This window comes from Carassius gibelio, chromosome B15 (genome assembly GCF_023724105.1).
Source record: "Carassius gibelio isolate Cgi1373 ecotype wild population from Czech Republic chromosome B15, carGib1.2-hapl.c, whole genome shotgun sequence".
Taxonomy (NCBI): Eukaryota; Metazoa; Chordata; class Actinopteri; order Cypriniformes; family Cyprinidae; genus Carassius; species Carassius gibelio.
Window position 1 is genome coordinate 23,931,646 of NC_068410.1, and position 288,358 is coordinate 24,220,003.

Below are 288,358 nucleotides of genomic sequence, written 5' to 3' on the forward strand. Positions count from 1 at the left end.
AATCAATTTAAATAAAATAATACATAAAACCTCTCAAGATCTGATTAAACAACTCCTAAAACAGCTTCACCAGATTCACATTACTAACCAGACTGACTTTATTTCTGTCAGATGTCTACAGAAGAACTTATGGAGAGTTAAATAGGTTTAGGTGTTTTTTTCACTACCATGATGGAGATCAGTGTTTACTTTAGCTGGGCTCTTGAACGTGACTTTTCAACAACTAAGGTTTTTTTTTTTTCTTTTACATGCTGTAACAATGCATCTTTAGAACTTGTTATAGCAAAAAAAAAAAAAAAGGCAACAGAAGAAAAAAATCTGGTATTGTTGTTTATAGATTGACAAGAACAAACACTCTGTTATTTCTGATCCAATCCTGTGTCCCTTCTCTTGTTGAATATTGATACTACAGAAAAATAAGAAACACTGCTGAGCCTTAAGTTACGAAAGACTGTTAAGAAAATTTCACTCATAAAAAAAAAAACCTTTGCTGAACTTTAGACAGAAACATCAAAAATCAGCATATGAATCACAACAATGGTGACAACCCACAAAATAAATAAACAGATAAGTTCTGAAAATCACAAAACATGCTACTAAAACTTAAGACAAAAGCAAAATTATAAGCACATAAGAATTCAAGAATATAAGTGAACAATTCAGGGGCATAATTTATTCATGCCGCAATGCATGCTGGGAGTCATGGATGAGTTTTATCCTGTGCTGGTACCCAGCATGCATTCCATCATTAATCCCTTTGATTGTCACCATTGTTGAGATTCATAAGCTGATTGTTCATGTCTGTCTTTGAGTGTTGCAGACACTACTGCCCAAAATGTTTAAAACTCAAACTGTCATTAAATCCAGTGTTCAAACTATACCGTGTCCTCTGGGGGAGCCCACTTTTTTTTTGGGGGGGGGGGTTGTGTGCTTGCGTGTGCCTCAAATAAGGACTGTCACAAGTATATGCACTATTATTATATTTTATCGACACGAGTGCTTCAAAAAAGGACTTACAATGACTTACAAAGATACATAACAGCTACAACTGTATATGCATTGCTGTAGGCCTATATTTATATGCCTTATCTACACAAACGGATAGGTCTAACAGCAAACAAACAGCCACCCACAAAAAGCCTGTTTATATATATTTTTCGCAACTTGTTCTGAGCAGCGCTGCTTATTTCCCCATTAATCCACTCCTCAAACAAGTGGGTGCCAGGTAACTTTTCAGAAAGAAGAAGGTTTTTTTTGCATCCTTACAAGAGATGCACCCCAAGCTTCTTACAGTCTCTCCACTGGTGGCTGTTCCAGTTTAACGGGAGAGAGGACTCGGACTAAGAGGGGTTAGGATCGTGACCGGTGTAGCAGTCGATTCTGTTCCCCTCGGAATTTCTGTTCCCCTTTACGCAAACATACTACAATTCTTGCGTAGTTGCCGAGTTACTATACGTACGATCAGAACTAGCGTGCGCAAGAAGCATGACTGGATGTACGGCAAGTAAAATTGATCAAAATACCGTCCTAAATCCTAAACTTGAAAATAAATTTAAGACGAGAGGTTTTTCAACTTGAAATGTAAAAAAATAAGACAAAAATAATGGAACAACTTCTAGATGAATAACAAAAATAGAACATAAACTGGAGTGTGAGAACCATTTTACTATGTTGCAGTGTAGCAAAAATGTATCCCTTTTTGCTTTCCTTACATCCAAGTGTGTCCGGTGTGTTTGTACGCGGGAGTGTTAAGTGTTAGGCTACTTTGGGAAAATGTTTGATTAACTATTTGGTTGGGTTTATTACACGGACCTGGCAACCCGAGGGGAAACAGACATTCCGAGGGGAACAGAATCGACTGCTACACCGGCCTCTGACGAGCTATTACCATCTACAGCCAGAGATAACTTTTCTTCAGCTTCTTGGTTGTCACAGTGGGCGCGCGGCGGGAGGTCTAATAAGTGTTTGCAGCAGGTAAATCAGTCGTGCTATTAATGTCATCACTACATAATTTCTTAATAAAACCCAAATTAATTAAACTGCCGTGTTTTCTTTTTACCATTGCTATCATTGCTATGATGCTATAACTGCAGAATGAATTAAGGACTTTGCGCGTGATAAATGGCCTCCAACGTTTATTTTTTTCTAAGAATATATGACATACTAATGGGGAATTTGCAGCGCAGCGCCCCCACACCTTGATGCTCATTACAAGAATAGCATGTATAGTAATCTTTATTGAAGTAAATTAGGTTTTAATCGCCGTCATGCATGAATGAATAATATTTTTGCTATTTTACCCTTAATAATCCATCATGAACACATTGCACAACTGAAATTGCACTTCAAAATATTCATATTGTTAATATTTTTGAGACCCCCCAAAATTTAAAATTTCTTGTTTTCAGGGGAGCCCATGTCTTATTAAGGGGAGCCGAGCTCCCCCTAGCTCCCCCGTAGTTCGCACTATGATTAAATCCATTTGTTCTGGTTATCACATTACGGTTCAAGCTTATAAAATTGAAGAAACAATAGGCCAAAAATGTAATGGCATGGATGGTATCATCTCAAATGAATGGTTTTGTGAGTGTATGTCTGTCTTTAACTTCCTCTTTCTGTTTCCTTTTGGTCAATTCGCTATATCTACAGCATCAAACTTTGCCAGTAACGTTGTCTGTTTTGCAATCATTTTTTTAGGAAGTACAGTATGTAGAAGATCAAAATAAATGCACTCTGTTCACATAAATAAACTTCCTTTCAATAACTGAAAGTCTCTTCTCTGCAACACACAAAAAAAGGAACTTGTTTTTTTTGTTGTTTTTTTTTTAATGCAAGACAGAACGTCATATAGGTTTGTACTGACATGAGGGTGAATTACTATATTTTTATATTTCTAGAGATATCTTCCTTTAAAGAAAAAATAAACTTTTGCTGAAATTTACTCACTATCAGCCCATCCGATGTAGATGAGTGTGTTTGTTTACTGGAACATCAGTTGCTCATCAACGGATACTCTGTAGTGAATGGGTGCCATCAGAATGAGAGAAATAAAAAGATCACAATAATCAACAAGTAATCCACACCATTCCAGTTCATCAGATTTTGAAGCAAATAACTGCATGTTAACAAAGTAACAAACTCATCTACATCTTGGATGGCCTGAGGGGGAGCACATGTTCAGTGGTTTTTTAATATGGATGAAAGTTTATTTTAAGTATCTCACTCTGACTGAGCTACTATTGAACACAATCAAAATGCTGACGCTCTCTGATGCACGTGAGAGGCTGCAAGTTTACCATTGCTGTGCTGTTTTCCTTTATAAACATAATCCACTCTGAGTCATTGTGTTGGAGGAACAGAGTTTTATGTATAAACATTTGGGTGTCCAAATAGAGCAGGTTGAAAGAGCGAGAGGAAAAGTGGCGAGCTGTGACAGAGGAGACACCAGCAGGGAGAAACAATAAGAGGGAAAAGAGGAAGTAGAGAAGACAAATAAGACTGACTAAATTTATGAATTACATCCTGAGAGTCCGTGGCAGGGGTTGCCTCAACTCAAAGCTATTTTAAATCTGCTGTTTCCGGAAAACCGCAGTGCAAATTTGAAAACATTTGAAATGTAGGCCAAATAACAGTGCATATGTTCACTTCCTTTTTGTAGTCAAGACTTCAAGACATCAGATGTTGGATTTTTGTGTAATATTGTCTTTTATAGCTGTGATCACACAATAAAATACTGCAATACACAGTGTGTAAATAGGTACAATGACAATGAATATTTTTTTCCCCATATGGTTCATAATTGCAAGTGCTGCCAATTGTGTTATTTGTAATAATAATAATAATAATAATAATAATAATAATAATAATAATAATAAAGTGTAGCTGCAGGCAGCAGTTACATGGGCCAAGAACTAAAAAAGGAAGCATCAGACAACTTTTTTTGACTGAAGCTTTTAGGAAGATTTTAGTCAAAACAGATGGAAAATCATAAATACAATCTCGAGTAACATGATTTATTGGCTAATCACGTTATCAAATTCGATATGGTGTGTTCTGTGTGAGTTGGCAATGGCACACAAACTTTAGTGTCAGTATGCCAAAGCATTGCAGAGATACAGCCTCAAGTGTAATATTGGCATCATACCTCAAATTCACATACTATGGTTTGTGAAAACATTTTTTATCTATCGATACAAAATCCTTGAATTTTTTTCAGCATGGTTTAAACATGAAATGATTCGATTTTGATGAAAATCAGACCAGCTGTTTAGGGGTAGTTCAAAAAATTAGGTTTTTATAGAAAAAATATAAAATGGCGGATAAGGTATTTTGGCTGACAATGGCAACATTGGTATTACTTTTCTCAGCATGACCCAAGGAATCTAATAATACCAGTTTCATTACAATAAGCAAAAGGTATGCATTTATTTGAAATTTCATTATAACCTTTAACCACAAGGTGGCACTGTCTAAAATTTTTTGGAGTACTTTCAGGTCATAGTCTTAATGGTACAAAGTTTCATAATGGTAAACCAAAGCATTTGTAAAACAGAGCATTTATATCAAAATAATTTATTGTCGTCAATGGCAATTTAATGTTTTATTCAATTATAGCTCCACCAAGAGGCACAATGACCCCAAATGTTTTATATGTCCTCAGAGTGTATCCACACATATTTGTCAAATTTGGTAAAAATATTTCATTTTGTTTTGGAGTTATAGACATTTTCATACATGAGAACAGAAAAACATTTTGATTGCTGACTTTGATTTGCTGTTTTTTTTTTTTTTGTCACTTACTATCAAAATTTTGCCAATTGAGTATTGACATGTAGATGGCACACTATTTTAAAATTTCGATGGTAGTAATGGTTTCTAAGATATTGGCAAATGTTTTTTAAGCACTAAAATGCAACTTAGCACAAACCATAAGACAAATCCTGGCATGTTTGGTATTGCTGGACTCGGCAAGGATTCAAGAGTCTACAAAGATTCAAACATGAAAATAAGTCGACCACACTCAAAGTTATAAGCATGTGAACTTCTCAGGCTCCTGCTAATGATCCATACCATTTTTATCAACAAATAACCTCATAACAACCATTCAGAATAAAATGCAAGTACAACAGTCAATTATATATTCCTGTATTCTAGAAACAAACTGCCAAACTTTAATTGTACTAGGTTTGGTCTTATTAATTTGTGCTGTTGTACATTCACAGGGAACTATTTTAAGAAGACTATGGATCCGGTATGTTTTTCCACACATATTTTTGCAGCTGTAAAACAAGCAAACAATTTATTTTTATTTTTTATTATGCTTATACAGAAGCCAGAATCATCAAGAAGAACTGGATGTACTGGACACACTGGACTTGTGATTAGGGCATGTGCAGAGCAGACATTTTCAACCTGTCCCTCACCCAAGCAAATGTGCAAACATGTTTTAAGTCAAGTGCCAAAACACTCCTCCCTGTTGTGCCTGAATGACTACCACCCTGTAGCACTCACATCTGTTGTTATGAAGTGCTTTGAGCGACTGGTCCTAGCACACCTCAAGAACTGCCTGCCATCCACACTGGACCCACAACAATTTGCCTACTGTAACAATAGAAGCACAGAGGATGCAGTGTGCACAGTGCTGCACTCAGTACTCACACACTTGGACAATAACAACACATATAAGCATACACAATTGTAAATGGGAAAAAAGTGAAAAGTGACATTCAGCCAAGTATGGTGACCCATACTCAAAAATTCATGCTCTACATTTAACCCATCCAAAGTGCACACACATCCGGAGCGGTGAACATCATTTATGCTGCGGCGCCTGGAGAGCAGTTGGGGGTTCAATGCCTTGCTCAAGGGCACCTAAGTCATGTTAATGCCGGCCCGAGTTTCGAACCCACAACCCTAGGGTTAGGAGTCAAACTCTTGTCCAAAGCACAAGAACATACCAAGTCTTGTATATTAACTTCTTTACTCAATGAAACTTGGGCTGGCAATACCATGACTGAGGTGCCCTTGAGCCAGGGGCGTAGCCATCTTTTCAGAAGTGAGGGGGACAGAAATTACATACATACATACATACATATATATATAAACCATTACCATATAATATTAAACATTACAATATAAAATGTATTTAATCTATAGCCTACCAGTCAACAGTTTTATAACAGTAAGATTTTTTTATGTTTTGAAAGATGTCTCTTCTGCTCACCAAGCCTGCATTTATTTGATCCAGAATACAGCAAAAGCAGTAATATTGTGAAATATTTAAAATAACTGTTTTCTATTTGAATATATTTTAAAATGTAATTTATTACTGTGATCAAATCTGAATTTTCAGCATCATTCCTTCAGTCTTCAGGGTCACATACTTCAGAAATCATTCTTAATATGCTGATTTGATGATTATCAATATTTAAAACATAGGAGTACATTTTTTCAGTATTCTTTGATGAACAGAAGGATCCAAAGATCAGCATTTATGTGAAACAAAAAGCTTTCGCAACATTATACCCTATACCATTCAAAAGGAAAAAAACATTTGGAAAACAAATTATGGAAATTAATACTTTTATTTAGCAAGGATTCTTTAAATTGATCAAAAGTTATGATAAAGACATCATTTTACAAAAGATTTCTATTTCATATAAATGCTGTTCTCCTGACCTTTCTATTCATCAAAGAAACCGTCTCGGGTTACTTGACTGTAACCCTGTTCCCTGAAAAAGTGGGAACGAGATGCTGTGCTCAATAGCGCTAATGAGAACATTCCTTCTTCGACCGGTTGTGAAGCATGTGTGTCAAACACGCCAAGAATTGGCTTAAATAACCTCGGCAGGTGACGTCACTGATAACTTGCACCTGCAGGTTATAAATAGATGTGAAATGGAAACATCCTCAGGTTACCCCTTTGTCTGAAGAGATGTCCAGACACGTCAACATTGCGGCATTGAGGCGCAGCATCTCATTCCTGCTTTTTCAGGGAACAGGGTTACAGTCAAGTAACCCGAGACGTTCCCTTTCAAAAGCTACTCTTGATGCTTCGCTCAATAGCGCTAATGGGAAAGAGAATACCAACGCCGTCGCACTGTAAGTGTCTGGACCTCCAAGGTTGTGTAGTGTTGTGTAGGGATGTGGACTCAAGTGCATGCGAGCCCGGAGTAGCATCAACATCCAAACTATAGAATCTGACAAATGTGTGCGGAAAGGACCAACCTGCCGCATCACACACTTGCTCCAAGGGCGCACCTCTTGCTCAAGCCATTGAAGATGCAACCCAACTGGTTGAATGGGCACTAACTCCTAGAGGCGAAGTTTGACCACGCGCCTCGTAGGGTAGGGCAATAGCAACCCTCACCCAAAGTGAAACTGTTTGCCTGGTGACAGCCGCACCCCTGAATGCGGCCCCACGGCATATAAAAAGCTGCTCTGACTTACGCCACTGGCTAGTGCGGTGGAAGTAATCTGAAGAGCACATACTGGACACAGTAAGTGAAGTCTTTTCTGCTCCCGTGTTGTACATGGCGGAGGACAGAAGTCTTTGGAAATGAGTAGGATGGACATCCAAACTATAGAACCTGACAAATGTGTGCGGAGAGGACAAACCTGCCGCATCACACACTTAAGCAGGAGCATCCCTAACCCAATGTGAAACTGTTTGCCTGGAGGCAGCCGCCCATGGCATATAAAACGCTGCTCTGACTTATGCCACTGGCTAATGCGGTGGACGTAAGTCTGAAGAGCACATACTGGATGCAGTAAGGAACATTCGGAGATAATTAGGGTGAGGATGCAAAATAGCTTGACTCGCCTAGGGGCAAAATTGGAACAGGATGGCAGGACTGACAAAGCCTGTAAATCCTGAATTATCCTTAGAGAGGTAATGGCCACAAGAAAACCCATCTTTAGAGTCAGAAGCCTGGCAGGCGCTGATTCTAATAGTTGGAAAGGGGTGCCAGCCAGCCCCTCGAGCACTACGGCTAAATCCCCTGAAGGGGCAGTAGCTCTAGTGGGTCCCTCAACCTCTGAGCCTCATGAATGAAGCGGGTAACCAGAGGGTGATTCCCCACAGAAACCCAGTCAATCAAAACATGGCAAGCCAAACTAGCGGCCATGTAAGTCCTGAGAGTACTAGGGCATGTGCCTGAGGACAATTTATCTTGCAGGAACTCCAGTACTGAAACAATTTGGCAGTGAGCTGGGTCTGCATGGTGTGTCATGCACCAGCCCTCATAAACACTCCATATGAGGGCAAAAGTTCTTCTAGTGGAGGGAGTCCTAGCACTTAGAATAGTTTCTATTACTGTGGCTGGAAGGACAGCATCTCTAGTTGGTCCCCCTCAGGGGCCAGACGTGAAGGTTCCAGAGCTCAGGCCGGGGATGAAGTACTGTCCCCTGTGCCTGAGAGAAGATCTCTCCTGACTGGAATAGCCCATGGTGAGCCATCGAGGAGGGATATTAGATCTGAGAACCAAACTCCGGTCGACCAACAGGGCGCTATCAGTTAGAGGTGAGACCACTGTCGACAGACCTTGGCCAGGACTCCCGGGAGCAGAGCAATCGGAGGAAAGGTGTAAAGATGCATTCTGGGCCACGCATGGGCCATAGCGTCTAGACCCAGGGGAGCATGATGTGTCAAAGAGATGTAGAGGGGACATTGTGCCATCTCCTGTGAAGCACAGAGGTCCACTTCTGCTACTTGAAATCTTTCCCAGATTTGACTGACTACTTAGGGGTGGAGTTTCCATTTCCTGTGTTTCACAGCTTGTCTGGACAGCAAGTCTGCTCCCACATTCATATGTCCAGGAATGTAAATCGCCCTGAGGGACAGGAACTTGTCCTGTGCCCAAAGTAGAACCTGGTGCGCTAACTCGTTCGAGCGGCGCGACTGCAGTCCGCCCTGGCGATTTATGTAAGAGACTACAGATGTGTTGCTGGAGGAAGTATTTCAGGGCCAGAAATACAATCTTCATTTCGAGGCAATTGATGTGCCAATTCGAGAAGATGACCTCTCCAGATCCCTCGGGCTGGACAGCCAACTAAGGCCGCTCCCCAGCCCATGATGGAAGCGTCTGTCATTAGCATCTTGCGATGACAACACGGACCAAGAGTGGGACCCAAAGTCAGAAACCGGGGTCTGAACCACATAGATAGGGTACGAAGCCCCTGGCGCGTAACCCTTAATTGCCACTGGGGATTGGCCCTTGGATGAAATCCTCTGGCTCTGAGCCACAACTGAAACAATCTCAAGTGCAGGAGCCCCAAAGGTATCACCATGGATGCAGCTGCCATGAGACCTAAAAACCTTCTGAAAGTGATGAACAGTGACTTTCTGGCCTAGCTTGATGTTCTTTAGGGTGTTTAGAATGGATTCGACGCATGCAGGAGACAGCTGTGCCTGCATTGTGACCGAATCCCATACCACACCCAAATACATTGTCCTCTGAGCTGGAGAGAGAGCGCTTTTATTGGCATTGATTCTCAACCCCAGAGATTCGAGATGAGGTAGGACGACATGCTGATGTCGAAGCGCAAGCTCTTGAGACTGAGTCAGATTCAGCCAGTCATTTATATACATTTTAAATGTGGATGCCCTGGAGTCATAGAGGAGCCAGAGCTGCATCCATGAATTTTGTGTAAGTGCGAGATAACAAAGCTAGGCCGAATGGAAGAACCTGATACTGGTAAGCTTTGCCCCCAAAAGCGAACCTCAGGAACCTCCTGAGTTGTGGCAATATTTCAAAATGAAAATACATGTCCTTTAGATCTATGATTGGACGCAGCCCCCCATTTTTCTTGAGATTCAAGAAATACAGACTGTAAGAGCCTGACTCTCTGTCTGGCAGGGGAACACATTCTATGGCCCCTTTGACCAGCAGAGAATGTGATTCCTGTGTCAACAGATATGCACGTGCCGGTTTCACAGAGGTGGAGACCACGTGTTGAAACGCAGAAGACGATGTGCAAACTGAATCCTGTAGCCCTTCACTACAGTTCTTTCGACTCATGGGGAGATATTTGGCAGTAGCTTCCACGCTGCCAGCTTCTCCAAAAGGGGCACTAATTATGACACTTTATTTTGTTTGTTGTGGGTGGGGGGGCATGTATCATTTAACTGGAGGCCACTGCCCCCCGAAACACCGGTGGTGGGGGAGGTTGTTCAGTGATCCCCTAAGGGTGCCGGGGAGGAGCCTTACATTTCTGATGGAATTTTCCAGGGCCTTCCCAGAGGGGACACACCCTTACTCCTGGGCACAGCTTAAGGCCCTTGCTTTGGTCTAGATGACCGTACTTTAGTCCAGCTCCATCTGCGGCTGCCAAGTGTTGCAAGCTGCTCCCCAGTCTTATGAGGGGGCGCACAACTCGCCACACTCTCTCTTTGAACCTCCTACCCCAGAGGAGCTGGATCGGGTCGGGACTGTTTATTTATTTATTTTTTGACAGCCCAGACACTTGAGCACAGTGAGTGAGAAACATTAGAAGTCTCCTCCTGGCACTCAGAGTTATTTAGTTATTTTTTAGATCAGCCTGATATGTCTGCAGAACCTATGGTGTTTGGGGCAGCACTAGTCTGACCTTCAGCATGAAATGCGTTCCATCGAAGTGTAGATGCTGCTACAGTATGTGTCTTGGCAGGGAACAATTGCTATCTTTTCGTATATATATTTTATTTTTATTCATCATCATAATTTTCATCATCATTTATTCATATTTTTATTTAAATGATGTTGCTCCAATAGGAGAGAGATAACAGCTAGCGTCTCTCTCACCTATGAAATCATAATGTACAAAATCTAATTTTAAGGCTTTAATCTGGTCACTGCATGAGTCACCACCTAGTAACTCCTCATGTGCTTATAATAGCAAGAGGAGCGCTAGGAGAGAGCACTTTCAATGTCTGTTTCAACAGAAGCTACAGCAGCCTCTGCCCAATCCGAAGAATTGCCTGGGCACTCTTCGGAAGTGGGCGCGAGAACCGTTCTTCCAGATTGGAACGTGATCTTAATGATGCTAAAATTATGCTAAAAATTCAGCTTTGAAATTTCAATAAATTACATTTTGAAATATATTCAAATAGAAATCAGTTATTGTTTTCTTTTTTGTAAACTTTTGATTGGTAGTGTATAGGCAACTTATATTTTTCTCTAACTTCAAGCTTTGAATTGGCTTAGAAATCTGGACAAACTGCTGGACAATAGCAAATAATAATGATTTGTTTATATACTACAAACTCTTTTTTTAAAACATAATAAGGCAGAATAGTTTATATGCTGTTATAGCACTGCATTGTTCATATACTTTATTTATCACCTGCTGGAGATGACTTGAAAAACCATAATGTTGCAATCGTATGTTTAATGTGTTCGTGTTTCCAAAAGTGTCTGTTTTTCTGTTAAAACAACTGTTTTCACACAGCATAGCTGGACGCTTTTGTCCATATTAGGAATTTCCTGGTATGATTTTCTACGTGACAGCACTTTAAAATTGTGTATGCTTATAAATAATAGGCCTAACATTCAGTAAGCAAAAAATATTTAGTTATGATATTTTTGAGGTTAAGATGACTATTTATGTTGTGACAACTTGTGTTATTAAGTAGTGCCGGCCCGAAGGGTTGTGGGGCCCTAGGCGAGAAAAAAAAAAAAAATGAGCACACTGGTGTAAAAACAGTGAGAAGAGAGCACATAAAATACAATTTAAATATTTAAGTGTATACATTTTTATTACCTGTAACAAACTCAACATGTAATACATGTGTAAAAATATTTAATCAGATTTAAATTTGGAGAGAGGATGAGACCTTTTTTTTTTTTTTTTGCATGAATTAGTGGGATGCATAATTAATTGATTATTTAATGAAACATGCTGAATGTGGCCTATCATGGGCATCATCACATTTATTAAATCAAGTATAAATACTACACTAATAATGTATTATGTTTAGCGAAACATACCTTTACTTTGAGCCTTTTTTCTTCATCTGCTTTACTCCTCTCTCTTTTTTCGGCTCTGGAAGGATATCGTTTGGATGCCATTTAATTTCTAATTAAAATAGCATCGATGTGCATTGCATAAATTAGAAATAGTCGATCAAAAATAGCAACCAGACTTATGACGTTATATAACTTTAGACTTATTTAAGAAACTTTCTCGAGTATATATTGAAAGGAATTTACTGAGATATGTGGCTAAGTGGAATATGTGGATTCTGTAGCCTACTAGGAATACGTTATGACATTCTAGTTCACCCAATAGCCTATAGTGGGAGGTGTTATGCTAAATAGAGTGTGGTGCTGCTGTATATGTTTTCTAATCTTTTTTCCGCTTTTATTTAGACCGTTTATTATTATTATTATTATTGTTTTCAGCTATTTGTCATGTATGAATTATTCAGAGATATTCTTTTAATAAAATATGTTTTGTATTTTGCTCACCGTCATTGTGAATTGTATCGTGTTTAATGGGGTATGTTTATTACACAAGCGTTATAATTATTACATGACCACTCATACTATATGTAGTCATTTGAAAAAAATAAATCAATTAAAAATGTGTGACATCATCATTTGCGGGACCCTCAAATCAAAGAGGGGCCCCAGGCGACGGCCGGCACTGGTTATTAAGTTATTTTAAGTTGGGTGGACTTTGGTCCCCATTTGTTAAGTTTACTCAAAAAAGCGCTTGCAATAAGTTGTCTTATTTTTTTTTATTTGACGCAACTTTTTTTTTTTTTTTTACAGTACAATACTTCTGTATTATGGTTCAGTCATTCTGAAATAATGCATTCCATTACACAATGAAGTGTCCATACAATTTGTTTTTAATCTTGTAGAAATCAAACAATGAAAATAACATCTAACACTAAGCATTTCAGTATCAACACATAAATATGCATAAAATTGCATTACTATACAGTGCATAAATATTAAAGTGCATTCTGAATATATATTAAAATAAAGACTATTTGAAACAGCTTATTTGTCTCTATGCTTTTAGTGGATTATTCAAGGCATATTATCTGTTCAAGTGTTTCTGGGATTCAAAGTTTACAGTCACTAAAATCACTCTTAAGACTTCAGGGATGTGAAATCTGGCTTTTGTGATCCACTTCCCATTTCTATTTTTTTCTCTCTCTCTCTTTCTCTGTTTAAAATAAGTTAAGCAGTGATAGCTGACTGTTTAACCCCCCCCAAAATGTCCTCATTGTCACATGGAGAGAAATTCATAGAACCTCTATTCATTTCAAGCAGGAACAACCTAAAAAAAAAAGTAGATATTTTTCAATCGTGGTATAAATGCAAAAATGCACTTTTTTGTACTTTAAAGTGGAGTTTTGACCCATTTAAGTGATACTTGCAAATAAATTCATTATTACGTTACTTTACAGTTAAAGCATTCAGCCAAATGTTCTTACAAGCATAGATAAATAAAAATAATGATTTATAATCATTTAAAGTTAAACTTTTAATTTTACAATATAACAAAAGCATGATGATGTAAGTGTCTCTCTTTAAGTGTACTTTATTTCATTAATATGACATTATCTTACAGTATATCTGAAGTATGCTACAGTGAATCCACTGAAGGGTCTTCTTCACAAGGCTCTTTGTGAACATATGTACCTTATTCTTGCAGAAGCTGGGTCTGCACATGAACTCCAGTAAGGCGGTGAGGAGATGAAGAACGCAGAGAATGAGCTGAAGACCACTCGCTGCCATGAGGACAGATAAAAAAGCCATATTCCAGACAACAACATGTCGAGGCTCCACACAGGCAGACGGCCACCGCTCCGGAGCAAAGAGGTAAAGCTGCTCTCTGTGTGAACATGTGCTTCAGTTATTTACATGTGCTATCATAATGCTTGTTTTGACACGAAACAAAAAGAACAGCACACATGAACACTACCAGTGTTGGGAAATAACTAGTCACATGGAACTAAATGAATGTTATTTAATGAAAATTAAAAAAAAGTAATTGTAATTACTTACAATTGTAAATTGTAGTTACTTATGAAATGTTAATGATTAAAAATTATATTTTTTTTTTTTTCACCCACATAAAGATTTAATTAAATTTTTTTTTTTAGTTGCAGGGACTGCTCTAAAAAATGAGACCCTAATGTTTCAAGACTTTAGTACACAGAATAGGACATGCTTATTCGATAACTTTTATTTCCTATTTGGGTTTACGTGTGTGCTTTATTATATTTTTCTTTTTTTCTTAAGATTAACTGTTAGTTGCCAGATGTTTCCTGTCATAACAGTATCATAGCTACTAAACTATTCCTTGTTATGGTTTTAAATCTGTATTTAACCTCAAATCATCTCTAATTTTGTGGTGGCTGTGCTTAAATTATAATTAAATTATAATCTTATTTCAAGTGGTTTTGAAAAAATCTGACAATAATATTTGTTCTACTGTAAGGTTAATACAACCTGCTGTACATGTTGAAAATTAATAACAATTAAAAACATTAGAAATTTAGAAAAGGAATCAAAAACTAATCAAATCTAATCAGTTACATTACTTTAATGAAGTAATTGAAATAATTACACTACTTAGGGTAACTTGTAATCGGTAACAAAGTAACTTTTCCAACACTAAACAATACGTAACAAGAAAAACGTAACTTTACAGCACACAACCTCAAAGCTAACATCATGTGGATTTAACTGAGTTAAAATCACTTTAATGCACACATAATGTGAGACAAAACCTTACTAATGTTGACCCCGTTGCCTATTGAATGAATAACAGTAAATTAGCTTTGTAAACATAGTGAAGGAATCTAGCATCTGAAATCTGACTCACCCAGTTTTGACTTGTTTTAATGGCCGTCCCCACTTTGGGCCTTCAGTGCTATTGTGTAAACAGAGGGGTCCCAGCGCCAGCCCCGTCCCGCTCACCACGAAACACAAGCCAGCTGCCAGAATAGCCAAACATGTGTAGCCCAACTTACGCAAAACCTGTAAAAAGAAAAAAAATCCCCAAAACATTGAACAGAGTGATGTGGCATCACTAGGAAAGAATATTTGTTCAAAGCATCATGTTAAAGGGATATTCCACCCCAAAATGAAATTGTTGTCATTAATCACGTTAATCATGTCGTTCCAAACCCGTAAAAGCTTGGTTCCTCTTCAGAACACAATTTATGATACTTTGGATGAAAACCAGGAGGTTTGAGGCTATCCCATAGACTGCCATGTAAATAACAGTGTCAAAGTCCAGAAAAGCATGAAAAGCATCGTCAGAATAGTCCATCTGCCATCAGTGCTTCAACCCTAACCTTATAAAGCAACGAGAGTACTGTTTGTAAGCGAAGAAAACAACACTGTGCTGCATATGCTCTTCTGTATCTAGCTTTGATTTGAAAGAAAAGAGCGCATCCTTGTGGCGCATCTGATACAGAAGAGCATACACAGTATTTGGTGATATGGAGAGACTCAGAGGAGACTGTTGACGCAGGAATGATTAAATAAAGTTATTTTTGTTTTCTTCACTTACAAAAAGTATTCTCGTCGCTTCATAACGTTACGGTTGAACCACTGACGGCAGATGCACTATTCTGAGTATGCATTTCATACTTTTTGTCCAGTCTCAAGCTTCCTGGTTTTCATCCAAAATATCTTACATTTTTGGGTGGAGTATTGCTTTAATAAATTATTGTTCAAATGATGATGCAATATGACATATCCACACAATACAATTCTCTTACCTCGGTAGTAAAATAACAGCATCCGTTCTTTTCGTTGTGTGTTGTAAAACCTCGCGCGGCCACAAGCACCTGACAAAACACACAACAGCCATTAGAGCAATACAGGAGAGTCTGATGTAAAACTCACAACAGAAGTCACATGACAAGTATATCAATACATCTAAAATAGGTTATTTTTGTTCTGTTATATATTCTATGATAAAACATGGCCTGTCTGTATATTAGATTCTGATTGACAGGCAGTTGTGCATTACAACCGTTATCTCTGATATATAATATGCATAATTACATAATGCTTTATTCAATTATATATAACACATACTTAGAATGCATTTTGATTGCTTTATTTTATTATTCAGTAAATATCTAATATACACATTACTGAATACTACATTTACTATATTTCAATAATAATAATTCTGTAATTATTTTAACATCAGAATAATTTAGAATAGAATCAGATCTCCTCCAAGGCAAAGAAAACAAAAGAACAGAGGAGCTCACCAGAAGCCCTGATGCCCAGATCCCAGAGCACCACGTGGCCTCTCTGGTCACATGATTGTCAGACAGGTACTGATACTTCAGGTCAGGAAACAGCAGCAGTGTATTTGCCAGCATGCAGACGATGGCTGTGGGGATCAGAGCCATTCCCACAGACCTGGAGCAGTGACCGGTGCACATCTCTCCCAGCGACCCTGCATCAGAACACCACCAGAGAGAGTCACTGCTGTTTGTTGCTGTCTGTTTCTTTGTCATCTCAAATGTTTGTTTGTTTTTTATGATCAAGTGTCCAAATGTTGAAAAAATCCTACCTGTTCTGTGACTGTAGGATATAGTTTTAGGATGAAAATCAGAGAGAGCAGGTGTGTTGTGAGGAAAGCTCAGAAGAGTCTTCAGCCGTGAGCCTTTGATTATTCCAAGATGAGGAACATTGTCTGCTTAAATACAGCGGAGTGTTTCCTACCCACCATTCTGTGACACACACACAAACAGCTGAGGATGGTGAAACTGAAATACATTAGTCATACTGCACTAATGAAAAACATCGAACAAGAGCAAATCAGAACAATCAAATCACTTCAGTCGTGTCATAAATGTGCACCAGTCTGCAAACTTACTGTGTACTGCATGTGCAAACAGAGAAATCCCAGCTGGTTTACTTATAGGCATATTTTAATTACATTTGTTTTAATATTTTGTTGTGCTTTGAAGCACACTTATATTGTATACATGCAATGACATACAAGTCAGGCTTCAGAAAATGATCGATAGTGTGCATGATTTGTATAACAGAGCTATTTTTATGGTCTACTTTGAAGCTTGAAAGGTTATGATTGCAAAGAAAAGTTCAACTCTTGAAAATGTCTCTTTTTATTTTCCATGGAGAAAAGTAAGTCATATCGGTTTCGGGGGAAACAAACAATGGCAGAAGTTTCATTTTTGAGGCAACAGTTAGGATATGCAATCGAGTATTGCAACAGTGTTCTGCACTGATTCATTGTGATGCACTGATCCTACTTCCTACTTCTGAAGTTTGTCACATTTGCAACATACTGTAGACTACAGCACACTCTTTTACATTGCTTTTTGAGGATGCCATATTTATACTATTCTTAATTTATGCTCATTCTTTAAAATGATTAGAGATCTGCGACTATGGTTGCGTGCAACAGCTGGAAGCAAACTGTATGAGAAAACTATGTAAAATAGTAAAGCAGCAGTCAACTGACCAGAGGTCGCTCAGTCAGCGAGCTCACAAGACAGCTCATGAATCAAACTGCTCTCGGGGGATTTTTGTGTCGGTCTGTCTGTCAAAGCAGCCACTTCAGAGTTATTTCTATTTTTACTACTGCTGTCAAATGATCGTGATTAATCGCACCCAAAATAAAAATTGTGTTTACATAATATGTGTGTGCATTGTGTATAGTTATTATGTATATGTAAATACAGACACATACAGTACATATTTTAAAAACATCTACATGTATTTATATGTATTTATTTTAATTACTTCGAATGAAGCATGAGATCATAACGGACCCTATTATCCCTTCTTTCTTAACTGGTGATGAATAATTAATTGATGCTTACGGCCTACCATTCAAAGGGTTTGGGACGATATGTTTTTAAAAGAAGCTATGCTCACTAAGACCGCGTTTTTGAATATTGTGAAATATTTTACAATTCAAACAAAATGTTTTCTATATTAATATATTTTAAAATGTAATTATTCCTGAGATAAAGCTGAATTTTCAGCATCGTTCCTCCAGTCTTCAGTGTCACATGATCTTCAGAAATCAGAATAATATACTGATTTGCTGCTAGAAAACTAACTTTTGATCAGTTGACTGCATCCTTGCTGAATATTTAAATAGTTATAATAATCTGGTCATTTTGAATATTTATATTTAAGAATAAACTTTTTTTATTTTATTTATTTTTATCAAAAACTTTCACATTTATGAGCAATTATCATTGCACACTTTAAATAGAAACCATTTAAATAGAAGACCATAAATAGTTTTCATTGGACATCAGCTTTCTGTGAAGCATTGGGGGATTTTTTTGGCCACCAGAAGTGAGGAGTATTACTCATGTTGTATGAAGATGCACGAGACTCAAGCAGGAAGTACTGCAACCAACTTCAACCACAAAATATGGGAAATGCTAAAACAAGACCATAACAGGCTCTAAGCAAAGCCAGAAGGAAGGAACAGTTGATTTAAACCTAACAGAGTGGAATGTGATGTGAACATCCATCCAGTCTGCTTCACCAATCATCTAACGAAAGGTTTCACGTGACAGCTCAGAGGATAACACTTCTCAAAATACAGTGTTTCTGTGCTCCTCATATAGAAAAATCCCAAGGATGGCCACTATAATACAGATCATCAGTGATGTAGGACAGGATTTGATCGTTTCATTGTTCATATTATAGGATTACACTAAAAATATGATTTTCACTTTCTTGAAATTCACACACATTGAATTGAACTTGAAAGTTAAGACAAAATGTATTTGCTTGTAAAATAAACAGTGTATTTATAAAAACAAAAGGTATACATCTAAGATCCATGTATTTAAATCGCACATAAAATTCCAATCTTTGAATTGCATGGTTTAATAAAATTAAAATAAATGGACAATCTTAATGTGATGCACATTTGTCTGCCATATGAAACAGGTAGGATTTCGGCAATCTATGTATCTACTTTCCAAAAGCATTTTATTGAAATGTATAGAATCAGCATTATCTGTTGTGAAAAGAATTAAATTAATTCATTAATAATAATAAAAAAAAAGTATGCACATGGTTAAAATATGACTTATGGAACAAGCTAAATTTAGTTAATTAAAATGTATGAAATTAAAACTAATCCAAATGGATGGAAATGTTATATGCCTTATACGACTGAATGCTGGTGGTAAGAAGATGACTGTTCAATGTCAAGCTGTTTTTGTACATTAGAACTTAGAACGTTTCGAAGTCCTCTTGTATGCCAAAATATCAGGACAAATGTGATTTTTCATGTCATGAATCCTTTAAATTCAGGGATAAAAAAAATATATATATATATATATGTGCTGCTTGTATAGCAGTACAGATTTAGTTTCCTCTGAAAATTACTTTATTAATTTTTAATTGTCAATACAAACTGGCAACAAAAGGGAATACACCCAAAGCCGCATGTCCTATTCCTCAGGTTCATGTTTTTGTCTGTTCAACAGGACCATACAAATTTGTGTAACTTGTATTGGAGCGATTAAGATTTGGTGCTTTGAGTGGGCCACTGGAGGATCAACATGGCACCTCATGGAAAAGAACTCCCTGAGGATTTGAGAATTAGACTTGTTTCTCTCCACAAAGATGGCCTAGGCTATACTTAGATCGGTAACACCCTGAAACTGAGTTACAGTACAGTGGGACGGGGTCATGCAGAGTTTGGCTTCGAAAAACAGGCACATGAGTGCTGCAGGCATTGCTTTAGAGTTTGAAGAAGTGGAAGGTCAGCTTGTCTGTGCTCAGGCCATAAGCCACATACTCCAACAAACTAGTTTGCACGGCCATCGTCCCTGAAGGAAGCCTCTTATAAAGGTGTCTCACAAGAAAGCCCACAAATAGTTTGCAGAAGACAACCTGTCCAAGAGCAAGAATGGTCTGGGTCTGCATGAGTGAGCTGCGGGAAACATGGATACCAGCATGAACTGTGACAAACTTAAGCAGAAAATGATCCACTCCCTTCAGAAACTGGGCAGAACGGCAGTTTTGATGAGATGACCCCAAACACCGCCAAGATGACAACTGCCTTGCTGAGGAAGCTGAAGATGAAGGTGATGGCATGGCCAAGTTTGGCTCCAGCCCTGAGCCCTATTGAGCGGAAGGTGGAGAAGCACCATGTGTCTAACATCCAGCAGCTCCGTGATGTCTTCATGGAGGAGTGGAAGAGGCTGAGAAGATACACTAATGTGAAGGGTGTACTCACTTACTGTATATACTCTATGTGTCTTCAGCATTATTTACAACCAGCACTCGTGACTTGTCAGACGTCCAGAAAGTGAAAATCACAAGAGCTCGTTTAGCAGGAGCTTCTGTAAGCTTCAGGGAAAGGTTGTTTGGTGTATTAAATGCAACATTCTTTAATATCAGAAAGTATGTGAAGACTTCATCGGTAGTAGGAAACTGAAAGTGAATGGTTGTGTCCAAACAACACAGAACTACAGCAACAAAGAGACAGATCCTGAAGATCCGGTTTCTACTAAATCCAACCACAGAGAAATCTCTGAAAGAGACACAGCTGCTAACCCAGTTGTGTTTTTATTCACTTGTCAAATAACCACACAACACATTTTCTTTTTCTCTTTTAAACCGAACTTGCCTTTTATTTAACCAAAGTGAAATGCCTGGAAACGCTTACAAACTGATATTCTTCTGCAGCATTAACACCATTTCAGACTCTAAACTAGTCATAACTTTAAAAATGCTCTATAAAATGAAACTATATCATCACGACAGGTATGACCCTCCCTGGAAAGGCACTGAAGGAGTGTTAGCAACATATGAGCAGAAACCGAAAGACAACGGAAATCGGCTGCAGGACGTCCTTGAGTAGCAGCGCAGCACCTCACAAGAGCTTCGAGTCTGAAGGCTGAATGAGAAACCGATAAAAGCAGCAGAGCAACACTCAGCTGCTCAGGTTGGGGAACATCTCAGTAAGGGTGGTCTGCTTCGGCCCCTTCTTCAAAGCAGGCGGGACGGTTGTAGAAGGAGAAGACGCAGGGCTCTTCCCAGGGGTCGTTCCTACTGTTCCAGACAGTCTCTTGTCGGTTTTCTCGCTGTTCCTCCCAGTCGCCCGTGCACTGATGCTCTTTCTCGTGTTTTCCTCGTCTGTGTTTGAGCTTGTGGAAGGCCGAGGGGGTTTCTGCCGGAGCGGATAGCCGTCGGCTGAACCCTTCCTGCGGTCCACAGAGTTTTCGCGGTCCAGCTCCTTCTGGAGTTGCATGGCCAGCCTGCGGTCCTCCTCCTCCTGCTGCCAGCGGCTCCGTAGGGCCTCCTCGTTCCACACTACTTCAGACAGGAACACGCCGTCGGATGAAGGGGACTCGCAGGGCCTCTTAGTGAGCAGATCCGCTTCAGTCTGAAGCTTCACCTCTGAACTCTTTCTTTTCAGTGAACTGCTGTTCGGACTGTTAAAAACACAAGTGTGTTGTGGGCCGCTGGAGCTGGAGCTGGAGGTGGAGGGTTTCCCGCTGTAGTCAGGCACAGGTGTGCTCAGTTTGCTTGTGTCCTCCACAGATCGTGCCGAGAGGGCTTTTGGAGGGCTCAGAATGTTCTCCTAAAAAACAGGAAGTCTTGTTTTTGAAACTGGAAATTGTCCAGAAAGTATTATATCTTCAACTAAACAGGCATGATCAGGGCTCGAAATTAACTTTTTTACTTGGTAGCACCGGTGCTCCCAACGTCAAAAATCTAGGAGCATTCACCAAACATTTAGGAGCACCACATATATATTTCCAGATTTTAATGCAGATTTTAAATTAGCTGTCAATCACTCAGTCACTGCTTTCCACTAACCGCAAGGAAAAGAAAGGACTGAAGAAGAGAGAAAATGAAAAGAACACGGACAGATCTCTTTTGTAAACGACAAAGCAAAGCTCTTCTTTAGAAAGAGTTAGGATGGTGTATGCAGGGTTAAATTTTACATCGGGCCAATTGCATGGAATGGCTGGCAGCTACAGGTGTGCGTTATTGACAAATGATCTCTCAATATTTTCTGGGTTTTTATCATAAGTGTTACCCAAGTTCTGATACTTATGTTCTCAGCAGTGACAGAAATTTCTTTTTTCCTAATAAGTTTGTTTTTACCTTTAATGGTAACTTTTTCCTTAAATACTTTTTTTCTAAAAGTGTGCATTATCATTTAAGTCAAACTCTTATATTTAATCAGTCAATTAGAAGAAGATATTTGGGCCGTTATCAAGCAAATTCAAGTATCAATCAACAAAATCCATCTTTGCAATGCAGAGGAAACACAGAAGCTGCATCAAATGGCATTTACACACTCATGAATTCATTTAACCTGCAGTTACACATGCATAAATTAAATTCTAATATTGTAAACATAAAATGTTGAATACTGATATTTGAAATATTTGAAACTTTAAATGTGAAATTAAACCCACCAGCAGGTGGAAGCAAGTGACTGTTGATAGGCGAGTCATTGCGATTGAACTGAATCATTTAACAAATGATTCTTTCAGGAACAAAACACGGTCTTTCTGCTCAGAGACGCAAAACAGCACTGTGACTGTTTGAAATTATTTTTGTTGGGAAATAGGCAATATAGTGTCTAAAATGTAAGTCTCTTAACACTAACTTGTTTATTGAAAAGTTGTATAAAATCAATATTACATTTGCAATCATGCAGATTTCTGGAGAAAAAACAGCAGTCTTGTCATATTGATTAACTATGAAATTATATAAAGGCCCCATATATTGAATTTTGTGATGCATTTCAATAAACTGAATCTTGCAGTGAAAGAACGCACTCTAAAGCGCACGTGCACTAATCTAACCTAACAGAGTTGACGTCATGCATGCGTGCACTCTCTGTAGGCGTTTTGTTTGGACTTTGCAATGTTCTCAATGTCAAAACGCACATCGTAAAACATCAGTTAGTAAATGTGTAGATCTGATGATGAGCGCTGTTACCAGCAAACACCGTCCCACAGGCTTTACAGTGAATGCAGTGCATAGAAGCACTTTCATAGCGGAGCCACTTTCAACAACTCTCTCCGAAAACTGTACTCCTTCTGTTTGTCTGGTGGATCAACATTCACCACGATCGCTATCAACAGCACCATTATTTGTAACTTTAGATGGTTCGCAAAAGAAATCTGTCAGTTTCTTTTTTTATTTTCTCTCTTCTTCAGCCTTTAGATTTCCCGCAGTAGTTAGCTCCATCACCTGACGGAGGAAAGCAGTGACTGGGTGATGGACAGCTAATATTAACTATTATAAAATCTACATTATATGTTAAGAATGTAAATATGAAGTTTAATTGGTTATGCAGCCTGCCGTTATCGTTTCAACACTCAGAAGGGACATACTCTGAAAACAAATACTCTCACACAAATGCTCCCAAATAGATTTTGAGGTTGCACAGATTTAATTTCGAGAGCATATGCGACCAAAATGGTCATAATTTCGAGCATTGATAATTTTTGAACATAAACCATTCATTCATTTTTCTTCTTTTTTTTAAGTTAATAATATGTATTAGGCAAAGATTCATAAAGTTGATCAAAAGGGACAAAGACAATGTTATGAATGATTTCAGTTTCAAATAAACGCTGTTCTTTTGAACAAAAACAAGTTACACTTTAAAATATATTTAAAGAGGAAATGGCTATTTGAAACTGTAATGAATATTTCACAATATTATTGTTTTTACTGTATTTAGTCAAATAAAAATAATAATAAATAATATTGTAATTTAACAGTTATCCTTTTCTCCTGTAAACATGCATGTTGTTTCCCTAATATTATATAAAATCAATATCTTCCTTACAAAAAAAAGCAAAAAAACAAAAAAAACACCCATATCTATCTATATATATATATATATATATATATATATATCTATATATATAGATATATATATAGATATATATATATATATGGTCTCAAAAACATTTAGTTATGGATTTATTGAGTATTTTTCTTTTAGAACTGATTGATTCTTATTTTCTTTTAATTTTTTTTATTTTTATAATCATATTATTTTACTTGAATTAATTTGCTATCACTTCATTTATAAAATGAGCGAGTCTAAGCATAAAGAGATCACCTTGTTAGCCATCAGAGAGGAGTCTGGGCTGCTGTCAGAACTGCTTGGCTGTTTATGAGGCGCTGGACGTAAAAACCTGAATATAAGAGAATGAAGCACATAAAAACCACTTTCAGTACGATCAACACCAGCCAGGTGTGAACGGATGAGGAGTCACGTTACTGATATACTGGGGCTCTACAGCAGATACTCACTTCTCAATGTCTCCCATGTATGGTTTGGTCTTCTTGGCTGGTGTTTTATCAGCAGGTTTGGTGGTCCAGGAGGTTTCAGAGATTGGTCCTGAATTCTGCACAAACACCACAAAACAGCTTTACTGACAGATCTGCAAAGAAAACTACAAGCGCAGCAGCATTTGACTATCATCACCAGTCACGACTATGAATTTAGGACTTTTTGCTCCGATTTAAGACATTTTTAGGCCTACATCTGTGGAAGATGTGAACTGAGACTTTTCTGCCAGTGAATAACAAATAAAATTTCTCAGTATTGTATGATATAAACTCGCAATTCTGAGAACATATCAGCCCCCCCCCCCTCCATTAAAAACTGGACTTTAATTAGCAATTGTGAGTTTATATCACACAATTGTAAAAAAAAAAAAAAAATGAATTGGGAGAAGAAAAAAAGAAGTCAGAATTGCAAGTTTTTACCTCTCAAAAGTCATTCAGCCAGTCTGTGTTTTGTCACGAGATCTCAACTGTTTGTGATTGTGGTCGCTGATTAAATGCAATGGGGGGAAATATCATTATGAAATAAAGGTTTTTCTCTAATACACATTGGACACAATTAATGGCACCCCTTTATTCAATACTTTTTGAAACTCCTTTTGTCAGTTTCTCAGCTCTAAATGTTCTCCTATAATGCCTGATGAGGTTAGAGAACACCTGACAAGAGATCAGAGACCATTCCTTCATCCAGAATCACTCCAGACCCTTCAGATTCCCAGCTTCTCCTCCTCAGTTCACTCTTCTCATTCTCTGTAGGGTTCAGGTCAGAGGACTGGAATGGCTATAGCAGAAGCTTGGTTTTGAGCTCAGTGACCCATTTCTGTGTTGTTTTTGAGGTTTGTGTTTGGATTATTTTATGGTTGGAAGATAATTATTAGTTTAATTATTTCCCAATATCAAGATATACATTTTATATCATATATCGCCCAGCGGCGTAGATTACGCGGGGGATGTGTCCCCCCCACTTTTGATAACACGGAAATTCGTCCCCCGCACTTTTTCGGTCAAGTGTGTTCGTATAGAGGTTTTCAAGAACTGGTGTGAATAAATTTAAATTTAAACTCAAAGAGACAGGATAGTTTGCACATGACCTGATGTTTTATTTGGACCTAGAAGGCCAGACGAACATGACTGAGCGCTAAAATCTCCTGCAGTGTGTGTTTCATTCATACTCGAAGCAGGAGGGTCAGTAAATCATACCAGGAAACTCCTAATATGGGCAACAGCGTCCAACTATCACTGTATGTAAACAGTTGTTTTCACAGAAAAACCGTTTATACAGACTATGAGAAAAAACACAATTGCGGCAATATGTGTTTTTTTCCAAGTCATCTCCAGCAGGTGATAAATAAAATATATGAAAAATGCTATTATTACAGTATAAAAACTATTCTGCCTTGTTATGTGATTATATAACATGGCCCATTATAAGATTTCTAACAGAGTCAGTCACTTACTGATTTTTTATATGTTGGTATTTGATATAATCAAAGATGTCATGTATCTAAACAAGATGTCCAGGACCTCCAGCAGAAATATAGGCCCACAACATCAGAAATACAGCTGTATATTTCATTGTATACATGGGGTACTTTTTATCCCTGTTTTCACCAAACCCATCTTGAGTGTTTGCTGCTAAAAAGCTCATTTTTAGTTTCATCTGATCATAGAAGCCAGTCCCATTTGAAGTTCCAGTCGTGTCTGATAACTGAATATGCTTTAGTTTGTTTTTGGATGAGCTAGGAGAACTTTTCTTGTACCGGTAACTCTCCCAAACAACATGTGGTGATGTAGGTGCTGTTTGACCATTTTTGAAAAGGTTTTCTAAACCTGAGACTCCGCTGGAGAATTGCAGAAAGTAGCAGTTACCCCTGGAGAGTCTTTAGCCACTCAAACTGACCTCCTCACCGTGCATTAGGACGATAGACACACAACTTCTTCCAGGCAGTTTTCTAACATTTTCTGTTGATTGGAAATTCTTAATTATTGTCCTGATGGTGGAAATGGGAATTTTCACTGCTCTAGCTCTTTTGTTAAAGTCATTTTCTAATTTGTGAAGCTCAATCATATTTTGCTGCACATCAGAAATATATTCTTTAGTTTTTCTGATTGTGATGGATGATTAAGGGCATTTGGGCTTTGTTTTCCCTCTTTATATTTGCACACTCATTCAACTGTATTTATTACCACTGTTCTCACGTTCCTGCTATTCATAATGTATATATAATCCTTCATTGCTCTGTTCATAATGTACATACAATATCTACATTGCATTCATATTTATACTCTGTATATACTCTGCTCAATACTGTATATAGCAACTCCACTGTACATTCTGTATATCATAGCTTTACTTACTCTGCACTTTTATGTATATAAAACACTATTTTCTTGCACTTCTGGTTAGATGCTAACTGCATTTCATTAGCTCTTTACTTGTACTCTGCATAATGACAATAAAGTTGAATCTAATCTAATCTAATCTAATTTCTGTGAATGCTGGAGTGCTCAATAGCGATGGGCGTTTTCCGCAAATATCACATTCGAATATTTGAGCTCACAAAAAAATGAATATTCGTTTATTTAAATTAAGTTTAATAAGACAGACGTTATTTTTCAGCAACATTTATTGTTTCCGTCATTTTTTAACAAGCTTACACACAATAAGCTTGAACATTACACATCGTGTTTTGTAGCTGAAAACCTTTAACAATGCGTGCAAACAAAAGTATAGATTAAAAAAAAAATTAAAAAAAGAGAACAAAGAAAAAACGTAAAGCAGCAATTAGGCTATTGTAGAACGCAGACTACACTTAACTTTGAAATTTCTAAACTCTCAGCAAATCTTTTTTGCTTTTTTTTCTATTGTTTTACATGTTCTTGATCAGAAACACAGGCATGTAAACTTGATCGGGGGAAAGTCGGCTCCTAGTCTGTTAACAATAAGGCCGGCCATGGAGAAAACGCGCTCTGACGGCACAGACGTTGGCGGGACTCACAAATAACGGTGTGCTAAGCGAATAAGTTTTGTGAAGTGCTTTGTGAATGGGATCCTCATCTGGTGGAATACATGGCTTCAGCAAGAACTGTTCCCACTCGTCTCAGCTGGACTCTCTATAATCACCGCTGAAGAACTGACGAGTGGGCATTGCATCCTCTTCATCGTTGGCAGTGGCTGCATCCGCACCACTAGCATCAAGGAAAATGTTCTGACTGTTCTTACTTCTCCCATGTTTTCATCGAGAATGTTCTTGAATTCGGTCACTTTCTGTGATTCTCCACGGCATATTTGAAGTACTGTAGAAGACCGCAGTTCTTATTCATTCATTAATTATTTTTTGCTTGCATACATCTTCAAATATGCCGTGGAAAATCACAGAAAGTGACCGAATTGGGTTTTATTGTGGACTCTTTTTAAATTTATTTTTATGGCAAGCAAAAATATGTCGAAATTCGAATATCATTTTTATTTATCGAATAATTAAAGCAGAACGAATATTTGAATGTTCGACTATCCGTGCACACCCCTAGTGCTAAAAATTGTAAATATGAATGGGAATTTACTTCAGAGATATTTTACTCATAAGAATTTCTAGGGGTGCCAATAATTGTGGCCAATGTGTATTTTATATTTCATAATGATATTCCCCCCAATTTTAAATTCTTATCCAATGAAAGGATAAATTTTTGTGAATTTTTTAAATAAAAGATCAAAAGGATTAACAATGCAGATGAATTTTCACAGCCTTTTTTGATAATATTTACCAAGGGTGCCGATACTTTTGGCCACGACTGTATATATAAATTAGCTATGTGCTTCATAGCTCCCCATCTGAGAGGGTTTTTAGTGGCAGTGGGAACATAGTTTCATGCCACTGAGCTTCTCTTAAACCAGAGACAGTCTTTTGTTCATAGCTAAAATCTTTGTAAATAATATATTTATAATTATTAGTTTAATTATTTCCCAATATCGAGATATAAATTTTATTTCATATATCGCCCAGCCCTAGTTTATATCACGCAATTGTTGGAAGAATGAAGTCAGAATTGTTAAAGACGCAACAACCTTTTTTATTTCCGTGGTGGAAACGGCCTTCCATAAATTACTGATAATCTCATTAGCATAAAACACAGCTAACTATTTGGTTTGAAGGCTGAGCTTGTCACATGCTGTTACATGTGACAAACTTCATACAGTCCCAATGTACTGTAGGCAGATTTGACTGCTGTTTTGACATGAGGATGAAGTGTGGGCTCACCAGCTCTTGGCTCAGCAGTCTGGCCAGTTTCTCGTCGTTCTCCAGCTGCTGCTCCTCCTGTCTCCTCCTCTCCTCCGCCGTACGCTCCTCCTCCTCAGCCAGGAGCCGCTGGATGTACTCCTCACTGGCTCTCCTCTCCGCTTCCTCTAGAGCTCGCTTCTCCTCCACCAGCTGTTCAAACAGGAAGTGAGGTCATGAGCCCTCACAACAAGAACCTTTTCTTTTTTTCGCTGATTGACAATGTGCATACAATTAAAATAATAATAATAATAATGATAATTAGGAATACATTTTTTTTTTTAAGTAATAATTCGATTTTGAAGTCTGTTCAAAGGTTTGGTGTCAGTTTTAGTTTCAGATTCGAAATTAATAGGCTACTAAGAAAAATATACAATACATCTATAAAAAGTGACAGTGAAGACATTTATAATCCTGCAAAAGATTTATATTTTAAATAAATCCAGTTCTTTGGAATTTTCAGTTCATCAAAGAATCATGAAAAATTAAATGCATCACAGTTTTTCCACATTTCTTTTTTTTACATTGATAATCAAAAAATATTTATTGAGCAGCAAATCATCATAATAGAATGATTTCTGAAGATCATGTGACACTGAAGACTGGAGGAATGATGCTGAAAATACAGCTTCGATCACAGGAATCCACTGCATTATAAAATTATTCAAATTAAAAACTGAAGGCATTTAAAACTGTAATAATATTTCACAATATAATTGTTTTACAGTATTTTTAATCAAATAAATGCATTCTTGCATAAAAGACTTCTTACAAAAGCATAAAAATATCTAACAGACACCAAACCTTTAAATGGCATGATTAATTCTGCAACTCAAATTTCCCTAATTTCTCTAATCTCAGAAGACCAAGTACTGCATAAAGTTTCTATAAATTGATGAAGTACCATAAATTTAAATGTTTATTTAGGATTATTTAAAGTTACATCAGCAAAACACAAGCAAACAAATAAAACCATAACAGAATTATAATAAAAATAAAACAAAAAAAATCTAAATAATAATAGTAAATGAATTAATAAAAGTGTTTAACTGCAATTACATCCCTAGGTATCTTAAAACATTAAATGTGTGGAAAAGACCAAAATTAACCAAAGACTCAAAACTGAATAACAATTCTAAATTTCCGATCTTTCAAAAGGTCGACCGCAGCACAGTTTATAATGCATGCAGCATAAAGCAGGAAGGGACACACACACACACACACACACACACACACACACACACACACACACGAGCCCGCTCCTGCACGCTGTAATAGTGTTCATTCAGTGAGGTGCCACTGCATTTCAACCGTCCTGAGTCTCTCACCTTACTGATCTGATCCTCATACTCTTTCCTCAGCTCTCCTGGCTGACAAACGCGAGGTCTCGGAATCGTTACTGGGGAAATAAAAAAGATTGCATAAGTGATTAAAACCAACGCAAACCCTAAAATCAGCAAATATTGCTTAAATCAAGCTACCAGCATCATCGTCATCCTCGATCCCCTGCAGTCTCCGCTCACACTGAGTGGGAAAAGCGTCTTGTATCCGTCTCCACAGCTCCACGTTCACCAAGGTCTTGTTACGGCTGTGGAGTCGGGCCCAAGTGGACACACGTTTTCGGCAGAGCGGGCAGCATATGTTGGATTTGTCCACGGTTTCCAGAAAACAGGGTTTGCAGAAGGTGTGCATGCAGGGCAAAGTGACGGGCTCCAGGAATATGTCCAGACAGACCGGACAAAGGCAGTCTGAACGTTTAAGACCCCCGGAGCTTTCTTCAACCGGACTCGAGTCCGGACCAGACACAGGCGGCATCTCTACACGTCACTGTGTGAGGTTTCTCTCTCTCAGGTTCAAGAGCAGCATACGACAGTCAGCTGCAAGACAAAACAACAGCAGCATTTATGACCTACAACAAGGGCATGGTCTAGAAATACACTACATTCGTTTCAGGGTTTCCATTAGACATTAGAAAGCAGGATTTGCATGAGAGAATATACACAACATACAAGATTTCATGAGACTGCAAAGGTTGAGAATGCCTTCAATTCATTAAAATTAAACTTCTACTTACTACATATGAACTTCTTATTCAGATCAACAAATCAATACCTCAGCAACTATCACACGTCTTATGTATATTATATACATAAAGATTTTTAAAAAAGTAAAAAAGATTTTGAGCGCTTTGTTTACATGGTCTAAACATCAGTTCGCATGCACAAATTATATATGCCATTAACCTGTGTCAATGATATCACAAGACTTCAAAAAATGCTTAGTTTAGAAGTCTTTAGAATTCGGATACATTATCAGATTGATTCTAAAAGAACTGATTATTATTCGATACAAGTTCTTATGCTAACTCACATCCGGAGCTAGCGTACTAGCAATTTTGTGGAAATGAGAGTATGGGTAACATTGATGTGTAACGTTACCTTTCATTATTAATTAAAAGCAGTTAACGCCGTAATTGTTCAAATTTAAATTGTATTACAAACTCACACTTACTTGTTTATTTCTAGGCCCCAAATATCCCGGGAAATTTTGCGCCCTTCTCCTCGCGCATGTGAAGCCATGAGCGCCAAAGACAGAACTGAACTTCAAAATAAAAGTCACTGGGTTTTACTGTGGACTGCTAGCTTTGTACCAGATCAAGCTATAGAAGAACGAACATTAAAGAGTTAAAAAAAAAGCTCCTCTTCATTTGATTGGTTTGATGACGCATTGCCTGAAAGATTAAATAAGTTTTAAAAGCTTAATAGACACGTTTCATAGGCGTAAAGACAGTCACAGAGACCATTAAATTAAAGAAAGAAAGAAAGAAAGAAAGAAAGAAAGAAAGAAAGAAAGAAAGAAAGAAAGAAAGAAAGAAAGAAAGAAAGAAAAATTATTGTTGATAAATCATTTTTATATATGAATGTCTTTTCAAAACGTGTCAGTACTGAATGTGTCTGTTTAATAAATCTGGTGCCGTTTTGAAAAAAAGAAGGAAAAAAAACATCTGTAGTGTGTTTTTGGGACATATTCCATTAGGATTTATTGGTTTTAACAAGCCACCTATAGAAGACAACAAGGTTCATTACATTTTCCATTAAAACCAATACAAGTCCCAACATAACCAGTAAAACCAATACAAATTGTGTGACAGTGTCTATTTTACTATATTTGAGATGAAAGACAATGAGCTTTAGTCTTGTTAAAGTTGATCATTCACACACTGAAAGCGGGAAACTCTTCAATATTAAATAAACAGTAAGCAGGAAAGGTCTTTCTGTTGTCATCTGAGCCTAAAATACAACACAAACTTTGTTTATTACTCTTATTTCTTATATTTAACTTGCTTAATAGTCATGATCTTTAAAGAATACACAGATCAGTATTTGCAATGGGCTACAGTCCTATGAGTTATACTGAAGTATAATTTAAGATAAACTGTTTGACCTTTCGTTTTCTTCCAAAGTGTGTATCATCAATAGTTATACATTTTAAAAACAACAACAAGCAAATGACATAATTCAGCCTGCTTTAATCATGTATGATCCTTTGACCAACAGAGGGAACTACTGTTACATTCATCAGTCTGAAATGTCTCAGTTCACTTACTCTATGAACAAGAATATTTAGGGACATTTCTAAAACCCAAGTATGTTCAGCATACTGTTTTTTAACATATTTAATAAAGTGAGACACAGTGGTTGATTCTTGTGTAATTTAAGACAGCGTTCATATAAAGATGCAGGGAACCATTATTTCATAATGCCTTTAGAGTTCAGTTTAAAAAGAAAAGCATCTATACATATAGGGAATGGCCAGCTCAGTATATAAATATGGTCAGATATCCGAGTGTCAGGCTTCGGGTTCAGGAGACGAGGTATTGATAGGACTCGATGTTCTTCCTCTGTGTCGCAGCTCAGAGACCTGCTTCTCCATCTCCTCCAGGACAGTTCTACTCAAAGACTGAGATGAACAGAGAAAAACACTTGCTTTAAAAAGGCTAAATGCTTAATGCTTAAATTATTAGATTAGAATTGGTTATTATTATTATTAATTCTAATATATATATATATATATTTCATAACAATAGCATCCATCTATTATAGTCTAAAGTCACCTGATTCTCAGCCAGTGCCTCTTTGGCCATATAATGTTCTCGTTTGATCTTAATTTCCACTTCCTCGGGAATATCTGGCACCATCCAGTCAATAATACGCCCAATCAGTAAAACTACATGCTGAGGGGGTGAAAATAACAACAACAACAACATCATAAATGTTTAAAATTGTGTTCAAATCAAATGGTAAGCCACTTTATATAAAAAAATGAAAAAACATATACAGTATATAAAATGTATATTACTTTTTAGTAGTAATTTCATAATTAAATTAAATTAAATACATTTTAAACACTGTACTAATTTGTTTCAGTAGAAAATTACATCATGGACCCATTTTCAGAACGAATGTATGTGCAAAACTGACAAAACAAAGGATGTTTGTCCAAAATAATACTAGACTGTGCACCTCAAATATAATGACGAAACTCAGTCGAATGGCCAGCAAATGATAGTAATCCTGTGTGGGCTGTCCTTTCTCATCTCTGAGGCCTCGATATCTAAAAAAAAAATAAAAAAACAAACATTCAATCTCTTTATCAGCCTCTTTATCTTTACTGACCTTATACATATCTCAGAATTTCTGCTATTTAATGGAGTGATATCTAGGTGTTTCATAGAGTGGCACATCTTTGTATGCACAATCCATTTTATAAAACACTTCAAAAAATGTACATTATGATTCAGAGGTTTTGGCTCACTAAGAGGTTTTTTTTTTTTTTTTTGTAAAGAAATTAATACTTTTGTTTGGCATTAAATTGATCAAAGGTGACTGAAAAAAACACTCTATTTTAAACGTAACAAATCTCTATTTCAATCTCTATTCTATTTCAAATAAATGCTGTTCTTTCAAACTTTCCATCCAATAATTCTGAAAATAATGAAAATCAGCACAATTGTTTTCAACATTGATAATATGCAACTTGAAAACTGTGACTCTATTTTTATTACATAAATGCAGTTTTGGTAAGCAGAAGAGTCAACTAACACCAGATCTTTCTGGAGCAGTAGTGCATTATAGAAACAGTTTGATCTTCACCTGCATGTGACGGGGCTCTGGGTGAGGTTTGCCGGAGCCACTGCGAGGGTGAAGTTGATGTATCCTATCATGCTGCCTGTAGTGTAGCGATAAAAGAGCCGCGGCAGGAAATCTGAAGTGAAGGCAATCAGGAAAGCCTGGCAAAAGAACAAAGCGTCAATCAAGACATGCGGCCTGTCTAATTAACTTGATGTTGGACTGAAATTTGTGGACATCAAACGCTGTAAACGAGCTAACGATTCAGTGTTGATCAGACTAACAGTGATGGCAGAACAATAGCACACACACTGTAAGACTGAGCCCAGAAATGTGCCAAAAATGCCCTGCCTCAACCCTGTTCAGTTGTTCATTTGTTCAGTTTCAATTATTGAATGGATTACTTTGAGTTTTACTATCATTTGTTTCATTTAATATAATATATCATACAATATTAGATTACTGAAGGGCAACATTCTATCTCAGCGATGCACTTAAGTGATCTTGCACTGATCCCAGTATGAGCCATTATTAAAAGGTTTTTAAAATGAGTGTCCAGTCAAAAGAAACATTAAGACATTTGATAAAAAGATACCTTGAAACAATTCCTTGAGATGCAACGCAGTCTGCAGGTTTTATGAAAATTAAAAAATTTTAAAGACCTTTTTAAAATCAAAATTTTTAAAATAAATTTAATGGAACACATAGGAACTTCCGACAGATCTCCAGTGCTTTTCAGTTAATTCAATCATTAATTTAAAAAAAGAAAGAAAGAAAGAAAGAAAAAAAAAGCTTATGCATTGAATATCAGCTCCCAATCAATACAATATATAATTAACTTTTAAAGTGATTCTTCAAATCAAGACACATTTACTTAAAAAGACTTGATTTCTGAGAAACTGCTAAAAATGTTTGTTAAAATTTCAAAGGGAAAATAAGTTTTCATACCCCAGTTAAAGATATTTGTTTTTATTTTAAGTATAAGATTTTGTTGGATTTCTCAGGGGAAAAAAATAATTAGCATCTAGAGTAAACAATTCATCTTGATTTTATGATGTTTAGAAATTTTGGAAAACAACACACAAATAAACAATGTATTATTATTAATTTAATTAATTAATGTATTATTATTATTATTATTATTTATTTATTTATTTTTTGCAGTGCATTTAATGTCATGACTTTATGAATTTGAGACTTTCTGCAATTGAGACTGCTCTGATTTAAGAAATTTATAAGGCCTTAATCTGTAGAAGGGGCAATTAAGACTTTTGTTTAAGTCTTTTAAAACTTTTTTTAAGACCCACTAAAACCCTGTTATACTTGTTAATAAAAAATCCACCCATTTTGGAGTAGCATATATAAAAGTATTTTAAACTATTTAGATAACATAACTCACCTTGAGTCATTACGGAAATATATTACAGATTACATTTTACAGCATTTAATCTTTAATCTGTAGTGGAACACATTTTCAAGTCAAAGTGTTTAATATTGAGTTTAAATCCCTCTTTCAAAATCTGCAGAATGTTAATTATTTTACCAAAATAAGAGGGATCATACAAAAAGGATGCTATTGTTTATTTAGTACTGACCTGAATAAGATATTTCACATAAAAATATGCTTACATATAGTCCACAAGAGAAAATAATAGTTGAATTTATAAAAAAATGACCTGGTTCAGAATCCCCTTGATTCTTAATACTGTGTTGTTCCCTGAATGATCCACAGTTAAACTGCCTGCTGTTCTTCAGAAAAATCCCACAAATTATTTGGTTTTGAGACATTTTTGTGTATTTGAACTCTTTCCAACAATGACTGTCTGATTTTGAGATCCATCTTTTCACACTGAGGAAATCTGAGGGACTCATATGCAACTATCACAGAAGATTCAAACTCTCAATAATGCTCCAGAAGGAAAAAAAACATCCATTAAGAGGCGGTTGGGGTGGGGTGATGAAAGATCAGGGTAAATTTAACTTCTTTTGTGTTCGGGGAAACAAGTAACTGTAGCCTCTGATAAGCAGTAGTACTAATCCCACCGACTCTTTGTTTTCTTGAACAGTGGTTTAAACATTTTTAGCTAAACGTAAATCTATGTAAGTAATGAATATACAGCTGGTGGCACTAGAGGGGTGGAGAGACATTATAACTTTTCACAGTTCTAGTCTCTATTTGTGCTTGGTCCCAAATTTTCACTATAAATGACAAAGACACTTACATTGCTGATGACAGCCAGGTAGGAGATGAACTTTAGGATTGTCAGCCAGATGCCAATGTCTTGTGCTCTTTCCACAACAGGCCTGCGGTACTCACACACAAACTTCTGGGCATCGAGACGCACCTCCACCCAGTTATTTATCAAGGCAAACAATGGAGCCAAGGGACAGGCTGCTACAAAGATGGTGATGAAGCCAAACTGCAAAACTGACAAGATAAAGAGATCAAAATCAGCCTTTGATCCGAGTTGAACAGCAATAGCATTTGATTTGAAAGCCACCAAATGTGTAGTTTTTGATATGATGGTAATATATATTGTGTTTCAGATGAGAAAACAAGCATACTATAAATGTAATCAAAATTAGAGGCAACAATAAGAATAAAACATAATAGAACTTGGGATTTTAAACATGAAACTGGGACATTAGAAATGATTTACTATTCAAGAGACATAAGTACTCACCCATTTCCAGATACTCATCGAACAGCCCCTCACACACCAGCAGCTGATAGTTTGCTTCCCATGGGCTGAGCTCTGGCTCACTGTCTGGTTCATCAATCACTTCCTTACTGGGAGCTGGCTTCAGCTTCCTCCTGTGCCACCATGTCTTTAATTTACTGTTTGAAAGACAGGGGTGAATATTGGCCCTAATTCTTCATATATAACAATGAGTAAACAAGCTTTTTAAGAAAATACATTGTACATAAAGACCTACGGCAAGACAAATTCCTGGATGTTGCTGATGACTTGTTTGCCTACCATGATGACTAACAGCTCTTGAGCTAGTTCAATGAGACATCCAGAGGCACCACACTACATAACACAAGACAGAACCAAGTTAAGTTATTTAAATTAAGAGTTATTTATATTCCACAATCTGGACATTTTGTCACATTTTATTGTCGTGGGGAAAATATTGCAAAATTGCATATTTAGATATGGCTGACAGTGTAAATTGTGTTTTATTCCAACAATGTAAACACTTACATCCTCATTTCGGATTCCTAGGAGTGTGTTATAGTTTCCTGGGTATCCAACAAACCTGTAGAACAGATCAAATATTAGATGAATATTGAATCTTCATTCATATTGATTCAAGTGTACAGCATGGCTACCCACCTGCCCTTGAAAAAAGCAATGTAAACAGGTGATGAGTAGAAGTTGACAAACTGGAAGATGAAGACCTTGAGGATGAACGCGTCCTCATATTTGGTCTGGGTGCGATGCATTTCTAATAGACGGAAGTAGACAATACTTTGCTGTTGCATAAAGAAACACCAAAATAGTATGTGCAAATATAAAAAAGCTTACCCCATCGTGTCAGAATTTGGGCCAGGTAAGTGTAGAGCCGTGACAACAACAGAATAACCAGCAAATTTAGCATAGAACCAGTAAGGCTAGCTATCCTTCCAGCCTATGGGGTGGAAAAGCTCTCTTAGTAAGTAAATTATTATGTAAAAATTGTGCTGGAATATCTGATCTAAAAAATAATTATTGTTTACATGTTTAACATTTTAGCAAAAATGTTTCAATTATAGTACTGTAGGTAAATTCTAGCTTGTCCAAGCTAGTTGGCAAATATGGCTAATCTTGAATGCAAAACCTACCAAATTTACTATATTCCAAGACTTTTTTGAAATTTTGAGCAAATTTTATGCTGCTCCTAGACAGGTTAGCCTGTTACATCTAGGTTAGGAACTTTTGCACTGTGGAACATTGCTTGTGAAAAAGAAGATCAATAAATTACTGCAGAGGGCAGTGCAGTGTGGTTGCTGAGATGGAAGCTATAAGGGTCTGTTTCCAGGGGGAACAATAAAATGGTGCACCTCTAAAAGCACATGGGCCCTGTCCCAAATGGCGCACTTCATGTAGACTTTTGGTCTCGTGGACTTAAATTGCACGTGCTCACCGAGTCTACGAGCCGTAGGCCGTCCCATTCAGCATTTTAACACTCTGAAGTGTGCTCAGCAGTGCCCCGTTTGTACCCTTGAAGTGGTCTTCCGCAAAGTCCGCATAGATGCAGGCTCCGCATACTTTAACTACCCAGGAATCCTTGCGAAATGCCAATCAGACAACGGATAGGAGGAAGATTTCGCTCAAGAGTAATTGATGACATGGCTGAGAAGAAAATATTTAAGTGTAGGTATCATTATGGTTTTTATGACCTAGGTGTACATTTTACTAGTTGTTACCTACACTTTATACAAACATTATGATCATCGACCAGTGGTTGATATCTCAAACATAATAATAGCGCGTTGTATAATACGATCGCATTATGATTAATTAAATAAACAAAACCGAATGTCAGGGCTTTAATGAGTCATATGTAAACCTAGTATTTATATTTAAACCTGTAAATTAATCTGAAACTCATGCACATGTTTATTATGTGTTAAAATTTTCATCTTAGTTCAAATGGAACAGTATGTATTATTACAACTGTACACATTATTTAAATAAGCACGTATATATTGTCTAATGCCCAGGTGGCATAAGCAAAAGCAAAAATATGATTTCTCTGCATAACAAGCCATCTCGCAAACACAATGGTAAAAACAACAACAACAATAGACAGCATATTCCCCGAACCTGCAGCTCCTGTCAAAAAACAACCAGACTGTTATTTCCGGCGTGGCGATCGAGTCTGTCCCAAAAATACCTCTCAATGCGCCCTCGTGGACTCGCGCCATGTTCATGTGGAATTCAATAGAATGTGAAATATTAAATATCTTTATTTATATGAATGCATATTATGTGTTTGTGTCTATTATTAAAGGTTATCCACCTTCTACTACTGAAATAACATATGTGCTGCTTATACTATTGGTTTGATAAGCCTTTGCCAGCAGAAAAAAATAAAAACAGTAAAGATGAGTTGTCCTCTTGCATCCTTCAAAAAAAAAAAAAAAAAAAAAACAAGTTTCAAGTTTGGGTGGAGCTGAATGGAAAAACCTAAAAAACTTGACAAATACTAAATTAATGAATTGTACAGTACTTTAAAACTTAAATATATTTTAAAAACTGTACTTACAGAAAACATAATTTTAATAGGGAGGGATCTGAGTGCCTTCATGACTCCTGGTAAGGTATCCCCTGGGCAAACTTGTACAAGGTGAGAGGCCAAACAAAGAGTGATACTCACTTCCCATAATCCCCATGACAAAAATGAGTCATAAAAGTGAGACCCTGGCCAAAAGACTAGAATAGGGATACCAGGGCCCTCTCCTGAAACCAGGCCATAATGACCTTGGTTGAGTAATATGGAATGTGCACTCTCTGGTGGAGAAGAAGCTGGAGGTTGAGAGATACCAGCTAGCTATAGTTGGCCTCACTTCTATGCACAGCTCTGGCTCTGGCTCTGGCTCTGGCTCCGGAACTAAACTCCAGGATAGAAGTTGCACTCTCTCCTTCTTTGGAGTCACTTAGGGTGGGAATACTCAAAGTCCCCAACATGGCTTCACTTTGTTTGAGTTTAGCCTGGTAGATGAAAGGGTCCCAAAACTACTATTTTTTGTCATTGGACCACAACTCAGAGTATACATTCTTCTTGGAGGTCCTGAGTGGGGTCCTGGAAGGCATACCACCATGGGAATTCATAGTTTTGCTGGATGACTTTAATGCAAGTTGGGGATGAAGGAAAAACCTGGCAGGGGGTGACTGGAAGAAACAACCTGCTGAACTTGAACCCATTTGGAGATTTGTTATTGGATTGCTGTGCTTAGCATGGATTGGCCATAACAAACACCATGTTTGTTCATAAATGCAGTAGGAACCAGACCACTTTAGGCCAAAGGTGTTTGATCATTGAACCTGTGGGCGTATGTTCTGGACACAGAAAGGAGAAGAGTGGACCTGTCAACTGATTACCACATGGTGGTGAATAGGATAAGATAGCGGGGAGAGGCTGCCAAAAAGACATTGGTCTCCCTGGCAGCATCAGCAGCCTAGCCTTGTACAGGTGTAAGAACATGATACAACTGCCCCTCAGTAGCCTGGTGGAGGAGTTCATGGTTTCTTGAGCAGGAGAGATGATGCTGTACATTGACACCAAAGCTTCTTCAGCTGGTATAGACGTGAGGACAGGTAGGAACTGATGGGCCTAGGAGGCAGTGGACCAGGCTGAAGCACTGTTGTTGCACAGTTGTCACGGTGTCTGGTTTGTGTTTCCCTGGGTGTCCACTAGTGTTCTCACTTACCCATAGGCACCTCACCGCAGGCACTACATTTCCCACAAAGCCTTGTCCCTTCTCTGTGTCATGGAGTCCTTATTTTCCATCACCTGGATTCCTTGCGTTCCTTGTGTTTTCGAGTTCCTTGTTCGTGTTTGTTTGTTTTTTTCTGGACTGATTTTTGGTTATGACCCCATGCTTGTTTTGATTCTGAATTTTGGATTACCCAATAAACACACACTGCTCTAGGATCTCTCATCTCCTGTGTCCCGCTCACTACAGAAGGACTCCATCTGATCAGATCCATCGTTGTGGGATTTTGTCTCCATTCCCCAGCCAGCATGGAGGAGCGGAGGAGAAGATTAATTAAATTAACCACCCTCCGTCAAAGGGGGAATGAGGTGGGTGGTGTGGCACAAGAGTTCTGGACCTTGGCGGTGGGGCTGGGATATAATGATGTGGCCTTGAAAGACTTTTTTAACGTCTGTTTAGACAACCCCGTGCTGGAGAGGGAAATGAATGAGCTGAAGGCCTTTGATTTTTGGGGGTTCATACTGTACCTGCAACATCGGTCTCAGTGGGATACCCCAGCCACACCTGTCTCTCCTGGTGGGATGGCCGACCCTAGACCGGGGTCTACAAACAGGAGGACCGCCAGCCCAGCACCACTGCACAATATGGCCGCCAGCCCAGCGCCACAGCACAAGGTGGTCGCATGAGCAAAGACAAGTCACCGACTATCTTCATGAGCAAAGGCAAGTCACCATTGATCTTCATGAGCAAATGCAAGTCACCAATGATTTTCATGAGCAAAGTCAAGTCACCAATGATCTTCATGAGCAAAGACAAGTCACCAATAATCTTCATAAACAAAGTCAGGTCACCAATGATCTTCATGAACAAAGTCAGGTCAGCAATGATCTTCATGAGCAAAGTCAAGTCACTGTTGGTCTTCATGAGCAGAGTCAAGTCACCATTGATCTTCCTGAATCCAGTCAAAACACCACAGATCTACCAGAGTCTCTCCACGTCTCTGCTGAACTACCAGAGCCTCTCCACATCTCTGCTGAACTACCAAAGCCTCTCCACGTCTCTGCAGAACTTCCAGAGCCTCGTCACGTCTCAGCTGAACTCTCTGAGCGCTCGACTTATCCTGTGGTGGCCACTGTTCATGTTCTCTATTTCAGACTTACCTAACCAGACTGGCTGTGTCATCGATCCCACTGTGGTGGTCTTCTGCACCACCATGGTGGGCTCCTGTCCTGACCACACGGCTGTGGTGGTCTTCTGCACAGCCCTGGTGGGCTTATGTATCGACCGCATGGATTTGGTGGTCTTCTGAGCCGCCCTGGTGGGCTTCTGTCTTGACGGCACGGATGTGGTGGTCTTCTGCACCACACTGATGAGCTTCTGTCATCACTGCACAGCTCTAGTTCCACCTGATCCACCCGGGATACTTGCCCTGTAGGCTCGGCCCTGGGCCCCGAACTTTCTGTTCCCTCCGGGTCTTGTGTTTTGTTTCTTGTATTTTTTTTTCTCTCTGTTTCCTTCTGTGGACCTGGCCCTCATTCCCTTCCCCTTGTCCTCCGCCTGTCCTCCTCTCTCCTGGTTTCCTTGTTGTTGTTTCGTTTTTGTTTTTGGCACTTCCTGTCTCTGTTTCCCTCTGTGGACCTGGCCCTCTGTCCCTTCCCCTGATCCTCCGCCGGTCCATCTCCCTCCTGGTCTCCTTGTTTTTGTTTTTTGCACTTCCTGTCTCTGTATCCCTCTATTACCTGACCCTCCGTCCCTCCCCCTGGTCCTCCGCTGGTCCACCTGCCTCCTGGTCTCCTTGTTTTTGTTTTTTGCAGTTCCTGTCTCTGTTTCCCTCTGTTGCTTGGCCCTCCATCCCTCCCCGCTGGTCCTCCGCCAGTCCACCTCGCTCCTGGTCTCTGTGTTCCTTGGTTTGTTTTTGTGTTTGGATGGAGCATCTGGTAGCTGCTCCATAGACGAGGGGGTAATGTCACGGTGTCTGGTCTGTGTTTCCCCGGGTGTCCACTAGTGGTCTCACTTCCCCATTTCCCACAAAGCCTTGTTCCTTCATCACAGTAATTGCACACCTGTTAATTGCACTCAGTTGTCTTCACTTTGATCGTCATTATCCTGTCTATTTAAACCTGTCTGTTTTCTCTCTGTGTCGTGGAGTCCTTATTTTCCATCACCTGGATTCCTTGCGTTCCTTGTGTTACAAGTTTCTTGGTTCTGTTTGTTTGTTTGTTCGTTTCTGGACTGATTTTTGGTTATGACCCCTGCTTGTTTTGATTCTGAATTTTGGATTACCAAATAAACACACACTGCTCTTGGATCTCTCGTCTCCTGTGTCCCGATCGTTACAACAGTGTTCTGGTGAGGACAGTGACAACATGGTCATGCAGGGCTTTGCTTTAACCATAAACCTTGATATGACAAGGCCCGGGAAAAGGACAGGCATCAACTGGTCCAAGAAGAATTCCAAGCAGGGGTGAGAAAGACATATTCTCTATGATGTCCTCCCAGCCCAACTTACCTCGTCTCCTGGGGCCTGAAAGACACCTACTGCATGATTCCTATGCCAAAAAGGAAGATCCCTGAAACACATATTAAGCTGCTGCCCTAAAGCCTGGGAGAGAGATGTTATTGGTGGTGCTACTACTAGGTGTTAAGGGTAATCACAGGAACCCTCAGCACAGGTATCTCTCTTAGCAAGCACCAGCAGCCAGCAGAGCACACAACTGCATTTTGTCAAGCCTGGAGAGAAACCACAATAGAGCAGGTTCTCAGCAAGGGGACTTCTGGCAACAACTCGAGACTGGCAGCTAAATCCCCACACTTAGGCCTGACATGTCCCTCTTTTCAGAAGCATCAAGGCAGGTGATTTTACTGGAACTGACTCAGAAGACTGTACTGAAGAGGTTTTTGAAAGAAAGAGGGCCAAGTATGAGAAGTTGGCAGGTGAATGCCATAGCAGAAGATTGAATTCCCGCTGCCTGCCTATTGAAGCTGGCTGCCAAAGGTTTGCCAGCCAGTCACTCTGCAATCAGGGGACCACACAAGAAAAAAGCCTTCAGGAACCTCATGGAGCCCGCTGAGAAGGCATCTGAATGGCTGTGGATCAAAAGTGGCAATCCGTGGACCACACAAGCTTCTAGACAAAAGTAGGAGACTGTTCACCATTGGCTAAGAAGCCTGGGTGTAGGTGTATGATGTTGAAAGACCCGAAACAATAGCAATGATGTTAAAGTAAATTTTAGTTTATTCAGTATACTTTAACCCTATTTTAATAAAAGGTAATTGTGAATTCAGATGTACTTACAGTAAGTCCTACTAACACAAGTAAAAAAGCACTTTTTCATCACTAATGAGTAGTCTTATTAAAAGTGTACCTCTTTTTCACAAGGGTTATCATGTAACTTCAAACTGAAGTGTAAGCTAATGTAAATGTCCATGCAAATGTATATCCAAATTGTCAAATCTAAAAGATGCCTGAGCAACAGTCACTTCATAAACTTTATTCGCTATCTAGATAATTTGGTCAGGTATCAAAAGAAATAGAAAGAAACTTATAGAAAATATGAAGAAGGCATTTTGGATTCTGCACATACAGTAATGATGCTTCAATAGCAATGATGTTAAAGTAAATTTTAATTCATAGTTCAGTATACTTTAACCCTATTTTAATAAAATGTAATTGTGAATTAATATATAAAGATGTACTTACAGTAAGTCATACTTACACAAGTAAAAAAGCACTTTAAAGTCCAGTTTTTCATTTATTAAGTAAATTGTTTTTATAGTGAGTAGTCTTATTAAAAGTGTACTTCTTTTTCGCAAGGGTTATCATGTAACTTCAAATAGAAGTGTTAGATAATTTAAATGCCCATGCAAATGTATATGCAAATGATCAAATCTAAAAGATGCCTGAGCAACAGTCACTTCATAAACTTTATTCGCTATCTAGATAATTTGGTCAGGTATCAAAAAGAAATAGAAAGAAACTTACTGAAAATATGAAGAAGGCACTTTGTGATCTGTAGATAATGATGCTTAGAATGGTTCGATACAGGATAATGGCTATTAGGAATATCAAAACAATGGCAATCTGCAAGCACAAGGAATAAAATTGAATCATGATGATAATAATTTTGAAGTTTTGGAGATAATTTCTCAACAGTTGAGAGATGGAAATCCATTGACTAACCATTAGAATGATGACCATGTTACCAGTTAGAGTACGACTCAGTCGTTGAGTCTCTGGGAAATAGGGCTCTTCAGCCCCAGTCACAGGATTACGAACCGTCATGGGTGCCAGTGCTGTGAATTCTGGTCTTGGCCTCTCCTAACATCAGAATGGAAATATTATGGAAAGCAAGAGAGGTAAAGCATGTTTGAGGAGTAGTAAATATTGAAGGTTAAGACACTTTGTAACTAATTTAATCACCTCTATTTCCTCAAATTCGGAGCAGTCCCATCGGTGGGAGAGTATAGAGCTTGTGCGTTTCCAGTGCTCCAGGAAAGTGACGGCCCACAGAGACATGAATATACTGAAGAACACAGTTCCTCCATTGTCAAATAGCAAGCCTGCCTATTGAACATTTATGAACAAGTATATTAAGAACAAATTGTGATAGTTCACAGAGAAAGTTATTTTAAGGTTATATAAAATGCTATACATCATTTAAAAACTTGTAGGAATGTCACCTTATAGGTATAGCAGATGCTGGAGAGGTTCCAGTAGCTGCAGATGTTGCATAGCGGACACATGACAAAGGTGTTTTCACTGGTGCACAGCTCTTTTCTGTGGGGTCAAGGGTCAGGATCAGTGCTAGAACAGCAATATTATTAATGTTATTAACAATTCTGTGATAATACTCACGCTGCCACATCAGTTACCATCAGCCAGATACCAAATAGAAATATTATAAAGCCCACTACTGCTGCTGGTAATAACCAGCCTGTGTAGAAACCTACGGACAAGAGAAATAAGGACAGAAAGTTAGTCATAGTCTGTTATGATGAAAACTGTGTTTTAGTTAACAAGCTTTTTGCTACATTTTTACTTTAATATTTTTTTTTATGTTTTGTTTATCTATTTTAATTTTTATTAATTCTTCCTACTCAGTAATTATTTAATCGTCTACAAATTACTATTAATGGTAACACTTTGCATCAACTAACACATCAGCTAACATGAACTACTTGAGGAGCAACACCTAAAATGACTTTCCTAATGTTATTAAAAGTTAATGAAAACACAACTGTTCATTGTTGTTTCATGTTCGCTCAGGCCCATTAAATAATATTGACATATATAATTTTTTTAATAAGCATACAAAATGCTTAAGAAGTATTTCCATCCTTAGTTCAACATAATTAACTAATGTAACACTATCATAACAGATAAACAAACATTATAAAATAAAATAATAACATATAAAAAATATAATAGATATAAGATAAAACGTTTACATGTTTTATGTCTCGGTATAAACTAAATGTATGTTCTGTCTTACCCAACCATGCAAAGTAAAGTGCTATCTTCTCGCCAAAGTATTCCCGAATGTGATCCAGAGGTTGGTACTTCCTCCAGCAAGCCCAGCGAGCCCAGTAGTGATGCAGGATCTGTCTCATGTTAAGAAACTGTGGATCTACTGGAGTCTTTGGCATCTCAAATGGACCCTAACGAAAGAACGCAAATCATCAGCTGTTCAAAATCAACATCAAACAAAGCTTGCATAGACAAGATCATTTTTGTGAAATGGTGCAAAAACTGCATCAATAATGAAAGAACATGCATAAAGAGAGGTCAGTTTGTAGTGCTGCATACACATGTAAACAAAGAGAGAAACATGCATAATTGGTGTGTTTGTTAAAGTATTATTCAGATATCATGTAGAAGACTTGTACTGTACCTCATGTAAAGGAAAAGCAGCAGTGAGAACGTGCTCACTAACCAGCCTGCCGATGCCAACCTCCCCTCTCTTCAGTGATCCATACGGAGTCCTGGCTAATATCTCATACAGCTTTACAACAAAGAAATTACAGAAAACCGACAGATCAGTGTGAAGAACTTAACAGAGAAAGAAATATTATTTTGTCCACTAACCATTTTTTTTGTACATGCAAGACAATGAATGTTTTTATTTAATGTCAGTGCCTACAACGATGTTCTATGTCGTGCATCATGGTTGTCCTTGAAGAACATCTGTGAAATACTACCAATATGCTTCTGAATCTTTCTACATTGGATTTGGTAGTGCTAACTTTCAAGCAATGCTGTATCCACAGCAACAGATCTCAGTATAAAGCCTGGTCGTTTCACTTAGCAAAAAAAAAAAAAAAAATCTTAGTGCACCTCAAATTCCAGGAAAATGCTCAAAACTCACTATCTGGTGCCTCTGTGTGGTCTTGAAAAAAGTATCCTTGTTTTCATGACCAAGAAACCTAAAAACATAATTAAACAAGATGCATTCTATTAAACAATAATGCATTAGTAAATGTTGAAATTAACATGGACTAAGACTTACAAATGCTGTAGAAGGATTGTTCTTGCTTAGTTCATGTTAACGAAAGTAGTTAACTAACATTAACTAATGGAACCTTATTCTAAAGTGTTACCAACATTCTTTATAACAGTGTATACATGCAAAACCTTGATTCGAAATGCACAGTAAAATATTCCAGTTAAAATGCACACACACACACACACACACACACACACACAAAAAAAAAAGATATTTACATGAGGCGAACAATAACAGCTCTTCGCCAAACAATAACACTAACTTAAAAAAAAAAAAATCTTTATTAGAGAAAACTTGCTGGTTGTGTTGAAAATATTGCTAAATTATTTTAGTTACATTTTAACCAATAATACTTTTTATTAATATATATATATATATATATATATATATATATGTGTGTGTGTGTGTGTGTGTGTGTGTGTGAGTAAATATATGGGTCACTTGACACAGGAAGCAAGTACTTTGCATAAGTGTGTGTTGGGAGTGTGTGAAGTGTTTGTCTTTAAGGAGGTGCTGACTCTCTGCAAACACTAAAGTGTATGGACTTCATGTTACATGACAGACTCAGATCCTCTTTGAACATGTCTTACTGTTTTTTAAGCTCACTTCCTTTGTTTACAAAACGCCAACTTGTTAAACTGTGTCGAGGAGCATATTCTTGAAGTGGGCCTCTCAATAGTTTCCCTCCACATATTTTTATTCAAATTTTTACAGCATTGTTTTTTTCGGTAAGAACACATCAAAATACAGTAAACTATGATAGGATCACATTCAGTATGTGTTTAATTCGTAAACTTTGGATGAAAACACGACTAATGTTAATTCGTGGACCAGTAGACCCCCCAAAAAACAAGATGATTTTGAAAAGAAAGATCCCATTTTTGGATCAGTACCTCTCTAGTTTATTGCTGCGGAACTGGCAGGTGTAGTAGTCCGGCGGAAGGTTGGGAACACCTTGTGACATTATGTTTGGGATGTGCAGTTTTTCTAGGACCTTCTCAGACCAGATTGATATTGGAGTTGTCACAACCTGAAAACACCCAATAGAGGAGGACAGTAAGATACTGAGTATATCGTTTACTTTATTATACAAAAGATCAGGTGTGATTTACCTGTAATGGCACTCGAAGACTGATCTCCTCTGCATAATAACACAGTACCTTCCAGGGCGCACTCAGAAGGACATAAGTAGTCTTTGTTTTCCCCTGCACAACCTCTTTCTGAGACACAGTCACAGCAGGAGAAAGACATTACATTAGATCATTAGATCTTAACTATGGCCCTTGAGATCCATATTCCTACAGAGATCAGCTCAAACCTCGATCTGCATTAGAAAGTGCTCTTTCAGACAGACTGGTTCGGGGCAACTAAAAAGATCTGATTTTGGATCTTTAAAAGAGCACAAGTGTTGATGCTTCTTTAAATATTTTAAAGCATCCTTAAAGAAAATGTTTTAAGACAACATTCAGAAAACTCAAAGCGGTAATTCCTACATTTAGTTAATTCAACATAGACTACATTTACAAATATAAATATACACACATACATATATATATTAACACTTAACACACTTAAGTAAACCTTTAAAAAGTGCACATTGTAATAAAATTCAAATTGAAATTTTGACTTTAAAGTACATTTTAAAACATCATGCCTTATTTTGTACATTTATTTTCATCTGTTGACTAGTATATTAAAGCACATGTATTGCATCTACATCTTTTCATCTTCAAATGTGTAATAACAAATGTAGTTAAACACTTACCACACAAGTTTCAACAGAAATGACTGTAAAGTATATTTTAGTTTCCCATTAATGTTTGTCAAGCCATTCAGCAAAACACTTTAGCCAATCCATAAAACAACAGAAGAAATTATTAAATTATTACATATAAAGATACAACTTTTTAAAAATCTGGAATCTGAGAGTGCTAAAAAGTTCTTAGCAATGCATATTACTAATCAAAAAAATTATTTTTTATATATTTATGGTAGGAAATTTACAAAATATCTTCATGGAACATGATCTTTACCTAATATCCTAATGATTTTTGGCATAAAAGAAAAATCAATCATTTTGACCCAAACAATGTATTTTTGGCTATTGCTAAAAATATGCCCCAGCCAGAGAATTCAGACTGGTTTTGTGCTCCAGGGTCACATATGCTTTTAAAGTATGCATATATTATTTCCAAAATGAGTACACTTAACATACAGTACTTTTAAAAGTATGCTAAGTGTACTTCTTTTTCTACAAGGCTGCACAAATTGTATTTGGACTCAACAGAATTTTAAATCCATGAAAATGTAGTCAAAGTTACATACCATCTCCTGATGAAGGCCAGCGGTCTGGAGTCTGGACAGAAACTCTGTCCTCCACTTCCTGTGAGTGTCACTCGAGGAACCGGACGATACTTCATCTGATTCTGCCGACTTCAGGGGGTTGACAGATTCCTCCCAAACCAAGACAAAATCTGACCACACATTCACAGTGATGACTTCATATTTATCAAATGCACTCACTTTTTATGTAATATCAATTTATCAAACATTGATAGTTTCGCATGCAGATGAATCTATCAAAGGAAACACATGGGAAATATTGTAAGAAAAAAATCTTTTTGACCAATCCTTTCTCAAAATGACTAAATGAAGATCTGCAAATCTTTTTTTTTTTTTTTGATAGACGCAGAAGTTGTTTTGATTGATGTGCTGGTCTCCCCATACTCACCGATCCGTGTGACCCCATCACTGAACACATTCTTGTTTTCCTGAGCTGCTGCACACGTCTGTGAAGAACATGCAGACATATCCATTATCAATATGCACAAGAAGTAAAATTCATGCGTACAAGAAAATCTTTACAAGGACATGCCTATGATGTGTTTTATCAGGGATATTCGGGTGGAGCGATGTGAGGAAATTTGGCATGCTTGTCTTGCATTGTTAACCACTAATTAGCTTCCTCTCATTGTAAGCTCTGATGAGTTTGTAAACAACCTGCACTTACTTGCAGAGGTCCTCAGATGATGCCAACCCTGAAACAACATACAGAACTACCCAATTTTGTTTGATGGCATCATAAGAATTGCTATTAATAGTTTGTCTTGTGTTTGATTGTCTTTAATTGATTTTTCTATATAATTCTGCCAAATGAGTCCCCAATGTTAGCTACTACTAATATTATAGACACATACGATTTTTGGTAATGTAGCTTTGTAACGATTTGTATCTTAAAAAGCGCTATACAAATAAAATTTGATTGATTTGCTTTTATATAAAACCCAGGCAGTTGTGTACCTCCATGCTCCCATAGGCTTGTTCAGGATGGTCCGACAGGGAGATAAGCGTGGCACTGTCCTCCACTATATTCTTCTTCCTTTTCATCATTATCCCAAAACAGCCAAGTTAACCTCTGTGTTTTCTGACCTCCAATCTGAGGATCCTCTGTCTCTCTTTAAAACATGGTGCAGTGATTCAGTTGTCATTTTAATATAAAGGACCAAAAACACTAAATCTGGCATGTACACTATATTGGCCAAAAGTTTAAAACCATTTAACATAATTTAACATCATTATGTAGATAAAGTGAGATGACTAATTCATGAATGCAGAAGAGAAAACACTGAGCATAAAATAACCCAATTAAAGATGTGCACCGTATACTTAGAAAAGCTCCCCAAAAAGCCTGGAGTCCCTGAGAGAACCATCATAAACAACAGCACAGACACTTTCAGAAAACGAATATATTCCATATAACTGGAAGAATTAGAAATACAAAATCTATGAGTGTTACTGCATTTCAACAAAACACTCTCTTTGTCCTAAAAAGGACAAAATAAAATGGAGTATATAAACTAAACTAAAATTAACAAATATGTAAATTAAAAATGTTGCTTTGTCAACTCGCTATTATTATTATTATTATTATTATTATTATTATTATTATTATTATTATTATTATTCATTGTAAAACAAAAGTTCTTTATAACATCTTTTAATTGTTTACAACATAAAACCTGGTCTAAATCAGGATTTTAATACTATCAGAGTGACTTTTGAACAACATTGTGTTTTGGAATCAATGATTAAAACTAAACTTAAATAATCTTAAAATAAAATAAAATAAAATAAAATAAAATAAAATAAAATAAATTTTAATTAAGTGTCAGGTGTGTGTGACTTCACATCTGTATAATTCAAAAGAAAATAAAGCATTAAAACAACTCCCAGATCTGTACAGCTACATCAACTAATATTAATGCAGTTGCTGACAAACATGATACAGGATGATAACAATGTTGACTGATGATGATGATGATGATGATGATTATGTGATGTAGCCTATGGGAATGCAGTTTATGCCCCTAAAATTCAAGATATGATGGCGACAAAAATACCTCTATTGATTTTTGACTTATTTACATAGTATGATACAGTTTAGCAATATCACACAAACAAAAGTGCTATTTTTCCCGAACACCTGTATGATTGAAAGGCACAGAATGTCTGCAATTCTCAAATCCAAAGATATATTCTTTATAAAAGTTAAGAGTCAACTACTCCCTCACGTCTGTGGAATTTAAACCCTCAAGTCATACAAGAGAAAAGCTCTGTAGTTTCCCCATATTTGTATTTATTCATCATACACTTCGAACAAAACCATTTAAAAGTAATATACAGAAGCCGGTGCTTATATATCTCAGATACAAACTGAAAATGTTAGCTTGACGAAGCCTTTAAGAAAAGTTGAAAAACCTTTATAGTCTGAGGATTATACACACTTTACTGACAAACATCAAGGAAAGTCAGAGGGATTTGGGGGATTTTTGAACATCCACTACATAAAAAAACTAAGTCAGATCAGTTAGAAAAGATGAAGGAATTATCATCAGAAAAGTACAATGTAAGCATATGGGATTTAGGGATTTTCTGCTGCAGGATAATTTTAGTGAATGAGTCACAGTTCAAAATGTTGATGTCAGTTTAAGAAACTCATATTTCCTTTCTCAAGAAAGCTTGTCAGTGCAGGGTAAACATTATTTCAGTTAATAATTAAAAATCACATAAATTAATGCCTAATGAAGCATGCTGTCTGGAGTCTGACCTCATGGTGACTATGTCTCTTCTGAGTTATCTGGCATCTCATCTTTCTCTTTCTCTCTGCTCACCTGTAGTTTCCTTCCTGGATCTCTCTCTCCTCGTCTCTGCATTGGCTGACCGTTGCAGCCCCAGTTCTTCTCAGATCAGAGATGGTGACATTTCCCAGATGAAGTGGCTCCTTGCAAGACTCCAGAGCAGATGAAGGTTAAAACTCTCCGTCAGAAAGTAGGAATGGAGTGCAAGTGAAGAGGAAAAGGAGGGGTAGAGTCTGCTTATGTTTGCTGTTAAGGAGGAGTTTCTCTGAACTTCAGCTACAGACATTTGCAAATATGGACACACAGACACACACAAAAACCAAACAGTAATAAATGACTGAAATACAGTATCAGTGTATCAGATGCTTATATGTAAGCATGGAATGTACATAGGCTTGGTCTTTGTGGACTAGATCTGCTACGCTACTGCTTCTGCTGAAGGGATAAGGATACAGGAATACTGGTAAGGATACTGAAATGCAAATGAAACAGTGACTTGAATTTAGACTGCTGCAAATGGAAAAACATTTAGCAGATCTAGACAGGTGGTGCTGGGGGAGGTGGAGGGTTAGTGAAATGCCATGGCGCGCTGCAATGAACTGATTCGATAGAGTGAGGAATGAATAGGTGACGTAGATAGAACAAATGACTGGATGAAGCATTCGGCTTTAAGTAAACCAATCAGCTTGCTCTCAAGAGTTTCATGACTGAATTGTATATTTCTCTAGTGTTATTTCTAGGACTGATTTAATTTCATTTGGTGTGATAATATGCAAAGAAAATAAAGCATTAAAACAACTCCCAGATCTGTACAGATCCATACAGAATGATGACTGACTATGTGATGTAGCCTATGGGAATGCAGTTTATGCCCGTAAAATTCAAGATATGAATTTATTTACACAGTATGATACAGTTTAGCAATATCACACAAGCAAAAGTGCTATTTTTCCCGAAAATCTGCATGATTGTGAAATTTTAGACAATTGTCTGCAATTCTCAAATCTAAAGATATTCTTTATAAAAGTTAAGTCAACTACTCCCTCCTAAAACAGTTGATTCTAACATGCCCCCACATGCCTACGTCACGATGTGGGAAGATTTGCATAACACAACCCAATATATAAATATATATTCTCACTGTTGCCACCGCTGCCATGTTGTGGAGACGCCGTGTGTTTCATTGTGAAAGTGTAGCTACTTTGTTTGGCCTTTCAAAAGAGGACACGACTAGAAATCAGTGGTTAATTTGTATTTACAACAATGTTTCAGAACAGTTCAACCCAAATATTCAGATGTGTGCAGAGCATTTTGTAGAGTAGAAGGACTGTTCCTTGTGAGATCAGCCTAAAAATTCCGGTGTCTGTTTCTATAAACTGGGGCAATTCCAACTTTGCAAAGACAGTCTGGTGCTTCTGTCTCACAGTCTTTAAGTAGTTTTTAATATGTTAAGAATAGCCACTGATGATTCAAATGCGAGTTTTGAGCAGTGTAGAGTAGAGACTACACCAATCACAAATGCAGACATGGTTTTAAGTTTACATAGCACGATATGCAATGCAATATTGTCTCGTCGCACTGGGACACACGGCATCACAGTGAGGCACTCGGCCACTCACAACGCACTGGATAGCTGGCCAATCAGTGCATACCTCGCTTTTCAGAACAATTAATTTTGTAAAGATTTTACCTTAAACCTCATAAACACATTGCATTACATCAAATACAAAAAATATCTTCCTTTTCAGTTGGTCAAGTTCTACGTCAGAAAGAGACTGACGAATGGGATTTCGCTCAAGAGTGTACCTTGGTCTGCGGGATTTGCATCGCGACCTCTTCTACTCTGTGTGGGTATATAAGTAGCAGTGCAAACAATTCGCATTCAAGCTTTCACTTCGGAGCCGAGCACATCTCTTGCTGCTTTCACTGGAGTGTTTACAAGCGACTTAACTGGTGTTGGTGTGACGGCGCGATTCAGCAATTCATCTGAACTTCCTGCTTTCAGCTCCCATGTTCCCCTGAGCACTTCAGCACCACTGAAAGAGCTACTAAAAGAGTTCGAGTTGTGTTTGCATCTTTTAAAGATGTAATTTTGCCCGTGTGTTTCTGGGTGCAGTTGATATATGGCTCCTCGTGACGGCCACGTTCGCTGTGTCACGTTACTGGGGTTTCAGCACGCTGAGACTGCGTTTGTGGATGAATCATATTCTCATTGAGGGGACATGACCATCTTGGAGTTAAGATCAAGACTTGATTACCTTAAAAGGTAGAGAGTCCCCTCTGCCACAACCCATTCTTGCTCCTCTTCTTGTAAGAGGGTTACTTCGGCTAGTGGCCAAGGCTAATCTGAGGGTTACCATGTGGGCTTCCTTGAGGGCACCTTTAACTGCCTGAAACCATTCTGGTGTTTTCTCCACCTTCACTGCCCTCGAAGGCGGAGCGGCCAAGAGGTATGCTGGGATTCCCCCAGTGGAGCATTCTGTTGCAATACAACCGTGTCCTCAGAGCACCTCCACATGGCGTGTTGGTCCCAAGCTTCCCTCCAAGGATTGTAAGTTCTCATCCACGCTTGTGGCCAAGGCTTACAAAAGAGTTGCGGGTCAGGCCGCTTCTGCCCTGCACGCCACCCCAATGGAGTCTCATTTATAAAACTCTCCATAGATTTAATCCTAGTTTTAATTCCTAAATTTTATGTAGGCACCAAAGCTAAATTTTGTGTATGCCCAAAAAGTTTTCAGATTTATAAAACCCTGCGCAAAAATCTCTTTATAAATCCCAGTCAGAGGAAGATTGTGTATACGTGCATTTCCACCTCAGCTCCTCCCCGAAATCACCATATATGGACTTCACAACAGCTTGTTTTACTTATCATCTGCATATAATTTACACGTGAATTCCGATGCACGTGGGGGCATGTTAGAATGAACTGTTTAAGGAGGGAGTAGTTAACTTAACCTTTATAAAGAATATCTTTGGACTTGAGAATTTGCAGACAATTCTGTGTCTAGCAGGTCCTCATTTTTGGCCCGGCCGGACCAGGTTCAAGGTTGGTTTTGTGGTTCAGGGTCACATATATTCCAGCCGTAAAGAAAGTGAAAATAAACCAATTGAAACTGTCCTTTTTTATAATATATATCCTTTATTTCATGTTCATTGACAGTTCTCAAGGTGGAATGTTGCACTACACGGCGGGCAGAGCATTTCCCCCGTCAACTAATATTTCAGGGAATGTCGTCTCATTTAAAAAACAAAACAAATAAAACAACAACAACACAAATGTAAGACAGTGTAACCTCTCAAACATCAATGCCAGCAGTACAAAAGAAATATGACAACAAACTAGAGTCGAGTAAATGGCGAATGTACACTCCATAAATTAAATAAGGCAACGTCTTCATAAAGATGGGGAGTTTCAGTATTTAACGGTGAGAAGGTGGACAGTATCACTCTGTGTACCGTCCCATAATTCTGAACAGGATGCATTGTGTGGCACATTTAAGGACATTCTAGATGTCAGAATATGATGGAAACCTCCATTCCACTCAAGCCAAAGCGCAAGTAATGGCTTACATCCAGCAAAAACATTTAGATAATCAGTCAAAAACCTCTTTCGGGTCTCAAAAAGGAATTCTGCTCGCAAATAAAGCAGGTATACAACACACTTAAATGGTATTTAAAGGCTTTGAAATATGTTGAAGTCTATATATGTACGCTGTATTCTGTAAGTCTACGGTTAATTATTAAGGCCAAAACCAAATGCCTCTCCATGGCAAAACTTCAGACTGGCATTTGCCCCACGGTCCTCATGGAGCCCATCAACCGTAACGCCACTGGAAAATATTCATGATATTTGATAAATATACAGAGAGGAAGCCAGGCGTTCAGTCAGATGTACATCATTCAAGCAAACAAATCATTAAACAAACTCGACACAGAGTAAAACTTGTATTGATGGACAACATGAAGAAAGACTAAGTAATAATTCACCCAAAAATGAAAATTCGGCCATCATTTACTTGATTTCAGTCCAAACCTACGGAAGATTATTACTGCCCAAAACAGGCATAAGATATTTCAGGAAATGTTAATTCTGTTCTTTTCCATTCAACTACAGCATACAGTGAAGCACATAAAATGTTCATTTTTGGGATAACTATTCCTTTACCAAATCCGCACTCACAACATATACAGTGATTGTTAACAGCTAGAATCTGTGAATATTTGGGATGAAACATTGAGCAGTTAATCTCAATCTTAGCTAATTAGCACGCTCAGCCGCTAGCTATGCAGAAAATCGAGTTGAAATGTGAATGTTTATATGCCAGCTGTGGGAATACGATGCCAAACACGTACAGCTTGAGCTTTTACAATGGTGCAATTCAACTCTGGATTTCAAATAAACAAAAAGTCAGCAGCATTCAAAATACATCAAACGACAAAAGCGGCCTGTGTGGGGAAGCAGAAGAAAAACTGGTCTATCACACACTCCAACAGCACAAACATTCAGATAAATGTACTTGCAAGGTCAATTTACAGCAACTGAAAAAGCTGGAGATGGAATCGCATACGCATGCAATCCAACCTGAAACGAGCGATTTCCAGAAATACAATGACGTCTGATGCAACCCCCTGAAACACACTGGGCATGCTGGGAAGTTTAGCAGACAATAACAAAATGCTTTTGGCTGAATCTCAAAAAAATGCCAAGAATCTGTCATATTTCAGTCCAATACAAAATCAAGCCACATATAGATTTCGACCTCTGATTAATGTAGATTTGAATAAATAATGTATATACATTAATTGATTACTGTAATGCATTATTTATACATTATAATGTTTTATTAAATCTAATGGATTTGGGGGAAGAAACGTGTTAAATTGACATTAAATAAAAAAATAGAAAAATCCTAGTAGTTCCAAAAAAAAATAAAAAAATTAAGCAAATAATAATAATAATCATCTTTAAATTTTGGAGTGAAATATGGTGAGATTCATCCATTCAGTGGTTTTAACAACGTAGCATGACAACAGCATGACAAGTCACCGTCTGTAGGCAAACAGTGGGATTACACTGGAATGGAGTCAATGAAGGCAAAGCAGTGCCAACGTTCACTTACACAAGGAATAAACCTAAAATTGTTCTTTGGCAAAAAGCAGTTTAAAATGAACATTTCATTTCAACTTTGTCAAGATCAATACATGACACACAGGATCGGATGAACAAACAGTGGCTCTCCCTATCATTTGATAACGTTGCCTTGAAATCACAACTGAGAAACATCCTTGAAAGCTCTTCCTTCCTGTTGGGGGTCACAGATGCACTTCAGCACTTCCTGTGAGGTCGCTGCGAGAACATAAAACTTCCTGTGAAGTCATCAAGGATGGAACCAAACGTTTTTCTGTGAGGCGTTCCCAGCGGCATTGCAGAGTTGCATCTTCCAGATCAGAAGACGAGGAATCTGGCTTGTTGTGAATCAAGGGAAGAAGTGCACAAACACACATGTAAGCGTGGGTCGGGGCATCTCAGGGCCCCCCAAGTCTAGCGAACAAATAAATAAAGCGAGTCTGATATGGCGGAGAATTTGATATGGGTTGAACATCAACGTTGGCAGGCACTCGCCTCATCCTCCTGCTTCCAGCCCAACTCCTCAAATAACTCGGAGCACATAAATAAAAAAAACAGCACTTGACAAAGAGCCAGAGCTGTCTGTGGAGCGCTTTTTGGCCGGGCTGGTCTGTGCAAGCGCGCTGGTGTCTGGCGGGCGACGGTTCACCACACCTCGCAGCTGTGGCCTGAGTTCATGGGCGAGCCCAGTGGACACTGGAAGTGCTCTGCGAAGTCAGGCGAGTTGGACAGAGTGCCGATTACACGGTATTTGGGAGGGCTGTGAGGGTCTGTCATCAGGCCCTCGTGAGCACTTTCTGGAGTTCGGACTGAACACCACACCTGTGGAGGAGAGCCAGAGGAACGTGCATCTGAGACCATGTGTTTACAGTCAGAGCTCTGAATTGTGTGTGTATTTTTTTTTTTTTTTATTGCTGCTGTATGGTAAAGTAGGCCATGCTTATATAGCTAAAGTATAATAATACTTTATAGCAATCTTTTAAAATATTGGTGACACATTAAAATAAGGTTGTATATGACTTACATCATATGTTAATTAATATTAATTGTTATCATTTTAATAATATCAAGCAAATGATATAAGTATGCATGCATCGCAAATCTAGAAATTATTCTGAATAAATTCTGTGATCTTCCGAATGCATCGCGTTTCTTTCTCAAGTCGATTCTGAGCGTAGTTTTTTACCATAGTTTTTTTTTTGCCACTCTACGTTTTAGGAACAACCGTAGTCTGCTGTTTCCAAATCCTTACACAAATTGAATCTAAAATAATTATTCATAAAATTTTGAAAAGGCTGAAGTGAATTACAAGGTTGTTCACAGTGGGCTGTTTACGTTAATCTCACGTCATAAAAGCATTCTGAGCCGAGGTGATATTACAGGCGAGTGTGTGGATAAAAAACAGATTAGAGCGCCATCTGCTGTTCAAATCTAAGCTCAGAATCGATTTCAGAGAGAATCGCGAGGCATTCTGAAGATTTTAGAATCAATCCACGAATTGATTCTGCATCGATTTATCGTCACAGTCTATTAATATTTGGTTACAGAAATATCATACATTTATATTTAATAATAATAAATAATTATTATATACATAATTTTTTTAAATATATTTTAACATTAAACATTTATTTTCGCAATAAAGTTTAACCTAAATAATTATTTAATATTAAGTTAAAATCAACATTAATTTCTACATATCTTAATATATTATCATTGTAAGTATTATAACATTAATATGTTAACATGACAATTGTTTATAAATTGTACACGTAACTTCTAATGTATTCTATAATTATTGTGTTAAAATGTACCAACATTTTTAATGATTTAGAAAGTCACTTATTCTCAGTTTATTTAATAAATAATCCAGTAAAAACATCAATATTGTGATATTATTTTAAGCTGTTTTATATAGAATTTTTTTCAAATGTAATTTATTCATGTGAGAGAATAAGTCTTCAGTGTCACGCGATCCTTTAAAAAACTATTTAAAAAATGTTTCAGAATGTTACTGTTTTTAATGTGTTTTTGACTAAATAAATGGAGCTTTGGTGCACAAAAATCTGAATTTTTTTTTTTTGAAAAGTAGTATAAGCATATATACATTTATTTTAATACTGATACTTTCTTAATTTAAATATATTAACATGAACAACAATTAAAAAAAAATGTTCTTAGTACATAATACCTAAAGCATGTTCATGTATGTTAAAGTACACAACCTTGTTGTAGTAAGTTTATATATATATATATTTATATACATTTACGTATTTAAAAAATGCATTCCATATTTTGTCTGACATGTAAACTAAGGTTAGTATTTGGTCTCAGCATTTTTTTTTTTTTTTTTTGCAGTTATAAAGTGGGTGTGTCACATCATATTTGTTACTATTATAGCAAACTAATTTCTTTTTTATGTGTTTCTTTTCATACCTGTGCAAAACCTACGAAGAAGAGCTGGTCGTTTGTCAGATTGACTGCTGGGAGTCTCTTCTCTTCGCCGTTCTTCTTCACCCATGAGCGATATGCCTGCAAACAAACAGATCTCCAAATCAGTCTATATTATCTTCACTAAACTGAACTGCAACACTTGCTTTAGCTTGAAAATAAATACATTTATGCTGATATATATGTGTGACCACTAGGGGAAACATGTGAACCACAGAATATTCTCAGATGTAGCCTGCACTTCTTGTTGTATATGTACATTTGGTTTTTCTAAACAAAGAAAAACATAAAGCATAACCTACATGATAGGCAGCTTTCAGGCCGCCGTTGTCAGCGATGTTTTCTCCCAGCGTCTGTTTGCCGTTGATGTGTTCTCCGTTGATGGTGTACTGAGTGTACTGATCGATCATGCACTCGGTGCGGTTCTTAAACTCGTCCACCGAGGAGTTCTGCCACCACGGCCGAAGGTTTCCATCTTTGTCATACTCTCTGCCTGTAGAACAGAATTAAAGCATAATATGATGAAATATTGAATTGTCCTCAGTCTACCAACTTTCATAACTCAAACAGACCTTCAACAAAAATGGCTCTGCAAAAAAGGCATGCATTTGTTCAGTTTAACCTGATGCAAGATAATGCAAACATTTTGCAAAGAAGGTTTGAAACTTTTTGTGAAAAAGAAGTGCACTTAATTATATTGAGTATATTTTATAAACATTAAAGATACTGAAGAAATCTGAGGGCACTTAACTGAACTTAAAGATACATTTTCATTGCTTCTAAAAACTAACACCATTTCTTTTAATCAGAATGTTTATTTTACAGAATACTGTCTTTTTGTGCTTTAAAGTACACTCATTTTGTTGTTTTAAAACTGTAGTGTGTTATTAAATTTTACATTTAAAATGAATATATTTTAAATGCACTAAATTGCAAATTCATCATCACAAATGTGTTACTGCAAATATGTTTAAAATAGTGTTCTCAAATGATTAATCGCGATTAATTGCATCCAAAATAAAAGTTTTTGTTTACATTATATATATGTGTGTGTACTGTGTATATTTATTATGTACAGTGATGCCGGTAACGCGTTACTTAGTAACGCGTTATTCTAATCTGACCACTTTTTTCAGTAACGAGTAATCTAACGCATTACTATTTCCAAACCAGTAATCAGATTAAAGTTACTTAACCAAGTCACTGTGCGTTACTATTTTTGTCATTTTCCTTAATAAAAATATTTATTTCTTCTTGCATCTCGGGGAGTGAAGTCATGTATGCGACAAGTCACGTTTTCAGCATGCATGAAGTTCACGTCATGTGTACGTGCCACGCAGCGACACAAACGTAAACAATGGAGGGAGGCGAGAGATGTGCGTTTTCTAGATGGAGATAGTCGCTATTTTGAGTTTGTGTCAGCTAAAGATGACAACATTAAGGTCCGTTGTACACTCTGTGCTGGCGGCGATAAAGTGTTATCTAGCTACAAAAAAACTATGTCGAATTTGAAAAAAACATTTGGAGTCGCAGCACTGCACAGTCAAAGTCACACCAGGTGATGAGAAACAGGGAGCAGGAGGTACCCGACCACCTAAACAACAAAAGCTGGACTTCGGTGCAAAATCAGTAAGTGGGGGAGAGTTGAAGAAGTTAGTCGGGCAGTTTGTTGTGGAGGAAATGCCATTAAATACGGTTGAATCGCCCTCATTTCATGCCATAATAAACAAGATCCCTACCACTGTCAATGCCGCGCTGCCTCACAGAACAGCTTTTTTTTCTTACATGAAGGAGGAGTATTCAGTGATAGAGAGAAATCTAATATTTTAATATTTAATATTTTAATAGTATTTATGTTAAGTCAAGAAAGACTGCCTTTATTTTTTGTAAAAAAAATGTATTTTTTCAGAAAATAATTTTTAAGTTCAACTTTGTCAGGAGATAGATTGTGGATGTTACTGTTAAAAATACACTTCCAATAAAGTGAGTGTTGGCAAAACCGGTTGTCATTTTTATGTTGTCGGCAGCTGCTGAATGTAACTAATAAAGTAACTTGTAAAGTAACTTAGTTACTTTTAAAATCAAGTAATCTGTAAAGTAACTAAGTTACTTTTTAAATCAAGTAATCTGTAAAGTAACTAAGTTACTTTTTCAAAGTAACTGTGGCAACACTGATTATGTATATATAAATATATATGCATATATATATCTCAGAAATATTTTATGTTTACATATTAAATATATTTATTTATAATATAAATTATATGAAAATAAATATAGACGTAAATATACATGTAAATAATTTCAAAATATACTGTGTGTGTATTTGTATATACATAATATATATACACAGAACTCACACATACAATATACTTTGCAAACAAAAACTTTTATTTTGGCCACAATTAATTTCAAATAATCATATGACAGCACTAGTTTAAATATAAAAAAATACAAGTTTCAGTGGAAATTATATTAAAGTATATTTTAGTTTACCATGAATGATTCTTCTACTTTAGTTCAAAGATAACAGATTTATTAAATTACACATGAAGATGAAGTACTTCACATAAACAAAAGAGAATTATGTTGTTATTTACTCACCCTCATCTAGTTCCAAAAAAGTTATTTTAAAGGGATAGTTCACCCAAAGAGGAAAATTTGATGTTTCCCAGGGAATCCAAGATAAAGGTGACTTTGTTTCTTCAGTAGAACACAAAAAGAGATTTTTTAACACAAACCGTTGCAGTCTGTCAGTCTTATAATGAAAGTAAATGAGAATCACATCTTTAAGAGCAAAATAAAACATACACAAACAAAACCAAATTGAACCTTGCGGCTCGTGACGATACATTGATGTGTAAAGACACAAAGCGATCAGTCTTTGCAAGGAACGGAACAGTATTTATTTCGTTTTTTACCGCAGTGTTCGAACTGTCCTGAGCACGTTCTCAACAGCAGGTGGGTGGCACGTCTTCTTCTTCTTCTTGCTTTACAGCGGATCACAGACTTATAAGTGCATTACCGCCACCTATCTCTCAAGTGGACCATCGACACTCTATCTAAGATCTCAGTTAGGAGGATCAATGGTCCATTTGAGAGATACAAGATTGTTTTGTGTCTTTACACATCAGTGTATCGTCACAAGCCAGAGGGTTTAATTTGATTTTATTTGTGTATATTTTTTTGACTCTCAAAGCCGTGATACTCATTCACTTCCATTATATGACTGCTAGATTGCAATGGTTTGAGTTCAAAATCTTTGTTTGTGTTCCACTGAAGAAACAAAGTCACCTGCAGTACATCTTGGATGCCCTGGGTGTAAGCAGATAAACATCAAATCTTCATTTTTGGGTGAATTATCCCTTTAAAGAATGTTGTTAAACAAACAGTTACTGGTAGACATTAGCATTTTGTCCCCTTACCATGGAAGTTAATGGCTACCAAAAACTTGGAAACCAACATTCTTCTAAATATCTTATTTTGTGTTGAAAAGAAAGAAACTCATACAGGTTTTGAACAACTTGAGGTGGAATAAATGACAGATTTTACATTTTTGGGTGAACTATGCCTTTAAGGGTGTCAAGAAAGTACTCTAAAGTTGAGCTGCAGTAATCACACTTAACATACATTTATATTAAAAAATAATTGAAATGAATTGCCATTAATATGCAGTTAAGGGTCAGAAAACATTACATTCGGTCTCTACGCTTTTACAGAATGTAATTTCCAAATGTATTACATTAGTGCAGTGTATTATTAAAGGTGGAAAGTTTAATTCTAATGATCAGAAAGAGGGTGAAAAATATAAATCTTTAATAACAATATTATTGGGCATCAGTGGAAGGCAAACATGTATGAAGGTGTACTAACCTTGGTCATCAAAGGCGTGAGTTAACTCGTGTCCCATCACCACTCCAATCCCACCAAAGTTTAAAGCTCTGTGAGACACACAAATCATCAGAGTTTTAACAACCTCAGGAAGAAAAGCAGGTCTGTTAGTGACATGCTAACTGCTGCAGGCATGTCTGCTCACTTGGGGTGATGCTGGGCGTAGAAGGGGGCCTGTAAGATGCCGGCGGGGAAGACGATCCCGTTTTTGGTGGGCATGTAGTATGCGTTCACCGTGGGTGGAGTCATGCTCCATCTACAGCAGACAGAAATCAGCCGTCAGCTAACAGTACATCTAACATAATTCGCTCTTAACACACACTCTTACACTCACTGGTCTCTGTTGGGCGGCTTGCGCAGCTGGTCTGCCATCACTCGTGCTGAGAAGTTATAGAAGTTGATCATATTCTGGAAGAAGTTGTCTTCTGTAACCTCATACTACAAGAAAATCACATCATGTGGATATTTGTAAAATGAATTAAAATTGGCAAAAAATATTTACTTAATCAGTTATAATAATATAATATAATATAATATAATATAATATAATATAATATAATATAATAACTTGGTATAATTTTTAATTCATTTATATATTTTTTTTTTATTTGTGTTTGTCTGTTTGAGTCTTCTCACACAGGCTGAATTTATTTAATACAGAAAAAGTGTAACATATTATTACAATTTAAAATAACAGTTTTATATGTGAATATATTGTAAAAAAAAAATACAAATAGTTGTTGTGATCAAAGCTGAATTTCCTGCATCATTACTCCAGTCTTTAATGTCACATTATTCTTCAGAAATCATTTGGTCCTCAAGAAATATTTCTGATTATCAACATATTTGTGGAAACTATGTGATACTGAAACCTTTTTTCAAGATACTACGAAAAAAAAAAAGATTTATTTGAAAGATATTTTTGTAAAAGATTGTAAAAAAAAAAAAAAAACATTGTAAAAGTCATGACTGTTTAGTTTTTATCAATATATTATTTTAGTATATTTTTTTTTTTCAGGAAGGGAAAATATATTGGCTCCAAACCTTTGAATGGTACTGTTAAATTAATTGAACTGTTAAATTAATTTAATTCTTATTATTTTAAATATTTCAACAATTTCAGCTTCATTCAATCATGCTTAAAATCATTTAAAACTGGAAAAACGTTTAGTGATGCTAAAAATGGCTGACTCACCCCGTCATACACATCATCAAGTTCTTTGGAGTCCAGAATAAAGTCTGGAAATCCGATCATGTCGTAGATGGCATCCGCCTAGAGCCAGAAAATAGACTTTATCCTGATTTTTTGGCAAGCAATGCGAAGTGTTTACAGTTAAGCTGTTTTTGCAGTCTTGAATCCCACACACATCTGCAGGTTTGGGTGATCCAGTCATGCTGCTGTCTCTGTAATTCTCACCTTGTCCTTGGCAGCTTGTCGGGTCTGTTCATCCATCCATTTCAAATCATCCAGCGCTTCTTTGAAAGCTGTGCGGATTTCATTGATCATCCCCTCCGCCTGCGTCATGACAGAACGATGGAGTTAAGAGCTGTGTCATTTACCCAGCTGCCACATGAGGGCAAACACACTCCACCAGTGAGAGTTTGGATTCAACATGAGGACAGAAACTTACTGTTCAACATTCAGAACAGCGTTTTCAAATACATATACATACACATCTAAACATGACATATGGTTTTAAGTGACTCACTATTTCTTTGCTCTGCTTGTCGAAAGTGGCTTTGACGAAAAGCGCACCCAATGCAAAACCGAGAGTGTCATCTGTGTTCCCAATGCAGGTCTGCCAGCGTGGAGTGCAGGACTGAATATGAAACAGACATGCAGATGAACTTAACTGACTATCCTGAAACAAGCAATCATAAAAACACTAAATGGGCACCAGATTTTTACTTGTGGTTGAGTCAATCTTCCTACTAAACAACAAATCACAATAAAACAGATCACTGTTAAAAAAGAAAAAAAAGAAAGAAAAAAAACACATCATTCTAAAATTATTATTTCTTTTTATTCTGTCACAATGGGCTCAACCCTCATGTCACTTAGGAAAAAGTGTGCCTAATTGGATTTACTTTGTACTTGTAGCGTACTTCAAATCTTGAAAAGTGTATAATTTTTTGTATTTTTTATTCTGTACTTATTTAATATAATGTCAATCAAATAAAAGGCCACGTACAGTAAATCCATTTCAGAAGACACACGTTAAACGGCTCTAAATCATTGCTTAATATTTAGTTTAACTAACTGTATATTATAAATTTAAACTAGTGAATTTTGATTTATTGTAATTAACATGCATTAAAACATTATAAACAGTTCATCAAGTGTGCTCTAGTCTAATCTGTAAGTGAATATAAACATAAATATATAAAATAACTCTGGTGCTATATTTCAAGTCTTTTGAACCCATATGATTGCTTAGCATCAGAAACACACTGAAGGTTTGACTCATTAAGGTTTAATATGTATTAACGCAAATGAGAATTCGAGAGGTGTGAAAAGATTTTCAGTGAATAATTACAAAAAAATCATTTCAAAAGACGTTTTTTCTTTTTTTTTTGCAAAGCTTGACAATCCTAGTGCCCATTAATTTCTATTACATGTGAAACGACAACAGACTTATCACTTTGGCATGAACCACACACTCCAGCGACACACACACACACACACACACCTTCTTGGTGCCGTAGAGGCTCTCCAGCAGCTTGTCCTGAGCGTTCTCAAAGCGCTGGTCCAGACTGGACGCTCCTTTCTGCACCAGATTCCACATCATGTAATTATTCAAAAGACTGGGGAAGAAAGAGAGAGAATGCATCCACATATCGAAAAACGGGACCATTTCTACATGTGCATTCATTTATTCATACAGGTAAAGAGAGAGATGGTGTGAAAGAAGCAGCAGAAATAAATCTATTCATATTCTCAGACAGGAAGACAGAGACAGAGACAGTGAGAGAGAGAGAAAGAGAGGCTGTTATTAGCCCTGAATGATCTGATACACACTGATTCGCTGTAACCCCTGAGACAGCCGTACCTGCGGTCGGTCTTGTTGATGAGATCCGACACCTGTTGCAGGTATTCTTTAGCGTAGACCACCACAGGCTCGGTGTCGTTCAGCTCCAGCGGTGACAGGACGAAGTTCAGATAATCCAGCCATTCAACAGCTGGAGCCAACACCTAGGAACGAAACAAACGCCAGAATATCAGCTGCATGTTTCCATCCGAATGCACTAATAAGCTGCCAAATGCACCTTTTTCACATTCATCATAGTTGGGTTAACTTCGAGAGCAGTAATTGGGGGAGTACCATAAATTTGCCATCCCTCCCATAGATGCTACATGAGAAACACCCTCACATTAGCATTAACTAGTATGTTTTAGTGTAATTTGATGCAAAGGTGATATAATCCAAAGAATAGTGTTATAAATGTACATACATTATATATGCATATATAACACCTTCAAGGATTTTCGATGCAGTCTTGTGAAAAGGGTCCATTGTGTTAGGAATGATTTTGGGCTACCCTTGACCATCCTGCTGGTGTGGACGCAGCATAAATGTTCAGTTAAGACAAAATGGGCCAAAATGATGGAATAAACTTTATTTGTTGCAATCATTTCTTATAATATTCTCATTCTCAAATTGTGACTTAATTTCCCATAATTGTCACTTTATTTCTCACAACTGTCTTTTTATCTCACAATAGTGGGGTTTCCATCCAAAGTTGTAAATTTAACTTATGCGCAAAATTGGATTATCGCATAAAACATTTGCTAATAAGCTCTCCACTTCCTGCTAAACTGGTGCTAAACACCACTTAGAAAAGTAGGAGAAGCCACTGAACGTTATCATTTTCATACATAATAAATAATCTATGTCTCAGAGCGAGCAGACGAAACATAAAAAAAGCAGTCATTGATTTCAGATGTGGATGCCTGCTGTTTGGGAACGCAGTCATGGAAGACGTTCTGGACAAACTTTGAAGACAGACAGACTTTGCTCAGACATTTCAGATGCTCTGAGAGTTTGTCAGGTGTTCCCATCCCATAGCGCAGTCACATGACTCTTTTGATGCACATGGAGGAATTTATTTGGCAAATGCGTTTCTATCTCCCATTATTCACATTGACCCCTAAGTCTAAAAACACTTATTTCATAAATTAAGGGATTTTTAATAGAAATTTGGCATTTCCATCACTCGTTTCTGACGCAATTCTTCAAAATGCACGTGACATTAAATCTCGTAAGTGTTGTGTGTTGTTTTAAATATTTTTTCTTTTCCTTCATGTTTTTAAGTTGAAAGATTTAAATAGTAATTTCTTGTTAAACATAAAGTGGAGTCTGAAAACAACTTTTTTTAATGTTCCAATTGTAACTATATTTCTAGTAATTGTAACTTTATATGATCATTTTCACAAGCTGACCTTGTTTTTGTAAATGTGGCTTTATAACTCTCACTGTGAGATTATATCTTGCAGTGTTACTTTAAATCTAACAATAACACATTTTTATTTCACAGTCCTGACTCGCAGAGTGAGTTTATAAATCGTGTCACACTTTGTGACTAGCAATTTGCCGTAATCGTCTCTTAATATCTTTCAATTGCAACGTTATATCTAACAAGGAGACTTTATATCAACCATGATTATTTCACTCTCCAGTTATAACTTCAGGAATGGGGGTGAGAGCTCTGCTTGTTTCGATACTTTCCCTTAAATGATTTCTCTTTCAGCCATGAAAAGGACTCAGAATGCGTGTTTAGATTCGCTCTCGCACAAATCGCTCAAATAATCAGCAGCCAAGAGCCAATAACCCACATGTTTGCATTCCTGAATCCTGGATGCAACTCTAGCCGCTCTGCCCTTGGGTGTAATACAGCACAGACCTCATCTCCACTGTGGTTTATAGTAGATGAAAACAGATTAGCTGACTTAAATGGACTGTTTTCTCTCTCTTATGGTCATGAGAAGCTATGTTGTTTTTTAATAAACTCCAAAACCAAGTGAACTCTTGAGGATGCTCTGCATAAAGATGTGCGAAATAAGAATTGACTGCTGCAAGTCTTGGATAATCATTCAAACAAACACCTTTAAAGCTAAATTGTGTATTATTTTATTTTTTATTTTTGTTAAAATAAGGGCTGTCAATCTCAAGATTTGAGATTAATATTTAATATGTTTCAAGTGGCTAAATTAACATATGTATTCAATTTCTCTTTTTTTATTTTTATTTTTTATTTCCTTCTGTATGTTTAACACAAACTAATACGGACTGATCGAAGAACACACGCCTGTAGTTCCTAGAAAAGCATCCATTTACCATTTAATGCTGGAAACAATGCATTTTCACATAAATCTTTGTGTAAAGGGATCTTTACACATATGAGATTAAGTGTTGGGAAAGGTGTTTATTATTGAATTCTTTTGTGTTCCAGCACATTCTGCTCAAATAAAATCTGTTGTTTTTTTTTGTTACGAGCAAGAAGAGTAAAGAGCGCTGCTATAAATTCACAAATGGTGACATGGGCATGTTATTTTGTCTTCCTTTCTCAAGTGAGAAGTGAGCATGTAAGAATCCTCCTGGGTGTCACCACACATCTGAGCTGCACGCTGCCAGAGACGTCTGCTCATCACACACACGGATCCGAACAGTGACATGAATGTTTCATGTGTCGGCTTCAGCAATGAAGAACTGCTGGGAATTTTGTAGCAACTCTGTTAAATAGCTTTTCTTAACAATTTATCAAGAAATTGAATCATACTATGAATAATATACTATGAATAAAGAAAACATAAAAACACCACAATTGTATTTTTATGTTTAGTTGTGTAAAACAATTAGACAAAACTGGACTTATTCAGAAGATGCATATAGATGGGCCTTTTTCCCTTGATGCAGACAGCAGACATCATCGAATCAGCGGGCGATCACAGCCACCCCCCACCCCCCACCCCCGCCTCATCACTTCACTGTACAGTTGCTCAGCAACTGTTGCCATGGAAATCACAGGAGCCTTCACAAAACAAAAGTTTCCTGAACGCAGGTGCTCGAAGAAAAAAAATCGTAATAATTAAATAATGGAAAAAGCCAGAAGACACACACAAATAATGCATATTCATATGCAGAGGAGGATGAAGGAAAAAAGAGAATCAGTCGTGTTCTGTTGAGCTGATGGATGGATGGATGGATGGATAGACCCAGTGACCCCCTCATAAGGTCACACACACACACACACACACACACACCTGAAGATCAGCTATGGTTATCTTGTGGTAGATCTTCTCCTCGTCCCGCCGCTCGTCCTGAGGCACTGTGATGTTAGCCAGCGTCGTCTCGAAGTCCAAAATCTGCTGCATCTGAACTCGGGTGGAATTCTTGTCTCCTCCCAACAACAATCCCAACTCGACCATGTAATCCAGGTAAGCCTTCAACACCTAAACACACACACACACACACCAGCATTAGACATGCACTGCAAGCTGGGAAAGACTCAAAAGACTCTTGACATTCCAGTGTAAACTGAGACGTTAAGTTCTGCTTCGTACCTTCTCATTGGTCTTATTGAGGTAATAATCTCGGGATGGGAGGAAGAGTCCTGATTGGTCAACCTGAGGAAACAGGAAGTTTACACAGGCGAGCAAACACCAGAGACGTGATAAATATGACAAATACAGTCAAACAAAGCCTTTCAGCAGAGTTTATTAAACTTCATAAGAGAGTAAATGTACCTGAATGACATTACTGTTGGAGTTTTTTTGATCAACGCTGACACCGACAGTGAAGAAGGGCTGAGCTCTGTAGGGTCCAGAAACTATCTTTAAAACATCCAGAAAGTTGTCTTTGTCCCAGGACTCTGTGATGTTCCAGCCCCCTATCTACACACACACACACACACACACACACACACACAAAGAAAAACATCAGACCCCATTTACCTTATTTATATATGTTCCCTGACATATTGTGCATGATTCTGCATCATTGCATTGGGATAAATGTGTCCACCAAATGTGTAAATGTCAAACCAAGGCTTGGAGCAAAAATGTCCAAGGGACTTAAAATGTGGGGCCTATAAATACCCACATAAAGTGAATCATCTTTTTTGTCTATAGATATATTATCTAATATACAGTACTTCATTTATGTTTCATATTGTGAATGTGCAGAATATGAAGAAAACTTAACATGATTTCAAAATTTGAAGCAGTGATTTCATTCAAAATTCCACATATATAAAGTATATATAAAGTAAAATAAAAAACCTCTCCGTGATTGATGGCTAAATCACATTCATTCTAATATAGAAAGCCAAAGTTCCAACTCACATTGGTTTTCTTGCTGAAATATGTCAAATTAAATAAAGTAACATGAGCTGCGGTATGAATGCCATTTCATTCTAATTTTCAAATGACTAGACCAAAAGTATTTAGTTAAGCAAGTGTGAAAAAAGGCAAAAACCTGAGGAACATGAGTCCAGGCCAACACCTCATTAAAGCCAATTAAATCTGTCTCACCTCTGAGAATAAAGCTATTCTTGGCTCTCTGCAACACTATTCCCTCTATCCCTGATGACACGAGATGACAGAAAGAGTGATAGAATGAGAGGAAGACAGAAGGGCAGCTGTAGATTTTTGTCCTCCATCTTCCTCACCATACCTCTTTCAAACATTACAGGAGGCAGCTGTGTGTAGGGAGGCTGTAAATTAGCAAGATGAAGTGCTGTTTGACATCACTGCTTTGTGTCTTTAACATGGATTAATCTTTCAGGTCTGTACCGAGGGTTCGTTTCAAAGCTTTCTTCTTCAAAATGGCTGATTCAGAGAGATAGAAGAGCATGAATACATCTCTCGCTGAAGGATGTCTACATCATTTCAAGGCTCGCTGATTTTAAACCGAGAGGAATTGATAGTATCGGTGCTCAGTTTAAATAAAGGAGTCTATTTTCAGGAGATGCACAGAAAAGCAATCAAAAAAAACTTAATCAAGCATCAAATTAAATCAAAGGTCATGCAACAAAATTGCTGTTTCATTTATGTAATACATAACTGCAAATGAATAGGAATACACAGAAAAAATGTTTCAGATATTACTGAAATGTACTAACACTGAGTTGACCCTGTTTATCCTCCACACCAGAGGGGGCGGCACAGAAACACTAACCTTTGCAATCAAGTCGATGAGTGGTTGGGCTCCAAGCTCTTCTATTCTCTGTTCATTAAGACAGGAAAGGTAGTAGGACTGTGTCTTCCTCTCTGCTTCACTGCTTGAGTTAAAGGTGCCATTTTCTACAGGAACACATAGGACATTGCATTTGAGTTGCATCACAAAATGGTAACATTTGCTGAGTAAAAGTTTCAGAGAGGTCCTATTATGCCCTTCTTACAAAACGTAACATAAGTCTCAGGTGTCCCCAGACTGTGTCTGTAAAGTTTCAGCTAAAAATATACCACAGATCATTTATTATTCTATGCTGTAAATACACATTTCTTGGGTGAAAGTAAAAGAATGGTGTTTTAGTGTGTCTCTCTTTAAATGCAAATAAGCTGCTGCTTTCAGAATATTGTAGAGCATTGACAGCTCAACAACAAACAAACATCTGTTTGTTTTGAATTATCATCTCTATTGTGTAAATGTAAATTGTGAGACAAACTCAGAATTTTGAATTTCTTTCTTGCAATTCCAAGTTTACATTTCATAGTTATTTTCCCTCCCCATTACATTATTTTTAATAAGTTTCAGTTTATATCTCGCAATTCTAAATTTATATATAAAAAATGTCAGAATTGTGAATTTTTTTTTTTTATCCCATAGTGGAAACAAGGTTGCAGACAATGCTCTTCGTTCACTGTATGCATTCACCAAAACTACTACTTTTGTGTTTTGTGTGAAACATTGCGGTGAGTAAAAGATGACAATTTTCATATTCTTTTGGCGCTTGGATGCTAATGCAAAATGGTCCCTCGCAATAATAAAAGACAGGACATGAAGGACGATAGAAAGGAGACAAAAACATCACATATTTAAGGGGGGCAGCTCGGAACACCATCGTTAGGGTAAACAAACATGACAGCAGCGAGAACAACCTGCACTGGGTCAACACACGGGATCATGAAACAGCCCCCTCAGGATCAGGATCCCTCTGATTGGCTCCAATCACAACGCATAGCATTATGGTATGTAAACAGAGGCAATGCAATGCAGGTAAATGGAGTCCGAACTGGAAGAACTGCAACAAAGGGTCCTGGTCTACATCTTTTTAATGTCACGACCATGACACTTGCCTCACGCGACAAAGCGTGACAAAATGCAGACGCCGTTGGCGAGCCAAACTAGCAGGGTGGTTTTCATCCTCAATAACCTCGGCCATCAGTCACAGTCAAAACACTGTGTGACAGCTGGCAGCGGGATGACAGGCAGAGGGGAAAAACACTGTCATACTAACTTCATTCACATGAGAAATGGCAAAATTAAGTGGAAGGGACCAGAACAGGTGAGTGACAGTGCTGGGTGCAAATTGGACTCAACAGAGAAACAACCAGTGAAGGCTACTCTGTAAATACATCATGCAGGTTGACTTTCTGAAGAGTGTAAACACTGTGAACAAAAAAAAAAAAAAAACCCGCTTCTATCTATTTTTATGTAAAACTATCTATACATACCTATATACCATATATACCTATACATACAATTCACTGCCGTTTACATTTGAAATATTCATTTGTGGCCCCAACAACTTAATTATGATAACAGAGGTAGATTATTGATTAATAAAGACTTATTTTTGGCACGTTATACCATGCTATGATCTCTTCTTTTTCTTTCTTTTATCAAGCACATTCACACAACTGACCATTGACCAAAGTGCTGTAGAAATATGCAAACACATAATAAAATAGTCTCAAACATAAAACACAACACTAAAACCACACTAAAATAAAAGTGAAATAAACTCCACAATTTCAATATACAGAGAAATGTCTATAATCCATTAAATGCTAATGCAAGCAACACTTAGTGTGAGACAGAAGTGTGTCTGAGAGAAATCGAAGCTATCGCTACAAAAGCTCAATCTTCACTTCGCCATTTAGTTCTAGGAATCATCAAAGCCAGATGGTCATATAATGATCTGAAAACACTTTTACCATAGTTCAGAATTTGTACGTTTAAACATTCAATGTTTGGAGCACATAATCAGCCGCATATGTATGGATTTTCTGACATGGTAAACTTGCTCTGTAGTGCACCCGGTATAGCACTGGACTTGTGATGTGGAGCACTCGGGTAAGAGATAAAAAATCTCAGAGACATAGAAGCAAGCTAAAATGGCACACTCACATTTGCTTTTGTTAGTTCTGTATTGCAGAAAACGTGTGTGTGTGTGTTAGAGAGAGAGAGAGCGAAAGAGTGGTTTGCAGACCATTTCCAATTTTTATTTTTTATTTTTTACATCTTAATATTTTGACAAAATTACTTCACTGCTTTTTCATCATAGAATACAAATTAAATTAACTTAAGAGTAATTGTTAATGTTGTGTTTATAGTGTACCAGAAAAGATAAACTTTATCTTTAAACATCTCAACCAAGGAACACACAAGGGTTTGAACTAAAAGATAATAGCACACAAATGATGAGTCGCAAATATGCACTCACCATCCCTCTCTTGAACACACAATTACGCCTGTCATTGTGACCTTTGATTGGTGCTCTTAGTTGTCATGGCAATACACCTCACACTTCTTCAGAGAAGGAATAATTCACTCTTCTCTTTGTGTTTTTCACACATCTGTGTTGTGTGAAAGAGATGGCGTAGTTAATCTACAATATGATCATTCAAGCAAACAAGTCGCAAATCCCTGAACCAGCTCTTAGATTCTCATTCCCCTCTGTTCTTGCTCATTTGTCTTTTCCGCATCGTTTTCTCCTCCTAACAGTGCAAATACATTAAGAAACAGGAGGCAAGAATATTCAAGTAATAAATTCTCAGGGGAACAGTGGCAGTCCAATTACCGGTCAGCAGGTCTGGTCTAGAGAGAGGACACACGGTGAGAGAGAAACGAGCTTTGGCACGACTCAATGCTCATCGAGCAGAATTCAGAGCTGATCTCATTCCGTTTCCAGAATCTGCTTCTGATTGTTTGTGTTTGCTGGGCAAAAGGTGACAGTCGGCCTTGTGCACTGGTACAAAGTGCTCATTTGTCTTTTTCGGAGGTGCTCTGTGTGAGGGCAAAGCACACTGTACTGCGTTGCAAATGCATACACTTACAAACACATCATCTGACTTTACGATTCTCCGCTTGTGTTTTTGTTTGAAGAATAGTGTACTCTCAATATGGTGTGTCATCAACTTATTTTAGTTACTGAACTATTCATATGTCTGCTGGGCTGTTTAAAAAACAGTAGGCGTATTTCTCTCATTACACCATATCACATGCAGCCCATATTTTCAAATGCTGAATTCATTTGACCATTTTAAAGCTGTTTATATGACTTTTATGAGTCAGTAATTAGTGACCTAGTGACCCCCCATAGCAAACTAGTAACACCCTACCTGTCAACTTAAACACCTTAGCAAATCACCAAGTAATGATCTAGAAACCATCCATAAAACTGTGGCAACGACACAGAACATCCTGGCAACTGTTAGAAATCAGCTAACAACCCGAATACCCTAGCAACCTCTTAGCAATTACTTAGCAACATCCTACCAACCACCTAGAAGACTCTAGGAACCCTAATCAGAACACCATTGCAAACATCTAGAAATGCCCTGAAAACCATTTACAACACCATAGCAGCACCGTGCCAAAAACCTAGTTATGCTCTGGCAACCATAACAACAGCAAGTACCTAGCAATGCCTACCTACCAACCTAGCAATGCTAACCTAGCTACATTTGGGATGTCGTGGCCTAGTGGTTAGAGAATTTGACTCCTAACCCTAGGGTTGTGGGCTCGAGTCTCGGGCCGGCAATACCACGAACTCCCAACTGTTCCCCAGGTGCCGCAGCAGAAATGGCTGCCCACTGCTCCGGGTGCGTGCATGCGGGTTAGAAGCAGAACACTCACTTTGGATGGGTTAAATGCTGAACACGACTAACTACTTAGCAGAACCCTGCCAACCACTTACAAGACCTAAGTAACCAGCCAACCAGAACACCATAGCAACCAACTAGTAAACACTCTGGCAACCAACCATAACAGACTAGCAAACAACCAGCAAGCACCCAGAAAACCACTGAAACTACCTAGCAATGCGAACCTATCTGCATTCTAGGAACCAACTATATAGCTCCCTATTAAGGGCCTGGCAACCAAACAGAATAACCTGGCAACACCCTAGCAATGCCCTGGCAACCACCTAAAACACTATAGTAAAAACCTAGCCTAGCAACCTTGATAGCACACGTACATCTCAGAGATGTCTATTTGACGTGTGCATTTACATCTGCAAGAAGTATTTTTTTAAGTGTTTGCTCATTTGAAATACATCTATAGGATGTTTCCTTTTAGATCTCAAATAGATGTCTGTAAGATGTTTATGATTTGGAATGTAGTAAAACTGACATCTGAAAGACGTCTGTCTGACGTTTGTAGACAGCAGATGCTTTCCAGTTCAAAAGATCTTTAACAGACATCTTGGAGACTTATGTGTGCTATCTGGGAACACTCTGGTAATCACCCAGAACTTCCTAGAAAAAAAAACAGCAACCATCCCTGGTAACTCCAAAAGAGACTCTTTAAATATAATAAATTACATTTGATCTTTTTTTCAATATAGATTCCCTGGATGGAGTGGGATGTCATGTCTTGTTGTCTATATTCACTGTGAAGCTTACAATCTAATGTGAGCATATACTTCATTTTTTTCCTTTCTGTGTTTCTTTCTCTCTCTCTCTCTCTCTGTTCTCTGACACAGGTCATTAGGGAATGCTCTTTATTTACTGTTCACTGGAGCGCTGCGTTCCCCTCGTGCTGCACACACACTCACCCAATCACACGCACACTCAAGAACCCCAATCCACAGAAGATGGATCATATATCTGAGAGTAATATGAGATCAAAAATATGTTCATGTAAGGCGAGTGTTATTAAATGTGCATAAGGGAGAGAAGTGTGTCATGTGATCGGATGAAGCTAGCTGTGGGGATGATGCAACACACAGAGTCAATGTGATGGAGTGTCATCAGGGCAAAACAGCCGCAGGGACCCCAGTGTGAAAGCGCATTCATCAGACAGAGAGAGAGAGTTTGATTAAAGCCAGCGCATTACAACAGCTTATTAAATAAAACAGGCAAAGTCAAATTGAGCAACAATTAGAGAGAGAAATGAAGTAATGCATTCAAACGTAAACGAGACTACATTAGCATTTCCTGTAAGGAAAACTAGAGCTTGCTAGAAAAAGAAAGAGGTCAATAAATATTGCCTCAGGATTTTTTTTGTTTTGTTTTGTTTTTTGCATTGCCTTGGAAACCAATTTGGAAACATTGTAGTATTCAATATGGAAACGCCATGGCAACCACGCGCCAACAAGCCACTTTGTGTGCTCTGATAACTAACCAAAATATCCTAGCAACCATTCAGCAACATCCTGGCAATCATTAATAACTATTGCCATAGCAACCACTGTGGCATCCACCTAGAACAACCTAACAATTACTTGAAGTGATCTGGCATCCACTTAGAATATCCTAGAAAGCACTCAGCAACACCCAAGCAAGCAATCATAGGCTTTACATATGATAACTTCCATGGGATTTATCATGACCACAGAGAGTCAGGACCTCAGTTTAACATCTCATCTGAAGGACAGTGCTTGTTGACAGTATAGAGTCCCCATCACTACACTGGGGCGCTAGGACCCACACAAACTGGCTTCACTTACACCTCTTTCTACAGCAGCCTAGTTTTCCCAGGAGCTCTCCATCCAGGTGCTGACCCGCTCAACCCTGCTTAGCTTCAGTGGGAAACCAGTCTTAGGTTGCAGGGTGATATGGTTGTGGATAATATAATATAAACTTTTTCAAACATTTCTTTAAAAGTGAAACTGATAAAAACAAGACTTGCAAGTGCTCTACTGTAAACCCATGAGAGGTTGACTCATGAAACAGAGAACGAGTGCAGAAAGTCACAGTCCTTTATTGAACAAACAGACAGGGACGGATGCTCTCTGAGAAAACAAGTAATCTGGACACACAGAGCAGAATCGATGAAAGTTTCTGAGCAGATCTAAAAAAACATCCCGAGCACAGTGAGCTGAAGCGTAAGACTCTTTATAACACATAAAGGCAGCAGTTTTCTATTGGAAAATCAAATAAATCATTTAGGAGTCTTTCTAAAAATATACTGTTGTGTGAACACTGAGTGAGATTTACTAAGCAAATCCCGTCCTACGAAAAGGACAAGCATGTGTGTGTGTGGGTTTTCCGGCACTTACCCAGCAGGTGTTTGAGCACAGCCTGGTTCTGGTCCCAGATGCTGTTAAATGTGCTCCAGCGGGACCGGCCATCTGGCAGGGGGTTTTTGCGGACCCATCCTCCACAGGCGTACTGGTAAAAATCCTGACATGGGTCGGCGGAGCGGTCCAGAGCTTCCACGATCTTACTGGCCACGGTTACACATGCCTCCGTTAGACAGATACTACGGGCGGGATCTGCGGTTAAAGACAACAGGACATGCTATTTGCTATGCATTAAACTTAAAAAAAGCAGATTATGTTGATTTTATGCATTTCAGTCATCTGATTTGGACTAATTTTCATACTATAATCGCCACCAAGAAGTAGTTTTATGTAAAATTATCAGGTCTGGTATGAGACCAAAAGTGTGAATCCTGTCCACTGGCCAGTTTTCTTCACAGTGCAATGGAAAAGAGATAGTAATTATAATAATAATAAAAATAATTGTCACATTCAAGGCTTGCAAGTATTTGTCTTTCAGGACAGATACATTAACAGATACATGTTCGTTTAAATGTTAAATTTTCACTCCAGGACATTTTCCTAGCTGCATGCCAGAAAAGTGTCAGTGGTGTCAGAAATGTTCACCTGCTTCTTCTGGGTTTTTTATGCATTTACTGGACTGGAGTGTGAAGCATTCGATGGAGCAATTGGCTCAACAGCTAGTTTAAACAGGAAATGCATTACATCTTCAGTTATCACCTGCTGCTGAGACAATCAAGTGGAGTTTTTGGAAAATGAACTAGTCCCATTTCAGAAGGTGGCATACTGTTCCAGATAATTTTGCAAAAACTCAATTTGATTGTCTCAGCAGCAGGTGTTAACTGGAGATGCATACGAAGGTGTAATGCATTTCCTGTTGAAACTAGCTGTTGAGCCAAACAAAGCTACAGGAAAATCAACTGGCACAGAAACATGTCCTCCACCCTCGGGAAACATGGAACCACAGTTATAGAAGTTATAAAATGTCAATTGAGCTCCTGAAAAACCCTGAACACTGCACAGAGGTCAAAATGACCATTACTACATTAATAAATAATGTCATTAAGCACAGAGAAGCATTTTGAATCTCATTCTCTTTTGTTTTAATCCTAACTGCTGAAGGTGTTTCCTTACTAAATTATTCATTTAATGCTGCTATGGACTGTGAGATAACCAATAGGGTACGTCGAAAACCATTTTTATAGTACCAAAAAAGATACTATTCAACATGAACTAAACCCTGTATTTACCTCAAGCTGATGTGGTTCCTCACGCTTTCTTAATGACCTATAACATCTGACCCTAATAACCACTTTCCCTGCAATAATATTTGAGACTGAAGTGTCCAACACACACACAGTTAACGACAAATTAGTTTATATTAAACCACTTTGGAAATCATCATGGCAAAGCATGCCAAATCATGGCAACTGACTCATTATACATGCCTTGATAAAAATAATAATAATAATAATAACTGCTCAAAAAATAATTTGTAGCCTTAATTCGGATCTTTTCACATCTCCCTGAAAATTGTCAACAAAACGCACAACATATGCTATTCTGACTTTTGGCAGATAATTTATCAACTAGAAAGAAAACGTCTCGGTTACGTCTGTAACCTCGGTTCCCCGAGAAGGGAACGAGACGATGCGTCGATAACGCTTTGGGAACGCATTCTGCGTGAGTGCGTCTGAAGCATCCATGTCAACTAGTCCAATGGCGAGAGTGAGCGTCAGGAGTGACGTCACGACCAGGAAATGATAAAAACCCCAACCGGAGCAACCGGTGTTAGCTTCGACAGTGCCGAAGCAAGTCGATCACAGGAACGAAGGAAGTATGGCAGGGAGACGCATCGTCTCGTTCCCTTCTCGGGGAACCGAGGTTACAGACGTAACCGAGACGTTCCCCATCGAGGGAGAGACGATGCGTCGATAACGCTTTGGGAACGAGAATACCCAAACCGCCATATTACAAGTGCCTGAGTGTCAGACAGAAAACCCAACGCCTCTAGAATTAAAAACCTGAGACCCGGGAGTAGCGTCCAGGTCTAGGCTATAAAACCTGACGAATGTGAGTGGCGAGGACCAGCCTGCCGCATCACAAACATCCTGAAGAGAGGCCCCAGATAATAAGGCTCTAGAGGCCACCATACTCCTAGTAGAATGAGCTCTGACCCCCAAAGGGCATGGTAGGTCAGAAGACTCATAGGCAAGAAGGATAGCCCCAACTATCCACTTACTAAGTGTCTGTTTAGTGGCAGGAAGACCTATCTTAGGTGACCCGAAACAAACAAACAGCTGATCGGATTTCCGAAAAGAAGAAGTCCGATGAACATAAGTGTCCAATGCTCGCACCGGGCACAAGAGGTTAGACTTTTCCTGGTCCGATGATGCAAACGGGGGAGGACAGAAAGCCTGCAGAACAATAGGTCTCGGAACAACGGTCGGTACCTTAGGGACGTATCCCTGCTTCGGGTAGAGAAATGCTTTGACCATCCCAGGTGCAAATTCAAGGCAGGTGGGAGAAACCGAGAGAGCCTGAAGGTCTCCGACTCTTTTAAGGGACGAAATAGCAAGGAGAAAAGTAGTCTTAAACGAAAGAAACTTCTCAGAAACCGAATCTAGGGGTTCAAACGGAGCCCTAGAAAGGCCTTCTAAAACTATAGCCAGGTCCCAGGCCGGCACTCTAGAACGAGTTGCAGGTCTCAGCCTCAAGGTGCCACGAAGGAAACGAGAGATAAGAGGGTCTCGACCCAGAGATGCACCACCCACTGGGGCGTGGAAAGCCGAGATGGCCGCCACGTAAACTTTTAAGGTGGATGGACATAGACCAGAAGCGAAGCGGTCTTGTAAAAACTCAAGAACTGAGCCAACAGAGCAGTGGACGGGGTCACACTGATGTTGGTAACACCAAGAAGAAAAAACATTCCATTTGAGTCTATAAAGTTTCCTCGTAGCTGGAGCTCTGGAGCTAAGAATGGTCTCCACAACCTCAGTTGAGAGACCACTCTCTAAGAGTTGCGCCCCCTCAGAGGCCACACCCAAAGCTTCCAAATCTCTGGCCGGGGGTGAAATATAGTGCCCCCGGCCTGAGATAGAAGGTCTTTCCTGATCGGGATCTCCAAGGGAGAACCGTCGAGGAGATGAATCAGGTCCGCAAACCAGATTCGACTCGGCCAGTGTGGAGCTACGAGAAGTAGACTTACTCCGTCCTGGCGGACTCTCTCCAGAACTCCTGGGAGCAGAGCAACAGGGGGAAAGGCGTACAGACGTAGCCTCGGCCACGTCTGTACCATAGCGTCCAACCCCAGGGGGGCTGGATGAGTAAGGGAGAACCATAGTGGACAGTGCGTCGTGTACTGAGAAGCAAACAGATCCACTTCTGCTTGGCCATAACTTTCCCATATGAGCTCCACCACCTCCGGGTGAAGCCTCCATTCCCCTGGCCTCAGCACCTGCCTCGACAGGGTGTCTGCTCCAATATTCTGAGTCCCTGGTATATACATCGCCCTCAGAGAGCGTAATTTCCCCAGAGACCACAGGAGGATCTGGTGCGCTAATTTGCAGAGTGGGCGCGAGCGCAGACCCCCCTGACGGTTGATGTAAGAGACCACCGATGTATTGTCTGTGCGGACCAGCACATGATGGTCCCTCAGGTCTGGCAGGAAGTGCCTCAAAGCTTTGAAGACAGCCATCATCTCCAGGCAGTTGATGTGCCAAGAGTGATGATGGCTCTCCCACAGACCCTGAGCTGAGCGGCCTTCCATTACCGCTCCCCAGCCGGTAAGGGAAGCATCTGTTGAGATGGTAACCCGATGACAAAGAGCTCCCAATACCGGACCCTGGGACAGGAACCAGTGTTCTCTCCATATGAGCAAGGCGCGGAGACACCGCCGCGTGATCTTGATCGTACGAAGTGGGTTTCCCCTCGGGGAGAACCCTCTGGTCCTGAGCCACCACTGTAAAGGTCTCATGCCCAGCAGGCCAAAGGGGATCACATTGGACGCTGCTGCCATGAGACCCAACAATCTCTCGAACTGTTTTACAGTGCGTGACTGGCCTAGCTTTAGCTCCGAAGTGGCTGTGAGGATGTTGGCTACACGAGCGGGCGAAAGAGAGGCTTGCATCGTGACCGAATCCCATACCACCCCAAGAAAAGTGGTCCTCTGTAATGGAGATAGCACACTCTTCTTGGTATTGAGCCTCAAACCCAACTTTTGCATATGAGCGAGGACGACATCTCGATGCCGAACCGCCAACTGTTCTGATTCTGCTAAAATCAACCAGTCGTCCAGGTAATTCAGAATACGTATGCCCTGCAGCCTGAGCGGGGCCAGAGCTGCATCTACGCATTTCGTGAATGTGCGGGGTGAGAGAGCTAGACCGAAGGGAAGTACCCGATACTGGTATTCTTTGCCCCCGAAAGAAAACCTTAGGAACTTCCTGTGCTGAGGGAGGATGGAGATATGGAAGTACGCATCTTTTAGGTCTATTGTGACGAACCAGTCCTCGGATCTGATTTGAGTCACAATCTGTTTGAGTGTCAGCATCTTGAATTTTAATTTCTGAACTGTACGATTCAACAGACGAAGATCTAAAATGGGACGCAGCCCTCCATCCTTTTTTGGAACAATGAAATAACGGCTGTAAAAACCCGATGCCCTGTCGGGAGGATACACCTGCTCTATAGCATTTTTCGCTAAAAGAGATTTCACTTCTTGCTCCATGACCAGAGCCTGCTCGGGATGCACTACTGTGAGCAACACCCCGTTGTAGCGTGGGGGACGAGAACCGAACTGGATTCTGTAACCCTTCTCTACTATCTGCAGGACCCATTGAGATATATTCGGCAGACTTTTCCATTCTGTCAGACATTCTACTAAGGGAACCAGCCTCTCGAGGCTGGCCTCTGGTGTAATTTGAACAGCTAGTTCGGGGACCTGAAGCCGAAGCGCAGGAACCACACGAGCTAACTGCTCTTGGACCCCCCTCAGAGGGAGCGAGCCTGACGCAGCGTCTGGGAGACACAGCGCCAGAGACCTGCTGGAGACCGCTGCGCCCCGAGGCACCAAGGGTGGCGGGGTTGGCAGGACGGCCCCGTGAGAGCACCGAGACCGGACGGGCACCGTATACTGAGGTGTACACCGCACCGTCTCGATTGGGGCTGCCCTCACAGGTCTGACCCATTTGGCGTCAGGACCTTTTCTTCTGAGCCGAAGCTTTCTTAGCGAGAAGAACGGTCCTCAGATCCGGCTTCTGCTTAGATTGCTTTGGCTGTGAGTGCTGGCTCGGTCCCCGTGATTTTTGAGGAGGAGCGCGAGACGCAACACTCTCTTTTTGAAAAACACGATATGAGGAGCATGATGGCTGGGGCTGCCTTGCACGCCTAGCAGCATCAGGATTAGAACGGCGAGGGAGAAAACTTTTAAAAGCTTCAGATTGCTTTTTATTTTCTTGAAATCTTTCAACCACTTCATTCACAGCATCACCAAACAGACCTTCATGAGAAATGGGAGCGTCTAAAAGAAAAGATCTATCTTTATCTTTAATATCTGAAAGATTAAGCCAAAGGTGTCTTTCTGTAGAAACCAAAGCAGCCATAGATCTACCAATAGCACGTGCTGTTTCTTTAGTCGCCCTGAGAGATAAATCCGTAGCCCGACGAAGTTCGCGAATTTCGTCACGGCTGACTCCCTCACTGTTATCTAACTCCCCCAGCAGCTCAGCCTGATAAGCCTGAAGCAAAGCCATCGAGTGAAGGCAAGCTCCAGCCTGACCTGCTGCTGTGTAAGCTTTACCCACTAAATTAGATGTGATCTTTAAAGGCTTCGTGGGCAAAGTCGGGTTCTTAATAGATGACGCTGAACCAGGGGAAAGATAGCTCGCGAGCGTCTGCTCCGCCCGGGGCATCGCTTCATAACCATTTTCTTTCAGCCCTCTTATATCAGAATAAATGCGCACTTGAGGGCTGAAAAGACGTGATGAATATGGCTTATTCCACGATCTAGACAGCTCACTGTGAAGATCAGGGAAAAAAGGGAGACCCCGTGATGTAGGCGATGTTTTAGAAGACAGAAAACGCTCGTCTAATTTGCTTTTAGGACGAGCGCTCTGTTTATCAGATGGCCAAGATATATGTAATTTATCTACAGCTCGTGTTAATACATCAACCAACTCCTCATATGCTGGGGAAAGAGATGGCGAATCCTCTTCCCCCCTGATTGTGTCACCTTCACTGCCCGTTACATCTAACTCCTCGGAGCTAGAGCAACGAAGCAATGGGCTCTCCCCCCGGGCGGAAGAAGCCGCGGGGCGGGCTTCCGACACCGGAGTTTGAGCTACGGATCTCCCAGGTAAGGGAGGAGAAAGAGCCCTCGGACCCGTCTCCAACCCCGCTGAGAGATCCATTTGCGAACTTTGCACAAGACAACAGTAAATATGACAGACAGGTTTGACACAGATCGCTTGCTGAGGCACAGAAAGCTGACACCGGTTGCTCCGGTTGGGGTTTTTATCATTTCCTGGTCGTGACGTCACTCCTGACGCTCACTCTCGCCATTGGACTAGTTGACATGGATGCTTCAGACGCACTCACGCAGAATGCGTTCCCAAAGCGTTATCGACGCATCGTCTCTCCCTCGATGGGGAACAAGCTGTTTGCAGTCCATTATGATAGCGGATGTAGCGGCGGCCATATTGTGAAACAGGCCTATGGTGTCTGCTATTATTGTAGTTTTTTTTTTTTTAAAGTACTCAGAAAATGGTCAAGGCACCACACTTTACTATTTTATTGACAAGTTTGAACATACTACTTGTTAAAGTGAGTCATAATGATGTATGTCCATTGTAAATAATTCACCCTGATCGTTCGCATAGACCCGCCCTCCTTAGTCACTGTTTCTATCCCTAGCAAACATTGCCACTCTCACACTGCAAATCATATTCTCACACAGTGAAAAATACATAGCAGAGCAAAAAGAAAACTGGCAATGTGCTGACAGACAATACAGAGCAGGTAACTTCTGATATGAAACAAGGTCTCAGGACTCAGGAATCCAAACAATAAAGACCATTTTGTGGCTCTTCAATGTGTTGTGACAGATTACTGTATTGCAGGGGTGGGGAACGTTGATCTTGGAGGGTCTGTGTCCCTGCAGAGTTTAGCTCCAACCCTGAAAAAAAAAAAACCTACCTGTATCGTGAAGAGCTTGATTAGCTTGTTCAGGTGTGTTTGATTTGATCAACGTTCCCCACCCCTGCTGTATTGCCTCAATTGATAAACATGAACTGCTCCTCTTTTCATATTTGCATAAAGTACAAAATTAACATGATAAACGTCATAAAGTATTTGATGTCAACCGTTAAAAAAACCACTAATTTCCACCGAAGGCAATCTACTCTCCTGTCTGATTTGTGGTTAAAGGCTAGAAGGGATACAGCTGATTGGTCAGACTGCCTGTCAATCAAGCTCTTTGCAAACAGTCTATTAGATATTTGTTAGATGATCTTTCTGTGGTCCAAGAAGAAATTATATTATATAATATATATAATATATATATATATATATATATATATATATATATATATATATATATATATATATATATATATATATATAATACTGATTAAGCAGAAATGCGTTTAAGACATCAGTTTAGTATATTTATTTAGCATAGAATTTCTCAGGTGATGTGCTTACCTTGTAGATACTTTGAGAAAAAGGAATATACAGTTTATGTAATATATATGTATATTCCTTTTTCTCAAAGTCATCAGAGCATTTCTGCTTAATCAGTATTACATACCATCTTATTTATCAGTAAGTTATTATGTGTTACATAATACATTTTACTCCATCTGTGTGTTTGTTTATTACCTCTGTTATAGCGGACTCCCAGTGTAATCGCACAGCCGAACAGAGCTAGAAGTGAAGCGAGAAGCAGACCGGCCAACACTACTTCCAGTTGAGTTCTCCTGCCCAGTGGACCGAACAACTGAATACCACCCTTACGGAAACCCACCTGAAAGAGAGTCATTATAACACAACAGTATATTTTTGGGAGAATAAATGGCTGACAAATTGTTGCACTCCAGTTTAAACACTTCAAATGTTCACATGGTGCACATTTGAGTCTGGCCAGTGACTAATAGTGATCTCATTCTTCCTTTTCTTTCTCTAAAAAAATAAATAAATAAAAATAAAACATGTTTAAAATGTTAAAAAATGTTTGAAAAAGAGCAACGACTTCTTGAGTAGAAACACTGGGAACATCACGTAAGGCTTCTGTGTCAAAATATACTGTCTCTTAACATTATTCAACCACCAAAGAACAAAGAACAAGTTGCCTGGGGGATATCGTATCAAATGCACGTGTATTATCATTGCTTGCATGGAAAACCAACAGAAGAGGTGTCACATTTCCTGTTTGACATAAAAGTGAACAACAAATGAAAGGGGCCACATGAATCGATATGAATTAATATCAAATGTCATTCATAATTCAGTGTAGGAAATTCCATGGAAATCTGACCTGCTGTTTTCTTATGCTAAAAGGTATAAGAATATGTCAACATTAGAAATAATACAGGACGAAAAGCTGCTGAATATCTCTCATGCTGTTTCTCTAAACTCATGCTGATAACTGTGCTTTCTTTTCAATTACCATACAGTACCAAAGTAATACTTTTAAAATGTGGTGGTAAAGGTTTTCTGGATAATTGTTCATTTAAAACTACAGTCATTAAACACTGAACCATTTATGTCAAGCTTTTCTACTGTAAATTTATGACTTTTATATTAATGATCTCCATTATAATTGGCTAATCCTCACATATCAAAATACAGTTGCTCACTGGGGTCAAGATGATGAATGCTGAATAGGCTGTCATATAAATGTGAGTGGTAATGCATTAATGCTTTAATGGTTATGAGATAATATCTGTGACAAATCCTGCTAGGCTGGCTTTAACAGCTTAATTTAGTTTGGATTAATCTGGTTTGTTTTATGGGGCTTTCACACTGGTAGCTTAGTGCAGAACAGGGCACGGTTTGCATGAAAAATCGCTAATGTGAACGCTGTCATGGGACCCTGGTGCGCACTGGGGTACCGAACCCGAGACTACCTGGAGAAGGTGGTCTGAGTTTGGTTGCTCCCGAACTGTGGCGTGGTTCGCAAAAAATACAACTATGCTCAGTCGCGTTGTGTTCTCCATGCGTTTTCCGTGTGCGTTCGCGATGACGTAAGGTGACTGCAAATGCACCTGGATTCGATACAACTATTGAATGTGAAAGCAGACCAACGCTGCGGGAGCCACCGGGAACAATCGCGCTCGGGCTCGGACCGCGGCAAACAAGCCCAGTGTAAAAGCCCTCTTACTGTAGAGAAAGAGAGGAAAATAAAATAAAATAAAAATCACAACCACTAGAGGATTGGTGCTTGGTACCTTCCTGTTCTCCAAATAACCTACACTCTTAAAAATAAAGATTCTTTATTAGCATTGGTTTCATAAATAACCTTCAAAGGTGGAAAGTCCAGAGGCCAAAGAGTAAAAGGCCTGCCATATTTTAATTCCACCCAAGAAATAAGCAGCTGATTTCACCAGAGGAGCGACCAAGTCAAATCCCTAGTCCTCAAAGAGTTTAAGTTAATGAGATTATTAAGTGAATAATTAAATTATGAATGTGTGTTAGTGATGAACACCTGCTGCTATTGAGAATTACAGAGGATTAGATGTTGATGTTTTATTGGTTAAAAGGATGCCACCATCATGGAGATCAGTGTTTGCTTTAGTTGGGCTCTTGACCCCAGTGCTAGATCTCTCTCTGCAACACTGCATGTAGTGTCGTGAAGCAGAGAGACCAGTGCTGTGTATTTTTTATATAGTTATCAGGAGCTGGTTTGATTATGTCCAAATTAAATTTAGCTTAATTTATATATTTAGGTTTTGCTAAATCATTCCAGTTAGAACTACAGCAAACAAAGCGTTTCTCTGACAGCTATAATAAATAATTCTGAAATCTATGTAAAACATATATGAACTCAACTTCTTTTTTGAACCACACAGACATCAAGAACCATCATATGTATCCCAATAATGGTGACAACAATGTGTTTCATGCTGCAGTGCATGAAACTCCCATCATGCAGTGCAGTATGAATAATTATTGTCACCACTGTTAAGAATCATATGGTAATTGTTCATGTCTAAAAGCCTAATCCTTAATAGGATTTATTTTTTCTTTCTAAACTCTAGCATTACAGTTTCATTTGCTTAACAGGTGTGGTATTTATTTAGTAGTCAAAAGCAGTTAATAAACTAAAGATAAACACACTGAAACAGAAACTTCAACCGAGAATGTTTTTTCATTAAAAGCATAAAATAACCTGTTATTTCAAGATTTAAGTCAGCATTGCACAAACTGTTTGAAAACAAGTTTCATTGAATTCTTAAAAGGCCCAAGAGCCCAACTAAAGCAAACACTGGCCACAATTATGGTGTCAATGTTTTTTTTGTTTTTTTTTTTCAGTTGATTTCATCCAAGGCTGTTGTAGTTCTTCTGTTTCTCTTTGTCATGTTGTGATGCTTATTGTTAACATCAGGTGTTCATTAATAATGCTGAATCATAATTTAATTAGTCACTTAATTATCTCATTAACTTTTGGAGGACTTGGGATTTGACTTGAGACTTGCTTGTGACTTCAAAGGAAAGTCTTGTTTCCTCTGGTGAAATCAGCTGCTGAGTTCTTTTTGGCAGTCCTTTTTTCTAATTTTCCCCTGGACATTTCACATCTGATAACCTTTAACATCCACAGAAGCTGTTCAAAATCATGTTTTCCATGATACATCCAATGTAAAGAACATAAGCATTCTACAGCTTTGAAAGAGACACAATGCTTACTGCACACAAAAAAATGCTCATTCTGCTGGACCACAGTGACAAAGCATGTCCTCTACCCTCTCGACACTGGACAAGGGTAGATTCTGCATGCTGACTTTGAGGGAAGCAGTATCTACTGTAAGTAATATCAGCTAATCACCGGTGTGCATCAAGGCTTGGTGCTTGGCCCTTTCCTTTTCTCCAAATATTTACTAACACATATTTATCATGAGATTAAAAATTAAGATTTTTTTTTGGTATCAATGGTTCCATGAAGAACCTTACATGCAAGCGTTCCAATGTATAGAAAATGTTGACAGACTAAAAGGTTATTTGGGGAACCAAAATGTTTTTTCTATAAAATCACTGCAAACCCCCCTTTATGGAACCTATTGAACACAGCGTAACTGTCAGCTAGATTTTTTACAGTAAGAGCATCCAACCAGACAGGGAACAGCTGAAATTCACAGAGCAAAATTCACTATCACAGCTACCCAGCAATTGTTGTTTCACCCTGTACTTTTCGAAGGAATTGTGTGACAGCAATACTTCTCACTGTCACTGAACTAACAGCTTAAAATATTGGTTTCCTTATTTGTATTCAGTATTGTATAACATGTCTGAATGTAAAAATAAAATGTACACATCCACACTGAGCCCTAAGCCACACCCACCTCCACACTGTCAGGAGACATGGCTCCATCTGCAGGGACGTCTGTCCCGTCCTCCTCCTCAAACGTTGCACGCTTGTAGTTAGACATCTGAAAGAGACAGAGAGTAATATGTATACATATGTTAAAATATTACTTTTGTTAGCCCTAAAAGCCAGTGTTTACTCCAGAAAAATAAATAAATAAAAACATGAAAAGTGATGTGAACAGCAGCAGACAGGGATAAATTGTCAATTTTGCTGTTTTAAGTGACCTTCCAAAACAATCAGGCACTGGCAGAACATCTACTAAAGAAGTATTTGTGATTTATATGTCGCTTGTAGAAAAAAATATTTAACTTTAAAGTAGCTGCCAGTTTAGAAAAATGCACCATGAAATCAAAATAGACCCTATTTACTTTCTTTATATTAAGTTCCCACAGAATCTACAGGAAACAATTTTGAAGGCCTTGAGGCAAGAGACAAAGTTAAAAGTCTGAAGACGAGAAATACTGCAAGAGAGTGTGAAATGGAGATGAATGTTGCGTGGGGGGATTCCTTGTTTCCTCACCCCCATCTTGGACGTCAGAGAGGAATTTATACAAACACATTTACACACACACACAATGTTCACAACTGAAGAGGTGGCTAATCTAAACCGGAGGAATTTGCCAGTAGCATGTTTAGGCACCACACAACCCATGCAATAACATGGCCCCCCCGCGGAACACGATTTCTTCAGATGGGAGTAGAGAACCGGCATTTTTTTGGACTGGTACTTCTAGACACACAATACTGTTATCGATACTTGTGTTGTTTTATTTCCGTTCTTCTGTGTTAATGGCGAATTAGAAGCTGTTCTCAATATCCGATCTCAAGCTGATGACACACCTGCTGTGAGAGGTTTGCAATGACATGCACCATCTCAATCTCAGTCCGGCGTGGGGAAAATAATTATAATGCTGAAGTTGAGGTAGAATTCATATTCTTTCATTAAATAACTGACAAAATAGTTTTAAAAAGCTTTCTGTGAGGTGCAATTTTACAAACACCACAAGTTGTCCACGTGATCTATGTCTTTCCATCACAAAATGTGAAAATGACTTCATAGCACCACATCGTGTCTGCACTATAAGCGAGCTGCTTATCTTATATTATATCTTATCTTATTTTATAATTTGCATTTCTTTAAGTTTTTAAACATTCAGCACTCCAGAGAGAGCACACTCAACATTGCCCCATGGTAAAAATAAAAATAACATCAAACATGTAATTGCATATTTTTGATTAAAACAAAAGTCTAGAAATCCCCCCCTACCACTCAAACTAAAAAAAAAAAAATCCCCCCTCCACTCCCACAAGAGTCACCTAAGAGGGGAATTCACCCCATTTTAAAAAAAGAAACTCAGGCTCTGAATGAATGTCTGTAAAAATCCTGAATGGAGCATCAATAAATACATAATTCTAGATGTTAAAAGGAAGCCCTTTTTATCATGTTGTTAAAAACAGAGATAAAAAAAGTCCCTCTAAAAGAGAAACACTCTCTGTTAGGAGTGATCACGCCTGCTCCCTGAGAAAGTCAATTTTCTCTTCATGAAGAGCCTTTTTATTTAAAAAATGTGCTTTATGTATCTTTTTCTGTTTGCTTGGAGGCAATTTGTAAACTGCAGTTATAAAATAATTTACAGCAAATGATAGAGAGTAGTATGGATGTGTGTATCAATCAGCTGTATCCTATTGATATTGATAAAATGTAAACAATACCCAGAATCGACCACAAAATCCATCGAGAGGGGCTCCTCCCCAAAACACTAAACACGCCCCTGCACTTTGCTGTGTAAGTCCCACTGTTATAAGCCTTACCCTACAGAGTACAGGAATTATAGTTAAATCTAACCATATTTACACCCTTACAGAAGGTCATTGCTGAAAGGGCTGGCTGTTCACAGAGTGCTGTATCAAAATATACTCATAGAAAGTTGTCTGGAAGGAAAAAATGTTGTAGGAAAGTTGCACAAGCAACAGGAATGACCACAGCCTTGAGAAGATTGTCAGGAAAAGCCAATTCAAGAACTTGGGAGAGGTTCACAAGGAGTGGACTGAAGCGGGAGTCAGCGCATCAAGAGTCACCACACTCAGACATCTTCAGGAAAAGAGCTACAGCTATCACATTCATAGAACCAAGCCACTCCTGAACCCGAAAAAAACTTCTGATGCATTTCACCTGGGATAAGGAGAAAAAGAACCGAATCCAAAACCCAGTGTGAGTTTCCGAAGTCAGAGATGATTTGGGGTGTTGTGACATCTGCTGGTTTTGGTCCATTGTGTTTTATCAAGTCCAAAATCAATGCAGTCAGCTACCAGGATATTTTGGAGCACTTTATGCTTCCATCTGCTGACAAGCTTCATGGAGATGCTGATTTCATTTTCCAGCAAGACTTTAGTACCTGCCTACAGTGCCAAAACCACTTCCAAGTGGTTTGCTGACCATGATATTTCTGTGCTTGATTGGCCAGCCAACTTACCTGACATGAACCTCACAGAGAATCTGAGGTATTGTGAAGAGGAAGATAAGTAACTTCTGAAAAACAATACAAAGGAGCCGAAGGCCGCTATAAAAAAAAACTGGGCTTCAATAACGCCTCAGCAGTGCAAAAGGACCCCCAACCAATTATTGAGTGCATAATTAACCCTCTGGAGTCGATTCACGTGTATATGCGTTATGAGGCATTTTCTCCTGATAACCCCGAAAATAACTTAAATTACACTTTCAGTTTTGATCGAAAGATAAGAGCAATACATCAATCGAATCTGTAAAGGGTCTACTTTACATAATAACAACAAAACTTTGTGCATTTATAAAATAAAGATAACAAACAAGGTGTGCTGTCTGCAGCCTTTGTCTGCGCTGATCTTCATTTACAAACACATCATTAAAATGAACTGTAACTCCGTGAATACTCAACGAAGAGACATGAGAGAGATATATATAGAAAGCTTTACATGTCTTATTTTAAACTAAACAAGTGCTACCAAAAACAAATATTATGTTAAAGTAATCCATATGAAAACATCCCTGGAGGTTTTGTTAATTTACATAATTTCTGAAAGCAAATTTGTCCAGAAAGTCTAGCTAAGTAAACACGCAACAGACATAAAACACAGAGATCTACCCAGAGGGGAACTCTTTTCAAATCTCAATTGTTTCATTCATGTGTCAGCTTTAAACAATCAATGTGAGACTATTGTGTTTTTTCTCAGGAAGACAATGTTTCCATTTCCTTTTTGTTTATCGCTTTATGTTTTATTGATGATACTCAAGAGATCCGTATTGTAACTTTTTGTTCCTGTGAGCATGTACCCTTTTAAGTGACCGATAACAATTCAGATATCTAAAGGGCAAGATGACAAACTCACTGCAAAACTCACACACACAAAGCATGCATGAAATGAACATTTTATGCAATATTAACTCAAAATTCTATATAAAAATGTAAGGATGTCAGAATTAGCAGAATTAGATCTAATCTAAAAAAAAACATTTCTTACTAATGCAAACAATTTTTGTTGGGTTTTAAAACACACACTTTAAATACTTTCATTTAAGCCCTCGACACTAAAAGACACATGACAATTGAAGGTCACACACACACACACACACACACACACACACATTGTTTAGAGCAAGACACAGAAAAGCACTGGGAGCGCTCTGCAACATGGCTTAAAGTTCAAGCGGAACGCAACACTCAATCATCTCGGCTGTTAGTGTCTCAGCTGAATAAATGTTGTATCTTCACAGCCAGATTTTCAGTAAACTATTCCTCAATGGGCTTTTACAGGAGACTGTGAATGAGATTACAAAGACAAAAACTCTGACTCATGATGTCAAACAAATGCACATGCTAAGCCCACACAAACATGCAGTTTAACAACTGCTAATCACTGTCTTGACATTTTCCCATAGTTGATTGTTTCCTCATAAGCAGTCAGTTAACACTTTAGTTATTAGTCATAGCTTCACATGCTTCTTTGCAATGCAATGGCCATGGTTGAGAAAGGGGTGTAGACAATAACTCCCTCCAGAGGTCTGGACAAGATTCAGCAGAATCCTGGGTGGCAGGTCACGGACGTTTCTCAGAGGAAGGAAAACAATGAAGGATGACTTGGTGTGAAATATTGAAGTTATTGAAGTTCCTCTTTCATGTCTAACTGACACATTCATGCCAAGCTATCATGTGAAATTCAGTATTTTAGTCTCAAAGTCTATCTTGGGAATAGCATACCATACTCATACTACACCAACTATACCAAAAACTTTTAAATCACCCCCTCTCCCAATCTGATTCATTTATTCATTTTTTTTTCTTTTAATTTTTTCCATCCTTCTGGATTCCTTATTATTATTTAGACACAGCTATTGTCTTAAATAATACCAGATATAGAGTGATTTTACAAACTCCAGTCCGGCTCAACAAGCAAACACATTGACCCGCGGTCACAGCAGACCAGATAAAGCCATTGACGGAGGAGCGAGACTCACCGTTCATCAGCGCAGTAAGACACCAGCAATCCAAAAGCAGAAGTGAAATGCTGCCACTGCCGTGGAACGACTGGAATAAACCACTGACTGGAGAACGGGGGGAGGACAGCCAATGTTTTGCTAACATGACCCAGAAAGGGCAGGTCGCTCGCTACTGTGGGAGAGGGAGAGTTGCTGGGAGTGAGGAACAGATAAAGCCCACTTCTGAAAAGGAGACTCCTACCTCAGTTACGTTGGTAAGAGAAACACATGCATACGGGGAAGTTACTGAAGTTACAGTAAACAGTCATTGTGGCTTGAACCAGTGGTGTACGTCTGGGGATATGGGATAATGTGGGATGCTAACCATGTGAAACCAGGAACAGATCATGGCAAACACTCTTCTGCATTTATTTTAGCTGTATTAGCACTTCTAAATAGTTTTAAAAACATGAAGAAAATAAAAGTGCTCAACACATCCCTTTTGATTCCGAATCAAAATGACTTCAATGCACATCATATCGGAATTACAACTTTACAGAAATTTTGAAGATGGCATAATGCACATTCCTTAACAGAATTTATGCTTTGACAATGAAATGCTAAAATCTTTGTTCCATCTCGCCCTCGATGGACCTCCAGGCTGCCTCTCTACATTTTTGTTCATTTATCATCTTTCATCTTCTATAAACGTCCTCATTCCAGCCTCTGGAGAAACAGCCTGTATGACTCAATAATCTGCTTCTGTTTAGCAAATATTTCTGAAATACTTGTATTAACCTGTTAAATGTCACCCCGTCCCGTATACGGGACACCTACGTTGACTAAACTATATTACAATCAAATCTAATCTAATCTTGACAAACTATATATCGTTGGAAAGGTCTAAGACTCCCAAATATATATTATACCAATATTTTTTGTTAAAAATTATGTAGGAAAAGTAATAGATTAATCTATTACAAGAGTGCACCCTCAGAAATCTACATTACAAAAGGAGTTTTAACCTTTGTTTTAAAAAAAGACTTCCTCGTTGCCTTTTTCTCTATCACATTTTAGAAATCATCAGAAGTTATATATCACTTGAAAACATAAAATCTCAAAATGTATCCTTCAAAACCCATTTTAAAATCAGACATTGCATTACCATGTAAATGGTACATCAACATCATGTTACAAAATGTTTTCAGTCATGAATTATAAAAATTTTAGTTTGTATCATGCACATTCAAGTCTATCTTTTAAAAAACGTGAGTGACAGTTAACAAGTTAAATATTTAGTTTCAAGTATTCATAGTCCACCATAGAATGACCTCCCATTGGTTATAAAACTACTGAATTCACAAGCTTACCAGAAAACATACTAACACCTTGAAAACATGTAAGTGTATACATCTTAATCATCATCATTATTATTATTATTTTATATATTATTTTACAAGGTTAAAAGGTATTTTCATCATAAATAATTATTTCTTTATAAAGATATATCATAAAAGTTTTTAGGGAAGTTGTAGCACATGACATTTTACAACCATCTAATAAAAATATCAAATTGTCAGATATTTTAACAGACATACTTTATTGACCTGGATGATATCATAATTACATAATAACATGTTTCTGCACTACATGATTTTTTTGGTCACACCACATGAATTGATTTGGTGGATAAGGGTTTCTGATACATGTTTTTGGCTTCCTCTCCTAAAATTCTCTGTTCATTTATTATATTTCAGTATTAATTAGTTTTATTTATATACTATTACAGTATTCATTAATATATATATTATATATATATATATATTATATTTAAAAAAAAATGTAATCTTACATTTATATTGAATTTATTTAAATCTATTACAATTAAATAAAACTATTTGTAATAGTTTATTTCCTTATTTTCATTCTTATTAATTAATATTTTTAGTATTTTAGCATTTTTAGTAACATTGCATCATGTAAATGGTGTACTGGAGTCAGCGTTTACATGAAGCATGCTGCATTCATTTTGGATTAAATTATCAGATACAGGAAAAACTAGACGGGTGAAAAACATCCCAAATCCTGTCTTGAGTTTGCATGCCCGTCATTGTCCCATGTGTGTATGTGTGTAACACACACCGTCAAACACGTTCTCACTGCCCATCCTATCACCACGGCAACAAGCCCCCATCAAATGAACTATCACTAATTAAATCAATATGTTCTGTATCCTTTCAGCGGCCAATCAGAAGCGCTCAGCAGGAACAGCTGTGAGGTGGTGTGGGGTCACGACTCACGAGCATCCTTTAGTGCACCACGACACAATGACGCACAAACAATAAACAGCAATATAGAGGTAATAATAGAGAGAGCGAGAGAGAGAGAGAGATGGAGGTTATGAAACCAGCTATAATTGTTATTTATGAAGGGCTTTTTAAAGCCTTAATGCAATGGAGAAAAACGGAAGGCTTCTCTTCATCAGCCATGATACTTTTAAAGGTGAATATGATTTATTATCTAAACATACTCCAAACAGGGTGCAAAGAGTACGATTCCAGTGTTAGGAAAGAGGCTGTTTATTTTCAAGGTCTTTGAATATTTCAATACAACATAGAAGCTGCACATAAAATATCTCCATATATGCTCAGATATCACTAAAACAGCTATCATGAAAAACAGTGAAAAATACAGTGATCATTTGGGAAATATAAAGGTGAGCCAATGCTTATGTACAGACTACAAGTGCAATAATTATTTAGAAATTATATAAAATAATTAAAAAAAAGCTTTTAAAATAATTGATGTTGATTTTGAAAAAAATGAAATATTACGCAAACATATAATAGGCCTATTAAAATAACAATACAATAATAATAGTCAAGTCAAAAATTTGGTATAGTTTTGTTTAAAATACACATGGTTTCAAACAGAAAACCATGATGTTAATGTTTATAATAGCTTCATATCTGCTTTATAGTATCACTTAGCAGATGGTCAGTATTATAGTTTAAAATATGCAACGATACAAGCAATCAAGCACTTTTGTAACTATATAATATAGTATCACCTTATGGGAGGATACTTTATGTATGTGGATATAATACAATATAGTTTATATAGAGAGCTATGCGATGACACAGTTTGCATCTTGCAATATATATATATATATATATATATATATATATATATATATATATATATATATATATATATATATATATATATATATATATATATATATATTTAGTATTTTAGCATTTTTTGTAACATTGCATCATGTAAATGGTGTACTGGAGTCAGCGTTTACATGATATATATATATATATATATATATATATATATATATATATATATATATATATATATATATATATATATATATATATATATATATATACAATCAAGCACACAAAAATTTGCTATATAGTATATTTCACTTCACATGAGTATACTGTAAGTATGCAGATAAAGTAGCATATACTATATTTGACAACTGTTCATATATTACTCAGAAATAATATACTTTTCATTGGTGTATCAATCATACATTTGTGATATTGTGTTTTCAGAGACAAGGATCCGATCATTTTTCAGATCAGCTAGAATATATATATATATTTTTTACATCCATGTTTCTTTCCATGTATTACTTAAAGAGCACTTTAATAACTTACATAACTTAATAACTCACAGTACAAACTACTAGCCTAACTAAGAAAGTCATAAAAAAAAAAAAATACACAAATTACAAGCAGATAAATACAATATAAACAAAGTTACAAATAAAATAAGGTTTACCAGTGTTATTCGGGTACAGAAATGTAAAAAGTGTAAAATAACACTGCATAGTGTTCACTGTATAAATCAAACATAGAATAATCTTTGTTAAAGCTGTGTTTTGTTGTTTGATTAACATTAATAACAGACAGCAGCAGGTATTTAAAGGCTAAAGACCAAATGCACGGGATCTAATATACTGATACACATCTGATATCTTTCCCAGCTATTTTCATTCCCAAATTCACTGTGTTTATGAGGATGATTGCTGAGATGGGTATTTTAATAAAATTGTATGTGTCTGCTCGAGCTGTAGGGGATTTTGGTGTCCGTGTGTTGTCTGAAACGCACTTTTGTGTTTCCGCACTTCTGGTGTGTGCGACTGTGCAAAGAAAAGAGTGCGCGAGAATCGAGTTCTCTTTCGCCTCTTCTTGTGTTGTAATGGTTTTAAACTGACAAGACAAAACACATTAGAAATACATTCAGAATTACATTCAGAAATACAGTGTCCCAAAAAGGTTGATGTAATTCTAAAAGCAAATAGCCATGTGTGTGCTTCAGTTAACGGCCAATGAGAAACATACGTCGAGACGGAGAAAAAGAGGAGCCTTGCGAGGGGAAGGGAGAGGTTTTCCCAAGTTCCAGGAGTGGTGTGGCACTTTCTCTGCGTGGAATGTGATTGTTTGAAGTGGTTTCCTGAGAAGTGTTTTTGAAAGGAAACAGTTGGCTGGGGGAAGGCTGGCATAGCCCAACCTCTGCCCATGAGAGCTAGAAATACCCTCTCACTCCTGCCCCGAGAAACCCACCCAAGCCAAAGCCACCTTGAAAAGAGAGAGAGAGAGAGAGAGAGAGAGAGAGAGCTACACACACAGAAACTAGCGCTGCCACACACATCCCTGCCGGCCCTCAGAGACCATCCGAGGGAAAGCTGAGGTAACAAAGCCTGCTTTACACAGCCAGCATGAGCATGAGCAATATCCACATGAGAGGAATACTGAAGAGAGAGGGTGGGAAACACCGCGAATCATCGGCCTGCAGTCCCCCAAATGAAGGTGCTCAGACAGTCTGTCGCCGGCAGACATGGGTGAGGTCCAAGAACAAATAATCACACACACGGACATAATTAACTGCACAGACTACATTGTCTGACTTGATAAAATATTACTACAAGTATTATTCATGCAACAATAGTGCTGTTTAGTTTTTTTTTTTTTTTTTTTAATGGGGGGGGGGGTCTAAATGTGATTCGCTTTCCTTGTTTGCAGAGCTGCACAATTTGGTGTTTTTATGTACCAATATTGCTCCAAAATAAGAATACTACTACTAATAATAATAATTATTATTATTACTACTAAGTTAAAATAGAAAACTTGAAAATATATGTACAAAACAAGTATTTAAGAGAAATAACACTACTAATAATAACTATATTTACATTGTAAACCCCAACCCCCCCACCCCCCACCCCCACCCCTCCAAGATCCCACATCCCCAGGTCCTTCCACTCCCCCATCCCACTAACAAACTCTGACCCGCACCAGTCACTTTGTGCAGCATTGGTCTGCTCGCTACCTCATTCAGCATAGAACTGAGATCATTCTACTACCTCTTCAGTCAGTTTAAATAAAGAACTGCTCTCTGAGCCTTTTCTCACTTTTATCAGATCATTTTATCAGCACTGGTTTGCACTCTATCTGCCATGTGCCTTGTGCTGCTTTATTTAACTTTTATTTTCAGTTGTATTATTCTTTTACATGCCCTTATTTGTATAGTTGCATTTTAGATTTTAGATTTAATCTGTATCTATCTGTATTTTTAGGCACTATTGTTAGTGTTATCTGTATGCACCATGGGTCTGAGAGTAACGCAGTTTCCATTCTGTGTGGAATGTGGAAGAAATGACAATAAAGCAGACTTGACTTGACTTGACTTGAAATGGTAAAGTCACAACACTGTTTATGGCAGTCTTAAATTATTCATTTTCAAATGTTAAAGCATCATACTTTTATTTTGAGGAAAACTGCAGGAAGCCTGTAGAGATTCTCTAAACTATATCACAATTTCAGTTAAACACATAAATATATGATACATAGTGGAATTTAAGTCATGTCTGCCCCATACGCAAAATGTAGACAAGTATGAGACAAAAAAAAAGTAATAACATGGAGATTAAGATAATAAGACTGTACAAAATAAAATAAAGAGCCTGAGAGTACAGGAAATTACACAATAATCAAAAACATTACAAAAGAAGAAAACTTATGATCCTTCTTTTATCTATTACATATTACATGCCTACTTTTTTGTTCTAATTTTAACTGTAAACCATATACAGTAAACAGCCTTAAAATGAGATTTAAATTTACTGGAAAAATGTTGCATTAGAATTTAATCTGTTTACAGAGAGGCTTTTTGCTTACTTGTTTTTATATAGTTATATAAAAAAAAAATCTGTACATTTTAGCATGAATCTAACTAAGTTTAGTGAGTTTTATGCTTAAAACATGCAACAACTACTTGCCAGTTGGCTCAGTTCAAAAAAAAAAAAAAAAAAAAAAGATTGTCCCATTGACTGCACTCTTGTATTTTAGAGGAAGTGAGAGCATTTTCCAGTTTGATCAAGGCTTTGAGGAGTGGCCCCACACACACACACACACACACACACACAATCTGTAAAATCTTAACAGCAAATGTCAGGACCTAAGTGACCTTGCCTGATCATTTGAGGAAGTGGAATTCCTCGCAGGGTGTGGATTACACAAACAAAACACACTTACGCACGGAAAAGCATTGCCTCGCCAAAAGGGGATATTGAGCAGCTGGGAAAGCTCTGATAAATTGGATGACACCAGAGCTGTAATTAGGCCAGCGCTCTACAGAGACATCAACTCACCGACATTACGACCCAATGTTTTTCTGCTCACGTGTTAACTTCATGCAGTCTTTTTATGGTTCTGTAACAATTGCATGAAGTCAAGAGCTTTAAGCTTACACAAAAATGAATGCTATATCATCATTTAGTCACTTTCATGTCATTACAAACCCACATAATTTTGTTCGACTTTGAAACCCAAGAGATTTCTGTCCCTCCATTTAAGGTTCAATCCACCAAATTAACTCTTGGTTAAAGTCTTTAGAAGAGACACAATCATTTTATATGATGAACAGATGTAACTGAGACACACATTAAAACAAAGATTAACACAGATACATAAAGCACATTAAATATGGTAAATGGAAGCTCAACTTTCTGGATGCACAAAAATAAATCTCTTTCAGAAAACTTGGATTAAACCACTCAATATGGATTATCATCGAATCAAGTGCATTATGGATGTTTTGAAACTTTTGGTGAAAAGAACAGAATGAACAGAAATCTCATTTCATTTTATTTAAAGTATATTAATGTGTGTTTCAAAGATTAACAGGTTTGAAACAACTTGAATCCATATAGCAATAGACAGATAGATTAGATACATTTAAAAAAATGCAAAAATTGTCAACAAAATTCGCTCAAATACATACATATATATAGATAGATAGATAGATAGATAGATAGATAGATAGATAGATAGATAGATAGATAGATAGATAGATAGATAAAATGATAATGAAAATGAAGATTTTAAAAGGATTTAAAAAAAACATTTTCCTCCATATATTTAAATCCATTCATCTCATATTTAGAGAAACCACACATATAACACAGTTTAGTAAAAATCAGTAAGCACATCAGTTGCCATTATTGTAATATGTATGCCTGAATTCTATATTCTCACTGTTTCTGTAACAAAGCCCAAATGTTATATTTTGGTGTGTTTTTTTATTTTTTATTTTTTTTTTTTTTAAAGAAAACTAAGTTAAGTGCAAAGTATTTTTTTTTTACTGATATGTTAGCTGTACTTTCTGCTTCATCTTTTGACATTTTAAGATGTGGTGATTCAGTTATTCGTTAAAATAAAACAGTTCTTTATGACTCTTTATGAAATTACATTTAAATTCTTTAAAAAGGGTCCCTTGGGTCAATCAACAGATTGGCTACCGCCCCAAACAGAGAAATGTTTTGGAAGCAGCACATTGTCACAGTCTTGTTCAGCTCTCAGTCACCACACATTACACTGAAAGAGTTTTTAACAAGAACATTACACGCTTTAAGCTTACACCAAATTTAGATTTGTTCTTTCCTTTTTATTAAAGTGACTGTAATGCTACAAAAAGAGTGAATGGGTGAGCGAGCCAACAAGGCTGTGAGAGTGAGAGAGAAAATGTTGGCCCGAGCTCTCAGTGGTGACACAAAACGGAAGTCAGGTTCAGCAATCTCCTTTTCCTCTTTTCTTCAATTGATGACCTCTCTCCGAGACTCTATAACTCGCACATGCACACACAAACACACACACACACACACACCTGTTATGCAGACCACTAATTATCTCTCAGACACTTTACTGCATCCAAACGCTGACTGTTTCTGCTTAGCAGGACCCATCAAAATCTGTTCTAGGTCTTGGAACAATGACTCTCAAACATAAGCATTGACTAACTACAATTAGAGGGACTTGTTAGTCTGAAAAGAAAGTTTCTCAAGCCAACACTTAGGAAAGACAAACTACAAATATGAACTTATTTTAATATCTTAAAAAAGGAAATTAAATCGAGAGCAAACTGAGACTCCTGAAGTTGAGAAAAAACGTAATCGGTCCAGACATGTCAGCCATTTACGTATCTTGGATGATATGTCTGGACCTATGGAATTGTTTTAAAGTACGTTTAAAAATGCACTTCATACAAAGAACACATCTTCTATGATAAACACGTTTTCATTCAGTCATTTTACATTTTTTTACATGTGGTTCAAAGGGGGAAAAAAGTCTTAATACAATGCTGAAAATCATTTAAAATGATCGCATAAGTGGTTTGCAATCTTTATAACATTTCCCTAATAATAAAAAGCAGTGAAGGAATTCCTTTTTTAAAAATATAAATAATAATAATAATAAAAAAGAATCTACTAAATCAAACTCAATGTGGTTTAACCAACATGCAGGAACCCATTTGGAGAAAATGATAAAACAGAGATGCTCTTTAGACCCTCATGAGTCCAGATCTATAAGTGTTAAGATATAAACATATTCAGACATTTTTAGCTGTTTGTTCCGGTCAAATGGAGTAACCCTAAGAAATTCTCTTGATATTTTCATGACTCCAAAATGTCATGATATATAAAAATACATATATTATTTAAAAATATATGTTTGAGTACTTTTTGAAGTCGAGAAAATTGAGAAGTTTTTATTTGATGGTTGCACCACTTGACATTGTAGTGTCATTACACCAAAACATCAGTATCCTTGAATAAAGGATTTTTTCTAAGTTGTATATAAAACATCATTAGTGTATGTTCTCCAAAAAATACTACTTCAGTCTTTCTAATTAAAAATTTCTAATATAATTAAATGTTGCTTGATGTTTATTCTAATTATTTGTGATATTTCAGTGAAAGCTGTTTCTACACCATTTCTACATTTCTAAGAACTTGCCACCTGTTTTAATCTATTTTTTTTTTTCTTTTAAACTAGATATTTTGGGGGGCTAGAAATAATAGGATTTACACACTGCATGAGTAATGTTTACACCAAATGTAAACAGCTTCAAATGACATCAATAGTGATAAATGCTATTCACACAAAGTGTAAGAAATACACTGTACTAAGGCTAAACTGTCTGAGCAATCATGGAAGACACATCACCATGAACGTACTGAAACAGCCTGTAGTAAACACATACTTGTGCATATATTTTCACCGTCTCTGTTAAGTCAGCAACGGCTTTTGCACCCGGACAGCAGGAAAACAAGACAATAAATCAATCCCTCATCCACACAGAACCGAGAACAAGTACTGTATGTTCCTCACACGCCACAAAGACAAGAACGACATGTATTTTGCCGTCTCATGTCCTTTTTTTCTTCTCTCTGTGGTGTGGCCTCCGTCACAGAGGGACCATAAACAGTGAGCAGAATGCTTTCAGACAGGCAGGAGGGATGAATGAGAGCAGATGAATGTACAGAAAACAACACAAGCAGGGGAGTTTAAAAATCAGAGGGTCTGCGAGAGCAGGAGGGAGTTTGAGACACGAAAAAGAATAAACGGGGGAGTTTTCTGAAGGGATGATGATAGCAGGAAAAGTTAACAGTTTCGCCAAAGAAAAAACGCCTAGGGCGGTTACTTGATTCATGCAACATCACGACAAAGCAGAGGACAGTTCCTAATAAATTAAAGTAACACCTAGAGAAAAAGTGAACTTTAAAAAGTGGTTGGTGCACATTGATCCATGGTGCTCATATGGGAAATGCAGGTTCAAATCTTGAAGCAATATTAATTTATCTTTTAATGTTAAGTACACAGAGCCCTTAAAAAGATATGGAGATGGTAAAAAATAAAAAGATGGGAGGAAAGATATATATTTTACTGATTTAGCATTCCCTCGCAAAACATCTGAGTTCACCTGAGAAACTTTTGTGTTTGTGATGGAAATAATATGAGATGGTCTTGTGATTAAACACATATGTTCTGCAAGCAGATGCAGATGTTCTGCAAAAAAAACAAAAAAAAACAATTGTTCTGGGAACGCAATAGTTTTGCGAGAGAACGCCACTGGTTTGTGAGTGTAAATTTTTCTGGGGAATGCAATACTTTTGTGAGTGAACACAAATGTTTTGCGAGAGAATGCATAGCTTCTCGCTGGACCGATACTTCCATGTTATCGCTTTTATACAGAATTGCTCAAGTAACAAGGATGTTTGCCCAAAATAGAGATAGTTAGGCAAGAAGTTATTTCTGTAATTTATTTACACATGGTGATCATGTGGGCAACATAAATTTGAATCTTGTTTGCAAAAATGGTCATTTCCCATGTCCAACTGCATAGAAAAAAAACTGCAAAACTCTCCCTAACATTAACATTGCCATTTCAAAGCCTTTCTGAAGAACAACACAAAATAAGATATTTATCAAAATGTTCATGCTTTCCCTTCAAATGGATGGTGACTAGTGGCTATTAAGCTCCGAAAGGTAAAAATATCACCATAATGCACACACTCGAAAATGAGTTTAAATGACTCATGCTTTGTATTCCAAATCTAAATTGAAACTATTTTTTTCTGAATCATTAGTTTTAACATCTTAATTTGTATTTCACAAAATAGTCATATGGGTTTAAGAAAAAAATACAAGCAGAAATAACACGGGGTGGACCGTCTCACAGTTTATAAGGTACATTTACGTCAAGCTATTTAGAGTATCCACCGGGACATAACCGCATCCCTTCCTTTCCTCACTCCACAGAAACTCCCATTCAAGATTGCCCCACCAGCCCCTATTCCCACAGTCCTCTGGCCACTCATTCATAGGGACTTCATTCAGGCTGCCGGTTTAGAGTGTGTTAACCTTCTGCACCGTTAGAGGGGGCTTCCATTGTGGCCGGTTAAAGGGTACAGGGACAGAGAGCCGTACTGTTGTGGTACAAAAGGCCATTCTGTTCTGTGCCGGCGGCTCATCATGGCCTGATGTAGTTAGACACTTGAGTGCACTTCACATGAGCCCTCCTTTCCCTGAAAACCAATAAGCAGTACATATGAAGACCTGCTGATAGCTGCTTTTTGTGAAATTATGTTTTTGGCAATAAAGTTAAAGCAAAATTCCATCTCCAACCCACTTTACTTCCATAATGTGAGTGTAACCTAACTGTCAATGTTGAATAATGGAGGGCAGGACTTGATTTTATTTGCAGGGAACTGATTAGATCATAAAAAGTGGGTGTTTTATAGTAGAATGGAGGCAGGTGGTTGAACGGAGGTGTAGAGAATTAAGGCAGGCTGGTGACAGTTGCTAATTCCCATAGCTAAAACAATAGATCACTGGTCTAGAAAGATCAAGGTCACTGGATTGATTTCTAGAGAAACCATGAACTGATAAAACACACACTTTTAATGCAATCTAAGCTGTTTTCATCTGCCAGATGCATAATTTAATATGCAATATTTTAAGCGCATTTGTGACACTGATCATGTGAACACTTGTACAACATGTTATCATAATCATGCAGCTCGTTGTGCTGCTAGTGAAATTGTGAAAAATCAAATACTAAGACATTTGGAGAGAAGAATCACTGCACTGAAACTGCAGTCATCAGAGGGCTCTTATCATGATCATGGTTGCATCACTTTCTTAGAATTACTTGTGCTTAATGCTTATAGTACTGACCACAGCATTGTCTTAAATAAGATTGGAAATTATGATAACGTTAATGGATTACAAATTCTTTATCTGACCATTATCATTTTGTAACAAGCAATGAAAAGGTGTCATATTAATCACATTTTCGATATGGTGTGCTGCAAGGCTCAATAGTAGGACCGCTTTTTTTTTTTTTTTTATTCAATCAGCTCTCTATTTCCTTTAGGTAAGTAGAAACCTTCCAATTCTCAAAACTATTGGACTGCATAGATAATATTAAAAGCTAGATGACTAACTATTGTTTAATTCAGGAAAAAAAAAATTACTGGACCAAAAACCTTCAAATGTAATAACATTGAATACAATGTGTCTCTTTATGAATGGTTAGGGTTAAGGTCTTGGTTTTCAGTTAAGAACCTGGGTGTACTATTTGTACTATTCATTTCTAGCATTTGTAAAACAATGATTGTCCGTATTAGAAATATCACTAAATTACAGTGTCAAATTGCGAAAAAACTAATTCATGCATCCATGACCTCAAGATTAGATTATTGTATTAATGTGTGGATGTCCTGCATGTTTTACTAAAATATCTAATTAAACAAAACATTCTGGAGTTAATACAAAATCTTTAGTTTATAGTTTCAGACTGAATGTTTACACTGAAAAAAAAAGCATTTGAGCTATGTTCAACAGCAGTGTCAATGTGGCCATTCAGAGTAAAATTGTACAAAAAGGCATCTGCTCAGAGAATATACATTTTCTTTTCCATTTGTTATGCCACCCTCGGTTTGAGTGTGTCATTGATTAAATAGAAAAACACTGTGTGTGTGTTTTTGAGAAAGAGAGAGAGTTTATTCCTCAGGGAGCCCGAATGACGTCATCCATCTGGGCATCAAGGTTACCTCACTCCCCACACAGACCACGAGAGGAAGAAGGGAGGAACGGAGGAAAAACAGAAGGAAGGAAGGAAGAGAAAAAGAGTCCAAAGGAGAGTAAAAGAGTTTTGATGGGTTTGCATAAAATAGGATTAAAAACCCCAGATCACCTTCAGATTCAGTCTCATATACACTTTCACTTGAGCACCAGACCATTATTCTTTCTTTAAAAAACACAAACTGTTGAATAACGCACATTTGAAAGGAAAATTTAGGTCTCTGTGCACATATACGAGCTACAGTGGAAATGCACCACAGGAATCATGGAAAGGAGCCGTCTGAACGTCACACTCCACTGTAGAGCTGTTCTTCACAGCATATCGTCATCTATTAACTGCTTACTTCCTGCACACTTCAAATAGCTTCCCTTCTGCTGTATAAGCTTTCACACAGGTGTGTGAATGGAAACCTTACACTGCAGAAAGCATCTTCTTAATCAGTATTTTGTACAGTTGCCCAGTACAAATAAATTAACACTATCATTTTTTTAAATTAAAAAAATGATAAATTTACCTGAGAAGAAACAATGTGAAAGAAGTGACTTCCATTCAAAGAATAATAAGAATGTGTAAAACTGTACATAATAAAATATTTTTATTCATAAAGCACCTTTCATACATTAAATGCTGCTCAAAGTGCTACTGAAGTTACACTAAATAAACTAAAGATATATTTTCAGATTTATTTTTTTTAATATCCTATGCAAGTTTTCTTCTCAAGTGAATTTATCTTGTTTAGATTAAGGCTCTAAAAGAATTTTATGTAATTAATAGCCTGAATTTACATTAACTGCAATATAAAAAACTACAGTATGTGAGTAAAATAATTAGCTTAAAATGAAGAGAACAAATCTTGACAATATTGTTCAGACCTAATAAGCAATCTGTAAGTGATCTTAACTGTAACTTTGCTGCGGGAGGATGTGATTAAGACAAAGAGGAATTGAGTTCTTCACAGACGACAAGCTGCTAACAAAAAGGAGAGATTGCAATGCTCTCTCTCTCTCTCTTCTGTCATTTTCATGCCAGATCTCAGGTACTGCAGTGCAGAGCTGGCAGAATGTTAAACAAGCACATGATGGGAACATGGAGGAATAATGGGAACACAGAGAAATAAAGAAAGTCAAAGGAAGGTATGAAATTGTACACGGAGGATAAAGACAGCAGGGTGCAATGCTGAAGGACGGAGGCAGATGAATATAGCTGGTTTGAAAAGATGAAAGGATGACATGGCAGACAGGAAAGACCGGTCCCTAGAAATCCATATCGACCCATTTACTCCCTTAACCTTCTCATCTGTTTAAATTCATTTCAATAGCTGAAAAACATAATTAACACAGAAGAATCGCTGTTAATATTTAATGAGTTTTTATAATCTTATGAGAACTGTTTGTAAACAAACTTTCAACTTGATAACACTTGAAACATCCTCTATGAAAAATATTACATTACTTATGTTTGGAGGCTCCGAGATGACAGATAACCATAAATAAATGTAATGAAGGCTCTCTGACTGACTGATATATATGAACTGAAGAGACACTCCTGACAGTTTCCTGTGATTTATTTCTCTACAAAAGCAAACACAACATCACTATTTTTATTAAATAACAGTTGTATTTATGAAAAGTTTGTCTACTTTGTGAAACAACACTAGATTAAAGCTTCAGGAATGTCTCTCTAGCAGGTTTAGATTAGGTCAGAGGAACAAATTAAAAGAATCCAAAGGGAAAATAGGAGGTTAATTGCAAAATTACTCTCATCATATTCATACATCCATCACTAGAGCCTCTGGGAAGCAAAACAACAGGAAAGCCAATCTTAAAAGAACATGAAGGTTAATGCACGCTTCTGGTCTTATTATGCAATTTATCTGTCGGTTTTTCATAAGTTTTAATAATATTTCAGGAAATGGATCTGCTTCCAGTTTTGACTGACATCCCCCAGATTCTCAAAAATAAAGGTTCAATTTTTTTTGCTAGAATTTTTCATGAACTATCTCTAAAGATCTATTTCAAGTAAATGCTGGTTAATGCTTAATATGATTAAAGCGCACAGTAGTAAATAACAACAGATTTTTAAAACAAGTGTAGTTAAGATACATTAGTTTTCAATTCTCTTGTAATTAAATAATAAGTATAGCTTTATAGCATTTGGCCTTTTTGAATTATAACATTTAAATTGTTATCGGTTTTTCATCAATGTTGGTGTCAAAATCGTCAGCTGGAGTGCACATGAACTCCAGTAGAGGGCACTCCACCCAGGACTCTGGCATTTTGTGTCCATTCTCATTTCCAACTCCATTTCCCAGAATCCCGTGCTTAGGGGGATCACCACCAGGTGTTGCCCATTACCACTCCCCTATATATACTGTGTTTGGACTCTCAATGATTGTGAAGTCTTGTTTAGTTCTGTTTGGCATTTTGCGGTTTCCCTGTGTTTGTTCCTTCCGTGTCTGATTTGGATTGTTTATACTCACTGTGATTCTCTTCTGCCTGCCCTGACCTCTCCTTGTTACTGTAACTGATTCTGGATATCCCTGACATACTTGACGCTGTGCTCTGATTACTGCCTGTCTGACCATTCTCTTTAATAAACTACTGCACATGGATCCGAATGTCTCTGACTCCATGTTACAGAAGACTTCACCATACCAGGATCCAGCAAGCCCGATATCCCCTCTTCACCAAGGAATCAGTTCCGGTTTCTTTGTCAGCCTTTCACCAATCCAACCTAACCACAGATCACAGATCCAGTCGTCCAGCTGTTAAGTCTACGGCAAGGAGATTGATCTATTGAGGACTATATTCAGAAGTTCTGTGAGTTGGTATATCAAGATCCTCTAGATTTATTCCGATTTGGACTCAGTGAATCAGTTAAATCATGGTTACCTGGAGGGGAAGTTAAAGTCAGATTGAGAGACATCATGGAGTATGCTCTGATATTGTGTGGCTCTCCGTACACTGTGGGTGAGACAGAGGACACCGTTGAAACCCCAAATAACTTTTTTTTTGGGGGGGGGGGGGGGGGGGGGGCAACAGTGTCAAACGCAGTCGGCAGCGGAGCTTAAACCACCACCACCGCTGCACGAGATGGCTGCTAGCCCAGCGCCGCAGGACACAAGATGGCCGCCAGCCCAGTGCCACAGCACAAGATGGTCACCAATCCGGCACCCCAGCACAAAATGGCAGCCACAAAGTCAGATCAAGTCACAGCTGACCTTTCAGAGTCAGGTCAAGTCACCGCTGACCTTTCAGAGTCAGGTGAAGTCACCGCTGACCTTTCAGAGTCAGGTCAAGTCACAGCTGACCTTTCAGAGTCAGGTCAAGTCACCGCTGACCTTTCAGAGTCAGGTGAAGTCACCGCTGACCTTTCAGAGTCAGGTCAAGTCATGGCTGACCTTTCAGAGTTAGGTCAAGTCACCGCTGACCTTTCAGAGTCAGGTGAAGTCACCGCTGACCTTTCAGAGTCAGGTCAAGTCCCCGTTGTATCTTCCAGAGTCAAGTCAAGTCCCCATTGATCTTCACAAATCAAGTCAAGTCACTATTGAACTTCCAGAATCTCATCACGTCTCAGCTGAACTTCCAAAGCCTCGTCTCATCCTGTCTGTTGCACCCAACAATGTTCTCTCAGCCTGTTGTGTTACTGTCAAGGATACTGTTACTGCTGTGGATCCTCCAGAAGTGGCGGCAACTGCTGCAGAACCTTGGGAGATGTCAGTAGTATCCATCCATGAACTCTTGTGCTGTCCTGTCATGGATATGGAGGCCATCTCTGAACTCATTGCCTGTCTTGTTATGGCCACAGATTCCGCTCAGGAACTCACTGCTTGTCCTGTCACAGCCACGGAGGCCATCCATGAACTCACCGCCTGTCATGTCATGGCCATGGAGGCCGTCTATGAACTCTCGTCCTGCCCTGTCACGGCTAAGGTCACCGTCTATGAACTCATTGCTCCGCCCCGGTGGGCTTCTGTCTCATCTGTTCGGCTGTGGTGGTCCCCTGCTCTGCCCTGGTGGGCTTATGTCCCCTCTGCTCGGCTGTGGTGGTCCTCTGCTCCGCCCCGGTGGGCTTCTGGAGTTGTCACGATCGTCAGCTGGAATGCCAATGAACTCCAGTAGAGGGCACTCCACCCAGGACTCTAGCATTTTGTGTCCATTCCCATTTCCAACTCCATTTCCCAGAATCCCGTGCTTTGGGCTAATTACCACTCCCCTGTATACACTGTGTTTGGACTCTCAATGAATGCGAAGTCTTGTTTAGTTCTGTCTGGCATTTCCAAGCATTTTCCCTGTGTTAGTTCCTTCTGTGTCTGATCTTGGATTGTTTATACTGACTGTGTTTCTCAGCTGCCTGCCCTGACCTCTGCTTGTTACTGTTTCTGATTTTGGATATGCCCCCCCATACCTGACGCTGTTTTCTGATCTCTGCTTGTTTGACCATTCTTGATAATAAAGTACTGCACATGGATCCGAACATCTCTGACTCCATGTTACAGTTGGTGCATATCTAAATATGTAATATTATGGAAGTAAAATATTATATTTATTTCACAATTTCATTAGCATCCAGCATTAAATGTGCTTGCCTGTTGAGTGGTGTTTCCCCCTCCCTTCTGTAAATTTCACAAATACATTGTGTAAAATGAAACCCAGACTATAAAAACGGACCTCTGGCGACATTTCTGCAGAATGATAGCACATGAAATGAAATGTGAAATATCCAGACAAATGTTTAGTGAGAGGACCTAGGGTTAATTCTTTATCACAGTTTGAAAACAACACAACACCTACACTAAACCTACTCTAAATCTAGCCAATAGTGTTAAACAAAAATACATTTTCTGAAGCAACCATGCCATTTTAGCTTGCTTCTGCAAGTCCATGAGGTCATTTACTGAGTAGCAAGTTTCACAGGACTCGTAGCCAAGTGCTCCGCATCACAAGTGCAGTCCTGTACCGGGTGCGCTACCAAGCAAGTTTACCATGTCAGAAAATCCACACATGCAGCTGGTAGTGATGCAAAAACGGAAAGGTTAATTTAAAAAATCCTGATAAAAGTTTTTCATACAATAGTATTGCACAAGGAACTGCACACAAATATGTCTTTATTAATCGATAATCTGCTTCTGTAATCATAATTTGTGTGAAAAGGAATGAAAGTCATTGGTGTTTTATTTACATTAGCATTCACTCCAGCTGGAAACTGCAGTGAATTGGATATAAAAGTACATTTTGGGAGTTTTGCAGAGATATATAGTAGATAAATTCCAAATTTGTGTCTGTGTCTTCTTCTGTGGCATTAAATTATACTGTTTTTATCATAATGTGCATTGGCTATTCAGGTATCTGCTATTTAAAATGCATACTGATCAACCACAAGCCTAGATGTCTAGAAAAAAACAAAAGCCCCAAAAAACTCTGGTCCAATTAAACATTATTCAAAAGACCTTCTGTAAGAGTCATCAGCTGGCGACTGAGAAGCTGGATTGCTAGATCACTGACCTTAAATTGGACCCTGAACACACACACTCACACACAGACCGGTACAGATGAAGTCTTGGCGTAGACAGGAAAGTGTGGCCATCTCCCTGCTCTCACACACCCAACGGCAGGATGTACCAGCACTCCTGAGCCCTGAGCACTGCTTCAGGGGTCACACAGGGGATGACTAGAGAGCACTCCACCGCCAGAGAGCTTAACAACGAGCCTTTCCCACAGCAAACCACACCCTGGAGTCTCCCTGTCTTTCTGATCTGGAGCCAGTTTTGCTCTCTCTTTAACGATGGTTACGGTTTGGATCAGGATTTGAGAAGCTGCTCCTAGATTAGAGCAGGAAAGGGCAGCTGCTACTCAAATGTCATGTTATTACTACCACCATACCACAGTATGCACTGCTAAGCCTAAACATGGGCTAAAGACAACACTTTTCAGAAAATTATGGGTTAATTTTCAGTAAACATTGATGGAGATAGTACGCATGAAGGATCATTATGCAAACAGGATGATGATAGTTACATAACATCTTTATCTTCAGGACCACATAATCCAGTAACTGTAGACACAAGCCAGTGTGTCTCTGGCCAAGTCAAACATCAGCAAAGCCTGGCCCAAAGTTTACTGCAAGACCCTGCAACAATGCTACTAAACAATAGCATCATATAAATGTGTGAAAACCTGCACAAAATGGATTCTGGTACAATCTGCATGATGCAGAAAGTGCAGAAACAAAGAGGAAGGACAGTAGAAGATAAGATAATCTGTCAGTGGCTTTATGCACTAGAGTTCATGCTGAACCAGAGAAGCAGATGTAGCAAAAGGTTTGATGCAATGGACTCCAATGTACTGTAGTAGCACCCAATATGAATGTCAGAGAGGAGGGTCATTGCTTTTGGAAATCCAGTTTGCCATACTCCCAATTAATTCAAACTTTACTGCACCATCAAAACGGTTATTATACATTCTGGTCTGGCAAAAGAACCTTAACCTTTTCCAATCCAATTTTTTTTTTTTAGTTGCCAGCCACCCCCAGCATTTTTGATCATATTTACAAAAGTTTAATGACACCCAAATTATTTTGTTTTAGGAATATCTGAGCATGAAACGTAAAGAAAACAACAGAAGAAGAAAATAATTATATTCTAGTTAGCTTCTTTTTTTGCAATCTTTTTTATCAACACCTGAATGTCTGTAAGTTTCATGGGGAAAAAAGCAACATTTTGAACAAAAGTTAACAAAAAGATTAGATTCAGAACAATGATCAAAACAGATTGCTTCCATCAACACATCCAAAGCTTGCACAGTCCTAAACCACTTCATGGGTCATCATTTCATTCGGTACGCTACGCACTTTTGATTAATTTGTTTGATGATTGTGTTATTTTACATATAAATACATATGCGATTGCTTGTTTCTGGTGCTTCTTCGCCGTGTTTTGATCCAGATGTTCAACACTCTTTCAGGGGGGCATTTACATGACATAGTTTTCAAGCAAAAATGGGAAACTTTTTATGCATTTTACCTGTTTGTTTACATGACATCGGCGTTCTGGGGACTAAAAATGCATAATTTTGAAAGTGTTATAAAGTGTTATGCACGTGTGTAGTACAGTATGTGTCAAGTAGGGATGGGCGATATGGCCTAAAATCCATATTGCGATATACATTGCAGCCTCTTGCGATAACGATATATATTGCGATATATAAATTATAATGGAACCATTTCAGAACAGGTTACACAGAATAAGGACACACAAAATGAATGTAAAGCATTTTCATAATAAAACGGGAATCTTAAAGATTTATATTTTTAATTGAGTAAAAAAAGCGCTGTAAAATGCATTGCAAAATATATAAAGGGATGGCTTAGCTGTCAAGCCAGCTCTAATTTCTCTTCAGTAAAGATGAAAAACATAACTCTTTTATATTTCTCATCTTTACTGAAGAAAATTTTGAGGTGTCTTAAAGCAATGTAACGTTACTCTTCAATGCAACCTACATAGCTCAAAGGATTTCAGTTATTAACCATTTTTTTGGCCTCAACAAAGAACATATTCATATTGAGCGTAATACTATAGATATTTATTATTTTATTTTATTCTAATTAACTTTTAAGCAACTCTGGTTTATCAGATTTAAAATAACAAAACAAAACACTCACCTCACTCATAGTTCTGAGAGAAGTCGAAATACTTTGCTACTACAACGGACCTATGGTCGAGCCGTACCATGGAGCCTTTCCTCAGTCTGACCATTCACTATATAACGGATGATTGGAATCTTGGCAGCCGGTGTTTGCAGACGTCGTACTTCCCCGCTGAACATACGGCCGAGGAGATAGCACAAGGACTCAAGGAAGCGCTTGAGTCATGGGGTTTTAAAGAAGAAAGCCAAGTTTGCATTACTACTGATAACGGAACGAACGTGGTCAAGGCAGCGTCTCTGAATGATTGGACCAGGCTGCAATGCTTTGGACACAGGCTGCACCTCGCCATCGGTAGGTAAAAAAAATTGTGCATAATAAATATATACATTTAAAAAAAATAAAAAAATATATATATATATATATATATATATATAATTATATATAATTTGGGCTGCCTTGACCACGTTCGTTCCGTTATCAGTAGTAATGCAAACTTGGCTTTCTTCTTTAAAACCCCATGACTCAAGCGCTTCCTTGAGCCCTTGTGCTATCTCCTCGGCCGTATGTTCAGCGGGGAAGTACGACGTCTGCAAACACCGGCTGCCAAGATTCCAATCATCCGTTATATAGTGAATGGTCAGACTGAGGAAAGGCTGACCAAGGCTGACCAAAGGAAAGGAAAGTATTTCAAGTCACAAAGCTCTTTTTCAACATTTTCGCGGAGCTCGGCATACAATTTTGGCATCTCGGTTTCTGTGAAGTATTTGCGGCTTGGCACCTCATATCGTGGATCAATAGCTCTGATCATGGCTTTAAAGCCGCGTCTCTCTACCGTTTGAAAAGGGACCATGTCCTTACACAAGTAAACAGTTATGGCCCTGGTAATTTCAATCCATCGCGGGCTCTTTCTAATATATGGAGTACCTTTTGAAAATGACTGTTGGATTGAGGTTTGGATCAGTTCCTGTTTTTTCTGTCCTGCGTTCTTTGTACTGGACTTTGCGGTTGGCTGCATTGCCTGGCAATGCTGGTATTCAACGACATGTTTAGTTTTGAGATGGTAGAACAGATTAGTCGTGTTACCGCTCTTAGCTGGAACTTTTGCCCCACACACTCTACAGAGTATATTTTTCTGCTGCTCGTCGGACGGCTTAAATCCAAACCAAGTCCAAATAATAGATGTTGCACCGGTCTTTTTCACGAGCTCCTCTGTTTCGCTGACGTTTTCAGCCATGTTTATTAAAGATGACGATGAATATGATGATTCGTTGCAGCCGGCTGCAGCTCGTGGCTCTAAATTTCGCGGGTAGGTTGCGTCATCAACATGCATTATCGCGATAGTGCAATAGAATTAAAATCTCTATCGTAGGCCAATTTTGTATCGTTTATATCGCATATCGTTTATATCGCCCATTACTAGTGTCAAGTATGTAGACATGCGCAGTACATGTCAATTTTAAAGGCAAGTGCAAACAAACATACACAACAATGGCGGAGTACATGGTACTGTTGCTGCTTAAGTGTCTATCGCTTCTTCAACAAAGTGTGGATTTACTTCAATACTACAACCAACAGCGGAGATGCATCATAGACACATGGCAACAGGTACTGTTTAATAAAAACAGTTGGTGACAGCGCCAACTACTGGCGTGGCACATGTTGTACAGCGTGTTTGGCCATTTTTGTGGATATGTGTAAATGCAAATTGCAAATTAAAAATGCAAGGGAAAAACGTTTCTGTAATAGCACCTCCTTCTGTACACCAGTGAAAACACAGAAAGCTGGAAAATTCTGTCAATGGTGGGGAAAGAGTTAAAGTGATTTATCCAGAAAGCCTGTCATATAGGGGTGTGAGATATTGATCATCTATGATAATATCATAATTGTTGTTTATACAGTCTGCGAGCAGACCTTATTGAGTATGTAATAAAAACACATCTTGAGAGTTCCAGAGCATTCACTGATTAAGCAGATTAGATGCACCTATAATTCAAAGTATGAGGACAAAAAATATCCCTGATGGGATCTAAATAAGTCATATTAGATATGATATAGTTAAGTACTATGATACAAGCAAGAGAGTGCCATTTTCCTGAACATTAGTGCAAATGAGATACGAATGTACAACCCCTAAAAAAAAAAACAAGTTATTATCGAGTGAGTTATATTTTAGGTCAAATATTGAGTTTTTTCTTTTCTTTTCTTTTTCTGTTCCACCAATGGAAAGAGTTCTAAACAAAGCCAGAGCTGGACATTTGTGCATGAATCCCGAATCTGTTCAAATCTTTTAGCTCATCTGTTCTAAATTCCAGTCCTCACAGATAGCCCCTGCTCAGGGAGTAGGAAGCAATGAAAACTGTGTAGGGATCATTTCATAGCCACTTGCTTCATTTCCACATGAATCAGACATTTTCAGCAAATCATTTGAATCAATGATTCAATGAAACACTCAATAAGACATGGACTTGCCGCCACCTACTGGCGGTTTAAGTCTCATATTTATTATATATATATATATATATATATATATATATATATATATATATATATATATATATATATATATTTATTTTTTATTTTTTGTCAATGTCTCACACAGCCCTATTGTCATAATTTGCTCACCCTCATACCGTTCCAAACCTGTATGCGTTTCTTTTTTCTGTGGAACATGAAAGAAGATATTTTGAAAAATGTTTTAGTGTTTTATTGTCCATACCATGGAAGTCAAAGAGTTTCAATACAATGTTGTATTGGACCCAGCTTACTTTCACTGTATAGGCATAAAAAACAAACAGTGGAAACTTTTACAATTATTGATTTTGGGTTCCACATAAGAAATAAAGTCAAATGAGTTTGAAACTACATGACTGTGAGGATATGATGACAGCATTTCTTATTTTTGGGTGAACTATCCCACCCTATTTCATGAGAAAACATAGCTATTTTTACATTTTAACGAAAGGGCAGTGATTTCATATTAATTTGTATGATTTCATTTCTTCAATTTCTAGAAAAAAAAGGCCCACCACTAAACCTAACCCTTAGTGGGACATAAGCAGATTATGAAGTCATATGAAATTTGCCACCAATTTGGCAAAATGTAAAAGATTTTTCTATGTTGGAACAACATTCTACAAAACTGCATTGGTTTCAGATGATTTGCTAAATGTGTATACTTTACTGAAACTGTTGAAACATTCACTAAAAGAACAAGGGTACATGCTCTACATTCAGTGTGTTGTTGATGGGGAAGACTGAAGCAGTCTCTTCTCTTCACAGGAACTGTGGTGATCATTCATCATTTTTTATGATGAACATATGACATTAGTACACCGACCTGAAACACAGTGTACGATATGTTTCAGTCTGCAAATAAATTCTCTTGCTGATCCAGATAACAAACTTGCGTAAATGGCTGTCTCTCTGCTAGCAGTAATTGATTTACAGCATCTTGGACAGGCTAATTAGAGCCGCTCCATCATGACCTCTGAGCACTCCTCCCAGATGACAGAAACCGTGCGTGTTTTCACATCCGCTCTGGCTACACTGAGTCTTAGTTATTAGTGATGATTGCTAGAGATGGGTGATGGATTCTCAAAAAACCCTTATCCTACGTATTGAGCTTCAGCGAGTCGCACACTGTTTGATACGGACATGAGTGATATCTGAGACTGTGTGGGCTGCTGAGGAGAGGAGTGCTGTTAGACGCACAGCTCTTGCCTGGCAAATACACTCTAGAACAATCTGTAAAAATAGGCCACAATGTATTGTAATAATTTCAAGCAATTTTCCACATTTTAGAAGCTATTTACTTTTTCATGAACTGTTCCCTCCTGGTGGAATGACCTGCCCAACTCAATCCGAGCCGCTGAGCCTTTCCTCATTTAAAGACAACTGTTCCATCTTCATTTGACCCTCGATCTCTAGCACTCTCTATTCTAATTCTGTTTCATCCATTTGTTTTTATTTATTAAAAATATTATAAAACTCTTGACCCTCTAACACTTGCACTCTCTGTTCTACCTCTTTTATAACTATTGTACTCGTTTTATTTTTGTTTATTATATAAAAAAGGCCCTCTAACACTATAGCATTCTCTATTCTTTTTCTATTCTTTTTTGGCTTGTTTTAATTTTATTTATAAAAAATATCCTCTAACACTAGCATTCCCTATTTTTTTTCTATTCTGTCTACTTGTTTTCTTTTTATTTATTATACAATAAACCCTTGCATACTGCATTAAACTAATCAAAACTTGTCACTGCACATGTTATTACTCTTTTTCTTGATTTTGATTGCTTATATTGTCCTCATTTGTAAGTTGCTTTGGATAAAAGCGTCTGCTAAATGACTAAATGTAAATGCAAATGGTTTATGTGTATTTTGAATTTTACACTGCATTGTTTGTTTATTTTTCATTGACACGACTCATAATTTTATAATAACCTCTAATGTTCAGGGTCATCTCAAACCTAGAATAAACAAAGACTCATGAAATTATATTGATATTTTAAAAAGAAACCATAAGTAAAAGTAAGATTTTGCAGGAAAATGGCATATACAGGTGCTGGTCATATAATTAGAATATCATCAAAAAGTTGATTTATTTCACTAATTCCATTCAAAAAGTGAAACTTATATTATATGTATAGTATATTCATTCATTACACACAGACTGATATATTTCAAATGTTTATTTCTTTTAATTTTGATGATTATAACTGACAACTAAGGAAAATCCCAAATTCAGTATCTCAGAAAATTAGGATATTGTGAAAAGGTTCAATATTGAAGACACCTGGTGCCACACTCTAATCAGCTAATTAACTCAAAACACCTGCAAAGGCCTTTAAATGGTCTCTCAGTCTAGTTCTGTAGGCTACACAATGCATGGGGAAGACTGCTGACTTGACAGATATCCAAAAGACGACCATTGACACCTTGCACAAGGAGGGCAAGACACAAAAGGTCATTGTAAAAAAGGCTAGCAGATCACAGAGCTCTGTGTCCAAGCACATTAATAGAGAAGAGAAGGGAAGGAAAAGATGTGGTAGATAAATGTACAAGCAATGGGGATAACCGCACCCTGGAGAGGATTGTGAAACAAAACCCATTCAAAAATGTGGGGGAGATTCACAAAGAGTGGACGCAGCTGGAGTCAGTGCTTCAAGAACCACTACACACAGACGTATGAAAGACATGGGTTTCAGCTTCGCATTCCTTGTGTCAAGACACTCTTGAACTACAGACAGCGTCAGAAGTGTCTCGCTTCAAAAAGGACTGGACTGCTGCTGAGTGGTGCAAAGTTATGTTTTCTGATGAAAGTAAATTTAGCATTTCCTTTGGATATCAGGGTCCCAGAGTCTGGAGGAAGAGAGGAGAGGCACACAATCCACGTTTTGCTTGAGGTCCAGTGTAAAGTTTCCACAGTCAGTGATGGTTTGGGGTGCCATGTCATCTGCTGGTGTTGGTTTATCTTTGTTTTCTGAGGTCCAAGGTCAATGCAGCCATATACCAGTAAGTTTTAGAGCACTTCATGCTTCATGCTGCTGACCAACTTTATGGAGATGCAGATTTCATTTTCCAACAAGACTTGGCACCTTCACACAGTGCCAAAGCTACCAGTACCTGGTTTAAGGAGCATGGTATTCCTGTTCTTAATTGGCCAGCAAACTCGCCTGAACTTTGTGTTTTGTGAAGAGGAAGATGCGATATCCCAGACCCAACAATGCAGAAGACCTGAAGGCCACTATCAGATCAACCTGGTCTCTCATAACACCCGAGCAGTAACACAGACTGATCCACTCCATGCCACGCCGCATTGCTGCAGTCATTCAGGCAAAATGAGCCACAACTAAGTATTGAGTGCTGCACATGCTCATACTTTTCATTTTCAAACTTTTCAGTTGGCCACGATTTCTAAAAATCCTTTCTTTGTATTGGTCTTAAGTAATATTCTAATTTTCAGAGATACTAAATTTGGGATTTTTCTTAGTGGTCAGTTATAAGCATCGAAATTAAGTTTAACTTTTTTAATGGAATTAGTGAAATAAATCAACTTTTTGATGATATTCTAATTATATGACAAGCACCTGTACCTGTTAGATTACATCTGTATCCTCGCGCGACCCCCCAGCGCTCTAGTTGCCATGGTAACGTACGCCAGTCCGTAGCCACTCCCTGTAAACACACGAGCGAAGCCTCGGACAAAGATCAGCGAATAAAACCAGACGCGAAACAGCGCTACAGAAAGTGTCGGAAACAGGACTCTGTGATGTTCTGGAAACCGCTCGGTCGGTGGAAGTGTCACTTAGAAACAGCGTTTGTATGCGACAGAGAGCAGCACTAACACGCATCTTCTTTCGAGAGCATTTTGACTGTTTATTTCCCTTAAAAGTGTTCTTTGTGATTAATGACGCGGAAACGACTGTGGGAAACCCGAATATAATTAAGGCAGTTGTTAAAATAAATACAGCTGCGTTGTAAGCGAGTATAAAATGATTTGTCGCGAGTTTCGTTACATCAGTGCTTGCGCAATCCAAGAGTAAACATTAAAAACAGACGCGCGATCACCACTGATGCGATATCTCTCCAAATGTGCAGCATTCGCCTTATTCCGTGCCAAGGCTCAATTGAAAGCAGCTTCGCTCCGTTCAGCCCGTGTTCTGCCCGTGAGACGGCGTGCAGATGTTTCTGGTGTAATGAAAAGCATCAGTGCGACTCACGTTATTTCGTAAATCTTGCAGCGCTACACTCATCGTGCAGCATCGGCGCTCCGCACGCGACTAATCCATCCTGCGCCTGAAACAAACATGATCAACGAGTGTTAGAACCAGCCTTCATCCCTTCACATCTGCAAACACTGAAACAGACTGACAGACGCGATGCGTTATAGCCTACCGCTGAAGGTTTTCAGAAGACGGCGCGCATGATGGGAGCTGTGCCACCGCCAGAGACCAGCACGTCCTCTGCTCTGTGTATTACAACATAGAGAGACGTCTGAGGGACATAGATAGAGATCAGCCTGTGCGCTCTCTCTCTCTCTCTCTCTCTCTCTCTCTCTCTCTCTCTCACTCATTCCCCCGCCCCTTCGCTTCGCTCCGTGCCCGTGATTGAAGGCGCGCTCTGGATGGATTGGGTTGATGACTCTGTCAGGCATCAAGTGAGATGATGAGCGATAATACCCTCTCTAAAAATCGTAATTTCCCCAGTATGTAGTTCTGTAGAGATGAGACGTGTTGGTTTGTGGAGCATCACTAGAGCTTTCTAAAGAAGCAGCCTATACTAAGTAACTGGAAAACCATTTAGGTTCTAATTTAAATGTAATTAACTAAGAATTATTATTATTTGATAGTGTGTCTCCACTATTTTTCAAATATGTAGTCTATGAAATACAACATAAATATTCATAAATATTTTAATACAACATAAAAAGTATATTTCAAATTTTTTTTAAAAAATGTGTGACTCTGTCTGGACCACAAAACTAGTCATAAGGGGTAAACTTTTTGAACTTGAGATTCATACATCATCTGAAACCTAAGCTTTCCATTGGTGTATGGTTTGTTAGGATAGGACAATATCTGGCCGAGATACAACTATTTGGAAATCTGGAATCTGAGGGCGCAAAAAATAAAAAAAAAATAATCCAAATACTGAGAAAATTGCCTTTGAAGTGGAAAAAAAAGCAATACATATTACTAATCAAAAATTATGTTTTCAAATATTTACATTCAACAGGCCAGAAGCTCAGTGTGGGTGCTCCCCCATAAAACTGTTTCAAACAAGAAAAGCAAAGTTGCTGCCAAATGAGAAAATATGATTGTCTGATGAAGAGCTTAGACTCGAAACATCACCTGCGAAGAGAACGTAAATATCTTCAACATTTGGAGCTGTGGTGTGCCAACTTTGCTTTTCTTGTTTGAAATATTTGCAGTAGGAAATTGTTCATGGAACATGTTCTTTACTTAATATTCTAATGATTTTTGGCATAAAAGGAAAATTGATAATTCTGACCCGTACAGTTTATTGTTGGCTATAGCTACATATTATACCCCAGAGACTCAAGACTGCTTTTGTGCTCCAGGGTCACAAAGCTGGACTGTTTTGCTGGAAATCTGAATATTCATATGCACATGGTGTGAAATACTCTTTGATTTGTTTTGACTGATTTATTTAGCAATTAATACAGATATAATCAATAAGTTCAACACTGTTGGAACAGAAGAATCTTAACCCTATAAAGCCTGCTGTATCATATTTGATTGCTGGGTAACTGATTACATCTACAAGATTCAAACATAAATTAATTACTTCTAATCAGATTACAGTTTCTTTTTATGATTGTTTTTTCATACAGTATAATATATTTAAAACCTGGAAGACTTTGTCCATGTCACTGCTACAACATTTGCATGTTTTCTGATGTTATCAATAATCAATAATCTCATTTAAATCAACAAGTTAGGTCAAAAGTAATCCAGAAGTAATCTGAATACATTAACTAAAACGAGTAATCTACCATTTACATCAATTTACATTACCGACTACAATTTTCATCAAGTAATAATTAATCAGCAACAGACTATAATGTGTAAGTAATCTACCCAGCTCTGTTCATACTCTAATTTTTAAGGTGTCTAAATGTTATACATTGCTGAAAAGCATGTTGTACACAATCTACTACATGCCTTCTGTTGTCTAAATCATTTACATTATTTGTCAAATGTAATGCCACCCTCTTACTCTTTGGCCATGAAAATATCAGCATCTGCACCAAATTGCATATTTTTGTTTAGTGTGGGTCTCTGAATAAAATGTATGTTTTTGTTTGTCCGCAAAAATGATCATTATATTTTCTTATATCATACTGTATGAGACAGAGAAGCCTGAATATCAAATATGATGCTTGACAAAAACATAGAACAAATAAAAAACATCTAATAATATTTTGTCAGATCGATAAACTGTTGCGTTTCTGACTTGTATTCATGATGTCAGGCTACGCAGGGTTAACACTGGCCCTGGGGTCATGAGAACCCCATCAATGGGTTCCCACAGACAAACATACATAGCTGATTGAAAACATATGTTTTACATGACTTAAGCCTCTCTCTCTCTCTCTCTCCCTCCCTCTCTCTCTCTCTCTCTCTCCCTCTCTCTCTCCCTCTCCCTCTCTCTCTCTCTCTCTCTCCCTCTCTCTCTCTCTCTCTCTCTCTCTCTCCCTCTCTCTCTCCCTCTCCCTCTCTCTCTCTCTCTCTCTCTCTCTCTCTCTCTCTCTCTCTCTCTCCCTCCCTCTCTCTCTCTCTCTCCCTCTCCCTCTCTCTCTCCCTCTCCCTCTCCCTCTTTCTCTCTCTCTCGTCTAGGAATGAACGCTAATATCTCTGCATCTTGGAGGTCACCCAACCGCTGCATGGTTTAAATGAAATGAGAACTGCAGTAAAGTGCTGGCCCAACATCAGAAACTAGATCAGACTGATTGTCTTATACACAAGACAAAGATACAGAGACAAGTGTATGCACCAAATGTCTTTTAAGACGGATCCATCCTAGCATACATAATATAAAGTTTACTGTTGACTACTTTAGTCAATATAGCATGTGAAACAATATGCACGATGCAATAAGCACTTACTTTGGTGATATGTGACCTCAACACATTTCTTGTTGTTTTCCAAGAAAAGAAATGAAAGAAAATAGCAAGTTAAATGACATGAGAGGGAGTTTATTTCATTTAGTTTTTTCATTCTTTGAAATTGTTTATTCAATATTAAGTCACAATATATTCATCATCTGCTAAATGAAAAATGTAAGTCACTTTTTTATTATGATTATTATTATTCAACATTAACTACCGAAACATTCGGCAACAATACAGACGTAAGATCAGATGATACAGAGAGCAGAACTCTTTCAGAAGGAAGAAAAGAAACATCTAGCAAAGACTTGCAGCAACAGTGAAGTCTTTATTAAATGCTGATGGATAGCTGAAGGCTGTAACTCTTTGGAGGTTTTCCTAAAACACCCCATGTATAATATAACTGCGCAGCACTCAACTTCTGGCTTGGTTCAGATGGGAAATCAAGGTCGCCGGGCAGATCCGTCTGCTGCCATCCTTATCTCTCACCTTGAACAGCACCGAGGCCTGCCAGAAACCCAAGGATCTGATGCAAGCGCATGCACTTCCACTCTCTCTCTCTCTCTCGCTCTCATTTCTGTTTAGTGCGATTGTCTATTCATTTCAGTTTCCTAATGACACACTGCAGAAGAGTTTCTCTGGAGAAAGCTCGAGGCGCTGTGAAGCGAGAGTTAAGACAGTTAGACACATTTCTTGTTCCTCTTCCAAGTTTGTTCTAGTTTAGTCTTCATTTCTGTGGCCCTTCACAATCTCTGCTGCTTATGTCTGTCTCTTTCGGTCTCCTGCTCAATGCTTTTTTTGTGTCTGCCCCCGACAGAATTCTGTTCACCTCCTCCCTCCTTTCTGCCAGAAGGTCAGCTCTTGCTATTGGGTGAAATGAACAAACTCAGCATGTGGCCTTGTCACATTTTTAAGGAATATTCTAGGGTGCAAAACACGTTAGAGGAATAGTTCGAACAGAAAATGTAACTCTGTCATATAACTGCCTGAGTGATATGTGAACGATATGACTGATTCATTTCTGATTCTGATTGATTCTTCTGATTTATTGATTTCCTCAGAAGACTGATGATCACTAACAAAAACTGATGCTCAACTGGTTAACCTGGTTGAGAAAGGAAAGGTGTAATTTTCTTGACTGAAATGCAATCATTCCACTGTGGCGAATGTGCATAAAATGTAAATCTGCTTGGGGAACTTTACGGCCCTCACACAAAACTACTGAAGCTTGTTTCTGCCACAAATGACAAAAAAATGCTATACATTAAAAAGAAAGTGCTTGCAAATGTAAGTTTATAGCTCTGGCATATCTTCTTAGAATTGCAAGTTTATATCTCACACTTGTGATTTTTTATTTATTCTTTTTTTTCAGAATTTTAAGTTCTATACAATTGTGAGAAGAAAAGTCACAGTTGTGAGATGGAATTGGAATTGCAAGAACAAATTCTGAATTAATAACTCGCAGTTCTGAGAAACTGAGAATTGTCTTTTTACACACATTTTATGTTAGATTAATTTTCACAAACAAAATCCAGTCATTCCAGCCTGACAAATTCATGTAACCAACTTAAAATGAACCAAAACCTGCATGAGGAACTTTATCACCGTCGTGCAAAGCTATAGAATAAAAAAAGGTCATTGCTGCTTTATAACAGAATATTGTGCGATTGTGAATTAGAAATGAACAGTTGCGAGTTAACCTCTCCCAATTCTGATTTTTTATTTAGTTTGAGTTTGTTAAAAAGTCACAATAATGCAAGGAATAAAAAAAAAGAAAAAAGAAAAGTTGCAAGATTTAAATTGTTAGATGTTGTGGTAACACTTTAGAATAAGGTTCCATTAGTTAATGTTAGTTAATGTATTAATTAACATGAACAAACAATAATTAATACATTTATTACTGTATTTATTCATCTTCATTAATGTTAGTTAATGAAAATACAGTTATTCATTATTAGTTCATGGTAATTCACAGTGCATTAACTAATGTTAACAAGCACAACTTTTGATGTAAATAATGCATTAGTAAATGTTGAAATTAACATGAACTAAGACTTATAAATGCTGTAGAAGGATTGTTCTTGCTTAGTTCATGTTAACGAAAGTAGTTAACTAACATTAACTAATAGAACTTTCTAAAGTTCTTAAACACTTTATTCTAAAGTGTTACCGATGTTGTCAATTAGATTAATAAGCATTAATACGATGCACGATGCCACAGAGATACTTTTAACCAATGAGCATGGTAACAAACAGGCAGAACTTAGTAAACTGTAGAAAGAAAACTGAACTGAAAGGAAACACAGGAACATGAACAAACCATAATGAAACATAGCATAATCCTAACAGCTGTAAACTCAGGATTGCAGGTGGCAGAAACAAACAGATTCCTGTTGAAATGACTGGATTTCACCAAGCAGCAGCACATACTGTATGACCATACCTTGTTAAAAACAGAATTGGATCCTAAACACAATGTATGCTGGTCTTTTCAGCAGCGTATTAAACTGCTACCGCCTGAACACCCGCTGCAAGTTGGTATTCCCTTTCTGTCCCGCATGTGTCCCTGATTCTCCTACCAGAATGAAAGTGCAGTCATGCAGGACGCAATCTTGTTTCAGATTGTAGCGTATAATGAAACAGTAATAACACGCTGTTCAACCACAATAGAGCTGTGTGTAAGGCCAGGACAGAGCATGCATACACCAGCAGCCTCTCTGCACATCCCCACTGAGTCTGGTTATCAAGAAAAAAAAACAAAAAACACCCATTACTTATTAAGAGAATAGGGACAACCCGTTTAGACCATGTGCCCAGGCAGGTCAGCAGTTTTTTTGTCGTTAAAATAGCAAAAGTGGATTTTGACATGCCCTGAGTGCACCTGTGTCGTGCGCTTTACACTTTGTGTTTAGATCGTTAAAATAGTGCCCCTAGTGGTGTTAAGTGTGTCTCCTGCCTGTCTGTGTCTCCGCTCTGAGGTTTATTAAAGACTGTTACCCTGAATCTCCTTAGTCTCCGCGTTCATCGCTCCTCACAATAGCAATCCTGGCAGTGTGGATACTGAGTGAAAATCTCATTCAATTTATAGACCAAGTATTTAGCCAAAAGCACTCTTGAGGCCAAGTAAAAAGTACAACTTTAAAATCAATACTTTTAAAGTATCAAAAAAGTACAAGTACAAAAAAAGAGAGATAACTCCTTGATATATTGTTAATAAATATGATGCATTTACAAGGCATTTAACATTTTATTATGTTATTTTAAAATGCAAATTGTTTTATAGAATTATAACAGTTCATTATAACCATCAAAATACTAATATTTATAGCAATATTGCTGACCAAAACACGTATTTTATTATCAACTGAAGTGAAGGTGACCTTAGCCAGTTGATTTCAGTGTTAAACACCAAACCATATACTATATTTTAACCTCAGAGCAGACAAAAGTTCTGTCTTGAAATATTTATGCAACCTATAATATATATATATATATATATATATATATATATATATATATATATATATATATATATATATGGATTTTTAGTACTCTTACAGAAATGAATCATGGCACTCTATTGCTTGGCTAAATAATGCAAAAAACCCTGCTTGGATAAGAACAACCTGACCATCAAACCTCAAAACCCCACTGGAAACATGTAACAACTACTTTTCAATTCAAAATAAAATAGTAAAGAGTAAAAATTACTGGTTCTTTTTTGGGAAATGCAATTAAGTGAAAGCAAAATTATTCAGTGCAAAACCTTCAAAATAACAAGTATTGTTATCAAGTACAATTTCTCATGCATTTTACACCTCCACTACTTGTATTGATTATAGTTTAAGCAATGGTTATGATTTATTGGTTTTCATCATATCATATCCTAACCAGGGTTATGGGAAATGCATTACAAGTAACGCAATTTATGTAATCAGGTGACTCCTATCAAGTAACTAGTAAAGTAACACGTTACTTTTAAATCTAAGTTACTTTTTCAAAAAAGTATTCCCATTTACTGGCGGTCTCTTGAAAATGTGTATAAATAGTATGGCAAATAAAAACAAAATCAAGGTACTGATACGCAGAAATTGACTTTTGCATGCATATGATAGGCACATGTTTGGTGTCCTTATAATACACAGTTTTAGCGTGAAACAAAATTTGTTGCAGTGCAAAATATGATACACAGTTCTTGCATACATATGATACTCATCTACCCCACAACTCTAATCCTATCCATTGTGTATCATATGCAAGCCAAAGTACATATACAGCATTTGCATATAAACAGTACGCCAAATCGAAACATAAACTTGTGCTATTGATACACACTTTCATGAGATCGGTTTGTACTATAGTTCTAGACTAAATGCGAACATGCATTTACTCATTTCTCCTGCACAAAAACTGATTCAGTATTCTACTAAATGAATAAACTGTAAAAAAAATAAAAATAAATAAAACGCAGAATATGATGCAAAACTGCAATGATTAAATGTTAAATTGGCAGAATGGCAGCACGACTGAAAGTTTTGTTTGAGTGTGAATTTAAATTTCTTTCAGCCTGAGGGAATGAAAGGGCTTTTACATTCGCCATAAATAGAACCTTTTGTATTAAAATCAAACAAGCAAGCCCAATGCCAGATGAGAAAACACAAAAGCAATGTAACAATACTTTTCATAAAAAGTCCCTTTTTTTAAGGGAATAATGCAATAATGAAAAGTAACTTTCCTCAACACTGGTTCTAACCGTGTGTCTCTAAAAGTCTAAGGACTTTTTGTCCTAACCATTCAAAAAATAAGACATTTTATCAGCTACTTGGTTTCTTTTTTCATCATTCTGTCATTTCATTGGTCCAAAAAATTACATATTAAACAGTGTTCAGATTGCTTGATATTGTGCTGAGATGCACAGGAGGTTTTGCTGAGGATGAGTGTCAGGGTGCGTATTGGACAGAGGACTCAGAAGCAGAGTAGAGAGAAAGGGAAATTGATCAATGAGAGCGCGATCCAGAATGTCGCGAGGCGGAATCCAGCATCTCTCTACCCCTACGCCTCACATAAATGAGCCGCCATACAGTATAGACAGGCGACCCCTCGATGAGCATAGGAGGTGGAGGGGCAGAGGTCAGGGGCTGAAGGGGGGAGCGAAAGGCGGGTTTAATCTTAGAAACGTGGAAAACCGGGTGGATCCTTCTAAACTGAGGGGGCAATTTGAGCCGAACTGACACCGGACTAAGCACCTTGGCGATGATAAATGGTCCAACAAATTTGGGTCCCAGTTTACGTGAGGGCAGTCTGAAGTTAATGTCCTTAGTAGACAACTAGACTCTCTGACCACACACGTAAAGAGGGGGCTTAGTATGGTGACGGTCCGCTGATGCCTTGTTCCTCTCGCCAGTCCGAGTGAGGGCTTTTCTGGCGATCCTCCAAGTGCGGAGGCATCTCTGAATAAATGCATGCGTGGAAGGAACAACGGCATTGGATTCTTGAGAGAGGAATAGAGGTGGCTGGTAGCCTAAACAGCACTGGAAGGGAGAGAAACCCGTAGATGAGATCGGGAGGGAGTTATGCGCGTACTCTACCATGGCCAACCTGGAACTCCAAGATGACGGCTCAGCAGACGCTACACAGCGTAGGACTCTCTCCAAATCTTGGTTTGCATGCTCGGCCTGACCATTAGTCTGCGGGTGATAACCGGGAGATAGACTCGCAGTCGCCCCCAGCTGTCGACAGAACTCTGTCCAAAACCTAGACACAAACAGGGGACCTCTGTCAGAAACCACGTTCATCGGGAGGCCATGAACCGTAGTCGCTGTCTCCCTCCCTGATGGCAATTTGGGGAGGAGAATAAAATGGACCGCCTTTGAGAATCTGTCCTCCAAAGTGAGAACTACCGTCTTGCCCCTAGATGTAGGCAAGCCAGTCATAAAGTCCATCGCTATTTGTGACCAGGGCCGCGAAGGGACCAACAATGGCTGAAGTAACCCTGCTGGGGTTCTTTTGGATCCCTTACCCGCAGCACAAACCGTCGAGCATCCTGCACCATGGACGGCCACCAAAACCGCTGCTTGATTAACCTACAAGTACGAGTCGCTCCAGGGTGGCAAGCTAGACTAGAAGAGTGGCCCCACTGAAGTACGCTAGTTCGGACTGACTCGGGTACAAAGAGCAGACCCTCTGGACATCCAGTGGGAACAGAAGTATCGTGTAGTTCCACGCGGACCTTGGATTCCACCCGCAGCCACAACCTGTTTGGGATGCAAAATGGCCACCGGGAGGGTAGGACTAGCCTCAGCCTCAAAGACCCGCGACAGCGCATCAGGTTTACCATTCTTAGAGCCCGGGCGATAAGAAATGGTAAACCTGAAATGTCCAAAAAATAATGCCCAGCGAGCCTGCCTATAATTTATTCTCCTGGCAGTGCGAATGTACTCAACATTTTTATGATCAGTCCAAATGATAAACGGAAATCGTGTCCCTCTAACTAGTGACGCCACTCCTCCACACCCAGCTTGACAGCTAGTAACTCCCTATTCCCAATGTCAAAGTTCTGTTGCGCGGGGGTTAAACGATGAGAAAAGAAGGCGCAGGGATGTATTTTCTCGTCCGAAGTTGATCTTTGAGACAAAACTGCCCCAACTCCCACCTCCGACGCATCCACCTCCACAATGAACTGACGAGATGGGTCAGGGGTCGTTAAAATGGGGGCCGAAATAAATTGACTCTTAAGGTTCTCAAATGCAGCTTGGGCCTGCAACGACCAACAGAATCGTTTCCTTGTGGAGGTGAGATCAGTCAGAAGAAGGGCGATCTGGCTAAAGTTCCGAATGAACCGCCTGTAAAAATTGGCAAACCCCAGAAAGCGCTGGACCGCTCTACGACTATCTGGGGTGGGCCAATCAGCAACTGCCTTTACCATGGCGAGATCCATTTGGATACCTTCAGGCGAGAGAATAAAACCCAGGAATGGAACCGACTATGCATGAAACCCACACTTCTCCAACTTAACGAATAAACGATTCTCCAGCAGCCGCTGGAGCACTTGCCTGACGTGCTGGACATGATAGCGCTCATTCTTGGAAAAAATCAGGATGTCGTCGATATAAACAAAAACAAACCGATCGACCATATCTCGAAAGACCGCTGGGGAGTTGGAAAGCCCAAACAGCATAACTAAATACTCAACGTGCCCTGTATGGGTGTTAAAGGCGGTCTTCCATTCGTCCCCCTCCCTAATCCGAACCAAGTGATAAGCACTGCGAAGGTCCAACTTCGTAAAGATGGTTGCCCACTTGAAGGAGCTTGAAGGCCGATGACATCAACGGCAAAGGATAATGATTATTTACCGTGATGTCATTCAACCCCTGATAGTCAATACAGGGGCACAACGAACCATCCTTCTTCTCCAAGAAGAAGAACCCCGCCCCGGATGGAGAGGATGAGGTACATATAATGCCTGCTACCAGAGAATCATTTATATACCTCTCCATGGCCTCCCGCTCCAGACCCGACAGAGAGTAAAGGCGTGGAGGAGTGGGCAAAACAGGTAGGTGGAGAAGTGCCAGGAAGCAGGTCTCAAATCATGGTAAGCCTCCAGTACATCCACCAAGTTAATCAGCTCCTCCTGCAACACAGAATGAGATGAGACAGTGGGGAAAGCAGCACCCAAACACTGAGCTAAACAGAAAGAATCAGCTCGTGATCTGCACAACCCCGCCACAATCAGCGCTGATTGCCCAGACCACGAGCTACCGAACAGACAGGACAACACAGACCGCAGGGGAAGCTGAGACGGCACCCTGCACCATGACAATGAGGAAAGAAAAGTGATGGTAAAACTTTAGATTTGGATAAAACTATTCACTAATAACTAGTTGCTTATTATTCATTTTGCTAACATATTGTCTGTTTATTATTACTTATAAAGCACATAATAATTCATGACCATATTCTAGATCCCTTAACCCTACCCAGTACATAAACATAACTACTGCAACAACTACCTTGCTATCAATACGCAGCAAATTAGGAGTTTATTGAGGAAACTCAGTTAATATAATCGATGTGTTCCCTTAGACAGACTAGGCGCTTAAATGCTGTGGGAATGAAAGAAACATCCCTGAGACGAAAAGACAAGCAGGCGAACAAACACACAGTGATGTGGATCAGAGAGAGCTGTTTCTTTAATTGTTAAATGCATTATATAAAGCTGTCACATGCATGGCGCACGCAGTTACTATTCTGCTATTAAAGTCTCATGTTCTGCTGTGGTCATAGCATCACTAATGAGATGGACTAAGGCGTTGTCATAGTATTGCCATGACAACCGTTTCCAGCCAGTTGGAGGCCAGCAATCTTTTTTTCCTGTGGCGAGGATGAGAGTGGAGTGGGAGGATGGTGGGCTGAGAGCCGCGTCTGGGTTGAAAAACAACTTACAGACTTATTTTTATCATTTCATTGAGCTGTACTGTAACTGCTCTATTAGCTGATTCCAGTTTTCTGGGGTTCAATATCAAATGCGGCAATCTGACGTTGTAAACAGCCCATTTTTAGAGCACTTTGTTATGTATGCGATCCTTCAAGTGAAATAAACAGAATAAACTCATGCTTATTGTGCTTTTGGACATGTTCCCAGATCAGCATTCCTATCAACCAGACCAATTTAACAGATAGGGAAAGGGCTTGGCTGCTTTCAGTTCTGCTAATGTGGTTTTCCTCTTTAGGACTGGGAACTGATTAGGAAGAAGGATAGGTTTAAGTGTTAGGTTTAGAGCTTTTGAAGGGTCTGTCACTTAAAGGGGTCCACTTATAATGTTATCAAGATTTTTACATCAAAAACATCATCATTTAGAAGCAAAAGGCTATTTTCTGTCCTCTATCTTTGAAACGCTCTGTTTGAATAGGACTGGAGGATTGTCGACTCGAAAGTAAACGCCCCCTGCTTTGATTGGCTGATGGTTGTGCATGTTTGACATCCTACATCCTTCACAGATGGCCGCTGCTGTGATAGAGGTTAAAAACATTACTCACAGTTACTCACACTTGTGTGGTGCGACATGTCTGGTCCAATAAAGTCGGCACAGCATCTTTTAGTTTCAATCTTTTTGAAAATGACACGTCGAATTATGCCTTGTTTGTAAACAAATCCATCGTAAAATGAAGTGAGCAAAGGACCCAGTTTTCTACTGACGGTCTGGATCTTCATTTCATGTAAAGTTGATCCACTCTTTCCTAATGCTGGGATCAGAAACAGTGTTTTCCACAGCTTGACACTGCACAGTATCTGGTTGTCTTCAGAGCATCTTTGTCATTTGTTTTCTGCTTATACCTGCGCATTCTCTTCTCTCATAAATACTACATGCACAAATCAGTCGGCAGGGCTAAACAGATATTGATTGTGGAATCAATGGGCGGAGCTAAAAAGGCAGTCATGTGGAATCAATGGGCGGGGCTAAACAGGTAGAGATGTGGAATCAATGGGCGGGGCTAAACAGGTAGTGATGTGGAATTAATGGGCGGGGCTAAACAGGTAGTGATGTAGAATCAGTGGGGGGGGGGGGGGTTGGGGGGCTAAACAGGCAGTTATGTGGAATCAATGGGCGGGGCTAAACAGAGTTAACTAGAGTTTAAGATTAAAGGGATTCTATTATGCCCTTTTACTATATATATATATATATATATATATATATATATATATATATATATATATATATATATATATATATATAAATACACACATTTGTGGGGGGGGGGGGGGGGTAGTAGGTTTTCATGCTTTGTTATTCTAAAACATCATTATCACATTTTACATGATTCCTAACAAACCAGGAAAATAAATATTTTATTTAATAACTGGCTTTGAAACAAGACTTTAGTAAAGGATTTAGTCCCATTTAATACAGTATAATATGGTTCACCACAGGACACCTTTAGCTTTTACAGCGTAAGCTTTGACGGGGAGCTGCCCTATTACACCTGGGTAATGAGTTTGTACACATATGAATAACCTAGAGCTGAAACACATCTTTGCATTTCTTCAGCACCAAAAACATGCGGAAAGCAAATCACTGTCCGGTCAATTATTCAGCTGCTCTGGTATTAAGAGATCTATTATTCAAGAGAAATCAAAAGCTAGCTGAAAGAGCTGTAAATAAGTCTTGTAAATCAAATCCGGGTGCCTTTCATTATAAAGACTAAGACAGGACACCCGTTTATTCATTAATGCTGAAGTCACCTGACTCTGAACAGGGCAGCTTTAATGCTTTGATCTAAAAGCATTGAGTTGCAATAAAGGTTTCTGGATAACCTGTATTTGGTTTTAGCCACCTCAAGCGAACTGCAGAAGGCTCAATATAATGATTTTGACGTGGTGTTATGAATCTTCAAAGCTTCAGTTTCTATTAAATAATAAAGGACAATTGCATAACCGTCTGAGAGTCCTGCTCCTATATCTGCTAATACATCCCCATCTTGTGGAGAGCAGAGGAGTCACATCCCCATCTTCCCACAGTGAGCCATTGAGCTGATGATCTGATCTGGCCAGATATGTTTCAGAAGGACTTTTAGGTCATCTAGAGTATTTTAATTTTAGGAAACTTCCACGTTTAATTAACACTTCAAAACATAATACCTTACATTTTACACAATTTTTCTAATACAGCCCTGATGGCTGTTTGACTTGTGCATTTACATCTGCAAGACATATTTATAAGAGTGCTTGCTCATCTGCAATACATCTATAGGATGTTTCCTGTCAGATGTCAAATAGACGTTTATTAGATGTCTTTAAGATGCTTTAGAGAATGCATGTAAAACTGACATCTTACAGACATCTGTCAGATGTTTGTGCACAGCAGATGCTTTCCAGATCAAGTGATCTGTGGGAAGCTTATCGCTCCTCTCTACTGCAAAGTTACAAAATCGACAGTCGCTCCGTCCGATTCATGAACCAATCCTTCTTTTGAGCCGAACACTTTTTAATGAACCGTTGAATTGCATCACTTCATTGAACACGCATTGGACTGATTCGATTGCAGGTGTCGAGTCAATGTACTGATTTAATGATTCAGTTGGAAATAATGATTCATCACTGTGATTCAGTGCTTGAAAGAGGTGCGATCATAGACTGTCTAAAAACAGGGTGCGACCGACGGCGTGAAACGTCTTTGCTTAATAGGAAGTGATGTAGATGAGATAAAATGAAAGTAACCCAAATCAATGCAGAAAATCAAGGTTTAACATCAGATAAAATCTCAGAACCGTGGTTATCGTGGTTAGTTTATTCACAGTACTTGTAGTTATACACATATTTGGAGGTGTAAGTATTAGACTTCTTTACCTTGAGGATAATAAACTTGTAGGTATAACAGTCTAAAGGTCACGTATACTTGTACTGAAGGAAGAACACGGGCCATAGAGAGATCAGAATATGATTTAATGGCCTCCTTTATCTTCGGCTAGTAAATAACCAACAGAACACCCAAGCAGAGGTGATTTTATTCACTCGAGTACCACTTTTCCCCAGAAAGATTTTATTTGATGCAGTATGTTCCTCCCTAGCTATGAAAACCACTGCGGGAGAACATTAACACTCGTCCTTGATTAAATGATGTAGACGCTTCCAGAAATAGTACTCATTAAGGGAGCTTTTAATGCTTTAATCCAGTGTTAGTTACAAGATCTCACCCAGCACAACTGTATATGTCCCAGGAATAAGCTCCAGTGCTTCCTGCGGTCCCACAGAACAAAGGCGCTCATTCTGCATGCCAACTACTGTATTACATAAGACACCAGTCACTGATTAAGAGCGGAAGAATCTCTAAATTAACGTGATGAGGTCTTGCATGTGTTTTACAGGTATTTATAGAAATGTATGTTACATGATCAACAGAAAAGAGCACCATGTGTTTTGTTCTTGAGCTGTACTTGAGTGTGTTAGCTCTCGAGAGTGATTGTGACGGAGAGAGGGCTGTGTGTGAGCTACACTCATGCCAGCACACACACACACACACTTTGCCCCGCAGCTCAGCTTGACACCAGGAGATAAATCCAAGCTTATCCTTCTGTCTGCGCACAGAAAGTGATCGGTCTTCTCCCACCGCTGCGGACGGGTTCCCTCAAGCCCTGATCTGAGCTTGTTTTCTAACACGATACACAAAGAACTTCCCCTCAGGGATCAATAATGCCTTTCTGTTTGCTTAGTCTCCTATTAAAGTGAATGATGTTTCTTTTTTTATTTTAGTTTTTGGCCTGTGTATGAGAAGAATGAACGAACGAATATTGATCTGAGTTATAGTGCCTGAAACAATATGTCCATGTCGGTGAAATTAAATCCTGTCTATTTTCTAAAGCAAGGCTGATATATACATCTCAGTTTAACAAGAAAAGACCCTTAGGACTGGTTTTGTGGTGCTGGGTCACATATGTTAGAAGAAACATTTATCTAACTCTTCATTAATAACGGTTCAGATGATTAATGGTTCCTTTACCAGTCATTGTAAGAGTTTTTTTGTTGTAAAGGTGTGCGCTCTTCGATCTGTTCACTCTCGCTCTATTGTGCTGTCTGTTTTTCTGATCTGGCTCAAAGCTTTCTGCTTCATTATAAATGTTTCATCATGCTGTTCTCCACCTCTCTTATCATCACACTCTCCAGGCTCTTGGTCTCTCCGTGAGTTCTGCTCTTGACCCGAGTGTTAATGCTTGTGTTATCAAGAGCAGATTACAGGTCCGACAGCCACTGAATTCAGAAAGAGCTCTTCTTGAGCCTTAACATGTTTCTCTTTGAGCGATAGAGACATAAATGTCAATCAAGTCACAAAGTTTGCACTTCTAATGAAATGTGTCTCTTATGGACTTTATTTGATAGCTGCAGTAACAACTTGCTTCTCTTTTAATTTGTCTATATTCACTGAATATTTCATACTTCATGTATTTTGTGTGTGAGAAGCACTGAGCTGGATGTTGTACTCATCCTCTGGTCTTTGTCTTTAGATCACATGGCTCTGGTTTTGGTCTCTCACAAGACCACCTCCTTTCTGCATACACTCTTAGAAATAAAGGTGCTTCACAATGTCAGAGAAGAACCTTTGTGTCTAAATGGTTGCATAAAGAACCTTAAAGAACATCTGAAGAACCTTTCTGATTCTGATTCTGGTGAAAGAAGGTACTTCAGTTTATAAAAAGGTAAGAAAGAGATGGTTCTTCAAAGAACATTACACTGAATGCTTCTTTGTGGAACCAGAAAAGGTTCTTGTGTGGCACCGCTGTGAAGAAGCTTATAGCACTTTTGTTTTTAAGAGTGTATCTTCAAACTGAGCATACAAGCGGTAGATAGATATAGACTTGGTGTGGCTTTAGCTCGTACTCAAATCTATTTCTGATTTACTTGAGAAAAACAGGCCCTCACATGACGGACACTAGAGGGCGCCATTAGAGCGTCTCTCTCTCTCTCTCTCTCTCTCTCTCTCTCTCTCTCTCTGTCTCTCTCTCTCCATCTCTCTCTCTCTCTCTCTCCTTATCGTTTCTAAACTGGCGACAGCGAGACGTTTATAAGCGCGTCTGATCTATAGCGGGGATCCACAAGATCATGTACAATAATGTAGCCTACTGTATGATGAACACACACACACACACACTAGTGGTGTCTAATGATTAATCGCGATAAAAGGCTACATCTGTGTGTACTGCGTATATTTATTATGTATATATAAATACACACACATGCATGTATATATTTCAGAAAAATATGTCATGTTAATATTTTAAATATATTTATAATATAAATTATATGAATATAAGTAGACTTTGAAATGCATGTAAATATTTTCATATCTTCAAATTTAGACTGCGTGTATTTATATATATACATAATAAATATACACAGAGAACACAGATATGCGAAAAAAAAGTTTATTTTCTGTGACAATGAATTTGACAGCACTATATATATATATATAGATATATATATATATATATATACACACACACACACACACATAAATGTAGTTTTCTTTTTTTTCTATACCACCATTTTTGCCTCAAATGGTGTGTGTGTTTATATATAATATATATATATATATATATAAGTTTCCAAAAACTTACTGAACAGCAAAACAATTTGTTTCTTGAGCTGTAAATCATCATATTTTCATGATTTCTGAAGATCATGTGACACTGAAGACTGGAGGAATGATGCTGAAAATACAGCTTTAATCAGCTGAAAATAGAGATTTAAATTGTATTATTACTTAGCAAATATTAATGTTCTTACTGTATTTTTGTCCAAATAAATGCAGTCACGGTGAGCACAAGAGACTTCTTTCCAGTTACTCTTATGAGTACATATTTGAAATGAGCATCATTTCAAGACGAGTTGAGAAATGAAGTGAGTAACTTTCACATGTATTCAGCAGATCTGAGAATAAAAGCACTGCACACAGTCGTTTAAAATCAAATTTTATTTCAATATTTTTTAACTCATACAGATCGTAAGGCATCTGCACAAAGAACAGTTTCTGCAGAGGTTTAAAAAACTCCTTTCCCTCAGACGGTGGACGGGTCTCAAACCAGGTTTGATATATAGAGGTTTTTTGGTGTTCAACCCCCCCACACCCTTATTATTTTCACTTCTCAATAATCTTAAATTACAGCTATTATATAATTTCATACTCTTGATTTCTTACAGCAGTCAGACAATGTGAGAGTAATGACAGAGAAAAAGAGTGTTTAAAATCCATTAAATATGTACACAGAGGCTTGACATCACACACACACACACACACACACACACACGGCAGGCTGAACAGGACTATGAGGGAGCAGAGCACACACACACACATGATGTGTTGATGCATCTATTTACAGGTCCCTACACTTACTACTCTACACGATGACTCGAGCTTCTCTCCTTGTCTTTTACCTTTGAATTGTATTTCCATCGTTGTGTTTTATGATAAATGAGCGAATCAGTGAATTAAAACCTTCATTAAGCTGCACACACATGCACGTGTCCATCCCTGGCCCGTCCGTGACGCAGAGCCAGAGGAGGTCTGTGTGCATCCAGCTGCTCTTGAACTTGACGTGTGAAGGGCTGATTAAACTCTGGGGACGAGGGGAGTGTGATATGGACGTGATGGACGTGAGAGGAAGTGACATCGTGTGTCCCTGGCGAAGGCTCTGGGCTACTTGGACACGGAGACGCGGAACATGACGCGGCCCAGGAACTTGTCTCGCTCGTCGCTGTTGAGCAGATTCGAACCCTCCACCTTACACTCGACGGTGAGCTCAGAGTTATAGTCTTCCTCCATCAGCATCAGCTTCACGGCCACCACCGGCTGCACGTACTGTGCCTGATGGGAGAAATATGAGAAATATCAGAAGAAAACTTGACACGGTAATATAAAACAGATGTGATACTGATGATGAGTGTGTGTGTGTGTGTGTGTATATACACATAAAAAAATAATTTAATTACATATTTTATATTCAATATTCTCTATGCAGAGAATTTAAATGTTTTACACAGTAAGCATTTTGTATAATGGTTTATATATTTTCTATGCTTCAAAAGTACATATTTATTTTAAAATATAAATATTAAAATATTGCAAATTACATATTTTGTTCGAAAAATGATATAAAAGTTTCAATGCATAATATATACAATATTTACTTTTTAAAAGGAAACTAATATGTAGGCTAAGTATGCATGCGTAATACTTCAGAACAAGCCTGGTTTTACTTTCAAGCATTAAATCAGACAATAAGACCAGTACAAATCATTTATAAAAATGGTCTGAATTAATTTATATTCCATATTTTCTATGCACAGAATATACATATTACACTATTATATAATTACTACATATTATAAGCATTTTAAACAATAGATTGTATATTTTCTATACATTAAAAATACATATTCACATACACATATATATATATAGTGCTGTCAAATGATTAATGGCATCCAAAACAAATATTTTTAATATATAAATGTAACTTTTTTTTATATAAACATGCATGTGTGTGTGTATTTATATGCACAAAAAAATACAAAGAACACACACATATACTTATTGATTTATTACAAATATAAAAATTTATTAAAACACACACACACACACACACACATTATATGTATATATTATATTCATAAAATATACATATTTTCAAGTGAATAAACACCACATAATTTTTCATGATTTATTCGGACAATATTCAGTAGTATATTGTGCGTCCACACAATTAATATTTTTTGCTGTATTGTACTCACATGCAACTTCTTGCCATAATAGGGGAAGTAACTCTTGTCGAGTTTGCCCTCAGCGGGGAAATACTGCATCTGCAGAGGAGCTTCTCTCTGTGTCAGGAGAACAAACACCAAAAACAATGAGCTCACACTGCAGCACGCGTCATGTGTCCTCACATCACAAGCACAGACCGCAGATCTCTCAATAAAGCAGGAGAAGCACATATCCACACTGAGAAGGGGAAACGGGTTTTTACAGATGAAATCTCTCTTGCATCTCGTACTGTATATGATGCATGAATCCATAACTGTCTGCTCGCGGTTCATCACAGTCATAGCGTACAGTATATCCAGCAGCAGCAGGAAGCAACAAGCTCAGGAACACTTACAGGACTCTGATCCTGATGTGCATCCAATAAGAGCTTCCTCAATATTAAGTGAACTGAATGAGATGATTTGCCACAAGCTTCTGAGCTGGTTGAGGATCTAATAGATCACAGTGATGCATGCTTGCAGACAGTGTAGTCCAGTGAAAAAGATGATACGAACACAAAAAGAAGCTATTTTAAAGCATCAGTAGTCGCAGACCATGATTCATGATTTAATAATCAAATTCAAAGAATGTAATTATTACGAATCAGCCCAGAAGCTCAGAAAATGTGCAGAGTTTCATTAGAGGCTTTCACACAAAGCAGCGCAGTAATAGAATCATACTTTGATTACTTTTAGATTAGTTTTGACCCAAATCATGACATTGACTTAAATAGGATAAACTTGTTCCATACTGAAATAAAATATACAGAGAAAGACAATGTATTCTGTTCAGTGTTATTAATAAGTGCATTAACATCAAAGTTTCTTAAACCAGTGTTCTTGAAGGAACTGCATGTGGTTCATCAGATAAATGAAAAGCTAATCATTAAATCATGAAAATGTGAATTTATCTATTACTATTGCTCAGCAGAATGTGCATAGCCAACTACTACTATTAAAATGAAAGCAACATCATTTTTTAAGGAATAATCACACAACATGTCTTCCATGTTTTATTTTTAATAGTAAATCCCCTTTGTTTGCCAAAAAATAAAGTTTGCTTAATTTTAAATAATTAAAAGATAAATTAAATGAATGTTTTATGCCTTCATTTGATAACCAGAAAAATTTAAATACACAGAATTTCTGAAGGGAAAAAACATTTCACATAAGGCTATTTTAAGAATTTTTTTATGCATTTAAATAATTACACATACTAAAACACAGAATTAGATAACAAAACATATGGTGAAGAAAATATAAAACATTTCATAGGGCCCTAAAAATTTAATATTTGGTATATCTGTTTTTGCAGTAGTTTTTGGGGGGTTATTTTTCCTGTAAAGATTTTGCTCCATATCGCCCGGCCCTATACAGATCTATAAAAAAAAAAAAAAAAAAAAAAAAAAATCTTTTTTATTTAATTTAATTGAAAGTGTTTTTCAAAAAGCATAAAACGCCTAACATCATTGTTTATGTAAACAACGGTTACTATCAGCTGTAATATCACTGGAACAGTTAATACTGAAATGTGCGAAGGCCCCACTGAAACATTGCAAGGTCTCTATTAGTGAAAGTTGGTTTAGTAATAAATGGCAAGCTTGAAAAGCAGGAACTATTGGCATAATTTAAGAGCAAAAGCATGGGACTTCCTTGTGTCCGCTGTATACCTTCAAGGGTCAAATGGGTGAGAGGTCTTGGAGAAGTCATGAGGTACAAAAATGACAAAATGATAAGGGCAGTAAAGAAGTTCTCATGGGACAAGTGAAAAACAGCAGGTCTGATAGGAACGTCTCACATCTGCAGCACAGAACTACTCGAAGGAAGCAAACAAGGGCTTGAAATGGGTCCAACGTTGCATAACTTGCTCCTGATATCGGTTAGATGCTTGTGGACATGTTCATATGAGGTTACTAAGGTCAAAAGACAATGTTTTGCAAGAAAAAAAATTGCTGTGTCAATAAAATCAATTGGAATGGCTGAGAAACCGTGAATTTGACTTGACCACGGTATACTGGTGTGGAAGATTCCCAATAGCAATGGGCCCTGTTTACACCTGATATGGTGATCCAAACTCAAGTGCTAAATAAGCATTTGTAGAGTAAACATCACTGTGGCCTCCACAACCCTGAAGGTTATGATTGCATGGTATTGAATTGCTATGGTAAGTTTTGATTAACTAAATCACACAAATTTGCCTCTTCATGGTATCAAATCTTGAGATATTTCGAGTCTCTTCTTTTACAAGTGGGCTACTCCTGATCAGAATAATTTGTAAAGTGGACTAGACCTCACGACGACAGTCCAAAGCAGGGGTGTCTAATCCTTCTCTACACTCGGAAAAATAAAGGTTCTTTAAGAACAACTCACTTTTGTAATGTACACATTTAAATGGTTGTTATAAAAATATTAAAGCACAGTAATATAATAAAAATTATATATATATATAATTTTTTACACACTGTATATATATATATATATATAATTTTTTACACACTGTATATATATATATATATATATATATATATATATATATATATATATATATAAATATAATGAATGTTATATGGTGCATATATTTAGCTTAATGTTCCTTTCTAGAGTTAATTTTTCTAGCTGACTAATGAGTTTCCGGTCACAGAATGTGTATTTTATTTATTTTTTTTTTAGGTAAATGTGATGTTACGTGACATACTGTTTTGTTTACAAGACATATTGATTTGGCTGAAACAATAATAGAGTGATTACACGAGACAGGATAAGTTGTTGTACTTATAATTTTGGAAATTCATTCATGTTTATTTCAAGCTGTATTCGGTATTGATGCGGTGTCAGGGTTTTGCACTGTGACTTTGTTTTATGTTTGTTTCTTGTGTCTAGTGTCAGCACATGGCCTTGTTTGTCATTTTCTCGGCCATGTGCTCCTTTAGCCCCTCCTCCTTGTTTCCTCTTTACCACACCCTCTTGTTACCCTAGTTGGTCTAATTGTGCTCACCTGTCCCTCATGTATTTTCCTCCCCATTTATAGTGCACCTTACCCTTTTGTGTTTGCTGGTCCGTTGTCATTCTCACCCCCTCTGTCTGTGGATGTGGTTGAATGTGTGTCCGTGTCTCCCTGTCTGGTTGGTCTTGTGCCCTTGTTTTGTTTAGTCCTTGTGATTCTATGTTCTTGTCTTTCCCCTTGCTTTGGTAATTTGTTTGTCCTTGCCCTTTGCTTTCGTTTGTAATATTTAGTTTTCTAGTCTTGATTCTTGGTTTTGTTTGATCATTCTCTTAAGTTGGTTAAATTGGTAATTTCTTATTTTGTTACTTTACCTTTATTAGTTCATTGGTTTATATTCTTTGTCTTGGATTTAATTTGTGTTTTTGTGGAGCTTTGTCCGGTCTAGTCTTGTGTTCGAGTTCCTGACCTGTCCCCATGTGTCCTGCCCTGGTTCTGTCAGCCTGGTCTTGTTGCCCCCCCAGTTGCCCAAGTATTCTGCCAGTTGTTTCCTGAAGCCTTCCCAGTTGCCTTCCCTAGCTGTTCTGTTTATTGTGTTCCTGTTGTGGTATCTGTTGTGCACTTCACTACCACTTGTATCAGTCTGTCTTGTCAAAACCTTGTTATCTCACTGCAATGGGGTCCTCCTTCCCAGATCCCTGACATGCGGAGGACATGATGAGATCATGTGAGTTTCATGCTGCCAATTTTGCTACAGCGATCTGTCTCTCTACATTAAACGGCCCCAAAATGGCTTTTTTGTGGAATATAATAATAATAAAATGGATAGAATTTGAAATATGAGACTTTGTTTTTATATCAAAAGTAACAAAGCTTATTGTAATTTATTGGATAGGTGTGCTACAATGTTGTTCATTAATTGAAAACAGGCTAAGCTAACTAATTCTTGAGATTTAAGAATCAATATTGCAGTTTGGCAAAACTGAAAATCGTTTTAAAATTGAGGAATCATTTTTTTTTTTCACCCAGCCCTAGTAAGAACAATGCAGTGATGCAAACCAGATGACAGCATCATCATTTAAGAGTGGCATTCAAGAAATTAGTTTGTGGACTAAGTAAACGGTTTACTTTATTTATTTTTATTTTTTTTAAATGACAGGTGCCAGTGATTTCTATGGTATGTGTTTGACCAACCAACGTAAACTTGTGTTGCTGGTAGTTCCTATTGTGCTGGGTTAGACCCTACTGTGATGTATGAGCTGGTTTAAGAGGCTTTCACACGGGGAAGTGATAGGAACTAGCCTTTGACATGAGTTCATGATATTACCACACTGCATGCTTGAGGAGCCGCTGTTTTGATGTGAAAAATTTTGCAATCTAAGGAATGCACACGCATGTGTCATGGTACTGTCATGAACTTGTCGAAGACCGACATGGAAGATACATTTTTTTTTTTATTAAGTTCTTTGTGCACAAAAAGTATTCTCTCTTTATAAAATGAACCACTGTCAAATGGACTATTTGTCTTGAATGTGATACAGTAGTTGTGTTGCTATCTGCACTGTAAAAAGAATACTTACATTTTTTTAAGGTAAGTGGTTGCAAACATTTATTTTAGCTACATTTAAAAAAAAATGGTAAGTTAAATTTTCTGTGTATGCAGGGTCAGAAGCTCTCATATTTCAAAACATCTTAATTTGTGTTCCAAAGATAAACGAAGGTCTCACGGGTTTGGAACAACACAAGGGCGAGTAATTAATGACTTCATGAATTTATTTTTTGGTGAATTATCCCTTTAAGAGTACAGAGAGCCACCTTACAGCAAGTTGAGCTCCAGCCCTAATAAAACACACCTGAACCTGCTAATCAAGGTCTTGAGGATTACTAGAAACGTCCAGAGGTGTGTTGGAGCTAAACTCTGCAGTAAACTCTCCAGTAGCAGGACTGGACACCCCTGGTTAGTGTTAAAAGAAAACATCAGACAAGACTGGAAATTTCTCCACTATTCTCCATAATGAACATGCAGTGATGCACATCTGTAGTTAAGAGCATTCCACATTAATATCAGGAGTAAATGGGGCCTTAGTAGGTCCCACGGTGTAGAAGGACCCACAGCTACATTGACTTTACCTAGACACTATGCATTACGTTCTCGATGACTGGGGATCTGAAGGTATACATCATTTCTAGAATGAGGGCAGTTAAAGGCACCAGAGACAAAGCAGCACAGGAGAGAGGCAGCAAAGAGATGGAAAAGGCCCAGGGCAAGGGCCCTGTGGAAACATTGGGAGGGGAGCTGGGGCCCGAAATCTTACCCACCATTAATACTGCTGGCCCTATAGGCAGCGTGGAGAGAGACCAGACACAAACAGACGTGTGAAAACACAAGATGGAAACACTCACACACATTAATTCAGACTGACTCCATCATGTCGCACTCATCCTGACATCGGACACTCTGAAGCTAGTAACACAGTGTGATTTGGGATTTACCTTGGCTTTGCAGCTGATACATGGGTCTCCTTGTGGCTTAAGCCCAATCACCTGCAAAAGAGTATATACAATGAACAAACATCCTTCTAAATCTATTAAAAGGCCTGATCGCATGCTTAAATTTCTAGGATGCAACTGGAACACAATGCATGCCGGATTGGATGTTTTGTGTCCTTGCATGATCACTGTGGCTTCAATCTGTCTGGAGAACATATGCCAACACAGGGTCTCTCAACTCTGGCCCTTGAGGTCCACTTTCCTGCAGAGTTCAGCTCCAAGGTCTTGATAAAGTTGCAGGCAGTCGAGGTTGATCAAGGTTGGAGCTGAACTCTGCAGGGAAGTGGACCTCGAGGGCAAGAGCTGAAAACCTCTGTGCTAACAGCTAGCTTTGACCTGGGAGAGCGTAAAAACAGTGACTCACTCGATTCATCTTGACTAGGATGCATGGCTGACCCTTGGAATAACCGAAATCATCCAGTCCAGAGCAATGCCCTAGCACACTTCTCTTGAACTGGCAAACCTTCTTCACCTCAACGTCGTCTTGCTCAAAGTACACACCCTCGGGACAGGCCTCGTTTGCCTCCTGCAGAGAGTCATTGTACGCTGAAGTAACAGATGAGAGAGAGCAGAGAGTGAGATGAAGGCGTCAAGCTGGAAATCTTCAGCAGCAATTGGTGACAATCGTGTGGTTGGGAGATGTCTTTCTTGTCTACAAGTGTGACCACTTTGGAAGTTTTTGAAAGCTCCAAAAGAAAGAGTTTAAAGACCCCAATATATGACTTGAGAAGCACAACATTCCTGCGTTGGAGCATTTCATTGTGTACAGGTCATTAAATAACTAATATTTCTACTTTAAAATCTGCATTCCGTTTGAAGCAAGAATTGAGAAATTGTGTCGTGAGAAAGGAGGACGGCATAAAAAAAGAAGCAGATTGCAGAGGACGCCATGTTGGCTTTGTCATGTGACCTTTCACTGCCATTTACAACTCCTCTCCCTTGACCTCATGGGACAGATACATGTCCATCAGATGTGCACCTCAGAATCTGGGTACACTTCGGCTACTGTTTCATCAATACTACCAATACAGACACACTGTACTTCTCATTTGACATACTGTTTTTCATAGGATATCTATATATAGGCATGGGACATGTAATAGAGGAATTTATCATTAGCCACATACTTGGGTGCTGAGAGGTTGTGGGATTTCCGCAAAAGTATGCGAGTGGAAATTCTGACTTTAAGAGGTGTTCTTGTCTTCCCAGAAGGAAGCATGCAAGCATCAGACACATAGTTTGCTACATGGCTAATGAGTGGTTGGTGGAATTAGGAAAGAGCAAATGTTTTATCAGACAGGAATGAGTATAAGCCTCTGAGAAGCACATCTGCTCAAATTGCCCAGAAAAGAAACAAAGACTTTAGGTTTTAGCAGATACACATGATCTCAAAACTAATGGACATCGACTTAAAACCACAAGATTGATGGCATCGGGTCCTTAAATGAGTCACTCGTGACTACTGTGGCTGATCTTTAACGGATCCATTCAAGAAAGACTTCACTTTCTGAGCTTTCAGTTTGGGTTGTGATCGCATACAGCTGATAACAATTTGTGCAGTTAACGGCAAACTCAAGTACGTTTAACCATTAACAGAGGGAGCTCATATCCTAACCAGAGGCTACATTAGAAGGACATTGAGAAGTTTTTGTACTGGGAGATTAAAATAAAATATATTTGACTATGCCACCACCTAATGTATTCTATTCATAATATAAGTGAACTGACTGCTGCACCTCATGGTCCTCCTAAATTCTTAAGTGTAGCTTTTGCTTGCCCAAATCTGACCTTAATGAACAACTGATACAAAATTACACTAGTAAAAATATGTCTTTATTTGATCTCAAATCTGGCCATATTAAGAATATTTTCCAAATAGTATTTGTTGCAAATATTTTATCCACCCACACAAAAATAATGTTTGCTGGTTCTTAACAGAGTTAAATTCTTAATGTTGTACTTGAGACCTCTCAAAAACACATAAATGTGGCTTAAAGCTCCAATATGTAGGAATTTTGTAATAAAATTTCTGAAAATAACTTATATATTTCCTCCAGTTGTGTACTTACAATATCTCAAAAGTCTCCGAAGATTTTTTATTTCAGAGAAATTCCGATTTTAAATAACTGGCCATCCCGGAAAAGAAATGTCGCCTCTCAGTGACGCAATGTCCGCTCTATACTTTGTTTCCGGTGTAGACCATGTGATGTTCCACCACACCGGAATATCACATGGGCAAATTCGGAAGTGGTGGTTAAGTTATAGCCGCGCGTATGGTTTGGTTGTCGTTGTTATGGATCACGATTACTCTTTGGTGAGTATTGAAGTGCCAGTAAAACGTAAGCGTCCACATTCGGATACACGCAGACTGTGAGACAAACGGAGGAATAAAACCAGGATAAATATCGGCCAGGCGTTTACGAGATGGAGAGAGCTGCGCGAAAATCTTGGACTTGACAGAGACTCTGCTCTCGCGAGTGTATTGATAGACAGGTAAGCAAATCAATTATTTATTTTGTTATTGTACAAGTAACGTCATAGTTACAGTAAAGATGATTTTAATAGATATGAATTGCACCACACGCCTGTACATTGTCACCGTAGCATTTTTTTATCAATAACGTTACCTGTGAGAAAATAACATAACGTGGCAAATGGACTGTTATATTGCTCTTTGTACTAAGGTAAGGATTTTTATCACGTGTGGTGACCGAGATTATGGCAGTACAATTAAATATAATCGGATACGTGTTGTTAAAAATATATTTAGTCATTACTTGCAAATGTTCGTTCAAATTACTTTTGGAACGATTGGTTTGAGCACGTTAAACAACACGGCATTAACCATACACACGTAACACTGCACAACATTAACCCAACAAATCATCTAACAAATAGCTGTATGTTGTAACGGGATAATATAGTATAACATTTCATGTTCCTTGCAGTTCATTAATTATGATGACATAAAATAATACGATCAGATATACAGGTAATACAAAAACGAATAAATTACCTCATCCGTGATCATGATTCGTTTATCCAATTTAGATACATTGCTATGGTGAAAACGCATTAAAAACGACATCTCCCATCGTCACCTGCTTCATAGCGTCATCAAGCTTCGCCTTTGTTATTGTTGGAAATAAGCCCTCTTGTGGTCAATTACAAAAGTTGCATACTGGAGCTTTAAACTGGATGTTGGTACTAAAGGTGTCTTTACCTCAAACTAACAAGACTTCAGGCTCTGATAAGCTTATTGGTTCTTTATTAATTTTTTTAATCATTAAAATAGACTGCCTGGTTTTTGGGCCATTAGCTAATGGTCTGGATCTGGTTCTCGAAAGGTCTAGTTTTCCTCTAGGTCTCGGTCAGGGGTTCGCTCCAACCCTAATCAAACACACCTGAACATGCTACTCAACATCTTCAACACTACTAGAAAGTTAAAGGCAGGTGAGTTTGATCAAGGTTGAAGGAAACTAGAACTCGAGAACCAGAATTGAAAACCCATGGTCTAGATTTTTAGGGGGTTTTGGAGAGACCTGGCACTGTTCTGTTTTAAGGCCAGTCTAACACTGGTCTGAGTCTCGGAGGTTCTTGACTCTAACTCTGGTTCAGAGTTGGGGTTAAAGTATCCTGTGACTTCTCAGATTGGGTTCAGGTGGAAGGGTGTTCCTGGTCACTTTATTCTGTGATCAGAGAGGTAAAGTGTAGAGAGGTAAGGTGATGGACTCACGCTGCAGGAACAACTCCAGGGGCTGCACATACTTGCTGTATTCCTGGGGAATCGATAGGTTATATTTAATTTCCAAGGACCTCGGTCTGATCATCAGCCCTGTGGACAAAATATACCACGCAGATGTACATGACACAAATTAATGGAGATTGCAGCACATTTGTGTGATCAACACACTGATTCAGTGAGTGCACTTTGTGTCATTCTAAGAATGTCTCCTTGTTGCTTATATACAAGTCTTCATAATTATCAATGCAACATCCCTTTCAGTTTTCACCTTCATGAATTTTCCAGTCTTTCATGATGGCATGACAATGATTTGCAAAAATATTTTTACTTACTGCTAATTTCTAGCTTTTTAAGAGCCAAGCATAACTACAGAAAAAAAATCTATTTAAAAAGGGAATTTTAAGGGCTTTTGGTATCAATACAATTAGTAAAAAAATAATAAAATATATATATATATATATATTCTCTTAGATTTTCCATTTGGGAATATCAGACATTTATCAGGTCACACTTTATTTCTCACTATTAGCTAACTATTAACTACAGCTTCAATAAACTCCTCATTTGCTGCTCAGTAATAGTTAGTGAGGTAGATGTTATGTTTAGGTAAAGGGGACATGTATTCATTTAGCAGATGCTTTTATCCCAAGTGACTTACAACTGGGGAATACATCATGGATTCAGGGATCTAAAACATGGTCATGTAGAATAAAGCATTGATGTGTGCTTTATAAGTATTAATAAACAGCCAATATGCATGCTAGTAATTAGTGAGAATTGCTCCGTTTACCATTTATTAATATGTGTAGAATTAGATGTTTATAAAATGATTTCCAAGGCACCTAAACTTGTACCAATGCTAACTGTGTGCGTTTTATTGCATCAGAACACTTTTGGGTTATAATAACTGATGTGTGCTCATTAACGCATCCAAATCTTGCACAGATAACTGGACACACTAAACCACAACTCGTCTGAAATGATGTCCCACTGCGTCTGTACTGAGAACATTCTGTTACTAAAAGATGTCGAGGAGGAGGGGGCTCAGGGAGGAAAGAAAGATGAGTGGGAGGAATGATTTGACACTTGGGGAAGGATGAATGATGGCAGGAGAGAGAGACCTGTGAGCTTCGTCTCACTTCGCTTCGTGATCGAGCGAGAGGATGAGAGAGAGAGAGAGAGAGAGAGAGAGAGTGGGGCAGGCTAATGGATGATGGGTAACACTGCTGAGACCGCTGTTGTGTGTTCTGATTGCAATGGAGGTAACGGTAAAAATAGCGCAGAATAAATCATATCAGCTAAACTGTGCGGTTACTCTTAAAAGGATTTATAAATTCCCAAAATCATAACCTACGTGAGCAGATCTCTAAATCATTGAGGCAGGTATTAATCTGAGTCTTGCTGTGCACCATGTGGCCATGGGCATATTTTACATAATTGAAATATTATTTGAATTGAAGGCATTTAGAAACGCATCATTTTTTTTTTAAAGCATTTGAAGTATGATCACATCTTATAGCCTTCTTGTATAAATAGGCTACACTATAAAGAACATACACACAGACATTTATATACACACATACACACTGAGTTATGCATATTTATAACAGTATATCTTAGTACAGTAATCCACCTACAATATTCCCATAATGTTTCTGAGTCTACAAGTGTAAGAAGAAACCCAGAGGAGTGCTGAATGCATCGGTCAGTGAGGAATTTTTTAACAAACATACTGGTTTCACAGAGATATGAATTGCAAAATGAGCAAACATGGCATGATTGAGCGGCTTGCTGTGACAGCAGACAGTTTTGCTTTAGCAGAATAAAGCGCAGGTGTATGTTCAAGTAGATGTGAGTTTATTTCATAATCTTCCTCAAAATTCTGTATTCCTCCACATAATAAAAAATAAAGGTCATTTTCTTTTCCTCACAGTTGCCAGGTTATCTACCAATTATATTTAGCGATTCTGTTTATATCTCTCTCAATATGATTTGACACTTTTTCCTTTTCTCACAGTTACCAGTTTCCATCTTACTGTTCTCTTCAAATCTCACAATTCTGGGTTTATATCTAGACATTCTGCTGATCTCTCGCAATTCCCAATTAATAATATGCCAATTCTGTGATTGTGGGGGAAAAAACATAACTATGAGATACACAATTGTAACTGTAGTCAGAATAATATTCAGATATACATTATTCTCGCAAAAAGTCAAGCCAGAACTGTGAGATTTGGCAGAAACGAGCTCCAGTATTGAGTGTATATGCAGTATGTGTGTTTCCTGTTACCTGGATTGGCCACTCGGTCCCTGTATGTGGGAGTGTGTTCATCCAGCGTCTGTAGCATCACCCACATGGTGAGAGTGAACATCCCCGCCAGGAAGCCATAGAAGACCAGATAGAAGAGGAATATAAGAGCTGCAGAGAGAGACACACACATTAAACACACATTCTGCTTCCGTAACATTACATGTAACAAGCAACGGTGAGTACACAGAGTCCACATTAAAGAGAGCGTCATCTGAAAGCATCACGTCTTATTTCTGAACACTTGAGAAACATGGCGAAAGGCTGGCTTCACAAACCTTCAGAGTCATACTGTACACCGCGCAGCTCAATGTCTACGAGTCAGCGGTCTGTTGACAGCGTACGCTGGTTAGGAAGGTTTTGAGGCTGGGATGCTGGTTTGAGCTGGTTCTAGCTGGTCATGTGCTCATCATAAAAGCTTCAAATCATGCCTAACCAGCATATGGCTCATATTTCACCTTACACATCACAGGGAATTATATTAGCATTCAGAACATGATGCATATTTTGGATGATTAAACAACAGATGCTGTAGCCTCTGGGATGGGACTGTTAAATATGGACATATTATCAAAAACCAACAGTTTTTTATGTGTGCATTTTAAAAACACCTCAATTCAAAATTTCATTGCATATGAATTCAAGTGTATGACAACACACCTGCTCACTACTGTAATGAGAGACGTTCTGTGTAATTATTAAAGTGATGTGTAGAAACATGTAGACGCAGTAAAATATAAAAGCAGTACTACACAAAGACTTAAAAGTGTGAGAGTGATTTTGATTCTGGGGTGACATTAGATTTTTTTGACTAGATTTCGAATCAGATTTGAAAAAGTTCTATTTTGGCCAGCGCTCCATTTGTGATAAATTGAGCACAACAATGGTGTGGAGATGAAGAATAACTCATCCCTCACACGTCCAGAGAGAAACAAGAGATGACGGTTAACCCTCGACAAACTCCTTCACTACAGATCTAGCTAATGCTACGGTTCAGTAAACGTGCAAAGAAGAAGCTCAAGCTCTGTCCGCTGTATGATCTCATATTGCACATAAAGGCCAAGACTGGATCTCATGACTTGCATTTTCTCGGTTCTTCTAGAAAAGCTGCATAAACCTGCTAAATAGATTTACGTTAAATGATGGATGTTTGAATCTTATGAACTTTTCGATGGCTTCAGATTCACACGCATAGACAATTCAGAATTACAAAGAAAGGGAAAAGTCCCTTAAAGAAACGCATGGATGTAAATAAATCTACAAAACAGGGTTATTTTAGTAGAACTGAATTCTTTTTATATTGTCCTTGTTTAAATTTAGTTAATTGTTTGGGCATTTTTGGCAACTTACTTATTTTTTCCCCTTTAATTGTGTCTATTTAGTTTTTCTACATTATTATTTCTTTGTATTCTTCTTCTTATCATTATTATTTAGCCGAACTAATTAAAAATAAGAAATGTTTCCTTCACATCTGAAATAATAAAAAAGTTCTGGTTGTTTGTAAATTAGTGCTTTATTTTATTTCAATGAGAATGTGTTTTAGTGCAGTAATGCTGCTACAGCACTGTACTGTTTCAATGCCATCTTTGCATACTGTGCTATTTCAACGCTGCTTCAAAGTGCTGGAAGAATTCCCAGGATTCCACAGTGAGCCAAACAACAGAAACACTCTTCTCTTGTTGCTGGTGTTGAACAGAGCAGAACACACCGGGTCGCAGCGGAGGTAAGAGTAAATGAATACGGTCTGAACAATAATTAAAGCATTAGAAATAGCAAGAGAAAACCCTAAAGAGAGGAAGTAAAGGACCGTGTGTAGAAGAGCGTGAGAGGCTCCGTTTAATTATAGATGCATTTCTTCTTTGCCGATGTCTCTGAGGTAGACTCTTACTATAAATAGCATCTGGGGGAGGACAGTTAGTGATGGCACAGAACTGGCCTAGGGAGTCACACACACACACACACACACACACATCATTAGAGCTCTCCACAGAATTTACATGCAAATTGAAAATTCTATATAAGGGTTGATGACATGACACTCATTTATGCATCTGGAGCTATTCATTTATTTATTTATAAAAATGCATTTCATACAAACCATGACTTAATTACACCTTATGATGAACGTTTTCAATTTTAGATTTATAATTAGATTTTTTTTATATATATTGTGGCTGGTGGCATGAAGTATGGAAGCCCGTTTCCGCCAACAAGGAAACAGCGACTGTGTGGAATTGTGAGTTATAAAGTATAAAGCTGTGTGATTTAAACTCCTCATTGTGAGTTATAAAGTCCGAATTGCAAGATATAAGAAAAAAAAGTCAGAATTATGAGATAAAAAGTCGCAATTCCCTTGTTTTATTTTTGATTCAGTGGAAGAAACGGGCTTACATGATAAAGTACGGTGATATCATTTTGAGGGGAAGACACTCACTAAAACAACATTATCATTATTACTTCCAAGAAATCAAAAGGATCTCAACAGTGTGCCACCAAAATGAATCGGTGTCCTGCCGAAACGTTGTTTGATCGTTTAATGTGATGCCTTTGTATGAAATGCCATTCCAATGATCTTACAGGGATTTCCTTTTAAAAAACAATTCATACATCATCATAATCATCATGTTCTGCATAATAGCATGCTAGCTTAGCATAGCATCAAAACATGACATTTATAAGCTTAATTCCATGTTTTTACTCCTAAGATAATTTTTCAGTGGATGCATAAGATGCTCATATTTCATCTTAAACGCACGACTGTGTTCGTCAGCCACCACTTCAGACCATTTCTGAGCAAGAAAAGCCCACAGAAGCAGATGTGGTAACGGTGAGAAAGATGAGGAGTCAGAGATCCTGTGATTCACAAAGATACACTTGATCTGCTGGCCACAGAACAAAAAAAGGATGAAAACAATACTGGAATTTTGACTGAATGGCATCTAAAAATATGAGATATATATAGGCAGGAGACAATCCGAGCACACAGGAGCAGTATTTATCAGCGGCTCCTCTCAGCTGTTGAGAAACCCAAGCCCTGAAGAACCAGATACTGTCCTCCTCCTCCTGTGCCCAGGCATGCTGGGATAAAAATACCCCGGCCGGGGGGGTAATGTAGGGTCCCGTACTGAGACTGTGGCTCAAAAAGTGAGCAGCACTCATAAGCGTGTTTTTCTGTAAGCGGACACGCTTGACTCCGGCACGGGACGGCCATCACATCAACAACCACATGTTACTGTAAGAAATAACACTCTGTACCCTCAAGACGACATTCATGATCTGTAGGATCGTCTCATCAATTATATTATATATCTTATGAGGTTTTCTCAAGTCCTTAAAGTCGGCATGAAACAGAAGTAGCAATTTTCTTTTTTCCAGTGAAACGGTATCTGAAATGAGAGGGCGGGACTTGATTGAGAGAAAAAAATAATTGTTTGTGTGTAATAACAGATGCTTGCTTTTAAACTGACTCTTCATCTACCAGGAAACACTGATGACTCATCCTGCACTTTTGGGCTTTCTGACCAATCAAATGCTTGCAGAATAAGTATCACCCTCCCCCAATAACATTTCTCTAGTACTACTCTAAAGTAAAAAAACAAAAACATAATTGATCAACTGAATTCCATCGTAAAGCCTGTTTTAGCCCACTGTGCGATCAACAGGGGTAATGGCACCGGCGCGGACAGCTCGGCTCTGGAGGCGGAGGAACAGAAGAGTGGTGCGACACCCAGTGAACAGCTGAGACTCCCAGTATGACGCTCCTCGCTGCCTGAATCTCTCCTCCAGTGCCGCTCGCTCGAGCTTGTGCTAATTCATTCACACCACTGCGGTGGCTTCAGCTACACCTTCTCTCTTCTCATGAGAAGTGCTAATATTACTAGCATCAAAATTGAAGTAAACTGTAGTGTTTGTGATGGTGGCAAAGACTAATACAGTTCACTCCTATTCAAGCAATATGGCCGCCATCCAGAGTTGCCAGGTTTTCAAAACAAAACCCACCCAATTGCAACTGCAAAACTAGCCCAGGGTCACCATACTTGACTGTATGTCATGTCACTTTCAAATTTTGATTTGCAGGGGATCAATACCACGTATTTGGGGTCTTTTTAACCCGTGAACATGAAAAAAAACCCTGCATCAACAGTGTTAAAGTGGGCCATATCCACGGGAAAACCACAGACTTTGGTCCCGCCTTCTAAATGAAAAGCCAATCGCTGGTTAGAAGTCATTTCATTGTGCGATCAGCAAACAGTGGGGTTACAAATATGGCTGCAGAGTGCACAGACTTTCTTTGAAAAGGACTTCGATGGTAGCTAGGCTGCTGGTAAGTGGTTGCTAGGATATTCCAGATAGTTGCTTACGGGTCAAAATCAAAAGATCTTTATGATATTCTGATTCATACATTTGGCTTCGGTTCCTCTATTAATTCAAGCCTATGTATTTTTCTTTACTACATTTTTTGTCCATCAGTTGAAATTCATGAGCATGAAGTTAATCGCAAATGTTTAATGTCACAATTCTGATTTTTCATGGCGATTTTGATTGACAAGTGATCTGACCAATCATATCACTGAATATACCATCTTCTCCAACAAACAAACAAGACAGGGGAGTCCGCTAACGCAGCGGTTCTCAAATCCAGTCCTCGCGCCCCACTGCTCTGCATATTTTGCACGTCTCTCTTTGTTAACACACCTGATTCAGATAATCAGCTCGTTAGAAGTGAACTCCGTGCATGGACTGTGTTCCCATTGTTCACTGCTCCCTACTGCCTGAGCAGGGGAAATCTGTTGAAGTTTACCTCACATGGAAACATTCATTCACTGATTTGTGCTGCGCAGCGTCTTTACACATGGACAACTGTGACATCATAGACCTCTGTAAATCAATACAATTTAAATTCACATCTCGCACACTTCAATGTACTCTGATTGGAACATATACGTTCGCTTCGAACTGGAATCATGGCGTAATATACTGTGATGTCCACTTTGCAGGGCACTTCTGTTCGAATAGAACAAACGTCTGAAGCGCTAAGAGAAGGACTGGAATTGAGAACCGCTGCGTTAACGTCAGTTCTACAAGTCAGAAATGTGACATACAAACTCACAGTTCTGAGAAAGTCTGACTTTATTTACCCAGAATTGCAATTTAACTCACAGTTGTAAGTTTCTGTCACAATTCTGAGAAAACAAGGCAGAATTTCAAGAGATGAAGTCACAACTGCAAGAAAAAACAATTGTAAGATGAAATGTCGCAATAACTTTTAATAACTTTTTTCTTATTTAGTGGCACAAATGGCCTTCCATACACCCGAGTTGTTCCAAACCTGTGCTTAATAGTTTGTAACCAAACAGTTGCAGAAAAGTCCTTCTGAAATGAAACCGTGTAGTAAATGATAAAAGAGAAAATCTAAAAATACACACTATAGCTTCTTGTAATGGGTCCAGCGAGGAAAGCTGCCAACTCTCACCCGCTGTTTACCATGAAGGAAAACTGAGCCAAGCCAGTCCCTGAGGGAGAGTTAAACACCTGAATATCATCAAATCTGGCATTAACTACAGTTACACGCTGATATTATTTGCAGCACTAAAACCAGGTCTATAAACTATAAAAAAAAGAATCATTTGGACCCCAGTGTTTGTCAAACTATTTAGTGTTCCACAGAAGAAAAAGACGCATGAGTTTTGGAACGGCATGAGAATAAATGATGGCTGATTTTTCAGTTTTGGGTGAACTACGCCTCTAAGTTGTTCAATTCTTCCCCTCATATGAAGCTTTGAAACATTAAGTTTCAAAATGGTGCATCAATGCAACATGGGGAGTTTAATGTGTAAAAAAAAATAAAAAAAATAAATACATGAAGAAAAAAAAAAAATTGGTGTTCCGTGGTCAAAATGTGAAACCGTGAATGAAAAGCCACTTTTGTGCAGTTCATCAATTACGACATTGTGAAGCTCAAGCCAAACATGCTTGAACACACACACACACACACACTCGATCAAATCACATCAGGGCCGTGTTAATGGGGCAAACAGGAGCAGGAAGTGTCACTGATGAAACGCAGAAATAGGTCATTGTTGTGTGTGAACGCGTCGCTGCCACATGAGAACAACGTTTCTTTCATCCGTTTAAATTACCCGTGGTACACATTTCCTGAGATCCCAGCGGCTCATCGCAGCGTATCGCCACAAATCCCAGTCGCTGAGGACAGATCAGAGTGATTGCTAAATCGACAGCAGATTGGGAAGCGTTAATCTGAGCCAATCCAGACCTGATCCTTTCATCTCTTCACTAGCCATCCTTCTCTCCGAGCGATGGAGATGTTTAAAAAATGGTACAGACATCTTTTTATTTGGCCTTGGATACAGTTTTTATGGACGGGCTGCCTCTCTCACAAACCCTACTGATAGACTGTTCTAGAGAACCAGAGAGGCTCATCTCCTCTGGCTACTTAAAAAGAATTCTAATTAAATTAAATTAAAATGAATTTTAAATCAAATCAAATAAATCTTTTATTTGTTTACTGCCAAATTTTACTGGTCCCAAAATAATAATAGCAGTAATAACAAATAAATAAAGGATGTGAAATAATTATAATAATTGTTATTACATGATATTTGCACTATTTATTAAAAAATTAAAATAAAACACTAGCGTAAAATAACTTAATATTTATACATTTTATTATTCAATTATTTTTTTTTTATAATGCATTTATATTGACTTTTTCTTTTAACCAAATGATGTCTTTTAATTTCAAAATATAAACCATGAAATTATACAGTGATTCCAATGAAAAAGGAACACAGTTCATAAACACTACTTTTGGGAAATGATGGCAAGCATGAAGAAAAAAAAAATCTGATTGGTTTGTTTAACTTTAACACTCACTATTGTAATTCTATTCTTTAACAAATCTAACTACCTTTCTAATCTTTTTATATTCTATTTTCTTTTCATTTATTACGCAATTGTATATGTATGTGTGTGTGTATGTGTAAAGACCTCTAACTAGCTTGCTCTATTCTTTTATTTTTTTATTCTATCTGTTTTCTTTTTATTTATTATATTAGTTAAAATCCCATGCTACGTGTATAACTGAGACTTGTTATAGCACTTATATATCATTGCTCTTTTTGTTGTTTTTGATTGCTTCCATTGTCCTCATCTGTAAGTTGCTTTGGATAAAAGCGTCTGCTAAATGAATAAATGTAAATAAATGTTTGTCATTTTCACTCTATTCACACTGATGCTACCAACAAGATCATCACAAGTCATTTTTGCATTTCCATCAAAACTGTTATTCAGTTAAAATGATCCTATCAGACAAATTGAAAAGACTTGTGAACCAAGCTAAGATATTCTGCAAGATATCAACCACAGTCAACCACAGACCCTCATTAACCCATCGAGCGCTCTGGAGCTCTATCAGAGCCAGTTCAGTTATTCTACTGCGAACATGAACTCGGCTCAGCAGAGTCACTAGGCCTCATCGTCTAAAGCAATCTTAAACTCCACTATGAATAAAAACAGATCTGTATATACATCATATTCCTAAGACTGGAGCTTCGACTTCATTTTAACTAGACTAAATAGATTTTTCTACATGAGGCATTAGCTACAGGAGCTTGAAGAGAACGGCTTTGACCTTGAGAGAGGAAAGAGAGGAGGAGCACCCCGAGGAACACCCATCCCGCTGAAGGAGAGGTACTGCAGAGTGTAGCATCACGAACACCACCCTGGAGCACAACTACAGGACAATAGTTGAGCAAAGCCCGTTACCAAGCAACCGGGTGTTTAAGAAATTACCTCCAACCCCCCAATGATAATTATGGACACTTTGCAGCTTTGAGGAGAATCTACATTCAAAACAAGGCCAGCCACTCTGTCGAAAGAGAATAGGAGATGTCATCAAATGAGAACAGAACGCATCCTCTCCTCAGGCAGCAAGTGTGTCGAGGGATGTGGAAATTTCCTCTCATCCTCTCTCTCTTTCTCTCAAGCAGGGCTGTGAACCTCAGCAGCGCTCATTTACATATCGAATGAACGCGGAGGTGACGTCAGCACGGCCGCGAGTGATTGACAGCCGAACATTCCACACTTCGAATTTGACTAATTGCAAAATTCCAAATCGAATATTGCTTTTATTGCGTAACTGTTGTCCATTACCCCCGAGTAAAATATCAAAATAGAGACGCTAATATGAACAAACCGAGGCAGGTTGAGTTCGCAGCCTCTATTCTTCGAGTTTCGAATAACCGACGAGTATTATTTCGCGCGGTACAAATGATTCTCTCGACGCATCATTTCATATCGAATGTGACAGGCCTGCTGTAGAGCGCGCGCTGATGACATTCAGGAGAGCTATTCTTAGACCTCGAGCCTCGTGTGAAACTGCAGGATACACGCGAAGGAATATCTGGGAGCTGTTTAATTAAAAGCCGATTAATGACGGAAATCCGCATCGCTTAAACGGATTCATTAGGAAGGTGTTGATTAAGGGGTTAACACACTGATAGCGAGCGGAGGAAATCAACTAGTTCAAAATCAGATTTTACTAAACGTCGTTTTTATGAAGCTTTTAATCATGCAGGCTCCATTTGAGCTGAGGTTTCTTGAAAGAGGGATCCCTCGTGGATTATTCGATCGATTGCCAGAGCTTTTATACAGGCATCTGGGTGTGCAGTTTATGGATTTGTTCTCGATGATCTGTTTAAATCGGCTTGATGCATCTGAAGGAATCCCGCAGATCTAATGTGTGGTGAATGCACATGCTGCCTCAATGTAACGGACTGTAAACTCTATGAGAAATCATTTCAATGTAACGAAGCTAAAGGGGCAATTCAATCAAGCACTGCAGATCTTGTATAGCGATTTATCTGCATATCTTGCTACCACAAAATATATTTGGTATTTCCTTGTTTTTGAGATCTGAACAGCAGTTTAATGGCGTGCAATTGACAGTTGTCAGAAAAACCCGACACTCACCCCAGCTGCTCGCGGTGCGCCCGATGAATTCCCCCGTCCGAGGGTTGTAGAAAAAATCTTTCCAACTCGACTGTTTCTCGTCAGCTTTCTCCTCTTTGTTGGCCATGGCGAGAATAGAGTGAATAAACCAGTTTGACAACGATGGAGGAGGACAAATCAAAGAGAGCAGTGATTCGGACCCGCCACCTTCGCGTTATGAACTAAAAGAGGTGTGCAGTGTTTCCACGCGGCTCCAGAGTCCAGACTGCAGCAGTCCACTAGCGGCGTCTGACGCGCTCCGGGACCGGCGCATGCGCAGTACAGCCGCCGTTTACCGATACACCACGCAGTTTGCAAACTGGCCTGAACCCGAAGAGTTTTACAGAGACCTTAATAGGACTATCTGTGACGCTTTTTTCTCAGGGTGGGATTGAGTCAGTTTTTGTTTGGGCATCTTGACTTTCCCGCTGGGGCAAGTTGTCACAACAAAAACATGCTTTTTATTTACTGCTAGGCGTTTTTAGAAATATCACCTCTTCTTGAAATGTGAAAATTGAATCAAAGTTGAGCTTCCAAGTCATTTATTTTATTTTTCATGTAATATCAATAATATTAATAATAAACTGATTCTAATAATGCACATATTTAACTATTCAGAATATGTATTGGTCCATGTCAGGTAAGTTTAAGTTTTTACCATAGACTGCACAATTTTTAAGTAGAAGATGGATTCATTTTCTCAGTCATGTTACAAAAACTCTAATGTCTTTTAAAAAGCATGTTTAAAATGTTTAAAACAAATTCCTTCATTTTCCCCCCAGGCAGATCTTTAAAGAAATTGATGGTTTCATGGTTAAAAAAATACATATATAGGTATTTTTTAAATTAATTTTAAAGGTGAATCAAACGTTTTATATGATGCAATTGATTAAACCTTATATTATAGCTTTTTGTTTCCATTCATTAATTATTGCAATATTGCATAAGTCTATATATATATAAACAAGATCTACCAGACTCCTTTCAGAGTTTGTTTATCCCTATTTCACATGTACACTCATTTCAAACTAGACATAGCAATAATACTTTTGTCTTACCCTACACACAAACTACAAGACATCAATTTAATATTTCTTTTAGAGGTCCTAAGCTCTGGAGTGAGTTAAGCCCATCGTTGCGATCAATGTCCTCTTATTCGGTTTTCAAAAAGCATCTGAAGAGATTTCTATTGCTAGCCTGATGCTTTTATGTAGTCCTTTCTAGGTAGTGCTTGCTTTTTTGTTTTCTATTGTATTTTTATCTAGACTTGCTAGATAAAATCTTTTATGTTATTGAACTATTGTTTTGTATTGTTGTTTTGTTGTTGTTGTTTTTTGCTTATGCTCTTGCTTTGTTTCGTTTGTTGTTTGTTTTGTTTTTGTTTGAGTGTTTAGTCTGCATGTCTCATGAGTTAATATGAACAGGAGTGGAACTCTGTACAAGCCTAGGCTTCGTTCCCTCCTTGCATAGTTTTGTACTTGTACTAAACATGTGCTAAACAAATAAACTAAACTAAACTAAACTAAACAATGGGATAAATTATGGACCTTAATATATATATATATATATACAGTACAGACCAAAAGTTTGGAAACATTACTATTTTTAATGTTTTTGAAATAAGTTTCTTCTGCTCATCAAGCCTGCATTTATTTGATCAAAAATACAGAAAAAACAGTAATATTGTGAAATATTATTACAACTTAAAAAAATTGTTTTCTATTTGAATATACTTAAAAATATATATATATATATATATATATATATATATATATATATATATATATATATATATATATATATATATATATATTCCTGTGATGCAAAGCTGAATTTTCAGCATCATTGCTCCAGCCTTCAGTGTCACATGTAACATCAGTCGATCACATGATCATTTAGAAATCATTCTAATATTCTGATTTATTATGAGTGTTGGAAACAGTTCTGCTGTCTAATATATTTGATGAATATATATATATATATATATATATATATATATTCTAATAATATATATTCTAATAATATATATTCTAATATATTTTCTTTACTATCACTTTTTATCAATTTAACACATCCTTGCTGAATAAAAAAAAAGAAAGAAAAAAATAACTGACCCCAAATTACTGACCAGTAGTGTTTATTGTTATTACAAAATATTTATATTTTAAAAACATAGCTTCTTTTTTTTTTTTTTTTTTTTTTTTTTTTTACTTTTTATTCATCAAAGTATCCTAAAAAAGTATCACATGTTCTGTAAAAATATTAAGCAGCAGAACAGTTTCCAACTTTGATAATGAATCATCAAATTAGAATGATTTCTACAGGATCATGTGATAATGATCCTAAAAATTCAGCTTTGCATCACAGAAATAAATGATAATTTAAAGTATAATAAATTTAAAAACAATTATTTTAAATTGTAATAATATATCACAATATTACTGTTTTTTTCTGTATTTTTGATCAAATAAATGCAGGCATGAGGAACAGAAGAAACTTCTTTCAAAACCATTAAAAATAGTAATGTTTCCAAACTTTTGGTCTGTTCTGTATATATATATATATATATATATATATATATATATATATATATATATATTTTTTTTTTTTTTTTTTAAAGAAAAATCTATTCAGTAACAGAAATGATTTTTTTTTTTTTTTTTTTACATTTCAAGTACATTTTCTGTCATACTTGCAGGAATGTAGATGTAGCCTAATATGTACATGAATAATGATGACACGACTCCTTCCTGTTACTTTTATTCAGTTATTATATACATGTATAGTAATAACTGTAATAATATTTTAAATATTATAGTTCATGCTAAAATGTAGTGTTAGGCACTGGGTACAGTAAATGTACAAATTATATATTTTCAGTGTTTCAGGTAGTTTTTAATATATATATATCTTTAAATTTGCAGTTAGATTAATGTGCAGGTCACTTTGCTAAATAATAAAATATATTTTATAGTTTATTGTTATGCATGTTTGTACCTGTAATATCCCGGGGACAGAATTGGCGCCCATTCTGTGGAATATTTGATTATAAATAATAAATGAAGCGAGAGATAAACACAGCACTTGTGCCTTTTGTGTGATGTAGCGGTCTCCTGCTTCAGTGTGGCATCAGATCAGAATATTTGCCTTCACGGTACAGATTGTTTCAATGGTATATTTGTCATTTTATCAGATTTTGAAATCAAATAAAAATAAGCACAAAAACAAAGACTGATATAGCAACGTTGACAGAAAATGCTAGTTCTCTTAAAATGTATTAATTAATCTACCGTTTGTTTATGTTGTTCTTATGAACACAACCCATTACCTACAAGGTTCAAATTTGCAATACTGCTGAAATGATCTACTTTTTTTGAATGACAACATTTAATAACCAGTGATATTAATAATTTCAGCTTTAAAGCATTCGGCTTTTAAACCTTAATTATTTTTTGTTTGTTTGTAGACCACACCACATCACAGGTAACCAAAAGTATATGTTTATATATGTATACATGTACATCCAGTTACACTGCAAGCCCAAATTCATTCGTTCTGTTGGGTTGAGTGGATCAGGACAGTTTCCTTTCCATCTGCCACACTCGATGTGAACAAAAACTCAGAAGACGACATCAGAGCGCCAGCTATCTGAACCCAGAACAGCAGATACACTCAACCATACATCTTTTATTGTCCTTCAACTATTGCGATGAATGACAAGGAATAAACTATACAATACAACAAAATGACACCGAATCAACCTATATATAAAAACAGAACATTTTAAATGCAAGGATGTAGACTCCTCTCAATGGGTGAACAGTAAGATAACGGTAAGACTACGCAGATATAGTCATAATCACATATGACCGAAATAAATACATGTTTGGAGAGAATGTGAACGTCCCTCAGGGGAGGAAGCGGAGCTGACATGAGGCAGGTGAACTGAAGAGGTGTTAACCTTGACTTATTCGCTCTCCTCTATGACCCGAACCGCGGCTCGCTAGTCACAAAGCACCACAGAAACACAGTAAACCGTCTCCCTCGAGCCAAAGACTCCTGGCGTTTGAGAAAGAGGAGGAAAGAGATGGTGAGGGAAGTTCAGATATGGTAATACAGAGAGCTTATTTCCTGTGTAGAGTTGCCTCCCCATCACTCTGGGGAAGACGGCTCGTCCTCGTCCTCATCGTCCTCTTCCTCGTTGAAGGAGCTGCGGGACTCTGAGGTGTGTGACGGGGCCGTGCTGCTGAGACTGGGAACAGAGAACGAGGATGTGAGATATTTGGGATATTCGGGAGATTTGGGGATGTTATGCTGACGGACGCACCTGGTGTGGCCGAGAGGTGTCCTGTTGGAGTTTGTGGCCATGTCTGTAGGGACAGAATCAAATGCTTGGTTTAGAAACCCGTATTAAAGGAGACCTGTTATGCCTCTTTTAACAGTGCCAGGTGTCCCCAGAATGTGTCTGTGAAGTTTCAGCTCAATATCCCCCACAAATCATAACATTTATAACATGAAAATGCCTATTTTGAGTAAAAGCAGAAACATGCCGTTTTAGTGCAGGTCTCTTTAAATGCAAATGAGCTGCTGCTCCCCGCCCCCTTTTCCAGAAAAGAGCAGCTGATACTCTGCTAAAAACATCTGTTTGCTTTTGATGATCATGTCTATTACACTGGAATCATGCATTTTTAATGCATATCAGCTGAAACTTCTGAAATAGTTTTTTTTTTGATACAAAGCGAAGGCACAGAAAGCAGCTGTCACACGGCATCAGAGTACAAAACTAAATTGCAATCATAACAACATGTAATAACGACATGTAAAGGTGAATTTTGCATTATAGGTGCCCTTTGAAGATAGAAACTCCATAGACATGCAATGTTGCTTCATTTGCACAGGAAACAAGTCTGTTTAAAGTGGAGACTGACGTAGAAGCTGCAAAAGCAGATTTACAAAAAAATAAAAAACAGGGCCGAATGCATGTTTATTATTTAATCAAACTATTTTCTATATATATTATCAGAAAATTCAGTTTTTTTAATGGATCAGTTCAGTAAGCCTTTAGAAAAACTGTAAACAACAAAATATGGATGTGTTTTTTGTTGATTATCATATTTTAAACCTTATATAATATGATAGAGTGAGACTATGAAGCTTATACTCAATGAGGAAAATAATATGCAATTCTGTGCAGATGCTTATATGTATATGATAATTTTCTGCCATCTTGTACTGTAGTCAATGTTTTTATAAGAGTATTTGACTTGGGTTGTTACCAACATCTGGTGATGACAATAGTTGACAAGCTACGTAATATCACGTTCATTATCACAGGCGATAAAAGGCTTTATACTTGCTAAATAATATGAATTATCCATCAGATGTCAGATGCATGTAGTAGATTGTGTTTAACAGGTTTTTCAGCACGTCGATGATTTACAAGTATTGAAAATGAATTGTAAAATGTATTGAACTACCGAAATGTATTTAATACTCTGTACTAAAGCCTTTGTTGTAATGAGTGCTTCAGCAAGCCTGCCTTCAGGAGAAACTACAGTGGCATGCATTGCTCAGGTGTGACTCTGGCTCATTCTTCCACACGGTCTTAAATCTTGACCTTTCCGTGGGCCTCTTCCATATCATCTGACCTTTAGCTCTTATTTTCTATTGGATTGAAGTGAGTTGATTGGCTGGCCATTCTAGCAGCTTGATTTCTTTCTCTGAAACCAGCTGAGAGTTTCTTTGGCTGTGTTTGGGATCATTGTCCAGTCTTGTTTCATCTTCATCATCCTGGTCCTGTAGATGTTGGGATTGAACCAGCTAATATTCATTTCCATTCATTTTTTCAGCCGCTGTCTTGGCTTTTTATGTCTTTTACACCCGTGTTCAATACTTTTTCCACTTTATTACTCAGAACTTAATTTTTTTTTGTTTTTTCTTTGTATGTATGGATTACTAGGGTTGTTGCCAACATCTGGTTAAAATTTCAAGTCAACAGCACTTTTAGAAATATATTTACTGAGGAAAATGGTGACGTGTTCAATACTTATTTTCCCTGCTGAAAGACATTAACAATTCCCTGCAGTGGAGATGATCAGGTATTTGCAGCAACAGTGAAGTCAAAGCAAGAAGAGCACTTTTAAGATGCATGAGAATCATTTATTTGAACTAGAAGCTATTACACACAAGAGCTGCTGATGAGGAGGAGGCTTTCAGTGTCAGAAAGCTGGTCATAAAATGAGCTACTCACTGGTGACGTGTGCGTCCAGAGACTTGGGCAGCAGAGATCTGGCCACGCTGAGGTTCTCCGGAGAGCACGTGCCGTTCTCCAGCCCCAGAGACATGCCCATCCGCTTCAGGATCTCCACGTCATCATGGATCTCAAACGTGTTGTCAAAGTTAAAGAGGTATTCACACCTGTTTGGAGGAACCAGTCCAAGATACTATCATTACAGTCGGTGTAATGGTGTAAAAGTGTCAAATGTTGGTAAAGATCCAATAATAATAGACTACCAATCAAAATTTTGGGATCTTGTTTTCTTTTCTTTTTTTAATAAATGGATTCTGACATTCAACAAGGATGCATTAGATTGATCAAAAGTGACAGTGAAGATATGTGTTATAAAATATTTATTTTTTAAATAAATGGTGCTCCTTAAAATTTTCTATTCATTATTTAAATTCAGCAAATAATTTATTATCATGGTTTCCACAAACATATAAAGCACCACAACGGTTTTCAACATTGATAATAATCAGAAAACGGCATATCGAAATGATTTCTGAAGAATCACGCGATACTTAAAACTAGAAAATTCAGCTTTGATCACAGGAATAAATGACATTTTACAATATATTAGAACAGAAAATGGTATTATACACTGTAATAATATCTAACAATATTATAATTATTTTTTTATCAAATAAATCCAGACTTTTTTAAAACAAGACCAAAATCTTTTATTCTCTTCTGAAATTTGCATTTTAATTTAAATTATTCATTGCATTAATGGCAAAGAATAATTTTATTTTTTAGAAGAAAATTTCCAAATGGCAACTCTTCATATATACACACATTTATGCCAAAGACACTTGTTTATTTATCCATTTTCCTAGGTTTATGGAGATATTTCAACAGAAGAGAGAAAAGTGGAGAAAGATCTCGTACTTATCGCTGGAGATGGAGCAGTCGATGACGGTGCGGACGTCAGTGTTGAGGATGATGAAGGGAAGCTGAATGACAGATCCCGGAGGAGGAGGAGTGGACTGGGACGAGGCTTCGCTGGCCTGGTTCCTCTGCACCAGATTCTTAAAGGCGACCTGCTGCTCAGGGATCAAAGACATGCACAAATCAGCAGATCAGCCCTCAGAGCTCCACTCATTAACCTTAAATCAGTCAGCAGGCTGATGAATAAAAGCTTTGTGTGGTCAGATGCTAATTCGGTTCAGTCTCGGGATGTGTGGGGGTTGCTCAATGACTCGGACAGAGCCAATGCATTTAATTTAGCGATGCTCCAGAAGCCCTCCCTGCTCCTGATCAATATCCCGGCAGGACCATGACTACTTCTGATCGTTTCAGAAAAACATTTATCAGTATTAGAGCGTTGCTGCTTTTCCACAGCCGGCCACTGTTAATGTGGACATAAATGTTCCCACTGCTACGGTTTAGAGATCTTATTTTATTTTATTTTAACCTGGAACTGATTGTTGTGTGTCTGTGCTCCTCCATAATTTTTAATGTAATATCACACTTCAGTACGACGACATTTTACACACTATTGTTCCTCTTTAGCATTTTGCCACCAAAGGCCTTATGAGTCAGTTCTTTATGAATCAGTCAAAAAAGACTGATATCAATCGTTTCAACTGCTTTTTGACGTAGTCACTAAACAGAAAGCCATTACTGTCAACTAGAAATGAAACTGTGCTATACAGTATGTACTTATATTGGTGGATGCTTCCTCAAAATACTCAAATGAATGTATAAACGAAAGGTAAAACCGAATCAGAATCATGTAATTCTCTTTCCACAAATGATCTTCATGTGTAGTGCTGTCTGACAAACACAAACCTGTAATATTAGCTCCTCCAGCTGCGCTCTTTTCTGTCGGATTCTTTCCAAACGCTTCTGTTTTTCCAGCTGAAAGAGGACAAGACACACAAATGAATAGCATTGGATGGTTTGAGGTGTACAAGCTTCTCCCCTGCTCTTCCTCTCCATCATCATCCTCCTCTGTTTGCGTCTGCAAGGCCCTCACAGATGTGACACACAACACAACACAAGCCAGACTCACTTCTATTAATGCATTTACTTCTGTCTCTAGAACATGACACCACACATAATACATGGCTCACAAAAACAAAAATCACTGCTCTAGTATTTTTCAGTAAATCTTACTTGATTTTCGTCAGGGAATATGTTCACATGCATTACAAAACACTGAAAACTCTCGAATTAAATACCTTTTAGAGGTTTACATGCAATCAATAAGGTGACGAAGGGCATTAGCATTTACAGTTTTCAAAGAAAACCGTTCAGACTTTTCCTCGATAAAATCACACATTGTTACGCTGAGCTTAAACTGCACGATTCATCTGATCAGCGATGGTTTCACACTCCACGACTGAAAACGATGGTGTATATGATGCTTTTTTTTTGTGCTCTCAATCCATTCCAGCTAATGGCAGTAAGATTACCAGAAGTTGTTTCTCTCTCTCTCTAACTCTCCAGTTATAGTTAGCCAGACAGATTTTACTTTGGTGATGCAATTTTTTGATAAACTAATAAATGAATTAAATATGTGTATGAAAACAAACTAAACTTGAGGTTTGCCAGACCTAAAAACACATGTGCAAGCTTAATACCTTTTAGATTTCTTGAACACAGCACTCTCCTGATGCTTCTGTCAACTTCTCTCAATTATTATGCACAGTTGTGGTCATACATTTACATACACCTGGTAAAATCTGTCAAGCGTTAACATAAAAGCATTCAAATTGCATTTTGGATACAAACTTTTGAGATCCATCTTTTCAAACTAAGAACAAATGAGGACATTCATCTAGTAACTCATTCGTGCAAAGACAGTAAATGTTTTGTCTTGTGGACTATACATAAACATCGGTTTTGTGACAGCGCTTATTCAAGGCAAAAACATTTTCATAATGCCTCATATTTTTCTTAAACTGTTAACATTTTGCAGATTCTGCAAGGTGTACAGGATGTAAACGTTTGAGCTCAAGTGTATATGTGAATATTCCAGTAGTTTTTTCTGAATAAACACACAAGCAGAAAATGATGCAAATGTGAATATCTTTGTGATCAGTGGGAAGGTCCTCAGTGTCGGTGAGATGGTGTGTCACCTCTAAGTTGTGGCACTCTTGTGCTGAGTTTGTGGGCAGGCCGATCCAGCGGATCTCCTTCTTCTCTTTGGAGATGATGTTCATGGCCATCAACACGTTGAGTGCGTCGTACACACGCCGGCGGATGTTCTTCTGATCGTACACCTGCTGCAAGTACAGACACAACATCTATTAATGTCAGGAAGCACACAGAGTCGAGCGATCATCTACCCCAAACCCCTGCGTCTGTGCTACAGTCGCTTTTAATTACACCTTTTAGCAGCGAGAGATTAAACTCCCGTCCAGGAACTGTCAGAACTAATAGCAGTCTATTCACTCCAGGAAGAAGCAGTCCTTATGCATTGATCTAAGGCCAGTGTCCAAACCCAAAGTCTCGTTATGAAGACATATTATCTGAGATCAAAATTAACATGAGAACTTTAACATCTTTTACCGGCCCACATCTGATTTATTCTGCTGTGTAAACAGAGGCAGAGTAAGTGATGGTCATTTAGGAGAGGCATAGTGGTGACTATATGCATAATTCATATCTGAAAGCTGAAACCAGTCCAATGAAAGTCTTAGAAAATCCAAATTGTAGAAAATCAGTTGTAGTAACTATACTTTAAATAAATTGTCGGCATCAGGGAGTCTTTGCTAATATACAGGACATTGAAATGATTGACTTTTGAATGCATACTCGCTTTTTACTTTCACTTTCAATTTCTCGATATAATTTGATTCGATACACATTTATATTTATACACATTTATATATAGGCAATCGGGTACATTATATGTTGATTTTTCCAATTTAAGAAAATCTCTTAAATAACCCTAACCATGTCAGTTGTTACATTATTATATTAAACTGATCGCAATTAATCAATTTGACTGCACTAATATATATTTATATATAGCATTAAAGAACAGATGATTAGTTCACATCACAGCACATTAAAGAGTGCCAAATGTTTGTTTGAACTTCATAATAAAATTGACATAATTTGAAAGCTGATATGTTGTTTCATTTATTGGATGACAGGCTACAAATACGGTTCCATTAAGTTTTGTTCATGCATCAACTGAAAACGGCAAAAGCTGGGTTTCCACCGCAGGAACTTTACCCAGGAACTAGGGACTTTGGCCTGGTACTCTGTGTGTTTCCAGTGCAGGAACCAGGAACTAAATAAAGTTCCAGGTAAAAAAAATGCCCCTCAGAAAGTCCCTGCTGGCGAGGTGGTACTTTTCAAAGTTCCGGAACTTTCGGGGGCGGGACTTTGGCGCTAAACATTCTGATTGGTTGAGTATTTTGTTTCATTGTAATGGCTGCATATATACATATCACATATCCCTGAACTAAGTACATTTCTGCAGCTGTTATTATGTTTAAATGAAAACGAAAGGAGGCAGTGGTATTTGATATCCTATTTTGTTTTATTGTAAATATACAGAGAGGAAAATTGCAGTAGTCAAGACGAGCTGACTGATGTTATCAAGTACGCTGCTGTTTGCAGATTTACAGGATTTGCATTGTCGTGGACATCACACTCCCGAGTCGAATGCGCGAAGTCTTAACTACAGAGGATGCACGTCCAAAATCAGTGTACTTTGTATTTAGAAACGCGTGCAGACCTACGTCACCAGACCATTTGCCTAATCTTCCCGGTACTTTACACCGCAGTGGAAACACAGAAAGCAGCAGGTCTGGGGGGAAATAGTTCCTGGGGAAAAAAGTTCCTGGTACAAATCTTCCGGGTAATTTTGGTGGAAATGCGGCAATAGATTGATTCTTGGGATCTAAGAATCGATATCACTCCATCAAAATGAGAACCAATTGATACAAAGAAATCCATATTTTCAACCTAGCCCTATTAGGTTTAGTACTATCTCAAAGTATGAGGAAGAGTAAAACTGAAATCCCCATCAGGCTTGTGTTATTGTGTGGCACTCACAGAGTCGGTGGGCATCAGGCTGCTGGCGTGAGTGAACTCCGTCACCAGCTCATCTGCCACCTCGTTGTAGGACGTAGTGCCTTTCTTTTGTACCTTCTCACACACCTTCATGGAGAAGTGCCTCAGGCCTTTACCGTTCTTATCTGCCCTCTTCATTCTCTTACTGCACAGACAAAGAAAGACAAAGAGTGAGAGTTTGCACGCTTGATTTCTTAACAATACAAGTAAAGGATAGCTTTTTCTTAATAAAAAAAAAAAAAAAAAAAAAAAAAAGCAATACAATTTTACAAAAAGAAAAAGAAGAGGGCAAATATTAGTACCAATTAGATTTGTTGCATTATGTGCATTGTTTTAATAACATTTCTAACATTTTAAAAACACATACACACACACAAACACACACACACACACTATCTGGGGTTGTGAGGGGAGTCTGCTTATTTGTGCTCCCAGCATGCATGTGTGTTTTGTGTTAGACTGGGTCTGTGGACCGGGGTCGTGTCACTGTAGCTTCACTGCAGGATTCGTCAAGTTCAGACGAGAGAGGTGGGAAAACAAGCACACACATGATGAGTGTGTGAGAGAAAGTGAGTGACGTCAACCCATGAATACAACTACACAACTACACTCACGCAGTCAGTCAGTTCATTCATCTGAGAGATGGGTGGTGCACACGACTCTAAAAATACAATAACCCAGACAAATCTAAAACTAGATCGCTAATGCAGAGATCACACTGCATGATTTAAGACAGATTTTTCACTCGCCAAAAGGTTTTGATAAATCACAGACAAATGCCCGAAATCGGAGGAAATCTGTGCTTGTTCATGCGAGTGCCAATCACTTAGAAACAAGCACAAACATTTGCTTGAACAGCAACATCAGCATATAACGGTTACTGCTAAATTATTATAACTCTCTTTGCAGAACACACAATCTCTGCATCTCCCTCCTGCATACTTTTGTTTCTCCTTGTAGCTGGAAATCAGCTCACAGACAATTTGCGGGCTATAATTTTTAATAATTCAGTCTTTTGCTTGAACTCCGGTCTGAGGCACGCGGGTTCTTATGTTATTTCCTTATCACTTCTCGAGTGTGTTTTGTTGGGAGACGTAGTTTGTGGACCAGACAGAGGTTCAGCCATTCTTCATATTGTAAAGTCATGCAGTGTGAAACCCCGTGGCAGATTCATCATGCAATGTGAACACCGCAGCAACTGAATGCTACCCCAGATAGTCACGCAGTGTGAAAACAACGGCGATCTGAAGAGTTTGGAAACTGTGCAGTGTGAACTCGGCATACAGGTGCTCTGGGTGGTTTGTAAGATGATTGCTATGATGCTGTGGACGTTAGGGTGTTGTTAGTTGAGTGCGCCACAGATTCATGTGTGTAAAGTATATTAAAATAGAAAACTTATTTTAAAATGCAATAATATGTCACAACATCACAGTCTTTTTTTTTTGGTAACACTTTAGAATAGGTAACACTTGTTAACTATTAACTACAACATTTCACTCAAATTCTTAATTTGGCTGCTGCTTATTAATAGTTAGCAAGGTAGTTGTTAGGTTTAGGTATTGGGTAAGATTAGGGATGTAGAATAACGTCAAGTAGAATAAGGCATTAATATGTTCTTAATTGGCATTAATACATGGCTTATAATCTAGTAATATGCATGCTAATATGCAACTAATAGGTGTTACCTTTTTTTGTATTAAATAGATACAGCCTTGATGAGCTTTAAAAAAAATGTATTAAAAAACTAGGGATGTAACGATTAACTGTGAGCCAGTTGAGATGCTAAACAAATCACGATTCATTTAGTGGTAGGAGTTCATATGAATGTATGTCTAAGGAAAGCTTACTGTCTTTAGAAAAGTTTAGATGTATTTATTATTTTCATCTTGCCTCTGTATAAAGCATATTAAAGTTCATAAAGGCAGTGCTGCATTGTTTACAGTGGTAACACAGGAGAGGCTTTAAGCTCCACCTGCTGGCAGAGAGTGAATCTGCGTCTCGTTCAGCTGTTTGCTGTTTGTTTCATGCACTTATTTTTTATTTATAGTTTCACAAAACTTACGTCAGACCATTCTGTTTTTTTGCTTTAAATTTCAAAATTATACAATCTAATTTAGATAAAAAACTGCTCATGTTGCATGTATGCAGCATCTTTGTTTGGATCATGATTAAAATGCAGTGGTTGTCTCTAATTTTAATTGGAAAGAGCACAGACGATTGATATTTATACGATTTGGGGTTTGTTTTAAAATTTTAATTTGGTTTTGTTATTTACGTTTACATTATATTTACTTTTTTTTTTATTTAGCAGGCGCTTTTATCCAAAGCGACTTACAGATGAGGACAAAAGAAAGCAACCAAAACCAACAAAAGAGCAATGATAAACAAGTGCTACATTATTATATGCAGCATTTTGTCCAAGCAATAATAAAAAGGACACATTTCATTTATAAGTTGTCTTAAATTTTGTTTACTAAAAATCATGAATCGAATCGAATCGAATCATGAGTGAAGTGAATCGTTACATCCTGATAAAAAAAAAAAAAACTGTGCATTTTACATTCGAAAAACAGACTAATCAGACTACTGGAGATGTTTCAGAGTTTATGTGAGGGGTTAAGAGATAGAATTTTAATTGAAACAGGTACAAATAGATTTTATTAGTCACTCATAACCTCTGGAGAGAAACACTGCAGAAGCTGAACAAGGATGAGACGTCCTAATGTGTTGAAAGGCGCTGTGTGCATACGCAAGAGTTTTCATTAAAGTTAAAGTATACTCCGGGCTTCACAGACACCAGCGGGTTACATAATCCATCCGTGACTGCAAGTGAGGCAACATCAACCTCCCCGTGTCGCACTTACTGGAATTACTCCGTTGTTACACACACACGGTGATGCATCGTCTGATGTCATACGCATGCGATAAAACAAAGACATGGCTCAGGGTTCGCTGATGTGCCAAGCCAAGCACACAAACACGACTGGTCCTGATGAGAGTTCATTCATTCTCTTTCTCTCTCACATGCAAGCTTTATAAATAGCACAACTGCACTGTGGGGTGAATTATGTAACCGGCGCTCAATGAAGGAGAGAGGTGCGGGGAAACAGGAGGAACACGGGGAGAGAGGGGAGGGAGCAACGGTGGATGATTGGGGTTTCAGTCGCCAGGACAAATTAGTTCCAGATCAACAAAATTCACCCCTAATTGACTGAAAGTACTGTAGTGGCGTAAGAGGGACGCTCACGCAGCTCTGTGACGGAGAAGAGCACATGCATTCACACACACGTGAGCCGCTCACAGGTCCTCGTGTGTATCATACATACATACATGCACACACACACACACACACAGATTTCTGCTTAGCAACAGTGCTGAGATGTGACCCCCCCCTGTGAAGAGTGTTTCAGCATCATCAGAAATGCAGTCTCAGGACAGAAAAGAGAGAGGGAGAGAGGCAGAGGATGGAGGAGAGAGGGGGAGGGAGATTCATCTGACCTTTCGCAGGAGAAGACACATCTGCCAGAATGCAGCAAAAACGAGTCACAGAAGGGTAACGATGTGTGTCTGTGCTTGATTACAAAAGTAAAGCTATTTATAATTTGAGTGGGCTTCAACAGGAAATGACTATATTAAATCAGAATACAAAATTGCATGTATTTAGTCATTAAGGATGAAGTGTGTTTTGCACAGCATTAAGCACCACTGTAAAATGAATGACTGTTTTCAAACAGGTTTCCTGAACACTCCTCCTCGTCTGCTATTGGTCATGAACAGATAGCCCCGCCCCTAACCTCACGCCATTGGTCGAGGTAATATTTTCAAAACGTTCTGACCAAATCACAGAGCTCGTACTGCTTTGGAAACTAAATCAAAATTATTTTGTTGTAGAAGATTTCTAGTTTTTAGTAACCAAGTCAAAAATATTAGCAAAATAAAAGAAACTGTGAAAATAATACAGTGTTCAATCCATAAAAAAAAGCATTAAAAAATATTATAGAAAATGTAATTTAGTTATTAACACTTACAAACCAACATAACAAGCGAGTGTGAATATAAACTTATAAAAAATAAACTGCTTTATACATACGCAAGCTGGCCTATTGTTGTTGGTATTTTTTTTTCATACTATGGAAGTCAATGGCTACCGTCAACTGTTTGGTTGCCAACATTCTTCAAATATCATCTTTTGTGTTCGACAGCTGAAATAAAGCCATACAACAACTCGAGGGTGAGTAAATGATGACAGGATTTTCCCATTAACAGGTATCAATCATAAACTTGATTAAAGCCCCATTCACACCTAGAATGACAGCTATAAAAAATAACTATATCAGACTCTACAGTAGGAGCACTACAGTAACACATCGTGTGATGGAGAGGAACTAACACAGCACTGCACATCAACACTTGCAGATAGCACAGCGTTCTCCGTGAAATATAACACTGACGACTGACGTCAGAGAACCACTGCTGCTCCAATTCAGCGTCAGCTCTAGAGGCCGAGTCGAGCGCAGATGCAAAAACATGACATTAATCATATCAAATTAAGACATAAGAAGTGTGTGTGTGTCTGTATGTTAGCAGAGAAACTCATTAGGGACACAGGAGCACTGAAACACAACTGGGTTTGCAGCTGTGATGCTCCATCGTCCTGCAGAACATCTGAGCCTCATAAATCCTACTGAGACTACAGCGCTCTCCTTCTCTCGCACTCTCACACACACTCTCACACACACACACACACACATCCATTCATTTGGAGACGTGTGGCCCAACTCAACTCATTTACCTGGACGAGGAATCACTCGAACACAGTCCATCCCTGTAAAACACACATTTTAATATTTCACACACTCTGCTATTTTTTTTTTTTTTTTTTTTTTATACAAAATCATTTTACATTTTTAAAACCATTATAATTTTTCTTTTTTTTTTAAATGCAGCAAATGCAGCTTAAAATAGATTTCGGTTTGATGCCCACCTGTCTGAGTAATAAGAATCAATGTAGTCATGTGTCCTCTTTTTGTTTCTACGAAGAAAAGTCCACCATTAGTCAACAAGTACAGGTTTGAGTTTGCCAAAAATATCAGAATTTTTATTCTTCATTAAATATATATGGCAAAATAAAAAAATTTTTACAAGGCCATGCAAATCTATAATTTATTACACTTTGAAGAAATTGATGTTAAATTGTAATGATTAATTAATTAGTCATGTGTTTTGATTTTTATGAAAAAGTACTTCAGTCGTTAAAATGGAACACAGAAAAAAAGAATACAGAAGAGTTATTGTGAAAAGAATGTTTTTTTTCCATCACTTCTCATGAGGACAGAAGAGGGGGCGCTTTCAAAGGATGACACTAAACTCAGTGTGTTCCCTCACCCCGGGGTCCACTCGTCGCCCTGGGGAGGGTGCGCTGGAGTAACCACGGCCAGCGGTGTTGTGTGAGGTGTGAACGGGCTGCCGATGAGGATACCTCCAGGATGAGACACTCTCTGCGGTGTGCTCAAAATCTGCAAAGAGAAAACAGTGCAAGGTTATGCAAATCTCAACTGAAGATTGACTAGTTAAGATCAGTACAGAGCATCACTGGGCTTTATTGGGTTTGGCCCCCTGCTGGCAGATGCCCTAACTGCACCATTATGGAAGAAATAAACCGGTTTCTCCCCCATAATTCAAAGATGGCAGCATCCAGGATGTGTCATTGAGATGAATGTGCTGGGCTTCAGGCGACCTCTATTCCACCTTCTCTGGTCTGGAGCACATGTAGATGAGCTGTGCTGCTGTACCTGGGCCTGCCTCTCTGCTAACATGAGTCCCCGAGGAGGATGTCCTCATCCATCAGTGCTGCCTCACAGATGCATTGGGAACAGTGCTGCAGCGTGCAGTGCATAGCAGGCACTTTGTGTGCTTGAATGAAATGCATCCCATCATCTGCGGTTTTTGTCAAAATGTGCAGTTTACAGCACACTGCTCTGAATACTGGATCCCACAATGCAGTGAACAGTGAATAGAAAGCGCTACAGACGCAATTTGTAACATTTATTAATTCACCTTAGGAAAGTAAAAAAAAATATTTAATAAAAAAAATTCCAACATTTATATATAAATTGTTTTAATATATAGAACTGTTTCCTTTCTAATATAATCCAGTAATCTGAAATCAATTATTCACATATTTTAGCTTAGGTTATCGTAGCTTTAAGTGCTTTTGTCATTTTTATTATTATTTTAAATATTTATATATAGCTTTATGTACAAGCTGACAAAACATTTCCACTGTGATTTCCATCATTTCATATATCAGCTTTATTTAAATTAATGAAATTAATTGTTTTTGTTATTATCATTATTTAAATAAAAAAAACAATTTAAATGAAAAATTTCATCTTATCGTGTGAATTGCATTTAAATGGTTTCATTTATAATATGCTAACTGACTAAAGCATGCAACATAACACTGAAATATCAGTTATTTTAGTATTGTGTACTATTTTCTATTTAGTATTATATATATATATATATATATATATATATATATATATATGTAAAATAGTATAGTTTTAGTCTCATATTTTTTAATATAGTAGTAGTTTTGTTATAATATATTTATATATTACATTATTGTAGTATTTTTTTAAATAGCTATAACTTTTATATATTAGGTTTTAATTTTAATTTTATATAATTTAAATAATTTAAATAATTTTAATAACTTTTTTTCCATTTATTTTAATCATACACTAGTTGATTCAATTGATTGAATTTAATTATTCAATGAAATATTTTAACATGTTATTTTAGTTTTACTCATTTTAGTACTTAAACATATTTTAGTTCGCTGTCAAGGCAACACGTCTAATTTTCGTCACTGGATCCTGCAGCATGCCTCTCTTTAAATGTGCATCACTGCATATAGCAGGCAGATTACAGTAAGCTTCGGTAGCATCTCTCTCAGCCCGTTACTGCACTCTCTCGTATGTTAATGTATATGAAGGTGACACTGAGAGAACAGGACGTGATCGTAAGTGAGATCTGCTCAGAGCGTATTCAAACACCGAGCGAGTGAGGGTCCTAACGAGGGTCTCTCACGCCATCCACTCGTTCATAAACTCATTAGCTCCTTTCACTGGCCCTCCAACCAACACATTCTTCAGGAAGTTGACCTAAAAATTGCTTACTTGTGGTTTTGTGTTTAGCTAGAATAGGATGAAATAGTTTAGCACTGAAAACAAACACCCATTTCACCTTTAAAAGTATGCATTTACAAAGAAGATACTTCCTGACAGTCGTTCTAGGTCTCCTCTTACAGCACCATCTCGCTCCTTCGTGTAATTGCATCTTTTCTACATTCCTTTCTTTTGTTCAGCTCGGTGCAGCCATACTGACCCATAAACACCCCCCTCTCCTTATCTGTGTGTACTCGTGCAGGAAAGCCAGTCTATCAGATCCTGTCAGGATTCACTGCCCACTGCTGGACACAGCATGAACTGCGGCACTACTGTCCCCTCAACAAACAGAACATCTTCTCTTATTTCCCCTCAATATCATCCTGTCCTAGCTTCCATAGTTTTGCATGATGACTGAAAACTCGTGTAAGGGACACGTCTTGTGTTTATTGACATCTCATGATGACTTTCTTGTTTTCCTCAACTCTAAATTGCTTTTCACACAAGGAGGTAGAATTTGTGAACAAGACAGGCAAAGTTAAAATGTTTTTGTTATTTACTAGTAACACTTAAGATCTCATCAGTTGACTTTAATTTGTGTTAATTACATAATTTGAAAATTTAAATCTTATTGTTTATCTTAATGCTTATGGCTACAAAAAAAAAAGAATGCAATGGAAGATATGAAATATTATTTCCAAGCATACTGTCCCCGATTCTCCAAGTATTTCGACTTCATTCTCAAAGTATTTCGACATCATTCTCAAAGTATTCCGACTTCATTCTCAAAGTATTCCGACTTCATTCTCAAAGTATTCCGACTTCATTCTCAAAGTATTCCGACTTTATTCTCAAAGTATTCCGACTTTATTCTCAAAGTTATTCTCCAAGTATTCCGACTTTATTCTCAAAGTTATTCTCCAAGTATTCCGACTTTATTCTCAAAGTTATTCTCCAAGTATTTCGACTTCATTCTCAAAGTATTCCGACTCTATTCTCAAAGTTATTCTCAAAGTATTCCGACTCTATTCTCAAAGTTATTCTCAAAGTATTCCGACTTTATTCTCAAAGTATTCCGACTTTATTCTCAAAGTATTCCGACTTTATTCTCAAAGTATTCCGACTTTATTCTCAAAGTATTCCGACTTTATTCTCAAAGTATTCCGACTTTATTCTCAAAGTATTCCGACTTTATTCTCAAAGTATTCCGACTTTATTCTCCAAGTATTTCGACTTCATTCTCAAAGTATTCCGACTTTATTCTCAAAGTTATTCTCAAAGTATTCCGACTCTATTCTCAAAGTTATTCTCAAAGTATTTCGACTTTATTCTCAAAGTGTTTCGACTTTATTCTCAAAGTATTCCGACTTTATTCTCAAAGTATTCCGACTTTATTCTCAAAGTTATTCTCCAAGTATTCCGACTTTATTCTCAAAGTTATTCTCCAAGTATTTTGACTTCATTCTCAAAGTATTCCGACTTTATTCTCAAAGTTATTCTCAAAGTATTCCGACTTTATTCTCAAAGTATTCCGACTTTATTCTCAAAGTTATTCTCAAAGTGTTTCGACTTTATTCTCAAAGTATTCCGACTTTATTCTCAAAGTTATTCTCAAAGTATTCCGACTTTATTCTCAAAGTATTCCGACTTTATTCTCAAAGTATTCCGACTTTATTCTCAAAGTATTCCGACTTTATTCTCAAAGTTATTCTCAAAGTATTCCGACTTTATTCTCAAAGTATGCCGACTTTATTCTCAAAGTATGCCGACTTCATTCTCAAAGTATGCCGACTCTATTCTCAAAGTATGCCGACTCTATTCTCAAAGTATGCCGACTCTATTCTCAAAGTATGCCGACTCTATTCTCAAAGTATGCCGACTCTATTCTCAAAGTATGCCGACTCTATTCTCAAAGTATGCCGACTCTATTCTCAAAGTATGCCGACTCTATTCTCAAAGTATGCCGACTCTATTCTCAAAGTATGCCGACTCTATTCTCAAAGTATGCCGACTCTATTCTCAAAGTATGCCGACTCTATTCTCAAAGTATTCCGACTCTATTCTCAAAGTATTCCGACTCTATTCTCAAAGTATTCCGACTCTATTCTCAAAGTATTCCGACTCTATTCTCAAAGTTATTCTCAAAGTATTCCGACTTTATTCTCAAAGTATTCCGACTTTATTCTCAAAGTATTCCGACTTTATTCTCAAAGTTATTCTCAAAGTGTTTCGACTTTATTCTCAAAGTATTCCGACTCTATTCTCAAAGTTATTCTCAAAGTATTCCGACTTTATTCTCAAAGTATTCCGACTTTATTCTCAAAGTATTCCGACTTTATTCTCAAAGTTATTCTCAAAGTGTTTCGACTTTATTCTCAAAGTATTCCGACTTTATTCTCAAAGTTATTCTCCAAGTATTCCGACTTTATTCTCAAAGTATTCCGACTTTATTCTCAAAGTATTCCGACTTTATTCTCAAAGTATTCCGACTTTATTCTCAAAGTATTCCGACTTTATTCTCAAAGTATTCCGACTTTATTCTCAAAGTTATTCTCAAAGTATTTCGACTTTATTCTCAAAGTGTTTCGACTTTATTCTCAAAGTATACCGACTTTTTTCTCAAAGTATTCCGACTTTATTCTCAAAGTATTCCGACTTTATTCTCAAAGTATTCCGACTTTAATCTCAAAGTATTCCGACTTTATTCTCAAAGTTATTCTCAAAGTATTCCGACTTTATTCTCAAAGTATTCCGACTTTATTCTCAAAGTATTCCGACTTTATTCTCAAAGTATTCCGACTTTATTCTCAAAGTATTCCGACTCTATTCTCAAAGTTATTCTCAAAGTATTCCGACTTTATTCTCAAAGTATTCCGACTTTATTCTCAAAGTATTCCGACTTTATTCTCAAAGTATTCCGACTTTATTCTCAAAGTATTCCGACTTTATTCTCAAAGTATTCCGACTTTATTCTCAAAGTATTCCGACTTTATTCTCAAAGTATTCCGACTTTATTCTCAAAGTATTCCGACTTTATTCTCAAAGTATACCGACTCTATTCTCAAAGTATTCCGACTCTATTCTCAAAGTATTCCGACTCTATTCTCAAAGTATTCCGACTCTATTCTCAAAGTTATTCTCAAAGTGTTTCGACTTTATTCTCAAAGTGTTTCGACTTTATTCTCAAAGTATACCGACTTTATTCTCAAAGTATTCCGACTTTATTCTCAAAGTATTCCGACTTTATTCTCAAAGTTATTCTCAAAGTATTTCGACTTTATTCTCAAAGTATTTCGACTTTATTCTCAAAGTTATTCTCAAAGTGTTTCGACTTTATTCTCAAAGTATTCCGACTTTATTCTCAAAGTATTCCGACTTTATTCTCAAAGTATTCCGACTCTATTCTCAAAGTATTCCCACTCTATTCTCAAAGTTATTCTCAAAGTGTTTCGACTTTATTCTCAAAGTATTCCGACTTTATTCTCAAAGTATTCCGACTTTATTCTCAAAGTATTCCGACTTTATTCTCAAAGTATTCCGACTTTATTCTCAAAGTATTCCGACTTTATTCTCAAAGTATACCGACTCTATTCTCAAAGTATTCCGACTCTATTCTCAAAGTATTCCGACTCTATTCTCAAAGTATTCCGACTCTATTCTCAAAGTTATTCTCAAAGTGTTTCGACTTTATTCTCAAAGTGTTTCGACTTTATTCTCAAAGTATACCGACTTTATTCTCAAAGTATTCCGACTTTATTCTCAAAGTTATTCTCAAAGTATTTCGACTTTATTCTCAAAGTATTTCGACTTTATTCTCAAAGTTATTCTCAAAGTGTTTCGACTTTATTCTCAAAGTATTCCGACTCTATTCTCAAAGTATTCCGACTCTATTCTCAAAGTTATTCTCAAAGTATTCCGACTTTATTCTCAAAGTATTCCGACTTTATTCTCAAAGTATTCCGACTTTATTCTCAAAGTATTCCGACTTTATTCTCAAAGTATTCCGACTTTATTCTCAAAGTATTCCGACTTTATTCTCAAAGTTATTCTCAAAGTATTCCGACTTTATTCTCAAAGTATTCCAACTTTATTCTCAAAGTATTCCGACTCTATTCTCAAAGTTATTCTCAAAGTATTCCGACTTTATTCTCAAAGTATTCCGACTTTATTCTCAAAGTATTCCGACTTTATTCTCAAAGTATTCCGACTTTATTCTCAAAGTATTCCGACTTTATTCTCAAAGTATTCCGACTTTATTCTCAAAGTATTCCGACTTTATTCTCAAAGTATTCCGACTTTATTCTCAAAGTATTCCGACTTTATTCTCAAAGTATTCCGACTTTATTCTCAAAGTATTCCGACTTTATTCTCAAAGTATTCCGACTCTATTCTCAAAGTATACCGACTCTATTCTCAAAGTATACCGACTCTATTCTCAAAGTATTCCGACTCTATTCTCAAAGTTATTCTCAAAGTATTCCGACTTTATTCTCAAAGTATTCCGACTCTATTCTCAAAGTATTCCGACTCTATTCTCAAAGTATTCCGACTCTATTCTCAAAGTATTCCGACTCTATTCTCAAAGTATTCCGACTCTATTCTCAAAGTATTCCGACTCTATTCTCAAAGTATTCCGACTCTATTCTCAAAGTATTCCGACTCTATTCTCAAAGTATTCCGACTCTATTCTCAAAGTATTCCGACTCTATTCTCAAAGTTATTCTCAAAGTGTTTCGACTTTATTCTCAAAGTATACCGACTTTATTCTCAAAGTATACCGACTTTATTCTCAAAGTATACCGACTTTATTCTCAAAGTATACCGACTTTATTCTCAATGTATTCCGACTCTATTTTCAAAGTATTCTCAAAGTATTCCGACTTTATTCTCAAAGTATTCCGACTTTATTCTCAAAGTATTCCGACTTTATTCTCAAAGTATTCCGACTTTATTCTCAAAGTTATTCTCAAAGTATTCCGACTTTATTCTCAAAGTATTCCGACTTTATTCTCAAAGTATTCCGACTTTATTCTCAAAGTTATTCTCAAAGTATTTTGACTTTATTCTCAAAGTGTTTCGACTTTATTCTCAAAGTATACCGACTTTATTCTCAAAGTATTTCGACTTTATTCTCAAAGTGTTTCGACTTTATTCTCAAAGTTATTCTCAAAGTATTTCGACTTTATTCTCAAAGTATTTCGACTTTATTCTCAAAGTATTTCGACTTTATTCTCAAAGTATTTCGACTTGATTCTCAAAGTATTTCGACTTGATTCTCAAAGTGTTTCGACTTGATTCTCAAAGTGTTTCGACTTTATTCTCAAAGTTATTCTCAAAGTATTCCGACTTTATTCTCAAAGTATTCCGACTTTATTCTCAAAGTATTCCGACTTTATTCTCAAAGTATTCCGACTTTATTCTCAAAGTGTTTCGACTTTATTCTCAAAGTGTTTCGACTTTATTCTCAAAGTGTTTCGACTTTATTCTCAAAGTATTCCGACTTTATTCTCAAAGTATTCCGACTTTATTCTCAAAGTATTCCGACTTTATTCTCGTAATCTTAGATTAATTCAACGTGGCACTAAAACTCCACCGTAGTAAGCTAATGTTAGTTAATGCAACTTGAATTTAATAAAAATACCCACCCCCACAACTTAATTTGAATAATGTATTAGCAAATCTTGAAATTAATATTAAGATTAATAAGCATTTTCATTATTAGTTCTAGTTGACTGATGTTAACAAATGGAACATTATAAAGAGTTGTCCTTTTATTTCTTTGTGCATGATGTTGTTGTCATTTTGTGTTGCAATTATATTATATAAATATAGATGATACAATTTGTGAACTTTTGGTTTTTGTTTTGTTTTTGTGGGAGTAAGCTTCCTTAAAACTCTTCCCCCGGTTCAGTTTCACATCTGCTCCATGGGTTGGGAGTACAGTTTTATGACAACAATTTGTTCCTACAGTTTCTGATTTAAAACTGAACAGCAAAAAAATGACAACAGAATTGAGACGTTTGATTTCTATTGAATCATTGTACTTTAGATACATTTATGCTTTATACATAGATAAATATTGATTGTTTTTTTTTTTATAATCACAGATTTACTGCATTTTACTTCTTGCATACTAGTGGATTCTCAGTTATGGTTCCTCAAAATCATTTGACATCTTTACAAAACAAACATAAATGCTAATGAAATTAAACGTGATGACACTGCATATGGATGCACACAACCGTTGCCAATGTTGAATACATCAAAAATGGTAACAAGAGTGCTTCCAGCAGCCTTAGTTTAATCAGTGTGTTTGGGACACATAGGGCCCTATAATACGCCCGGCACAATGCGACGCAAGGTGCAGCACAAGTGTGTTTGATAGTTTCAGTCCGACGCGTTTGCATTTTCCCATCCAGCACCACGTCGTTTAATTTGTGCACCCATGGGCGTGCTGGTCTAAAAGATAAGTGTGTTCAGGCGCATTGCTATTTAATCCTTTAATTTGTGATTGGTTTATTGCACGTTACGCCCAAAAAACACCCAGTACTCATTAAGAGAATAGGCACAACCCGTTTAGACCATGCACCCGAGCGGGTCAGCCGTATTTCCGTCGTTAAAATAGCAAAAGTGGATTTGGACACGCCCTGAGTGCGCTTTACACTTTGTGTTTAGATCGTTAAAATAGGGCCCTATGAGTTTAAGTGCACAGGTGTGTTTGCGTGACACTAACCATCTTGGCTCCCACATTGGAGTTGACTGTTCCTAGTGTGATCTTGGTGGCTGGGCTGTAGCTGGACGGCGTTACCAGGGAAATGTTGCCTGCAAACACAAACACAGTCAAACTTCTGAGAGGAAAAACACATTTCACAGACCAGCAGAGGCTTGAATGGATCACAGAATGGAGAATTCGTTTTCTCAAGCAGATCCAGTTTTACAGCCTGTTTGCTAAGCAGAAATGCCACTCACATTACTTGGATGTAGTGACGTAATGTTGTGCTTTTTCAACGGATCATTACTGATGTAACCCAAATTCTGACTTCTGTCATGTGTGCATTTGCTACGTGCTTAAAAGTACAGGACAGCCTGTGCTGAAGGCCTCAGCTGAACTTTAGACTTAGAAGACTTCTATATCAATATGGAAATAAGAAAAGTTAAAGATAAAAGATTTCCACGAAATGTTTATACTTCTAAAAACAGCATGATTCAGAGACGTTTATATTCCATCACACGTCTGTTATTTGGAGTCATTCGAACCCCCCCTGTGGGTTCTTAACAAAAGAGAACTAGACGATTAATCTTCTGAGGTAGGACAGTTGGACTTTGAACATACAATCTGCTGACCTTACGAAATAGGGAACTGAAATTAGGCTGCAAGGGCTAGGATGTATTTTCGGAGAAAGATGACGAAGGTTTTGATATCTGTCTGAGACGTGGCTGCAGAGACGTGGCATGAGTTTGATACAGATTGGCAGGGCTATAAGAGGAGGCAAATTCACCCCTCCTTACTCTCTCTCGCTCAGACTGAGTTCAGCCTAGACCCTTCTAGCTGGACTTAGTCTTTTCTCACCTTCTTTATCTTTGATTCCGGGCTCACTTGAATACTTTGAACTTCTCTCAGGTTTTATTCATCTCAGATATGATTATTATTATATTATTTGTTATTATATGAATATTAGTATAACTTTTGACTTTGGATATACAGGTATTGTTGTATACTTTGTATTATTATTTTTAACATCTTGATTACTTTTGAATATTATAATGCATTTTGTATTACTTTTAATTGGGCAACATCCATCATACATGGATTGCTTTTAAAACTATATTAATTTTGGGATTTGTATTTTCTATATTTGAAGCTGATTTTAATACTTACTAATCTGTTTGCAAGTTATGAGTTGTATTCTCATTTCCTATATTCTTTGAATAAATTTGCATACTAAAATACCACCCCACCGTCTGACCAAGATTGAAGTCTCTAATTTTTTGCATCAGTTTTGGAGGCACCCGCTGGAGATCGTTGAAGTTTTCATTTCATTAAGTTTTGATGCAACGCAAGACAAAATAAAGAGAGGTGAGTAGCTCATCTTTTTCTCTTTATGGGCTTCTGTGGTGTTGCCTGCCGGGTCTAGGAGATATATCCGCAGACCCACCTCGTTCATTAATCTTGACTGCAGCAAGAGAACGAGCCTGGGTCATAGCCGGTGGTTTAACCGTAGACGGTGGTTTAACCGTATTTGAAAAATCAGCGCGCGCTGGGGGACGAGACGGCGATCCGCGGCATTAAATGTGTTGTTCACTATTGAGGGTTACTGGTAGTGTGGATAAATATCTGCGCTTTACATCCTGCGGGGTTACCGGGGGTGTATTGCGAGCACTTTTGGGTTAAACCGAAAGGGCAACAGTATTTTGAGACACGCGCTGTGAGGGTTTACTTACAGCGTGCTGGTCGGGTCTGAATGCCGTCTCTTGTTTTTGGATATAGTCTCTGGGATTAGACTTGGCAGTTTTCGACACAAACAGAACCCCACCTTGCGACTAAATTTAGATCAATAAATTGTCAGACGGTGCATTAAGTAAAAATAAGTAGAAATTAAGTAAAAATAAGTAGAAATTAAGTTAAATAAGTAAAGGAATTAAGTAAAGTAAGTAAAGATAAATAAAAATAAGTAAAGATAAGTAAAAATAAGTTAAGATAAATAAATAATTAATTTTAATTAAGTGTATCTGAATTGAATAAACCTTTTCCTTGTTGGATTTGTCAGCACACGAGATAATGGCACCTGTTCAAATAAAAGATACTCCAAATGAATATGTGATGTAAAAGAAATAAGACAGAAAATGGTTAAAGTTGGATTTAGAGAGATTTCGGTTCCACGCAGACAGAGTGAATGGGTGTTGACCCCTTAACGGTCACTCACGTTTTTGAAGATAGACTTGAATTTGCATAATACAAACCAAAAATTTTACAATTCATGACCAAAAATATTTTGTAACATGATTTTGATGTGCCATTTACATGGTAATGTAATTGTCTGATTTTAAAATGGGATTTAAAGGATGAATTTTGAGATTTTATGTTTTCAAGTGATATATCACTTCTGATGATTTATGAAATGTGATAGAGAAAAAGGCAACGAGGAAGTCTTCTTTTGTAATGTAGATTTCTGAGTGTGTACTCTTGTCATAAATGAATTTTATTACTTTTCCTACATAGTCTTTTAACAAGAATATTGGTAAAATATATATTTGAGAGTCTTGGACTTTTCCAATGGTATATAGTTTGTCACGATTGGATTTGATTTGATTGTGGTGTGGTGTAGTCGGCGCAGGCGTCCCGTATTCGGGACGGGGTGACAGTTAACAGGTTGAAGGAAATTACTGATCACAAAGAACAGAAGAAATAGGCACGTGTTTTATGTTGTTTATGGATAAGGAAAGTCAAAGGGCTTTTGACAGACAGAAATGGTAGAATTGTACAGGTTTATAATTTAGCGCAAGCAGCTAGAGAGGCTATAAGATATGTGGGATTTATTAAAAATCTTGTAACAAAGGAGCCGAGAGCCGATATAGGCAAAGCTCCTAAGATTGATGACATTTATAACTGGCAGAAATGTAACAGATTTCTGAGAATTGTGAATACAGTTTGTTATCTCTCCTGGCAATTTGGAAGAGCTGAGGCTGAGTGGGGCAAATATGTGAAATTATATTCCAGGTTACCATGCTATAAGCAGGTGGCCAAGTGGGGGTCTATCGAACTATTGGTGTGCGTGATTTACCTAGCATTGTAAACACGCTGCCAATTATGAAATTTAACTGTACTAATTACAACCGCAAATGATTTTGCTACTTAATTTAACGAACTGCGTATTGAAGTACAGCATGTGATTGGATCAGAAATCCAAATTTGTACTAATGTAACATTGATCAGACAGGGCACTAACGAGCCCTTTGTTAAATATACTGAGCATTTCACATGAGCTTTGAAGGAGTTTGTTGCTACAAAAGAAGCTGTTGATTTGAAATCTCATATACTGTTACACACGGCACACGTGGGGAACCAGAGCTCAAGATATTGTTGACCAAACGAAAAGAGCAGATGATGCGATTGGATCGCCCTCTGTCTCTGTAATTACCTGTTATAATCGTCAGGAAACAGGCCACTACGTAATTAGGTGCCTGGAGCGAGATGGAGAACGAGGGTTTTAAAAATGTTTAAAAAGGTTCCTCTTTTCAGCAACAGCGACGGCTACCAAAGTAGCCCCCCCCCCCTTCGGCTTCGCTCTGAAAATAGAGGTGATGCAGAGAAAAGGAAGTCGACATGCAGGCACAGCTTAAGCTGCTGATGCCACAGGCTGACCAAAGCACTTGAGATCAGGATAGCTACATATTTATTTAGCTACTCTAATTTACATTTTACAAATAAACACATGACACTTCGAGGATTATCTGATGACAGTCTTTTCACACAGTCTCAATTAATTCCCTTAATAATTTATCCACTTAAGCAAACCCTTTCGGGTGCAATTCTGGGTTGGAGAAAGTCAAGTTGGCACTGTAGTGGGAATGGATATATTGGAGAAATTGGAAGCAGATATTTTATTAACCAAATCAAATAGTTAGTCAAATTTTGCCAGTTCCCATTCCAGTCGTCAGAAAAATTGAACTCCTAAATTTAACATTGGAGCTGTTACAACAAATGAGAAAGAGTCTACTGGCTCTCCAATGATACAATATTTTTCTGAGAAATTTTCAGATTTGTGGTCAACTTCTAAACTCGATGTTGGTCTTTGCAGAATTAAACCTCTAAATGTTTCAGGTCCTGCACCTCCTCCAGTATTCCAGTATCCTCTTCGGAGAGAAAGAGAGAGCGGCACAGGCAATTGTGACCCAGCTCGAGAAAGGGATTGTGGTAAGATGTGCCTCTCAATGTGATTCACATGTGGCCTGTAAGAAAGCCAGACGATAACTATAGGCTTACTATAAATTACACCGCATTGAATGCTGTGACCACCAAAGCAACCCCACTGTTGCCAATCATTCAACCATTTTAAAAGAATCGTGCGTGCCGTCCGTTATAATTCAATATTGTGATGACATTCTTTTTGCATCTCCAAATAAGGTGCAGCATCTGAGTGTACTCACCCTCCTGCACAAACGGGAAGTACAGCTGTTTCAACCATTATTACATTTCTAGGTCAGAGTGTTGGTCGTGAGGGAAAAAGACCTTTTCCAGATCGGGTCATAACAATTATAAAATTAAAGAAGCCAACCACAGTCACTGGTCTAAGATCATTAATGGGGCTATTTAATTTTAATCGGGTTTATTTCCCTGATTTTTCTGATTTGGCTGAACCTCTAACCGAGGCTCTTAAGGAAGGCCTTCCGGGTGCTTCCCCTCTAGAGTGGACAGCAGACATGGCTGAGCCTTTCACTCTTCTCAAATCCGCACTAGCCTCTCTCCTGTTAAATGACCAAAACCGCTCCACATTTGGACACATGTAGGCCAGGATGCTTACAACTGCGTGCTGGGACAGCATAAAGGTGACAAAAGTTTTGGAACTGTTGGATACTACTCAATTGTGATTCCTTCTTCTATGAAAGGACAGATGCCATGCTTGATGGCGTTGGACTGTGCAGAGTGAGCACTGAAGTTCACTGAGCACATCGTCGGCTACAACCAGACTATTTTACATAGCCCACACTGCTTTTTACATTTGCTACCTGAAACAAAGGTGAAATCGATCTCAAATCAGCGACCTGCTAAGTGGGAAATTGCTCTAATGAGTCCTCAGCTTACTGTTGTTACAGATAACCGGACGAACCCTGCCTCCCTGATGGACAACGAAGGGAGTGCACATGACTGTGCTGCGGTGGTTACTTGTGACAGAGGACATTTCGTCAGAAATTAGACATTTGCAAATGTCATGGACATGTTCGTGGATGGCAGCAGCTTTTATGAGGGGGAAACACGCTACACAGGTTGGGCGGTAGTAGGGGGGAGGAGGGGCTAAGTCTTGGGCTGAAGGGTCGCTACGGGGAGGAAGTGCTCAGATCGCTGAACTGCATGCTTTGAAAGCTGCCTTAAATTTTACACTTAAATTAACTGCAAGCGAAAATAGCTCCATTTATGTGAATATTTTTACTGACAGTGCCTACAGTTATCATGTAGTGCGGAGTTATGGCCCTGTCTGGAAACGTCGCGGTTATATGACCACCGCCGGTACGCCAATAAGTCATCAAACCAGTATTAAAGAAATTCTTGAAACATGCAAGAACATTTCACCTAACAGTGTTGCGGTTTGCGAGGTTACAGGTCACAGTAGTTTCAATGATTGGTGGGCAAAAGGAAACTCGCTAGCTGATAAGGCTGTGAGAGAGGCGGCCAGGGGTGCATCACTTGGAGAGGTAACTGCAATTTTCCCTGTTCATCCAAATTGTGCAGGATCAGAAACTCTATCTAAATTGTACACAAATGAAGATAATGAAATATGTCAAAAAGGTTAGGAGCTATTTTAACTGAAGAAGGAATTAATGCTCTAAATGAAAAGGGTGTTCCGCCTAGCAGATATTAATTGATCTATACCACAGGATTGCACACCAAGGGGTTCATAAAACTAATACTATGTTACAACAAACATGGTTTTGACCAGAGATGTTACGAACTGTGAGGGACAGACTGTCCAGATAAATCCATCATTTACAAACAAAGCCACGATTATGAAGAGGTATGATATCAATAAGCCACAGTCCTCGCCCGCGAGGACCTTTTACACATTGACAGGTAGATTTTATTTTTGTACCCTCTGATCATGGGTACACCTTATGCGCATTTAAGGATGCCCGTTCAGTGCCCTCAGCGTCCAAAATGCTGGAGACTTAAAGACTGCTGCATTTAATTTAACGGCTAAAATCCTGTACAAGTGGGGGATAAGAGCTATGGTTCAGAAATAGGGAATTTAGGTCCAATGTCTTCCAGGTATGAAGGTCCTTACTCAGTGTTGCCGACTACTCCAACTTTTCTCTCTACTCATTGAAATCGAGCCAGGCTTGACTCGATGGAAGCATCTTGCACAAGTGAAGCCCCTGTTACAGCTTGCTTATACTAAACAATATCTCTCAGTGCACAATAGATTTTCTTTTATAGACTAAGGGTACCCTTTCTAAAATTAAGGTTGTAATCAATGTTTGTTTTCAACCTCTGTGAGGTGATTGAGGGTCTGACTTATGTCAGGAGTGTAATAATTGATTGATTCAATTATCGATTATTTATTTAGTGATTGTTCACTTGCTTCCAGAGAATCAAAATTAACCAAAATTCACCATATCTGGTCCTTAGGTTGTTGATGATACCGTTTTCACTTTGAATTTGTCCAACAGGTGTGAGCTCTATCAGACGAATTGCTGCTAAGGACGAACAATGATTAATGATTAATTGTTTACTTCTCTCCAGGTTTCCAATGCTGAGTTCCCCTGGATCTAATGTATTTATTTGTTTATAAAATGATGAAATGAAACTGAAAACCATAATGTTTACATGTAACAATTGTGATTAATGTTGTTTTATCTGTCTTGTTGTGTCCTTGTTCGTGTGTGTGTGTAAATGTTATATGTAATGTTTGTCGCTTCGCTTTGGCATTATGTGTGTGTGTGTGTGTGTGTTTTTGTTTGTGTTCTTTTTGTTTCCACATATTTCTGTTCCTACTACTCTAAAACTAAACAGGTATGAGTGCATGCTGATACGGAACCTATCCTGCGTACATTTACCACACGACTGGTTCTAAGGGTGACCCTTTGGTGTGACTTCTGCAACAGTGCAGCGCATTGACGATTCGGGAGAGGTTGCTGTGCTCGTAGCTGGACATCAGTGTTTGATCCCAAGAACTGGACGCATCGTCATCACATCGCACGCTAACTCTACATCATCTGAGAGACTTGTGCTTTCATCTACCAGCTGATATATAGATTTACAAATCCCTACATCAAGATGCCTCACAAGATTATTGATCAAAAAGATTCTTTTACTCCTATTGCTGTCAGCAATGATGAAGAAATGTATGAATTAGAGGTGAAGGGTAAGGAAAGATACGAGATGTTGAAAAAGATCAACGAAAGTTTGGAAATTTGCGACATGATACCCCAATCTGATAAGGACAAATATCTTAAGAAGCTACCCATTAAGAAGAGAAAGTATGATGATAAGTTTAGAGATGGAAAGAAGGGTATGCTGTAGTAAGTCCTCGACCCAGCAAAAGTCCAGGTGAGGTCAGGGGTCGGATGCTTTTAGTGCTCCTCGTCTGATCAGCTTGGTGAAGAATTCCTGTCAACTTAACGCGGCTGGGGTTAAAGAGGTATCTACAGTCTACCTGAAAAGATTCATTCACTTTTATATTTCCTTTATGCTTACACGATTAAGTGCTTATCTGAAATGTTTTACTTACTCATTTTTCCGCATATGTATTTGTTACCTTTGACTATTATGTATCTTATTTTCAAGGGAAAGGATTTTGGGTGCGAGTCTTTTTGTCAAGACTCGAGTGGGGGACTGATGTAACCCAAATTCTGACTTCTGTCATGTGTGCATTTGCTACGTGCTTAAAAGTACAGGACAGCCTGTGCTGAAGGCCTCAGCTGAACTTTAGACTTAGAAGACTTCTATATCAATATGGAAATAAGAAAAGTTAAAGATAAAAGATTTCCACGAAATGTTTATACTTCTAAAAACAGCATGATTCAGAGACGTTTATATTCCATCACACGTCTGTTATTTGGAGTCATTCGAACCCCCCCTGTGGGTTCTTAACAAAAGAGAACTAGACGATTAATCTTCTGAGGTAGGACAGTTGGACTTTGAACATACAATCTGCTGACCTTACGAAATAGGGAACTGAAATTAGGCTGCAAGGGCTAGGATGTATTTTCGGAGAAAGATGACGAAGGTTTTGATATCTGTCTGAGACGTGGCTGCAGAGACGTGGCATGAGTTTGATACAGATTGGCAGGGCTATAAGAGGAGGCAAATTCACCCCTCCTTACTCTCTCTCGCTCAGACTGAGTTCAGCCTAGACCCTTCTAGCTGGACTTAGTCTTTTCTCACCTTCTTTATCTTTGATTCCGGGCTCACTTGAATACTTTGAACTTCTCTCAGGTTTTATTCATCTCAGATATGATTATTATTATATTATTTGTTATTATATGAATATTAGTATAACTTTTGACTTTGGATATACAGGTATTGTTGTATACTTTGTATTATTATTTTTAACATCTTGATTACTTTTGAATATTATAATGCATTTTGTATTACTTTTAATTGGGCAACATCCATCATACATGGATTGCTTTTAAAACTATATTAATTTTGGGATTTGTATTTTCTATATTTGAAGCTGATTTTAATACTTACTAATCTGTTTGCAAGTTATGAGTTGTATTCTCATTTCCTATATTCTTTGAATAAATTTGCATACTAAAATACCACCCCACCGTCTGACCAAGATTGAAGTCTCTAATTTTTTGCATCAATTGAAAATTTTTTTATTTTGCAACATCAGTCCTGAAAAATAACTGCTTACTGGTCAACAGTTTAAAAGGCTAAAACTGAATAAATCACATTCTGTTGCATGTTCTGCTTCTCAAACTCTTTTTTTGACGAGACACATGCCTTCAAACCTGTCATCAGTCAGTCCATTACAGGCTTTGCAGTAAAAAGTAAAACTATTATGAAATACAAAATCTATCAAACTGCTGAACTGAAGTGCTGTTCAATGTATCAAACTGAACTGAACTACTCTGAATTGACAAAAAATGCTTTTAAATCTGAACAGACTTGCAGTCAACTCGTATTGTACTTCAAGTCAATTTCCTCTGCAGTACATGTGGGAGTGATTGGTTTCCCACTGTTTTCAGTCAGATTCAAAGAGGAAATGGGCGGCCTTAAAAACAATAAAAATGTTGATTTATAGATAATAAAGCTATCAAATGAAGTGGCATTTCATTTTATGCCAATAAATAGAATAAGGACACATTTCAAGCAATACTTTTCACAAAATGCTTTGTCAAACTAGTGGAACATGTTAACCCTGTAAAGCCTGACATTTTTATTATTTATTTGTTTATTTTTAAATGGTAGAGTAAAATTTTTTTGTTGCGTATCATTTGAAACATCAGGCTGTTATGGCTCATAGTTCAAGATAGGAGGGAATATGGAGATCAAACTCAGGTTCATTCAGAGGCCCAGGCTGAACAAATATATCACATTTAGTCCAGCTACTTGTATTTAAATTGCTTATAAATAAGATGAACTTCTGATAGATTGTAATGAAAATAAATGAGACGTTTTATAACAGTATTCGTCTCCACGACCTGAAGATGTTTTCACTATTGTTCTAAAAGGCCTTTTACTCACTCGCTGTAAAAACTATCAGACGACTGAAAGTATGTAGTTCAACAGGTTTCTCAACAAAGTTTTGATCATCTTGATAATTTACTGTCCTCAGTAATGTGCATATCTAATATGATACAGAAGATTTTCTGGTTTAAAGTGGTTCCTCTAGGACTCCTGTGTGAACACATCCACTAATATCACTGGAGCATCCGCTGGTTAAATCTCACCGCAAAGTCTTTAAAAGGTGAGTTTTTCAGCGAGTTTTGGGAAAAACTCTAGTATAATTTATTTGCAGATGTCACTTAACTTTATCCCTTGCAACAACATCAAACATGTTTAAGTGTATCTGTAGTGTCAGTACTGTTTAACAGTGACTTTCAGCCATGAATGTCTCCTTTAGACCCCAGTAAGTGACCGTTGTGTGTGTGGGATATGTGAGGAAAGCTTACAGTATGGCGATTGAGGCCATGACACTAGAAATGCTTTCATTGAATTCTGTGGTGTTTTCTGAATGGGAATGCAAATCATGTAAATGTTGTGGCATATCAGATGCAAAACCATGCAAATGGGCTTCGCAATCACGCACAAACACGCAATGTAGTGAACACACCCAGTACTGTCTGAATGAGACGACGCATGCCAACGACGTCCCACACACACACACTCCAAACACACCGTACTGAACACAATCTGATCTTCCAGCTGTCCGTGACGCTCACAGTGCGTCTTTGTCTGGCTACTGAGCTGTGTTTACAATGTTCTTTTGACTTTATATACCACCAACACAAAGTACCTCTCATGCTTTCATACAGTACGACAGCAGATGTGGTCATGACTCATTTACATAAACGAAATGTGGTTATGATTGCCTCTAAAAGAGCGTGCTACTGAAAGTGACCAGTCATGGCACACATTATTAGCTACTTCAGTGTTTTTCAACTGTTGGGTCATGACCCAAAAGTGGTTTTCTAACAAAAAAACTTAATTCTAAATGTGTTTCTGATGCGAGACTTATTTTAAAAGACATGCATGGAGCTGTTGACACTTCTATATTCTACCGATATTTTCATTTCTTTTTATGAAATAAATAGCCTCACACCTCAGAAAAGCTAAATATCCTGTCCCCGATGTTATACCGTGCTCGTAGCGCACACTCTTCAAAAGCATTTCTCGATCTATTTTACGGATCAATCAATGTTTTTTCAACTCTCAAATTTCATTCAAGAAAGAAGAATCGAAGCTGTTTGGCCAGTGCCATCAAACCTGGTGCGACGCATGCACAAATTACATTTAAAGTTGGTCTAAAACAGAAATTATGATAGTCTATTTACAGGACGGCACTTGATTTTGTTTAATAGGAATTGACTGGATCATTGTCGTTTCCTAATTGGAATTGTTTCATTTGGGTTTCAGACACCTGAATTCTATTCTTCTGCCCTCACCTTAGTGATCAAGTTATCAGAAAAGCGTTGTCATTTCTTATTAAAGATTAAGTGGAAACTATTTATAAATGATGTGCACAGTAGGGCTGTCAAAATTGCTCAAAAATGACGTTCGAATATTCCCTCTAAACAAAACACGAATATTCGAACTATTCGAACATCTAGTTGCGCCTGTCGTCAATGGCGCATTACGTCAATAACAGGACAAAATAATACAAAGAGACATAACTACTTGTATAAGTAGTCTATTTAAGTTTAAACATATTTGACAACGTATTACCTACACAAAAACAAGGAAATCAACTAATGGCCAAGACTGCAGACCTCTCGCTCTCTCACCCTCACATTCTCTGCGCATAATGGTTTAAATCAACAAACAAATTTTGAGTGCTCATCAAGAGTTTTGTGCAAGCAATTTAAGGTCGCGACTGTTGTCCCAAGGCTTCATTCAGTGATTGAAACAAATATTATTAATATTAATTGAAGTTTTACAGCATATAGAACTGACATTGAATGCTCCGAGCGAGCTGTGCTGTGGTAAACATGGAACGTTTCCTTGACATGAAACGATAAATAATCAAACCTCGCTTCCATTGCTTGACAGAACTCCCCGAAGCCTGCCCCATCCGCGATACTGATCGGTCTCATGTCCTTACAAATGAACTAAATTTATTTATCCGTTATGGCCTCTTGTCATGTTGCAGACAAAGAGCTTGTGGCGGGCGATGCAAAGTAATGTTAAGTGTCAAGACGTGACGTACCACACATTATGCCATGCTCATTTGGGTGCACATTTTTCAGATGTGACCTCATGTTGCTAGTTGTCGAATGGTATGCTAACTGTATCTTAAATAGCTTGCATACAACTTTTCCTCGCGGGTCAACAATTTTACCTCGCTTTCTCTGCTGCGGTCGAGTTGGGCTCTGCACTTGCTGGCATATTCCATGAAGACGCGTCAACTTTCAGCAATGATTCTGTGCCAGACAGTGCGAATCCTGTGACCTGTCCCTGAACCCCCAGGTGTGTTATCGCGCCCACTCGCAAAAGCAGACAACCACGCCTCTACTACCGCGGGCGTTTTTTTTCCACATTGTTTTTTATTCGAATGTTAATTTTCACCTTCGAAATTTTTTTTTTTAACTATTCGAATATATATTCGAACTTAGAATATTCGTTGACAGCCCTAGCGCACAGATAAATAATTTACACTAAACACTCTAATATTCCATGACAACAATAAAAATTGTCCAGTTTGATTTGATTTATAAATGGAGATTGGCGATAATCGGTTCAACCGATATTTTTCCATAAATGGATATCAGTTTTGTAGTATTGGACACAGCAATAAATGCACCATCTTTGGGCATTTGAGAACTGTAAGACTGCCATTATGGCTGTTCACAGGTAAAGAAAATTGCTTTAATTAAAATAACAAGCCATTAATTCACAAATTAGATGTGTCAAAATGATTAAATAAATGTAATGTTGAATTAAATAAAACATAAATTCTCTCTCTGTTGTCTATGCTTATAAACATAGTCTTGGTTGATGCTCAGGAATGTCCCAGCAAGGCCACCAAATGTATGTAGCTTTTAAGATAATCCATTCATTCAAAACTAAATTATTTTAACATTAACTGTATAACTTTCATAAATTATCTCACATAATAACAGTTTGTTCAGTTCAGTGCTAACAACTGTGACTAAAACATAAGAAAAACAATAAATGAATATCGGTTCTGCATATTGGTTATCAAGATATCGGTGCAGAGTTTTCAATTTTGTAGGGGGGCGCTGTTGCCTGCTTCTAATAAAATGAAAGCAAAATAAACACATGTAACCCCGGACCACAAAATCAGTCTTAAGTGTCAATTTTTCAAAACAATGAGATTTATTTTAAATAAGCTTTCTATTGATGTATGGTTTACTAGGATCAGACAATATTTGTCCGAGATACAACGAAGTCTTTTGTTTTAGAAAATTTACAAATGTTAATTCAAAATAAAATGCCAAAGTAACCATTTCTCTGATTTAAAAAAAATGCAGTGATTAATATATAGTTTATTTATAGTTCTTTTCAAATCTTTAATGTACTGTCATTATAAATTAACTTTATTGTTGTTTATTTTAACAATTTATATAAATTACATATATCAGTATCAGCATCTGCTATCAGCATCTGTATCAGCCAAAATGTGTTGAAAATGATCGGCATATCAGATATTGGTAAAAATCTAATATCACATATTGAACATATTTCATTCTGTTCCTCAAACATATTATATTCATATGACTTGTTTTATTGCTATTTTTCATCCTTTTTAAGGCTTGACAGCTTTCATTTATGGAAAAAGTGGTTCAGCTATTCCTCCTGTGTTCTGTGGAAGTCAGTCATACAGCTTTCAAAAGAAGAGAAATGATTGTGGGAAAGAAATTTTTAGGGCAGCCTTTCTGTAAAATTTCAAGCCCAGTTCAAGTATTTCATACTGAATGGTAAGAAAGTGTCAGAGTAGTCTGAATGAATCCTCACAATCTGCTCCAGATGGTGAGCGTTTAGCAGCAGGACTGGCTGCAGTCTGAAGGGGTTTTGTGCAAGGCCTCAGCACAGGAATGCCTCAGTGCCACATGCTCTTTACAGCAACAATGAGCAAAGCCACATTAGAATACAGCTGAGCAGCAGCCCGACACACACACACACACACACACACACACACACACACACATACACACACAAAAATTGAGCCCAATGTGTGCGCTATATCATAAACCACACACACAGCAGGCTCAGTGTTACACAAATGCTTGATACACACAGATAAATGCAGGTGCATAACGGAAGACACCAAAAAGCAAACACTGCTATACGTGGGCCAAGACAACAGACAACAGGAGGAAAGCACACAGTTACTTCCTGGGGCAGCCCAAACAGACTCCAGCGCTTGCTCAACACGACTCGAAACCACATCAGTGCCTGAGAAACATCAGAGAGACTCTCACCAACGACCAAACACAACAAACCAGCTCTGCAACGACGAAAACACTCGCATAAACACATATTTGGAACCACATTACACTCTTAAAAATGGGCTACATTTCAGCAAATGGATCTTAAAAGAAAACTTTTTTTCGTATTGTGAATAACATTATAATTAAGAAACTTTTTGCACACTTTAGAACATTAAGTGCATTTGAAAGGCTCCACTGATGTTAAAGGTTCTTTATGGACACATCCGTGCAAAAAAAGAGCCTTTATTTCAAGAGTGTGGAAAGCAATAACAAAACTTGAAAAGTTATAAATCTATACAAGGTTTGTACCGTCCTCTTTACCTGTTTGTTTATGAAGCGGCACGACTAGAACCTCCATACTTCACCTTTAACTATTCCTTTCCTAATAAAAAAGTTCAAGTTCTAATCCCGCTCACAGACTGGGACGTCCGCTTCAACCCTCCCCCAGAACACAGAGCCCTGGAGGAACTTCCACAGTGACCCAGAGCGAGAGAGCGAGCGAGAGAGAGAGCGAGAGAGAGAGAGATCCTCTCAGCATGCCGTCGTGACACACGTGCAGCCTTCCCAGCTGCTCCAACACAATCCCTGAATGCCTGCAACAAAGAGAGCGGCAGAACGGAAAAAAAGCAGGGGTGCAGGATTTACCTGAAAAGGAGAGAGCAGCATGTTGGGACCTGGTGTTCCTCTCTCTCAGTGTGTGTCCCTTTTGTTACCATTCAGTGAAAACTCGAGAGGCTGGCCAGGCATTGCCGAGCGAGCTCAGAGGGAGTCCACCCGCCTGCGCTCAGACTTTCACTCGTGCCGAGTGGGAAACGAGCTCAATGGGAGCGTGTGTGTGCCTGCTGCAGGACTTCCTCCCTCTGTATGCGCACAGATGCTGGCTCTCTCACAGCACCTGTGGGCCGCTCAGGGAGCAGGCGGGCGATTGCTCTGGCCTGGACTGATCTGAGAGCGGAGGAACTGAATAGATGTGTGGCTGCACAATGGAGCTGCCTGAACACATGCCGTCACGCTGAGCTCGCACCATAAGACCGGCGTGACCAGCAGCACTGGACCAAAGCACAACTGGACGTGTGCATGAGTTTTATTAGGCACCCAAGTGGCAATGGAAACACACAACTGGACGAGTGCCAGTGACAATTAAAAAGTGTTCAATCACACACTGACTTCAAAAGACTGGAGCGATGTTAAACTACTTTAACTGTTGTCTACATCCAATCCAACTAAATATTTTCTTGCAGTAACATCAGTTTTATTAATGGGCAGCTTAAGCATACCATGTTTTCCAGCAATTAAGTCACACCTGAATATGAAAATTCACATAGGGCAAAAAAGCTTTTTTTTTTTTGAGATACAAAAAAATTGATAAAATCACATCAGTGCATATGTTCATTTCAGAAATAATGTAAAATATTGGTAAATAAAATGTTTATGAACATTATTAACCCTATAAACATAAAGATGAGAATAACCTATAGCCTATTCTGAAAAATGTAACTTCTGTAGGTGTATAATGCTGTGTTCACACCAAACGCGAGTAGAGCGTCAAATTCGCAACTAACTTGTCTAGTTTGCCGCTTGAACATTTTGAATGCATTCGCGCGTCTAGAGCGAAATCTGCTTCTTGTGGGAAGGGCAAGTGCTAGCGGTTGTCTGTTTGCAAGATGGCTGATGTTGATCGAGCACTCTGGTCTTTTCCACTTTTTCTTGCACACGTCCTCTGAATAAACGCATTTTCTTATTAGCGAAAAGTATCTGTAGGCTACATTAGGGGGGAAATAGTTGTAAAAAAACAGCGGGAAGGCCGCGGGTTGATAAACATGTACGTGACTCAAAAGTTAAATGTGTATTTACAACACATTCTTCCAAGCGAGGTCCTTTTTATTCCTGAAATATGAACTTGTGTGTGATACTTGTATCATAAAGCTCCGGTTGACTGCTCACTGACAACATCAGTCGTTCCTTCATGTTGAATGAGTGACTCCTGAGCAGGCTTCTGATTGGTTAACGCGGCACAAATTGACGCCAAAGTTCACATTTTTTAACTCGGGCGGCAGACGCCAATTCGCATCAAACACATAAATGCACAAAAGCACCATTCGCGTGTATCGCGCCAGACACTCAATTTGCGTCATTCGCACGAACTAGACGCGCAAATGAGGTAAATTCACGTCTTCCGCGCCATGCTAAACGCCTCATTCGCGCCGCGAGACCTCCAGACATGCGTAAACATGCTTTTGCATGGACTTAACATTGAAATCATTTGCGCCAGATGCTCTATTCGCGTTTACAGCATAACAGTCAATAATTACGTTTAGATGCACCGTCACTGAAATAATCATATTATTGGTGCACATGCACACATAGTCATCATTTTCATGTTTGTTATAATAGTATCACAGATGCATCAATGAAACTTTGCATATGTATTTAATTTCTAAATATTTCTTCAAATCCAAAGTTAAACAACACAAAGTATCCGCACTGATTTTGTAGTTTGATTCGGATTCACAAACTCATGATTTGTTCCGATTCCGATTTAAAGGAGCATTTAGTGGTGATTTAAAAGTGTTCACACTGTTATTAATTGAGGGAAAGTCTCAACACTGAATTAAACAAGCTTTATTATGGTATGGAGCTATCAAACGCATCCATTTCAAGACAACCATAGCTAGTACGTAAAAGTTCACTGCGTGCCAGTAACTGCCTATCATTTATTTTAAAGCAAAACTGCAAAATGAAAGCATAAGTGAACAGTTTATTGCAGTCTGAATGAACCTGCACTTGAAGAACTGGCCCTTGTACCAAGATAATTCATTAACTTAGGTCTATTTATTTCTGTACTTATGCTTCACACAAATGTGTCTGCAAATACATACATATTACAGAGTAAAGGAATAATTGTTACCTTTGGAGAGGTTTTGGTTCAGAAAAGCCTTCAGGTCTCCACACACAACCTGAGTGGAGAAGAGTTCAAATGAATGTCATTATATTCGACAGATAGATGTCAAACTAAAGAAAAACCCCACATTTCTAGGCAAAACAAAAACAAGAGATACTGTAAATTTGCTAATATTTCGCTCATGGTTGATACTGTACATTATTCATCATTTATTATTACTGCTTACAACAAATTAAACAGATGCATATGAAAAATAATGTGATCATCAGCAATAGACAGATTCTAATTGAAAACTGCATAAGGAGTCAAATGATGATGCAGGAAGTGGAATATGTCTGTGCAAGCTTTGGAGGTGTTGATGGAAGCGGTTTACTGGATTTATGCTTTGATAATCATACTGAATATTATACAGATCAAGTTCTTGAAAAAAAACTCTCACCTTTTTGCTCAAAATTATGCATTTGTTTTATGAAACCTACCTATATTAAAATGTTAATTAAAAAAAAAATGCTTTAAGGCAGAATAAAACAGATTTTTTTTTTTTTTTTTTTTTTAAGTAGTGGCTCTGATCTTTATTGTGGTGTATTGCATATAATAATCAAAATCGCTGGCGGTGGCTGGGAACTAAAAAAAAATGCTGGCGGGAAAAAAGTTAATAATAAACTTGACCCATGTTTGACAATCATAAAGTGTCAGTACTTTTGTTTTCATTTTAAACAGCACATTACATATTTTCTTTTATCTTTTAAACCATCCGTTTTAATTCTTTGCTTGCTTGACAATATGACAAATTGATGTGGTTATGTAGTTTTTCAAATTACAAACTTGCATTCAAACAAATATCTAAAGAATCCAACATTTTTTGCATTATTTGTTTGCAAATTTCTTCTGTGGTGTCAGTACAGAACTGTTGGTCTTAAAGGTCTCGGTTTAGTGCTCTGTTTCTGAGCTGATAGTGATATCTCCCAGCAGCACATTACAAACCTCCAAGCTCCACCACACACAGGAGGATGACTTTAACTTTGAACTTGTTACAAGCTCAAATGTGAAGCGGCTTCCTCCGCGTGTGCGTGGCTGTTAAATCAGCATTAAAACTCTCGTCAGAGGGCCACATCAAATCAGCAGCCTGAGCCAGTGAAAGACTGACTACATCTATAGAATGAAAGGCTTTAAACGGACGAGCAAACAGATGTCGCTGAAGTTTACAGAGACATCTATTCACAGGGGTCGGAGGTCATGGAGCGTGTCACCATGATTTAATCAACAGGACATCCCAGAGGCATTTCAACTAAATGAGAAATGTAAGGCAGAGGCGCTCAGTAAGCAGAAGATACAAGAGTGTAACCGCTCCATCTACAAATTCAATGGGTTTGGGGAATATTTTGTAAAGGAAAGCTTCAAACTAAGGGTCAGCACCTTCCGTCTTCATGTCCTTACATTAGTTTAACAGAAGCAGTTTCTCTTAATAGCAGGACTCTAGACTGTGACTAAACCGTGTTAGCGGTCGCAGAGGAGACACTCATTTGAAATGCACCACATGGCCAAAGAGACGGCGCAGTGCGATCTTACAGGAAATGTCCATCAAGCCACCAGAATTAAACCAGTAAGAAGCGACCACCAAACTATTTTAAAGCTAGATGAACCAGCACTGACAGTCTCAAGAAACTGACACTGAAAACAAGAACAACAATCCCGTTAGAACGATTTCCAATTCAGAAATCACCAACATTTACAACGTACGGTATATACTTCAGTGACCCTAAACTGTAACATAGTGTTGTGGTAGAAACGGGGAATATTCGTTGTTATCAGTAACTGAATTTAATTACAGTATCCTTTGTTATTAAGCCATAGCGGGTTTTGTGCATTATTATTTTAACTAAATGTAAGGCTGGTCTTGTAATAGTCGACCAGAAGAGGCTAGTCTCTGATGATGTAATCCAGAAGAAAGTTGCATTTCTCTCTAAAAGGTGTGTAATCGAGTCAGCATCAGCAAACTCATCTTTACAGCAAACACAGAATCAGAAAATACTCCTTCATTAAAACCACTCAGTTATCGAACTATGGAAGTTGTGCATAAACATAAACCTGTGGATATTATGATCATTTACATTTTACCCTATAAACAGACGTTACTGTTTTTAATATAAATAAATGTATATTTGCATCCCACCTCAAGCTACTGTCAGGAAGCATGATCAATATTTCAGTAGTATTAATCATTATTAAATCATTTGGTGTATGTGTTGAGTTTGGCAGAACCAGTCACAGTGCTGTCAAATGTTAGTCTGGAGCCCTGAAATAACATCATGTTCACACAATATGTTTTACATCAGCAATAGAGCAGAAGTTAGCACAGTAAACACTACTAAAAATAAAGGTTCTTCATTGGCATCAACGGTTCCACAAAGAACCTTTAACATTTCATTCCACAAAAGGTTCTTTAGATTATTAAATGGTTCTTTTGAGAACGGTTCAGTGAAAGGTTCTTGGGGGAAGCACAACTGGTTCGGCATCGCTGTGAAGACTCTTCTGAAACCTTTATGTTTAAGAGCAAAGGCCCACTTTCAAAAGAGCTCTTTCACTTTAGTTTTGTCATCAGTGCAAACAGTGGTTTTATCATGTTGACACTTGAATCATAACAGACCTGACAAAGAGCAGAAAGTCTCTTTAATCACACAGGTGCTGTTGACATGTGACCAAAAGCACTCACCGCGTTGGCCATCATACTGAAGATGAAGGGCTCCTTCTGGTCAGATCCCCTCACACTCAGAGCTGCACGGCCCCTGTACACACACACACACACACACACACACACACACACACACACAAACGATCAGGTATGTGTGCACCGTAGCAGAATAACTTTATTTTATTGGTTAACAGAAACTGTAAACAAAACTAGTGGTCGACCGATAGGTGTTTATTTTGACAGCCGATGCCGATATAAACAGGGGGACCGATAGCCGATATAAAGCCGATATGATTTATTTATTTTTATTATTTTTTTATTAATAATATTTAAGAAATCTGAAATCATATGACAATGGATTTAAAAATAAATGTGTAAAAGAAACATGCTTATAATTTAGATGACAGTATATTTCACAAATAAATACATATTTAATACAAATATAGATAAAAAGAAAGTAAACACTGTAACCTGGAGGTCACTCAGTATTCTGGGAAGTTTGTGTGCATTGGGAATCATATTTTTCAAATAAAGCCAGGGTAATTATCACTTTACATGCAGCACACGGTGAAAATGACATGAATATGACAGAGGGCGAATGTAAAAGCACAGCACGAGTCAGAGTATGTGAGCGGAGGAGAAGATTTTTAAGAAGTCGTAGCCTCATGGTTTTCCCTCGCTGCACCACCGCTCCATCATGAGTACAATTCATGCCCACGGTCCGTAATATATCTGCATATTTAGCAAGAATTCATGTTAAACATATTTAGCGACAGCTTGATGCAGATGGATCTCTCAGATGAGAAGGTTATACTGACGGTAATAGCCACGTGGGAAGTTAAAAGGAGTTTGTCTGTTCTTTTGGGGTAAAGCATGATAAAGCATATTAACACGCAACCGCTTTCGTAATACTTCATTCAAACAAATGTGATCTTACAGTGCTACTTCATCATCAGTATCTGATTTTGAATGATTTTGAAATCTTAAAGAAATGCATCGATCTGTAGATAACTGATGAAAATGTAACGTTATTTTCATCACAAACAAAATGTGCACAGCAGAAAGCAGCAATTATACCTTTTAATGCTGACAATGTTATTAGTTTGACGTCTGGTAGGAAAAAAAACGTCACAGTTTCCCACTCGTAATGACAACACTGTGGTAGCAATAATGTGCATTAACTACTAGAACACACCAACAGCTTACTTACACGGGAGTATGCTTGCATGGACTTATACTTACACCAATATACTGGAAGCATGCCACTCAAGTTTTTAAACAAGGAACTTTATAAACTACAGTGTGTAAATGACATAAATGCTTGCCAAAGCAAACCTCTTTAACACTAGCCACAGATTTCAAGCCATATTTAGACACTGCATAATATATGCCTTGCACAACTGCGACAAATGTTTATTGGCAAAAGTAAACCAATGCATGCGAGTGAGCAAAGGTCACACCACAAATTGTAGGTCAACCGCTGAGAAGGCACTTCGATGTTGTTGTTATGCTAGATGCGCTCAGTGGTCACCTTTATGCAAAGCAAGCGTGCTTTCCGTGCACAACGATAAATATATCTCCTGCATGTCTCCATGAAGCTTCTTTAAGTCTGCTAATGCGGGCGCCCATATGATCCGCGTGTGTCTTGAGGCCGCTTTGGGAGAGGCGTAGAGCAGACAGCTGGTAAGCCTGGCTGTGTCGGAGGGGGTGAGACAGAATGGACCATGCAGATCAATAGACGGGGGGATCCAGCCCTGCGGCCCACCGCCCCAGTCCCACAATACCCCCCTACAGCCACACATAAAGGCCTTTTGTCCCATGGGGGAGCAGCCTGACAGAGGAACCAGAGAGGAGCTTCAAAGTGGCTGGAGGTCTCTCCTTTTCAGTTTCACTTGCCCTCCCCCAGTCCCCGTTTCTCTTGTCCTGGGTGAGGCAGAGGCCACCCAGCAAATGTGAGGGAACGTGGGTCGCCGTGGTTCGACACATAGCTGTGGTGACATGACACTAAAGAGACGACTTGTTGCAGAGTAAGAGTGGAGCATAAATGACAAAAGATTTTACTTTCGCACTGTAAATCAAGTCTGTGGTTGAGCTTTGAAAAGGTCTCTTGAGATCACAGGCGACTTCTTGAGGATCTTCCTCAATAGGCTTTATTGACCTACATTTGTTGAAACTCATGTGCTTGTTCTTAATCCCAGCAGAAGCTTTGTTCGTCTCATTAGTGGTGCTTGCAAAGAAAAGCGTCACTAAATACTCATACTTGAGTCCAAATCGTTCAAATTCCTAACCAAGTATTGAACTTGAGACAAGAATGGTGCCAAAAAAACAAGGCTTTTGGAGAAGAGGTGTGTTGTTTTTCTAAGCAATCTACCTTATGTCTGGTTAAGTAAAAACATCCTATAGAGTATAGCAGAGGAGGGACCAGAGTCTAAAGACACTCCAAACCCTGTCCAGTCTACTGTATCATATTTGAAATGCAAACTCCAAAGGCCTTGAAAAAGGAAAATTGCAAATTGTACTAGATTCTCTTTTTGTTTTCCAAAGGGTCCTTTTTTTTTTTTTTTTTTGTTTGGATGGGAAGCCCAACCCTACAGAAAAGTAATATCTGAAATGTATTGCTTTGTGACTGGAAAATTCATGAAAAATAAATGGTGGCTAGTTTTAGTACAGCGCCTAAACAAAATCTTACAGGATCCTCAGTTTAATAATATCCACTTCAAATTTGGAACATAACTTATTTAGAAATAGGACTTTGATTTTATAGCAAGTTTAGAATGCAAAATGGATCGCTTTCACAATCTGCTGTCTTTTTGTCTTCTTTAAAAAGAGACCAACCTTAGGTTTTATAGAAAGGTGTTCATAAATTACAATAATTTAAGTCTGAACAGTGCATTTTCTCATTTTTGATGCAAGTGTTTTTTTGCAAAGCATAGAATATCAGAGACAGAAGATGGACTCGGGCCAGTAAACAGCACCTTAGAAAACAATATAACACAACACCCTGACAACTATCTACAGTACATTAAAAGCTACACAGAACACTAGCAACTGCACAGCCCGGGCAACCACCAGTACCACACACATTTTCTTAAAAAAATGTAAGTGTCAGGTTCTCAGTGAACCACAATTCCCTCAAAGCCACAATCAGATGTACGATCATTTACAGATGTGTTGTTGTAAATGCTTGACGTTGAGCTTTTATGAGCTCTGATTGCTAGATGGATTAGGTATTAACCCACACCATCAGTCAAATGATTGTGGGCCAGGGTAATGGGACGGTCTGCATTGTTGTGCTGTTTTCAGTGCAGTCATGTTGTGGTTTCCACAGGCTGGAACGAGCAGCAGTGAAACGATTATGTGCAGGGAAGTGTGATGCACGGAAAGCAGAACAACACTCAACAGATCAAGTGGCATTTAAATGCAAACATGTGCATCGTTCGTCTGCGGTGTCGAGCTACTCACCGAATGAATGCAAAATCCACAATGATCATGCACACAAATGCAACACTGAACACAAAGATCTACTGCACTGAGAGTGGAAAATTCTTACTGTCACTGCCTTTTAATAAACCATCTGAGACCACATAGCAACACGGCTGCAAGTTTGGCACAGGCAATATATAAATCAACAGCATTATCGGCCGCCCCATTTCTCCATTTCTAGACTTCAGCAAGCCTCTCAAGATGCAGTCACCCTGCGGTGACCCTCTCTATTGTCATCCTCTTCCGTCCTTCAGTTGGCCTGCCATAAATCCCCAAGCTCTTGGTCTGTCAGCCGGACACTTCTTTCATCCTCCTTTCTCTCTCTGCTCGTCACTGTCCTCTCTTCCTTCTCTCAATCTCGATCACTGATGGACTGAAAGGCACTGACCTGGAAGAGGTGATCCACACAGTAGCAGGGGGTCTAAAGAAACAGGCCAGCTTTGATAGTTTTAGGGCAGTTTAGGGGGATGGGGGTCACCGATTCAGAATATGAGGTCTATGATGTAGAACAAACCCCAGTTCTGCTGCACTTCAGGTTTCATCCATGTTCTTAATCATCTGCTACCCAAACAGAGCCCAACGGTGCAAGATCAACTTGGGTTTGAATTAGTAAAATAATAGTCCAATAAAAAAAAGAATATTTTAATATTTGAATGTTTAACTGCATGCTATTTTAATATAGATTCTACATATTTTTTATATATTAATTAAGTCTCCTCCTAGGCTCTCCAATTAATTTGATCAAAAATACAGTAAAATTGCGAAATATTATATATGCATTTAGCAAAAAACATAATTTTATGTATTTAGCAAATGCTTTTATCCAAAGTGACTTACATTGCATTCAGGCTAACGATTTTCTCTGATCATGTGTTCCCTGGGTTTCGAAACCAAAAACATGCGCTTGTTAGCGCAATGCACTTCCACTTGAACTTTTTAACTACTGTATTTTTCCGACTAGAAGTTGCACCTGAGTATAAGTAGCATCAGTCCAAAAATATGTCATGACGAGGGAAAAAAAACATAAGTCGCACTGGACTATAAGTCACATTAATTTAGAACCAAGAACCAAGATAAAACATTACCGTCTACAGCCACAAGAGGGCGCTCTATGTCTTCAGCCCTCTCGCTGCTGGAGACGGTAATGTTTTCTCTTGGTTCATTTTTCTCGGTTCATGTCAAATTAATTTTGATAAGTCGCACCTGACTATAAGTCGCAGGACCAGCCAAATTATGAAAAAAAGTGCGGCTTATAGTCCGGAAAATATGCTAATATTACTCCAGTCTTTGTTGTCACATTATCCTTCAGAAATCATTCTAAAATTGTTAAAAAATAAAAATAAAAACAATTAACAAAAAATAATAAAATAATAAATAAATAAAAAAGTAAAACAATTTTTTATAAAGTATTAATGCTTGAAGAGGAAATAAAAGTATTCAAATCTCCCAATTAGAATAAATGATCATTATAAATATGTATGTTTTATTATGAACACTATAAGCATGAGCGATCTGGTCAGATGGAAAATAAAAACGAGCTTGGTCTAAAAATTCAAAACTCGGGTCAGGCCGCAGGGCGGGTTTGGGCTTCAGTCGTCAAACGCCCGTCCAGACCTGCAGTTCTGCTCGAGACTGGACTTCAGACTGCAGCAGCCCTTGCTCTTCCAGACTGGGTAAGTGCAAGTCACTGTAGGTTGTGTTTCTGCTATTAAATGAGTTCAATTAGTGGCTCACTGTTCACGTGAGGTCAGTTATGAGATCCACTTGCTGGAAGAAGCTGGTGAGCTGCACCATTCAAGATTCCTAAGACTTCTCAAAGCTGTGGTGGGGGTCTCCATCCTCGAGGACAGACCCCCCCCCACCCTCGTCCCTCCGTCACCCCCTCCATCTGTCACTCGTGCGGCTCCATGGCAACAGCCAGGCCATCCACCGGAGAGGTGCACAGCAGCTAAGCAAGATGATATTAACATCCCAAGCACAAAATAGTCTGACACTGCAGATCTGAGGCTTTAGGAGAGCAGCATCCCCCATCAGTCCTTCTGTCAAAGTGTCTCTCCAGGAGGCTGATTAACATGGGCTACTCAGAAGAGGATGACATTCGGTCTTCTGAGGGAGTGCATGCGTGTCTGAAATACAAACAGCCTGACTCACGCTGTCATGTAAGGTCACTGAAAAGAGGAAGCACACACCAATGCACTGTGTGAGGCTAGATTCACGGCACAGGTCAGCCTCCACGACTCCAGCTCAGATGACTTATGTTTTCTTGAACATCGAGAGGAACTACAGGTGTACGACTACACCTCCAGAGAGCGAGATCTCACACACTGCTGTTTATGAGTTGTGACAGAATGCAATTGCTGCAATGTTGATGATAGCAGCTCTGAAAACGTCCTCGAGGGTCAGTCCTTGTCTTTCAGGACAAAAGGCAAAATAAAGAAAACTTAATACATCATATTTTTAGACATCTGCGTTGTTCAAATGCAGCAACTGACTTTTTTTTTTTCTTTTTTTTTTAAATGTCCAACAATCCATTTTTTCAGATGCCCAAGATTCTAAAGTTCTAAAATAGTCTCTCCCTCTTACAAACTGCTGCTCCCAAGTAGAAACAGAGTAGGTGCGATCCCAGTCATCGGCGATGGACGATGGCATCATCTGTTCACCCAACCCCATGTGAGAAGACAACAGAGGATGGACTTTTTCACTGGAGGAAGCAGGATTCTGGATTATGGACTCATATTTCATCCAGAAATAACGTTTTGTGGTTAAAAACGTCTTAACGATGGATTTGTTTCCTAGAAACACATTAGAAGCTTTCGGCTTCTCCAGACGTTGATTGACGGACTGCGTGGATTATTGTGAGGTTTTTATCAGCTGTTTGGACTCTCTTTCTGACGGCACCCATTCACTGCAGAGCAAGAGATGTAATGCTACATTTCTCCAAACCTGATGAAGAAACAAACTCCCCTACATCTTAGGCGTCCAGAAGGAGAGGGAATTTTCAGCTAGTTTTGGTGAACTATTCCTTCATAGTATTATTATACAAATATTCTCCGTTTTTGTTAATAAAGGTCTGAAAACAAACAGGATTTTCATAACTACCACAGAAATAACCAAAATATGTCTCTGTCTACATCAACAGGTGCCTTTAAATCAGAAGGACTGAGATCCACTGCCTCACTGAGCTCCTATTGTGAGGCTACACATGAAGTGCTGTGAATAAATAGCAATCCAGAAGCCCAACGCTGGATCTCCTGCTTCCTAGAATGGAAACTGCTGTGTTGCAACATGAATGGAGAGGGTTAAGTTAAGTCTCCCAAGAGGACTGGGCTTCAACACACACACACCTCGCTCTGTGGACACACACAGGCGGCGGAGCGCTAACTGTACGAGCGTCCCGTGGGGCATGCTACAGTGACACGGAGCACACACCAGCGAGCAAGACAGCTGGGAAATGGCGCCAAAAACGGTCCGTGGTGTGTGTTTTCTCTGTCCTTTCACTCTCTTTTGTGTGTGTGCAAATACAAACACACAAAGACAGACCGCAGCCTCTCACGTGACAGCTGCGTCACAGATCAATACATCTGAACTCTACATTCGATACTGCTTAACTAGCTGACGCAGCAGAGTTTACACCAACAGAGACGCAGCCACAGAGAGAAAAATAAACAGACAAAGCATCCACCGCTTCACACACACGGGAGAAGTTGCTCGAGGAGCTGAATGGCACGGGGACACCTGTCACAAAAGCTGTGAGCTCTGGGACGGGGGTCTCTTTCCCTCCTCCTCCTCTCCACTGGAAGGATTAAATATCCAGACCGTTTGTGCGGGACCAACAGATGTCTGCTTCCAATCTGACACAGCCTGGCCTGCGATCTCAATACACTGAGCCAACAAAAACCCCATGACCTCACACAATGACCACACCAAACACACTCTCAAACGCGTCTCTTCTCGTGCAGCTTCTCCAACGTTTACTTCACGACCTAGTGAGCAAGCCTAAATAACAAGGCTCAGGTGTTTCTCCACAAAAATAGACAGTCTCAAAGGGGAAAGAAACCACAAACGAAACATTTCAAGAGACAGACTCGTCTGAACATATTGGTAAATGTTATTTAAAAAGTGGCAATATGGCAAAACATTGTTTTTTCTGGCTTTATTGGATCTGTATCATGGTAATACCATGTTTTTGAACAATTGGATTATGGCTAAATTATGTTTTTTATTAATAACATGATTTTTAGTGCGTGGTACAATGTGGTATTGAACATGGTACAATATAAATGTGACCCTGGACCACAAAACCAATCATAAGGGTAAATTTATTCCAAATGTTTCTCAATAACAAAGTTTTCCATTGATATATGTTTTTGTAAGAAAAGGACGATATTTGGCTGAGATACAACTAGTTAAAAATCTGGAGTCTGAGGGTACCAAAAAGTTGAAATATTAATAAAATCGACTTTAAAGTTGTCTAAATGAAGTTTTTAACTAGGCATATTACTAATCAAAAGTTACGTTTTGGTATAATTATGGTCTGAAATTTACAAAACATCATGGAACATGATCTTTACTTAATATCCTAATGATTTTTGGCATAAAAGACAAATTGGATGCTTTTGACCCATACAATGTATGTTGGCTAGTGCTAAAAATATATCTAAAATATATAAAAATATGTTTGTGCTGCAGGTTCATATTTGGCACATGATTACTGTAAACACTACAGTAACGTTACAGTAACTCAGATATCCAAGCCCTTTTAAATCACTTTAAAAACGCACTTTAATATGTATTCGAGCTGGTAAGAGGATATTTATAAGATTCTCACACACTGTGGTTCTGTACGATCCTTTAATACATTAACAAACGTCAAAACATGAAACTGACAGGAATATACAACACTAGCGCTAGCTGAGGTAAACATTCCCAGAGGAAGTTTATTGAGACATTATCGACGTTTTATGAGTTAACCCGACAATAAACGACCTGGATGCTCCTTAAACCTCCATTTGAAACGATATTAGAAGAAAATATGAGGAAATATGAAGCACTTCTCACCGAAACGCGGCGATACGTTAAATCCCGAGCAGCGGAAATGTGCAAAAGCTGCGGAACAAACCGACACTTCTCGATACCAACCTCAACTATTATCTGCACTTTATAAGTCAATTTAACGCCATTATTACATTTTAACTGAACTTACGTTTTAAAACAGGGCCGTGAGACGTCATCGAATCTGGAAGGAACTCTTCTTTATTGATATTGCACTTGCTCTCATAAACATTTCCAAAACCTAAAGCTAATTAGTTACTCAAATCAAATTATCAAAGTGAATAATAATCGACTACTTTGTTGTTGAACACATCAACAATAAACGCTGCTGTCAAAAGATGTAGCCTTTATAACAAGAACCTTTTGATACTTCCTAAGTTCACTTCATATTTTCAGTCACATATTCACAGCTTGTCCTAAATATGATAAGAAGCACCTTACCTCAGAAGTGTTTCGAGTTGCTCTGTCAAAGAGGATGAATGAGAGTGAAGCGCTCACTTCCGCTGAGCTCCGCACACAAGCTTGGCGGTGGCAGCCAGCCGTCGCCTCTGATTGGTCACACCTGTCCGTGACGTCAGACACCAGGTGGACGGGGATTGGCTGTCCTGCGCGTAATGTAAAGCAGGCGTGGCCAGGCTATGAGGGGTAATCAGACAAATAAAGTAATTTAAATGCCTTGTTTTGATTTTAATTAGTGTTCGCAGACAAAAGGAAACAATGGGAGTCTGCGCGGCGCTGCGTTACTCTGGCGTGGTGCGACGTCGGCTCGCCATCTGGTAGTGACCACATGTTGATTAGGACGTAATTTGACATTTAAATTTTAAATGTGTTTGGTCGAAAACAATGAAGAAGACACTAAGTTTTATAGGAAACATCCCGGCGAGGCCATTCCCCAGTTCGGCTGCAAAACTTTTTCAAAGTTACTCGATTATTAAAACGAGCGATGTGCGAAAGATTGGTTACTGAACCGAGGACATCAAAAGCTCATTTCCATATTGCACATCATTAATATTGAATACCAGAAATGTACATTATCTGTCCTTGACTTGTTACAGTGAATAATAAGTATTCCATCCAAAAAATGTCTAAAACTGGCTGATGGTTTGAGTTGTTCTGTAAATAAATATGGTTCACTCATTTCTCAGATATTTTTTAATTGATTAAAACTACTTTTGAAAATTACAAATCCTGTCATTGTCCTTGTCTCCAGCCAAATTGGACCTACATCTTTCATAGTTTTGTTCTGCTAAAAACTGTTATTTAGAAAAGAAACTCCATCAATAACAAGTTTAAGTTGTTATCATTCACATCAACTGATTAAAAACATGAAATTATACATAAATTCTAAGAATAAATTCTATTTTACAACTGTTCACATGTTTTCGGTCAGTCCTGTCACGTTTAGATAAAACTCAACATAAAATGTGTGTAATGCACCTTTAAAGGTATAACTCAAAAGAAGTGGCACAATTTGACTGAGGTGAAGCTGACACTGATCAAGGGTGAGTTCTGTCATTGAATTTTATGATTTTAAGCTTGTTTCTCTATGATATTTTTGGAGGAGGACAAGGTAAAGGGTCAGGCCCTGTCACAGTAAAACATCCCAGAAAATAATTACATTTAAAAAAATCCAAAACGTGTAAAAAGTTACTGAAATTCCTTGATTGCATGTTAACAGTTTTTATGCTAGCATGCTAGCAGGCTCAGTAATGGTAGTTTAAAATGGCTGACCGTCAGGCCCTGTCACATTCCTGTGCCTCACAAATGAATGGCATTGTTGTTTTTTATTACCTTTATTGCATATAATATGTATTTAACACAAGCCATAGTAAAACATGATTTAAATTAATAATATAATCTATACATTTGTCTATACATTTGCTGTATCATAGTAAAATATACTGAAGGTAGGAGTATATATCCACTACTATGTTTTTGAAAAAAAGTCAGATGTAAAGGCAGTATTTTTACAATTATATGAGTGCCTGGTGGGGTATTCTGTGATTGTGTGTACTACAATTGACCGAAAAGTTGCTTGTATTCCTTATAGAAATTACAAAACCCTTTTAGATACAATCAGGGACATGTCACCAATAAGAAAATGCTATTTGTATCAAAGACATTCAATAGGAAACCATTCTAACATATACAAGTTTGTCTGTGACAGGGCCTGACATTTTTAGGGATGAAATGCGTATAAAAATGTATTCATTTCAATCATAGAAACATGCTGAGATGCACTATATCTGTTTCATATAGATGAACATGTCCTCCATAGGACTCAATGTTCAGATTTAAGATTTAGATATTTTTTTCACCCATGATTTTTACAAGTGGAAATGTACGTTTCTGGTAGAATGTCCCTAAAGTGACTGAGAGGAAGGTGTTGTAGAAACATCTTCACATCCCTAAAATGTGGCTAAAAGTGTTTAGTTTCTTAACAGTCGTATCCCTGATTCACAGGCCTATATGGATATATAGGTCACATTTATATGAAATAAAGCAGTTCAAGTGAGACCAGAGCTAGCTGAAACACCTTTGCAATGAATATTTCTCAAGGTAGGTGCAGTATACATATGTGTGTGTGTGCTGTAAGTTGTCACATGTAATTATATGCATTTATACATAAAACATAATTCAAGGCAAAATGAAAAACTGAATTGGAAGTGGCAGTTGCTCATTTGAATACGCAATAACTACAGAAGTGTGTGCAGATTGGAGTTTGATAAGAAAAGAAGCCATAACAAGCAGCACCCAGGGGCCACACCTGCTCTTTGCACATCATAAATGCATGTCATGACTGCAAAAAAAAAAAATATAATAATGATAATAATGTCAGCACTGTCAATGTGTGCATCTTGCATCTAGCAGGGACTTTTGCTAATTCACAGATTTTTCCCAGTTGGGTTTAAGATGCATTTAATCCATGCTGCTGAATTGTGAGAACCCTCTGTGAGGTTTGTGTGTGTCTTGAACAGGGACTGTTGAGGCAAAGCTAACAGCAGTACATCGTCTCACACAGGGCTGCCTCATGATGTCCTGTGAAGACGGTCGTGACACTGACTCTGATCTTCACGGGGCCACGAGGCTTGATGTGTGCTGACAAGTAGCACCACTTGAACCTACAGCAGCACATTCTGAGCCTGACCGATAGATACACACACACACACACACACACACACACATTTATGTGCAATATACATCGCAGCTCCAGCTGGAGAACAGTTTAAGAGAACAACACATACAGCAGATGTGAATACAGAACCTGTGCTTCAAACACTGTTTGCACTTTTTGACCTGAAACCAAAGAAAGAGCCTCCGCTGCAAAAAGTTGCACTATTAAAAATAATAGTCCTATAGTAATGCCACCTAATGTTTCAGTTGGACAGTTTTTAGAGTTGCTTTAGTCATAGCCCCCCCTAACACTGAAAACTGAAACTCAATCTGGCTTTTATACTCCAGTAATAATGGCCTGAGGCTTTACCCCTCTTTTTCTTTCAATTAAGTATTATGTCTATAGAAATGCTAATAGAATATATATATATATATATATATATATATATATATATATATATATATATATATATAGACATTTTTAAATAGAGTTTTAATAGATTACACAAAGTAGCATTGAAGTAGAAAATTAATTAATCATTTTAACTTTTGCGTGAGGAAGATTGACGTTTATGACAATGAAGCACGTTGATCCTTAGATGACTTTGATTTCTAATGCTAAAGAGGGTTATTTGGTTAAATGTTTAATACTATTTAGAATTGGATTATATGTAAACACACGTTACATGTTTTTTGGGACACAAGCTCTTTGTGGGATATCTGCTTTGTTTTTTTAGCCTGGTGACAAATTCTGACATCTGAATAGACTAGACTTGACACTCTTGCTCAGCAAGTTAGAGACTAAACCTCCCAAAACATCACACATCAGCAGAGAGTGAGAGAGAAGAAGAATTCCCTCCAAAATGACAGTTTTGTCATCATTTACACACCCTCATTCCCAAACCCCATGACTTTGTCTTAAATAGGACACAAAAGAAGACATTTTGAAGACACCCTTGCAACTGGGAGAAGCCTAAAGCTTCAAAAAAGGACACAAAACACCAAAAAAGTGGTTAATTATTATTATTATATTTGAAAGATTAAATGTGGGTTTGATATTTATACAAATACATTTGGAATAGTCTTAAATGCAAGAACCTCTCTGAACCTCATTAAACAAACTTTTACACCGTGTTCCTGTGCAGGTGCAATAACTGTTCAGTTCATTCTTCCTAGCATTCAGCACCAGAGCAGTGATGAAGAGAGGAAGTGAGAGGAGACCAGAGACGCTCCGACACATCTGTACAAAAGTGCAGAAAAAGGGCTTGTGCATTACTAGTCCGTATCAAGTGCAACACACTGCCATATATTCAAGTCTAGAGGCATAGATAACAAAGGCACCTGTGAAAGACAGTCCCAGTTCTGATCTGCAGACAGTCTGCATTAAATACATCTGAATGTCTGATGCAGCTTCTGTCTAACACCTGCAGTGCAATGATGGATTCACATTTACATTACATTTGATAAATACAATCTGTTTCTGACATTATTTTTCAAAACCTTCTCATTTTAAAGCATGAAGTGTTCAAAGGTTTTCACATGCAGTTTAGTTTCATGTGCAGTTAAGATTAAAAAAAAAAACTATTATGTCAAAGACTTTTGCATAGTACACCAGAATTATTTCATTTTATTATATAGATGTTTCATCTGTGAGTAAGAGGATGAAAACAAAAGATTTGTTTTTGGGCCACTGACCTTGAAAAGTTGTCAAAAACATTTGTCAAGACTTATAACTTAGGCAGAAATTTGATGATGGTAAAGTAATGGTTAGACTACAATTGCACATTTTCATTAATGTTTCTTAATAATTTTCAACTTTGAGCAATTTTTCAAGGCAACTTTTGTTAAAGAGCAGGTCATATGATATTTTAAAGTGCCCTTATATTGTGTTGGAGCCCCTTACAACAGGTTCAAATGCATGTAAGGTCAGAAAACGTTGTAATTTTATCAGAATATACTTCTAAGCAATATTTCTTGGGCAATTTCCCCATTGAGAGTGGGTTATAAACTTCTAACTGGATACTTTAGCACTCCGCTGACTTCTCATGCAGAGCAGACAGAGTTGTTGTGGCCTTAAGAATTCACAGTATCGCTATATCGCGATATCTATAGAAACCTTGGGTGGAAAAAGATAGTCAAAATATTTTTACTTTCAGTTTTTCTTTTTCACCCAACGAACATAAGGATAGATGCAGGACACAAGACTCTGGTTCTCTCCGTCTTCTTTGAAGCTCCCATGAAATATCAAGACAGAAAATACTCTCAAGTTCAACAGTATGACGAATAAATGTTAAATGTAACACTTTAAGATGTTTTGTTAACATCAGTGTATTAACATGAATAAACAGTGAACAATACATTATTTTTATTGACATTAACAAAGATTAATTGTATAGAGTCACGCCTGTTTCACACATACTCCGTCTGCAGTGTTTATGCATTACGTATGTGGAGCAGAAGCAGTACTGACTCATACTCATTGTGCTTTCACACAGGACACGTTTGCAGTCCGCTACTGACCCACATCTGTTTAGACCACAAACACAATATTATTTCAAATCATGTAAAAAAAAAAAAAAAATCTTTCAGCATTGTGACTCTTATCACAGAACAGTTACAATCTTTCATAATCATAGACATTAGTTTAAACTCAAATATAAACATTTTTCACACATTTGACTTCATGGGTTTGTATGATAAGCTGCTCAAGCAAGCAGCAAAACATTTCAACTCAACAATTAGCCTACTTTTCTTGTTAGGATATCACAAATATTTAAAATTAAAACACCACTGACAGAAACAGTCGACTCTTGTGCCTTTTGCATTTAAATCTTTTAATGTGTTTGCTCAGTTTTTCCAAGATCATTTTTTTAATCGTAGCTGTTAGAGTTGTACAAAACAAAAACAAAAAAAAGTGACTACGCACAGGCTGTATTGATTGCAAATACAAAAACGAGACGAGCAAAGAAAACTTAAATATAGGAGCATAGAATGGGAAACGTTAACCTGTTAACAGCAGGTTTCTATGAATAGTAAAATAATGGCAACATACTCTGATGAACACAGCTCTCCTCAGAGTGGCTGCTTCATTGTGACAGGTGTCGTTAATTCACAATTCTGCCACCTGGGAGCTCAACCAGGTAGTGGCGCTGGAGTATTAACATGGTGTAATCATAAGAGAACGGTTCACTTTAAATATTGCCGTTATTGCTAATACCGGTATATTGTCACACTAAATTAACATATCGATAATAGTTACTTTGAATATCATGTTTATCGCCCATACATATAGGGACACCCCTACCATGAAACATTTTAGATAAAGCCTCTTACTTTATTTAAACAGTATTTCACAAACACCTCAAGCTTTATTCCAATTCACAATAAGCTTTTGACCTGTAACAGCGGTTATGCTATTCCTATATTTATTAGGACAACGGTTTAAGAATCAGTATCTCTTAGAAACATGCCGCCTTTAACGTACAGCCTCAGAAGAGCTTATGGAACCATTTTCAGCATTCATGAAATGTTTCTAGAGCACCAAATTGGAATAATGATTTCCAACTGGAGTAATGGCTTCAGACTGTTCAGCTTAGCAAAGAAAATTTAAATTGGCAAAAATATATAGATTGATAATAATGGTCCAGTACTCAGGGAGAGGAACTTACAGCACTGATGCCAGAGAGCAGTTATGCGAGAAAACAGCCAAATGATACCAAACACCAACTCTTCAAATCAAGTGATTATTTTATTTGGAGGAGGTGATAGTAGTGGTAGGGGGTCAGAAAATCTCTCTAAACTGTTTGAGCAAACACAGAAAAACATGCCACTTGAATAAAAGCATTGGAAAAGATCTCCAGAAAGTATTATGCAAAATTCCCATGAAGATGTCCCTGACCACAACATTGACCTTTGCCACATCCCCGAAAAATTCACTTAACCGCTTCAGTGTCCTGCGCCGCTTCCCTGACCAGCGCCGCTTCCCTGACCCTGGCCAGCGCCCTGTCCAGCGCCGCTTCCCTGACCCTGTCCAGCGCCCTGTCCAGCGCCACTTCCCTGACCTGTGCCCTGGCCTGCGCCGCTTCCCTGTCCCGTGCCCTGGCCTGCGCCGCTTCCCTCTCCCGCGCCGCTACCCTGTCCAGCGCCCTGACCCGCGCCGCTTCCCTGACCAGCGCCCTGTCCCGCGCCGCTTCCCTGACCAGCGCCCTGTCCCCGTCCAGCGCCACTTCCCTGTCCTGCGCCCTGACCCGCGCCGCTTCCCTGACCCTGTCCAGCGCCCTGACCCGCGACGCTTCCCTGACCCTGTCCAGCGCCCTGACCCGCACCGCTGCCCTGACCCTGTCCAGCGCCCTGACCCGCACCGCTGCCCTGACCCGCGCCGCTTCCCTGACCCGCGCCGCTTCCCTGACCCTGTCCAGCGCCCTGACCCGCACCGCTGCCCTGACCCGCACCGCTGCCCTGACCCTGTCCAGCACCCTGACCCGCGCCGCTGCCCTGACCCTGTCCAGCGCCTTGACCCGCGCCGCTGCCCTGACCCTGTCCAGCGCCCTGTCCAGCGCCCTGGCCCGCGCCGCTTCCCTGACCCTGTCCTGCGCCCTGGCCCGCGCCGCTTCCCTGACCCTGTCCTGCGCCGCTACCCTGACCCTGTCCAGCGCCCTGACCCGCACCGCTGCCCTGACCCTGTCCAGCACCCTGACCCGCGCCGCTGCCCTGACCCTGTCCAGCGCCTTGACCTGCGCCGCTGCCCTGACCCTGTCCAGCGCCCTGTCCAGCGCCCTGGCCCGCGCCGCTTCCCTGACCCTGTCCTGCGCCCTGGCCCGCGCCGCTTCCCTGACCCTGTCCTGCGCCGCTACCCTGACCCTGTCCAGCGCCCTGACCCGTGCCGCTTCCCTGTCCTGCGCCCTGACCCGCGCCGCTTCCCTGTCCTGCGCCCTGGCCCGCGCCGCTTCCCTGACCCTGTCCTGCGCCCTGTCCCGCGCCCTGGCCCGCGCCGCTTCCCTGACCCTGTCCTGCGCCCTGGCCCGCGCCGCTTCCCTGACCCTGTCCTGCGCCCTGTCCCGCGCCGCTTCCCTGACCCTGTCCTGCGCCCTGGCCCGCGCCGCTTCCCTGACCCTGTCCTGCGCCCTGTCCCGCGCCCTGGCCCGCGCCGCTTCCCTGACCCTGTCCTGCGCCCTGGCCCGCGCCGCTTCCCTGACCCTGTCCTGCGCCCTGTCCCGCGCCGCTTCCCTGACCCTGTCCTGCGCCCTGTCCCGCGCCGCTTCCCTGACCCTGTCCTGCGCCCTGTCCCGCGCCGCTTCCCTGACCCTGTCCTGCGCCCTGTCCCGCGCCGCTTCCCTGTCCTGCGCCCTGGCCCGCACCGCTTCCCTGACCCTGTCCTGCGCCCTGGCCCGCGCCGCTTCCCTGACCCTGTCCTGCGCCCTGTCCCGCGCCGCTTCCCTGACCCTGTCCTGCGCCCTGTCCCGCGCCGCTTCCCTGACCCTGTCCTGCGCCCTGTCCCGCGCCGCTTCCCTGACCCTGTCCTGCGCCCTGTCCCGCGCCGCTTCCCTGACCCTGTCCAGCGCCGCTTCGCTGACCAGCACCGCTTCCCTGACCCTGGCCAGCGCCCTGTCCAGCGCCGCTTCCCTGACCCTGTCCAGCGCCGCTTCCCTGACCCTGTCCAGCGCCCTGACCCGCGCCGCTTCCCTGACCAGCGCCCTGACCCGCGCCGCTTCCCTGACCTGCACCCTGACCCGCGCCGCTTCCCTGACCCTGTCCAGCGCCCTGACCCGCGCCGCTTCCCTGACCCGCGCCGCTTCCCTGACCCTGTCCAGCGCCCTGACCCGCGCCGCTTCCCTGACCCTTTCCAGCGCCCTGACCCGCGCCGCTGCCCTGACCCTGTCCAGCGCCCTGACCCGCGCCGCTTCCCTGACCCTGTCCTGCGCCCTGGCCCGCGCCGCTTCCCTGACCCTGTCCTGCGCCCTGGCCCGCGCCGCTTCCCTGACCCTGTCCTGCGCCGCTACCCTGACCCTGTCCAGCGCCCCGACCCGCGCCGCTTCCCTGTCCTGCGCCCCGACCCGCGCCGCTTCCCTGTCCTGCGCCCCGACCCGCGCCGCTTCCCTGTCCTGCGCCCCGGCCCGCGCCGCTTCCCTGACCTGCGCCCCGGCCCGCGCCGCTTCCCTGACCCTGTCCTGCGCCCTGTCCAGCGCCGCTTCCCTGACCTGCGCCCTGTCCAGCGCCGCTTCCCTGACCCTGTCCTGCGCCCTGTCCAGCGCCGCTTCCCTGACCCTGTCCAGCGCCGCTTCCCTGACCCTGTCCAGCGCCCTGTCCAGCGCCGCTTCCCTGACCCTGTCCAGCGCCGCTTCCCTGACCCTGTCCAGCGCCGCTTCCCTGACCCTGTCCAGCGCCGCTTCCCTGACCCTGTCCAGCGCCGCTTCCCTGACCCTGTCCAGCGCCCTGACCCGCGCCGCTTCCCTGTCCTGCGCCCTGACCCGCGCCGCTTCCCTGACCCTGTCCTGCGCCCTGTCCAGCGCCGCTTCCCTGACCCTGTCCTGCGCCCTGACCCGCGCCGCTTCCCTGTCCTGCGCCCTGACCCGCGCCGCTTCCCTGTCCTGCGCCCTGACCCGCGCCGCTTCCCTGACCCTGTCCAGCACCCTGTCCCACGCCGCTTCCATATCCAGCACCCTGCCCATAACCGCTTCCCTGACCCTGTCCAGCACCCTGACCCTGGCCATAACCGCTTCCCTGACCCTGTCCCACGCCGCTTCCATATCCAGCACCCTGGCCATAACCGCTTCCCTGGCCCTGTCCCGCGCCCTGACCATAACCGCTTCCCTGACCCTGACCCTGTCCCAAGCCACTTCCATATCCAGCACCCTGCCCATAACCGCTTCCCTGACCCTGGCCCGCACCCTGGCCATAACCGCTTCCCTGACCCTGTCCAGCGCCGCTTCCCTGACCCTGTCCAGCGCCGCTTCCCTGACCCTGTCCTGCGCCCTGTCCAGCGCCGCTTCCCTGACCCTGTCCTGCGCCCTGACCCGCGCCGCTTCCCTGTCCTGCGCCCTGACCCGCGCCGCTTCCCTGACCCTGTCCTGCGCCCTGACCCGCGCCGCTTCCCTGTCCTGCGCCCTGACCCGCGCCGCTTCCCTGTCCTGCGCCCTGACCCGCGCCGCTTCCCTGTCCTGCGCCCTGACCCGCGCCGCTTCCCTGTCCTGCGCCCTGACCCGCGCCGCTTCCCTGACCCTGTCCAGCGCCCTGTCCCACGCCGCTTCCATATCCAGCACCCTGCCCATAACTGCTTCCCTGACCCTGTCCAGCACCCTGACCCTGGCCATAACCGCTTCCCTGACCCTGTCCCACGCCGCTTCCATATCCAGCACCCTGGCCATAACCGCTTCCCTGGCCCTGTCCCGCGCCCTGACCATAACCGCTTCCCTGACCCTGACCCTGTCCCAAGCCACTTCCATATCCAGCACCCTGCCCATAACCGCTTCCCTGACCCTGGCCCGCACCCTGGCCATAACCGCTTCCCTGACCCTGTCCCACGCCGCTTCCATATCCAGCACCCTGGCCATAACCGCTTCCCTGGCCCTGTCCCGCGCCCTGACCATAACCGCTTCCCTGACCCTGACCCTGTCCCAAGCCACTTCCATATCCAGCACCCTGCCCATAACCGCTTCCCTGACCCTGGCCCGCACCCTGGCCATAACCGCTTCCCTGACCCTGTCCCACGCCACTTCCATATCCAACACCCTGCCCATAACCGCTTCCCTGGCCCTGGCCATAACCGCTTCCCTGGCCCTGGCCATAACCGCTTCCCTGGCCCTGGCCATAACCGCTTCCCTGGCCCTGGCCATAACCGCTTCCCTGGCCCTGGCCATAACCGCTTCCCTGGCCCTGTCCTGCGCCCTGTCCAGCGCCGCTTCCCTGACCCTGTCCTGCGCCCTGACCCGCGCCGCTTCCCTGTCCTGCGCCCTGACCCGTGCCGCTTCCCTGACCCTGTCCTGCGCCCTGACCCGTGCCGCTTCCCTGACCCTGTCCAGCACCCTGTCCCACGCCGCTTCCATATCCAGCACCCTGCCCATAACCGCTTCCCTGACCCTGTCCAGCACCCTGACCCTGGCCATAACCGCTTCCCTGACCCTGTCCCACGCCGCTTCCATATCCAGCACCCTGGCCATAACCGCTTCCCTGGCCCTGTCCCGCGCCCTGACCATAACCGCTTCCCTGACCCTGACCCTGTCCCAAGCCACTTCCATATCCAGCACCCTGCCCATAACCGCTTCCCTGACCCTGGCCCGCACCCTGGCCATAACCGCTTCCCTGACCCTGTCCAGCGCCGCTTCCCTGACCCTGTCCTGCGCCGCTTCCCTGACCCTGTCCTGCGCCCTGTCCAGCGCCGCTTCCCTGACCCTGTCCTGCGCCCTGACCCGCGCCGCTTCCCTGTCCTGCGCCCTGACCCGCGCCGCTTCCCTGACCCTGTCCTGCGCTCTGTCCAGCGCCGCTTCCCTGTCCTGCGCCCTGACCCGCGCCGCTTCCCTGTCCTGCGCCCTGACCCGCGCCGCTTCCCTGTCCTGCGCCCTGACCCGCGCCGCTTCCCTGTCCTGCGCCCTGACCCGCGCCGCTTCCCTGTCCTGCGCCCTGACCCGCGCCGCTTCCCTGACCCTGTCCAGCGCCCTGTCCCACGCCGCTTCCATATCCAGCACCCTGCCCATAACTGCTTCCCTGACCCTGTCCAGCACCCTGACCCTGGCCATAACCGCTTCCCTGACCCTGTCCCATGCCGCTTCCATATCCAGCACCCTGGCCATAACCGCTTCCCTGGCCCTGTCCCGCGCCCTGACCATAACCGCTTCCCTGACCCTGACCCTGTCCCAAGCCACTTCCATATCCAGCACCCTGCCCATAACCGCTTCCCTGACCCTGGCCCGCACCCTGGCCATAACCGCTTCCCTGACCCTGGCCCACGCCGCTTCCATATCCAGCACCCTGACCATAACCGCCTCCCTGACCCTGACCCAAGCCACTTCCATATCCAGCACCCTGCCCATAACCGCTTCCCTGACCCTGGCCCGCACCCTGGCCATAACCGCTTCCCTGACCCTGTCCCACGCCACTTCCATATCCAACACCCTGCCCATAACCGCTTCCCTGGCCCTGGCCATAACCGCTTCCCTGGCCCTGGCCATAACCGCTTCCCTGGCCCTGGCCATAACCGCTTCCCTGGCCCTGGCCATAACCGCTTCCCTGGCCCTGGCCATAACCGCTTCCCTGGCCCTGGCCATAACCGCTTCCCTGGCCCTGGCCATAACCGCTTCCCTGGCCCTGGCCATAACCGCTTCCCTGGCCCTGGCCATAACCGCTTCCCTGGCCCTGGCCATAACCGCTTCCCTGGCCCTGGCCATAACCGCTTCCCTGGCCCTGGCCATAACCGCTTCCCTGGCCCTGGCCATAACCGCTTCCCTGGCCACGTGGTTCACTGCATGCAAAGCCACCGATGGTTCGGCAACACTTCTGTGTGGCAGGACAATGGCCATCATTGAAACAGCTTTCAGCATACAGTGGAATCATCTCCGGTATGGGACATTGACCCGGCTTCACTGCATGAACACAGATAGTCAGCTTTAGTTTGTGCATCTAGACCAGGGATCCTCAAATCTGGACTTTGAGAGAAAATCATAGGCAGGTGACTTTGATCAGGGTTACAGCTAACTTCTGCAGCACATTTGACCTCCAGGGCAAGATTTGAGGAACCCGGATATAGGCAGTATGCCACTTTGTTATACAACAAAAAGCGTGAATAGCAAGTTTTACCTACAGAATGAATTATATTCCAAGTCAGTGGTTCTCAATTCCATTCCTGGGGGACCGCTTGCTCTGCACATTTTGCATGTCTCCCTTATTTAACACACTGGATTGAAATCAACTTGTTGGTCCAATTCATGGATCTCCCTCTCCTGACAAGCTGACGATCACAATCTGGTGTGTTAAATAAGGGGGACTTGCAAAGTGTGCAGAGCAAGGGGTCCCCGGGACTGGAATTGAGAACCACTGTATTATTCCTCTTTATGTTGTAAAGCCATTCTGTCCTTAAAACCATCCCAAGGGATGAATTCAAATCAACTTTAGAGGAAAACAACAGGAAGCAAAGTTTCTGCTTGGAACTTGCATTGAATCAATTGCGTTACTAGCGTGTGTGTGGGTTTTTAAGTGACGTAACCATCAGCCAAGTATGGTGACCCATACTCAGAATTCGTGCTCTGCATTTAACCAATCCAAAGTGCACACACAGAGCAGTGAACACACACACACACTGTTAACACACACCCAGAGCAGTGGGCAGCCATTTATGGTGCGGCGCCCGGGGAGCAGTTGGGGGTTCGATGCCTTGCTCAAGGGCACCTAAGTTATGGTATTGCCGGCCCAAGATTCAGACCCACAACCCTAAGGTTAGGAGTCAAACTCTCTAACCACTATGCTACGACTTCCCTTTTTAGCCTTAGCATCCATTATTAACTTAAACTCACTGAAAACAGGCAACACGCAAACAGGCCCACAGTCAAATCGACAGCATTTGTGCCCTCCAGGGCAGTCTTCATCAGAGGAACATCCTCGATGAGATGGTACAACCGTCAGCCTCGCCGGACAGAAACCATCCACTAGAGAATTAAAGAGGATTATTAGGGGAGGCCAGGGTGTGCATTTTCAGCATTTGTAAATCATGGGTTTCACAATGGGTCTCAAACTGAAATACAAAGTCTATACATATTTGTCTGGTTCAAATCAAAAGCATTTTAAAATCTACTCATTCATAAGCGATGTTAACTACAAAACTGGAAGTCACTCATTTCTGCATTTCTTCAGGTTGTGTAATGAAATTAACAGCTGTTATCACCTGTGGTTCGTCTTTGAATAGCATGGGTTATGGTCAAGTATCCAAACAGACACAAAAACACAGCAATCAACGAGAAATACACTCGAGCAGTCATTCTCCCAGCCTGTGATCTCTGCTGGAAAATGCACTGAGTTGGTGCGTCAGGAGAAGCAGACAACAAAACGCACAAAAATAAAACAAATACGTATTGCTGTAATACCAACCTCTGTAAAATGGGATTTTAAAGATTCAAGGAGAACAGGTCAATTCCAACCCTGATCAAACTCACCTGCCTGTAGCTTTCTAGTAATCTGAGATGCCTGAATTAGCTTGTTCAGCTGTGTTTGATTGGGGTTGGACCAGCTAAATGCTACGTTCTAGCCATGTCATAAATTTATTGTGTAAAGCAGAGTTATATGCAATGTGATTATTTTGTCTGACCCTGGGAATATCCACCTTGGAACATGTGATAGTTTTGCAGGCACAGCTCTTAGATTATATTTAAATTTTTATGACATTCAGAGCAACAAAGGCTGTCTTTGGTGGTGTATAAAGACTGTGTAACTTATGGGGCTTTCACAATGGCAGTTTAGTGCGGAACGGGGCACGGTCCACATGAAAAATCGCTAATGTGAAAGTTGTCATTGGATCCTGGTGTGCACTGTGGTACTGAACCTGAGACTACCTGGAGAAGGTGGTCTGAGTTTAGTTGCTCCAGAACTGTGGCGTGGTTCGCGTGAATGTGCAAGCAACACAGACTCGGTTGTGAACTTATTCAGGAAGTAAAGTATCCCGCGCATACATAACACTGTAGATATCATTGTTTCCTCAACACACGAGAGAGTCGAGGTTGAATCCACACACTCCTAAAAGTCAAAATATAATAAATTAAAATTAAATAATTAAAATTAATTATTATGCTGTGCATAATAGCACCAAATAAAAAAAAAAAAATGTTCTCCATGTTTTGTTCGCACCTTGGTTAGATACAGCTATTGAGTGTGAAAGCGGACCAACGTTTTGGGCGGCACTGGGAACAATCGCACTCAGACCGCAGCAAATGAGCCCAATGTAAAAGCCCTTTTTAAATCCCACTACAGATTCTCCCCGGCCTGCAGTGATCAACTGATGTTCTACAAATGTTTCCTAATTTATTGAATGTCAAAAGACTTGTAAGTATTAAATGAGAATGTGAAATTGTATTTTAAAATATGTTACATTAGATGTCTGAATGGTTGTCTTTCCTTTTTTTAATTAGATTTTGCAAGACTTCTGTTTGATGTTTGGAGCTGATGTTGCTTCAGAGTTCATAGGAAAATGGAACACCAGTTTTAAAGGGGGGGTGAAATGCTATTTCATTCATACTGAGTTTTTTACACTGTTAAAGAGTTGGATTCCCATGCTAAACATGGACAAAGATTCAAAAATTAAGTTGTACGTTTGAAGGAGTATTTCTGTTCCAAAAATACTCCTTCCGGTTTGTCACAAGTTTCAGAAAGTTTTTTTCGAGTATGGCTCTGTGTGACGTTAGATGGAGCAGAATTTCCTTATATGGGTCCTGAGGCACTTCTGCCGGAAGAGCGCGCGCTCCCGTATAGCAGAGCACTGAGAGCACAACAGACTTCACTCATCAGAGCGAGAGCGTCGCGAAATGTCACAAAAGGAGTGTGTTTTTGGTTGCCAGGGCAAGACAACCCTGCATAGATTACCAAAGAAAAAACAGCATTAAGGGACTAGTGGATGGAGTTTATTTTTACAGAGCATCAACGGAGTTGCGCAAGTGTTTGTTCCCTGCATTTCGAAGATGCTTGTTTTACAAACAAGGCCCAATTTGACGACGGATTTGCGTATCGTTTATTTCTTAAGGATGATGCAATCCCAACGAAAAAGGGTCACGATCGTGTGTTGGAACCGCAGGCGGTGAGTAAAACTGCTTAAAATATCTCTGCCTCCTTGTTAGTGCGTCCCCTCCCATCGGAGACCCGGTTTTGAGCCCCGCTCAGAGTGAGTCATTGCTGCTGCTGCTCTCGTTCAGTTTCAGCCTCGGGATCTGATTCTGGATCATAAATAAACGGCTGAATCTGACTGTTATCCATGGTTTGTTTTGGGTGATGTTTTTTTCCTCAAGGTAATGTCAGCTTCCAAACGCTCTCTACGCAAAAGCCTACTGGCGCTCGTGATTCTTTAGCTCCGCCCACACGTCACGCCTCCAGCCGGTCGTGTTTTTCCGGGAAAAATCGGTACAGACTATCTTTCTCTTATGAATATAATAAAACTAAAGACTTTTGGAGTTATGAAGGATGCAGTACTACTCTATAGGTACTCAAGATTAACAGGATATTGAGTGAAAACGAGCATTTCACCCCCCCTTTAAAGAAAAAGTCATCCAGGAGCCAGGAAACTTAAAGAGGAGTAAAACCGCATCTGAAAGCTGTATAGTAATGTTGTTACTTGAGTCAATCTTCTTTTTAAAAAGTTTTTGATTGTTTTCCCAAAAGCATTTTTCCCATCAATTCTGCAAAAATCACTTAATACACTTATTTCTTAAAATGTTGTCTATTAATGAAGCTCATTGGTAAATTCATGCTTAAGGAATGCTTTTCATAACTATTTACATTTAAAAAAACATGATGCGTGTAAGAACATAGAGTAAAAGTCCCCTTGGCTTTGAGTATGCACAGTATGTAAAAATGTAAGTATGTAAAAATGTTTGCTCTCTATCAAAACTATAATAACTACTAATAGTTTATAATTTTAGGATATTATGATGCAATACACAGAATGGGACAGTGACATGGCTTCTTTACTTGACCTGCTGGATCTTCTTACTCCACAATCAGCTGGAAGAGGACCAAGAAGATCAGTGTTGGAGAGGCAACATATCTGGTGAAATTTCCTAAGGTTTATTAAGACTGCTCTATGCTATTCCAAATATTGTACGTTATGCCTATGTTTAAACAAATTGTTTATAATGGGATATTTGTGTCATGTTTCAGTCATGCCAAAGTCTTGATGGTCATCTCCTGACCACTAAAGGAAACCTGCAACCATACATTCTTGCCTCAGGGACTTCAAAATCATAGGTTTCCACCTTTTACATTGTCTTGGACAGAGAGGTTTGCCTTGTCAGTCATGTACTTCCTTGGGTACTTACGAGCTGTTCAGTGTGAAGTATCATGATGCTCTGTTCAGCCTGTACAAATTTTTGCAGACAACAATGTACAAATTATATAGAGATTTTTAAAAAATTATATTAAACTCAATATAGATACAACTGAAGTACCTCAAAAAGTAAAAGAACTAAGAGCAAGGCTGTTAAGCAAGCAATAATTTTCTTATTCAACAACAATTTTAAGTTGTTTCCTGTGCACTTCCTTTTCTTCATCTTTGCATTTGCAAACCAATTAATGGAATGTGTCCTGGTCTCACAAGTTGTTCCTTGTTTCTTCAACTGATGTATAAGTGCCTTCCTCAGGTTACACAACCCTAAACTGCACTACTTTTTTTAAAAATAAACCTGTCTTCTAGAGACCCCACCATCCCCACTGTCTTCTAGAGACCATAAACAGCCCCACTGTCTTCTAGAGTTCCTCACCAGCCCCACTGTCTTCTCGAGACCCTCACCAGCCCCACTGTCTTCTAGAGACCCTCACTAAGCACACACTGTCTTCTAGAGACCCCCACCAGCCCCACTGTCTTCTAGAGACCCTCACCAGCCCCACTGTCTTCTAGAGACCCCCACCAGCCACACTGTCTTCTAGAGACCCTCACCAGCCCCACTGTCTTCTAGAGACCCTCACTAAGCACACACTGTCTTCTAGAGACCCCCACCAGCCCCACTGTCTTCTAAAGACCCTCACTAAGCACACACTGTCTTCTAGAGACCCCCACCAGCCCCACTGTCTTCTAGAGACCCTCACTAAGCACACACTGTCTTCTAGAGACCCTCACCAGCCCCACTGTCTTCTAGAGACCCTCACTAAGCACACACTGTCTTCTAGAGACCCCCACCAGCCCCACTGTCTTCTAGAGACCCTCACTAAGCACACACTGTCTTCTAGAGACCCCCACCAGCCCCACTGTCTTCTAGAGACCCTCACCAGCCCCACTGTCTTCTAGAGACCCCCACCAGCCACACTGTCTTCTAGAGACCCTCACCAGCCCCACTGTCTTCTAGAGACCCTCACTAAGCACACACTGTCTTCTAGAGACCCCCACCAGCCCCACTGTCTTCTAGAGACCCTCACCAGCCACACTGTCTTCTAGAGACCCTCACCAGCCCCACTGTCTTCTAGAGACCCCCACCAGCCCCACTGTCTTCTAGAGACCCTCACCAGCCCCACTGTCTTCTAGAGACCCTCACCAGCCCCACTGTCTTCTAGAGACCCTCACCAGCCCCACTGTCTTCTAGAGACCCTCACCAGCCCCACTGTCTTCTAGAGACCCTCACCAGCCACACTGTCTTCTAGAGACCCTCACCAGGCACACTGTCTTCTAGAGACCCTCACCAGCCCCACTGTCTTCTAGAGACCCTCACCAGACACACTGTCTTCTAGAGACCCTCACCAGCCCCACTGTCTTCTAGAGACCCTCACCAGCCCCACTGTCTTCTAGAGACCCTCACCAGCCCCACTGTCTTCTAGAGACCCTCACCAGCCCCACTGTCTTCTAGAGACCCTCACCAGCCCCACTGTCTTCTAGAGACCCTCACCAGCCACACTGTCTTCTCGAGACCATCACCAGGCACACTGTCTTCTAGAGACCCTCACTAGAACCAGGAAGTGTGACCATATTAGCCCGGTCCAGTCAAAACTGCACTGGCTCCCTATCAAACATCGTATAGATTTTAAAATATTGCTTATTACTTATAAAGCCCTGAATGGTTTAGCACCTCAGTATTTGAATGAGCTCCTTTTACATTATAATACTCTACGTCCGCTACGTTCTCAAAACTCAGGCAATTTGATAATACCTAGAATATCAAAATCAACTGCGGGCGGCAGATCCTTTTTCTATTTGGAGCCTAAAGTCTGGAATAACCTACCTAACATTGTTCGGGAGGCAGACACACTCTTGCAGTTTAAATCTAGATTAAAGACCCATCTCTTTAACCTGGCTTACACATAACATACTAATACTCTTTTAATATCCAAATCCAAAAGGTAAACTGGATCCAGGAACACTTCCCATATGTACTTGCTACATCATTAGAAGAATGGCATTTACGCTAATATTTGTCTGTTTCTCTCTTATTCTGAGGTCACCGTAGCCACCAGATACAGTCTGTTTCCAGCTCAGAGGGTCACTGCAGTCACCCGGATCCAGTACGTATCCAGACCTGATGGTGGATTGGCAACTAGAAAGGACCTCTACATCCCTGAAAGACAGCAGAGACCAGTACAACTAGAGCCCCAGATACAGATCCCTGTAAAGACCTTGTCAAAGAGGACCACCAGGACAAGACCACAAGAAACAGATGATTCTTCTGCACAATCTGACTTTGCTGCAACCTGGAATTACACTGCTGTTTTCGTCTGGTCAGAGGAAAACTGACCCCCAACTGAGCCTAGTTTCTCCCAAGGTTTTTTTCTCCATTCTGTCACCAATGGATTTCGGTTCCTTGCCGCCGTCGCCTCTGGCTTGCTTAGTTGGGGTCACTTCATCTACAGCGATATCGTTGACTTGATTGCAAATAAATGCACAGACACTGTTTAAACTGAACAGAGATGACATCAATGAATTCAATGCTGAACTGCCTTTAACTGTCATTTTGCATTATTGACACTGTTTTCCTAATGAATGTTGTTCAGTTGCTTCGACGCAATGTATTTTGTTTAAAGCGCTATATAAATAAAGATGACTTTACTTGACTCACCAGCCACACTGTCTTCTAGAGACCCTCAGTAAGCACACACTGTTTTCTAGAGACCCTTACCAGCCACACTGTCTTCTAGAGACCCTCACCAGCCCCACTGTCTTCTAGAGACCCTTACCAGTAGGGGTGCTCCGATCACGATCGGCCGATCATTATGCGCATCTCGTCAGTAAAGCCGGTTCTCTAATCAGCGGTTAATTCTATCAGGTGCGTGATTTCACATAGAGCAGCTGTTACTACACAGAGCCGTTGTTAATAGAGAAGATGCGCAAATCCACTTCATTTTCAGCATTTTTTGGCGCATCTTCTAAGTTAACAACGGCTCTGTGTAGTAACAGCTGCTCTATGTGAAATCACGCACCTGATGGAATTAACCGCTGATTAGAGAACCGGCTTTACTGACGAGATGCGCATTAACGATCGGCCGATCGAGATCGGAGCACCCCTACTTACCAGCCACACTGTCTTATAGAGACCCTCACTAAGCACACACTGTCTTCTAGAGACCCTCAATAGCCGGACTGACTTCTAGAGACCCTCACTAAGCACACACTGTCTTCTAGAGACCCTCACTAGCCGGACTGACTTCTAGAGACCCTCAACAGCCACACTGTCTTCTGATGACCAGTCCCAGCATCCTCTAGTGGACCAGCTCAATGTTTTCAGGTGTGTTGAAACAGCTCAACTGTTTTCCCTAGTGACCCTCACCAGTCTTGGTATTTTGTGGTGACCTTTTACCATCCCCACTGTCTGCTGGTGACTGGTCAACACTTTCTGATCATTGTGCCTCCATACCAGGAAAATATGCTCCCTGTGAGTAGGCTCTTTACAGTTCCGGTGTAGAAAGTCCTCAACACTTTTTGGGAAACAATAAATCTGGCCATCTGTCATAAATGGTAGATGGACTTATTTGCCCTTGTTTCCAGCTGATGTTTATGCATTTTCCAGGAATTATCTATTGTAAGATTTACCCCAAGATATTTAAAAAACTCACCCTTTCAACATTGATCATTAAAGGGCTGTCATTCCTTACTTGATTCCTCCTATAATCAATGATCATCTTCTTAGTTTTAGCGACATTCATAGGGAGATTATTAATGTGACATCATGTGGAAAGAGCATCCACTTCCTCAAGGTACGCCTTCTCATCGTTTAACTAATGAGGCCTATCACTGTCATCAGCAAACTTCACCAGATTTTAGAACTGTGCTTAATTTAGGTATTAAAGAAAGGGACTGAGAACACAGCCATGAGGGGCTTCGGTGTTGAGGTCAAGTGTAATGGGAGTGTAATTTCTCATTCTAACCACTTGGGGCGCCCTGTCAAAAACATCCAAGATCTGGTGCCAAATAACAGAATTCAATGCAAAATATGGTTAATAGCGTCATCTGTAAACTATTAGGGCTAAATGTGCCCAGACCATTTTCATACCTATAGAAGGGAATGCCAAATAGACCCTTCCATACGAAACTTTGTATAACAAAGCACTGCTGCTGCTTTAAACATGCTGATATCTTTGGAACTTCTCTGAAACGTCTCCGCAGTGCATCTTTTAAACGGCTTGTGATTGGTCTGCCCAATGACTATGTTTTTGTACCTGTATGCTATTTTAAAAAATTCAGCTAAAGCAGCTAATTTCAATGCACAAATCACTTGGCTTAGCAACAAGATGGATTCTGCAAGAATATTACATTATATTCATACCCATACGCACATCGATATTGCGTCATTTTTGTCACGCTGAACGACACGCCCATATTTTTTTTTTACTACTCGCATGTGGATTTCTTCATGTAAGGAAAGTTTTTGACTATTTCTGTTAGAATTGATTATACCAAGACAGCTAGTAGTAATGAGAACTGATTAATATCACATAACGTAACCAGCTAGCACCAGGGATCATCTTTGTTATCATTTGTCATTGAAAAGTTAGCATTATGATAATCTGATTAGTAAACCATTTCAAAAAATTTTGATGTAAAAAATAATTTCTCCATTATAGTTAAACTGCAAAAGCAAACAAACAGTTGACCTAACATAAATAAATAAATATACAACCTATTGGACTCGATCAACTTTGATCAACTTGATTCGATCAACTCAATTAACTTATCTATCAAAAAATATATATAAACATATAATCTGAATAAAAGTCAATCTACTTAATTTTTTAAAAGGTGTTAAACAACCAAAGCCACTTAGAATTTTGCACTGCTTAACATCGGTGAGGATCAATAAATTTTAAATCAGTAAAAATATGAACTCTGATCCACATGACAGCTAACTGACAGTGACAACAGCAGCAGCATAAATTAAGAAAGTAAAATTTAAAACAATTCTAATATTTTAATAATGAACACCGTATTTTCAAGCAGCAATGCATGCTGGAACTTGTGCAGTATTGTTTATTCAGACGACTCAATTTGAAAAGCCTAGAGATTGTTGTGAACAAATACTTGAGTATCTAAGTAAGTTAAACAAAACAGCTTATGCTAGTGACAAGGTTTTTTTTGTTGTTTTTTTTCACACAAAACATTACACGGACTTCTACTGAACATTCTTTTTTCAGGCTACTTTTTTTTTACATTGATTAGTAGGACTTTTTGAAAGTTGGAATTTTTTTTGTGTATACAGTTCTCTGTTTATTTGTGCTTTTTTTTTATTATTTTTTTTTTTAATATACAAGTATGGAAGAAGTGAATCACTGTGTAATCTCCTGTCAGTGGGATCGTACCCATCAGGGGATGATGGATCCAAAAGGCAGAACCTTCGTAGATTTGCACTCAAATTCAACCTAAAGGGTTGTTACAAACCCGATTCCAAAAAAGTTGGGACACTGTACAAATTGTGAATAAAAACAGAATGCAATGATGTGAAAGTTTCAAATTTCATTATTCTATTCAGAATGCAACATAGATGACATATCAAATGTTTAAACTGAGAAAATGTATCATTTTAAGGGAAAAATAAGTTGATTTTAAATTTCATGGCATCAACACATCTCAGAAAAGTTGGGACAAGGCCATGTTTACCACTGTGTGACATCTCCTCTTCTTTTTCTAACAGTCTGCAAACCTCTGGGGACTGAGGAGACAAGTTGATCAAGTTTAGGAATAGCAATGTTGTCCCATTCTTGTCTAATACAGGCTTCTAGTTGCTCAACTGTCTTAGGTCTTCTTTGTCACATCTTCCTCTTTATTATGCACCAAATGTTTTCTATGGGTGAAAGATCTGGACTGTAGGCTGGTCATTTCAGTATCCGGATCCTTCTTCTACACAGCCATGATGTTGTAATTGATGCAGTATGTGGTCTGGCATTGTCATGTTGGAAGATGCAAGGTCTTCCCTGAAAGAGACGACGTCTGGATGGGAGCATATGTTGTTCTACAATGGAACATTATTTCACCCACATTTTGATATTTTATTTTCCCAACATATTTAAATTTTTTACTTTTTTACTTTTAATTTCATGTAATGTGCTTTCTATGTATATAAGACCGCTTTTGTAAATTTATTTAGATGCAGACACTTAAATGTCTTTGACCTAGTAACATTTTGATATATATATATATATATAGACCAAAGTTTGGACACACCTTCTCATTCAAAGAGTTTTCTTTATTTTCATTCTCTTGATGAGCTTCAAGGGGTAGTTCAAGAGTTACTTCCTCTTGAAGCTCATCAAGAGAATGCCAAGAGTGTGCAAAGCAGTAATCAAAGCAAAACGTGGCTACTTTGAAGAACCAACAATATGAGATATTTTCAGTTGTTTCACACTTTTTTGTTATGTATATAATTCCATATATAATTCCACATGTGTTAATTCATAGTTTTGATGCCTTCAGTGTGAATCTGCAATTTTCATAGTCATGAAAATAAAGAAAACTCTTTGAATGAGAAGGTGTGACCAAACTTTTGGTCTGTACTGTGTATGTATATATATATATATACACACAAACACACACATATATATAAATACATACACAGACACACTACACTTACTTTGGATTTTATAGGTTTCTGTGGTTTGGGAGCTTGTTGGAATTGATTTAACTGGTCCATTACCCAAAACTCAATATATCCTAACAGCTACAGACTACTTCTCAAAGTGGATTGAGGCCTTTCCTTTAAAAGCAAAGACAGCAGCTGAAGTTTTAAGGCATTTCTGTTCCCTTATTTATAGACATGACTGTCCCCAGAGAATTCTCTCAGATCAGGGAAGAGAATTTATAAATGAAGTAAGTCCATTGATTTTTGTAATAATTTGGGTTAGGTTTATTTGAATAAGGATTGTTTCACTGTAAAATCATCCTACATGTTTATTTTATAGTGGTAGGACAATCTGATGATGTTCTTGGCACTGTGCATTGCCTAATAAGAATCTTCGATAAAGTTACTTTACGTATAGTGACAGGAGCGAAGCAGTAGTACGCAGTAGGATTTTTCGATGAGGTAAGATATATCGAAAGATAGAACTAAAATGTTGCGCTACGGTAGGAAAATCTGACGAGGAAGGACAAACCGACAGAACACCGGCAAACATTTACAATTCTGTTTCCAATATATTTAAAACTCCCTTCATCGCTTCACTTCTACAGGGTTTACGAGTATACAATACACCATTATTTAACTATTATATAACTTATTATTCACTGTCACTGGACAAGTGCGGTATGGGAATGTTTATGTTCATGATTTCTGTAAATACCAATCTATCAAAAATCAGTTCCCTTTCATCCACAAGAGGTCACTGTGTACCATCAAGCGGAGGCGATACTGTGAGTCCTTTATCCAACGTGGTGCCTTTATTATACTGTAATAACTAAATCTAAAGAATCTAAAATGGTTCACAGAGAGTTTTCAGAAGACTTGATACAATAATTAAAATACTACAAACGTGTACAAATTTGTTCGGTTTGGAGTTTTAAAGGTTTAAAAAACTGTGTTTTGAAACGGACTAAAGCTAATCAAATAATTCACAACTAAATCTCACAGGACTTTATTATAATTACACAAAACGTATTCGCAAATACACACACACACACACACGTACAAATATTGCGATTGCTAAGTGTTAATATGCTTCATTGCATCATTCCACGTGTTTGTGTTCACTTTATATAATTCTTTTGGAATGTTTTCATTGGAGTGAAACAGAACACATACACCAATGTTAAATGCTGTGCCGATTATATGGAGTAAGAACTGCTTTTAAATGGTGAAACACTTGTGGACAAATAGTTTTGTCATGCTTCCTCAAGACATGTTTATTTGCTCTATTGCGCAACTCGTTCGCTTTATTACGTTTGAACCCTCGGGAGGGACGGCCAATAGTCTGAGGAGCCAACAATGTAGCTCAATAACAATACCCCACCCTCATCTCTGAAAACCTGATAGCTTCACCTGATGATAACAGAGCCATGAACGAGCCGCGTGCACCCGCAGACCAGCAGAACCGGTTCACGCGCCTCTCCGCGCGTCACCATCCATCACTGTTACTGCACTTCACAAACAAAACGAGCAGACAAACATGCTGGAAGTGTGTTTTAATATAAACAAATCTTTAACAACATACACAACATCTACTTTGGTGGTTTTTATAAGTTTTAAAATACATCTTATCAGTTATTACGAAATTAAGGCTGTTAATTTCACACCATTCCACACAAACATCTGTATTGAAAATACAAGTGTTCCCTCTTTATATTTACAACATCATTAACTTGAACAGGACATGACAACATTGATCATCCTTTGCATGACTACCAAAGAAATGCTCATATTTCACAGTGATAAAATCAAGTTTAAGTCACACAAAGTCTTTGAGATTTGAACGCAGAATCTTTTTTAGAGTCCCACTTGAATTGTTTCATTTATTACCATTTATAGTTATAAAAGTTTTCTCTTTGGGAAAGAGATTCCCGTTACAGAAAAGCTCTTAAGGCAACCCTGAAAAAAATATAAATATTCACCTTAACTTTTCAAACCTGTATTATTTTCTTCATTTAAAAACCAAAAGGAGATATTACGACGATGTTCAAGCTTCTAAACAGAAAGCTTGGATGGTGATTTAAACTACCAAGCTCTACAAAAAAAACACAAATGCATCATACATTTATTGTAATAGTCGATCTGATTTGTATGCTATATTCCAAGTCTTCCAAATCCCTTCGGCCTCAGCTTTAAAATCCCATTAGCAGTCACATATTTTACCATTTCCCATACGTTACTGGTCACAAAACATGACTTAAAGACGTCAATCCTGCTGCAAGGCATCTAATGGCACCCGTTTTATAATTTAATTTTTCTGTGGAGACTAACAGTATATAATAGAGAGAATATGTGACTGGAATGACATTAGGGTGAGTAAATGTCAAAACGATTGTTTTTAAGTGAATTTTTCATGTAAGGTACTGATTAAAAAAAAAGTGGTGCCAGTGAACACTAACATTCCTGCTCATCCACGCGGCCTAAAGATAGCACTAGTCGATGCTAACTGAATCTGAATAGCTGGAGGGAAGGGAGGCAGGCCTTCACTCGTCCTGTGACCTGCGAGGCACTGGTGAAGTGTTGAAGCATGTTCACCTGATATCTCCTCCCCAGATCAGTCTAAAGTGCTGCTAATGGAAGAAATCTAGCGCAGACCGTGCTGAAACAACACCTCCACTGATCATTCACAGCACTGAGTCCCGCTGCTGCCGAGGGAGCGAATGACTGTCCTGCCAGAGAGCACACGCAATGAGCCAACAGCACGGAGGAGGCCTCTGCCTAAACCAGATCAGATCAGATATTCATAATCAAAACCATCCATCAGGAAGGGCTTCGGACCGAGAGGCAGCTGTATATGAAATTCCCATAAAAGCAGTCCCATACTTCTGTGGAGCCCCACACATGATATGTGGACAAGATCATATTCACTGTGGCCACAAATGAAGAACAAGGTCGCAAAATAACAAATTAGCACTCAAATGAGGGAACCAATTAGTATGTCACAAATTACTAAAATAAGCCAATTAATTAGTATGACATTGGCACGATTTAATAAAAGAGGCAACGTGGCCACAAAAGACTAGAAAAGGGAACAAATAACTACAACATGACCATTATTTACTAAAAAGATAATTTAGAAACAGTCAGATTTGACTAAAAAGAGTTGACGAATTAATACATGCTTGTTGCACGATTACGTGCAATTTACTAAAAAGTGGTACAATGTCGCTACAATTTATTTAAACGAGAACTAATGGTCCTAAAATTTACTAAAATGAGAATTAATTAGCATGATGTGGCTACAATTAAATAAAACGAGGGAATGAATTTGTGCTAAAATTTAGAACTGTTTAATTAAAAACAAAAAACAAATGTAGTAGTAAAATGGACTAAAATAAGGGAACAAATGAGTACAACATGACCACAATTTACTAGGAAGAGGAAACGATTAAGTACAACATGGTCAAAACACAGTAATGAATTAGTATGTGGCCACACTGAAATAAATGCATAAAACGTACACATTATTTTCCTTGCATATCATGTGTGGGGCTACGTATACCTCACACCGAAAAAACTGAAAACTGAAGTTCATCTGTTGGATCATTCTGGTTGTTCTGCATTAAAACATTTTCTTGACAGTCGTTTTTGATTGGGACACAGTCTTCATGAGATTGATCAAGTTGTAATGAAGACCACACCTTTGTCTCTCTAGATGATCTGCATTCGCTCATGTGAGATGAATCAACAGACTCGAGATCTGACGAGACTTGTTTGGCAAGTCTCATTCCTGTACATTTCACAGCGTCAGTCTGGATGATGGTGTAGAGCTAACCCAAGATCCAGCATTTGGGGTTTAAAAAGAAAGGGGAATGAGAACTGAATCAGGTGTGTGACGAGCACCAGGGCAGTGCATTGTGGGGCACTTCCAGAAGATGCCGTCTGTGTGTGATCATACAATCCTTTCATTGTTTACTAATGTGGGAAATGGCAGAAACAGGCATTTATGTTGCGCTGAATTGTGTCAACAAACATGTGACATAATCCCATGATCAAAAATAAAGCTTCCTCTTTAAAACATCTAGAAGGCACACTTTGAAGAATCAAATCTGAAACTGAATCCAGTAGTTATTGCTCAGAAATCTGCATATCTTATGCGCGATCGTTTAAAGTGCCGCAAGAGAATTGTGCGAGTATGAAAGGCCACCTGAAAGCTCTCTACAGTATCCTGTGAGACAGCGGTGATGGGTCCTGTGGTTCAGGATCTGAACACGTGCACAGCTCGCACCACGTACTGCCGGCAGATCGGACACTCGCTCATGCGCTTGCCGCACTTTGTGCACGTGACCATGTGTCCGCACTCCAGAAGAACACAGTCGATGGGCGAGTCCATACAGATCTTACACAGGTTCTCCTCCACGGCCGGCCCAGGTCCGGCGTCTGTACAGAAAACATTGCATGAAAAACACACAACTAAAGAGTGCAAGTGTGTGAATATCATGACATTTTGGTCGACATTAAAAATGCAGTTTATAACCTTCACTTAAAAGCATCTTTTTAAATGAATTTTGATATTTTTTGGATGGGTTAAAGGGGTCATTTGATGCAATTTCAAATTTACCTTTCTCTCTGTAGTGTTACAAGCTGTTCGTAAACAGATAAGGTCCTTAAAGTTGCAAAGACTAAAGTTTCAAAGCCAAAGAGATAATCTTTATAAAAGTTAGACTTGTCTACTCCCTCCTAAACAGCTCTTTTAAACACGCCCCCACACGTCTACATCACTGTGTAGGAAGATTTGCATAACAGCGCCCAAATGTTCACTCAAAGGAATGCACTGTAAGTCGCTTTGGATAAAATCATCTGCTAATGCATACTTTTAATTTAATTTAATTGACATTTTTTTTATTTAATTTGTTGAAAATGGTATTAAAGGTTTTCTAAACATTATTAAACCAACATGAAAACCAATTATATTTCTATATATAAATGACTGATAAAATTATTCATAGCTTCACAGTAAAATGACATAAACCTTGACTTGAAATTAAATGAACACTTAAAATATTAAATGAAGTCATAAGAAATCAACCCACCTGTACCTTCTGTGGCATTAGACACTGTAAAAATGAAATACAGTTTATGTTAATGTACAGAAATAATACATTCAACTTTTATATTTAGACATACTTCAGAAAATGTGATCAATGTTTGCCCAAGCCACTAACTGCAAAACCTCGTTACCCTTTAAAAATATCCCAAATCTGCAGGTTACACTGGAAAACCAGCACAAACCAAACTATAAAAACGAGACATCTGTGTCTCAGAGCTGAGCGGAGCTTCATTCTCACGCTGACGCATCTGATCACACCAAACTCTTTACCCATGTTCTGCAGGTCCTTCTGGTCGTGGTACAGACGCGTCACTCTCTCCATCAGCTCCCATTTCTCACAGCAGCCCTTATAGTCCACGAAGTTCCTGGCCAGGATCTCCTTCAGCTGCCGGACGCTCAGATCCTCGATGTCCTCCACTGAGCGGAGGTCAGAGAGAGACGCCCGTCGCCCCGGAGCCAGCACTTCCTCCGAGTCTGAGGACTGACACAGAGAAAGACAGCATGCAAACATCTGTTTATCTCGGCCTGACAGGTAAAGGATCTCTTGGCATCCCAAATGCATGCAAACATCCCTCCCCTGAGAGACTTCAGAGAACAAGAAGCTGCCAAATCAAGGACAAACGCTAGAAAATGAAAGTGTATCATTTATACTTTCACTTTTGCTGATTTAGAACAAGGTTTAACCCCAACCACAAAGCAATCCAGAGATGAGTAAAAAGCCAAATTAGTTTAGCTGTCAAGTCTGTCAGACCTAACCACAAACTGACACAATGAGCAGAAAGATGAGACATGCAAAGATAGACGCAGGAGATTAGAAAACACACAGATGAATCGATTAATGCAAGGCAGTGTGAGGACAGTGTGTGACTCCACATATACTGCTGTTATGTCAACAATATACAGTATGCTAATGCTAGGCTAATGTTTAATCAAAACGACGTAACTCAATCTTCTGGTGAAAATGACACTCCTCTGTTGACTGCAGCAGAAGGTAATTATATGTGAAAATGTTGGATATCAATCTACTAAATCACACCATATTCATTCATCCACGCCAGAGGACAACCGGTCGTCCGACTGAGGCTGTTTTTTTTCTTTCTTCATTGCTTTCACCTGATGGAGTTTGGGTTCCTGGGCACTGTCGCCTTTGGCTCGCTTAGCTGGGCTTTAAAAGTCTCTTTAATATTCAGCATCATTATTGATCTGACGGCACTGAAACTATCAGATGGGAATGAAACTTGAACTGACTTTGTTTCCTATTACATATTTGTAGAACTGAATGGAATCAACCTGAACTGACTAGAGCTGCGCGGAAACAATAGGAACTGTATAAAGCACTATAGAAATAAAAGTGATTTGGTTTCTCCAGTCATTTAGTCCAGACCCCAACAATCGACTGCAAGCACACATTCAGTTTTAACCTCATTGATGGGTAAAATCAAATCCCAGTCCCTTTTTTTTCTCTAGATAATCCATTATTCACAACAAGATTTGTTGCTACTTCCATTAACTGTGACTTTTCACACTAGTACTAGTCACCCCATACATGAAAGATCAGTTGATCTGATTGGCTTCATTCACTGGGAATGGATTTACCCACATCTTTACCTAGTTACAAGTAGGGATGCACGATCATGATTTTTTTTTTTTAAGCAACAAACAAGAAAGAAGGAAAGTGTGCATAAACAAGATGTTTATTTGGTATTTAATAGGCCATACTTGCTTTTGGCTATTGAAAACAATAACGAGGTAATAATTCACATCTATATTGTTTTACTTGAGCCAATGAAAAATACATAACTATTGTCTCAAGTAAAAAATATAGATGTGAATCATTACCCTAACATTTTTTTAATTGGATGAATGAAACACTTTTTCTCAGTGTGCTACAGCAGGTGATTTTTAAATCAAATTAAGTCTATGTATTTTTAAGGTAAATTTTAAATAATAATCCTATACAGAACTGACGTTTACTTTTGGCTTTTCAAACGTGTATGCAAGTTTTACTATAAAAAAAAATCAGTTTTGTCAGTTTAGTCTATCGTTTCTCATCCAACACGTGAGAAGTGGAGCTGAACATCGCTTCACTGTCTCTGCTTGTGTAGGGACAGGTACAGCGCAGGGAAAGGCTCTTATTTTGTGCGTCAGTACACCAGCTGCTGTTCACTTCCTGCTATCTGTGCCTCAGACGTGTAGCTCAAGCCAAAACCGTCCGGTTCTGATTTATGGCCGGTCAACCGGTGCATCTAGACAGAGTCTTCATTTATGCATGAACTATCACTTTAAGACGTGAAAAGAGTAAAACAGACTTTCTAAGAAGCAGTGATTCATCCCAGGCTGCAGCCAAGCTCTTTCCCACGCTCACAGCACCCACATGGAAGCAGAAGACATTCTTTAAACTCCGGAGAACGCCATAAATCATCTTTTCATTGCAGAAGAACGAGAGAGAGATTCATAAGCACTGTGAAGTGCGCCAGGTCACTGTTCTGTCCCCTGACCCATTTAATGCCCCAGAGAGCGTAGCAGCAAGCAGAAGAGGAGAGGTGAGGAGTTTCAGGAGGTACCTGTGACTCCTGCTCCACCTGCAGCTCAGCATCCATCTCGCTTTCAGCTGTCGCCTCAGCCAAGCTCTAAGGGTCAAAGGTCACAGCCAACACAGTTCAACACAGCTGTGCTTCCCATCAAACTCATTTAAGTGAAGTGACATTCAGCCAAGTATGGTGACCCATACTCAGAATTTGTGCTCTGCATTTAACCCATCCGAAATGCACACACACAGAGCAGTGAACACACACACACACACACTGTGAGCACACACCCGGAGCAGTGGGCAGCCATTTATGCTGCGGCGCCCGGGGAGCAGTTGGGGGTTCGATGCCTTGCTCAAGGGCACCTAAGTCGTGGTATTGAAGGTGGAGAGAGAACTGTACATGCACTCTCCCCACCCACAATTCCGTCCGGCCCGAGACTAGAACCCACAACCCTTCGATTGGGAGTCCAACCCTCTAACCATTAGGCCACGACTTCCCCATAAAAAAATGGCAATCCCCAAAAAGGGAAAGCACACCGTTCCTGGAGTTCCTACATTTAATATGTAGTCCCCGGATGGGGGACGTATCAGATATTAAACTGATAAGAACAGATACTACACTTGATCTTAGCCAAAAGGCCGAGAAGCGATTTTAAGTCACAACAGTGTTCTTAAGTGTCTGTGTCATTTTAAATCGGGATGGGGCCTGATACTGATCTCCTGTCCTCGTACTCGTAAAAACACTCGCGCACTTCTGTTGTTGATCTCTGATGTTCACTCACTTAGCACACGCATTTGGATTAAAACTAAATCATACAAAAAGACAATTTATAGGGGCATTGATTATAAACATGATTTATTTTCAACCTTAGGCAAACCTGACTTATGTCGAGAGTGAATCTAGCAGTCTGTGTAATGCGCTGGGCAGGATGATGGCTAAAGGTTGCTTGAATAAGTATTGATGTGGAAATACTGTCAGACAGCTGAATGAATCATTTTCGGTTGATTGTAATCCATTACATATCTATCAAAGTTATCTAACATTATCAAGATGAATTTGTTCTGACACAGCTCAACTATGAGTTATTGTTATATTTTATTACAATCTTCTAAACTATAGCGAATAAACTGTGATAATGTGAAATGTTGAAGGTGTCTGAATGCATTTTGGTTTGACTGTATCTGTTTAATAAATGAAGTTAACCAGCTAACATCATACAAACACGTTTGGGTCCTGTGTCCAATATAAAAAAAAAAATTACAAATGCAATAAAAATATCGGTATCTGTACTCCGTATCGCCAAGTCCAAAAAAAAATAAAAGTATCGAGTGAGTACTGAAAAAAGTGCTTTCGGTGCATCCCTAATTTTAAAGCTGTGCTGTACTGTGCTGTGTGAACCAAACCGGGAAGTGAAGCACATGCAAGCGGCTGTGCATACAGATGAATTCATAAGTTCAGTTCAAAAACAGATGGTTTAAAAAAAATAATAATAATAAAAAAAAAATACATTGAGCAGCAAAAACGGTTTTCAAGATTTAGTAATAATAAAATAAGTTTTTTTTTTTTAATCAAATCAGCATATTAGAATGATTTCAGAAGGATCATGTGACACTGAAGACTGGAGTAATGATGCTGAAAATAAAACTTTGATCACAAGAGACTACGTTTTACAATATATTCACATTAGTAGAGTGTTAACGTGATTATTTTTTACAATTTAATTCACACTCAAATTTTCCACTAGGCATTTAAAATATTAGAGTTAACGCAGGGGCGGAGCTAAGTTTGTCCACATGGCGTTCATTGAGAGACAGAACATCTTTAAAAAACATAAAACAGGATACATTTTAGATGTGCACTCTACTTCGCTTCAGCGGCAGGCACAGGTCAAACAAGCACAGAAAACAGTACAGGTGACAAGGAGCTTCATTAGAGCAGTGAACTGCAGTCAGATGAGACGTCGTCAGGACATTATGTCAGTAAACATTTGTTTTCCGGTCGGGTCAGTCGTTATACTGCGCTCATAACATGTACTCTTCAGTTGCATGCACAAATATGGCAGCGTGCACTGTAGCCTGTATCATTTAATAAGCTTCAGAAATCCTGTTCACCAGTGGCAGCTCTTAAAGTAATAGCAGCCTAATAACCTAATAACACAGCTGCTGTGAGGCCTGTTAATCAAAGAACAAAAAAAGATGCTTTTGAAGCTTTAATTATTCATCTATATTATACATACACACACACACACACACACAAGGTAAGGTTTCCTAACCTCTGACCAGTAGTGTAATTACAAGAGTTATTATTATTATTTTACCTGTCCATCTTCTGTTGCTGGAGTCTGAGGCCCCAGTTCTGTTGTGCCGTTGTTGGTCGACGGGCTGATGGTTATGACTGGAGCGCTAGGCTCCTGTGTGGTCACTGTGGGTGGAGGAATGTGTGTGTCAGATGTAGGCGTCTGCTGGCCGAGAACCAGCTCGACCAGCTCCTCTTTCTCACGGCACATCTGCGTGGAGATCTCGTGCAGGTGGAGGTAGTCTCTCAGATCCTTCACCTTGAGCTTCATCAGCTCGGCGCGCTCAAACACGATGCCCCGGAAACGCTGGCAGGTGTGGCACATCCGCGGCTGGAGCTCCTGCTGCGTGGAGCAGCGGCTGCAGTAGTTCTTCTTGCAGTCCATGCACACGTGCTGCAGTGAATAATGTGAGGGTGAAAGCCAGGTTAAGACTGGAACACTATTTCTAAACTTACTTAAGTAGTATTTAACACAGTTAAGAACACTGCATTTTGCAATTGACAAGGACATTAATAATAAGAATAATAATTCACAGGATGTAAGAACTGGGTCAAAAGCTACACTCATTCGAAGCACATCCTCTGTTTACAACATTATGTCTGATAAACAATGAGCTGCACTGTTTCTTCAGGAAATATTAACACAACAGAACTCAAGTGTAGTGTTCTGGAAGTCACAATGCCATTCAGTCAGAGCTGCGGAGAAACACACTACACGTGATTACGGCTGTAGCTATCGAATATTTTAGTAATCGAGTATTCTACCAAAAATTCCATCGATTAATCAAGTAATTGGATAAAATGTGTTTTTGCTTAATTATATTGACGCATTATTGAATATCTGATGGGTAGGATTGGGCAGCAGTGGCTCAGTGGTTCATGTAGGTTGTCTACAAACCGGAAGGTTGGTGGTTCAATCCCCGGCTCCACCTGAGAATGTGAGGCAAATTGTAAAGCGCTTTGGATGGCCATGTGGTCTGTTGAAAGTGCTACATAAATGCAGTCCATTTACCATTAAATGTCAGGACACCGGACTTTTATTTTGACGGGTTGACGTACCTTTACAGCTCTGTGTATGTGATGTGATGCTAGTTTTACTCAAATCAAAAGGTCAAATTCTCATGAAGTGAGTCTCAGAGCAGTTCTGGAGATGTTTTTCATTTGTTCACGTCATTAGTGAGACAGCAAACGCTGAAATCACCGCGAGCGTCACGCGCTTCACGCGCTTGTTAATAAAGGAAGTCGCGCTTCTGCTCCATTCATTAACAGAGAAATGCAGAACATGCAGGATTCATATTTAAACAGACTGTCCCGGCTTAATATTTACAGATATTAGCTCATCTCGTGATTTGATGCAAGTACAATGACCTATTTTTGATTAATTCATTCAAAATTTGGCAAAATTCTGCACCATTACGCGTTAAACTGTAAATTCTGTTTTTATAACTGGATTCCGTGATTCCCTCTGCGTTTTCTGCATCGCGGATATCATAGGACCCTAGTTGTGGTATGCCAGCTCTATCTTGCAATGGACACACGCCATGACGTTCTCTTTACGTTTGCCCGCGCCCTCAAATCAAAACACTGCTGACTCCTTGCAGTTTGCGATTTCGGATGCAGCGCCTGTGTCTCCTTCAGCTTTGTGGGTGACGTAAACGCATTGTGTCACATAAAAAAATCATTGCGAAAGAACCTGACCTGAGATTTAAAATAAATTAAAAGAGATCATTTTTTTTTAATCGAGTTACTCGAGAAATCGTTTCAGCCCTACACGTGGTATAATTTCCTTCCACTCACTGATACTTTACTGCCTAAAATCCACATTCATGTCAAATAAATCATTCTCATTCAGTATTCACATGTGAAAACTAACCAGGAAAGAGATGTGAGGATTTGGGGAGAAAAATGAAAGTCTCTTGCATTCCAGGCAATTTAATTCATTTTTTTATATTGTAAATTAAATCGGAAGAGCTGGCCACAAATTCACTGTATATGTTGTCTTTTTCATTTACTTAAAGCAGAATACAAAGGAAACATTAAAGTAATCAGGAGGTAAATAATGCAGCGGGCTGAAAAGAGCTATTCTAAAAGCTAGATATTGATGTTATATCATGTCACATTAATAAACCAACGGCAATTTTATGCTACTAACTTCTGAAACTGCCCATTCAGTCAAAATGATGGATAAGGATTTTTTCAGCACAAACTTATGATTTGAAATGATTTAAGGCATTTTGAGTGGAACTTCCCCAAACCAGAGGTGCCTCCCACAATTTAAAATGCAGTAGATAAAAGGTGGACACAACAAACACCTCCCCAGGTGGTAAACACGGCCCTTAACGATGACTGGTGAAGTGTGTTTTGGTGCTCAGTTCGATCCACTCTAACAGCGTTTCTGTTCTCAAATCCAATACTGCACCTTTAAGGCCATGACACAAGATCGCCAAACTTCTGCTGTCACCAAGCATCAGTTAGCCTAGTTTTGAACGTAGTTTTGAAGTTTTAGCCTAGGTGAAATATTTTGTGAGGTCTAACACATCTCTGTAGACGCAACCCATCAATGCAATTACAGCTTCATTTATAGGAAACTCTTTTCATTACCAAATTACTGGTGAAGCGTTACACCACCAACAATTTGAGGTGAAATCCTCAAACAGAGATAAAATAAATACCATTAATTTTTCTCAAAAATAGGGGAATTTATTTTTAATTTCAAAAAAGTTAATTTAAAAGTTAATTTAATTCAACTCAAATTGTGAAACTCGAGTATTAAATAAATCACAATACACTGGGTGAGTTGGCCAATCAGAACAGAAAACGACTGTTTGAGAGAGACAGGGCATAGAGGACCTACAGTAACGTACAGTATTGGAAAAATACTGTGTCAACAATCTGTTACAGCAAATACACAAAATAATGATCTTTAAAAAAGCATCATATGACCCCTATTTGAAAATACCTTTTTTAGCTTTAAACCAAAGTTTGTAATGTTGTGATTCACCCATAGCTGCTTGGTTTAGTCAACAGCTTATAATGCATCACGGGATGAGAAGGTTTCAAATCAGTTGTTGTAATACTGAAGAATTAAAATAGCTGGTTTGGTTCAAGGCTTGGAAACCTTTTTGCTTTTTCTTTTGTATTATTGAAGAAAGAATAAGCTTCTGCTGAAAAAGAAAAACCTGGGTGGTCACTACTGAGCTCTGTTCAGATAACAATACTAGATGTCCTAGCCACTACTAAGTCTACTAACAGCTTGTGTTCAAACATCAAAACCTTCCAATCTCATATCTTCAAACAAATCTTTTCAGGAAACCAGATCCCGGTGTGTGTCTGCTCTTACGTAAGCGGTGTGTGCAGGAATTCCATGAATGTGGCGTGACAGTGCACTACAGCAAAGAAGTGCTACAATGGCTGAGACATCGATATGCATCGTCGTACTGTCATTCGAGCTACAGTTTACAAAGTGCATTCTGGATAATTCACGCTGGATGAGGACGCTCACACAATGAGTCCAGTCTCTCACTCAAAATGTAAAACAAGAGGTTGTACGGCATATATATATATATATATATATATATATATATATATATATATATATATATATATATATATATATATATATATATATATATATATATATATATATATATATACACACACATATATTTTATTTATATACCCGATCTGCAGAAAATGCCAGGATCAAAGCCAATACCGATCCTGAGTATCAGATCGATGCATCCCTAGAAAATATAGTAATTATACCATAAATGCATATAATTAAAGTCCACTGTGTTTCCCAGTCAACACATAGGCTAGGTTTAAAGGCAGTAGAGCTGAATGTTTTTGTCTATGGTAAAGTTTTAATTTTGCCACTTGCTTGAGCAACTTCATATATGAATCTAGAAGTAAATGCAAAAGTAAAAAGCATTGAATTATGCATTTCTTATATTTATTGCATTTATACACGCCTATGAAAGACTGTATTACTGCACTGTGTAGAAAAAGAATCACGATGCTAATAAAAGCAATTTTTTTACTAACAATGTTTGGATTTGATATCAAATAATGGATAAATGTTGTGTTTGTAGTAAAGAGCCACGGATCAGTTCTTCTGCACTGTTTACACACCACACATAGACTTCATATGAGAACGTGTCAACCTGGTGCAACACTCCCTCAATACAGCTCATGAAATCAGGCTTGTGCTGTGTGTACGCTATAGTGCAACAGTTGAACAACACGATCCAGTATGTTTTGCTATTAAAATGTTCATATCGGTGCATCCCTAATTTCCAATGTTAACTAGTATTTTACAGTATTTTACTTAAAACATTTTAACTAATCATAAATAAGAACAGGAATCATTTTTATAAACTCTCTTTGGGGCAACTATCCCCTCAAAGACTTCATAATCAAATGAATTTCCATGACCTTAACAGTCAATGTGTGATTAAATAAGGATCCATAAAAGTAAAACAATTCACATACAAACTGATTCTCTTTCATTATATAAATATCCATTTTCCAGGTCAACATCATTTTACAATTCCCTGTTATTTCCAATGTTTCCATGACCATGTGAGACGTACTACAACACTAAACTTAGATAAAATGTCATTCACAAGTGCTTGACCTCATCATTTTGTACTAACATCTGTATAAAATTGATTACCTTTCTGGTGTGGCTGTCGAAGCGACCTCCACAGGCCTTGCATGTTGGTTCTGGAGCGAGAGGAGATGGGTAACTGCTGAAGCCCGAGTTGGTGAAGGCCTGGTGACGTGTGCTGCTTCTGGTGTCGTCCACGGTGGAGTCATCCAGACAGAGCCAGCCGCAGCAGCTGGCCCACATGCTCCACACCTACTGCAAGAGCTGGAGAAAGAAACAGACTCTTAGATTACAGCCAACCACACCACTAATTCAATCAACCCAATCTTCAAATACAATCAAACCACCTTAGTCTGCGAAGACAAAGGATGTGCTTTCTCAAAAAGTAGATTGGTCTGCTCAAATCAATACCCTCGGAAGTGAATTAGCACTAGCAGCATGAACAAGTTCTTCCAGCATGAGTCAGGACGGCCGGCAAGCTCTCAGCTGGAGTCATTTGGCTGAAGAAGTAGGACTTCCATCATTTATTCAAAGGCCCAGAGCGTCTAAACCACAGGAGCTGTGCAATACTCCTACTAGGATGACACTTTATCCTTCTCTCGCTCACACACACACACACACACACACTCCCTATCTCACTCACAGCCAAATAAAGGCTGGCTGATCCAGTAGCACTACCATGGTTACACCTCTCAAAGTTTGGTCACGGTGTTTGAATGAGCTGATAAGATGAATCATTCAGGATGGTAAAACAGCAGACGTGGGTAACTCCCTCCATACACCACTGACCAAAGGAGATATATAGATATAGATATAGAAATTAAAAACCTGTATGACATATCAGTATAGCATTCACACGATACACTAGAGTTATTGTTAACATTAGAGCAAAACTGACACCTCTTTTTTGCATAATTGTGCAATGTTTAATTTAAAGACACATTCTTCAGAATGGTTTTGGTAATCTGCTGGGGCTCTAAACCTGCATCAGTTTGAAGTCTAGCCATTAAAATGTTCCAAAGTCGCTCTCAAACAGACATTTGCTGGTGTTGGAAATACAATATACTGTGATAACGAACATGGACAGTATTGTAATCATAGGCACCTCAAAAAAGGGTGACCATTCTAGATTTATTTTCTAATTATTTCACAATAGTTTTTTCTCCATCAACTGGTTAAAACGCTGGTTGTGGTGGTGCATGGTTTTCTGTTTCTGACACTTTCATGCCCATCATGGAGAAGAAAGGAAGTCAAACAGTATTTTCATGTTCTTTATTCACAATGGTGCTCATTAAACAACACCTAATACTTGAGGACTTCATATTTAATTCTAAACATATGTTTACACTCGCACATTTCAATCTGGACTAAAACATATCAGTCCAAAAAAAGATATTGGTTTAAAATGTTCTGGTTCTTTGTTATTGTTCTTCACAGCTGCATTCTTTTGCACTTTAATCTGTATTTATTAAAATATATATATATATAGTGTTTTATCTAACTGTACTTAAACATTCTGTTTTTTTTGTTATCTGAAAAAGAAATAAAAATGATTGGCCTACTTGTTTTTAAGAGGACACCAGTTTTCCACCTGTTTTTGTAATGCATTTCATTACCATGATAATGCGGTATACACATTTCAGCAATGATTGTTTCAAAACAACATCAAGACCTTCAGTTGCATTCATTTGCCATCTCAGTCTAATCATCTTCAGAGTGCGGACCGCAAACGGCAGACTGAAAGTCAAGCGTGAACAGTGTTGATGCAAATTAGAAAACAAATGAGTTAAATCACGTGATTGTGTTTTCATGACCAAAACCTTGCCAGGTACTCATGTCCTTCTCTAAATTTGGAAATAATGGCCAATGAAGAGAGAATATTACAGAATATTACTTTGGGGACATGCTGCAATGCTCTTTCGTGATTGTAAAAAAAAATGTCATGCTTAAAAACATCAAGAATCATAAAAAGACTACAAATAAAGCCAAGGGAGATGTCAAATAACAAGGAAGTCAAGACACCCAGCAGGACTGGCCGGACTCCCCTGTGGCTCTCTATTCATGGCCTACAGTGCCATTACACACAGATACTGTCATGTGACCCGGCGAGATTCTCCTGGCACTGAAGGAGCAAGCAATCAGGTTGAGTTCTGCCTCAAAAAGCAACAATGCCCAAAGAAAGAGACTAGCTAACAGTAGGGCCCTGTTACTCTGAGAAAATAATCTCCCTTAGAGCTACATCCCAAACCGTTCTGATCAGCCTAATAGATGCTTTAGGCCTGGTTCACACGGGACGATTTTAAAATTGTCCGCCGATTTGCCCAACCTGAGAGACCCCACACACGGCGATAAAAAAAATCACGGGTCTAACAGTTTTGGTCGTTCTACGTCAACCAGACTCTGCTACTTCACTTTGCTTCGTAGACAGAGTCTGGAATGGCATAATAGAGAAGCGTTTTCTCTCTCGCTAGGGGGCGCTTGTCTGAAGTTTAAAATCATTGGTTACCCGTAAGCCAATCAGATACGTTTGGTTATGACGTATGTTATTCACCTGTACAGCCGCATCGAAGCACAGACATCATGCATCGAACTCAAATCTATGATTGAACTTCCACTGTAAACCTGTTGTAAACACATGATGATGCGAGCGAAATACCGGAGTGAACATGGCTGTAAACGACTTTTGCAGTTTGAAAAAGAGTTGAATGTTCTCCATAACAGAGCGAATTGCATCCCGTGTCTCGTTTCCCATTTCCGCGGTCGTTTCGGTTATCGATTTCTCTAACCTACAATGTAAAACTCGGCACTTAGCATCTACGTCACGGCTCTCAGCCCGCCCTCTGTTCGTTGATTGGCCCGGCTGTTTCCAGACCGGTGACAAACAGAAAGCTCTGACGCTGTATCAGACTGTGTACAGAAGCGAAATGAAATTGAGCGGAATAAGGAAGTCTGACGTAGTCAGGCTAGTGGTGTGCAGCCATACGGCAATATCAACACATCACACACGAACCGATTTGACTCCCGAGCATTCCCAGGTCAGACGGGAAATCTCGCAAAATCCCTCGAGATCAAACGTGACTTCAGAGTAAACAATCATGGCGGACGAAGAGGATGCAGTGGCCATAGTTTGTGCTTTGTTTTTAACGGAAAAAAAAACAAAAAAAAAACAAGAAAAGGCAATGGTCAAGGAGGTGGAGACAACGCGAGCATGGACTATACCTGCTACATCACGATATGGAGGAAAGTTGTTTTATCTCATAGAAATGTTGTTACGTACTACACAGATTAATAACCGTTGAAATAAACGTTCATATATTCGTTTCCATGTACTCTGGTGGACTGCAGTTGTGGATGTAGTTATGCCCATCGACTTTATATGCATTTGTTATATTTGTTTTATTATATACGCCGGCTGTTTTAAATTTTTTTCCCGGTACTTACTTCCTCACTGCCTCATCACCTCGCTTTCTGATTGGCTACACGCCACAGTCTGCGTGATTGTTTGTCCTCGGGGGACACCACACACGAGAAGAAATCGGGCCAAATAAATCCAACATGTTGGATATCCCCGATTTGAGACGGAGCGGTCCCGACGTTCTTCCGAGCAGAGGAGAGCAGTCTTAACACACCACACACGGCAGGAATATTTGATCAGATTATTTTACGATAATCAGAGCATCCTAAGATTGTCGGAAGGGGTGAATCGGGGCTAAAATCGGCCTAATTATCCTGCCGTGTGAACCAGCCTTTACAGAACCTCCACGATGACAAGAAAACAGAGGTCAAGAGGTGCCACTCAAGTAAAACAGTCATTTTGCTTAAACCTCAGATACTCGCAAGCTTACACATCTTGAGAGACTTACTGGTTTTGACACTCATGAGAGTCTAAGAGAGCAGGATATGTGGGCTTTACTTGCCACAACAACAAACTAGTTTCCTGTTTGTTTGTTGCACCACAATTACTTATTTTAAGACAAAGACTGTTAAATAATAATGTTTTAATTATTAGCTCAGGATGGTTATACCACCATAGTATCTTTGACAAATAAATAAAAAGATATACCCATCTACATTTTCCAAATCTCTTGCTCTATGAAGGGTTGAAGGGATCCTAAGGCAAGTAAATAAATGTCTACAATTAATTGTAATATATATATATATAAACGGTGTCTGTCATAATTAGTTTTTATGAAAGATTTATGCACATTTCTGTTGTAAAAAGAGAAACACTGTGCAGAAGTATTATTTGCTGTTGTATGTGTGTGTCCGAAGCTGCAGCTGTTGTATGACACGTGTTCCAAAAAAAAAAAAAAAAGGTTGTTAGGTCGAAGGTCGTTAAAATCAATTTCCTATTTTCATTTTCGAAACTTTTGTTGGTTGATTCATGCAATAGATTTTCAAACATAAAGTGACAGTCGACACGGTCACGGTTTAGACTACCGTATTTTCTGGACTATATGTCGCACTTTTTTTCATAGTTTGGCTGGTCCTGCGACTTATAGTCAGGTACGACTTATTTAGAAAAAATGTATTTGACATGAACCAAGAGAAATGAACCAAGAGAAAACATTACCGTCTCCAGCCGTGAGAGGGCGCTCTATGCTGCTCAGTTCTCCTGTAGCCTACACTGAAAACATAAAGCCCCCTCTGGCGGCTGGAAACGGTGATGTTTTCTCTTGGTTCTAAATAAATGCGACTTATAGTCCAGTGCCACTTATAGTCCGAAAAATACGGTAGGCGGGAGAAGGGATGGGAAAATACAATTTTTCCAGAACTTCGTGCCAAGTTAAAGTGGTGTTGAGCTGTTTTAATGAATGTTTTAGATGTATTATGGTGCCCGAACCCGTATGACTTTGAACAGTGACCGCGAACATTTTGTTTACTGCAGCCGGAGCTATCTTTACCAAGTGCGAACCGTTGACTCTGACAATGAATAAGAGTATGAGACGAAGCGAACGCACAGGCCATAGTGTGACATCTGTTAACCAATAGTGTAAACATAGATGACGTCACAGGGTTTTTTAAAGAAAGAACATAGCCTTCGTTTGTTTGTAGGCCTAGGCAATTTATATATTTACAATACTAACTAAAATATAATTAATTTTATTGCTTTTGTATTAGTTGTTTGAAGAGTAAAAAAGAAAAATTGGTCAGTCTTAACTAGGGGTGTTCACAGATTATCGAACATTTGAATATTCATTCTGCTGTAATTATTCGATAAATAAAAATGATATTTGAATTTCGCTATATTTTTGCTTGCCATAAAAAAAATTCCACAATAAAACCTAATTCGGTCACTTTCTGTGATTCTCCACGGCATATTTGAAGATGCAAGCAAAACATAATGAATGAATAAGAACTGCGGTCTTCTACAGTACTTCAAATATGCCGTGGAGAATCACAGAAAGTGACCGAATTCAAGAACATTGTTGCGGCATCTCTCAAGCAACGAATAAACACCGCTAACTTGGAGAATGCAGGGAAAACTCTGCCCTAGATCCCCGGCACAAACATCTCGGGTAAGAAACATCTCGAGAGGTAAGAAAAAATTTTTTTTTGAACATTATCAGAGCATTTTCCTTGATGCGAGTCCAGCTGAGACGAGAGGGAACAGTTCTTGCTGGAGCCATGTATTCCAGCAGATGAGGATCCCATTCAGTGGTGAAACGAAAACAAAACTTCACAAAACTTAGTCTCTTAACACACCGTTATTTGTGAGTCCCTCCAACGTCTGTGCCGTCAAAGCGTGTTTTTTCTGTCTTATTGTTAACAGACTAAGGAGCCAACTTTCCCCCGATCATGTTTACATGCCCGTGTTTCTTAACAAGAACATGCAAAACAATAGAAAAAAAAGCAAAAAAGATTTGCTGACAGTTTAAAAGTTAAATGTGGGCTACGTTCTGTACAATAGCCTAATTGCTCCAGGCCGCTTTACGTTTTTTCGTTGTTCACTTTTTTTTTTTTTATCTGTAATTTTTCTTTGTTTGCACACATTGTTAAAGGTTTTCAGCTACAAAACACGATGTGTAATGTTCAAGCTTATTGTAAGCTTGTTCAAAAATGACAGAAACAATACATTTTGCTGAAAAATAACGTTTGTCTCAAACTTAGTTTAAATAAACGAATATTTGAATTTGTTTTTTGTGAGCTCAAATATTCGAATATGATATTTGTTGAAAATGCCTATCCCTAGTCAGTCTTAACGCAAATGTACAACCGGCAAGTCGGTCGGACTAAAAGCAAATAAATAAATTTGAGTCAGTCCTAAATTGACAGGGTCGGGCGGGTTACGGCAAACAAGAATATTTTTAAGCAGGGCCTAACAAAAATTAGGAGTTTATGGAGGCAAAACTCAGTTAATAGTGTGTTCCCTAATCTAAAGTGTTACCCATTTGACTAATAAGTTTTATTTTGAAATAAAATTGACAGAGCTCAGATTTTATTTCAAAAGTAACAACGTACAAAATGTATTGTGCTTACTGGATGGAAGATGAACTAGAACAATGCTTGTGTAGTTGTTAACAGCAAATTCTTGGGATTTAAGATATTGGCTCATCAAAACAAAAACTGATTAAAATCTAAAGCATCAACCAAGCCCTCATATACCAAATATTCCTTCTTTTTTAATCGATCATTGGATCTAACCACCAAAAGGATTTCTTCCATTTTTATACAGGAAACCAAAACTTGCATTCAGGTAAAAAAAAAAAAAAAGGAAGAAAGAAAGATCCCCACAACAAAAACCATCCAATTCAGATTAGTTGGCGTCAGCAAACATTGCAGCACGTGCAAAGTTCACAACAACAATTGCTCTCACAGCCCTCACTGACCAGCTGACTGTAATAAAATACCCCAGCCCAAACGCTCCCTAGAAACACACCAACAATAGCTGCACTGTGACTACACGACACACACCGAGAGCGATCTCTCAACAGCAGGAGGACACTCGTGAAGCCTGCACTGACTGCTGACAGACAGGTCATGTGCCTGAAGGGAAACTATCTGAAATATGGAAAGCATCTGAAGGTAATACGACTGCAGGTCTATGCAAACGGGTGTACATGTCACACAGACTTACTGGGAAATGTGTTCACGTATCACTATTGTTTGCTTTTGAATAGAATGTTTAAATACGGTTAATAGAATGTTGAATCTGGGTTTAGATCTTTATTTGCACAAGAGTTTAACAGTCCTTACAGGTTCAGCACCCGAGAGAGCCGCCCCGTAAGTAACCAACCACTAAACAACCCAAGGCTTACCAGCAGCGCTGCTACAGAAGCTACAACAAACTCCATTTGCATTTTCTGAGGGAAATACCAACGCATGCAAAGCAGAAATATGAGGGTCACATGGACGCCACGAGGAAAAAAGAGCTGGTTAACATCATCATCATCATCATGACATCACACTTCCCAAATTTTGAATGGCACAAAATTATAGATATTTTAAAATTCTGGTTTAAAACACGTGCCAAGTTCTTAGAATGTAATCATTTTTTTCTTATTTTTTTATGCTGATTTTAACTCTGAATAACTCTACAGAAAGTTTTGATTTAATGATTTTAAAATTTAATGTTGTGTGAGATTAAAATGTAATCCAGTAAAATAGTGTAATAAATATTTTTTATTTTAGACCTTGAATACATGTTCACTTTTTAAGTGCCATCTTTACAAATATCATGAATTATCAATTTATATAATTTATATTATTAATAAACATTATTGTCTTTTGAGGAGTCAAACTATTTTCTATGACATTTAAAAACTTCAACTAATCTATCCATGTAAAAATAAAAAATAAAATAAAAAGGTCGTTAACTGATATTTGTAAAGTTTAAGCCTCTATGATACAATTTCCAATTTTATTTTTTTATTTTGGCAGAAAAAAAATTCTAAAATATTATGAAGCTGTGAGCAGCATGTTCGTTTTTTGGCTTTAAGAAACCACAAAATATTATGCCAAACTTTGTTTTTTTTTTTTTAAGAATTTCATTGTTTGAATGAGACTTTTTTTTCTTATGATATCAGGACACGGATATGACTCCACCCAGACACATTTCACGTCATACTCTTGGAAAAATACCTAAATTAACTTTTCAGCCATTAAAAAAAAAAGTTAATCATGTTTCAAATGAATGTGTGTGTTCAGGTAACTGAATGTATGAATGCCACTGTAATTTTATTCTTAGGATAAAAGTGTGTGGGTTTAACTATTGTTCTCACCTTGAAAATGAGTCCGTGACTTGTAAAGTTTGAGGTTCAGATACAGACAGACATTGACATCTATAAAGAGAAACCAAACACAGTCACACATCTCTGAGGAACATTCACTGCTTCTGCTGTTAAAACACATTCTCCTCTGACTGAGGATCTGGACATTACTCTGCACAAAAACTTCGCAATTCAGCGCTCACACAATGACCTGGAAACCTCAAACATCCGTGTATCAGATCACTTCCTGATAAAACTTCCTGTTAAAGACAGGAAAACCTGTGTTCACTAAGACCAATCGTGTAAAACGAGTCATAATTACTACAGAACTGATATTATACAGTAAGTTAAATACACAGGCTTAGCATTGTTTTAGGATTCTATAAAGTTATACATGTAGCCCTTTAAAGCGTTGTGTCAGGATTAAATAAACATAGTTTACAGCAAAGCCAACATTAATAAAGTGTCAGCATATTACAGACTAGAATAGTGTCAAACTTTTGAAGTTTCACAGATGATGTAATGTCATCATATAATGGCGTAACTTAGTTTAACAACTAACTTACATTGACAAAGCTAAGCCGTTTTAAACACTAAAGAGTTATATCCCTGTGAGGGAAAGTAAAGACTGCAGAGTTTGTGTAATTTCTTACGTTACTCTCCGTCTTCAGTCGTGAGGACGATATTAAACTTAACGTTACCTCGGACGAAGCGAACCGCATGTGTCCAAAACTCCGAACTGATCGATAATCCTCACCGATCAAATGAAGACTGTCACAAAAAATAGTCCGCTTTTAGCTTTATGGTTGAACTTTGACAAAGTCGCACACTTCGGATGTTTCGGTTTGTGAGGTAACGTTACTAGAGTCGTTAACAGGAGCGTGTGGCCGCGAGCACGTCAAGTTCAAAACACGAGAACGCGCACGTCCAACGTCAACGCGTTTGACGCACTCATCGAGTTTACGAACTACTGGCCATAAAATAATCCAAATGAAACATACATTAAATATAATAATATAGTATGATATGTAATAATGAGTATAATGTGGTTATTTTTGCTACTTTTCTGTAAAAAAAAAAAAAAAAAAAAAAAGTTAAAATAAATATTAAACTTCCTCTACGAAGCACTTGGCGGCTCAGAAACAAAATAGTTTCACTAATTTTTGTCTTTATTGAAGATACTGGGACATTACAACGTATAATGCTTTAAATACAGCATCAGGAAACGTTACCTACCTCTTAAATCCCGGTCAATCTCAACCTCCTGTGATTGGTCCATTCTGACCAGCGTTGAGAAAAGTAACACCTGTCACATGATCACCCTGCACCAGCTGTGGTCTGTAGTCATTCACGTCTAAATAACGATAACCAAATCGTTTATTTCAATTTAATCTTCAACATTGTAGCTTACCCACTGGCCAGTCTTAAATGCATTAATTTTAGATACATAATAAAAATATTAAAGGAACTCAAAGGCTATCATAATAGTTTCACGGTCTTAGAACAATACTTTTTATTTTTCATTATAGCCTAGATATTTCCAATATCCCAAATACTTTACGTCTTGATTTGCCATATTACAACACTATCAGTTATTTAACTACAAGGTTATTATTATTATATTTATTTCTTTTGACGGTAAGCCAAAAGCACAAGCTTCAGTAACTTACGCCATTATAAAGACATGACTAGTCATCTTAATTTTTTATTTTTGTGTGTGTGTGTAAATAATCAGCTTATCAACTGAAATGTTTGAGAACAACCTGAGCAAACTGATGGAAGTATTTTATGTCCTTTCATATAAATTTTTTAAATTACAAAACGAGTTACTGAATGGTACAAAAATAGTCTGTAATTTAAACAACCCATTAAAGGAAACGTTCATTCCCGAGCTCATTGTATAGACTGGTAATTTTCTATGATCTGAAAAACATAATTAGGATCAGACAGAATTTTAAGGCTGAAGACAGCGCTCTCTGCTGGAATAAAATAAAATTACCTCCATGGTAGCTTGACCTGGACTTAGAATTTGTTAAATAAAGCATTTACTTTGTTGTTGTTGTTCAAGGCATGAGCGTGATCTTATGTCTACGGCATGTTGTTCGTCTCAAGTATATTAAAATTACTTATTTTAAGCTTTGTTATATAGAATTTTAACAATGGTATTGAGAGCACGTAATGTTCAAAACTCAACGTTCAATCTTTTTTTTTTCTTGGGAGGGAAATTTGACAGCTGAACTTCTGGTATGTTGAAGTACAGTATACACCGAACAGTCTCGTTTTAAAACCTGATGTTTTTAAAGATGAAATGCAAGACATTAAAAGGACCATTCACCCCAAAATGAAATCCGTCTCCTTCTTCTGTTGAGCACAAATACATTCTGAGAAGTGTTGGGGTGACCAAAACAACTGAAAGCAGCCAATGCAATAAAACAGTCAGGGTCTACAGGCACAGGTTTAGTTATCAACATTGTTTAAAATATCTCCCTTTGTGTTCAAGAGAAGGAAGAGACTCACTCAAGTTTGGAAGAAGTGAAGGATGAGTAAGTGACAGTTGTCGTTTTTGACTGCCTGGCCTTTAGATCATTTGACACCCCAAACCCAGGGTCTCCTCTTCAAATCTTTTATTCTTTACATATGCAAAACAATCACTCGTCACACATCTCCTCTTGACGCGTGACGAGGTTGAATTGAGGTAAAATAACTTTTTTTTTTGTCCGTCAGATGACTCGAACACCATTAAGCGTCACAGAATCATTTCATCCTGTTATCCTGTCAACACATTCATTTAAAACACTGTAAGATGATACAGTTTATTGCCATAAACAGTGTAAAAACAAAATAAAACCAGCTGACCTCTATTATACAGTAAGAAAAAAAAAAAAAAAGGTGAACTTCCTCAATTATATCCAGTAAAATGCAGAGAAGGGATGCGACAGATTTCCCATGAGGACTCTAGACTCGATGAAACTACAGCGCCTGGCGTGTCTGGAAATGTGTGAGCAGTTCATTCTTGTTCAATTAGCTTCATATGGAAAGGCAGTACTGATGGTGTTACGGCTCATCGTTTCTACCGTTTTCTCATCTGGAAAGAAATAAACTGCAGCCAAGCTGTGGATGTGTCTGTAGACCGTAGACCCTCGTGTCAGTGTCACCAACCAAACCTATCATGCATACTCTTCTAAATCAATGAAACATGTGGCACATTGTTCCCGAAAGCTCTGGATGAGCCAGGATTTGGTCAGGGTGGGGAAATCTTTCGTAAGGACGAGGCAACAAGAACTCAAAAAAAAAAGAAAAAAAAAAAGCTCTTTACTTTGAAATGGTTTAATTAAGAATCAAGCTCAACGTTTTAATCCTCAAATACAGCAAAGAAATTTAAAGAGCAAAATATAAAAAGAACACGGCGGCAATTACGTCCGCGCGTCTACAAATTCAAAAACACAAAGGTACTTTGGGAAGGGAAAGAGATGTCGAAGTCCTTAAACGCAATCAACCTGGAGATGCCGTCCTCCAAGTTTGTGTTCTTTGAGGCGTGTGGGAGGAGCCAGCGAGGACAGGCAGAGGCGGAGTTAAGACTGAGCCCCGCCCCTTTCTAGAGCCCCCACCTCCGCGTCCTTTTTTAAGCCAATCGGATGAGGGCTCGTTTGGATTCGAGAGGAGACCAGCACCTCGTGCCCCTGCCTGCATGTCACTGAAGTCTCGGAAAGATTTTATGGTGATCAAAGCCAGTAGAATCCAGTATAGCCTTCCGGAATAATGCAGCCACACTGACACAGATACTAATTCTTTAGAGAACGGAAACATAAAACAAGAACAAGATGGTTACACAGGGTTCATTGTAGGAGACGCTGAATTCTGCACATGAACAATCTGACAAAGCAATATTAGAATCAATTCGACACGAATGGGAAGATTGCGCAGTGTAGACGTACTGTGACGCACGGCTCCGAAGCCGATCACTGACTACGTGGTGCTTTAACGCCAATTTACACACCGTGAGGATTAGAGAGAGGACAAGCACCACACGCATGATCCAGTGTGCGTTCGAAGGTTTCTGCACATGAATCGTCTGAAATCGTGAAGGAGCTCGTTTCGCCAAAGAGAAAAAACGTCAAAAATCTCAAGAACAAAATACAAAACAACGGTCGTTCAATATCATGAACCTAACACAGCTTTTCGCCAATGCAGTTAAAAATGTCAACTGTGGAAACGTTAGCTAGCTGCCCCGCAAGAAAAGTGCACGAACCAAATCAGTGCAGTCATTTTTCGCAAGATAAAAGGGCTTGACGTGTTCGCTTTAGTCTAAGGCTATAAAAAAACAAAAACATTTAAAATCAGTTCCATTCCATTTAAGAGAGCAGCTTTAAAAAAAACAAAAATAGTACACAATTTTGGATCTCACCAAGGATGTGAAAGATCTTTCCCCTGACGAAAACTACAGTACAGAGCTGGCAGTAATTACAGGGAAGCAAAGGTGCACATAAAACCATTGTTGAACAGTTTTTGCCATGCATTCACGAGCAGCTCATTGGCGTGTGCAGGTGACATGACGTTTGATCGATCGATGTGGGCGTGGTCTGTGTGTTTTCTCCTCGTTGAATAAATATGGTGGCACGATCTGAATTCTTAGGGACTCTGTTCATGTCTAACAGGTAGGAATGATAACGGAGGCCTTATCGCTTTCCCGTTGGCATGATACGTTTTTCCCTCGTCCCCGGATCTCGCCCTTCCCTCCCCGTGTGTCCCTCCCCTCCGTCCTTCCTTGTGGAGCGCAGAGGGAGGCTGCAGTCTCTTAGTGTTTGTCTTTGGGAATTACCTCCTCCCTGGGTTTGGCGCCCCCAAAGATGGCCGAGTTGGGGTTGGCCACCTGGTTGAGGGGAGCTGCCACGGTGCGCGGCTTCAGCTGTAGCCTCGGTCTCTGCGCTCTTTCCTCTGCGGAAAATCAGAAATCCAGACATTAGGTGCGATCGTATAATTTGTGTCAATGTGTCAACAACATAATTTAAAGTCAACGTGAAATGCTATGTGCAACCCTTTGTACTTTTAAGTCAATAAAAATATCAAAAAGTCAAGTTGGGCAATCTATTGAGAATTGACTGGATCAAAAAAAAAATATGTAGATTTGTCATCATTGTTATTGAAAGGCCAGTTTTAAGTGAGAGGTTGTGGAGTGAACTGTAAACATTTTGTCCCAGAGATCAGGCCATATTTATTTGGGCCTCTGACTGAATCCATTTCTTTGCATTGATTATTTGGCATTAAATATATTCATTTAAACAAAATATTTCAGTTGAATTATACCCCAGTAGTCATTTTGCTATTGGTAATATTATGGACGCAGCAATTCTGGCCAATAATTACACTAACACACATAGCTGATATGGTAAAGTTCAAATTAACACATTAAATTGCTGATGTAAACAAATTGGTTTACTTTGGTGTACAGCTGAAAGTCATTTCATTTTCTTTTTAGCATTTTGCTAAAACACGCAAAGATTTATTTTCACAAAAACCGTGTGGTGTGTATAATTCTGGTGTAGAAATCTGCATCACACGTACTGTACACAGCACCTTACAGACGCATAAAAAATGAAGTTCACTTCTGGCAAGCAAAATCTACCACTTCAGTAGCCGAAGGCAAACATTAGACATTTAATCGCCTAAACTGAAACGTTTTTGCTTCTGTAAATGATTAGCTTGCACTGAAGAGGTTTGAGCAGTACATGTCCTGAGATTAAATATGGGCCATTATGATTTGACGTTGACTTTAAAGCACACAGAGGTAATTCTTGTCGAATGAATGATGTTTGACACCGTCAGAGGGTTCTCTGAAGTCTGTCTGGGCTCCTCGAGGAGGTCCATCTCTGAAGCGCCCCATGCCTCCTCCTCCTCCTGCTCCGCCCCTTCTGTCGCCAGGGCGACCGCCTCCTCGACTCCTCCCACTCATGAAGTCATCATCTCTAAATCCTGTGAAGAGAGGAAGCGTGTGAGTAACTTGTCTGTCACTCTCCCACTCCACTGCAAAGTTGCAGCAAAATACTGCTCCAGGATTGGCTCTGGGCAAAACATCGCCGTGCTCAGTCTGATCCCAGATCAGTATCTACAGGCAACTTCAACCTGGGAGGAAACCTGACTGCAGACCAGCAGGAGACTCCACTGACCACATGACTGATGGCAATGAGATGAAGAGAGATCAACGGCCAAAAATTAACTTAAAATCCATGAAAAAGCCAAAACATAAATATGCAATACCAAGATCTGATAAAGTCCCGTGACTAGTTCAATGCAATATTCTGGGTCGTTATCAACAAGGTTTCAAACACTATTTCGACTTCCTCCTCAGTCTGTAAAAGTGGTGGAGAAAAGCATTTACCATGACACTGTGAGTGTCACAAACACAGCCAAGTAGCGTCAAATATTTGAACCCAAAATCAAATAAAAATAAGCAGCTCAATTAGCATATCGAAAAAAAGCCTATTATGGTCCATTAAGATGTTTGACAAATAATTTGCTTATTACTTATATGGAAAATACTCTATTTAATATTTTATGTAAACATCATGGAATTGTGTTTTGAATGTATGCAGATTTTGATCATTAACATCATTATTATAAATGAATACATAAATGATTTCTGTTACTGCATTATTACTTGCAATGAAAATCACTATAATAATATTTTTTTTAATTAATTTAATCATTTAATCTTGTCCTAAAAACATATTTTTTTCATGTCCTATTGCTTTCTAGGTGTTCTTCCAGTAAATGTCTCATAAAAACCTGTTTTCTGATCATTTTTACAAACCGAGGAGCACATCTGAACTGTCTGCGGTCACATCGTTCCACAGATTCTGGCTACTATGACTATCTCAGGCCATTCTCTAGGGCTAACTCCCCAAGGGTTCGAGTGCTTGCCCGGTTCAGACGGCGCACCTCCTCCAGACGGGTCGAAGTCGTCTCTGGAGTCACGTCCCCCTCCTCGGGCCCCGCGTGAGCCACCACGGCCTGAAAGGGACAGGGGCGCTTTAACAGGGGCAACAATTCAAAGCGGAGATCAGGGTGAAAGAGAGGATCAGATCATCTGCCCACAGCGCTAACAGCAAGACAAGTTTAGTCTGTAGGAAAGCACTGAGGGATGAGAAATATCTGAAGATGAAACATGTGCGTGAACAATGACTGCGAGTAGCCGGCTTAAAGGGATAGTTTCAGACCTGTATCAACAATTATTCACATGGTTTGAACAACTTGTGTGCGAGTAAATTGCAGAATTTATTTTGTTTAGGGTGAGCTATCCCTTTAAGAAATGCAGGTTTAGTGTAGTATGAGCAGTGAATTAAATATCTGAAGCTGTATGCAATATCACCAAGCGGAGACAGTTCAGAATAAGAGACAGAAGACACAAAGCTAATATTGAGCATTGCTTAAGGATATGGCACATCACAAAGAGTTTCAACAAAAACGGTTTCTATAAAGCTGATGGTAATACGATTTTTTGGGTTTTTTCCGAAATTTACATCATATTTTCTCTAAAATAAACATAATAACATCTAATAGAAGTCAACTGTGGCCAGAATCAAATTTGCCTTTTTAATAAAAAAAAAATAAAAAACAAAAAAACCTGAGTTGTATGTAACTGAATAAATTCTTGATTTACCATCTGACTCCATTAAAGTCAAGTTAATAAGTAAAGGATCCGACATGCCAAAAAGTTTAAACTATAAGTGCTAACCCACATGACCACATATCTTGTTTAATTTATCATTAAAAAAAAGACAATTATAATATAAATGCATTGGATGTCCATCCCTAGCACAACATTTGAAAGGAAACACACGCAAACCAACAGTAAGAAAGAGAAAACAGCACTAACAGCAGAAGAAGAGAAACAGACGACGGTGATCTTGAGACACACAGTACCTCTGTCGTCTTTCCGGAAGCCGAAGCCTCCAGCGCCACGCTCCTGCTTTCGGCCCTCGGCGATGTCCACCCGCAAAGATCGGTCCCCGAGCAGCTGAGACACACAACACAACACAGCGTTCACAAGAGTCTCTTACGCTCACCTAGACTACACTCATTACAAACACAGTAACAACTACTGAAGACAGCCTTTCTACTGTAATGTTTCAAAAAGCATCACGTGATCCTTCAGAAAACATCTAATCTGGTTCAAGAAACACGGTTAATGTTGAAAGCTTCTGTGTTGTGATTCTCTGATGGAGAGAAAGTTCCGGAAACCTTTGGGTTACAATAGTTTTTTTGTTTTTTACTGTCACTTCCAATCAATTTAATACTTCCTTGCTGCATTAAAAAAAGTGCATCTAAAGTGCAAGTTTTAAACAGCGGTCAGTCTTATCTATTAGAGGACTCGAAAAGCTCCATTTGGAAGAAAAAATAACCAATGAGTGAAAATAAACATTACAAGCATAGATAAATATAATAAATAAAAAAGATACACATCAAAAACAGTGCTTTATATTTTTCAAGCGAATCTAAGAGTATTCAAGTACAGAAACTGAATAATCAACTGTAAAATAACACTGCATCGTCTTCATCATATAAAAGTGATTTTTCTCTCCATTTTTCTGTCTGACTACACACTGGATGCAGCGTGGTGCGACAAATCCCCGAAAGTGAACTGACGCCTCGTTTATGACGCACTAACAAACTTTGTAATGCTCTTTCACTTTTACCAGCCAGATAAACACATAAGTGGGTCTATTCCTATTTAAAATGACCGCACATAACCCCATGCATTACAACAGATCAAAACTACCAGAATAAAGCGTAATTAGGAGACTTACAGCGCCGTCGTACGTCAAAGCCTCTTTCAGAGACTCCAAGTCGTCAAACTCTACATAACAGAAACCTGGAGACCAGAAACACATAAAACACAAACATTTAGATCATTTAGTGACGCTTGGACTCACACTGACTGTCAGTACAGTACATCTAACAGCATGAGGATCGAACCCAGGAGCCACGCTGTACCCACTGAGCAACAGAAAGATGAACCAGCCACACATTCACAGGTTTGAGTCCCGTCCGCAGCACAAGGTTTAATACTGGAGCTCGGCTCACCTTTGAACTTGTCTGTCTCTTTGTCTCGCACTAGTCGAACGCTCCTGATGCTCAGGTCTTTGAAGATGGCGTCTATGTCTCCTTGCACTGTGTTGAAGGGCAGGTTGCCGACGTACGCCGTGTAGGGCGGCTCTGTGGGGAGCTCCTTCTGCTTTCGGGGTCCACCTGGGCCTCCGCCGCCGCCGCCTCGGGGTCTGCGGCCCGAAAACAAACAACCTGATCAGCCCTACACCTTCTTCAACTTACAACACACAGCCAAGTTAGACGTGTGCTTCCAGCCGGACGCAAACATAAAAGACGGATAAATCACCATCGCTTCAATCAAAGTTAATTCTTTAAGCGTCTTCCCTCACAATACAAATATGAATCAACATTATAACACTGTAAAACACAAATATACTGGGGGACGAAACATTTAGTTTGGATGATTGTAGTTTAAAAGTCAAAAAAAATTAATTAACTCCCCCTCAAATTAAAAAATCCCCCATAAGAGCCACCTAAAGGGGAATTACCCCCCCGTTTTCCAGGCCCTGGTTTATAAATAATTTATATGAATACAAACATGTAACCATTTTCAATATAGACACTGTATGTGTGTGTATTTATATACACATTAAATCTACACAGTGCACACACATTATGTGAACAACACCTTTTATTTGGGATGTGACACGAAACGACCGCTTTATGAATCTAAACGAGGTTGGCATGGATTTTAAGCATGCTCTAAAATCAAATCTGTGTGCACGTGTTTTATAAAGAGGCCTCGGATGCTAAAAATGAGCGTTGACCAGGTTTATTGTGAAACTAATGTGGTGTGTGTGTGTGGTCACTTCTGTTCGTCTGCACACGGGACACTTATGAGCTCATGCCAGTAATCCTAAAAACCATCAAATTTCACATTGGTCTATCAGGGGTAACAAAGTGTGATAAAGTGCTACTGAACAGACACCAAGTGCTTTCGAGGGAAATATTGCAGAAAGCATCTTCTTGATTAAGTTTCTGTATTTAATAGGAGATCAAGGGGCCGCTTACACAATGGTTTCAGCCAAAAACTAAACTTTTCATGCGTTCTGCTTGTTCCTTTACAGTTTTTGAAAACACCCAGTATGGGAATCTCTGAAGACTGTGAGGTGATGCACACGTATAGTACAGGTTTGAGGTATGTAGACGTGTGCAGTACGTGCTGATTTTAGAAGCAAGCGTTGAACAAACACACACAACAGTGATGATGTCACGTGTGGATCGACTTCACCAATACTACAACCAACAGAGACGCATCATATAATCATCACGTCCCTACAGGTACGGTTTACTAACAGAGTCACAGCACCAACTACATTAGAAATGACTTTACTGCCACTTTTGATCTATTTTATATATCCTTCTTGAATGGAAGTACTAATTAATTTACATTACAGATCTCAATCTTTTGAATAGTTGCACATCCCCGTTTTCACTAATATTAAGCAGCAAATAAGCCTTTGTAATATACACTATGAGCATTCACGAGTTCAGGTTGTTGTTTTTTTTTGGAGATTATAGAAATGAATACTTTTATTCTGCAAGGATGCATTAAACTGATCAAAAGTGACAGTAAAGACATTTATAAAATCATAAAATGCTGTTCTTTTGAACACTATATTCAAAGAAACCTGGAAAATAAGTTCAACACTGATCATAATCAGAAATGTTTCTTGAGCAGCAAATTAAATCATTATTTCTGAAGGATTATGTGACACTGAATGCTGAACATTCAGATTGTATCAAAGGCGGACAAAATTCGTTTATTTATTTTTATGCATAAAAACAGAAAACTGCAATAACGTTCCACAATATCCGTTTAAAATTTAGAACAGTAAAAAAAAATAATTAGCAATAATGCAACAAGGTCAGGGAAGACTAAAGAACAAAACAGAGCTCATTTTCCCAGGTTTCCATGCATCAAATAAACACGCACTTTGCGTTTCTATATCTAACATCTACTAATGCCACACAGGTTTGAGAGGATCAGCACGTGGGTATGACACATGTGCATGTCATCAGCTCGATATGATGGACGGAAAACACAATAAATCTTAGTTATCATGTGGACTTGTGCTGCTGAGCCGAGAACAGCGCGTGCACGACGTGATCATCTCCACGTGCACTGCATTTCAACACACCTCGAGGTGCTTCGAAATTATAACGTTACGACCGTGCACGTCCAGAGAGATGGAAGTACCACGGCATTTTAGTGAAAATGAGAACAATTCCACTGATAAGATACATTGGGTTTTAAAAACAGCAGAGTAATATAGACGTGAGACAAGTCCTGATCGAGGCCCTGCTCAAACACTGATCACTCAAACACCGAGGAGTACACCGAGAACCATATTCAACAGCGATAAACGAGCAGCAGTGTTTTACATAACGTCTGCGTACTATGAAACGCAGAGTCGGCCGCGAGGCATGAAACCCCTGTGTGCGGAGTTTCGTGTCCGGCCTTCATTCATCACAGCGGGAGCGCGCCACTGCTGCGTGGCCTACCCGCGCTCGATGTCCCGCGAACCCACGCTCACACGCGCCTCGCCGCCCGCCGCACCCGCGTCTCACTGCTCTTCTCACGCAGCTTTCCTTACCCTCTCCCTCCTCCGAAGCTCCCGTAAGCCCGGTCCCGGTCTTCGTAGTTATCGTAATCCGCCATCGACGAAGATGCTGTCTAGAGAAAGCAGCAGTCTGACGCTGAAGGACCCCAAAATATACGGCTGCGAGATTTAGCTGCCCTCTGCATGCCTGAGACGTTGCCAGTTGGAGGTTTATAAAATACATCTGAATAGTGAAAGAGTAAATAGGTTTAAAATGTTAAAGTTTCACGTATGTTTATTCATGTTGGAGTCTGTATGCAAAAAATTTTTTTATTATAAGTAAATGGCGATTTTTTTAACCGGGCAATGCCGAGGAGACTCGATTTTATTATTATTATTATTATTATTATTATTATTATTATTATTATTATTATTATTATTATTATTATTAGTCTTTTTTGGAGCCGGGAACGTTTCAGTAGGGATTCGGTGTTTCGAATGTTTTCAATTAATTAACCAAAAAGATTTATTCACTGAACGCTTCTGTTCTCGCACCAGAACATATGCGATAGGCCTGTGAATCTTTGAGTAGCCAGAGAATCGATTCGATTCAGGAACGTTAGTGAAATAACTAACCTTAACGTTACTTATATTTTGGAAATCTTAGTTGCGCAGCGTTAGCTTTGAGGATGTTTTGACGATTTAATTGATCTGTTATTTATTTAAAGACACCTTGTTACCTTAACAGCATGTAGTTATATTCTAAAGTAAACATTTTCTGAAATAATTTCGTGTTGATTTAAAAAAAAATTTTTTTGAAGAGTTTAAATATTAACCATTAATAACATGGTGACACTATTTTCCCTTAATATCCATCTCATTAAGGGAAATCCAAGCTCTTTTTTTCCAAGCTAGGTATGATTATTACATTAAATCTAATAATTTCAGATGCACAGCTGTACATTTTCTATTATGTCTACATTGTGTCCATTTGTTCCAAACCTGTATTACTTTCTTTCTTTTGGTTGAGCACAAAAAAAGATATTTAAAAATAAATTCAAAATGGGTTGCTTTCATTGTTTCTTTTTAAATTACCCAAATACAACATATTAATAAATATACATATTTATTGTATAGACAAAAAGAGTGAGAGACTAGAAAGAAATCTTAAAGGCATGGTTCACCCAAAAATTATTTTGGAAGAAACTTGTGGGTGGGGCAAATTTATGGTGAGAAAATAAGGACAGGATGTTTATTTTTGAATGATCTATCCTTTTAAGGCTTACGTTGACTCTTCAGGAAGGTCTGCTGAGAAAAACTGCTATGACCTTCTGCCCTTTTATATTTACACTGAACAAAACACCAATATTTATAACCGTCATCCAAGAAATCCCATTTACAAAACAGTTCTTGAGGAAAGACAAGAAAAGAAAGAAGATTGAAAGTACCAGCATATACATTAAACAGCCAATTTCTGTGAATTAGGTTGGTGGGAGGATGCACATAATTTTCATAATGTAAGCAATGTCGTGCACCATCATGTGGCTGTGAGAGAAAAAAAAATCACTAGCTTCCCACCAGCCACTTCAGATGAACGATGAATAAATCATATAAAGGCCAGTGAGAAAAGTTTTGAGCGAAAAAATAAACAAACATATACAAATAAATGACAAAATAAATAACTCTGATTGTTTTCTCTTGGTTTCAAAAACTTGAACTGGAAGTTCTATCCTAAAATTCTACAATATTATGTCAGTAAATACTGGAAAACATTCAGATAAGAATAAACTTTGGTGTATTACATGTTTCGTAAACAGTATGTGGAGAGTTCATCCTCTCTGAAAATGTATGTCACTGCATTAGATAAATGATCATCAAACAAAGATTTAAAAAAAAAAAAGATTTTGGAACCTTCTTGACATTTTTCAAAACACTAGACAAATAATTCACAACCGATGAACAAAACAAATTTTTTTTCAAAACCCAAAAATCAGATGGAGGAGGTGAGGGTGTGAACGGGTTCCTCACAAGACACCTATGGCTGCGGGTGAGGGAGAGAGAAGGGTAGAGAAAACAAAGAAGAAGAGGCAGAAAAGAGGAGGTTTCCCGGGTGGTTTGCCTCTTTATTCACTTGTTGCTCTCGCCCCAAGTGCACCAAGGCTCAGGGTGAACAGGTCATTGCTGAGGCCCCATCCAGGAGATGCACTGATGCTAAACGCCGATCAAAATGTTGTAAAATATTAAATAAACCCATCCCACTCTCTCACATTTAATATATAATTCCACATGTGTTAATTCATAATTTTGATGCCTTCAGTGTGAATCTACAATTTCCCTAGTCATGAAAATAAAGAAAACTCTTTGAATATGAAGATGTGTCCAAACTTTTGGTCTGTACTTTGTGAGGATTAGAAACAATGCTGAAATAGTTTTAAGAATAAGCATGGCATTCCACATTGTAGGACATTGCTATTATAGATAAAAATTACTATAATTGTGTTTTAATAGTGAAGACGACCTTCCAGTCACTGTGAAATTCACAGCTAAGACAGAGAACGAGCCAGACATCAGCCATGTAAGTAGACTGTGATGATCTCTAGGTCATCTCCTCTCATTGCAGTTTATAACATCTTAGATTAATAGAAATGAATCCAAGTGTTTCTGTAGAAACGGTCAGACAGAGAACCCACTTCCATCTAACCATCACAAAAAAAGGTATTTCTAGCCTGACCATCTCAGATCAGTACCTCTGAGGTGGCTCTGACAGTCATGGACAACCAAGGTCCCTGTTGTCACAACATCGTTTAAGGTGCTGGACTGGCAAGACCATCCCGACCTGTACATCATGGTCCTAGAGCGGCCTTCACCCTGTGTGGACATGCATGATATTTGGGAGCATCAGGGAGGTATCTTCAGAGAGGATTTGGTGCGTTATTTCATGTGGCAGGTGATCGCCGCTGCTGCCATGTGCTGTTCCCCGGAGGTCTTCCATCGGGACATTGAAATGCCCTACCTCCTGGTCAACACGGAGACCCTGGAGGTCAAATTGATCGATTTCAGCTGTGGAAACCTCTTAAAAAGATCATCCTATATCAATTACAATGGAATGTGTTATCTTAAAACAAGTAGTTACACCATGCATTAATCAGGTGGGACAAAGCAAAATATTAACAATGCACTAACAAAATTCTCAGAAAGCCAATGATAATTAAATTTGTGTTGACTGAAATTAAATGTCATTACAGTTAGAGTAAAGTAAGAAAAGTCAAGTCACCTTTATTTATATAGCGCTTTAAACAAAATGCAACTGAACAACATTCATTTGGAAAACAGTGTGTCAATAATGCAAAATGATAGTTAAAGGCAGTTCATCATTGAATTCAGTGGTGTCATCTCTGTTCAGTTTAAATAGTGTCTGTGCATTTATTTGCAATCAAGTCAACGATATCGCTGTAGATGAAGTGACCCCAACTAAGCAAGCCAGAGGCGACAGCGGCAAGGAACCAAAACTGCAGAAATGTAGAAATGTTAATCCATGCATTTATGACTTCAAGGTTAGACTATTGTAATGCTTTATTGGGTGGTTGTTCTGCACGCTTAGTAAACAAACTACAGCTAGTCCAAAATGCAGCAGCAAGAGTTCTTACTAGAACCAGGAAGTGTGACCATATTAGCCCGGTCCTGTCCACACTGCACTGGCTCCCTATCAAACATCGTATAGATTTTAAAATATTGCTTATTACTTATAAAGCCCTGAATGGTTTAGCACCTCAGTATTTGAATGAGCTCCTTTTACATTATACTCCTCTACGTCCGCTACGTTCTCAAAACTCAGGCAATTTGATAATACCTAGAATATCAAAATCAACTGCGGGCGGCAGATCCTTTTCCTATTTGGCGCCTAAACTCTGGAATAACCTACCTAACATTGTTCAGGAGGCAGACACACTCTTGCAGTTTAAATCTAGATTAAAGACCTATCTCTTTAACCTGGCTTACACATAACATACTAATATGCTTTTAATATCCAAATCCGTTAAAGTATTTTTAGGCTGCATTAATTAGGTAAACCGGAACCGGAAACACTTCCAAAAAAGTAATAAGCAATATTTTAATATTTCCATTTTTGCAGACAGTTCAATCAGGCACTGTAGAACTCTTTGTACACTTACATCACATGTGACCAAAGCATGTCAGAATATATCAGAAATGTCATCGATGTAGACAATTAACCACTGATTTAACATGTCCCGGAACACATCGACAAATGCTTGAAACACAGACGGACTGTTGGCAAGCCGAACAGCACTACAAGGTATCCATAGTGCCCAGTGGTGGTCTTCCATTCGTCTCCCTCCCGAATGCAAATTAAGTTGTATGCGTTGTGTTGATTGAGCTTGGTAAAGTACTTGGCAGACTGAAGCTGTTCAAGAGTGGCTGGAGGGGGTAGCGAAACTTTAATGTGATCTCATTCAAGTAACGGTAATCAAGGCAGGGCCGTAATCTTCCATACTTCTTTTTCACAAAGAAGCCTGCTGAAGCAGGAGAGGTGGATGATCTGATGAAGCCATTTGCTAGTTCTTCCTCAATGTAAGTCCTCATGTCTTCAGATTCGGGTTGAGTTAAGGGCAAAACGGTACCTCTGGTTGGAACTGCCCCAGAAACGAGATAGATGGCTCAATCACTTGTGTAATAAGAAGGAAGTTGCATGACTTTAGTCTTGGTGAAAGCATCAGCCAGGTCTTGGTATTCGGCTAGTAACACTGGAATGGATAGAACATCCTCCTTAGTGGGTCTAGGAGGAATGACAGGGTGATAATGAGGTAACAGGTAGTCCTTTTGTCTGTCTGTCTTGAGGATCAGGAAATACAGGGATTATGTCTCTCCAGCCAAGGCAGACCAAGGATAATAGGTTTCTGGGGTGAATTGATGGCGAAAAGGAAAATTGTCTCAGTATGAAGTGAGCCAGTCCTTAGAGTGATGTCCTCAGTGATGACCTTGACGCGCCCTGTACCCAGAGGGCGACCATCTAGAGCTGCCACTGCCACACTGGATTCACATGAAACAAGAGGGAGGAAATGGGTCTTGGCAAAAGTGATGTCAATGAAATTACCCGCTGCTCCTGAATCAATCAATGCCATAGCATATAGGTTTATACAGTTATGTGTTATAGATAATGGGTACTTATAGCATGGATAATGAAGATGGGTTAGAACTCACCGTCGATGAACCCCTGGTAATTGGTTGTCCTGGGCAGGAGATTCTCATATGACCTGGTAACCCGCAGTACCAACACAGATTTCCCCTCCTACGGTGTTCTCTCTCCTCAGATGTGAGATGGGTCATGGCAATTTGCATGGGTTCTGGCTCTGATGAAGTCAGAACTGAGACAGGAAAAGCCGGGGGTGTTGTCTTGAGCATATCAGGTTGTCAGTGTGAATCATGAGCTCAATGAACTGTTCGAATGTACTTCCCTCGTTCCTGGTAAGGCAGTTCTGACTGCAACTCTACCGTTAGACCCTTTCGGAACAGCAGTTTCAAAAAAAGTTAGAACATAGTCAGCTGCCATGCTGCTGCTTTGGTGCAAAGTCAGGAGTTGTTCCTTTACCTTTTTCCATCAGCTGAATGTTCGAAATACCTCACAGAACTGCCGTAAGAAGTTATCAAAGGAGTGGAAGGAAATATTGCTACCATCCTACACAGCAGTTGCCCAGTCCAGCATTCTTTCAGTAGTATTGAGGCTGTTGATTTATGAGTAGCGAACATTGCAGCAGGAAACTTGGCAGGTGTGCCGCTGTATTTCTCTGGAAACAACAGATGAGGGCTGGTAGCCATGTGGCTGAGGTGCTGAGCGAGTGGTGATGGCGCACCGGTGGCCGGAATAGTCAGAGGTGGAGAATTGCACAGAGCCTGTAACGTCCTGCTCCGCTCCTCCGTGTGTGAAGTGAGGCGCTGCAGTTGTTGCTGGTGTCTTCTGTGATGAAGGTTCTGAGGCACGGAGATTTGCAGCTTTATTAAGAGCAGAGTCAAACAGGTGGAGATTAGAGAACAACAAAAGGGGTATCAGAGACAAATCCAAAATCATGAATGGGTTTACCAGGCAGAGGTCAGGGCAGGCAGCAGAGAATCAGAAAGTCACATTATCAGTCCACGGTAATACACAGGGAATGAGGAAACGGGGGAAAATGCTCATTAATGTAGCCGGGGGCAAAGGAAGATTTCGCAATGACAGAGAATTTGGTGACTGCTTAAATAGGTCACTGAAATGGGGAACATACATGAGGCAATCAATATCATGTGTGCAGTGAATCTTGGAAAATGTGGTTAAACTAATCCTCAGGAGATTTGCATTTAAGTAATAGACATTGTTTATTGATGCTTGGGATGCTGGGTTGTCTTTTGGGTGCTATGCAGTTCTCAGCAAGAGCAAAACAAACCTTGTGCATTTGTTACATATCATGTTTTTTTTTTAATTGGTTTGTTTTTAAAGACGAAGTAATATTAATACATTATTTAATAAAGAAAAGCACATGTTGCTGGTTACATGTTTGCACAGTAAAATCCCCAGCGTTTAACAAACACTGCTCAGTTTTCAAAATGTCCTGATCTATAGAGAGTAAAAGTAACACAGAAGCAGTGTTATAGTAAGTGAAATAAAGTAGAATCACTCCACAAGTGATGACTGAGCATTCACGATGACACCTACAGTTAACAAGCAGAATCACTGAGAATAAGAGGAACAGCAAGAGCAGATACAAGTGTGGTGAGCAGAAACACATCAACTACTTACAGCAACACAGCCTTAGATTAAATCAATATCTCACCAGAGGATGAATAAACCAGGACCAGCACTAACCAGTATAAACCAGCCCTATACCAGCATTGACCAGCATAAACCAGCCAGGACCAGCACTAACCATTATAAATCAGGGACCCACTTTATATTAAGTGGCCTTAACTACTATGTACTTACATTTTAGTTAATAATTTAGTACAATGTACTTTTTCTGTACATACATGTTTTTACATTGTAATTATATTTAAAAACCTACATGTAATTACATCTGTATTTAATTTCTGTAATTACATTTATAATTACACTGTTGACCCATACTTTACACCTTAACCCACCCTTAAACTTACCCATACCTCCAACCCTCTCCCTAACCTTCCCCCTATCCCACCTCAATAGCAGCAAAAGTGTTTTACAATACAATATGAACACAATACATACATTGTACTTATTTTTTATGTAAGTACATAGTAGTTAAGGCCACCTAATATAAAGTGGGACCTAAATCAGCACTATACCATCACTGACTAGCATTAACCAGCCAGGACCAGCAATAAACCAGCACTATACAAGCACTGTACACGTCTACTTTGGGTAGAAGTATGTCTTTTGGCCACTCCCAAAACCTCAGTTGTCCCAATAGGAATGACAACTCCCAAAGTCCAAACTCCAAAGTAATGATTGTATTACAAGTGTACTACAGTCTATCTATGAATAACTTTTAAAAATGACATCTGGCAATGAATAAAGCTAACAGAATGTTAAATTGACTTTTTAAAAGGAATCTAAAAATGTTTAACTTAATAACAGTCATTGAATGATAAAAAGTAACCACAGCCTTTAAATGACCAGACTTTCTGGTAACAGTGATGCATGTTACTAACTGCTTTGATTCCCATGCAATGCAGAAATTTGATGTGTATCTTTAATGCATTTTAAGTTCATTAAAGGCATCTGCCAACCCCCCCACACACTCAGGTATGCAGGAACTCCAAATACATGTATTGTATGTTTTGGTATAATTTCATATATAATAGAAGAGTCAGATTAACTTGTAAATTCCATTTTTCTGATACTTTTATTAGTTCACTAATCCAAATCTATGGCACCAATGTAAAACTCATTTGTACAAACAGATGTCAGGTGTTTTAAAGCACAAAATGAACTTTGGATCATTCTCACATATTGCTGCTGTCATTGGGGACGAACTATAAGACATCCTAATATTCATGCATCTGAGTTACATGAAACTTCCACTGGATGGAGACAGAGTCTGATCTTCCAAACCTTCGGCACACAAGGCTAGACCATACAGACTGTGCTTTAGTTAACATGAGATGGGCGGAGCAAAAACTGCTTTCCCTCCCACATCATGATCTTCTCCACCCATACCTTCAACTAACATTGACAGTCAGAGAGTTACAGCATAATTCTGCTCCACGAAGAGGGAGGGAGAATCACCTGACTTTTTATTTAAAAGGCACACTTATATGTGGAGATGTGGGAGGATGTGATTGTTGTTTTCTTTCATGCTAGCGGTCACAGATGAGTCTCACCAGAGTTCAGTAAATTGTTGTGTCCTCCACAGTGATAACTGTTAGCAGAACGGCCTGAACACTCTCGTGAGCTCACAACACTTCATTACTATGCACTAGAGATGTATGATTGATTTATGTGGAAACAGGCACTCTATAGCGCTGAAAACCTCTCACAGTGTTTGGATTTTGGAGATGGATGAGGGGACAAGCTCTTAGCAGCGAGCAGAGAATACTGAAGAGAGTCGTGTCTCTAGGCACAGAGACATGACTTGTTTTGAATGGTGACTCCTGAAATGTTGGAGGTGAAATCTATCTATCTATCTATCTATCTATCTATCTATCTATCTATCTATCTATCTATCTATCTATCTATCTATCTATCTATCTATCCGTCTGTCTTTCTATCTATCTGGAACTGATGAGTTTGACTGGTGAGGAAAAGAATGCAGCGAACAAGGGTCCAGCATACGTTAATGCTGTGAATGCTGTGAAAGGATCCCATGATGCACCTCTTCAGAAACGTCTTGAATGTGCAGAGTTTTAAACAACATAACATATTTTAACCTTACCCAAATAATTTTATTCAAAGTATGTTTTCAAATAAGTGCTTGAAAGTTCTGTATAACATTAACATTGCTGCTGTCCATAACCAAGGTTACAACCATCAATTATTTTAATGAAGAACCATTAGTACTATTACTTATTGCTTCAGTCTCCACCTCATAAAAAGACAAATTTGACTAAACAATCTGTAATGTCAAAGAAGGTTATTCTGGATGATAAGACTGCACTTCTGTTCTTGAAGTTGGATGATTATTCCTTTTTGGGCTGGAATTGATTCAGTTCATGTAGAATGGATGTGCTTGATGTATAGATGCTTCTGTTTTGTGATATCTCAGGACATAAATCAGGACACCAAAATGATAATCACAACTAGATTGAAATACTTTCTGAGGAAAATGTGAGCAGTGGTTTCAGTATTTTATACTGCATTAAATTACTGTAATACAATGTTCTTCATTTAAATAATGAAATATTGATTGATGGATTGATTTTGCTTGCTTTGGTCTTTTCTTATGCATTGTATTGGAGTGTGTCCTTGTGTAGCTATTTAACATCAAGTTTGGTTTTAAGACTTTTAATGTGTTATATTTTTATAGTCTTATAAAATCTTTTACAAATTAAATGGTTTTTCAACTGTGCTCACCCAAAATTTTCTACAATATTCTGGTCTCTAGATATGACTTGGGTACCCCATTCAATTTATAGTAAGTTTGCCATTGTACTGTACGTGTAAAAAAAAAAATTATAACACAGAATTTGTCAATAATCTGGTACATAAGGTTGACATGCTATTATTCTGAAATTATTAATTTGGTCACTCCAACGATTATCAGAGGTGTTGGACTCTGAAAGATTAATTGACACAAGATACTGAGCAGGTGGAGCGATAATGGAGGTCACTTTGCACATTTATGGAACAGAGCACAAATTATGTAGTAATTCATCTCCAAGGGGATTGGGCAGGTCTTTGGAACAGATTAGCAGCTGATTAAAAAGCTCTGTCTTTAGTAGTGGTACACGAGGGATGGGCATGTATGACGATGTGTGGATTTCATTAAACGACTTTAACTTGAAGGTTAACACCTCGTTCTGTATCTCAGCATATGGCAGGGAATGTAAGGCTCTTTAGGGCCAACACACTTATTTCTCATTACAGAAGGCTAAACACTACATTGTACTTGACAAAATCAAGTGCAAGTCCAAGTTTTGAATGTTATATATATATATATATATATATATATATTCATTTAGCAGATGCTTTTATCTAAAGTCATTTACAAATGAGGACAGTGGAAGCAATCAAAAACAACAAAAACAGCAATGATATATAAGTGCTATAACAAGTCTCAGTTAGTTTAACACAGTACACGTAGCAAGGGCTTTAAATAATATAATAAATAAGAAAACAGACAGAATAAAAAAAATAGAGCAAGCTAGTGTTAGAGGTCTTTACACAGACTCATGGATACACACACACACACACACACATGCGAGCGGCTATTGGTAGCAAGTGCAAATTGATAAACAGAGGTGTGACGTGTATTCTTTTAGGCTCATAGAAAATTTATCTTGCTGCCGCGTTCTGGATTATTTGTAAAGGTTTGATAGAACTGTCTGGAACACCTGCCAAGAGGGCATTGCAATAGTCCAGCCTGGACAGAACGAGCTTGAACAAGGAGTTGTGCAGCATGTTCCCAAAGAAAGGGCTTGATCTTCTTGATGTTCACATAACTCCAGGGCTTCTAGTTATTTTTGAAGGAGTTCTGGTTGATGTGCCTAACTTGATGGTGAAATTGTGATGAAACGATGGTTGTGCTGGAATCACAAGCAGTTCTGTCTTGGCAAGGTTGAGTTGAAGGTGATGGTCCATCATCCAGGAAGAAATGTCTGTTAGACAAGTTGAGATGCGAATAGCTACCATCGGATCATCAGGATGGAATGAAAGGTAGAGTTGAGTGTCATCAGCATAGCAGTGGTATGAAAAGCCATGTTTCTGAATGACAGAACCTAATGATGCCATGTAGACAGAGAAGAGAAGTGGTCCAAGAACTGAGCCCTGAGGCACACCAGTAGTCAGATGTTGAGACTTGGACACCTCACCTCTCCAAGATACTTTGAAGGACCTATCTGATAAGATTGAAGTGTGGTTCCTGAGATGCCTTTTGTCAGTAGGGTTGATAGGAGGATCAGTTGGTTAACTGTCTCAAAAAGCAGCGGACAGATCAAGCAGGATAAGTACTGAAGATTTGGATTCCGCTCTTACCAGTCTTAGAGCTTAAACAACTGAGAGCAAGGCAGTCTAAGTTGAATGTCCAGATTGGTTGCTGTCAAGGCATTTATATAGAGAGATTTATCTACCTAGAAAAGGAAGAAATACAAATATCTGTCAAAAGAAAATACACAGTCTATGCTTTACATATTTATAGATATGATAACGAGCAAACACGTTTTACAGTAGCACTATGAGTTAATTTGTAAATGGTTCCTCAACCTCATTAACGTTTAAAAGGTCACACTGTGGCCAAATAAATGCTTCAATATGCCAGGATATATAAAGCAATTTTGGGGTTATGTTCAGTCAGTATTTTCATAATATATTTAATTAGCTTTTTATTTAAATAGCTCAGTTATTCTGGAAATTGATTGGCTATTGCAGCCGTCAGTTTATAGAGTCTAATACTCATTATACAAAATTCGATCAATCAGAATAACGCATTCCAGACAAGTGTCAAATAATGCTAAAGGTGAATATGTAAAATCCACCTAACTGCTTTTCCAAACAATCAATCCATCTGCTATCAACTGGAAAAAAAATCCATAGTCCTGCCCCAAACTCACGCCATTGGTCAGGATGCTCAAATAAACAGACCAATGTTGTGACTGCAGTCCAAAGTGTCTTTACATTGTTTGTCATTTACAATTTATAATGCCTCCTATGAATTTGTCTGACCAATTTGTCTGTTTTTTTTTCTCTTTCAGATTTCTCACTGAAATGCAATAAATCTCAGTTTGAGTGCTGCAGGTATGCATCATCTTTATCTTGGAGGTCAGAGTGAAGGTCTCTGAAGATATTAACGCTCTTGCTCGTATCTTGACATCCAATTATTTAATCGGACAGACAGACCTGAGCAGTGTAATTTTATATGACACTCTTCTGCCCTTTTTGAACCCCATCCTAAAGAGTCAATGTATTGCAAGCAATACCACTGTACTGTGCCATCTGGAAAACACTTCCAGATGTTCTGGCAATTTATCTAATTAAATATCTTTGCTTCATATTGCAGTTTCCTTAGTGACAATGACCAGTTGTTGTTGTTTTTTTTTTACAATTTACCAGTATTTTGAATTACATGTTGCATTGTGTTGTGTTTGAGAGTTGAAGGAAATAAAGAAGAAGGGAGAAAATTTACTGAACAGCAACTTCAACAGTTACATAAGAAATTAATTTCTTTAGTCCAAATCTGAGATAGCAATTATGCTTCTTCAGTCCCTCATATGTAAAATACAATTTTCTCAACAAATATTTAATACCATTTTCTATTAAACTGAATTCAATACTAGCAGAACAATTAACAGTAAAACAGACTTTCATTTGGCCATTGTCATTGTCCTGGATTCATTACGCCTGTTTCACACTGCAAGCATGAGCGGCGCGTGAGCGGCATTGTGTGCCACACGGTGAGCACGATTTCGGTCGCCGTGATTTTACCAAGTACGAAATTTGTTGATCCTGTATCAACATTATTATTAAAAATATAGACTTAAACCAATCCCTACCCCTAAACCTAACCCTACCCATAATTTATTCCTAAAATCAGTGTGAAATGAAAGCTGATTAACTGATAGCTGAGTGTATAAGCACCTAACCCAGATTTTATGCCTAAAACAGATTTTTCCTGAAAAGTTATGAATTGAATTATTTTTGGTTGATTGAAATGTTATTCCAGGATCAACAAGGATGGTGATCCAGGAACATGTTGTATTTGGTGAAATCACGCTCACCCGTGATTTCACAAAGTACTTCATGTTCCTGGAACAACATTCCAATCAACCAATCAGAATTGAGATTTAACCTTTCAGAAAATATCTGTTTTAGGCTTTCATCCAGAGTTAGGTGCTTCTACACTCTTGTTAAGCAGCTATCATTTCCCACTGATTTTGGGAATAAATTATTAGTAGGGTTAGGTTTAGGGGTAGGGATTGGGTTAAGCTTATATTTTTGGACAATAATGTGTATCCAGGATCATCAGAAGATGTTGATCCAGGAACATGTCTTACTTGGCAAAATCACGGCAACCGTCCAAACCACACAGCAAATACAATATAGAAATTAAAAAAATCATGTACATTTCAAAATAAACACCCTGTGCAGACTCCCAGTTGTATTTCACATTACTATATTCTTGCTGGGAGGCCAGAAATAATGACGAGAGGTTCATCCTCAAAGTTGAAAACCTCACATTATTATATGACACCACAGATCTTTTTTACAAGGACAATTAAAAAAAAGAACATGGTGTGAAGTTCAATTGCAGGAGTGGAATATACTGAATTAAACCGGACAAAACATTAACATTTAGCCAACCATGTTAGAAAACACAAAAATAAAGAAAAACAATGTTGGACAGGCAAATCACGTGATCTTGCGAATCCTACTGCTGCACTTCTGATCCGCTTCTGGTGAGTTGGCACCGTGGAGGACGTAACAAAACTGTAATGTGCCGCAGACGTGTGCAACGTAAATAAGGAGTGAAACCGGAATTATGTTGCATTTCAAATCCTCATGTTTTCTGTGTGACTTAGTTTCTGTCTCTTGTTAATTGTGTCATTATGTTCAGGTGTGTCTCATCAATTACCCTTCTTAACGTTACCTCAGAGTTGCATTCTGTTCAGTGTTTGGTTGTCCGGTCTCGTCGATGTGTACGTGTGTTTCTGCCTTCACCTTATGGATTACCCCTGTGTGTCTCGTCGATGTGTACGTGTGTTTCTGCCTTCACCTTATGGATTACCCCTGTGTGGATTATTAAAGACTTTGTATAATCACCTGCCTCGTTTATGTGCTTCTCTCTTGCACCACATCTTGACAGAAGACCGGACCCTGAAAAGTAAAGCGCCGTGTTTTCCCAACGTTTTGTTTTTCCTTTTTGTCAGTTTTTGTTTTGAAAAAACTTTTTTTTTGTTTTGCTGGAGCAGAAGAGCCTTTCCCTTAAGAATCATACAAGACTATTCATGGAAATTGCCAACCATACTCACTACCCAGACTACTGCCTACAGTGCAGAGCGTGGTTGTCTGGAGATGGTCCTCGGAGGAATTTCGCCGTATTTGTGGAGTGGGTGCTGGTGTCTTGTACATGGCCTTTGACTGTGGACTTCATGGACGACACCAGTCCCACTACAGACCCAGAGCCCAGCCCACCATCTCCACGATGCACGGAATGTATGCCCGAGCCCACTGCTGATGGAGAGCCAGAGCCTGCCTTGACCTACAAGTCATCAAGTTTAGCTGCCCCCTGTCTTCTCTCCACCGCTGGTCTGGTCCAGCACTCCTTCATCCTTGGTTTCCTCATCCAGCCCTGAGTAGTCTCCTGATCCTCCAGTAACTGACCCTAGAAAGTGTCCTCCAGTGCCTGCCTGTAGAAGGTGTCCTCCAGTGCATGCTCCTAGAATGTGCTCTCCATTGCTCCTCGAAAATATCCATCCTCCCACCCGCTTCAGCCTCCTCCACCACTGTCATCCCCTCTGCTTGCCCTCAGCCCACCATCTGTGCGCTGCATTCGCCATGGGTCTGCCACTCTCCATTGGCATCATGGCTGGAGTATCCCTTATCTCCGCCTCCAGCCTCTGAGTCCCGGACCATGGCTCCTAACTCCCTCCTCTCCACTGTGGCCCAGCAGTCCACCAGCTCTGCTGGGCTCCCTCGTCCCTCTGGCTCCGCCTTGGTCTGTCATCGACCATCTGCTACGCCAGGACTCCAGTCCTCTGGCTCCACCTTGTCCCTCCATCACTCAGGCTCTGTCAGGCTCCTCTGCCCTCCGGCTCCACCTCAGTCCTCGGTCGCTTCTGCTTCACCATGGCCTTCTGGATCCCCGCCTTGGTCACCGGTGCCATCTGCTCCGTCTTGGCCTCTGGATCCTTGGTGTCACCCTGGCTAATCAGCTCTCTGTCTTGGGCTCCTCTTCCACCTGCTCCGCTGCCATAAGTCAGCCCTCTGGAGTCATTGGTCCTTCCTCCACCATGACTCCTCCCTCAGTTGGCTCCACCGTGGGCCGCCATCATGGCTGTGGCCTGGGTCCCGCTTGGCTCCTCCTGCTCCGGGTTCCTCCTGTCTCCTCCCTCTGTTGTCTCTGTCTGCTGGCCCCCTCCTGGGGGTCTGTCCTCCACCGGAACCACCTTCTTGGTTCCAACCTAGTTCACCCACCTCTGTTGTTCTACGGTGCGAGGTCGCACCTTCTAGGAGGGGGGAGTAATGTCACGCCCCTGGACTCATTATGTTGTATTTTAATTCATCATGTTTTCTGTGTGATCTAGTTTCTGTTTCATGTTAATTGTGTCATTATGTTCAGGTGTGTCTTGTCAATTACAATTACCCTCCTTAATTTTCCCCTTTTAATTTGCATTCTGTTCAGTGTTTGGTTGTCCGGTCTCGTCGATGTGTACGTGTGTTTCTGCCTTCGCTTTATGGATTACGCCTGTGTGGATTATTAAAGACTTTATATAATTACTCATTTACATGCTTCTCTCCCGCACCACAACGTGAAAGCCATACAGCAATACACAATACGCATCACATTATTTTCATCTTTATTTAAAAAAAGGTTGATATCAACATTTTTAATAACAGATAATATTAAATATTGAATAATAAACACACAAACATAATAATATTAGCTATCACCTTTTATGTGGTAAGTTTCCGTCAAATAGTTTATTATTGAAAAATAGAAATACAAAATAATTCATGAAACAGCA

General features: G+C 38.9%; 9 protein-coding genes, 1 long non-coding RNA gene and 1 pseudogene across 20 annotated transcripts; 1 reads left to right on the plus strand and 10 right to left on the minus strand.

Moving 5' to 3' along the window:
• Positions 1-12,814: 12,814 nt before the first annotated feature.
• On the minus strand, positions 12,815-18,058 carry LOC127972739 (transmembrane 4 L6 family member 1). Its single transcript, XM_052576485.1, has 6 exons — positions 16,540-18,058; positions 16,232-16,422; positions 15,728-15,796; positions 14,824-14,978; positions 13,635-13,827; positions 12,815-13,269 (listed from the first exon to the last, which is right to left on the minus strand). The coding sequence occupies exons 2-6, from the start codon at positions 16,406-16,408 to the stop codon at positions 13,255-13,257; spliced, it is 609 nt and encodes a 202-aa protein (XP_052432445.1). The 5' UTR covers positions 16,409-16,422; positions 16,540-18,058; the 3' UTR covers positions 12,815-13,254.
• Positions 18,059-20,574: 2,516 nt separating this feature from the next.
• On the minus strand, positions 20,575-31,242 carry rnf168 (ring finger protein 168). The gene is made up of 7 exons (XM_052576484.1): positions 31,094-31,242; positions 30,064-30,459; positions 29,911-29,981; positions 28,565-28,735; positions 24,270-24,364; positions 24,076-24,151; positions 20,575-21,561 (listed from the first exon to the last, which is right to left on the minus strand). The coding sequence occupies exons 2-7, from the start codon at positions 30,395-30,397 to the stop codon at positions 20,911-20,913; spliced, it is 1,398 nt and encodes a 465-aa protein (XP_052432444.1). The 5' UTR covers positions 30,398-30,459; positions 31,094-31,242; the 3' UTR covers positions 20,575-20,910.
• Positions 31,243-31,596: 354 nt separating this feature from the next.
• On the minus strand, positions 31,597-52,001 carry LOC127972189 (anoctamin-7-like). Its single transcript, XM_052575533.1, has 24 exons — positions 51,813-52,001; positions 49,942-50,096; positions 49,373-49,430; positions 48,967-49,115; positions 47,754-47,861; positions 47,535-47,671; positions 46,504-46,561; positions 46,030-46,140; positions 45,631-45,796; positions 44,994-45,084; positions 44,819-44,915; positions 44,559-44,702; positions 44,319-44,456; positions 44,121-44,219; positions 37,245-37,347; positions 37,053-37,164; positions 36,921-36,975; positions 36,649-36,746; positions 36,396-36,550; positions 35,934-36,139; positions 33,736-33,872; positions 33,106-33,196; positions 32,697-32,816; positions 31,597-32,542 (listed from the first exon to the last, which is right to left on the minus strand). The coding sequence occupies exons 2-24, from the start codon at positions 50,029-50,031 to the stop codon at positions 32,432-32,434; spliced, it is 2,634 nt and encodes an 877-aa protein (XP_052431493.1). The 5' UTR covers positions 50,032-50,096; positions 51,813-52,001; the 3' UTR covers positions 31,597-32,431.
• Positions 52,002-54,898: 2,897 nt separating this feature from the next.
• Positions 54,899-121,396, minus strand: LOC127972482 (endothelin-converting enzyme 2). 2 transcript variants are annotated; one of them, XM_052575986.1, is made up of 20 exons: positions 121,233-121,396; positions 121,058-121,133; positions 89,259-89,345; positions 85,582-85,726; positions 77,701-77,916; positions 71,427-71,551; positions 69,995-70,141; positions 69,812-69,874; positions 69,512-69,700; positions 66,300-66,442; positions 65,940-66,054; positions 64,959-65,069; positions 64,667-64,765; positions 64,445-64,522; positions 63,584-63,687; positions 63,395-63,505; positions 63,232-63,299; positions 59,661-59,851; positions 59,344-59,439; positions 54,899-57,729 (listed from the first exon to the last, which is right to left on the minus strand). In XM_052575986.1, the coding sequence occupies exons 2-20, from the start codon at positions 121,088-121,090 to the stop codon at positions 57,553-57,555; spliced, it is 2,298 nt and encodes a 765-aa protein (XP_052431946.1). In that variant the 5' UTR covers positions 121,091-121,133; positions 121,233-121,396; the 3' UTR covers positions 54,899-57,552. The 2 variants fall into 2 exon arrangements, with proteins under 2 accessions (XP_052431946.1, XP_052431947.1); XM_052575987.1 differs by lacking the exons at positions 121,058-121,133; positions 121,233-121,396 and adding an exon at positions 93,777-93,936.
• Positions 121,397-138,416: 17,020 nt separating this feature from the next.
• LOC127972886 (sodium/potassium-transporting ATPase subunit beta-3) lies at positions 138,417-161,239 on the minus strand. Its single transcript, XM_052576815.1, has 7 exons — positions 160,793-161,239; positions 151,784-151,912; positions 149,485-149,583; positions 146,113-146,294; positions 145,692-145,742; positions 140,249-140,335; positions 138,417-139,322 (listed from the first exon to the last, which is right to left on the minus strand). Exons 1-7 carry the CDS (start codon positions 160,896-160,898, stop codon positions 139,155-139,157), a joined length of 822 nt encoding a protein of 273 aa, XP_052432775.1. The 5' UTR covers positions 160,899-161,239; the 3' UTR covers positions 138,417-139,154.
• A 3,055-nt stretch (positions 161,240-164,294) lies between these two features.
• Positions 164,295-214,892, minus strand: LOC127972423 (transcription factor Dp-2-like). 5 transcript variants are annotated; one of them, XM_052575897.1, is made up of 14 exons: positions 214,705-214,892; positions 205,750-205,822; positions 203,043-203,091; positions 186,030-186,118; positions 177,510-177,640; positions 177,109-177,156; positions 176,917-176,949; positions 172,107-172,269; positions 170,174-170,320; positions 168,882-168,950; positions 167,979-168,133; positions 167,061-167,227; positions 165,138-165,180; positions 164,295-165,062 (listed from the first exon to the last, which is right to left on the minus strand). In XM_052575897.1, the coding sequence occupies exons 2-14, from the start codon at positions 205,762-205,764 to the stop codon at positions 164,963-164,965; spliced, it is 1,209 nt and encodes a 402-aa protein (XP_052431857.1). In that variant the 5' UTR covers positions 205,765-205,822; positions 214,705-214,892; the 3' UTR covers positions 164,295-164,962. The 5 variants fall into 5 exon arrangements, with proteins under 5 accessions (XP_052431857.1, XP_052431856.1, XP_052431860.1 ...); XM_052575896.1 differs by having other exon boundaries at positions 214,415-214,706; XM_052575900.1 differs by lacking the exons at positions 203,043-203,091; positions 214,705-214,892 and having other exon boundaries at positions 205,750-205,811.
• LOC127972425 (uncharacterized) lies at positions 186,317-194,779 on the plus strand. 2 transcript variants are annotated; one of them, XR_008157090.1, is made up of 2 exons: positions 186,317-187,373; positions 190,119-194,779. It is a non-coding gene; the product is annotated as an uncharacterized LOC127972425 (long non-coding RNA). The 2 variants fall into 2 exon arrangements; XR_008157089.1 differs by having other exon boundaries at positions 193,023-194,779.
• A 3,664-nt stretch (positions 214,893-218,556) lies between the features above and the next one.
• LOC127973084 (fibroin heavy chain) lies at positions 218,557-228,443 on the minus strand. Its single transcript, XM_052577118.1, has 5 exons — positions 228,248-228,443; positions 227,880-228,011; positions 225,705-226,952; positions 224,444-225,320; positions 218,557-218,617 (listed from the first exon to the last, which is right to left on the minus strand). Exons 1-5 carry the CDS (start codon positions 228,339-228,341, stop codon positions 218,557-218,559), a joined length of 2,412 nt encoding a protein of 803 aa, XP_052433078.1. The 5' UTR covers positions 228,342-228,443.
• An 11,189-nt stretch (positions 228,444-239,632) lies between these two features.
• Positions 239,633-261,765, minus strand: rffl (ring finger and FYVE-like domain containing E3 ubiquitin protein ligase). Of its 3 annotated transcripts, XM_052575988.1 has the most exons (8): positions 261,548-261,765; positions 260,859-260,918; positions 252,703-252,900; positions 248,050-248,421; positions 245,766-245,831; positions 243,472-243,682; positions 243,185-243,208; positions 239,633-242,531 (listed from the first exon to the last, which is right to left on the minus strand). In XM_052575988.1, exons 3-8 carry the CDS (start codon positions 252,877-252,879, stop codon positions 242,350-242,352), a joined length of 1,032 nt encoding a protein of 343 aa, XP_052431948.1. In that variant the 5' UTR covers positions 252,880-252,900; positions 260,859-260,918; positions 261,548-261,765; the 3' UTR covers positions 239,633-242,349. The 3 variants fall into 3 exon arrangements, with proteins under 3 accessions (XP_052431948.1, XP_052431949.1, XP_052431950.1); XM_052575989.1 differs by lacking the exon at positions 260,859-260,918; XM_052575990.1 differs by lacking the exon at positions 245,766-245,831 and having other exon boundaries at positions 261,548-261,764.
• On the minus strand, positions 246,275-246,382 carry LOC127973194 (uncharacterized; annotated as a pseudogene).
• Positions 261,766-263,645: 1,880 nt separating the features above from the next.
• On the minus strand, positions 263,646-272,716 carry eif4h (eukaryotic translation initiation factor 4h). Of its 3 annotated transcripts, none has more exons than XM_052576344.1 (8): positions 272,549-272,716; positions 269,928-270,121; positions 269,651-269,715; positions 268,767-268,860; positions 267,783-267,854; positions 266,664-266,816; positions 265,666-265,781; positions 263,646-264,634 (listed from the first exon to the last, which is right to left on the minus strand). In XM_052576344.1, the coding sequence occupies exons 1-8, from the start codon at positions 272,611-272,613 to the stop codon at positions 264,629-264,631; spliced, it is 765 nt and encodes a 254-aa protein (XP_052432304.1). In that variant the 5' UTR covers positions 272,614-272,716; the 3' UTR covers positions 263,646-264,628. The 3 variants fall into 3 exon arrangements, with proteins under 3 accessions (XP_052432304.1, XP_052432302.1, XP_052432303.1); XM_052576342.1 differs by having other exon boundaries at positions 267,765-267,854; XM_052576343.1 differs by lacking the exon at positions 263,646-264,634 and having other exon boundaries at positions 265,627-265,781.
• Between the last annotated feature and the right edge of the window lie 15,642 nt (positions 272,717-288,358).

Excerpts from the sequence above, each read along its gene's own strand:
- LOC127972739 (XM_052576485.1), bottom strand. The coding sequence starts at position 16,408 with ATGTGCACCGGTCACTGCTCCAGGTCTGTGGGAATGGCTCTGATCCCC. Across the intron at positions 14,979-15,727 it reads GCTGTTATTTTACTACCGAG|GTTTTGCGTAAGTTGGGCTA; the intron begins GTAAGAGAATTG and ends TTCTTTTTACAG. Across the intron at positions 13,828-14,823 it reads TTAAAACAAGTCAAAACTGG|AGAGCAGCTTTACCTCTTTG; the intron begins GTGAGTCAGATT and ends ATGTTCACACAG.
- rnf168 (XM_052576484.1), bottom strand. The coding sequence starts at position 30,397 with ATGCCGCCTGTGTCTGGTCCGGACTCGAGTCCGGTTGAAGAAAGCTCC. Across the intron at positions 29,982-30,063 it reads CGAGGATGACGATGATGCTG|TAACGATTCCGAGACCTCGC; the intron begins GTAGCTTGATTT and ends TTATTTCCCCAG. Across the intron at positions 28,736-29,910 it reads ATGAGGATCAGATCAGTAAG|CTGGTGGAGGAGAAGCGAGC; the intron begins GTGAGAGACTCA and ends CTGTTTGAACAG.
- LOC127972189 (XM_052575533.1), bottom strand. The coding sequence starts at position 50,031 with ATGATGAAAAGGAAGAAGAATATAGTGGAGGACAGTGCCACGCTTATC. Across the intron at positions 44,916-44,993 it reads ATGGTAACTGATGTGGCAGC|AAAAGAGCTGTGCACCAGTG; the intron begins GTGAGTATTATC and ends TTGACCCCACAG. Across the intron at positions 33,197-33,735 it reads CAGAGCCCCGTCACATGCAG|ATATCGAGGCCTCAGAGATG; the intron begins GTGAAGATCAAA and ends TTTTTTTTTTAG.
- LOC127972482 (XM_052575986.1), bottom strand. The coding sequence starts at position 121,090 with ATGAGTGTAGCGCTGCAAGATTTACGAAATAAC. Across the intron at positions 85,727-89,258 it reads TGTCTCCTGACAGTGTGGAG|GTGGGTTTCCGTAAGGGTGG; the intron begins GTGGGTGTGGCT and ends ACTCTCTTTCAG. Across the intron at positions 59,852-63,231 it reads TCACGCCTTTGATGACCAAG|GCAGAGAGTATGACAAAGAT; the intron begins GTTAGTACACCT and ends TCTGTTCTACAG.
- LOC127972886 (XM_052576815.1), bottom strand. The coding sequence starts at position 160,898 with ATGGCCAACAAAGAGGAGAAAGCTGACGAGAAACAGTCGAGTTGGAAA. Across the intron at positions 151,913-160,792 it reads GCGCACCGCGAGCAGCTGGG|CTCTTATATTCCTCTTCTAT; the intron begins GTGAGTGTCGGG and ends CTCTCTCTGCAG. Across the intron at positions 149,584-151,783 it reads GGACCGAGTGGCCAATCCAG|GGCTGATGATCAGACCGAGG; the intron begins GTAACAGGAAAC and ends TTTTGTCCACAG.
- LOC127972423 (XM_052575897.1), bottom strand. Across the intron at positions 170,321-172,106 it reads GCCTGATGCCCACCGACTCT|CAGGTGTACGATCAGAAGAA; the intron begins GTGAGTGCCACA and ends CTGTACTTGCAG. Across the intron at positions 165,063-165,137 it reads ACACCTCTCGGCCACACCAG|TCTCAGCAGCACGGCCCCGT; the intron begins GTGCGTCCGTCA and ends CTCTGTTCCCAG.
- LOC127973084 (XM_052577118.1), bottom strand. The coding sequence starts at position 228,341 with ATGACTGCTCGAGTGTATTTCTCGTTGATTGCTGTGTTTTTGTGTCTG. Across the intron at positions 228,012-228,247 it reads TATTCAAAGACGAACCACAG|TGGATGGTTTCTGTCCGGCG; the intron begins GTGATAACAGCT and ends TTAATTCTCTAG. Across the intron at positions 226,953-227,879 it reads TTGCGTGTTGCCTGTTTTCA|TGAAGCCGGGTCAATGTCCC; the intron begins GTGAGTTTAAGT and ends GTGTTCATGCAG.
- rffl (XM_052575989.1), bottom strand. The coding sequence starts at position 252,879 with ATGTGGGCCAGCTGCTGCGGCTGGCTCTGTCTGGATGACTCCACCGTG. Across the intron at positions 243,209-243,471 it reads GAAGGACCTGCAGAACATGG|TGTCTAATGCCACAGAAGGT; the intron begins GTAAAGAGTTTG and ends TCATTTTTACAG. Across the intron at positions 242,532-243,184 it reads TAATGCCACAGAAGGTACAG|ACGCCGGACCTGGGCCGGCC; the intron begins GTGGGTTGATTT and ends TTTTCTGTACAG.
- eif4h (XM_052576342.1), bottom strand. The coding sequence starts at position 272,613 with ATGGCGGATTACGATAACTACGAAGACCGGGACCGGGCTTACGGGAGC. Across the intron at positions 270,122-272,548 it reads AGCTTCGGAGGAGGGAGAGG|ACCCCGAGGCGGCGGCGGCG; the intron begins GTAAGGAAAGCT and ends TTCGGGCCGCAG. Across the intron at positions 266,817-267,764 it reads AGGTGCGCCGTCTGAACCGG|GATTTAGAGATGATGACTTC; the intron begins GCAAGCACTCGA and ends CTCTCTTCACAG.